Genomic DNA, 251,570 nt, shown 5'->3' with positions numbered 1-251,570 from the left:
AAGACTGCAAAGACGCACTGAAAGAACTACGAAAGCACAAAAAGGAAGCTAAAGAGCTCCTCAAACACAAAGGGAAACTGGCCAAACAGCAGCTGAAAGAAACATTTAAAGATGCCGAGGAGCAGCTCAACAAGACCTTAAACGAACTGAAGGCAAAAGAAAAGCAAGGCGAGGACAGGAGGGGATTCTGGAGCAGACTGCTGAGGAAGAACTGACCCAGCAGCATCTCAATAGTTTCTTCCTCCTCTCTCCACCTTTCTTTCTCCCCATCCTTCTTCTTGGGACGTTTGTTTGTTTTTTAAAAACTGAAACACACAAATAAAATTGCCATAACTTGACCTCATGTTGCCTGCTTCTTTTCTTGTGTGTCTGTGGATGTAAAACAGTAACACACTTTCTGCTCTGTGTCTTTAATTGTAAATAAATGCAATATGTTTTCATTTTAAGATGCAGTGCAAAAAACTTCTGCTCTGAATCTTTTTTTTAGCAAAAAGCTTTTTTTTGCCTGCTGTGGAAGTTTTCCATTCAAATAAAGCTGCAGACGAGCGGTAGCTAACATTCTTTAATCAAACACACAAAGAACAGACAACCAAGCTTGATGAAGTCCCTGCATGACCGCGGGACAGACGGTCAGCAGTCTGAGCCCAGCATGGCTCTCAGTTAAAAACCTTCTCCAGGAACAAAAGGCAGTACACAGCTGTTTCACACCTTAAGCTTCACACTCCCTTGCTGCCTCCCAGAGTCCTCGAAGACACAAAAGACTCTTCCTGTGGAGTTGTCTGCTTCCCCCAGCTTCCTTACTACACCCCCACCATTTGTCTTACTGTATGAGTGTGAGACATGTTAAAATCCAGTGGCACCAAGGCATCATACAATAAAATAATGTGATTAAAAGAAGCACTTAGAATTTGCTAAGGGAAAAAATCACATAAACAGGAAGTAAACAAACATGAGATCAGCTGGTCTACTGACGTTTTCTGCAAAATCCTGAACTCACTGTCACCTCAACAACATTATAATGAATGTGAAACATTACAGATCTGAGTTGTCTGAGTAACAGATGCATTTTCATTTGTCACTTTACTACAGGGAGTGCAGAATTATTAGGCAAATGAGTATTTTGTCCACATCATCCTCTTCATGCATGTTGTCTTACTCCAAGCTGTATAGGCTCGAAAGCCTACTACCAATTAAGCATATTAGGTGATGTGCATCTCTGTAATGAGAAGGGGTGTGGTCTAATGACATCAACACCCTATATCAGGTGTGCATAATTATTAGGCAACATCCTTTCCTTTGGCAAAATGGGTCAAAAGAAGGACTTGACAGGCTCAGAAAAGTCAAAAATAGTGAGATATCTTGCAGAGGGATGCAGCAGTCTCAAAATTGCAAAGCTTCTGAAGCATCGAACAATCAAGCGTTTCATTCAAAATAGTCAACAGGGTCACAAGAAGCGTGTGGAAAAACCAAGGCGCAAAATAACTGCCCATGAACTGAGAAAAGTCAAGCGTGCAGCTGCCAAGATGCCACTTGCCACCAGTTTGGCCATATTTCAGAGCTGCAACATCACTGGAGTGCCCAAAAGCACAAGGTGTGCAATACTCAGAGACATGGCCAAGGTAAGAAAGGCTGAAAGACGACCACCACTGAACAAGACACACAAGCTGAAACGTCAAGACTGGGCCAAGAAATATCTCAAGACTGGTTTTTCTAAGGTTTTATGGACTGATGAAATGAGAGTGAGTCTTGATGGGCCAGATGGATGGGCCCGTGGCTGGATTGGTAAAGGGCAGAGAGCTCCAGTCCCACTCAGACGCCAGCAAGGTGGAGGTGGAGTACTGGTTTGGGCTGGTATCATCAAAGATGAGCTTGTGGGGCCTTTTCGGGTTGAGGATGGAGTCAAGCTCAACTCCCAGTCCTACTGCCAGTTTCTGGAAGACACCTTCTTCAAGCAGTGGTACAGGAAGAAGTCTGCATCCTTCAAGAAAAACACGATTTTCATGCAGGACAATGCTCCATCACACGCGTCCAAGTACTCCACAGCGTGGCTGGCAAGAAAGGGTATAAAAGAAGAAAAAACTAATGACATGGCCTCCTTGTTCACCTGATCTGAACCCCATTGAGAACCTGTGGTCCATCATCAAATGTGAGATTTACAAGGAGGGAAAACAGTACACCTCTCTGAACAGTGTCTGGGAGGCTGTGGTTGCTGCTGCACGCAATGTTGATGGTGAACAGATCAAAACACTGACAGAATCCATGGATGGCAGGCTTTTGAGTGTCCTTGCAAAGAAAGGTGGCTATATTGGTCGCTGATTTGTTTTTGTTTTGTTTTTGAATGTCAGAAATGTATATTTGTGAATGTGGAGATGTTATATTGGTGTCACTGGTAGAAATAAATCATTGAAATGGGTATATATTTGTTTTTTGTTAAGTTGCCTAATAATTATGCACAGTAATAGTCACCTGCACACACAGATATCCCCCTAAAACAGCTAAAACTAAAAACAAACTAAAAACTACTTCCAGAAACATTCAGCTTTGATATTAATGAGTTTTTTGGGTTCATTGAGAACATGGTTGTTGTTCAATAATAACATTATTCCTCAAAAATACAACTTGCCTGATAATTCTGCACTCCCTGTAGATGGAAGATTCTGCGCGAAAGTTTTATTTTCATTTGATTTCTGTGAAGAAGACTGCAGTAAAAAGTAAACTGCCTAATGTCAGACCACTGCTCTGAATCCAGCCCAGCCCCTCCCACACCCACTCCTTATATATCACATAGTAAGTGTTTTCTCAAATTGTAACTTTAAATATGAAAATGAGTTCGCTGTAAACAAAGTAAGATACACACATCTGTGTTCTTTTCTTTCCTTTGATCTGAAAGAAAATGTTTTCTTCTAGAAATTAGAATCAAATGAATGAAAAAAGATATTTTTTATCTGAACATTTATTTTAAGAATATTTAAATTTATCTTTGTGTTACTTTTGAAGTGCATTTTTTAAGGCACGACTTTTACTTTAAAAAGAATGATGGGGTTTACCACGAGTTCCACTTAACAAATAAAATTCAGTCATTTCAGTTTTAATGATTTCCAGATTGGCCATCTGTGAATGAGCCCCTGTCTAATTCCCATTAAGACTCAACCTTTCAACAATGAAACCACATGTATGAGCCCACAATAACAAACATCATATCACGAGCAGTGTATACGTGAGGTCAGTGACAGCAGCATACATCAGGACAAACATATAAGATGTGATTGTGTGAGCAGTATGCTGACAATAGCTCAGCCACCACAAAAGCTCCTAAGATTCTGCAAAACACTGAAAGCATTTGAAAAGCCCCAGCGTTATTAAGCCTCATCTGAATGTTTCGCATTTTCAGGAATGTTTCTCATCCGCCCCCACGAACTCAGATGAGGAAACCGTTTGGCTGTGGGGACGTCCTCAGATAATGCTGCCTGTTTTTCTCTTGTCTCGCCCACAGACGCAAAAATGTTTGCACACTGTGGCAGAGAAGCAAGCAAGCACTAAAAGCTATGCCAGATAAGGGAGAAGGAGAGGAAGAAGATGGAGCATTGTGAGGATGGAGGAGTAAATACAGAAAAACAGCAGAAAAGGAAGAAGCGGTTAGAATCACAAAGACATTCATCAGGAGAGACAAAAAAGGGGAAGGAAAAAAGTGAACTGAGCAAAATTGGGTTACAAGAAAGAGAAGAGAAAATTCCAGTTTCTCTTGGTAGGGCGCAGGAAGCCAAGGAAAAACAGGGAGCAAGAGGTAGTAAAAGAAAATACTGATGCAGATGTGCCGTAAAGAGAAGGAATGATCTGACAAGGAGTGACAGTATGGCAGGAGCAAAGGAAGAAGAAGGAAATGGAGAAGGCAAAGAAAGAATGACACAAAGGACAGTAAGACAACCAGAGGGCAGGACGGGACAGAAGTAGAGCGAGACGGGGGGTGTCATGGCTGAACACATGGCACACCCACACCTCGCAGGGCCTTCATTACCACTTTTGTTTCAACATCAGGTCCAGACTGAGTCAGAGGAGAACGCAGAACAAGTGCCTAGCTCTCCCTTATCACCACATCAATCAACATTTGTCTGCTGCTGCACCAGCTTACATAATCCCTCTGTGTTCAACTCTTTCTCTTTTTAACATCAAATGCAGTTCCAAAGCCCACTTGGAAATCTGGCCCCATATCTGCACGAACTTTATGTTATTTTATCTTTGTGCTGTTTCATCTTTCTTCTAAAACCCACTATGGGTGATGAAGTTATAAATTAAAGTAACAAGGCAAATTGTGCTTTATATTTAATGGGGAACTTGGGGATCAGAACGAACTGTTGTTCTGACACAACAGAGAAATGAAGTTAAACCGAACTTTGTATCAAATTGTTACTTCTATGTTTTCATTTAGTAATAGTTAGTGGACAAACACTCCACATACCAAGCGGATCGTTTTTTTACTCCACAGCAGTGAAGAAAAATACTGACGTAAATGATTAGTATCTGCTTCTTATCTGTTATCTACTATTTCACGTATCAACACAGGCAACCATCCAGTGTCACAGAGCGTTTGCAACAAACTGCTTTAAAATCTCTTCAAAATACAGTGAATTGTGATCATTTTTAATCTACCTCTGCTTTCATGGACATTTCCATTCTTTCCATGAAAATATACTAAATACAGTCACACATCAGTCAAAACACAAACAGTAAAGTTAATCTTGAAAAGTCCAACGTTAAAAGTAGAAATAACACTTTCTGTTTTTCATCATCATCATAATTATGACCATTTATTATGAGCCAGTCATTTGTTTCATTTCCAAGTCAGACTCTGAAGATGCATTAAAACAAGACACTCAGGAGTGAACCATTAAATTCTTTGGATTCTTCTAAAGATTCACCCGAGAGCGCTGCACAGACCAGGAGGTTTCAGCTTTTTAAGGTTATGCTATTTCAGATATTGGGGGAAACAAACACAACAAATTCTCTAACTCTAACTAAGCTTCAGCACAGTTCCTTTCCATCTTAAAAATGAGGCTGACATGTGCACGCTAAAATATTAACTAAAAATTTCTAAAGAAGTTTCCTAGAATGAAGCGTTAAATTTAGTCCACACCACAGACAAAACAGGAAAACGGCGACAGCTTACATTTTCTGTATAATTAATACCAAATGATGTCACCATTTCCCAGAAACATGGTAGAGCTTCAGTGACTCTATGAAGTTAAAGAGAGCTGTATATAGGGCCCTCGTAAGTGTTACCACAGCAAAGAATCAAATAAACTGGAATTTTTAAAAGTTAAATAAGGAAAGTGCTGACAGTAAGTACAGTGTTGAAATCATTGCTTGCCACTTCTCCTTACCCCTCATTGTCTGTTTACCTTAATGCAACCCGTCACTGTCCGCCCACATCCTCAAATTCCCCCTGTCACCCCGCACTGTTAGAGTACCCCTAAGTTACACACACACTTGCAAAGAAAGCGGTGAGGGTGACCATGTGGGAGACGGCTGCCTGTTTGGCTCTTTCTTCTACCCTTTCTGTGGGAGGTTTCTATTTTTCTTTGTAAATTGGTGTAGGTGGCTTTTTCCTCATTGAGACTGACCATCAAAGGAATCGAAGAAGGAGGGCACTGAAGTGATGTGACAGTGGAGAGGAGCGCACTCATTTTGTTGTGGCTATTTTAGAATATTGCTTTACTGAACTCATTCCTCTGATGGAATTAATGGTGAAATCCAGATGATCAAAGTATTTTTGGTGAAAGTGACGGTGCAGCTTTGTTTCTGTTTTACAGGTGGTCATCAAATTTACACCCAAACTGCGTAACACGCACGCAGCACTTTTTGATTTTGATAGTTGAAAAACAAGAACAATAGAATTTTTTTCTGCTCCTGATGACATGTTTAATTAATCTTATTACCCTGAATTTGAAAAAAGGTTCCCTAAATAAAATGCTAAAAAAACAGCAACCCAAAAGCTTTAAACCCACATAAGAATTTAAAAGTAAAGAATAATCTCATCTTTGCAGAGTTGTTGTAATCCAGCCACACTGGGAGCTTTTCAATCATGAACCACCTTTTAAAGCTACAGCAGCTCAGTCAGATTCAGCTCAGGACTTTGACTGGGCCACTCCAAAGTCTTCATTTTGCTTTTTTGCTCATCCGGACATTCTCCTTCAGGATGTTTTGGTAAACAGCAGAATTCCTGGTTCCATTTACACAGCCAGTCTTTCTGAGCAGCCAAACAGCCCCAGACCGTCACCACCACCATATTTTACTGCTGGTACGATGTTCCTGTCCTGAAACGCTGAGTTACCCCAGATGTAACGGGACACACACCTTCAGTTCAGCCTTTGTCTCGTCAGTCCACAGAGTATTTTCCAAGCATCTCGGGATCATCAAGATGTTTCCTGAAACTGAGACGAGCCAGCCCATTGTTGCCCAGTCTCTTTCTTATGGTGGAGTCATGACCCTAACTGGATGTTGTTCTGGGTCTTTTATCACCTCTTGGATGAGTCCTTGCTGGGGTTCACCACTGTTCCAGGTTTCTGCCATTTGTGGGTAACGGCTCTCACTGTGGTTCGCTGGAGTCCCACAGCTTTAGAAATGGCTTTCTAACCTTTCCCAGACTGAGAGATCCCAGTTACTTTGTTTCTCATTTGTTCCTGGGGCAATCACTTTTTCACACAGGACCATGTAGGTCTGGATTTTCCCCCTTAGTAATAAATACCTTCATTTAAAAACTGCATTTGTGTTTACTTGTGTCATCTCTGTCTAATATTTCAATTTGTTTGTTGATCTTAAACATTTAAGTGTGACAAACATAACCAGTAAAGGGCCAAACACTTTTTCACACCACTGCATGTGTGAATATTATTGAGGTACAAGATAAAAATCTCCCTTTTCTGCCCATTCTGCGACCCACTCCATTAAAATGAGCCTCCCACTCCTCCAAAAGAGAAAATTTCCATTTGTTCTGCTCTCTGCACACCGATAACATACAGAATGTTAATACTAACAAAATCTTGAAATCTGCACTGATAAAGGAGAAAAAGTGAGCGAGAGAGAAAGATAAACTAATCATCTGACTGTAATTAATATTATTTATTAATGAAGAAATCTATATAAAAATATAAATGTATGTTTTAGATCACAGGAGATATGATTTTACAAAGGATACAGAACTGTACAGTCCACATAAAGAAACCAGTGCTTTCACTTTGACTGTCTATAAAGGATTTAATTACCACTGTCCCCTCTGTTAATTGCCATCTTAAACCATTGTGGGGATCTGTGTGTACCAGTGATCCCAACAACTATGTTGTCAGGGCTGTTTACCTCTGGTTGGGTCTCCCAAGACAAACCGGTGAGGGGCAGACAAGGAGTGATTCAGAAAATTCCTGTGAGGAAAATCTAGACAAGATACCGGCTCACCCTGTCCCCCACCTGGAGCACGGCCTGGGGAGGAGGTTTGAGGGACAGTGCCTGGTCGGGCTCAGCCCGGAGAAGCAGCACCGGCCTGTGGGCCAGCTGCAGGAGGCAGCATAGGGGCTGGAATGGGCCGGTCTTATTTTTGAGAAAAAGAGCATCCCTGACAAATCTTACGGCTGTATATCTTTAATGAGGGGCTGGTGAATATGAGGATATTTAAGTTCTAGCCTCACTCCTATTTTTAAATGCTACATAAAATATAAAAGGTAAAAGAAATTCCTTTTTTTAACTAAAAAATAAACGGATAATAAACAGTTTAAATAAATAGAGTGGTAAGTAACTCAATGAAAAGTATAAATTAAAATAAAATATAAAGAAACAATATATAAATTATATTAGTTACATGTGATGAGCCGTGTGCCTGACATGAGAATACGTTTTTCATTCATACCTAAAGCCATTTAAATAATTGCAGATGTGATATAAGAAACAAAAAGTCTGTTTATAGTTTTAGGATATTTCCTTTTCAAAGCTCTGGGGCAGATAGGATTTCTCACATATGAGGATCCCATTTTTTTAAGTGATGGCTTTACAATTTTGAAATGAATGCACTGGTTCCCATTTGTCATCCACCGCATGTGTGGAGGATCACCAGGGAGCAGCCAAAGATCAGCAGGTCAGACTTTATCGGCTTCCACTCATTAAAGCGATCCCCTGCCTCACTCATTAGACCAAGCTGGGCTCCACCATTGACATTTGACTTCTGGTCCATCATCAGAAAACATTAATGATAATGTTTTGTAACAGCAATAAAGCGTTTAAAAAAAGTCATTAGACAGCTATGGAGACAGCGCTAATGTGTGTCTGCTGTAAGCATACGGGCATCTGCATCGTGTGTGTGTGTGTGTGTGTGTGTGTGTGTGTGTGTGTGTGTGTGTGTGTGAGAGACAGAGAGAGAGTTAGGGAGAGAGAGAGAGACAAAGCAAGAGCTCATTTGCTTGTTGTGCTTATGTTATTGGAAACACCTCATATTCAGTTCAATTCAATTTCACTTATACAGCTTCAAATCAAACAGACGCCTCAAGTTGCTTTTTATTGTGAGGTTTACAGAGAAAACCCCAACAACCATATGACCCACTATGACCAAGCACTTTGGTGATAGTGGGAAGATACAAGAGGGGCATCTGCCCCGACCAGTTGGGAGTGAGACGAGGGATGTGGAAGAGCGCCAGAGAGAAATAATAACTCATAATTAAACACAGAGAGTGAAGAAGAAACAATCGGGGGGGGGTTTAGGGTAACCTGATCAGGTGCTAACTATGTGTAAAAGAAAAGATTTAAACCTAATCTTAGAAGTGGAGATGGTGCATCCAAGCTGGGACCTGGTTCCAAAGAAGAGGAGCCTGAAAACTGAACCCTCTGCCTCCCATTCTAGGAACCACAAGCAAATCAGCAGTCTGAGAGCATGTGAGGTCTTTAAGATAAGATGGGGCCTGACTATTAATGACTTTCATATGATTAGAAGGATTTCAAATTCATTTCTGGATTTAAGGGAAGCAAAAACAGGAGAAATCTGCTCTCTTTCTAGTCCCTGTCAGGACTCTTGCTGCAGCATTTTGGATTAGCTGAAGGCTTTTCAGGGAGTTTTTTGGACATCCTGATAATAATGAATTACAGTCGTCCAGCCTGAAGTAATAAATGCATGAACTAGTTTTTCTGCGTCACTCTGAGACAGGATATTTCTAACTTTAGAGATGTTGCACAAATGGAAGAAAGCAGTCTTACATATTTGTTTAATATGTGCGTTGAAGGACATGTCCTGGTCAAAAATGACTCCAAGGTTCCTCACAGTGTTACTGGAGGCCAAGGTAATGCCATCCAGAGTAAGAATCTGGTTAGATACCATATTTCTAAGATTTTCAGGGCCGAGTACAATAACCTCAGTTTGATCTGAATGAAGAAGCAGAAAGTTAGCGGCCATCCAGGTCTTTATGTCTGTGTGTTATCTGGCTTCATGGACAGATAGAGCTGGGTGTCATCAGCATAGCAGTGAAAATGTATGCTATGTCTTCTAATGATACTGCCTAAGGGAAGCATGTATAATGTAAACAGAATTGGTCCTAGCACTGAACCCTGTGGAACTCCATAATTAACCTCAGTGTGTGAAGAGGACTCTCCATTTACATGCACAAACTGGAGTCTATTAGATAGATATGATACAAACCACTGCAGTGCAGTACCTGTAATACCTACAGCATGTTCTAATCGCTCTAATAGGATATTATGGTCGACAGTATCGAACGCTGCACTGAGGTCTAGCAGGACAAGCACAGAGATGAGTCCACTGTCAGAGGCCATAAGAAGATCATTTGTAACCTTCACTAAAGCTGTTTCTGTGCTGTGATGAGCTCTGAAACCTGACTGAAACTCTTCAAATAAACCTCTGCAGATGATCTGTTAGCTGTTTGACAACTACTCTTTCAAGGATGTTTGATATGAAAGGAAGGTTGGAGATTGGCCTATAATTAGCTAAGACTGCTGGGTCTAGAGATGCTTTTTGAGTAAAGGTTTAACTACAGCCAGCTTGAAGGCCTGTGGTACATAGCTGATCATTAGACGCTAATCATATTTAAGATTTAAGGTTGAAGCATTGATTAATGGTAGGACCACTTGGAGCAGTTTTGTAGGAATGGGGTCTAAAATGTTGATGGTTTAGAGGAAGTAATTACTGAAGTTAACTCAGAAAGATTAGTTGAAGAGAGTCTAAATAAATATCACTGTATTAAAAGTAGCTGTACATATTATTGATATGTACAGCTACTTTTATGGGGTGGCTGTGGCTCAGGTGGTAGAGCCGATCAGCTATTGATCAGGAGGTTGGTGGTTCGATCCCAGGCTTCCCCAGTCTGCATGTCAAGTGTCCTTGGGCAAGATACTAACCCCTAGTTGCCCTCCGATGCGTTTATCGGAGTGTGACTGTAGATTAAGTTTGCACTTGCATTTAGAAGTGCTTGTGTGAATGAGGCGTGTTGTATACAGCACTTTGAGTACTCTGGGAGAGTAGAAAGGCGCTATATAAGAATCAGTCCCTTCACCTGTAAGATGGTTAGGAATATTTTTTTCTCTAATGGTTAAAATTTTATTTGTGAAGAAATTCACTCAGTTATTACTAGTTAAGATTAAATGAATGCTTTGCTCAACAGAGCGCTGGCTTTTTATCAGCCTGGCTACAGTGCTGAAGCGAAACCTCGGGTTTTTCTTATTTTCTTTTTAAAAAATAGAGCTGCAAACTATTTCTCTAGGCTAAATGATGATCTTTAAACAGAAACATTAACAAGTGGAGCCTGCAGATAGTCTCCTCGAGGTAAAGCAAATACGTCTGGCACTACAAAGCATTCAGAATTCTGCTGGACAGGACAGGCTTAAAGAAAAAAATAGGGACACACCATTTCCTCTTCACCTTACGATTATCTGCTTTAAGGCACCCATTTGAAATTTATACCAAGAAGTCAAGTACTTGCGATTTGAGGCGTTTTCAGCTACAGTATCCAGAGTCGTATGCAGTGAAGATGTACAATTATTAACAAGATATTCAACCTCTGTGGGAGTTCAGGTAGCTGCTCTGTATCGGCACAGGGCAGTGAAGAAGATAACAGTGGAGGAATTATATCCATAAACTTAGTTACAGCACTTTCACATCTACTGTGAAGAAAAGTATTTCCCAATTCTGTGTAATCGATTACTGCAAACTGAAATGTTATTTAGAAAATGATCAAACAAAGAGGGTTTACAGTCAGTCAGTGATCAGTCTGTAGTTAGTAAACGCTCCATCGCCAAGCGTGCGATACAAGGGACAAAGACACTAATAGACTTTTAATAGAAGCTTATGTTACAAGACTTACAAAGCAACACGTAGCCATTTCGCTGGTGGATAAATCACAATGATTAAGAAAAACCAACTGATAAAATAATCAAAATAAAGAATAAAAACAATAAAACATTTTGGGGGTTTTGAATCGATGCTGTTCTCGACTATACTCTGAATTTTCCTAATTTTTCCCAATTCTCCCCACACTTTACTTTCTTTGTGGTGAAAACACAGACAGCGAAGTAGACAGAAAGAAAACAGCAAATACATTAAGCAAATGGCATCATTAAAGCCAGTTAATCTTCACCTGTTGACTTCGTACTCGTGGAGCGCTCCATTCGTCTTCCAGGACCTCCCGAGAGCCGGTCAGGTGTCAGACAGGCAAACAAATGACTTCAACTAATCGCTATTTAATTTACTACCTGTAGTCACATAGAGACATAAGGGCTAGATCGAGTCCAGCTAACCATCGGGGTGTTTGTGTGTTGATTTGTGTACATTCTAAACAAGGTGGAACTTTCTCCATTAGTCAGTGCGAGCATTAATCATAGTATCAGGTTTCTCAGCAATAGCTTGTTGTCTGTTGAAATTATTTACCACTATAGTAGCCTTACTTAATGTTGGACATCAGCTTTATGTCTTCACTTGTCTTCTGCGTTGCTGCTGTTGTTTGGAAACTAATGACTACTGGCAACGCAAGGGTTCAATCAAAATCAGGTTTTTAAAGACCCCCGCACATCATACGGGTCAATATCTGCCAGTTCATTAACATTAATGCGAAAAACCAGTGCGTGCTGCATTTAATGACATCCACTGGCTTCAGACTGATACATGAAGCTAATTTGTGGTCTTTTGTTCTGTTCCAAAGTAAATTATCCATCACAATCAGCAGCATTAGGGTCATTACTACAATAAAGGCAATATTACTCATTGCTCAGATAAAGTAATTTGTTATTCTACTCGTATTACTTTCACATTACCCTGTAACTTAAACTGAAATGCTGGATTGCATAATTATCAGTTAATAATATAAACTTGTAGCTACAGTCCCACAAGACCAGCTCATAGGCATGTTGTAATGAGGGCACACATGCAATCTATGTAACTGCAAAGTGATCATCACAGTGATTCTACTGTAAAAATATGTAGGCACAGAAATGAAGGTTACCGGCCCGACTGCTCATCACTGTCACAGCCAAACTGACCAAACTGCAGCACTAAAATAGGCAGTTTCATAGCTGTTGTTACAAATTCAAAGAAAATACTACAATGTAAAACTCAGGCAATGCGTGAGATGGGAAACTATCAAAATAAACAGAAAGCAACGCACAACACTGAGACCCAGACAGTGAACTTGACACTAGGACTGATTGAAGAACACGTCTGATGATGTGACCCGACTGATCTGTACGAACACAGACGCACACATCGACTGTACGTGTAGATCCTCGTCCAGTGAACTCGAATCATAAAATTTTACAGCCCTGATAATGGCAGACTGGCATTCAGGCATTATTAAACGTGTATCTCCATCATTCAATGACTTCAATGTTTTTATGAAAACTGATCATCTTCATTAACTTTTACTTTCACAATTTCATGCTGTGTTAAAATGTAAGATTTGCTTTTTAATTTGAAATATGACATCCTGTTCCTGTGTGTGTGTGTGTGTGTGTGTGTGTGTGTGTGTGTGTGTGTGTGTGTGTGTTCATGTAGGAGGGTGTCAAAAAGATGAATGACCCCGCTGTCATGCAAGAGTCCTGTCATTAGCAAACAAAGCAGAGAATTAAGTGTGTGTTTGTTTTACCTTTACTGCGTTGCTCCTTCAGTAATTCATGCATTTCCTTACAGTTCATTGTGACCAGGAGATGTCATTTAATATGCACAATATTTCGTTGGCTTTCTTTCTTCTGCGTAAAACTTGAAACAGTTTGTCTCAGAGTTAAAAAATTGGTTCATACAGTTTTTCATACTAGACTAGTACAGACATCTCCACTCTTACGATTAGACGAAAGCTTTCCTTCCTGATACATTTAGGACTGGATCAGGTGACTGGATCAGGTGACTGTCTCGTGCCAGACTGTGAGGAAACACTGAGCATCCCTGTTTCACTCCCCGACTTCAGCTATACATTTGTGGTCAACTTTAAAAGCGCTGATCAAAGGCATCAATATTGTGCTCATTTTGTACTTAAAACCCTTTAAAGTTAAAGGAAACAAGTTAAAACTAATATATTCAAATTAATATTTAATTTCGTTTTTTTTTTTTGTCAGAAGGTTCAATAAAAATACAAATAAAAACCAGGGCTGAATGAATATTGTTTTTAAAGTCATCTTTAATGAGTTAGAAAAATATGTTTTGGATTTTCTTTCATCCACACAGGTTCAGAACCAGAGATGGGCAGTAACGCGTTACTTGTATCTGATTACTTTTTTAAGTAATCAGTAAAGTAACTGGATTACTTTTGGGGGGGAAGTAATCAGTAATTAGTTACTGATTACTTTTTTCAAGTAACTTGACCAACACTGCTCAGATCTGTACATTTACAGAAACCTCGCCACTAGTTTGGTCATATGTCTCCTAGCAAGTTACAGCTCAGCCACAAGCTTCTGGCATAATTGTTGGTCAATCTGCTGAATTGGTTCATTTAAACTGGTTGGTTTTTAAGAAGGAATTTTCCATAAGGGTGAGGACAGACCTGCTTTATCAAGTCCCAAACCAGCTTTGATATGTAGCATTGTTCTGCTAATCTCCAGGTTTTAAAGTTGAAGAATTTTTAGGTACTTTTCCTTCTTCATTATTACAACAACCCTTTGTGCAGTCTCAGCCTCGGCGCATGGCGCTACCACCACCACGCTTGACAGTTTTCTTAGGTTTCAAAGCCTCACCTTTACTCCTTCAAATACACCTCCTGTTCAGTCTTTGTCTCATCTAACCATAAAACACTGGGCTTGTTCACGCACACAGTTGCAGTAAGATTTCGATTTTAGTCACAAAATATTCACTTCACTGTGGAGACTGAACATCACAACCCTTCCTCTCATCTCAGGGTAACACTTTGGGTCTTTTCCTGAGTTTGGCAAAGTATTGACACATCTGAATATGTTGTACTAACACAGAATTGTTGGAACTGATGATCAGACGTTGGCCTTATCAAGTTAAACAGCAGTGCAGAACATGGTACAGTGTAGATATGAATGACTCCAGCTGAGTGAGTCGAATCAGGAATGAGAGCTGGCAGACACCAAAAGGCTGTCATGTCACACCACACAGTCAAAGCTTCCACACACCAAGATCATGATTCGAACTATTCATAGAGGCATGATAGATAGTATCTACGCGTCCACCCTTTTCCAGACAATTTTCACTGTTTGGTTCTGTAGAACAAACCATGCACTACCACAGATACATTACACTTAACATTTATGAGTAATTCTTCTATTATACAACACAGTCAGTGTTTAAAGAAGGGATGTAAGATGTTTACTTTGTTTACATCAACAGCAGTCTTTGAGCGCTGGTAACCTGAGACTGAATCAAAGAAAAACATGATCCACCAGGTCCCAGGCCAAATGGGCCAATCAGCCAATTAAGTCTACTTATTAGCTATGTTAATGGACTTGTTGAGCAGAGTGAGTCACAGCAATAACATACTGATTGGATTAGACTCATTTGCAGGGAGGCGAAAAGAGGGGGAGGCTAGATTTGAATCAATGCTTGGAGCAAACTGAGGATCACAATTACCACCTCGCATTTTTATTATGTTGCAAATAGTTAATAATAATGTTTAGTCTTTAAACAAAAGCTTCAAACGGTCAGACCTGCTGAGAGCTGACGTTTTTTATGATCGTAACATGATAACAAATGTCTCTTAAGACTATTTCAAAGCCTCATCGGCCTTTCCAAGATAAACTACAAAATAAAGTCTTTTTTAATCCAACCAAACCTTGAGCACAATGTGGTTAAATGTCACCAGAATTATGCTAATAGTTCTTACTTTTAAAATGCACTTAGCAATGATGTTAGCATTTCAAAGTCCAAAGACAATTATTTGAAAGAGAGACAGAAACAAAGTCTGCCCCAAACCTGAAAACAAGCTTCTTAGTGTTTGCTTATAACTCAGACCTCCACCGTTTTCCTGCCAGTACTCCTTCACAGGATGTGCTGGGAACATTGTGAGTACTGGGAGTCTCAGACAAGTTATCTGACATTAGCCGTTTAATGCAGGGCTGTACGCCTTGACCAAGCTACGGTGTCATAAGCTGCACAGTTGACCAACACTGATTGGTGAATAACAGAAATGAGTTATTCCACCCTATTAATGATTACCTTTATCAAAATGATGATACAGGAGACTGTTAATGTAAAATGTGAAATTTGCATCTCATAAGATACGTCTGCTGGGTCATGGATGCAGGTCGTGTTGTCGTCTGAGACCTTTTATTTAATAAAGACAACACGCTCTGTTTGAATATGTTAGCAGGGACAATTGAACGTTAAGGTCAAAGGTTAACTCTGATCTTCTTTGACCCCCAGAACTAAACCTCCAACCCTTGTTTGTCAAAAGCGGCCTAGACTGCTGCCCGAACCATATGTCAGAGCTTCTCACTGTCAGGCCCCCAGTATTGACCATCCATCAACATTACAACATGGCTGCTTTTTTTCCAATTTCCATCTTCGGGGAGGCCGGGCGGTTCAGCATAAATCAATTAGTCTCAGTTGATAAAATGACAAATCAAATTCACAGGCCTCATTGTGCAGTTAAATGATATGAATGAGAGAAATAAAGATAATATTATGAACTCTGATTGTGTGCCAATTTCTGGCATAAATCATATTTGTGAACAAAGCTGAGAGACAGGGAGAGACCACGATGACAAGCTGACAGAGGGTGGTGGAAGGGCTGTTTCTATGCAAAGAAAATAATCCATCCCAATTCTACGGTTCATCTTTATCAGGATGAATGTTCAGAAATATTAATATAAAGATATTATTCTACTAAACTAAATAATATGACATTTGTCATGAAAACTGGGACTTATTTCTGTCTGTAAATGTGGCTTCATTTACATTCCCCTCACAATCTGCTTTAGAAAAAGGCTCCAAGAACAAATGCAGCCTAAAACTGCCGCATGTGTGGAAACAGGCCGGATCAAAATCTATGAACAAATTTCAGCTCAGCTTACAATTACAGAAAACCATCCACATTTTACCAACAGCAAAAAAGTATCTTACAGAAACGCGTTAACATGAGGGGATAATTTGCACAGAGGTGAAAGCGTTCTGTGCGCTCAGTGTTTGTCTGTTTTAATCTGAACTTGAGAAAATATGGAAACGTTAAATTATCACTTTCAGTGCCGATGTGGGATCACAGCCACAGGGTTACGTTAATCTCTTATCTGATTTGAACCAGCTGAGCCAGCCTTGACAAACCCAGCCTCAGTTCTCAAAAACAAAGCCAATATAATTATGTCAATCAACTTTGTGAGATGACAACCTGTAAAACCACTTTTCTGGCCATTATGAAGCACGATAGTGATGGACAGAAAAAACATATTGACATGCACAAGCATATTTTTAGCATCTTTGCTGCAACTGTTGCATTTGAAGTACTGGAACTGCTAAAACTTACTGATCTACCAGAATCAGCTTTATTGAAAGTAAACAGGCTTTCAATAAATACTTAATAATAAATTAAGATAAAAAATAAATAAATTCAATACTTTGGACCAGTGCTATGTCTAGGTTTAAAAAGTCTAACAATGGCCTTTTAAAATAAAGATAACACACTTAGTATGAGTAATAGTTTTATTTTGATAGGACTCTGGATGCTTCCTTCACCTACTCATTTAGTGTGATATACAGTATTTGGCTCATTTTTTCGGTTTCAGGGCAGATTTTGTGTTCTTTAAGATTTATTTGTTTTGTTCTTTGCTCACATGTCTGTCATGTGCTGCGTTAAAGCACCGTTTTGCACGAATAAAGCCTTGTTTAGCTTGTAAGCTAAGTATAGATGTGAAAACATGCATATGCATTCTCCACCCCCAGTTTACCTTTAATTCACTGCTTCGTATTACTGGAGGCCTACACCAAACTAAATGTCAATTTCAAGACACAGAAATGTGTGGATGCTCCTGTGCAACCACACAAACAACTGCACACGCGCACGCACACACACGTAAAGTTGTGGGTGGGAAAGGAAATCCCCTCTGCGTATTTGTTAGCTTCAGCTATGAGTGTGTGTCTGACATTAAGGCCATCGGTTCAGCAGCGTCTGGTCCAAGCTCGGGATTTTCCTTTCTGTTCACCAACATTACCGGACTTATCATTTATTAACATGTCATTTGGTGAAATAAGCAAATATAGAATTATACTGACAACTGAAGAGCCAATTAAAATAAGCTGTGCTTTAAGTGTAATCCTACTAAAAGAATTCCTCTACATTACATACTGTATATATAGTATCTGTAGCATCTACCAGAAGCTCTAAACTAATAAAGAAGAACCTGGAGGCCTTTTCAGCAGAACACCGACCTGAGCTGACCTGATTGAAATGTTACGTTTATCTCATATGAGCTTTATGAAACTGAGGCAGGCCTTCAAATGAAGTGAGCGAAGTTGAAAATGAATGTGAAAATGATTCGTTAACTTCTAACGTTTAATCGTGGGCCTCCAGAATGTTTTCATGGGGGTGGACGTATACGGCCTGCTAAAAATATTGGGTGGCACAGAAAACCAGAATTTCCAGTTTCATTATGCTGTTGTATACACACATGGGTGAATGTGGGTTACTTAAAAATATGGCAAATTACCAGGCATATAGTTCTTTTCTTATTCTCTAATTTCAGATGATATCACTGAACACATGACAAACAAATAAGAGTTTGAAATCCATAATAACTGATTGATTGATTGATTGATTGCCAGAGTCCCAACCATCACTTTAATGATTCTCAGCAGAACCAGCTCTCCCAGAATGGGACAGTCTTGGGGGCTGGCAAATTTTGGTCACCCGTCTTGGTGTCGCCCCTGATCTTGTGTGTGTGTGTGTGTGTGTGTGTGTGTGTGTGTGTGTGTGTGTGTGTGTGTGTGTGTGTGTGTGTGTGTGTGTCCCTGTATATAGGGCTGCCCCGTGCATAAATAAAGACAACAAAACAGATCTGGGGTCACTTATGCTGTATTGATCCTCCATCAATAAAGTCCTGACACACAGGAACATTTAGACCAACTCGTGTTACTTGTGATCCATTAGTTTCCTCACATTGATTCTGTCCTGACGTTAAAATGCTTTTCCTTTCTTCTCTGCCTCAGACTCTCTCGTTTACCAGGAGAGAAACCTTCACAGCTACACTTTTTATTTTTACATACATACTGCTTATGTATGTTCTATATATTTCATTGTGTTCATTTAGACGTTATTTTAATGCATTTTCACGCCTCATGTGCCGCATTTATTGTCATCGTCTTGTTGTTAAAAGGTGCTATAAAAATGAAAATGTCTCTTCATGAAGAAGATGAACTTCATATTTTAATGATTTGCCATTAATTATTTGATGAGCTAACGAGCAGACATATTTTTACATTTATCTTAAAAACACAAAAGTAAACAGAGTGCATAAAAGGACACGTCTGTGAACTGCTGACTGCCCTTCTTTATAGTCAGGGCCAACCAGGTGACCTGCACACTCTTCCTTAGTTATGTTGCAGTAGGCATGGGCTCCACTGACCTCTTTTTACTCTACATGTATTTAAACCACTGCTGGATTGAATCATTAGTTATTCATTTTAAACTCTGGCTTTCTTCCACGTGTTTCTTTTGTCATGTTCCCCTTCACTGTGTTCAAGAGCGTGGTTCAGCTGGAGGCTTCCTCGGGTTAAAGGGAGTTTTTCCATCATAATGTTACCAAGTGCTTATGGGGGGGTTAATCTGATAAATGCAAACATATAATATAAAATTCTGATTTGGCACTATATAAATGTTTTTCAATTGAACTGAATTGGAAGTTTCCTGTTAAAATACAGAACATCTACAAATAAAACAAATATTACCAAAAAAAATCTGAGTGCGTCTCAGTACCTGTACTATATAGTACTAAATAATTAAATTCAATTCAATTCAATTCAATTCAATTTTATTTATATAGCGCCAAATCACAACAAAAGTCGCCTCAAGGCGCTTCATAGATACAGAGAAAAACCCAACAATCATATGACCCCTATATAGTACTATATAGTACTATTTAGCACTAAATAGTACTATATAGTACTATTTAGTGCTAAATAGTACTATATAGCAATAAATAGTACTAAATAGTACTATATAGTACTATTTAGCACTAAATAGTACTATATAGTACTATTTAGCACTAAATAGTACTATATAGCAATAAATAGTACTAAATAGTACTATATAGTACTATATAGTACTATGTAGTACTATGTAGTACTAATACTATATAGTATGTGTTAGAGTGCTTCCAGCACTGCTGCTGTTTTAGATTGCTCTCAGTCCTGTTCTGACCACTTTTGTGAGGACAGGGTGCATATTTGTTGTTGTGTTACATATTTGATACACAATTACTGTCTTTTCGTTTTCCTAATACTTATAATGATGTTGTCTATGTTACCTGTTTATTAATGTTTACTCCTTTATTTTTGGCTTAGTAGTTGGCACTTTGCGTTAGCTCTGGGATGAAATGGTGACCTGAACATGGAGTACCCCCCCATCAGGGGCAGCAGGCTCCAGCAGCTCCTGAAACGGTGTGATAGGTGCTAGAGTTGCAACTTGAAAGCAGCAATTTGAATGTAATTGTTAGTAAGTGGAAAAATGTTGCAGGAAGTCAAACATGGCAAGCATTGTGTTGGTGTGAAAGAAAAGAAAAGAAAAGGAAGAAAACTAATTTATAAAATGTCTGGCTCAAAAAAATGTACACGGCAGCAGCCAAAGGCTGATGTTGAAGCTTCATGATGCAGAGTCTCAAACAAATGACTGTCACAGTGACTACTTCCACCATGATAGTTATGCTGTGTGCTGGTGACATTGCAGATTGAAAGTCAACATGGTCTCCTGGCCATAGCTTGAAATCAACTGATATCTGTTCTATATGTATGAATATTAGAAGCAGGCCATTTACAGGAAGTGGGGTCAGTCTGGCTACACATCCAATCATGTCGCTGATCAGCTCTCCTTTTTAAGTCAGGTATGGGCTCAACACCAGCAGTCGTGGGAGGATTATCTGAAACAATGTCTGTGTTCAATATCTGAGTCATAGACAACTCTATCTCCTCCACACATGTAGCAGCTTCATGTTGACCTGTGAACATGGACCATCTGACTCATGTCATATTTAATGCAAATAAACAGTGATATGAGTGAGTTAATGGAGCTTATCAGCGACGCACAACCACAGGGACAAAAGAGCCAGAGTACAAAATTGCAGTATGAACATGTGAACTGCAAACAGCCCTCTTCTGCAGACACACACACAGACACACACAGACACACACACACACACACACACACACACACACACAGAGAGAATGGGGAGCATAATGGTGCATTGGAAGGATTTTTATGTATTATGACCTAATGCATCACACATAAAGAGGCTCTCCACTTTTGGTCACGCTTACCCTCTTTTCTTTCCTCTTCACACCTTTTTTTCTCCTCTTTCATGTCATAATTTTTCCTCATTTCCACTCCTCTCCATTTCTTGTACATTTTCAGTTCTCCCATTTCCTGTCCTCCTCAACACTTCCCCCTTCTGCTTTGTTTTCACTCCTATTTTGCTGTTCCTCCTCTTTTTGTCTTCTTTTCTAACTGGCCCTTTGTCCTGTTTACCTGTGTTCAGCCACCGTTCATCTCTTTTTCTTACTCATGTTTTATTCATCTCTCTTTCATTCATCCTGTTTTCATTTTTGCTTCCTTTCCTCTTCTAATTTCCTGCTTAGTCTTTCAGCTTCATCATAGCTGCCCCGTTCCTCTTTGTTTCTGACATCTATGATTCTTGTCCTGTCGTCTTTGCTTTCTTTGGGAGTTGGGAGGTCGCCTTGTAATCGGAAGGTTGCCGGTTCGAGCCCCGGCTTGGACAGTCTCGGTCGTTGTGTCCTTGGGCAAGACACTTCACCCGTTGCCTACTGGTGGTGGTCAGAGGGCCCGGTGGCGCCAGTGTTCGGCAGCCTCGCCTCTGTCAGTGCGCCCCAGGGTGGCTGTGGCTACAATGTAGCTGCCATCACCAGTGTGTGAATGTGTGTGTGAATGGGTGGATGACTGGATATGTAAAGCGCTTTGGGGTCCTTAGGGACTAGTAAAGCGCTATATAAATACAGGCCATTTACCATTTGTTTTCAGTTAGAAGTGACTACTTCCACTCCCGTTTTTCTTCAGATTTCATGTTTTCACATTTTTACATTTGTCACCCTTTTTGACGAAATAACTCAAAACATGTTTTACATTTTCAGATTCTTTAAAATATCCACCCTTAGCTTTGATTACTGAAATGGTTTTCCAAAAGTCTTGGAGTTCCCAGAGATGCTGAGCACCTGTTGGTCCTTTTGCCTTCACTCTGCGCTCCATCTCATCCCAAACAGTCACAGTGACCTAAACCATTGGGTTTAGGTCACTGTGACTGTGGAGGCCAGGCTGTCTGGTGCAGCACTCCATCACTCTCCTTCTTGGTCAAACAGCCCTCACACAGCCTGGAGGTGTGTTTGGGCTCATTGTGCTGTTGGAAAATAAATGATGGTCCAACTAAACACAAACTGGATGAGGTGGCATGTCGCTGCAGGATGCTGTGGCAGCCATGAAAAACTGAAAGCTTGTCTTCCTTCTTCCAATATTGTCCTGTTGCTTTTCTCCTTTCATCATCGACTTGGTTTTTTGGTGCCTGTTTCTTTCCTTTTGTTTCCCATTTGGTCATTTTCCCAGCCTTTATTCTCTGTCGTCAGCTCATTTATAGTCCTACTTTCTCGTGCATTTCATCCTCTTTTTAGTTTACTTTTATTTATCCTTTGTTTGTTTGTCACTCGGCTAACTGCCACCTTGCTGTGATAAATGTGTGACCTCTGACCTTCAATCCCCTTGATGTCCAGGTCTTAAAACAGAAACGTCAACCTTAGATTAACAGGGCTGAGGATAAAACACACAGAGATCATAATGGGAAAAGTCCAAAAAGTTCACTTTTAATAATCGCTGCTGTGTAATATGTAATATAGGCCTATCAACCCCCTTGCCAAGCACACACAAGCACACATCTTCTTGGTCATGAGTGATTACATTATGTCTGCTCACTAATGATGCCGGTGAGTCTCGTGTTTCCTGCTGAATAAAACTGATAGGAAATCGTACCTGCCCCAACACTTTAATGCTGTTAAAGCAGCGTAGGAGCAGCTCATTCGCTCCCTGCTTTCATTTAGCTGGTGATGAGTTAGTGGGGGGTGGGGAGCAGAGGAGGTGGGGTAGACATCATTATCAGGTATTATTATCAGATTGCCAATGTGTGTAGTTTAGATAAAAGAGGAGAAAACAGTGGGCTGCGGGGGGGCAGGGGGGGTCTTAATGTTGTGACAACAGAGTAGGAGTGAATTAGACAGGGCTCTAACCTCCAGGCTGATAATAGCGCTTATAATTGAATGCCACTCAGTTGTACAGACACTAGTTAAACAACCAGCCCTGTCACAGAAGAGGAGAGGAGAGGAGAGGAGAGGAGAGGAGAGGAGAGGAGAGGAGAGGAGAGGAGAGGGGAGGGGAGGGGAGAGGAGAGGAGAGGAGAGGAGAGAGGAGAGAGAAGAGAAGAGAAGAGAAGAGAAGAGAAGAGAAGAGAAGAGGAGAGGAGAGGAGAGGAGAGGAGAGGAGAGGAGAGGAGAGGAGAGGAGAGGGGAGAGGAGAGGAGAGGAGAGGACAGGAGAGGAGAGGGGAGGGGAGAGGAGAGGAGAGGAGAGGAGAGGAGAGGAGAGAAGAGAAGAGGAGACAAGAGAAGAGAAGAGAAGAGAAGAGAAGAGAAGAGAAGAGAAGAGAAGAGAAGAGAAGAGGAGAGGAGAGGAGAGGAGAGGAGAGAAGAGAAGAGAAGAGAAGAGGAGAGAAGAGGAGAGGAGAGGAGAGGAGAGGAGAGGAGAGGAGAGGAGAGAAGAGAAGAGAAGAGAAGAGGAGAGGAGAGGAGAGGAGAGGAGAGAAGAGAAGAGAAGAGAAGAGAAGAGAAGAGAAGAGAAGAGAAGAGAAGAGGAGAGAAGAGGAGAGGAGAGGAGAGGAGAGGAGAGGAGAGGAGAGGAGAGGAGAGGAGAGGAGAGGAGAGGAGAAGAGGAGAGAAGAGAAGAGAAGAGAAGAGAAGAGAAGAGAAGAGAAGAGAAGAGAAGAGAAGAGGAGAGAAGAGGAGAGGAGAGGAGAGGATAGGATAGGATAGGAGAGAAGAGAAGAGGAGAGGAGAGGAGAGGATAGGAGAGGAGAGGAGAGGAGAGGAGAGGAGAGGAGAGGAGAGGGGAGAGGAGAGGAGAGGAGAGGGGAGAAGAGAAGAGAAGAGAAGAGAAGAGGAGAGAAGAGGAGAGAAGAGGAGAGGAGAGGAGAGGAGAGGAGAGGAGAGGAGAGGAGAGGAGAGGAGAGAAGAGAAGAGAAGAGAAGAGAAGAGAAGAGAAGAGAAGAGGAGAGGAGAGAAGAGAAGAGAAGAGAAGAGGAGAGAAGAGGAGAGGAGAGGAGAGGAGAGGAGAGGATAGGATAGGAGAGAAGAGAAGAGGAGAGGAGAGGAGAGGATAGGAGAGGAGAGGAGAGGAGAGGAGAGGAGAGGAGAGGAGAGGAGAGGAGAGAAGAGAAGAGAAGAGAAGAGAAGAGAAGAGAAGAGAAGAGGAGAGGAGAGGAGAGAAGAGAAGAGAAGAGAAGAGGAGAGAAGAGGAGAGGAGAGGAGAGGATAGGATAGGATAGGAGAGAAGAGAAGAGGAGAGGAGAGGAGAGGATAGGAGAGGAGAGGAGAGGAGAGGAGAGGAGAGGAGAGGAGAGGAGAGGAGAGGGGAGAGGAGAGGAGAGGAGAGGGGAGAAGAGAAGAGAAGAGAAGAGAAGAGGAGAGAAGAGGAGAGAAGAGGAGAGGAGAGGAGAGGAGAGGAGAGGAGAGGAGAGAAGAGAAGAGAAGAGAAGAGAAGAGAAGAGAAGAGAAGAGGAGAGGAGAGAAGAGAAGAGAAGAGAAGAGGAGAGAAGAGGAGAGGAGAGGAGAGGAGAGGATAGGATAGGAGAGAAGAGAAGAGGAGAGGAGAGGAGAGGATAGGAGAGGAGAGGAGAGGAGAGGGGAGAAATCTTCAGAGTTACTGTGATAGTAATCACAAGCATTTCTTTTTTGACTTTATAAATTTGACTTTAATTTTACATGTAGAATATAATATATAAACGTGCATCGTGTACTGATTGTGCTCTTGTCCCCCTCCACACTCTGAGTTTGGCTTTAGTAGATGAGGCTTTGTTTTCAGTGGTGAAGTAAAGCTGTTAAAAAATGTGTAAATTGTTTTTGTGAATTTTTTGTGAATGTCTCTTTTTTATGTTATTATTAAAAGTAAACCATTTAAAATGCATTTAGATGTTAACATTAAAGCTGGTATGACTCAAACGATTTATAAACTGATTAAATTAATTAAACTAACCAATTAAACTTAACTTGTGCAGACACTTCCTGGAAGTTATAGTGTTTCAACTAATTACTAATCACACCTTTTGCGTAGTAAATTACTGCAATAAATAAACTTCATCAAGTGCCAGTTATTCATTGTATTGATTATTTCTATTTAACAATCAAATATTGAGAGAAATAGATGTAATACCCATTCATAGGTAATAGTTTACGAAGGCGTCTGTTTTATTTTTGTTAAAAATCAGAGGCATGTGTTGACTTTTACAGAGACAAGCAGAGTGTCTGCCCTGTGCCAGGTGAGTTTTTACAAATCAGCAAACAAAATCGTTAATCAAAGCCAGAAACACAAGACACAGGAATAACTACTTGGCAGGAACGCTCAGAGGTAATATGATGAGAAGAACCTGGCAGAGACCCAGAGTCACAGCTGAGCTTACATCCACAGCCTCCTGATGAGCAGACGACTCGGAGGGTGCAGGTGAGGCAAGACCCGCCCACCGATCCACCTGCAGGGGAAAGTACACCCTGACATATACTAATGAGCATTACTGCTGAAGATGTTTAATGCTTGTCATGATCCTGGGTGTGTGAGCTAGCATTTTGGAGTTTTCTCATTTTACGTTCTTTTTCTGTTATTTAATGCTTCTGTCTGATTCTTAGTTTGTTGTAGTGTTTGCAGAGGAAAAAGACCCACTTGCTTTGTGCTCCTGTGGTCTGAGTTTTCCTGTGGTCACCTGGTTCACGCAGTACAGTTGTTCTTTGGGTTTTCCATCTTTTCCTGGGGTTTAGGTCCTAAATTGCAGGTCACACAGCAGACTGTGACAAGGCTCCGCTTATTTTAAACATTTCACACTTTTTTTACAGCTCATTGAACTTTGCACGTCAAGTCAACAAAGGGATTTCTCAAACACACGAACATATGAACTGTGATGTGATACAAAGTGTAAGATATTTAAAGTGCTGCGTTGTTTTCACTCGACATGATTTGTGACTCTTCCTTGCCTCAGTTGTAACTTTGTCACCTTCATTATGCAACAGTTAGGTGCAGTTAGGCACCACCAAGACACGTAGCTGTGTACGTGCACTCTGAGCACAAGAAAAACAAAACATGAGCAGAGTGATCTGCAAGGGAGAAACATTCCCAGCCTGAAACACTGTTACTAGTTCAGTGCGCTCCTGTTAATGGCCTATAAGATTACAGAGAATAGTGTGAATAATATGATTCCTGATGAACAAGACGTTGGAGATGCTGGGGAGGAAAAACACGAGGCAGACATCTAACAGGTTGGCATCGGTCAGGAAAGGGCACAGGGATGTTTGTGTCCAGCATAAAGAACACAACAGGGAATTGAAATATATCTTCACCGTCTCAAAAGCCCGTTTTGCATACATCTCCATTTTTTCAATTAGATCCTCCAAATATTAAAATTGTAAATATACAGTCTTTAAATGTTGTTTTTTTGTTGTAGCGCTGATTTCTGGGTCATTCCTTATATTCAAACCTCCACACATAATCTTCAAGTCAGTGTCTTTTTCTGTAACAATTAAGCAACTTTTTTTTGTCTCGCATAAATTTTATGGCGCTCGCCAAATCAAGAAAAACAAATCACCCTGCACCTGTGTCTTGTCATTAAGGAAGCACAATTATAGCATTTATTGGATTTCAGCGCCACTGGAGGACGAATCAAAAACCACAACAGTGGCATTAAGCAGAACTCGATCCAGCTGTCTTTATGCTCTTTAGCAAGTTTTAATTGGTGGGGAACACGAGAGAGGAGTGAGGCAAAAACATCATTACAGCTGAAAGTACCACAACAGGGTATTGCTGAGATTTAATTACACTAGGCTATTGTTTAATTTGCCTCTCAATGCTTCAATTAAACAAAAAAGGGAATGTGAGGGTTCAGGTTTCAGGCTCATCTGGGCAGGAGAGCAGAGAGTTTCCCCAGTGAAGTTCATATAACATCACACAGTGGAGATCAAATGGATTTGTCATCGTTTGACTAATGACAGGAAAGAGGAATAAACCTGATTAGAAAATCATCAAGAATCCCTCTGTCTCTGCTGATCATCTTTGTGTGTGTTGTGTTTCTGCTGTAGAGAGGCCTCGGAGCCCGTGCTGATGTATTTACTGTTTTATTGAATGGTGCAAATGATGTGATCTGAGGTTGATGGAAGCCAAATATAGCAAAAGCTCTCCCTCTCTTCATAAGAAGGGAATGTAAAGAAACTCCTCAAACCATTTCCCTTATTAGTTTTGTAGTTATTCAATCTCCATTCCCCTTTCTTGTGAATAATACCCTTTAATCTGCATGCAAAGAAACAAATTCACTCAGGGAGTAATAGGAGAGAAACTTTTAGTTCTGTTGTGTGAAAGTGAAATTTCAAGAATCTTGCACTCGGAGTCACTTTGCTCATTTTCTGCTCAGCGCCGTCTTGTTTGCTCAGTGAATTTGTTTGGAACAATGGGGCCATCGTTCGTTTGTTTCTGTGCAAGTCAACACCTTTAACTCCCAACTGCTTTAATCACAGCTGTAGATAAGAGTAGTATGTGGTGCAGTGCTGTCACCTCACACCAAACAGATTGTGGGTTTAGATTTGCTGCTACGGTAGAGTCTCTGTTCTCACAGTCCAAAGCAGGTATGTCAGTGATTATAAACTAGTAGATTTACCTGTGGTCAGAGAGGTGAAGAAGAGAGACAAGTATACGAGTGATATGTGACAGAAAGATCTAGAAGATGGTAGTGAAGTCAGCATTTTGGACATAAATATTGTTTTTGTAGTGGTTGTATTAAAAAAGACTGAGGATGTTAACATTTTCATTGGGAGTGACCGGGTTAGGCAGCATTGAGCACGTTAGAGCGACAGGCTGAGGAGTTTGAGGAAAGAAGGAATAACACAGATGAGGTCATGAGAAGGCTTGGTGAGGATGCCAAGGCTAGGGCGAGTTAGAGGCAGATCATCTGCTGCGCCAAACCCGAGAGCAAGTAGCCAAGAGAAGAACGAGTACTCTGTGTATGTGAGTGCAAAGACAGACATGGGTAACGGTTTAAGTCAGAGTTTGGCCTTGTTAGTCTGCTGCCACATAAAGGACCCATACGGAGGAGACTTTAGGTTTTTCCCGTCTTAATCACCAAACAGATGGTCCTCCAGTTCATGCTTTGACGTTGTGCAGTACCTGTATGCTAAAATGACCACATAACACAGCCTGGCTTTGGGTGATACATGGTAGACAGTTACAGAAAGTTGTGCCATAGTTCAAGACTCAGTCTTCTCTTTAAATTGTCGACATCACTGCTTAAGAAGAAGGATTTTAAATTCATACGTTCCAGGAAACTCTCAGACGAGCTTCACAGCGACGAGAAACAAATGCATTGGCTAGTTTTACATTTTAGCAACATCATGATATAAGTTTAATGTGTTTGTTACATATCCTGATCAAAATGACTGTAAGATGGGGTTCTCTTTCAGACGGGCCTTTAGTTCAAATCTAGCAGGGCATATAGAGACGCGTCTACTGTCAGACGCCACGAGAACTTCATTAATTACATTGAAAAGAATTGTCCAAGCTATTGTCCAAGAGCCAAGGGCAACTCGTGGAGACCTGGAACCAGCAGGTACAGTAGTAATGCATTCAGCCACCATCACCATGCAAGACTCCAGTGCTTAAGGAAAAACATGTTGTTGCTGCACAACATTTAAACAAGTCTGTGAAATACTGGGAGAATCTAGTTTGGATGCTATAACACACACCATGTGAGCCCCAAAGGCCTCGCCCCAACAAAGTGGACGTTTCAGCGAGGCAGTGATCCCAAACGCCAATAAAAATGCCAGTCACCTGACCTGAATCCAGCTGAAAATCTGTGGAAAGACCTAAAGCTCACAGAAGGGTCCCACGGAGCATGCAGAAGACTGTTTGTGTGGAGCATGGTCCCTATCTCTGACCCAGGGTTTGGGGCGTTTACAGGGTTTCGCTTTTTGTTCTTTATTCTGTATTGTTGTCGTTCAGGCTCTTTGTGTCAGTGTTAGTGTTATGTTGCAGTAATCTGTGTATTACCTTTATATCCCATTCTGTTCCCTCAGTCTGTGTTTCAGCTTCTGTGGGTCAAGCCGTGCACGTTGGCCACTTGTGCTTCATCTGTCCCTTTAGTCTTCAGTTAGTGTCGGCTGTGTTTGCATCTGTGGTCTGTTCCCTCATTATTCTCTTTGTGTGTCTGTGGTCTCAGTCTTCCCTGGTGGCTGTGTCCTTCCTTGTGAGTGTTTCCTGTGAAGAATGATCGTTTGGTTTTTTCCTCGCTGGTTTTCCTTGTGAAGAGATCAGCAATAAAACTGTTTCACCTTGTGTTTGTGGAGTCCTGTGTTTGGATTCTACCTGCCAGTCTCACAGTTTCACCGTACAGGATGCCTCTTCAAACTGACAAGTATTAAATACATTTAAATAACCGTGTTCAGTATTTTCCCCTCATGTGATTTCTCATTATTACACATAACTTTTTCATGACTTACCAACAACATCACTTCCAGCTGCTGAACTCTAAGCACTGTACCATTGGTCAAATATTCTAAATCACAGTTTTGCAAATCTCTGAACACAAATTGCATCATTTAGCACATTTTGTTCACTTGCCTTCAAAATGCAACCCATCCATGACCACTTAGTGTTGTTGCACCTGTTCAAACTCAGTTGTGAGAATAATCCGATCGTGTGTCGTGCGCCCTCGAGCTCTGCGCTCATTTTCTGCGTTCCTCAGATGGAGATCGGCAGGAACACTGAAGAAAAGCAAGAGCGACGCTAAGAGGCGGCCTGGGCAGCACCTGACAGACGAGCACTTTGTATTACAGAAACAAAGATTTCTTTTCCAACTTTTTCTGTGTGCAGTGAGTTGTTTCCTATTATTCTAACATTGCATGGCTGGACTTATTCTACATACTTTATAAAACAGGTATATACAGCATATACATATCATACAGTAAATGTTATTTCAGACAAAAAACAAACATGACATTTTATAGCTGTGTGTGTTTGTTTGGCTTCTCGAGTCATTTTAACCATTTATAATCCACATCATGCAGAGGGATAAGAAAATAACTTTGTCAGGTTTAAATTCAAGTTGAGGAGCACCAAAAAATCCCATGCCAGTCCCACTGATGAAGGTGAGTTACTCAGTAAGGAGCAGAGATAAAGGTGGAAATGTTTACCTGCTATAACTCCGACCAAAATGAGTGCAATGCTCAAGAACACACCGGCGAGCAGCAGGACGGAGACAACGGTGTCATTTCTGCAGGAGCTTCGCTCATAAAGATCAAACTGCAGATGAAAAATGCGGTGTGTGGGTGCTCTGTAATCACAGCACATTTTCAGTAACGTGGTGATGTTACATGTTACATGTACTAAGCTGTAATAGTAATAGTACATAATTTCCTCAGTGAGTAATAAAGTCTTCTGATTCTAATTACATTAAAGCTACCCTTATGCTGCGACTTGTGTTACTCTGGTTCTTCAGCTGTCGGTGCCCTGGGTGAATAGAAAGAAGGGAACATGCTTTTTCTCGTCCTGCACACTTGCACTATAACAGTCTGATTTCAGTTCGTGTCCATGGAAAACAGCGCACACGATGTGTCCTTTGGTTACGTGATGCACCAGTGCGGGCAGCAGTGAATATGGCTGTCTGTCAGCTCTTAAACATGATGTTTCAGTGTGTAGGGTTAATGTTGTCAAAGGCGTATTTTAGCCCAAACCATTAATACCATTACAGGCTAACAGCAGGTTCACAGCTGGTTTATAGTTTTACTTGTTTTAACATGTTTACTCTAAATATCAGTGGAAACTTTACAGCAACCCTCAAGACACAAACCACGCATTAACCATTTAGTAAGCTTAGAATTTAAATATCAGTCTATTAAGTAAATTAAGGCCACGTATGTAAATATATGAATTGAATTACATTCAAATGTACGATTGTTTGATTTTCTTGTTTTTTATTTAAATTTTACACAGTTTCTTACAAACACTAAGCAGGTAGAAAGCAGTCAGAGTTGGTTCAGTGTTAGGTAAAATCCTCCCAGAGAGCCAAGACTGCATCAGTGCCACGTCCTCTGAACTCACACAGGTTTGTTTTTTATTCTCTAAGCAGATTCATTATATGACTTGTTGGTGTCAACGGTTATTAAAAAGGCGAGTTTGCACCAAGAGCTTTTTAGGATTTTCAGAAATTACACTTGTCAGGCTGTGATGTTTCACTGAAAAGCCTAAAAGGCCCTGTATATGAAATTATATGTATATGTGTATGTATATATACAGTGCTTTCAATTGTCTTGATTACTGTCACCATCAGCTTTCATTTTGTGTGTCATAATGTAACACTCTTTGTAGACAGACATGAAAAGGACTGTAGTTAATGTAGCCTAGTCCGCAGTGTTAATTGTTATTATTATGTTATTACTATGTTATTACATCATCTCTGGTGCTGGATTGTGAGCAGTCCACTAATAGATTGGCAGTGTGTGCTCTGTCCCTCCTACAGTCCTGTCCTGCCTTCCTCATGTATCTACCACACTGTTGAAACTGTGCTTGGAGACACAGAAAACCTTCTTGCAAACTGCACCTCTGAACGTGCCATCCTGATAGACTTCCTGTGAAGCGTTTCACAGTGAACCTAAACTTTGTCAAGCGCACCAAGACTGAAACGTAACTCTGCTGTTTAAACGTATCCAAACATCTTTAGGTCTGAAGCACCAGGGAAACATGCTCTGTGTGAGGGAACCCTTCATTTGATCACTGGCAGTTTTGATTTTAACTCTGTTATTTATGGCTCATTAAAATCAGAGCATGTTTGTTTTCACAACAAACTGGTTAAAGTTTTCTGTTTCTGTCTATTTGTTAACAGAATTAAAAGTTGAGGCACAGAAAGTAAGTGTGTCTTTACCGTTTCAGATTTGTCATTGCAAAATGAATCTCGTCGTTCTCTAAATTATGTCATTATATAAAAAGATAAAGTCTCTCAGCTGCAGCAGTGTTATAGCATTACCACACAAAATAAAGCCCCTCCATCAGGATGCACTTGATAAGCTCTGTGTTTGTCATTATATTGTAATTATAACAGTGAGTGTTCTGACTTTGGTTTAATGAATCAGATTATTACATTATTATTACACTTATTGAATTTTCACATAAAATAGAAAATAAAGCCAAACTAATAACAGCACTGATTAATTATATTAGAACAGCTGACCATGTTATTAGGTCATTTTATTGTTTTTACACATGTAACTACATTTTATTTCATATAGAAAAAATATGTTAAAACACATTAGATTTTATGTCAGTTAAAAACAACTAGGGTATTTTCATTTACTATTTATCATTTTACTATTTATTTGTATTAACTTTTACATTATTCATTATTACGTAAACTTTTTGTTTTTAGATCATGGAGAAAATTCTTTATTTTTATGGGATGGTACATTTCCAGTATAATTCTGGTGGCCCATGTGCCAGAATATTACAGGTTTTTGCAGTGTGGCGCATCAATGTGGGAGGGACTACGAGGCTGATTCTAAACATTTTAACGTCTATTATTCTCCAATGAGCAGTAAAGGAAAACATTCAGAATTCCCAGGAGTGGACATTCCAGTAAATCTATCCAAAGATCAGACGGCAATGATCAGAGAAACTGCAAAATCACAAGAGGTCTCAGACTCAACAGACTTCAGTTAGCATGCCACATGTTTAAGTTCTGACTGAACAGGTATGATGTGTTTGGAAGGCCTGCCACTTCTCTCTACAAAGCACAAAGTTGCATTTGAACAAAGGACCAAACGTCTGCAACGATGTTGTTTGGACAGCTCACACCAAAGTTTGTCCGTGATGCACGGCTGCATGTTTGGAGGAAACCAAACAGCACGTCAGCAGAAACACCTTAAACCAATACCGTGCACACAGATGATGATTTGGACTTGTTTTGCAGCACCTGGGCACCATGCAGTCGCTGAGTCAATCATGAACTCCTCTGCAAAGCACTTAAGAGGAAAATATAAAGACATGGCTCTGTGAGCTGCAGCGTGGCTGAAACTGCATCATGTAATAGGATGTAAATCCCAGGCACACAAATCTACAAGAGAATGTCTAAAGAAAAGAAAAGCAACAAGGTGCAATGGCCCAGTCAGCCCAGTTGAAATGTGGTGGTGGGTCGTCAGCAGAGCAGTGGAAAAACAAATTGTGACAACAAGCATCTTGATGGAACGAGTCTAAAAGCTCAGCATAATGCTTCTCATCTGCCTCCCTGCTTCCTCTGTCACAGCCAGCCGCTGACTGAGTTCCTGCTATAGCAGAAAACTACAAACCAGGCTATTATGGCTGACATGTTGTCATCACTGTCTTGTCCTGTCCGGACAAACAAAGACGGATGTGGCTGAAGGGCTCAGTGGTGTCGAGACACCAGCAGTGTCCTGTCTCTCTCAGCAGGGCCTCAGGATGCAGCAGAAGAGCAGGAGCTACATTCAGTCCTATTCACAGCCTGTTAATGTTCAACCACAGACAGGAACTGATGCAGTGTTTCTGCCGGGGAACGATACTGTACCCGTTTCATTTGTGTGCTCATCACTGGGTAATCCGAGTGGACAGAAGATCTGAACAGGATCAGTGTTTTATTCTATTTGACAAACACAAATCAAAATCTGGTGTTTCTGTGTTCACAATTCATCACTTTGGCCAAAAACCAAAGCGCGACAGTCTCATACACACTGGCAATATAGAGCATCCAGAGCAGGTCGGACAGGCTCCTGTCTCCTCACAGAATCCTGGTAGTTTATTTAATCAACTGAAGTCTGATCTGTTTACTAAAGTCATCATTTATTTTCAAGTTTAACAGGAAATTTTACAAAAACTATTGAGACCATTATGATTACTAATGAAATGATAACTTAATCGCTAGATCTTTAGATATCATTATGCATCAATAGAATTTTATGAACCAGGAAATAATGAATAAAATAGGCTGTAATCACGAGCAGCTAATTGTTTTGATTTTTCAGGCACAAGTGAAAAACCCTCTGCCTCCTGTTTAAAGAGCCCACCGAAACATTAAAGCTTTTCTGACAAAGTCAGCATCATACTGTAATACAAAGATAATCCTTTGGTACTAAACCTGTGAAACAGAAGCCATGAACCGTCTGTAATGAAGGTCAGGAAGCTCTCTGCAGGTGAAAGAATGATTACGAGGTTTACATACATGCTGAAAAAAATGTGTCACGGGTCTCATAAACTAAACCGACACAGCACATTTTCTGCACATGCCGTGCACTCTTTTAATGTGCCGGTGCTACGCTACAAAACTGCAGGTATCCATCTCCAAGGTGATGGTCAGTACACCCAGCCTCCGCACGGCCGGTAGCTCCATACGATCTGTCAGCCCCGACTGCTCCTTCTTTCTTCTGTCGGAGGTGATTTGTCCATCGTGTAGAACCAGATACCATTTCTGATGATATTTAGATATCGATGATTTACAGAGAACAGTTCACGTCTGCAGTTACGTAGACTGTCGTGTTATTACTGTCGGCTTGAGCAAGAGCTGGATCTCATTGCTCTGTTTAGTTTTGGAGTTTAGTTTCTTTGTGGCTCTGATGATAGTGTTGATCACTAAAAGCTTAATGTATTTACTGTGTGTGTGTGTGTGTGTGTGTGTGTGTGTGTGTGTGTGTGTGTGTGTGTGTGTGTGTGTGTGTGTGTGTGTGTGTGTGTGTGTGTCCAGACAGTCACCAGTGTACTCTTTTACCCCCTGCTGTTTCTTTTGTCCCCAGCCCCTCAGGACTGCTATTCCCAGGCTTTACATAAGTAAATTCAGACATCTCATTTCTCTGTGTCAAAGAAACTCTGTCAGTTTAACTTTTGTTCTGCTTTTAATCATTTAAACGATCTTCCTGAGCTCAGCTGACGTGTGCTGTGATTTTCCAGGATTTTTGCCCACAGTTGATCCAAAGTAATGTGTAAGACTGATTAAAGAACCAGCAGTATGTCTGCCTGCAGTTATCTGATATTTGTTTACCTCCTTAAGTGTAGAAAGAGCGCCATCAGTGCGCCATCACATGTACAATGCCACAACTCATCCATCTTCCCGTGTCTTTGTGTATTTGACAGGACATGACAGGACTGACGACACAGCAGCAGTAATGTCCATGCATGCCTTTAGCTTTCTGCTACAGCGAGAAGTCAGTGAGTGGGTGTGAAGTGATGGGAAAAATAATCTGCATTTTCAAGATGACTTTATCGGAGCTCGTCGTGCTGTGTGTCAGGAGGTAGAGCAGGTGGCTCGATCCTTTGCTGCTCCAGTTCTACGCGTCCAAGAACAAGATACCGAAGCCAGAGTTGGTCACTGGAGACGCCGATAAAATGTGTGTGAAGGTTTAATAAACTGCATGTGTGGATGGGGGAATGAAAGCGCTTTGAGTGCTCGTGCAGAGCAGAAAAGTGCTTACCACAGACAACTTTTGTATGTAATAACATGAATAATGTCCCACTGCATCACACAGTGTGCTGAATTCAATGCAGTGTCAATACAACCTCCACATTCTACTGCAGATACATGTACAGGTAGAAATGGAGTTCACACTGCTATAAACTCATCACTGCTTTTGTTAGCAGGCTGCATTAGTGTGCTGTCTGTACAGATGCTTGCAAAGAGCTGCAGCTGTGTTAGTGATATAGCTGTTCCTGCCCTGCACACGGTTTGCACACATTTCTATCTGCACAATGGGCAGATAGAAGCTGTCTAATATTTAACTGAGTGAAAACAGGTAATGTTTGAATTCCTCAAAGTCTTCATTAGGCAAAGAGTGAGGCAGACATGTGGCATTTAAGTAAATTACTTTCCGTTTTAAATTCATGTCACATCTGTCAAATCAAGACGATAAAAACAAAGAAAGAAACCCACATACAGCTGTCCTGCATGGCCCTGATGCATCCAGCGCACGTTTCAGCAACTGAAAATAATTTGTCACACCATCAGAAATGATTACACCACACATATATACAAAATAGATTTTTAAAAAGTAAAAATGGATGTTCTTTCTACCCTCTGCGAGATTAAGACATGAGCAATTGTATCAATTGTAAAACTTTATAATAATGAATGCAGACGAGGAAATGATAAGAATAATGTTCACTAATAGATGTGAACCATTTATGATCATTATCTGGATGTTTTTAAGTTAATAATAGTCATTTAACACTCAGACACAAGCGTTTGGCAGGATTCTGATGAAGTTGTGTTTGATCCTGGTTACAAGATGCAGCCGCAGAGCTGAGCGCCACTGCTGTCACTGAAACATCAAACTAAACACTTTGATTTTAACTTGGTAACATTTTTATTCATTTTCCTGACCAGGTTTTTAAAAAGAGGGTGGAGGGGGGACTGCTCAGTCCTTAATATGACACGTTTAACAAATGAATAGCTCTAACAGGGAAGTGCCCTTTGTGGTGAGTGGAATCCCTCCTGGGTGTGCGTGGAAGGTGTGTGGGTGAACTGTGTGGGCTTTCCCCATACAGAAGGCCTCTAAAGACCAACCTACACACTCAGGATCCCGCCTCTCTCCGAGCCATGACATCCAGCTGGAGCTTGTCAGCAAAACAGCCAACGAGGCAGAAACCATAAAAGAAGAGGAGAACAAGGAGAACAAAAGCTGTATGAGAGTGAGAATGCCAAGCAAAAAGAAACGTGCATGATAAGGAAAGTGTGATGCAGACGCACAAAGTGTGTGTCGGTGGGACCATCCTGGTGTGCAGAATAGGACAACTCCTACACTCACATTCCTTTATATTATATGGAAGTCAACAGGAACGACACACACATCCCCGACAGCTGCACGCTGATCGGGAAAAGCAGAAGTACCTGTCGCAGGAAGATACTCGCAGGGGGCGTGAAGCTTCCCCCGAGTGAGAATGCAGCGAGAAACCTGAGGAGCAGCAGCAGAGAGCGTTGTGTTTACTCGTCAGGCCGAGGTGGTCACGGGGCAAGAGCAGCAACGAGACTCGTCCACAGAGGATCGAAGAAATCCCACACACTCTCTTTCATGTTATTAAATGCATATTTCAAATACTGTCAAATTATATATTATACTTCATGTTTCTATTTACTTTACTAGATTCCAGAGTTTCAGGGTTGAACGTTTTCTTTTTGTTTTGTTTTTCAAAAGAAAAACAACAAAGACAACAATAATAAACCATAAAAATCCTCCCTGTGTGTCCTGTGTTTGTGCTCATTGTTCCACTGAACACAACATTAATTAGTGCATGCAGTCCTTTGTATTCTATGACTAGCTTGATGACACTGTAGAATTGTATGTATTCTAACAAATTAGCAGTTGTTTAAGTTAATAAAACCAACAGCATTACTAGCACTAGGATTACTAGTTAGCGCTGTGAGACGATTGTCCAAACTACTGAACTAGCAGACAGATCATATAGACTAGCAGGATGAAATATTAATATTACCCTGAAGAAAGCCAGCTGAGTTACATGAAGATCAAGAAATGAATGCAATAGCTCGTATAATTACCTGGCAGGGTAATTATACTAATTTTGAGCATTTACTGAGACTGAGATGCTTGACTGGAAATGAGGTCAGAAGGATGAGCTTTGTAGTTGCCTTCAAAGAGCTGTGTTTGTCCCAGAGGGAGAGGATAGGTCAGATGGCAGGGTCTGCAGCCTGCCACAGTCTTTATTTAAAATGTGCCGCGAACGAGACGTTGTCTATACATGTAGAAAATGTAATATCTAAATAAATTAAGATGAAATGATCAAAGTGAATCAAAGGAATTGAGACTCATGATTTCTGAACCCTGACCTTGCTGAGACGCTCTGGCTCTCCTCTGCGGTACCATCACAGTGCCCAGTGCACAGCTCCTAGCGCGGGGCTGCTACATCTCTCTGCGCTCTCCTCGCCCGTCTTCTCTTCTTTCATTAGTGCTCCTGTGTTGAGAGGCCACTACAACGGGGCAACAATGACCCCACTGTGTTACCAAGTTTTGTGTGGCATTTTATTCATCTGTACCCCTTCATCTTCCTATCCATGTGACCCCGTTCCCTCTCACACACATCTCGGTATAGTTCCCCTTTCTTCCCCGAGTCCTCCCATCTTTCTCTGCTCTTTTCCTGAATCTCTCTCGCTTCTCTCTTTTTATTCAATGAGGCATTAGTCAATTCACATTTTTCTGTTGTTTGCATGGACGCCTACAGAGTTCCTCTAAGACACTGGCGAGGGCAGAACAGTACAGAGAGCACTGTTCCTTATAGGTCAGGCTGTTATTCTGAACACTAACCTCAATTAACCTTTTTAAAGAATTAAACAGCCTGAACTTGGACTTCTACTGTTTGGCATGTTCTTTGTTTGTTTGAAAGTATTTTAGTTGAGCACACTGAGCACCGAGGCTCCAACAGCCCCGGGTTTGCTGCTGTTTGCAGAATGTAATTACAAATATTGCCAGCACCTTTATGTCCCTGTGTTTTATGTCCCCAATCATATTTTGAAACTTTTAACAACGTTGACATTACGTTGGTGAAACCAACAGTTATTTTCATTGAAAGTTTCTCTTACAAATAATTTTAATAACTGAGGATGAAATCAGTTGGGAAATAAGCCCAAATGAGCATTAAGGCTGAGGTTAGCACATTTTAATAAAATCAGCATTGTTCAGTTTGACCTACACGAGGTGCTTCTACCTCTCCTTTGATATCACATGTGCTGAACAGTGTCTGTTCATTCAATGCGTCACACACCCATTCCTGTTTCTAACAGATTCCAGGCCCAACACAAAAAACCTTGCAAACGTGCTTAAACTGACCCCAGGACAGCTTCCTCGTTACTGAGAGACTCTCGTGTGTTATTCAGTCAGAGGAAAAAGGTTGTTTACAGGCCAGAGTGTGGACATGAATATGTTAGTTAGTTCCTTCCTTTCAAAGTGAATCAATAACATTAATGAAGGATGAAGAGATTCATCATGCTGTATTTCTTTATTGGCGTTCAGCTGTAGAAGCAGGAGAGACGTACAAACTATGTGGATACAGCTCCACCTAGTGGTAGCACCTAAACACAGTCCACCAAAATAAAAGCGCTTCAGACAGACAGACAGGGACCCTTACTGGATGCTACTTAAAGTGACCTGACACCTTTGTGTGTTGTTTGATGTGTTGATATTCTGCAAATCAATTTCCCAAATACGGACTATTATTGAACGTAAAGGATTTAAATTGTAGTTGCATTTAGAGCAGACAGTAATACATGTTTGGATGAACTCAGTATTGGAAAATGATCTTTTGAAACTACACAGACCGACTGTTTACATATTACAGCAGTCTCCAACAAGTCTGAAAATGTGCCTCATGGGATCACAGATTAATGTCGTAAACCAGTGAGTGGCAACGGTTCTTAAACACAATGAATATAAACAATGATTGACATTTATAATGAAATTATGGAAGAAACATAGGTGATCTACGAGTAACCAAAGCAGTAGAGGCTGAGATATTCTGACTAAGATTCAGACGCACTGATAGGTTTGTAGCTTGAACCCATCCGCTGGAACGTTGAAGACAATATAATTACACTGCAAAGCAAGACACAAGTAGGCAAGCTTCTTCATGTTTCTCGTGCACGGGAGAGAACCGGACAGGCACCGTTCCTTCGCTTGACCCCAGTTGCTCTCGTCCGTTCTCCCGTACCACTGTTCTTTTATTGAGGTTACATGAATATGCATAAGTTCATTAACATATGACGTCTACATACACACAAAGAGTACCTTGTGTGTGTGTGTGTGTGTGTGTGTGTGTGTGTGTGTGTGTGTGTGTGTGTGTGTGTGTGTGTGTGTGTGTGGACTGCTGATCAAAGGGTCAAACATCGTTGGTCAGGAAGAGGGTAGCCTCCCCCTCACCCTAGATGGTTCATCCTAGATAACACGGTGAGGAAGTCCTGCAGTTCATCTAAACAAAGAGCACTTAGACTCGAACAGACGCAACTACGTTAATCCTACCATAAAACAATAAGACACGGTGACCTCTCATGCTCCCAAAGTGCTGTCTAATACACACAAAGTTTGCAGACTATCAAGGATCAAAACCTCTACCAATCTACAACTAATTACAAAACTCTAAGCATATAGAAGTAAATATTTCTAAGCATAAATGACAATCAACAATACAAATCTAACACGCACTAAATCTGATTTCTGACCCTGCTCAGTAAACGTGTTCTGCCTGTTTGTCAGCCATGTGACTGTAGTCACCTGACTTATGCAGTCACCTGTTCCTCATTCCCCCGCTGCTCAGCAGTGTATGTTATAAGGCTCTTCCCATAACCAGACCCTTGTTATGGATCTGCATTATCAGGCTTCATACTTTAGGCTGATTTTCCTGATCAAATCCCGACTGCTGTCACGTTCTAATGTATCATTGAGTTGTTACTGGAAGAAGCCAAACAAACAAAGTCAGAACGTTAAACTGCCCATAAATCGTATTCCATTGCACTGATGTACAAGCCTCCACAAACAGCTGCGGTCGATGAATTTTATGAGGGGAGAATATATACAACAATCCCGTTACTCTAAACACTAAAGCATGTCTCATCTGAGCAAAGCAGATTCTTGCACTGCACGGTGATGATGGTGGCGGGTGACTATTGCCGTGCAAAGCACAGCATAACTCAAAGTGAATGACTGTGGAGAAAAGTCTTTCACAACATTTAGCCAAGTCAGAAACTACAGTTAGGAAACACCTTGATTCTAGATGTACAATCCTGTTTCCAACAACATGCAAACCACTCGTTGTGCTCAAGGAACAGAGGCCAGATTAGACTCTGACCACGTGATGGACACAGCTTTATGGCTGCTCGTGTTCAATGATGAGTGCTGACAGCATTAGGATGGATTTTAATGTAAATATTTTGCAGCATTTTACACATCTGCTGTGTCAAAAAACACAAATCAATCATACATGAATTAACAACATTATCAGATGATATTATCAGAACAGCTCCAGCCTTTTGCCTGAACCAGATTCTGGTTCAGGCAAAACACACAAACTTAAAGTGTCTGCAGCAAAGAAGGAACACATCTCAGAGAGGCTCTGATCTGCTGAAACAGTGCAAAATCAGAACATTACAAATGGCACGTGACTACAGCGAGGACCGACAACAACAGCCTGATAAAACAAATCACCATGATACTCTGTTTCACCTTTATCTTATTTTGACAAAAGACAAAATCTGAAAAGTAGCTGAAAGAACAAGACGTTGTTGTAACGCAGGATCTAATCATCAGTGATTAACTCTGGCTCGAGTTTGTCTCTTTGCTCTCTTCTCCTTCAGCCGCCGGGCCGGAGGGGCCTGGTTCTGCCTGCTCAGAGGGGTTTCTGTCTATTACTGTCATATCGTTTTTACATCACAATATAAAACACTCTGAGGCAACTGCTGTTGTAGATTGGCACTATGTAAATACAACTGAATTCAACTGAAGTGAATCTGAGACCAGTCTTTGCTTAAAGGAGACCTCATTTCATCTCCCCTCTTCGTGCGTGTCTACAAGACTAAACTGTTTGTTCACATTTAATGAGGACAGGCTTCAACTAAGGAGGTAAAATTAACTCCACTGAGCAAAAGGCTGTGAAATTGTACTACTTTTCAGTTTTAAAGTTCACTTTAAAATAAAGGGCAGTTTCTTTAACCCTCTATTAGTGATTGGACCCCAAGTCTAGCCCTATATTCTAGAGAACGTGTTAGTTTGTTTTTGGTGAGTGGTTTGTTCCCTGATACTCAGCAGAACATTTTCTAAACCACAGAAATATCCGGACTGTCTCCGGTTAGAGTTTAAAGTTGGGGCTGTCATGGATTAAACTTGGGCCTCAGTGGGCTTACTGTGATCATGCAAAGCTGCTGTAGTGGAGTCCCAGAAAGAAAAAGAGTTGTAAAGTACACGATAGAGCCCCTTTTGATTTTTGATTCAAGCCAGCTAATTAAAAGGATTAAACATCCTGTTTGTTGACGCTCGATCATAAACCGTTTATGATCAGTCAGGCTGTTTTAGCTTGTGTCACAGGAAGTTTTCACCCAGACTAAAGGGGGTGAACTTCTGTGCTTGTTGAGCTCCGATCTCAGCCACATACAGAGCCCCAGTTTTCAGATCTAGGTCTACCAAGTGGGGCTTCACATCATCAGCCAACTGGATCACACTGACCACTCTGCACTGGCCAATCATGCCTACAGGCGGCGCATCCAGCAGTGAAATCTGATTGGTGTTGAGCTGGACAACAACAAAGTACTTTTTGTCTGGGGTAAGGCGCACAGAATAGGGTGCATCTTCAGTAAAGCAGCTCCCCCACGTCCCCAGCCACTCCCCGGTGACAGAATTAAAAACCTGGATCCTCTTGTTTCCTCTGTCAGCCACCCACACCCTCTGGGCCGTGTCCACGGTCACGCTGTGTGGGATGTAGAACTGAGCTAGGCCTTGTCCTTTCTCTCCATGCATCCACATCACCTTCTGCTCTTTGGACAGCTTAATGAGGCGGTTGTTCATCCCTCCATCACCGTCCACAATATAAATTTCCCCAGAGTCGTGGACAAATATCTCGGCGGGCTGATCAAACTGCAGGGGGTCCAGTCCAGAACCTGCTTTTCCTGGCGTTCCAAGCACCTGAGACGAACAAATCGAGAATCAACAGGATGTTTTCTATTCCTAGAATCACACTAGATACTTCAGAAACAGCTTTACTTAGCACCAAATCACCTGTAGCAACTTTCCTGATGGCGTGTAACGTTTGATGCAGTGACCATACGGGCCGTTCCCCACATCTGTGATCCACACGGTGGGGTTCGATGAAGCTGCATCTGCTAGAAATATTCCATGAGGCTTCTCCAGGGTGGTTGTATTCCAGGACATGAGGTAATCTCCGTCTGTAGTGAACACCAGCACCTTCGGAGCGTTGTCACCTAAAGGAAAGTAAATGCAAGCACAGTGACATATATGCTGCACTGCATCAGACTCCACATGCAGCCAGCATTTAACAAAGCTTGGTGTCCTTTAGTTTTAGTCCCTGCTGAGGACGTATGGCTGTAAAAGGTCAATGATGTGAGCTGGTGTTTGTCCATGAGGAGCTCTACAAGTCAGCTTGATGCAGCGACTCTCTTACTAACAAGATCTGCATGTGAACTGTATGATGCTGTGCATGTGTGAGAGAGGGAGAGGTCGCAGCGGTGTGGGATAAAGATGTGCTGACATGCTGGGTTAAATGGACTGAGAGCTGACATGTGCTTCATTTAAAGGAGGAGAAGAGAAATAACTGCTGATTATTACACGACTGACTCCTGACCACAAAACTGTGACACTGCAGAATTTGTTTGTCCACAAACTGATGCACTTGTTAAACAGAGAACTGCAGCACAATGTCAAACCCCTCGTGTGTACTGACGTTTTGTAATTTTCTGAGTGATTTTTTCTTTTTTAAAATCATCTTCTTCTTTCGGTGTATCTACTCAGATTACAGATACCTTGATAATACATTCACAGATTCAAAACTGCGCTGTATCATGTACTAAATACCACACACAGATGTCCCTCCACACCACAGCTGACCAGCCTTCGGCCGATGGTGATTTTTCGTTTTTACGGGCCAAGGTTTTTTGGTTTTTGCTTATTTTGTAATGGCATAAACAATGAAAGGTGGTTGATTGGACAATGTGCCATGATCAATTCTGAAATGGACCAATTACAGCCGAGGAGGTCAGATGCACCCGCCCCCTTGTCTTATCACAGATACACAGAAGAAAATAGTATTGATTCGTCCCAGACTTCAGCTACAAAGCTGGAGTTATTCTGTGTCTTTGCTGCACAGCTGCCTCTTCTCTTATCTCCCCCTCCCTCTCCTGTTGCTACTTCAATCATGAAACTGATCAATGATCAGCTGATCGGCTTTTCTCTCTTGTTTGTTTATCGCCCACTCTGTGCCAGAAAGAGGAAACCAGCAGATGTCGCGCTAAACAACAGCAGCACGTTTAAGCTTGATCAGCTGTTGTTAGAATTTATTTAATATTAATTTCTAGTATCAGCTGATGTTTGCTGGAGCCACAGCTGTAAAGCTGCTGGTCATGATGTTGGTTTGGTTATCTGGTGAGAGGGAAACATGAAGATGAAACCAGGAGATGTCCTTACTGAATCATCAGAGCTGTGATGGAGAAACAGGTTTACCTTTTAGGTGACATGGATGAGTTGAAGTTATGAACTGTTTCTGAGAGACAAATAACACCAGGATCCTTTTCTAAGTAGCTGACAGCTGGTAACTGTGCAGGGGCGGGTCTAACAAAGTTTTGCTAGGGGGGCAGGTAGGGCATTAACAGGGAGAGGGGGGCACAAAGAAATACTTTTCTGTCTTATTCTTATTTAAAATGTCTCGCTTTTAAAAAATAATTATCTGAATCTTTAAACTAAAGTGGTCATCTGATGTAACCTGTATAGAAATCATACATATACCAACAAGACTGTACATCACTGTCACTGCAGTGTTTCATTCAAAGGCTTTGTAGCTTTTCCTACAATACCTGGGGGCTCTACTCAAAATGCCTGGGCCCATTTTGTGTCCCAGTCCAGCCCTGCTCCACACTGGGTTGCGTTGGCAACATCTATAAAAGCATCGCTGCCACCTGGTGCCCTTACACTCTGATACAGTGAGCTACTTCATCTGACCTCAGCAGCACTGTTTTACTACCTTTATTATATTTGTTGTGTTTAAATTAACTTCTGTAATGAAGCAGTTTCCAAATGTCGACCTTATCGTAACAGGTAACAATTAAGATCATCTTCATCTGCACTGACACACTGATGACGCAGTCACCATTATGATGTTTGACTCTGAAGTACTTTACCAACAGAGTGTGATTACCTCTCTGAGCCACATACACCACCCCAGCATACTGGTTGACTGCCACTCCAAACACGTCTCCGGTGTAGAGCTCCGGGTTCTTGGGCCAGCTCAGATCCAGTTTGTACAGGGGTCTGCCCAGCAGCTGGTAGTCGTGTCTGAGGCTCGAGCCGCCCGGCTGCTGGCTGCTCATGGTCCCGTAAAGCACCATCATGAGCAGGACCAAAGAGGCCATGCTGGAAACTATCAAACACGTATGACTTGTCTTTGTCATCAGCATCAGTGGTTTTGCTGTTGGCGTGTACTTCATTTAACACTCTCGTTTTAAAGCTGCCAGGATGCTGCGTACGTGTCCGCGCAGGACGCACAGGCGGAAGTCGGCTTAGCTACACGGGCTACGGAACAAGCAGAACCTTCGTACGATACCTGCTAAGATATTATACGGTTAAAAGCTCGCGATTGTCTTATATATTTGAATCCCACCGACCAAACAGAAAGACACTTCCTCTTCAGCACTAAACGAAAACAAAACAGGCTGTCACGTGAGACAAGCACGCAAAGCATTTCTGTTTATTATGTCGCAATAAAACCGCGTGAAGAAAAGAAAAAACTAGATTCATTCGAGTTCAGAAATAACCACTGAATAAAGATGAATTTAAAAAATAGACCCATGAGATTTAATATATAACGTAGCATAAACAAGCTAACATATGAATATCGTTGAGGTTTTATTTTTACAGAAACATTTCTATTTCCGGTCGCTTGAATCAGCAGCAGGAGGAGGAGGATGCTCGGTGATGCCTGTGTTTCCCTGTCTGGTTTTATGTGTAATGAATGAGCTGTAGTCAGCGGGATTTACAGACAGCGTTAAAGAAATGACCTCTTTTGCGTGTATCTTTATGACTCTGCGTTATTTACATATCTGTGTTACAGCAACAGAAGACCACAGTGGGGCCCCCACAGTGGGGGGCACAACTGTCAGCTAAGAACAGGAAACTGACGCCACACTTCGGACTCACCAAAAAGAAACAGAAGATTGAAAAACACTCAAAAGGCCTCCGCAGTAAACAGATCCGTGGGATGTGCTCGGAAGAGCAGCTCTCACACAAAACTGTGACTCTGTTTGTTGCAAGGAAACCGGGTGTTACTGTATTTGCTGTTACTGTTTAAGACAGGAAAAAACAATACAATTATTATCTAAGGACTACACTGTGAAACAGTAGAAGAATGTTAAATTCCAGAAATACGAACTTTCTGTCAAGGTCTGATGGCTCTTCGTGTATTCACTGTGGAATTCAATGAGTCTTGAAGCCAATGGACAAGAATTTTACAAAATTGTTTCAGAATTGTTAGAAACGCCTAATTTAATATGTATTCAAGAAATATGGTTGAAATGACAGTTTGATTGTGTCAGATATTGGTATACAATCAGGAGTCACAGACAGACTAGAAAGGTGAAGAATAGGACATACATGTGGTATGTCTTATCCCAGAATAGGACATGGTATAATATTATGAATGTAATCAAGGTATGGACAGATAAACATAGTGTGACGATATCATGTCATTGTGTGGTCTATTATCATAATCCTAGCAACACACCGAGAACTGATATACTGAATGACGTTGGTGTCCCCATCAGAGGAAATGTGATGTGGGGAGTCGTAGCAGAACTCGTTCATGTGAATGAAGAGATTGAAAAAGTTCATAAATGATCATGATTGTGTGTATATTAGTAAAGGGCACAAGCTATCCCAATCCCCTCAATCAAACCAAGCAGTTATAGTGTAAATAGTCAATTCAGGTAAAGACCCAACAAATCTGTTAAGCTATAGATCCATGGCATTAAGATCAGGGAGCATAGAGTTGATGATAACAGAGGCTCCTCATCAAATGTGGTGAGGGACTTCTGCAACTCAGAAAACAAGCAGTAAATAGCAAATTGTAAAAGTTGACATTAGAATTCCTGTTTGGTAGGACAAAAGAAGTAAAAATAGGTGCCGACTGTCGTATGATGTGTCGTATATTACTTAACATAAAGAATAATGACGTTTTTGAAAAGACTGAACAAATGTAGGAAAATTGCGTTATGCTAAAGATGGGGCGCACTGGGTAGAAAAATGGAATGTCTCTGAAATAAAATGCAGCCTGCAGGAAAGGAAGTAGAAGACTGTGCAAATAAGTCGGGATTTATCCTATATTTATTTATTTTATCAGTTAAAAAAATCATGTCTTTTTAAAAAAAATACTAAAAATCAGTACATTCATGGTTACAGGTGCACGTGGTGAGATTTCTACATGCTTGTTTGATGAGAAGCTAAACTGGTGTTAAAGAAAGTTAGACACAAGTCTAGTTTCTGCTTTGTGTGTCTCTCAAGTCGAAGTAGACGGGAGGAAAGAAGAGCTTATCTGCCCGTACGTGTATGTGTTCAGGGAATATAAAGGTGGACTTGTTGGCAAAAATGAATTCATTTTATAGAAAATTAGCACCAAAGGAAAAAATATAATTCATAATCATATGCAGAAGATTTGATATGAATGTTGAGATAGTGGACACACAAATACATCTACAGAGAATCCATTAAGTAGTAAGTAGTTTTGAACAGCATGCAGGGCAGGAACCCAAAGCAGGAGATCATATAGGACTGACCCATACACTACACCCATCAACACCCCGTCTTTACTCTATTATGACAGAAAGTGTTAAAAATGCAATAAGTGCGAGTGGGGAGAGATTTAGTAGCGTGATTGAAAGGATCGTAATCAGAACTTTACATGTTAGAGGAAGCACCACAGATTATGTTATTATTACAGGAGCATCTTTGAACTACAGGATTGAGAATTCAGCTCGTTTCCTCTGCTAATCTGTCCACACGCCAGTGCAGGCGGTGATGCTGCTGCATGCTTTACCGACGCCGTTAAAATAATTAACAGAAGAAGAAGAAAGCCGACCCAGCACCACAGTTGACCAATCAAGATGCAAGCTAGCTGTGATGTCACGACGCTGCTGTGGCTGTGCAGCGAGGCGACTCTTGCTTCCTTTACAGTAATTTTCTTGTAATTATTTTATTCGAGCTTTTGAATCTCAGTGCGAATGACAGTCAGTGAGGGACAGAGGCGCGTTTCATGTAGTGTAAGCCGTCGAAGGATCGACTCCATGGAGGTCGTGGACAGCCCGCTCAACCTTGTAAGTTTGATGTTGCAATAAGAGGCTATCTTTACAGCAGCTAGGAGCTAGCGGCTAGCCGCTTTGTTGTTAGCTTTGCTGCTGTTGTGCTGCGACCCATTTGCTTCGTAAGTCAGATGTTGGAGCAGAGACTGGCGTTACTCTCAAGGCGTAAAGTCGGGAAAAACAAGAATATATGGATCTGTTTTACTCGTTAGCAGAGCCATTCAGGCATCACTAGCAACATAGCGCAATGCTTTTATGCCTCATAACACACCGCTGCAGTCCGTTCACGAACAGAGGCTAAGCAGCGCTCTGCGCATGGTTTATTTAGCCGGTGACAAATACACAACCGTGGCCGAACAGACCGGCACGGTTGGGTTGCTGTTTACACTCATTGGTGGAGCTACTTCGACTTTCTGAGTTGGAAATCCAATTTATGGGAACGTTTCAGTTACCTCGGAAATCAGAACCAGAGCCGCGTCATCCCCATTCACTCCAACGGAACGTTTCGTTTTTTACAGCAATGGCGGATCATGCAATAGTTAGCAACAGAGGTGGGACCAAGTCATTGTTTTGCAAGTCTCAAGTCAAGTCTCAAGTAATGTCAGGCAAGTCAGAGTCGAGTCTCAAGTCACTGGTGTAAAAGTCCGAGTAAAGTCACAAGTCTGAAATTTTGAATTTCAAGTCCTTTCGAGTCTTTAAAAAAAAAACAACGAAAAAATAATGTTGCAGTTATGCTAAATGTAAATATTAGACCATGTAATTTTTTAATCTGTGTTTTTCTCAACACATGACAAAATAGTGAACTTAGAAAATATACACAAATTGTGAAATTGCACCTCTTTAAAATGCAGCTCAATTAAACCTAGCTCCAAGAATAATTTTCACCGACAGTTCTGAGATAAGCTGCATGTTATTCTTGGATGCGGTTGTAGGACCGGCTTTAAAAATCGCATGACAAAAATATCATACACATTAAAAAAACTGTATCACCAACGTAGCCTGGAAAACATTTGCTAGTTAGATGAAGTCAGCTATCTCATCGTAGCATATTTATATGCATATTTATAATCATACGGTTCTTGGAGTGAGTGCATACACTCATGAAGTTTAGTAACTTCCGGTCACTGCAACAAGCCCAGGTACAGTTTACCGACGGATGGGTGCAGGACCTTGAAATGCACCGTGTAGAACGAAAGACCATCGTACGTATCATAAGTTTACCAGTCTCACAAATTGTCGTCATAAATACACATTCGTTAACCGTTTATTAATATAACCTTTGAGCTCAACGGTAATTAATTAGTAGTGGAAATAATTTCTGGTTCATCACAGAAATGTAGCAGTGACAATAATACTGTATGCTGTAATCGCACTGGGCAATTAGTGATACAAAAAACCTGTTTTATCCTGTGAATAAAAGCATATGTTTTTGTCAATGTACCATAATAACAGAAGCGAAACGCAATATTGTGTCAGGACAATTCACTATTTATGCACAATAAACAAAGGAGCATAGTGCGACAATTTCTGTTCAGTGCCAGACTTGCTTGTAACCTATATCACCAATTATGTTATGAAAATGACGTATTAAGTATTAAAAGACACTGACCTTCGTGTAAATGCTTGGAGCAGACTAACCTGTGAGCTGGAGGGTTCTGGGACGTTATATTTGATCTTTGAATGGCTGCAATCCAGTCGCCTCTTTGTTACTTCGGAAACATGGCTAGAACAATTTCTCTTCAACGACGTAATCCGATAACAACCGATCTCTTTACCCGTCGGCTTCCCGTGGCTGTCATGCGACCGGCTATTGCAGTTAATAATACAACAGCTTCTTGACATTTTTGTGTTTCTTTTTATCGCTGTATAACTGATTTTAATTGAAAGCCTGCGTGCGCTAGTACCGCTTGCCACGAGTTCCCAGAATCCTTTGCGGTTCTACCCGTGAATGACGTCACATTTTCAATCTCTATATAATATGCATGTTAAATTTTATATTTGGGGTAAAATATCAAGTCTTTTCAAGTAAACCGGTTCAAGTCCAATTCAAGTCCCAAGTCATTGGTGTAAAAGTCCAAGTCAAGTCACAAGTCTTAGAACATTTTTTCAAGTCAAGTCTAAAGTCATAAAATTAATGACTCGAGTCTGACTCGAGTCCAAGTCATGTGACTCGAGTCCACACCTCTGGTTAGCAATATACGCTAACCGCACCATAGATATGCAGAAGTGAAAGAGAAGATGTTTAAAAAATAAAGTGCACCCAGGTCAAATTTACTCGTGGGGCACAAATCATCAGGAGATGTAGGTGCTGTATGTACACAAAGGATATATATCAGGATACTGAAGCAGTGGACAGAGCCTGGTCAGTTTCCTTCGTATGGTTTATGTAGTGAGTCACAAATACAATAGTGGGATTACAGATTAAAATCTTTACCTTCATTGTCACGATCCTTGTTTGTTAACTTAAGGTTCTTGTGGCTTCTCCGACTTTCCAAGTATAAATTGGTTGAGGAGGCGTTCCAGATGAAAACGGCACCTTCTGACGTCAGCTGGATGCTGACTCTGGCCCGCTTGTCAGCATTTAGCAGACACATAGGCCATCCATGTCAGCAATGCACAGTCAGGGTTTTAGATGATTGATCAGGAGCATGTCTGCGACACATGAAACCCTTCTCCATTTGATCTTAATATTTCCTCCTAACTTAGCTACAGCTCTGAAACTCGGTCATCCAGGATTACAGTAGAACTACCAGCTAGTGTAACATGTCAAGAACAAAAAACACAGTAAATCACATAAAATCCAATTTATCGGATCTGAAGACTTAAAGTCTTCAGATTCTATCGGATCATCAGTCTCATTTTCATAGCATTAATGTTCACGTATGACAAGAAGTTTTCTTACAGTAAAGAGGGGAAGCTAGTCTCTGTTTCGTATTTTTGCTTCATATATTATCCCTGGTTTCATTCCACCTCCTCTTTAACATTCTCGTAACACATTGCATTCCCTGTCTTACGTTCTTCAGGCTCACCAGCAGTGCAGACAGGCCGACCGTTTGGTAGCTGCTGGGAAGTATGAAGAGGCCATCTCCTGCCATGGAAAAGCAGCAGGTAGTCTCAGTTTCACACACACTCCTTACAGTCTTCTTCGACCACAGTCTTTCTCCTTACAGTCCTGCCATGTAGTGCATTGCTCCTCTGTAGATGCTCTGCAGAGCGGAGGTCGTTCACTGAATGTGCTTTGGACTCTTTCTGGACTTGATCTGCTTTTATGCAGAATCAGGAAGTAACCAAACAACGAGTAGAACGTTACAGTGCTGACTCTCCTCACATAAGCAAACTGCATTTCACTTCCTATATACTTTTATGTTGTAGCCATGGTAACATCTTATAAGAAAGCGTCTGAGGAAGGGTGGTGTTGTTGGGTTTGGGTTTTTTTTACTACATCCACTTCACTCCAATCCAGCGCAACAAATACTGTCCCTGTCTTATTGTGATGACCATACATTAAACTGATGTTTAATCCAATATACTGTGTGTGTGTTAGGTGTGTATTCTGTCTCATCTCTCTCTCTCTCTCTCTCTCACACACACACACACACACACACACACACACACACACACACACACTGTCTCACTACCAGATTTTCTGACTGAGGCAATGAAGGCACCCGTGTGTGAGCAGGTGAGACACTCAGTTTTATCTTTTTATCTCTCTGTGTTTGATCAGTGATGGAGTGAAACATATTCTCTGTCATGTAAACATGCTGATTCAGATTCACACACAGTTCTAACACCACCTGTAGCATGCTGTAGATCATCTAGACCAGCGGTCCCCAACCTCTGGGCCGCGGACCGGTCCGTGAGTCGTTTGGTACCGGGCAGCGAGAGTTGAGGCTCGGGTGTGAAATTTATGGTTTTCAGGGTTTTTATCGTTAACTCTGTTTCCCCGGGTCTTTTCCCGTGTTGTAGTTGTGTCTTATTTTGAAAGAAATATTTACATGTTACCATAGCGACCAGAGAGCATTAAGGGGCAGAGAGGAGGATGTTACTCTCAATGTTGTTGGCGCATTTCAGGAGGACGCTGCTAAAAAAGTTACACAATTACACAGTGAATTCATGTTTATTATTATATTTACCAAATACCAGTTTTTGTCTCGGTCGTGTCATTTTATTTTGTTCTATTTATCCGCGACACCTTGAAGGCCGATGAGTGAAAATATTGTCTGACATTAAACCGGTCTGTGGCCCAAAAAAGGTTGGGGACCGCTGACGTAGACCCCAGAGGAAAACTGAAGCCATGACAACTCAAGTTTGTTTGTTTTTTTTAAAGCAGCAGCTGAAGTTAAGGGTCACTTCCTCTAAAATGTCCATCTTATCATCAAAGAAAAATTTAAGGGGAAAATAAACTTAATGTAATGTTGAACATGTAACATCAGGAAGACAGCGAGACAGTGGGTGAGGTGTAAAAGCAGGAATGACAGACGGCGTTTCAGGCAGGAGTACATCAGTAGCTCTGATGGTCAGTGGTCATGTTGACAGTTGAAGAAGAGCAATGAAAATCAGTAGACGTGAGACAGAATGCATGTGTGAATGAGACGGGTGTAACCGCAGACCCTGTACATCACACTGCTGTGATGTATGGTTTGGAGACAGCAGCACAAACAAAAAGAGTTGAAGATGCTAAGACTTCTCATTAGGCCTGACCAGGACGGACAGGATTAGACATGAGGGTGTCAGAGGGGCAGAGCAGGACCACAGAGCAGATTCAGGGGTGTAGTGACAGAGGTGACCTGCACATGTCTGCTGTAAATAAAAACTACATTGACATGTGGTCTCCGTGGCCTCTTCTTGGTTGGATATGCTGAGGATTTTTTTTATTAGCACTACTACTGTTAATCAGTCTCTGTGCAAATCTCAATAAGTAGTAATCTGTAGTAGTCTTAAAAACAGACAAATCTTAAACGTAGGAAAGTCAGAAGTCACTCACCCACCTGCCTGATCGTCAGAGTTTCAGAGCTGATTGTTTGTGTATGTCTTGTATCAGGAGAGTGATTGTTTGTTCCTTGACTGTAGGCTCGTTTGTCCATGGAGCTGCAGAGAGACAGTCACATTAAACAGCAACGGTTAATCCAAGAGCGCTGGAAGAGAGAAGCTCGGCGAGAGGCGGTTAAGACACGACTTGGTCTAGTGCAGGCTACCGGGCCAGGGTTCTTTTCAAAATCTCCGTCCACGGGCAGCAGCCGGCCCTATGCCTCTCCAGGCGCCTCAGCTGCAGAGCTTGGAAGCGTCGGGGAGAGGGAGTATGACACCTTACTATACCAGCTTCAGACTCGGCAGACTGGAGGAACACAGATTTTAACTCCAGTGTGTTCGGGATCTAAGACCACCAAAGATGACAAAACGCGCCTGGAAGAACAACAGACGACCATCGAGAACTTGCGACTCCTGGTTGACGGCCTGACGAACGAAAACCAGCAGCTGAGAGCCGAGAACGAGCGGCTACGACTGGAAAACATGAGGCTGCACTCGGAGGCAGCCGACTTTGTGGAGCGCTCCGAGCTCTGGGTGCTCCCACAAGCAGGTGGTCCTATGGGAACCGGAGTTGGACAGGGAGGGGAGAGTAAAAGGAAGGGAAAGGAGATCGCAATCCCTCAGCTGCCACCGTTGGAAATGCCAGCTCAGGAAGACCTGTGTCTGGATGACCTGCCTCCTCTGGAGCTGCCAGAGGACATCCAGAATGAACTGCAGGAGCTACTAGACAGGGATAAGCTGTAATAGAACACATCACACACACATACACACACATACATGTGGTTCAACCAGTACGACTTTGAGTTCAGATGCCAAAACGTTATACAGTGAAAGCTACCGGCTCGACCCACGAGGCCTCTGCTCAGGTGGAATCAGACGACAAACGGGAACATCAGAGAGGGAGGAAGTGATAACGCTACTATCACTGGTGCAAGGCAGTCCAAGCCACAGATAAAGGAAACGTTCACTAATCTGTGAGAACAGCAGCGAGGCTGTGTGTCAGCATGACAGGAATACGGGCAAGGTTCAAGGTTTTCCCAAAACTTTCACTTATGTCTCAGACTTCTACTGTGTTATCACATGACCCAGATCTCATACAGCATTCAACGACAGCTTAGTTCTGTCAGCAGCAGATCAGCTGATGTTTCCCACAGATTTAGACTTTATTTAAGGTGTTGTGGAAGCGGGGGTGTGTGCATTATTATGAAAGGACACACACACACACAGCTTTCCTACAAGAGTTATGACATAATTCTGTGTATGTGTGCTTTGTGGCTCCAAACTCAGCTGTTCTCAGAATAACTGGTCCTGCGGATGAACTCCGTCCTGGACGTTTTGTTCCAGGTGTTCGGCACCGCAGGCCTGAGCTGGATTTTAAGTGACATGAGAGGTAAAGACTGAGTGTCGATTGTCTGGATGAACTGCTCCTAAAATTCTTTTGTATCCACACAGATGCATTCAGATCATGTGTAACTTAATTCTAAGAAAGCATACTGGTGTTAGGGAAAAGCTTGTAATAGACTCATTGATGTTTTTCTGAGCAGATACTTGAAGGCTTATAAAACAAACAAGCCTTCTGATGTTCTTCTTATTCCCCACCAGAAATGTAGAGACACACGGGTTATCAATGGGTGTCAGTGGGGATCAATAGGAATGAGGGCTGAGGCGCACACAGTGTCATCAGCGAGCAGATATGTTGATCTATTCTGAAGAGTTGATACATTAAGGTTTCCAACAAACACCATGTGAATAATGACAGTGTTCTTCAAAGGTCAAAGGGCAGAGTCCATCAGATGCTTCACACAGTTCTTCAAAAACAAGTGTAGTTGTGGGTTGTTGTGTCTCAGGATCTTCATGTCTGTACTGTTTATGATGTTGACGTCATTCATCGTGTCTTGTTGACTCTGCTAACAAACTGTAGTCTGCATTTTATTTCCTGTTTTGAAACCAAGTAATTATTCATTAATGGAAATGTTTAGTCCTGAGCGTTTGCAGTACCATATCATCTGGTGGTCACACATACATTAAACTACAGTGTGCTCTAATGGTAACATCAGCTGTGTTTACTGTAGACCACATGTGAATACAGTCAGAATACTTGACTTCTTGGACGGGTGCATCTCAGCAGGCCTGGTTTCCAACACACAAAGAGCATGAAGGCAGCAGAGCACTCAGCTCAAATAAACTCATCTTGACTGGGGTGAGCAGACGGTGACGGGCTGACTCTGTGTCAAGCCCCAAAGTTAAGCCTCACCAGTATCCAAATAGCAGAGGCATGAAAGGCTGCTCACCCTCCTTATAGCTGTGGCAGGGTAAAACTATTGTTTGAGGCCAGTGAACATGCTTTCTAATGTGGGTAGCTGGGCATTGTAACGTGAGTCTAAGGGGAAAGAGTCTCTCTTGGCGCGAGCTTCAAGTGGCCGGTGGAGGAACTACAATTTATGTCAGTTACACGTTTTTAGTCCCAAATGTGGCAGTTTGTACATTACCTGCAAAGCCAAAAGAAGCACCTTCAGTAATCTGAAGCTCTCTTAAATGTTTGGCTCACAGTCATCCCAGGATGTGACTTTGTGAATTTCTTTTTGTTTGGATGCCTCAAATAACTGAAGATATTTTGATCCACATCATAAAATCTGATCACAAACATCCATGACAACAGAAGGAGCAGAATGCAGCATAAACTGCAGGCAGGGCACGTTTATATTATCATAGGCCGTCAGTGAACATCCAGCGAGGCTAGTCCAGCTTAATCACAAAGCCATCCCTTTAAAAGATTCTTATTGATGGATCATTCACGTCCCGACACTCACCGGCTCCTGAACTGAAGCTGTGGTGCAGCTTTAACCGAGCTGAGCAAGCGTTTAGTCCAGCATGTCTACGAGCAAAGCTGATCGTTTATGTCGGCACAACAGAATAAAGAGGACTCGAGGCAACTTGTTTACTGTGTTGCTTGCAGTCTAATGCATGCAGCACGTGCATGCATACTATCACATATTTCGAGGCACTTGTACAAACTCGTGTATTCACTTAAGAGAGTGCATTTCCTTCCTGGATCCACTATGATGAAGATGAAGACGTGGCTACACACAGGACACTTTGCTGCATTTCCCAGCTATGCAAAACTCATTCATTGTAAGCCACGTGTTTGGCTTAGCTGGCCTTTAAATCGATGGTGATGTGAACAGTTGTACAAAATGATGTTCTGTTTTTGAATAAAGCTAACTGACTGTCAGTCTCAGAGTGTCATTTGGACTTCATGTTATTCATGTGTTTTTGAAATGAGCTTTACAGAAGCTGCTTTATCATTCTCACAGGGCATGAATGCAGCATGACAAACCTGCCAGATGGTCAGCTATCAGAATCACAGCGGCTGAAAAAGCTTCAAGTTGTCTTGTTTTTGGACAAGTTTTTGACTCATTGACTGAAAGCAGCAGCTCTAAAACCACCTCAGTTCTTCCAAATGCCCAAGCGCTTAACTAAGGCCCACACATCTGTGTCCCAGCTCGCCACTTGTGGCCGGTTGGATCAGAGATTTGTTAAAACACCACTGAAGACATTCTTACTGCTGATGCTTCACTTTAAGGGTTTCACTTGCAAACCACCTAGAGCTGTCGAAGCAACTACAGGGAAATGTCAAGTAGTATTTGAGCAGTTCAGTAAGCACTGGTTCTGAGAATGGGCCACCAATATAGGTAAGTTAGTTGAGCAGGTGGCTCATATGCTGCTACTACAGAGGCCTGGGACCACACTGGGCCATTTTCCTGCAAGTCATTAAGCCCATCTATAAAGGCTTAAAGCCAGAAATAAAAATCTTATTTTAAATCTGGCTGATCTCCTTTTCAAGATCAGTGAACAGAAGCACATCTTCTAGAGCTCTGTGTGTAATCTCATTTGGTTCCATTGTTCTTGCAGCTTTGTAACTGATGTCATATAGAGGCAGTTCTGGAGTGTCGTCCAGGTGCTGCATGCTCGCTGCATGCTCAATCATCCAGGTAAGTAAATCCTAAAAGACTGATTCTGTTCATCTGGACGTTTTCAATGACAGAAATGTTTCGTCACTCATCCAAGTGACTTCTCTGGCTTTTCAACCCCAAAACACGCTGCACCAAAAGCTGGTCCACCCCAAGGATCGGGTCCCCGACACAGACAGAGTAACATAGTGTACGCTGTTAAGTGCCAGGATTTATACATCGGGGAAACCAAACAACCTCTGGCTAAGAGGACGGCACAACACAGCAGAGCCACCTCGTCAGGCCAGGACTCTGCAGCCTATTTACACCTACAGGCCAGTGGACACTCTTTCAATGATGAGGATGTAACATCCTGGACAGGGAGGGACGCTGGTTTTAGGGCGGAGTCAAGGAGGGAAAGACCATCTCTGAATGGAGGAGGGGCCTGAGGGTACATCTGTCACCATCTTACAATGCTGTGATTGCAGCCATTCCCCAACTCTCTGCGAATGGGACTCATGGCCATTGATCAGTGGTTGTTGATCAATGGTCATCAATTTGCATGATTAAGATTAAGGACCTGACCTCCCAGCCCATTGTTCCATCAGTGGGCTGGTTTCAGTCATTATGCAAATGTCCTGTTTATAAGATTGGAACCTGCAGTCAGCTGAGACTGAAGACGTCACCTGATGATGAAAGTTTCTCCCTCTGAAAACGTCCAGATGAACAGAATCAGCCTTTGGGATCAGACTCTTGGCTTTACTGCTGTCAGTGACGGGCAGTGTTCTTATATTGAATGAACCACATTCATGGGCTGTTGTCAGATTCATCTTAGCCCTATACAAACTCTGTACTGTGTGATTTGCACACACTTCTAATTGCTGTTGGTGTGAACTCTGAGCAGAGCAGCTCTGGCAAAACGGGTTTTTCTGGCAAAGGGAGAAGTCCAAAAGCTGCTCTGTGGGCGGCTTCAATCATCAGCTTCTACGTAGTTTATTACAGTTTTTCTCAGTTGCTTTGGTGCATTTCTCACAACAGAATTAAACTTTGCACAATAGTCAGTTCAACCTCCACAACATGTAGTCGTTTTGGCACAACCTTGTGGCAGTTTCATGTTCAGGCAAATGCCTTTGGACATGAAGCAGTTGAATAAGTACAAATATCTAAAGAATGGTCACTTTTGACTTGCTGTTCATCACCATCTCCTTGCTTTGATCATGAATGTCACAATTATTTATACTTGTGCCGGCTGAATAGTCATTGTCCTTACAACTAATAGTCTTCATTTCATTGCTTGTGTCAGTGCACTCAAAATTGTTGAACATCTTGTCAAACAATTTGTACACCCATTTTGAAAACCCTATTTTTAAGGAGTTTCCATGAAAATCTCCATAAATTACTTTTTTCTCAGGTGAACCTTATCTCACACTAGTGAATATTGGTGTGTGTTACTCTTACTTGCAACCAATGAAAAGCCTCTTCTACCCAGTCACAGGTGAATCGCGTTACTCTACAAGTATATATATAATGTAAACCAACAGACAGGATTGGCATGAGGTGCATACTGAATCTACAAAACTGCAGAACATGGAACGTCAGCCTTGTGGAAGAGGGCAAGAAGAGGCCAACCACATAGACACGTCCCTGACGAAATCAGGGCAACACTTGTGGGTCATGTGATAAACCATGGCCTCACAATGGCCGAGGCTGGTCGAAGGGTGCAGCCAAATGTTGGGAGAACTACTGTAAGTTCCATTATTCAGACATTTCGTCGGGAAAACAGGCGAGCATACTGTAATGTAGTTATTCAGCACAAACTAATTTGCTCTGCACTTTCATAGTCATACAGGAGATTTGCATTAGGACATGACCTTATAGATCTTTACATATAGACGTACTGTAACTGAAGCGCAGACTTGGTGTGGCATAGTGTGCTGTGGTACAATACAGTAATGCTGTAAAGAAAGGAGTTTAGAATGATAGTCCTGTAACCATTACTGTAAGCATGTTTGCGCTTAAAGGACTGCTAGACAACCTAGAAGAGGTGGACGAGGTCCACTTTTGACTCCGCAGCAAGAGGAAAGAATTTGTGCAATGGTGGCTGCAAACAACGCTTTGAGACTGAGAGAAATACAAAGAGCTGTCGTAGAAGATGACACCATCTTTGGAAATATTCAGTCAATATCAATGCCCACCATAGACGGAGTCCTCAGACGGAATGAAATGTCCATGAAGCAATTGTACAAAGTACCATTTGAACGGAACAGTGAAGGAGCTCCGTCACCAGTATGTACAGGTAAAACATGTTTGCATATGTACCTCTGTTTACTGTAAAAGTTTAGGCCATGTACTGCACTTACATTTATGCATGTTACTGTAATCTTATTTACAGTTCAAACTGTACAATCTGTTGTGCCAAATGCACCATTACAGACTTTTTTATTCTCATCCTTTGGATAGCGTATCCTGGAATTGGAGGCCAGGGAACCCCTGCACACGTTTGTATATCTTGACGAAGCGGGATTCAATCTCACAAAAGGCAGACGGCGTGGACGAAAGAGCCACCATTGATGTCCCAGGCCAACGAGGAGGAAATATTACAATGTGTGCAGCAATCTCAGAAAATGGCGTTCACACCCATATTCCTCACATTGGTGCATACAATACACAACACCTGTTGGCTTTTCTGGACGCTCTTTATCGGGCCCTAATCCCACAAAATGAAAGGGATGATCCTGGTGACAATCGGACAATGTATGTAGTGGTTTGGGATAATGTTAGCTTCCATCACTCTGCTGTAGTCGGGCAGTGGTTTGCAGCACACGACAGGATGCTTATGGAGTTTCTTCCTCCTTACACTCCATTCCTAAATCCAATTGAGGAGTTTTTCTCTTCCTGGAGGTGGAGGGTATATGACAGGCATCCACGTACCCAAATGACCCTGCTAGCAGCTATGGATGCAGCTTGTGATGACATCACAGCAGAGTCCTGCAGAGGGTGGATTCGACACTCCAGAAGATGCTTTCCCCGATGCATCGATAGAGCTGACATTCGCTGCGATGTTGATGCAAATATGTGGGCAGACAGACGGGAGCGTCTAGATATCAATGATTGATACGCAGCAGTGTCTGTTTTTCAGGTTTTTGTTTCATGACTACTGCAGTAAGGTTTACTGTCTAAGTGAGTTTGTTTGCTGTAAAATGTTTGATTTACTGTATTTCCCCAGTTGCACAAAGCTGTGAACAGTTTCAATTAAATATTATCAAGAGTGCAGAGGAAGTGTCTTGATTTTCCTTTACAATTTCTGGTTTTCAACATGCCGTGCATGCTGTCCAGACTTGACATGTCATTGGGAAGCACCTACAAAGAACTCCATCACAATGAGAACATGTTCAAACCATTTGATTTTGTGAGCAAAGGTGCTGGTGTAGTGACTTGTAATTGTGACGCCCTGACACTTTGATATAAGTACTTGCTTTGGATGGATATATTTGTTTTGATGAAGTGACTCGCTTTTGCAAGTTATCCACCATGTTTTGCAGTTTGCACTAATTGTTTTGAGAAGAGCCTTAGTAGTGGTGCAGAGATCAATTCTGTTGTGAGAAATGCACCAAAGCAACTGAGAAAAACTGTAATAGTAGCAAATGAAAAATGATCTGTCCACACTTTGCTCCTGAAAAAGCCCGAGTGGCACCACACACTGAAATATGAATTATGACCATGGGCCAGAGTACTGTTACAGCGCCCAACACCACAGGAGTACAGTTCATACATTTGTATAATTTTGTAATAAAATGAATTGTCTGTTTCACCTGCGGTTCTTCTGTAATATTAACACTGTACAGTATTGTTTCATAGTCTCACACAAAGATTTTAACAGGAAATATGGGCGCTACATCAGATCCACTGCAAACTCTCAGAACTGAATAATAATGGACAGACCACAGGATCTGTTGGCCTGACTGCAGTCAGACAAACTTTCTTTTATTACACCTCCACACACCAGGTATCTTCCCCACAAAGGTCATACAGCCACAGTGCTTTGTGTGGATACATAAAGCTTTGGTATCATTAGTCAGTTACAATGGTTACATGGACCCGCTGATGTGAATACGTTTGGCTTGTTGTTGCATCAAAGCAAATAAAAACAGGCTGAAAATTCCTCTGCTTTAGGACGACCTGCTGAACCAGGAGCACGATGACACATCGACATCGTTTCTGCCAGAGAAACGCAGAAATCACAACGTCGCTCAACCAGCAGTGTGCGAGGAAACGAATGCTACGAGCAGCTGTTATCAGCATCCATCAGCCACCTCGTGCTCTGCATCCTCTCACAGCTAGTTACATTAAAATTGAGATGACAAGCAAGGACAGCATAAAGATAAAAAAGTATAAGAGGAGGTATATGTGCAAAACATGTGGTTGCATACAAAACACCTTTTGATCACCTTACAAAAAAAAACACCATTCAGAAAGCAAAACTTGAGTAATAGCACAAAACACGACTTGAAATTTACAACCAGGGAGTGATCGGGACACAGTACAAAGTGCACCAATAAAAAACAGAAAATAATCATCAAGAGTGGGAGCTGCAGGCCTGCACAAGTGCTGACACTCTCTCTTATTCACGTTGTTTCCCCCCGACAGAAGAGTCTGAATATCAGCTCTGTCAGGCCTGCTCTCCTCAAATGTTCATGCTTTCACATTGCTCTCCACTGGTACTGTAAGTGGGTACCAATTAGGCCACAAGTCCAGACTCCAACAATAGTGGTACGAGCAGGTAAAACAGCTAAAAGGCAGCAAAAGCAGAACTAATGCCAAACTTTTCGAATAGAGTTTGAAGCTGAACTGCTAAATAAATCATAAAAACATATATAATAAAAACAACTTTGGTTATTCTAAATGCAAGTTCAACATTTTATATTCCACCACGAGAACAGTGATTTTTCACTCTGAGCTGAAAGTTGGAATGAAGTTCAATCCAAATCAGGATGATTTACTCCTGAATGCACTTAGTAACACAACTGTGTTGTTGTTGTGTAGCTGAATGTGCAGCTCGCTCATGTTTGCTAATAAGACAGACGTGTTATTAGACATTCGCCCTTCTTCTGCTGCTCTTACAACAACTGCCTGATAAAGCTTTAATTAAGATTTTTAACAAGCTATTTTAAAAGCAATGTAAATGTCTATGTAGAGTATGAGTGTTAGCCATTAGTGTCACGTGACTCCAGCCAAGCACACAATAGTTGAAGGTTCACTCAAACCTTGAGATTTTGGTCTTTTGCACAAGAAAAATCATTGATGCAAAAAGTTGACAATAGTGGAGAAACCAAAGCTTGTGCCTGTTGAGGGGTTACTGTTATGCTGTGATGCAACAGCATGAAAACTAGTGAAGCATGACTTTATGAACTCCTCACAGAGGACGCCTTAGGTGGCATGTGTCCTGTAAAATTACAAACAAATCAACAGCTCATCTAAAATCTAGACACACATAGAAACACGTCTACAATGCTAACGAAGAAAGAAACAAATCACACGTCCCACAACAAAGTCAGCCCGTGTTCGCTGAGAGCGAGCGCTCTTTGAGCCACTGCGTGTAATAAATATGTCAGAAGAAAGGTGATCGTCAAAGAGCTCAGCAGAGTGAAAAGTCAGAGCTAAAAACAAGCTGACAGTACCATCCACCAACCAGCAGCCTGCTCAGCTGTGTGTATGTATGTGACAGCAGTAATGTCTTCAGACTCCGTAGTTAACGGCGCTCAGCGCTGGTCTCTTCTTGCCTTTAATCTTCAGTGATCCGTAACGAGCCTGGTGACAACGTTTAAGAAAAACACTCATCAGTGTGCATGCAGTCCAGAGATTCAGCACTACTGACTGTGGCAGAAGGATGTATCGACACACTAATGTGCGTACTCAGTGGAACAGAACACTCACGTCTTTGCGAACTCTGGATCGAGACAGTTTGACGCTCTGCGATCGCCTCAGTCCTTTCTGACTCACAGCCTCGTCTTCAGAGAAGGTTGGCTCGGCCTCTTCGTCCGTCCTTTCCTCCTGATCATAATAGTACTCTGGAGAACAGAAACACATACAGACGCGTCAGGAATCACCAAGACACACAATGTTTGCATCCATCTGTTCTCCTCCACTTAAGAGGTTCACCCTGCACAGGTGCCCAGTGCTAACACACAGAGATTAAGACGCTCACATTCACAGCTGTGACAGACTCAGAGTTGCATGTTTGGGACTCTGGGCGGAGCTGGAGTGCCCGGATTTGAACCCAGGACCTTCCTGCTGTGAGGCGTCCGTGCTGACCAACACGTCTGAGTTTCAACAATGATCACCAAATTCAACGTAAGACTTTTTATACTGTTCTTACTATTAAAAGGGCCCACAGTCAATAAGCACACTCAAACTGAAATATTCAGTACAGTAATATAAACAGGAAACAGAAGCACAAATCAAATACACAACGATACTAAAACAACAACGAGACACAAAACCATCACAAACTGGTGAGGTCCTGTGAGGACCAACAACAGGAAAACTGTAACACTGAAGAGTGTGAGCGATGACTGTGAGGCGCATGTGTCCCAGCAGAGGGCAGCACACACCAGAAGTGCCGCCTCTCTCTGGCTCCACTGTCATAAACACACAACAGCACAAGCTCATTATTAATAACATCTGCAGCTTCACTGCACTGAGCTTATCATTACGAGCTCGTGGACATCACATCATGGACAGGACTGCCTCACACTATCGCACTCTTGTATCCAGGGATAAATATCGATACATTGGAATATTGCGATGTTTCGTGTTACGATACTGAATCGATATTCAAAAGCAGTGTTATCGATTTTTTTATTGAGAATTTACTTGCATTTACTGTGTATTTCTTTTATGTGTAGCAATTCAAACTCCGGCCGCTAGTGTTTACCGCTTTCACTATGATGGAAAAACAAGGTCTCGCGATAACACTGGATGTGCCGTAGAAGCGTCTATTTTACCAAACCTAAGAAGTGGACCAGCGGACGTGTGGCAAACTGTGCTAGCTCACTGATGACAGAAGAGGAGAGGACACAGCAGCTTTCAAAGCAGATGTGTGGACTTCTTTTGGATTTAGGACAAAACAAGGCAGTAAAACTTTGACAAGAGCTACGAAGTCCGTAAAATCTGCACCGCCACAGTCAAATACTCAGGTAACACAAATTTACGAGTACCATAGCAACGTAGCATCAAATGCTAACCTTAAAACTACCAGCAACTGACTCGTGCAACAAAACCAGCGCAGTCGGTACTTGTTTCTATTTGCGCTGTCTGAGCGCAGTAGAGAATAAAGGATTCGGTGATATGATTACAACGCTGGAGCCCCGTTACACCGTTTCTCCGGACAACATATCGCAGACATCGCTCTCCAAAGTTGTACCAAGAAGTCACAGCGACAGTCCTGGACTCCCAGCTCAGCAGACAGCTGCTTGGACTTCGAGATCACAGCTCATCACATACTGATCCGTGGAACCTTCAGTCACAGACGAACAAACTCCTTTTCAGGTTGCACAAAAAGTGTTCCACTGGTGGACATGGCAGGGCTTCTTTTATTAGCACTTTATATTGTTTACTTGGATGAATTCTTCAAGCAATTTCATTTTTCATGTATAGTTGTTTATGTTAAGGTCACATAAAAGTGCTTCTTTTTGATGCTGCAGAGAGCAGTTTTTGGATTAGTATTTTAAAATGATAGTACTCACTAAGTAAGACCTCAGTGTTACATTGTTTACTTCTATCAGTAAAGTGGTTTTTGTTTATCTTCTGATAAGACATTTCTCCATTCATTTTGAACTTGGAGAGTGAAACGTATCCCTCTGTTTTAGTTAACAGCTCATTTAACACTTTGGACTGTTTACTGTGAGTTCTTGTTAGAGATTTTCTACATTATACATTATAACCAAATCTCTATAATACAATATAATCAAGTAGGCCTTATATTCTAACCAAGTATGCCTTATATTTTGTGTGTTCATATATTTTCACATAACCAAACCTATTGTTGAAGAATTACCTAATCAAGTCTATTGTTAAAGGAAAACTGATGCATTCCTTACCTAAGTGTCTGAGATGTTTGACAGCATGATATAATGATGCATTCTTTTCCTATAGTGTCTGTGATGTCAGATAAAGCATGATATACTTCTGTATTTTTATCCCAGTGTGTGAAAGATCAGATAAGCTGATTTAATGTTTAATCTCTTCCCTGACAGTTAAAAAGAGGAAGTACTATGTAACCCATTTTTGCCTTATAAATAAAGCAAGCGAGCCTGTGCTCGGTGTGTGTGTCTTCTCAGAGGCATTCACCCGTGCGCACGTTTTCTAATTACTCTCTGAGTCGGTCTGCAGTTGTCTCATTTCTCTTACTTGTGTTTTGAACAAATGTCTAAACCCCTGACAGTTCTCATACAATCAACACAAACACAAATATCGTCTGGCTTTTAGTATCCCAATATATTGTATCGCCAGATTCTCGCCAATACACACTCCTACTTGTATCAACTGTATGCACTATACTTGAATATTAGTATGACGACAAAGTTGATTTGGACTGGATGAATGAATCGTTACCAAACACACTCACAATCAGTTACTAGCAGAAAGAAGAAACCACATCATGTGTTGTGACAGAGAACGACACTCACGACTGCACAGCACGGCTCCGGCGCTCGCACAGAAACATCCTGCAGAGCCTTCAGTTTTCAGGAACCAGCTTCCAGTTTGGATTCGGGAGACAGACACTATCTCTACTTTTAAAGCTTCAAACTTTCCTTTTTGCTAAAGCATATAGTTAGGGCTGGACCAGGTCACCCTCAATCCTCCCTTAGTTATGCTGCAATAGGTGTAGACTGCTGGGGATTCCCATGATGCACTGGGTGCATCATGGGAATCAAACACCCTAACCCTGTGGTCAGTGCAGATCCAGAACAGTGCACCATGCCTCAGCAGTGCTCTGATCTGTAGACTGTCCAGTGGAACATGTTCCCTGCTCTTCAATTAACTGACAGCAATTTTCATAGCAATGATGTCATCCTCAATTCTTCTTGTCGACCTTGTTGTTATTTCTATTGTGTTTTTGTGGCAAAGAACCACAGACAGTACAAACCGAGGCTGTGACTTCTGTAACCTGCATTCTTCCATAAAGACGATGGTTACACAAAGACTTCCAGTCATGAAGACGTCAGTGAGAAAAACCTGGCTTCTTATGGTCTCAGTCACTATTTTGGGTCATACACAGTTTGTGTACAGTTTACAGTCACAAACCATCCCTCCCCGTCCATATCTTTGCATCCTTCCAACAATGGAAACCAGTGGGTGATGCCACAGAAGCTCCACCCATCTTTTATACTGTGTAGGCTCTTAACACAGGACTGAAAGCTTTCAAAGTATGGACAGCTACATGCATTTTCCATCTGGGTGGGTCAATGTGAAGAAGGTGAAAACAGGTATTATTCATCGTTAAAGCAAAATTAAGTGTTACATAGCTGGTTTAAACAAACTACCACAAATCTTATGTTTTGTTGACTTGGACAGTGCAGGACCAGCTCTGGTAGTGTTCTCGTTTGTCACCCGATGTCGGGTAAACTGTTCCTATAGTTTACATGAGCCGCCACTGACAGCCGGGTCGCTGTGGAGAAGCAGGGATTGGTGCGAGCCTATAACGCAGGGTTAGGGGAGGTGTGTTCACGTGCTGGTACCGTACTCGACGCTCTCGTGGCAGCTTTAAGTAAAGGCTGATTAGTACGTCTCACACAGCAACTGTCTGGTATTTTGCTTAAGGTAAACTCAAAGATATTCAAAGGATGGCTGGAAGGCAAAGGGCCGCAGTACCGCAGCTCTCGAATCACATGAAAACTATGGCTCAAGGTATTCAAGCTCATTCACCTCTACATCCCCGACTCCGTGCGTCTCATCCACACGTGGTCGTAACAACACAAAGGTTCTATGCAGGATTTATTAAGCATCAGATCTGTTAATAGTAAAATGAATGTGCAGTAGGGCTGTGCCCTTTGACCACAGTCTCATATCCTGATATTAGACATTTATCGTCCCGACAACGATAGAAATCACAAAAACATTTTCAATTCTGTGAATCTCGGGCAGCTGAAGTATTTCCAGCCGGGCGTCGTGTACCTGGAGCTGAATGTTTTGACTGATGCATGAAACTATATATTTTTACACATAACTTATAACGGCCGTCATTTTCTTTGTGAGTATTTATCAGACGGCGTGCTCTAACGTTTAGTCTAAGGTTTATGTTGAGCACCTGACGGCTCTTCGTTGCTTCTCATCCGTAAACTCTCTCCACACTGTTTCACGTGATCCTTGCGTGGGTGGTAGAGGTTTGTCGTGTTTGAGTCTGAGGTGGGGACCTCAGTACGCTTTTCTGGTCCGTGTCAGACTTTTCATAACCAAACCATGTCCATGCTACAGAGGTAGCCCCTCGTTTTCACTGGTCCTTCTGTTTGTCATCACTTCAGTTTATTTTGAAAAATCTCAACAGGATCTTCAGCTTTATTGTGAAAGGTTTATGTGGAAAATAAACAAGCGGAGCCAAATGCAGGGTTTACCATTGCTGTGGCTAACGACAACGCGTAAAAACAGTCGCTTATCTGTCCGTAGTGTGGTTATTTTAAATATAAGCGAAAGAGAGAACCTTAAGAAATTAATACAGTCACTATAGCGACCATCAAAACCATGAGAAAATAAACCATAAACAGTTTATTTTGTGACACCACAAAACAAACGATAGTAATATTAAACGATAGACGTTTTCATATCGTCATCAGATATACACCGTTATATCGAACAGCCCTAATGTGCATCATCACCAGTCATTTTTAAGTCTGTTAAAAGGATGACAGACATATGAAGCCTCAGAGGCAGCGAGGAGCACACACAAAAGAGAGTTGTTAGGCATAAACATCTCCGTCTTCATCTCTCTGTAGCTCCTCCTCGTCGTCTGAGCTGAATACATAATACAGTCTCTCTCTCAGTATCCTGATGCTGTGTAGCAGCCTTTCTCCCTTACATCCACCCATCCGTCTCTACATCTCCATTCATCTTTGTCCTCGCCTCCTTCATCTCACCCCCCGTTCTGTCTCTTTCCACACCTCACCTACTTGCTGTGTGTGTGTGTGTGTGTGTGTGTGCGCGCGCGCGCGTGCGTGAGAGAGAGAGCGCGAGCAGGAGAGTGTGTTTGACATTCCACTGGCATCCCACACAGCCTTATCTCATCCCCTGTGTCTGCTGGGAAGTCATCTCACACTCCAACCAGCCTGCAGTTGTCATCACGCTGAGGACAAACGCACACAGAGAAGTGCAAAGGTAACAATGTAGCTGTCTAACAAAGTCCTGCTCATGTGTGCCTTATTGTTCTCTTCTGACCATCATCATCATCATCATTTATGATGGTTGTCATTATTCTTAATTATTATTAGTCAACATTGTAATAAAATAATGTTCTCTCATTCATCACCAGCGTCAGTCTTCATGGATTACTGCTTTGGCGTTTTTTGCCAAACTCATAATAAAATAAAAACGTAATATCACTGGAAAGAGTTTCACTGATATCTTTCCAGGAGTCATGTTTGGGATTCATCCCTTCATGGCATGTGTGAGGTTTGCATGTGCTTACATGACTGAGTGTTGAGCACATGTGCTCACTGCGCACATCGTTGCTCACACAACAGTCTAAACGCTGAGCTCAGGCTCTTCAGGGTCCTGGTTGGTTTTGAACTGTGCACAGCAGGGAGACACTTTTCAGGGGGAACATAAAGGTCCAGTCACCGGCTCACTGCAAAGCTCCAAACCCCAGCAGGCTTCCTCAGATACGAGACGTTTTGTAGTTGTCATGGAGACTGTGGCGAGAACCAGTGACAGACAGAACGACGCCACCTTCATCCACCACGAAGGACTGACCTTTGGCTGGAAATCTCATCTTAGCATTGTTTAGAAAAAGCTACCATATCAAACATGTTATCAATCAGCTGTCAGGGTTCTAGTCAAACCTCTAATCACAGATTTTATTCTTTTAGGTTTCTGTTTACGAACTGTTTTCTCTTTCTGTTTCCATCCATCCATCCATCTTCATCCGCTTTGTCCGGGGCCGGGTCGCGGGGGCAGCAGCCTAAGCAGAGAGGCCCAGACCTCCCTCTCCCCAGCCACCTCCTCCAGCTTATCCGGGGGAACACCAAGGCGTTCCCAGGCCAGCCGAGAGATATAATCTCTCCAGCGTGTCCTGGGTCTGCCCCGGGGCCTCCTCCCGGTGGGACATGCCTGGAACACCTCACCCAGGAGGCGCCCAGGAGGCATCCTTGTCAGATGCCCGAACCACCTCAGCTGGCTCCTTTCGATGTGGAGCAGCAGCTGCTCTACTCTTTCTGTTTCCTTTACCATGAATTGTTGTGATTGAGAAGTTGTGTTACGTTTATGAGAGAAGCGCACGAGTGTGTGTGAGTGTGTGTACCATCTCCATCCGGAGCGTCACTGCTGCGAGACCTCCTGACAGCAGGGTTGGAAGAATGGGAGCTGTACTGGTACAGCTGGTTTCCTCTGTCGTCCTGCTGGTCTATCTGTGTGAGGTCATGCATACTCAGGCTGCGCAGCTTCTCAGTAATGGCCCCCTGACCCTGCAGCACACACAACACTCAGCATTACACCACAAAAACATCTCAGAGATCAGCAGTGCTGATGTGTTACAATCACAGAAAGAGCCTGTAGTTTATCAATAATCTGAATCATGTTTCCAGGTGTGGCAGTCATCTTTCACGTGAATGGCTACAGTCATACAGGTGTCCTGTTCCTGATCCCATCAGTTGTTATAACAGACACTGTAGACTTTAATTTGTCTAAATTAAAAGCAGACGTATTTGTGTGCTTGCAACTAGTGTCAGATATCTAGAGTTCATTACTCACCAATCAAAATCCTCATAATAACTATTTTGTATAATTGGAAATATTTCTTTGCTTATCTGTACCTTAGACACACGTCACATCTAAACAGCTACAATTCAAATTTGATGCATTATAATTCCACATATTTATGCATCATTGTATCCAGAATGTCATCGTGTAGCTGTGACTGATTAATATCAACACTGAGCTGTTCAGATTTTACTAGTTCACTGGGACCACTATGATATATTAATACAGGACAGATATTATTGGAACGGCAGAAATCTGACAGTAAAAACAGACACTGCAAACTACAGCACTGTGAGCTGCTGTTGAGCAACCCTTCACTTCTGGAAATAGATCCAAGTTTACTGAAGTATGGAGGTGGAGGAGATCGTTCATATGTTGGACTATCAGTATCTTACATGAAGAAGAGAATATTTACATTAGAGAAAACTAAACTTCAGTCCGCACTGCTGCGCTGTTACTGTACAGGGCTTCATGCAGCTTTAAAGACCTGTGAGACAAACCGACGGTGGAGCACAGAAATGCAAACATGTCGTTTAAATGACTTTGCTGTGACAACATTTTTACATTAAAAAGTTTAAGAAGCATTACATGTTTTTCCACAACACTCGTTTCTTGTTGTGCTGCCGATCTGTGTTTGTCCTTCATCATTGCTGTATTTTTAGAAACATGAAATACTGGGAGACATCATGAAAGGAACCTTCTGCATTAAAGGATTAGTTCACTTGTTTTTCAAGCCTCAGGAACAAATAAAGCCTGAAACAGGCTTCGTTTGCCTTCGTGATGCCTCTCATCCACACTGGACTCTCAGAGAGGGTGCAGAGTCATTAACAAGGCCCAAAGCCACAGTCACAGCACCACAGCTTCAACAGCAACAGGCTTCAGCACTCTGAAGCTGCATTTCCACTGTAACTAGACCCACTAGTGTAAATGATACCTAATGGAATTGATTAAATGATACCATCTGCTTCAGATCTGGGAATTAAAGCTTAAATCAATTAAACATATAACGAATAATTGATGATGACAAGAATACGCTAACTGTGAATAACGAGGTACAGAATACATTCAGATCAGGGATGCTACTGAATGATGATGAAGATGTTACCACGGAAACACTTCACAAAGAACATGAACAGCAGGGGGGGGGGGTATTGTTGTAATGTACAGCAGTATATTTGGGCTATTACAGGTAAACGCTAATACGAACAAAATGATGAAGTCAGACATTCACAGGGACATTTTCACCCTGTAGCACCAATGTAAGCTCATTTATTATTATTCTTAGAGCTTTGTGATTTAGAAGGTTTTGATACATAATTCTTAATTTCTTTTTGTTTGTTGTTTGTAAACATAAAGCCCCGGCATGCTGCTGTAACAATGAAATTAATGTCAAACACATTAAGGGACATACAATGAAAAACAAACAGTGTCGTAAATAATGAGTGACATGTATCTGCAACACCACCAAGTCCATGTCAAAACCAAAACGAAGAATCAAATTAAAAGTGATGTTCTCAAGCAGCGGGTCTGGACACAGACGATAATCAAAGGGTGGATGCTGAGCTGTACGAAACAGAACATTCTGTCCATGCTGCTTACACTGACTGGTTTTTACCTCCCAGAGCAGCCTGCTGAACCACCGAAACCCTGAAGACACAAGGATGTTAGTGCAGACAGAAAAGAAACAAACGTCAGAGGGAAGACAGGAGGCAAGTTGGTGCAGATGCAGAAAACATCATCTCAAAAGCAAACGTCCAGCTGAGATCTGCAGTGTTCCCCCAGGATCCAAAACATTCACAACCCTGCATGCTGATGACCAACAAACACACAATATCAACTCATATTTAGTCGAGTTTGTTACACTTGCAATCAGCAAATTCTTAAAAACACAACCACAGAGGAGGACAGTGGTTGGGTTTCTCTGGGGCACTCCGAGTTAACAATAATACAGTGAAGCAATTATTCTGCTTACATTTCGGGTCAATGATGCTACATTTTCATACTACAGTGTTTTCAACTTAAATGCATGTTTACTGCGTGTCTGCACCATCCGGATAGCAGTGACAGGAACATCAAAATAGTCCCTGTTTATATTGTTTGCATCTGCTTAAAACTAGCAAATTGTTAACCAAGAGTTGCCTAGATGATGGTTAGAAAGTACTCGGATCTAATCTGCTGTGATGTGACCTTCATTACCTGTTCAAAGCTAAACTATGTTTATGTGATCTTATTAGCAATAAGTTCTTCAGTCCCGTCGTTACCAAGAGCAATGCAAATGTTTTATCAATTATCAGTGTGGATACAGACACATCTCACAAAAGGAGCACTGCGAGCTGTAATACTCATTTGGTAAACTGGTTGGTTACCAAACCAGCCAGGACTGCAAGCTTCCACATTACAACACATTTTAGATTTTACTTTGTTTGCTATGACTTCATTTATTGAATCTTGGTCCCATGCTGTGAGATGGACAAAGAAGCAGCTTTGAACTGTAAACTGGACGGAGGAAAAGCTCTGAAATGTCTTTTCTTCTCAGTCTGTGACAGCAGGTACATGTGGTGTAGGTGCCAGGTTTGCATGTCTAACCACAGCTCTAGGCTCAGCTAAAACATTTCAGACAGATTGATTTTATGTGCATTTCAGATGGTTTTACTGTAAAAGCCAAGGTCAATCAAATTCCTAGTAAGATGCAAGCCTATTTTAAAGAAATGAAAAACTGCTACTAACCCTGTGATGACAAAACATGCATGCGGAGAAAAGAAGAGAGACTGTAAAGACAAACGGGGAACACAAAGATGAAATATGTAAGAAGATCTTCATGTCAAGGAGGAACCATAGGAGACTCAAAGTGAGGCAGCGAGAGAGAAGTGAGATGCAGGGCAGTGACAGAGGCATCGCTTTGATTAACAGGGTGTTTCAGGTAAGTGGAGACAGGAGGCTGCACTGACACAGCAAGGACACAAAAACAACCAGACCTGTCGTTGATCCTGCTGAGTGCTGCCTCTTTGTGTTAGAATATGCACACCTGACCTCGTTCATTATGTGAAAAAGCAGGTGCTCTTTCTCTAAAACAGAACATAACACTGTTACTCAGCTGAAGTCAGCCACAAACTAATCCCACTGAAGAAGTATGGCCTGTTAAAAACTCCATTCAGAGTCGATGGGTAGCACGGTCAGCAGAACCTTGTTCAATGCAGTCGTGGAAATACCACTCAAGAACTCAACTTCCTTCAGTTTGAACTCATTAACAACATTCAAGTTGTTTAGTTTGACACGGCCGACACCGCTCCACAGGCTAAAGTGTTAGCAAGCACTGGATAAATGCTTAGGCTAAGGTAACATAGCTAATGTCATCTTATAGTAACACTAACAGAGACCATCCTAACATAATGTTAACATTTTCTGATACTTGAACTTTGCACCTGCTAAATCCTGGCTGAGCGGTCCAATCAATTCAGATTAATTCTGCGTCTTTATTTATTTACACACACAAACACACAATAGAATTGTATTATAGTTCTATATTATAATAACTACATACTATTAATCATTAATAATGTACTAGTTAGTCATTATTCCTCCATTTCTGAACATGGGCTTCAATTGTTCAGTCTTGCTTAATAAAGCTGCTTTCAGCTGCTCCCATAAACAAATAAAATTACTTAATACCAGACTGATCCTTGATCATCATCAGCATCATAATAATAATAATGTGAGCAGTTATTAATTTGTTACAGGGGTTCACTGTTTTGTAGTGTCTCACAGTTAAATACTGCTGTACTACTGTGGATCTAACCTGACACCATTCGCTTTTTCTTTGTAGTGCATCCCCACTGCTCAGGTGCTGTGAAGCGTGAGATCAACTGGGCGTATCTGAATCACTCAGGTATTCAAGAAATGCTGAAGAAACCAGTTCAAATGTCATTTATTTATACTGGCTCTGCAGGAAGACCATCTGAGGCACAGACATGCACAGAGGATGTGTGAGCATGTGCAAAGGCTATCAGACACATCGTCAAGTGAAGATCTCGTACAGGCTATCGATTCATCTCCTATGCACTCAGTCATGCACCAATGCCACAGTGACTGTCTATATCGGGGTCAGCAACCTCAACACCCAAAGAGCCATTTGGAGCCGGTTTCCATGCAAAAGAAAATACTTGTTGACATCTAAAATGAAGATAACACTGTGTATATTGTTTTTTACCTTTATGCTTTGTGTGAACAACTAAGGCGTGTTGCTTATGAAATCCATGAAGTGCTACAGAGAAAACTACATTTTATTCATGTAATGAACACATTTTGAACTCTTAAAGAAATACAACAAAAGCTGAACTAAAATAATCCAGCAAACAAAAACTGCTGTGAGCCGCCCCCCTCATATCGCCTTTGTGCTTTTGGAGCCTTGACCTGACTTTTAATAAATAACTGGGGAAATAAGCACTATGCTGCTAAAAAAGGAAAAATATATATTTGCAAAATTCTGCCTAAATATGTATTTTACCTGGTTAATGTGTGTGGCGGGGCGTGGTCTGCAGCGCCGCTGCAGGGGAGGCGGACGCACCTGAGCTGCACCCGCAATCAGGCCTCGCCGCCTTAACGTCTGGTGGTATGTGTGGGGCTGTGAGCTGCAAAGCTACAGCCGGCTGTGTGCGTCAGCAACTGTGTGTAAGGTGGTCAATAAAGAGATGCTGAAAAGCGCGTTCATGCAAACATCGTCGGGTCTGCTGTGATATGTTTACAACGGGACTTCTGCTCCTGAACCTCTGCGCACAGCGTCTGCAGGTCGGGGCTGTACGAAGTCACTTTATCTTTACAGGACTGTAAGCTGTCGTCTGTGGGGCGTGAGCGTGTTTGTTTTAACATAGTTCACGGTGGAGCTGCTGACATAATGTGGATCCGAAGGTCCATAACTGGCCTACGTGGGGCTGAAAGTCTCGATAAATGCACGCCGTTTCAGCTTCCACGAGTGTGACGCTTATTTTGAGCGATGAAAAAAATAATATAATTTTATTTTTATATTTCAATATCACAATAATCTTCCAATTTAGAACTACAAGTTAAAAAAGAACTAATATAAATAAAATACACTTCATCTAAACACTTCTAATTTATTTTCCCAAACCACGCGGAGCTGCACTGTAAGGACTAAAGAGCCGCAGGTTGCCGACCCCTGGTCTGTATGCTCTTACGTCTGATTTAGCACGCTAAATAAGGACATTCAGTGCCCACAGGCGCTACTGTAGAACACAGACAAAGGAAGCTGTTGCAAGCAAAGAGAGCTGAAGCCGCAGACTGGTATTTTATTCCTCTGTAGTAGGGCTGTTCGATATAACGATATGTATCGGATGACGATATAAAAACATCTATCGTTTCATTTTACGCTATCGTTTGTTTCGTAGTGTCGCAAAATAAACTGTTTACAGCCATATTTGTTCATGGTTCTGATGTCACTGTAGAGGCTATGTTCATTTCTTAAAGTTCTCTCTCTAATATTTAATATAACCACACTACAGACGGACAAGCGCCTGTTTTTATGCGTTGTCGTTAGCAACAACGACGGTAACACCATCGTGTGTCCGTTTGTTTATGTTCCACTTAAACCTTTCACAATAAAGCTCAAGATCCTGTTGAGACCTTTCAAAATAAACTGAATCACATGAAAGAGCAGATTATTTACGGATGAGAAGTAAAAAAGATGCCAGGTGCTAAAAAATAAAGCTCAGACTCAAACGTTAGAACAGGCTTTTCCCCGCAGCACGCCGTGTAATAAATACTCAAAGAAAACGGCGCCGTTACAACTTATGTCTAAAAATGTATCGTTTCATGCATCGTTAAAACACTCGACTCCAGCTACACGACGCACAGCTGGAAACACTTCACACAAGTCGAGCTGCCCGAGATTCACAGACTTTACAGAAAATGTTACATTTTTGTGATTTATATCGTTATCGGACGATAGACGTCTTATATCGGGATATGAGATTTTGGTCATATCGCACAGCCCTACTCTGTAGCAACGTAGTGAGAAAGAAGATGAAAACTGACTTAGCCATGCTATCTAACATAAAACTGTAGTGCACTCACGTGAAAAATTAAAAAAAGAATAACTTGCCTTGACGGCTGCAGTGACCGCAGCGGTGGCTGCAATGCTCAGGCCCTGCTTGCCAAAGTTCACCATGGTCTCATAGCTTCTCTCTTTGGCCTGCACAATGTACTCATCTATTTCCTAAAGGAAGACAACAATTACATTTTAGAACACAGTTGAACTGGGCACAAAGCAGTGTGACCTGCATTACACGTGGATGTACGGATGAATGTACCCTTTCTCTGGAGGACAGCAAAGGATGCAGACACTTCCTGTAAATAAGACTTGCTCCTCTGGTGTAAGGGGACAGCAGCCAGACCACAAAAGCTATCTTTAGCTCGTAGTAGAGAGGAAACCTGGATATGGAGACACACACATGGTAAGTTTAACCCATGGTACATAATGATGCTTTCCACTGCAGAAAAACAGGTTAAGAGATATGCACCCACTCCCACTCCTGTTGTCAAGTTTTTGTTGCACACAGCTCTGAAGGTTTATTATGGTTTTTTGGACTGCACCGACATGTTCCAGCACTTTCTGTGACTGTCTGATAAAACATCAGCTGTAGGGCTGCAGGTATCGATTATTTTATTAATGGACTAATCTATCGAATATTCTATCGATTAATCGAGTAACCGGGTAAGAAATTATTTTCTCTTATTAATGAGTAATAATAAATATTCAAAAACTTCTCATTGGTTTTAGAAATGTCAGCGTTTTAAAGTTTAACTGCATATAACATCTGTAAAAAAAAAAACATCGTTCTCCATCAATTCCTCAAAATCGTTACATTGTTCCTTCGAGCTAAATGTTGCCACATGAGAGATTCATAAAATCACTGAAACTCGACCTGAAGTTCCTGCAAATGTGACTCTGTTCCTACACAGTGCACATCCACATTACCACAAGTTTATTCTAGTTACACTAGGAAAGAGTACATTTCTATCATTATTATTCAGGGTAGCGAGGAAAACAACTTCTTCCACTCACACAGTCAGTGTAGATGTATCTGTACGACATGTGAGTTCACGAGGTTTACATAATGTTTGATTCACTGCGTTTGTGTTTAACATTCATGGCAAACTCACCATGCCAGTGTTAGGTCAGTGATCGTCTCCACGACAGTGTAGAGGGCAAATACAATCCAGTACATCATCCATCGCACCTACAGGCAGAGAGACATGAATCATCGTTTAAAAGGCTGGCTGAGCATTAAACCATGCATCACCTCTTAACATTACTAATATTAACACTAACATTAAAAATCTTTGTTATACGAGGAGGACAGAGAGGGAGCATGTCCACCGAGAGCAGCAGCGTCTGAACCAGCATGCTGATCATGAAGAAATGATGACATCATCCGTTTGTTTTAATTCAACTGTAATCTAAGCACCTCTGTCTGTTAGGATTCTTTAGATTTACTAAAATAAAAATAAAATCTGATTAACATCTGATTGTGTGGGGCGTGCTTTTTTATGTCACGTTACGTTTCACTGTTAGAAACTATGAAACACATCACACACTTCCAGAAGGAAACTAATACGACTGAAGGCAAGAAGGATACGAGCACCTACAGACTCATATCACAGTTTATAATACAGCCTCGCAGCAGCCCAAAGCAATGGGTGTGACTTCAGCACTAACCCCGCCCCTGACTTTGATGGGCTGAAATTCATTCATGAACAGCCACAGGGCCAGGACTGCCAAAATGAATGACATAAATACGTCATTAAAAACCGGAATAAATAATTAAATGTGTAAATAATTAAGCAATTATATAATTAATTAAACGTGTCATTAATAAAATAGGAAATAAATAATTCAATGTTTTAAATGGAATGATCGTGCCTTTAATTAATTATTGATAGATTTATTCATTCAATCAATTCCAATTTTTAATTAATTAATGACACATTTAATTAATTACTTAATTTGTGTATTTAATTAATTCATTTTGTCACTCCTGGCCCTCCATAGCCGTGAGGATTCATACTGCATCCCTCGTTTCCTGCGCACAGGAAGTTAAAACCAAAAGCAGCTCATATTTTGTATATTCTGGTCTGTCGGGATTAGGATTCCACTTTATTGTCATTGCACATGAATGAATACAGAGTAACAAAACACACTTCTGATTAGATGCAGACTGCAAGAGCAGCAAGTGCAATAAGAGCAGAGCATATCCAGATAAGTCGAGTAGAGATGAATACAGGTGATCTGTACAGCACACAGATGTTCTATCTGTGCAGACGGGCAGATATACAGGTGTACTATGAACAAATATAAAGATATGCTACATATATACAGATGTGCCGGTGTGTGGTAAACAGATGTCCTATGAATATATCTACAGCAGTGGAAGCGTAGCTCTGAACAGTTAGAGTTAGTTAGTTATAATAAGCAGCTCTGGAGTGCCACCATTTTGCATCATCGACCCAGAGTGCATCACTTTGTGTAATAAACACAGGCACACTTCCTGTATTTGTGACAGCGTCCTTCAGTAGAAGACGTTTATAGCATAGTAATGCCCACAACGTGACATACTTGGGGTTTCTTTTGACTTACATTACATGCCCTGAGGAATAATGGGTGCTTCTAAAAAGCTGCATTTTGAAAATGGGTAGAATTGATCATTTTTGATGATCAACCACCTCAGCTTTGACTGAGCAGAGCATTCAAAAGTTATTCTACTAAGAACCCTGCTCCACACTGGTGTAACAAGCGAACATGGTCACGAACCCCAGTGGACAGCTTTGAGCTAATAAACTCGTTTTTAAATGATGTTGTTCTTTCTCTAAGCCTCTGCCTCCTTCGCAGGCTGGCAGCAGTGAAACAAAGGTTGAGGACGTCTGTGAAGGTTCTCAGTCATCCAGGTCATCGTAGTCAAAGAAGCTTCTTCTAAGGTCTAAGTTCTAAGGTCATTTGCCCTTAGAACTGAAGAAGCTTCTCGGATGAAAGGTGAAACGTCTTCAAGCAACTTAAAGAAGTCCAGACGCTTTTCTTTCCAAGCTCCTTAGACAAAGGTCCCCCCCCCCCGGCGGTCTGGCTTCCTTCGTCCCTCTTTGACGGCTTTCCAGTCCCGTCTGACTGGATTTCCATGTTAAACCAAGCAGTAGGTGTGTGTGAGTAAATAAGTGATGCTTAATTGTGTCCCATTTGCCCACAGAGGGGGGTTTTCAGCTACCACTCCGTCATGCTGAACAGCTGTTCACCATGAAAAACATCCAAGATCAAAAAATGCAGATTATGGAAAGTCAGCCAAGACTTCTCATCGTTTTTAATGACATTACTTCACTCATCTCTGTGAGAGTGTGTTTGAAAGAGAAACAACAGGGAAACACATTCACCCATCTCTCACACTCACACTAAATGTAAAGAGTGAGCTGACACTGAGAGGTTTAATTTATACGTTCAGTCTCCCTCTGCTTCAGACATTTCAGCTCCCAGCTTCCTTCTGCTTTCCATTTCTGATAGAATATTTGCTCCTTTCCTCCTTCATTCATTTTATCAGTACAAAGGACATTAAGATGTAACCTATACACCAGCCTTTTAGCTTCCTGGGGCTACAGTAGACATTTACTGACCCTGTCTTTGAATAACTGCCTTCCGGGGGGGGGGGGGGGAGAAGAAACATTACATTAGACTTGCACAGCCACTACTGCTAAGGTTAAACTTGGATCAAAATTCTGGTGGCCCGACACCTCAGCCTCCTAGTAGATGCTCCACACTGCCAGCCCCACTGTGTGATAACACCCACGCTTACAGCTAAGAGGTCAAATGCTAAAAGGTGGGCAACAGTTACGACCACCCGAGCTTCAGTTGTGCCTCTGAAACAAACTCAAAGAATTTTGAGCAAACTTGCATCCAAGCAGCTGATTAACCATCCATCAAGTCATCCTGACTAAATGAAAGAAACACTAAAGTTTTATCGATTAGTCATCAAATTGTCATCTATCATCTATCATACCAAACTTCTAAGGTGCACACAGAGCATCACAACACTTTTCTCAAGCACTGACCCACATCTTATGTTCCTCAGCTGCAGAGACTAACAAGCTTTTATTTAAAGTGTGTTTGCATCGCTCATAATGTTTGGTCTTAATTTATTTAGTTCTTGGGCTTTGCAGACAAACTATGATTCCTTATACGGAGGCTTTATGGCGGTTTTGAGTTCAATCCTCCGAAAAGGCTCCAGCATGTTGGCAATGACATTCAGTCCAAAGAACGCTGACTGGTTGAAAAGCCTGTAAGTGAAGCACAGACAGCGACTGCAGCTTTTTTTTTTACATCGGTGCTAAAAAGTTCTCTCTCTCTCACGACCTGTGCTGGAGCTTCTCCCAGAGGTTTTTCTCCCCACCTCACCAAGCAGTGCTGACAGGGCACCACTCGATCAATACGCTGATATCTAGGGATTAAAAAGAATCTGATGTATGTAGTTAGTTATGAGATTTGTGGATTACTTGTTTACACTCTGCCAGACTATACTTGGATCAGCTGATTTCTTTTGGTGGTATTCCAAACACATGCTGCCAAAAGGTAAGTTGCTTAAAACCATGCAACATGATTTAAGGCCATCTGTCACATCTCTGCTTTACTATGTTCATTGATCAGCCATCAAAAGTGCAGATACGCTGAACTGGCAAATAGCTGATACTGGCCGATATACTGGCCCCACTGAAGCACCATAAAGCAACATCTCATGTGCTCAGGTCTTTAGTCATCCTTCATTTCATCCCAGACCTTCTTAAAATGATTTAAGTGGTCTTGAGCAACAGCTCTCCAAGCTTTCTGGAGGTCTTTGAAAGCTGTTATTTGGTTATTGGCTGTTTTTCATACTCATTTACAGTTCAGTCCTTGTACCGGAGGACTGTTTGGGTTTTTGTAGCCACCTAACACAAACCTTTCTGAAAGTACAGCGTCTACAGCCATCTGTAAACCACAGAGTCCAATCCACCGTGTTAGAGATTTTGTCAAAATTAATATAAATTTAAATCAGGAAACACCATCTGGAAAGCATTTGATGCACAACAGCTTAAGTTTTCCAAAACACACTGCAAAAGATATGTTGTATGTACTCACATGGTGGAGCAGACAGGCCTGCTCAATCATGGCAGGGATACACACGGCTGATCTCAGACCTGTTTATCTACAACTGAGTGTGGTCGACTGTACATGGATGGACAACTCCGACTACAACGCTGCTGGAAACTGAGCGACATCACTAACATCAGTCAGTGAGCGCAATGGTACGTGCACGTTTTCATAAGCAGTGAACAAAGAAGGAGGCTGGGACTTGAATCTGTTTCAAGTTTGTCATGAACTGGAGTAACCTCTGCAGGGTGAGCTGCAGCTACAAACAAGCAGCAACGAGACGCAGAATAGCTGCTGCGCTGCACACAAAGTATTTCTCCTGGTCAGCTTAAGTACAGCTTGCTTCATGAAACAAGAAACAGTACTGATCTTCATTTCCAACCATTCCTTTATGAACCTCTGCAAAAGCAAAGTAAAAGCAGAGGTCTAACAAGAAGAGCAGATAAGGATAAAGTAAGTGGGTGAAAGACGCAGCAGTCTGAGACAGGGTGTGTTAAAGCTGTATGTGAATGTGTTACTAACTCAGCAGACTGGAATGTCACTCTCACTGGTATTAGTTACATCACCCGACTCCTTAGCCAAAACACCTCTAGGGCATATCGTCTATATGCATCCAGCCGTGCTTCAAATGTGTAATCAGTCCCAAGACCTGTTTAACATTCTGCAAAAGACTTAAAGAAAGCAAGTTGGTATCTACCAGAGGGGCTAGTCCCTAAGACAAGGACAAGAATGTCTGAATCGAGATGAAAGATCAAATCATTCGAACCATCAAACGCATTTTTAAAACTGACAGAGAAGAAAATATTTCAAAGGATGGAGGACTGTAATCACAGATGAAAGTGAGCTTTGGTAGGCAGGGTGACTCTAAAGTCCTCTAATGGCACAGGGGAGAAATAACTCACTTCAAAAGAACTATTAATCTACCAATAGATTTAATAGTTAAGCAAGTCGGCTTGCTTAAGTTCAAACTGAGGTTCAGGCTACGTCCACACGTACACGGGTACTTTTGAAAACTGAGATTTACCGCTTTCTTTTTTTTTTTTTAATCCCGCCCACACGTAAATGCAAAAACGAAGGAAAACGCTGCTAGGAACATGCCAAAGCAACAGGTGGCGATATATTCCTAACCGTGTAGAAATGTTGGCCAATCAGAAGTCTAGAAGCCTGGGTGGGAAAGAGTAAACAAAGATGGCGCAGAGAAGCAGAACTGAGCCCTTTGTGTGGAGGGACTGAAACTGTGTTGTATATGTAAGCATGTAAACACTGCAGAGAGTCAAGTTAAAGGTCCGCCATTGTAGAAATCCATTTCTACATTTCTGAGGACTGCTTCCATCACCTCGCTGAATCTGCGTCGATGCAGTCATGAAGCAGTTCTGAAGTCAGACAGAGGCACACTGAATGATCGATTCATACCTAATAAAGTGGTCAGTAAATAGGAGAATGTATACGGGAGAACATCATGAGCGCTGGCTGCTTTCACACCGCTAACCAGCACAAAGATGCTGTTGTGTAACGAGTGGAAGTTGTCAAGTCAAAATAAACAGCATCAGCAGCCTGAATGTAGAAAAATGTGACACGAGCTCCTTTTTCCATCAGTACCTCCTCGGATCAACTCCCCACGGATTGACTGGTCGCCCAATCCAGTACTACCTAACGAGGTTGTTGTCATAGCAACACGCCCGAGCATCCTGCAATGTAATTAATATGCGACACGAACGCTACAACAAAGTTGGACGTCGACACAATACCTGGTGTTTGGCCCGTGGCGTTTCGTCACTCTCAAAGATCATGGCCTTGTTTTTGTTGGGGGGTTTTTGCCATTTCATTCAATGCAGAGTTTCAAAAATGGCCATTTTAATTTTCATGAAGGAGACACTGTCCGTGACTCACCGAGTGACGCTACTGACCAGCCAATCAGTGGCATGCAGTCTGATGACCTCACATTTTAGTGCCTGCTTGGATCGCCTGGAACCCCGGGGCAAGCAGGTACTTTATTTTAAAAAAAACCCCACACCTGGTACCAGGTACTATGACCTAATGGAAAACTGTGGCACACCATACCGAGTCGATCCCAGTAGGTACTGATGGAAAAGGGGCTGTGCAGTCAATGTCACTAACAGTGGATACACAGCCTGCTCTGCATTAGTCCAACATAGTCTATTACTGTACTGCACATATCATCTCTGAGTTAATATCACCATTCAGGTTATTTTGAAAAAGGTACATAATGATGAAAATAAGATATATATTTTAAACTTACAACATCATATGTTCAGTTTCACTGACATATGCAGACAGCACATGAAGCACATGAAGCACGACGGCTGTGTCAGCAGGACCATGCTGGACGCATTCACATACAAAATGACGTCACTTGATGATATTATTCATTTGCATGCCTGCTGGTATAATTACTCATTAAGTGAAAAAGCTATAATCATGCTCCAGATCATTTTGGCCCACGTTACCTCCTAATTTGTCGAAGTTGTTGAAATGAAATGTTTTCTAATGTTTAAAAACAACATTAACAAATTTTAATAACTTAGACCCCCCCCCCCCCCTCACCCCCCCACAGTGTGTCTGTGTGTGAGATGAAGTCATGCAGGAGAAGAGAAGTAAATAAAAAGTAATATTTCTGAACTTACATATTCCTTAACATTTTTGGTCTTGACAGCTTTGTAAGAGTAGTACGCAGGATACAGAGTCCCAAACAGCAGCCTGCATGGAGACAGAACACATGACAACTTCTCTCAAATTTAATCAACACAAATACAGTTTCTCTAGTAAAGTTTAACAGGAAAGTTCTCTGCACTGTAACATCGCTGGTATGTGGAAACACAGCTTTGCCTTTAAACCCACACCCTATTTCAACACGCTGATCAGCAGGCATACATAGCGAAGACGGGCCCGTACATGGTGTATATGATACAGTAGATACTGAGTGGTGAACCAGTGCTGCAGGTTTATACATTCTGTTTCACATGTATACAAGAAATTATTTTTATGTTGGTTTGTTTGTACCAATGCATACACTGCTGAAAGCCTGCAGTGCCACCATGCAAGCTAAGGCAAACGTCCAAAACTGCGTTTTTATTGTTAAAAACCATCATTTCTTGCATCTGAACAATGTGGGGACTCATTTATATCCCACTTTCCTCTGTCATATAATGCAACAGTTTGGTTTCTATGCAGTTTTCAACACTACCCCAAAATACTGCACTGTTCACTCAGGACTGTGTGCTAAGATTCAAGCAGAGAAAATCATATGAAGAATGTGAAGCTGGGTTTCTGAAGCTGAGGTGCTTTTGACTGTGCAGGCCTCGTTTTTTTAATTATATACTGAATTTCACCTGAACGAAAGAGAAACTGCACAACGAGCAATAAAGGATCAAGCGTTTCAGATGACGTTAGGTGAGCTCTCGTTACACACAGCAAAACAATGAACATCTACACACCCACACTAGGTAAACACCATATACTGTTCATGGTAGAAGCCTGTGAAGGAGTGACTCACAATGCAAGATAAGCGACTCGATAAATTTAAAGTGGGACACTCCTTTCCTCCAATCCCTCTTCCTTAAGCTCCTCTTGCACTGAGGTTACTCTGTCTACAGCACAGTGTGCAGGTCTCTCCAGTATGCACAAGCTAGATATACCCTGACTGTGCACCACATAAGAACACACAGCTTCTTGGGCGGCATTCAGTTTGTCAGCTGCCATCAACATTACTCAGCTGCACAGATTACAGGAAACACTGACAGACAGGAGAAGCACAGCATGGCTACAGCACAAAATAAGTGCTTTAGTATCATTGCAGTTTTTGTACGTCACATTTAACGTAAAAAGTGTGGAAATTGTCACCAGTCTTTTCTTAAAGCTGTCTGACTCGTCGATAGGACAGAATAAAACCAGTAAAGAACTTTTACTCTTTTAGCTAGTTAGCTAGTAGCCATCAGCAATGTTGTGGGTTACCTTGTTTTACCCTGCTTACCTTGTCTAGTTTTACTGGACTGTTTGGTTGTTCTTGGGGGTTTTTCACAAAAATGAATAAATAACTAAGTTATGTAGTGGCTGAGAGGTCGAGCATGGACCAGGATGCAACAGTCTCACCACTTTTGATCACAAAGCAAGGTTTAGGTACACAGCTGGAACATAGCTGTCTGATTGCAATCACTCTCACACAGATTGGCAAAGGTTTGCAAATAATGTCTGTCTAATTGCAATCAGCAAACTACTGCAATCTGGCTGTCCCAGTACCTGCGAGCGCCTCTCTGGAAGAGGAGACTAAACTAGTCGCGCTCTTTTTGTTCTTTTATAAAAGTGAATTTGCTGACATTATGTAGACATTTTGTAGCAACTGCATGGCTCTTTGTGGGGGCATTTCTGTTGTAAGTCTGAAGGTTCTGGCTAGACTCTGAATGGAAGCAACTACATTTGTGTAGTTGTATTTTCTATACATGTAGATGGAAACAGAATTGTGATTTTGTTCATTTTAATGGTTAATCGCTGTATTATAACAAACAGAATCGATGTAATTGCCAAACTAGCCCCATATCAAACAAAAACCAGACGAATGATAGACTCGCCGTGTCTTACTGCTGTCGTCTGAACGCATTAAAGTTGCTTTGAAGACTGCAGCTGACTGGGAGTGGTCATGGACCTGCTCCCTGTCTTGCAGAAAGTCCCAACATTTTTGTGGTCTTCAATTTGTGCTAACTGTGAGAATGATTCATGTTAACATCATAAAGATTTCAGTGCTTTAATTCTGCGGATGTTCACGGGAAACGATTAAAACACACACGTTAGAAAGACGGGCTTCATGAGTTTTACCGGACTGCCGCTAGCTACCATGACAACAGCAGCGGCTACAGCGAGTCCAGACATGCTCGCATAAGCGTGGGACGATCCTCTCCATCCAAATCAAATAATCCTGATCTTAATGCTGTAGTCTGTTTGTGCCTCCACTCAAATACACCTGACCAGTCTCACAACAGCACTGCAAACACCAGAGAAAACCAAATGATAAGAAGCCTGTGAGAAACTCTGTACAGAGGAAACAGCCAAAGCAGATTAAATGGTATCTGCTAAACACAGATTTGGACTAAACAGAATCTCTCGTACCCAAGTGTAGCCTGGATCCAGAGAAATACCATCATCCATATCAGTGCCATCTTCAACTTCTCCAGTTAGCACCCAACACGATACAGCGCTGCAGCTACAGACAGGCACACAGCCTCCTCTCACGAGCAGCTGGAACAGGAACTGATGTTCATAATACCGAACACGCCTCACAAGGAAGCGAGAACAGGCCGGAGACATCGATCATTCTAATCATCCAGTATTGGATCAGATTAAAAGAAAAACAAGACTCCGCCTTCCAGTGCCCGATCACTCTGATCACTTACATCAACAGCAGTGATGGGATACAACATAAATACTTTCATGTTTGCAAAATGTTTCGACATTTATAAAGACAAAAATATCAGATAATCTCATGATGGTGTAAGAATAAAGGAGCTGATTTAACCCTTCTGCTACATGTTGAGGATTTTACCAAGAGCTCAGCAACCAAGAACGGATCCTTTGAGTATTTACTGCCCCGTGGCTGTAAATAATCGGCTTATTTACTGATTAGTTATGAACAACTTTCAGACTTTTAGGAAACATGGAAGCCTTTAAATCATTTTTGCACTATAAAAATCTCTAACCACAGACTTCACGGATACAGTATCGTACACAGACACACCGCCTTGGACCACAGTCCCCTCAGTAACCAGCGAGCTGCCAACAAACAGAGCTGTTTATATTCCAGCTGTCGCTATAGAAACATCGAGGTAACCAAGACTTCACACGCTCGTCACGTCTCTGCGTCATGTCAGTGCAGGTTCAAAAATGTGCTTTTTGTTCGATAAAGGGCAGAGAAGCACACAGCCGAGCCACCGACGGAAAACAAAACTCTGTACCTGAATCCTGTTTCTCTGTTCTGGTGCTGAATGGGTTTTGTGTGAGCGTTTAAAGCAGACAGGAAAGCTGCCAAGATCAGACCCTGGACTACCCAGACACACAGGGACAAGAGCCTGCAAGGACGTCCTGGTCTCGCCATACCAAGGGTGTCAAACATAAGGTCCAAGATTCAGAATCAGCCCAGAAAACACTGCAGTCAGGCCCACTGATTTCTTCTTCTTTTAACTGTATTTTCACACATTTTACAGCCTGTCCCACTGATAAAAATCTCCACTACAGCTATTGATGCTATACGAAAATAATTCAATTAAATGACTAGTAAATGGACTGGTTCTTATATAGCGCTTTTCTACTCTGAGCACATGCTTTACACAACCTGCCTCATTCACCCAGTCACACAAGCACTCTTCCTGCATGTAAGATATGTTCTATAATCTGACGGTGGAGCAGAGACACCTTGGGGTTAGTATCTTAGCCAAGGATACTTGCCATGCACTGGAGCAGACGGGGACCAAACACCAACCTTCTGATTAGTAGGTGACCTGCTCTACCGCCGCAGCTACAGCCACGCCTTGTACCGACTCCTGACAGCAGCAACGATTAGACGACTCGTCACACACACTCTTACTCAGAGATTAAATGTGCAGTTAAATGTTTTTAGTTCATTGGGAATTTACTTTCCCAATGAAAGTCCAGCCCACTTAAAATCAAAGAGAGCTGTATGTGGCCGAAGATGTAAAGTGAGTCTTCCACATCTGCTGTCACGTAGGATTCGGCTTTTCAGTTTCATATGATGGCAAAGATATTACTTGGTAACAAATCCATGAGTACCCATATTGGTGGTGAACGCTGTTAAACTTAAAGGACGGTATGTTATGCAGGAAAGTGAAGGCGGGTGTGGAAGGTTCCTCCAGGAAAGTAGGACAATCACAGGAAAATCAAACCTCAAGAGTGGATTTGTCTCAGCAGGAGTCACCTGAGCTATTTCATACATTTTATTATAAAAATATTTAAGCCACACAAAATCAAAACATCAGCAGCCAATCAATGCCCATTCCAAGATCAAGAGCAATAAAGCTTTATTTCAAACTTTTTTTAAGAACTGGAGGGAAAATAGTTCCCAGAGATTTTCTGGACAGGTCATGCACATACACTGTACTGCATGTCTGTCTATAAATACATGCTGGCCCACCCTTTGCAGCTATATCAACTTCAAACTCTTCTGGGAAGGCTTTCCACGAGGTTTAGGAGTGTTATTGGACATTTCTGACCATTCTTCAAGAAGCACATTTGTGTGTTCAGGCACTGATCCCGAGAATTCCTGGCTCATCTCAGAGAGGTTATATTGGATTGCGCCACAACTTCTGATAAACAACGCCACACCATAATCCACCTTCCAACAAACTTCACATTTGGCACAGTGCAGTCAGACCGCTAACCTTCTTTTGGCAACTGTCAAACCCAGACTCATCTGTTGGCCTGACAGAAGACGTGTGATTGTCACTGCAGAGAACATCTCTACTGCTCTCGAGTCCAGTCACGACACGTAACACTGTGGATGCAGCGGTTGAGCTATGGAAAGCCACTCCATGAAGCACTGTTCTGAGTGACTGATGCTTGGCAACTCTGCACACGCTGTGTCTCCACATCAGCTGACCCCACTTTGTGACTGAGTTGCTGTCATTTCCCAGTTGCTTCCACTTACAATACCACCAACTGTGGAATATTTAGCAGTAAGGCAACTTCACAGCTGTACTTGTTGCACAGGTGGCATCCATCATGTTTGTAGAAGCAGTCTGCATGGTTAGGTGCTTGATTTATACACCTGTCACAATAAGGGCGATGAAACAGCTGAATTTGATGACTTGGAAGGGTGAGTGAATCCTTCTTAATGCACTTGCAGCTTGTTTCTCAGCACACTGTCTTACATTATTAAATTAATGCATTTTAATCTGTCTTTTCTGTAATTCTCTGCAAACTATTTATAAAAAAATAACTGAGTAATATACTCAGCCAATTCTTCGGGCAGTTTCTCATTCTGCAGAGTCACTGCTACTTCACCCTTTCAGACTGCAGCAGCCACAGTAGTCTTTGTTCTGCTCTACAACTACACTGAGCTCAGCGCAGTCGCACCAGTCGTTTCTTCACCTGGTGCAGGTTCTGGTTGGTGATGTGCAAAACAAGAAACTGTGAAGAAGCAGCTACCGTACGTGCTGCAACAGCAAACCGGCCAGTGAATCTGGCCTCCATCCCCATAGCTATCAACTTTGATACGTTACCTAGTAAAAGTAATGTTCTGTTCCTCTATCGACAGTTACTGTAAAGTGGGTGAATTTACTTATGACGCTGGAGTGCAGCCACTTTGATCTGACACGGCTCCTGACTTGGGAACTTTAGCCAATCGTCCTGTTTGAGGCTTGAACTGGACCTCTCCACTGTGTTTGCACCTTCTTCAGTATTTTTAATGGCATTTTAAAATAGCTTCTGTATGAAACAGAGCCTCAGTCTTCGTGAATGAAAGTCTAGTGTTAGCACTAATTAGCACATGTGTTTGTGTTTCACAGCTTGCTAACAACTTAATACTGTACCACATCATCCAAATATGGTCCCTTCTGGTTTTAGAAAACTAACATGCTAACCAAGACATTATTATTTACACTTAAACTACAGTTACTGTGCAGTCCTTTACTCTGTTTAGCCAAAGACCTGTGCAAACTAACACCAGAGCAGAACCTGGCATAAGACGAATTGAGGACAAATCTGAAGTTTGAAAAAAGTATCAAATGTCCTCCTGTCATCGAGCTTCACATGGCCTAATTAGATTACTATGGGTCATGTGACTGTGCTGATTTATGTACTAATATTTATTTTAAACTGAATCATTCAGGATCAAAGAGATTCCTTTAGACTTTCAGCTGTGTCCCATCTACACGGAGGTCTATCGTTCCCAGGCTGGACTCCTTGTTTTGTATGTCACACCCTTGGCATGCTTCTGGTACAGACTTTACATAGAGGTTTCATCTTTACTGATGCCATGGTGTGACCTCTGTGAGTACCACTTTAGTACAACAACAGGAGTGTCGTATATTTTTATATTAAAAAAATCTATTAGGAAACATTTAGATAGTTACTATGGTAGCAAGAGCACGTTGACATTTTTCGTGATCTTAAACGTATCCTGTGCACAAGGATAAGAAAGAAAACTACAAATACTCACAGAAAACATGTTGAATGTCATCATGCCAAAACTAGCATCTGTCCATTTCTTTATATTCCCTCTGATTTCCTCTTAGCTTCATTTCAGCACAGCCCCACCCCTTCCTCTCTCTGCATGCAGCTGTGAAAATAATGCTTTCAGATGGGTTTTGACTCTGGGCGACAGGTCAGTTTCCCTGGCTTCCTGACATCGTACACCACCAAAAACCAGATGGATGGAGGTGGAAGGAAAGAACAGAGAAACACAGAGCAGTGTTTAAAAAAAAAAAAAAAAAACACAGAAGAAAAACACACAGGAGACACACACACACAATGAAGAGAGGAGGAGTGGGAGACCCAGAGATATCCAAGATTTTAGCTCCCACCATCTGGTTTGAGCCTTAGGAATAAGAACTTGATTACATGACTTTTCCACTAAAAACACAGTCAATGGCTGTTTCTGGGTCCAAACTCCTCTTAAGTTCCCAAACTCAAACACTGCTGAGTCAAAAACCGTCCAAATGATCAGTGTGGCTGCTCTAAAAGGTGTGACAATCCAGCTGAACACACAAGCATCCATGAAAAACAGGATTTAAGAAGTTTAACAGCGTTACAAGTTAGCACAGAGTTAGATCACTAGTTTCTATCTAAAGATGATGGACGTTTTCTGACTGAGGGAGTTCTGAAAAACTAAAACATACAGCTCTGCTATCACTGGATATAAATAAAGACACAACCACACAGCGGCCTGATTTGTAGGGTTACTGAAGTTGGCTAGCTGGCATGTAATGGTGCGCCACATGGTGGTTAGCTAGAGAGCTATGGTTAGGATAATACACACACATTAGCACAGTGAAGCTGGTGCATGAATATTGACTTTGTTCCCCTCAATACAAGTGAACGTGAGGGTCTCAGACGGGCAGAGACAGGCGAGCTTCTACAACAAAAACTTTCTTTTGAAGGAAAACTTTTTTGGACCTGTACAGCTGAGCATGCTGAAATCCCACTGTGTCTTTTAATCACTGCTTCCTTTGTTATATTATCGTTATCTTGAAGCAGGTTATCTCTGAAGCAGGTTACTCAAACATCTTTGTCGCTAAACTTAAAAGGACGCGGCAACTATGAAACAAGCTGAATACACAGACTTGAAGAAAGGCACAAAAATTTGGCACATTAACTTGCAGACTTGTGAGGGTGCTGCCTAAAATTAGAAACAGGTTGAAAATCAGCCTTTGATTTATTTTTCTACTGCGGCACAATCAGACGAGGGAAATAGCTGCTGAAAGGGAGATACACTGAAGTGAAAAGGAAACGCGTAAGAATGAGGTGCTGCTGCTCTTTTCCTCATGCTGAGTTCATCACCTTAAAATAGAACAATGTCAACTCTTGGATTCTATCCCTATGTTACGGTGACACTTCCAGGGTTTCCCTGTGCACTACAGAAACCGTTAGTTATACCTACATGTTCTCTTTGCAGAGTGACAGAAGTCCTTGATCTCAAATTGAAGACTTGCTTTCCTTTTTTGGTGGTGACCATGAGGACACTGCTTACAGAGGGGATGTTTTCCTGCATTAGCCTAAACACATAGGTCACTTGCACAGCCTAATGGGCTAAACCAACCAAAGCTCTAGCCTGGGGTTTGCCTTAATCAAACTGGGCCTGTGGCAGTGACTTTGACTGATTGCTGTTACTGCATGCTTGCCACGTCATCTGTGCTGTTGCCTTATTTCACAGTATTATATCCTTGTGTGCCGTTCTTTATGGCTTTAACATATAGATAACATTAACTCCATATGAAAATGAGTTAGAGCCAAATAAAAGCATAAGGAAAAAAACAGATAGGAAAATAGATGTGAAAAGTAAGCAATGTCCATAAAAATGGATATTCACAAGTAGGGACATCACAACAGCAAACATGTAATAGTCAGTACCAGTACCACACTGTTTAAGCTCTTTTACTAAAAAGTCGTTGTGAATCAGTCACATGCTGGTGCTGACTGTGGAGGAGGCAGTAGTGTTAAACGCTATTAGATACATTATGTTACCTTTAGCATTTCTACAACATTAGCAACTGCAAACATTTTAAGCTGTGGCACAAAGCTGATTCCAAAATGGTAACATGCATCTGAGGATACCAACACAAAGTCCTTCTATACACATTTCTGACTACCTGTTATCAATGAGTCGAGGCAGAGCTGCTGTGGCAGCTGATTGACACAACGTGCAAAGGAGAGTCTGAAACTTCTGTCCTCTTTCTTCTCATTGAATGACTTTCAGCAATTGTTCATCTGAGATGTTGTCCTCCACTTTAGATATGCTGAATGTTCCACCAACAGCTTTTTGGAATCATCTTGTGGGAGCAAAAATACAATTTGATGCCTGTTAAACTGTTACCGCTGGCGTTTCTTTAGCAAGTTAAAGTAAAAATGGGGTCTAAGTACAGAACTTTTTTAACAACAAGTTGTCTGTTATGTGTAGACACAACCTTATTTATTTCAGCTATAATAAAATACACCAGCTATGAGATCGTGGAGAGATGCAAAAAGATGGTAACACTCGCCACATTATCTGTGTAGGAGATAACAGTCTCTTTGTGGCGATGCATAAGCATATAGCAGACTGTAATAAATGTGTGACTAAACAAAATTACACTGAATTTCAAACCAGCAACTGGAAAAGAGCATGTGTAATGGACCGCATGCTGATTTAAAGGCTTTTTCTCAGCAGGATTGGGATAAGTTATTGTCCAAGTAAAATGAAAATTATCACTCTAGCTACAATTTGTACAGGCGAATGTGGTTTGTACACTTGGCTATACAATTTTCCTTTTGTTCAAATGAATCTAAAATTAGAAGGAATGTGTGTGCATGTAATTATTGGTCTAAGACAATAACACACCTTCTTTCTGTACTTTCAGCACCGTCATAACTGCCCAAGTGCAGCACCGTCAGCCCATGACTGTGTTCATTATACAGTAACAGGCTGTACTAGTTAAAAATGAGGAGCATTTATTCTCTCCCCAGAGGGCTTTTGGTGTTCCTATCCGCCATTACCCTGTGGACGTACGCAGACACAGGGAGGAGCAGACGGGAAGAAAGGAATTATGTCGACTCCCAAGTTACTGTTTTCCTTACCAGATCAACATGTCTCTCATGCTCCCAACACATTAAACACCTGCTTTAATCATACGTAATTTCAACGTAATATCCAGTGATATGCCATTGGATATTTAATAACTATCCAGTAACCAAATCCGTCCCCCACTTATAGCAGCGCACTTCTTCATGCGTCTTGACAACATTGTGGATAACAGGTTGAACCGGGCATTGCTGGTTAGTTATATCTCCAGGCTGACAGCTGTACCTGACACTCCTTCACAGTGGAACATGTAAAGGCTTGTAAAGTTCCACTTCACAATAGTCACAGTTCCTTAGGACTGACTCACCAGCACCACGGATGGCTATGACTCTGTTAGCATTAGCTTCAGACAAGATTACATACCTTGCGTCCCCACAACACTAGATTTCATAAACAGAACAACTTTGTAGCTCTGCATGGACGTAAGCGATGTTGTTTTAGAGCGAATGTACAAGTTTAAATGACTCGAGCCTCCACTTAGCTTAAGCACGACAACGGGTTAGCCAAGCAGGCCAGGCAAACAGCGGCTGCTCATAAAACGAGGAAAGTTCTCCTTGAGCGGTCTCTGTACTTACACAACGCATCTCGAAATCATCCAGGACACCATGTCTTCTGTATCTGTAGGTCTGTTTCAGCAGTAGAACAGAGCCAATAATAATGTTAAACGCCGATCCCGCACCGCCGTGAACTTTTCAGCCCAAACTTCGGTAAACAGAAACAGCTAGCTAATCTCGTCGTACATCAGCTAGCCAACACACCAGGAACACCTCACTGCAGTGTCCTTGGAGTCATAGCTACACGACGAAGCGCGTATCCTAAATATTCCTGCTGTAGTCGCTCCCTCCCATCAGATTTCCTCCTTCCTTCTCTGCTTCGCTGCTCAGTTCCTGGCACAAGAAAGGTGCTGTCGTCATTAGGGAAAATAAACACCCTCCCTCCGCATATGCTATTGGCCAGTGCAGTCTGTTTACGACGAACCTGAAATTGTAATTGGCTGGCCACGTTTGGCTAGCCAATCACATCCATTTGGTTAAGCAAGTGGCATTTTAAACTCAGTTACTGTGCTCCGATTGGTCTGCTGTCGATTCGTGGCGAGCTCTAGCCAACCACGAGGGAAATATTTTTCAGAGCATGAAAACGGCAGGTGCGCGCCCTTTGACCTCCACCTTACGTTCAGTCTTCATGTCTGTAGCTGTTATTATACAAAATACATTTTGAATAACCTAAAAGTGAAAGCACGATTTTTTAAAATAAACAATGCCTTTAATCGCATAAACGTTGGAAAGCAAAGGGTTAGGTGGTTACTGTACATCAGGGTAAGTAATATTGAAGCATTTCATAAAGTCCAATGGGCCAAATAAAAAGTGTCTGTTTCTTGTTGTTATGCAGAAAAGTGTTTTGTCATGTAATGGTCAATAAGCACTAGTGACCTGACTCCATAGGCACTCGTGCATGCCATAACAGATCATCAGCTGTTCTTTTCTTTCTTCAGTCTTTTTGGTTCACCTGGTACCAAATTCATCTTGGTCTCATCTGTCCAAAAATATTTTACAGAACTGTGCAAGCTCTGTTTTCTGGCAAAGCCTAATCTGCCCTTCCCCTTCTTGAGTTTAACCAGCGGTTTGCACTTTGTTGTGAAACCCTGTGTGTTTACATTCATGACGGCTTCTGAAGTCATTTTCTTAACCACAGACAGAATTCCACACGTTAGCTGTGTTTCATCATCTTTGTGGTTACATTCATTGTTGATTTGGCCTTTTTTTAGTGATGGCCTTCTTCACTTGCACTGACATCTATGTGGACCTCATATTGAGAGTTCCAGTAAACAGCCTCCAAATACAAGTTCAACATTTGAATCAACCCCAGATTTTTTTTAATCTGCTTAAGCCATCCTCAACCATGAAACTGCTTTTCGGTCAAATGTCCAATTACTTTTGATCACCTGAAAATGGGGACTATGTACAAAAACACTTTTGCCATCCCTTTGAATTAAAGGTAAGAATCTGCAATTCTTGATTGTTTGATTTAAACTCTACCGTGGTAGTGTACGGAGGCAATATAACACAAACTGTGTCATCGTGTAAATACTCACGGACCTAACTGTAATCAGTACACACAAACCCCATCTGTCAGCTTTCAGAATGGCGCTTCTTTGTGTGTGTCTGCTTTAGGTAATAATAATAATTTAGGTAATAATAATCTAAGTAATAACAGCATCTGAGCTTGTACAATTGCAGCTATGAGCTTGTGCCTTTCTGTATCAGGATATTTGTAAACCCATGCAGACATGTTAGTGTATTGTGCAGGTATGTTCAGGCATGTGGGTAAGACTGGGAGGGGGGTCTGGTTTTATAGCTACTTGTTATTCATGAAGGCGGCTGCTACAGCGTGTAGCTCAGCGAGGAGATTCCCAGAGGAGCCTGTCTGGTCACACAATCCGTCTGGGAAAGCATCAGAGGCTCAGGGCTGAACAGAAAACACCTCCTCACCCTCAGCTGCTCACTGGTCTAATGTCATAGAGAGCAACAACATTAATTAGAAACATACACATTTGCAGACAAACCAAACAGAACAAATATGCTGTATTCTGAAGATCAGCCTCTGGTAAAAGGCAATTCCCATTACGCAAGGTGTTTGGGTCTTTCTTTGTGAGTACACTGCAGTGGTGGCGGTTGAATTTTTACTTCTGCATCCCAGTAATTACACCAGGCAACTTTAAAATGAAATTAAAGCAACAATCTCTCTTTGTCCCAATCATTCAACTGAAAGAAGTCAAAATAGAATCATAGACATACATAATACATATTGTTTAGTGTGTGTGTTTTTATTCAGAGTGTGAAGCCTGTAAAAATGAGTCAGGAAATATTAGCAGAGCTTTGCTGCTCAGATCAAAGTGTAAATTTCACTTTATCATTACAATAGTGACTGCCAGCTGTAAGTGTTTATTCATCACATTTTCTCGGTCTTAGTACTAATCTGGCCTGAACACACCCTCAACCAGCCATCGTGGCCCCCAATATACAGGAGATTGCATCAATCTCATTGATAATAATTAGAAATTATACTTTAATTGCGTTTAATCTTTGAATGGCTGTGGGGTAGAAACTCTTTTTTTTAGCCTATTTGCCCTTGATTTTATTGTCCTGTATTGTCTGCCTGATGGCAGCAATTTAAAAGATCTTGATACGTGTGTGATGGGTCACACAAAATTTGGGGCCTTTCCTGAAACAGTGGGTATTGTGAAGTTTCTCCAGAGAGGGCAAACTGACTTTTCTCTGGGCAACTCTGATAACCTGCTGAAGTGCTTTGTGCCGCTGTGCAGCTGGAAAACCACACACAGAGACGATGCGTCGGTAATCTTTCTATTGAGCAGCGATATCAGGATACCAGCAGTTTGAGGTGGATGTTGTTGGGGTTTTTGTTTTTGTTATCACACTCAGGAAATGAAGTCTTTGCTGGGCCTTATTCACCACCTCAGCTGTGTTAACACCACCGGTCAAGTCCGCCGTGATGTGGACTCCCAAAAACCAGGAAACTGAAACCTTCTCCATACACTTCCTGTTAACGAGTAATGGCTGAGTAACCTTTCCTTCTTCCTGAAGTCCACGATGAGCTCCAATGTCTTTGGTGAATTAAGAAGGAAGTTGTTGTCTCTGCATGACACCATCACTGATTCCAAGTCAATCCTGTAGGTGCACTGATCTTCCCCAAAGATGAGCCGCATCATCGTGGACATTTTTTATTACAGTTTTTCTCGATTGGTTTGGCCCATTTCTTGAAACCGAGTTGACTTTCTCAAAATAACATGGACAAATCTCCAAACCACCTTGCAATTGTTCACAACAGAATGTCATTTTTCATTGGTTTCATCAAATTGCAAATGCTTTAGTACATGTCTCAAGTGACTTTGTGCTTCTTTTCAAATGATTATGTACAAGTAGCTACAGTTAGCACAATGAGCCCACATTTAGCACATTTTCCAAATAAATAGATCTTGGCGATCTAAACTGATTAGTTGATTTTTCAGTGAAATGGTTACTCACTCCAAAACATATCAGCATGGTTTCATTGTGTAAGTCATCATATGCACAATTGTCTGTTCAACTGTCAAAATTAGTCAAAGATATAATACCATGAAAGTATGTCTTGGAACATTTGATAAAGTTATGACAGTACTTGACAATCAATCAGGTGAAATTAGAACTAACGAAGGAGCAGTTTCCCACATCTCAGATGACCAATCAAACAGGTTGTTTAGATACCTGACAGGTGTTGTCTATGATTATGACTGCTGCCAAAAGTATATAGACAGAGCTTGGCCCGGGGCCAGTTTCATTTGCAGTGTGAACATGGAAGCACCTCGCCAAGTACAACAGCAACTTCCTGCTCGAGGAAGAAGAAGAAGAAGAGGAAGAGGAGGAAGAAGAAGAGGAGGAGTGAGAATGCGTGGAGGAATAGGGGGAAGAGGCCGAGGAGCACGGAGGCACCATGATGTCCCAGATGAAATCCGGGCCACCCTTATTGACCACGTTATAAACCATCGCCTCACAATGGCAGAGGCAGGTCGCCGAGTGCAGCCTAATGTGCCTCGGTCTACAGTCTCCTCCATCATCCAAACCTTTCGCAGGGAAAACAGGTACAGAACTATGCTATTGAACTATTCAGTGTTGGTGTGTGTGTAGGCCTAGAGTACTGTAATATCTTCATGTCATGTTATATGATAATATAAAAATGACAAAGAAAAAAAAAATGGAGAAAATACTGTGAATAGTATTCCAGTCACTGTGCAGTGCATCACACTTTTAGTACCATACAACAGCAGTACAATTACATTGGTAACTCATTTTGTAACAAATTCACAGTGTTGACCTTTGACTTGTATGTCTAGGATTGGACGACAGCCTCAAGTGGGTGGCAGAAGAAAACTTCTAAATGAACAACAAGAACGAGAAATATGCAACATGGTCATTGCAAATACTGCCATCACACTGAGACAGATTCGTAATGCAATCCTGCTAGACAATGTAATGTTCCAAAATATAAACTCTATCAGCATCTCCACAATAGACCGGGTACTGCAGAAACATCAGATGACCATGAAACAGATTTACAGGGTACCATTTGAGAGAAACTCTGACAGAGTGAAAGGGCTGCGGTACCAGTATGTGCATGTAAGTCAACTACTGGTTGTCTATCATTGTAACACTATTACAGTAAGACATGGTTACCACTGTTTTTTTGTTTTGCGTTATCCTTTTTACCTTCAGAACCCAGCTTTGTGTGACTAGAGCATTTTGCCTAGAAATTGTCTTCAGTTTTCCACTCCCTGTTTTTACAGTACTTTAGATCCTCCCTGCAGTATCTGTCTCTACTTGACTGATTAGATTTATTTATATTCTATTGTAGAGAATAATGGCATTAGAAGGCAACGAAACCCCTCACATCCTAGTGTTCGTTGATGAAGCTGGCTTCAACCTGGCCAAAGGTCGAAGGCGTGGCCGTAACATCATTGGCCACCGAGCCACTGTGGATGTCCCAGGCCAGCGAGGAGCAAATATAACAATGTGTGCCGCTATATCAGAAAGAGGTGTGGCCACACACATTCCCACACACATTATTTACAGTATGTTAGGCTAGAGTTTGTTTGTTTTTTGTTTGTGTTTATGACTGTTCACATTTACAGAATCCTGTATATGTTTTCTTTTCACAGTATGTTCTCTAATGTTAACATTTCTTTGTACGAATGAAAATGTTTACAGTTTCCTTGAGTATGAGTGGTTTATTGGAGGCTGATTTTACTGTAAAGTCTTTTAGTTTTATTCATAGTGGTATTCTGTTGCTAGACCTGTGCCTCAGTGACAAAACGTCTAAGCATTTTGACTTGCAGTGCTTAAACAATGCCAAAGGTATAATGCATTTTGGGGGCATTGACTATTTATATGGGAAGGATATTTAGTTTTGACACATGGATAAACTCTTTTGGGAGCGATATGAGCTTTTGCAGGGGATCCATGGTGTTGTGCTAAACCATCCAGGTTATTTTGACAAAAGCACTAAATGAATGCACATGTGCCAAGGCAATTGAGAAGGATCTGTGCTATTTTGACTGTACTGACCTTTTATATGGGAAAGGAATCTGCTTTTGAAGCATGGACGAAGAGTTTGGGGAAAGATATTTGATTTTGCTAGTGAGCTATAATGTTGGGCAGAACTGTAAGTGTCATGAACCGAAGTTCCGAGCGCAGGCAGGACCCAGAAGCAGAACACACACACCAGGGTAGGAGGGAATAAAGAAAGCAAATTTATTATAACTAAAGGTGTCCCGTGAGGGTAGCCGAAAAAACAACGTATGGAACCAGAAGAAACCGAGGGACTGGGGAGGTGAACTGCGCAGGGAACGCCGAGAGCGGGGCTGTGAGAAGCTGCAAAACAAAAAAGAGAAACAGATTACTGGGGTGCGGAAAAAAGGCAGCATACGAGGGAAGGTGGAGTATACGTCTTACGGAGGTAGCCGGGCTGAGTGAACCAGAGGGGGGGGGCTCCAAAAGGGTCGAGACGGCGAGGCTGATAGTGCTTCCGAATCTCAGGCGGACAGGTGGACAGGCAGGTGGCTCGCAAAAACGCCGAGTTGTGATCGCTGAGAGGCGACTACGGACTGGCGTGGAGCAGCAGGTAGGGCAGGATTAAATAGTCCACCTGGTGATCGCCTGGGATGGGATGCAGGTGTGGGGTTAGCAGCCACGCCCGTGGGCGTGGGCATCCCAACAGCACCCCGGACGCCGGGCCGCGGACCATGACAGTACCCCCCCCTCAAGAGTCGCCCCCAGGCGACTGGCCGGGACCCCGCCTGCGGAGAGAAGCATGGAAAGCAGAGATGAGACGAGGGTCCAGAACGAAGGAGCGCGGGACCCAGAGGTGGTCCTCGGGGCCGTACCCCTCCCAATCCACGAGATACTGCCAGCCGCGCCCGCGCCGGCGCGCATCCAGGATCTGCCGGACCGCATAGGCCGGATGGCCGCCGATGAGCCGGGCGGGAGGAGGGGGCTCGGAAGGAGGGCACAGGGGGCTGAGGCGGACCGGCTTAAGTTGAGACACATGGAACGTGGGGTGTACACGCCGAGAGGCCGGAAGCCGGAGCCTGACCGCCACTGGGTTGACGACTCGGTCCACCTCGTACGGCCCGATGAAACGGGGAGCCAGTTTGCGGGACGTGCCCCGGAGCGGGATGTTCCCAGCAGCCAACCAAACCTTCCGTCCCGGCCGGTAGTCAGGGGCTGGGGCGCGGCGACGATCGGCGTAGTGCGCGTGTCGTTCCTTCGCGCGCAGGAGGGCGCGGCGAGCGCTGCGCCACACACGTTGGCAGCGCCGGAGGTGATGTGGAGCTGACGGGACGGAGAGAGTTAAGTCCTCTTCAGGGAACAGTGGAGGCTGATATCCGAGGGACGCTTCGAAAGGAGATAATCCGGTGGAGGACGAGGTGAGGGTGTTATGGGCGTACTCCACCCAGGGCAGGTAGGTAACCCAGGAGGAGGGGTTTTGACTAGCCACACACCTCAGCATAGTCTCCAGCTCCTGATTGAGATGTTCAGTTTGCCCATTGGATTGCGGGTGGAAACCGGAACTCAGACTGACCTTGGCGCCGAGAATGGAGCAGAAGGTCCTCCATACTTGTGAGGTGAACTGGGGACCACGATCGGAGACAATGTCCAGGGGAATCCCGTGGAGCCTGAAAACCTCAGTGATTAATGCTTGGGCAGTCTCAGCAGCCGAGGGCAGTTTGGCCAGCGGGATGAAGTGAGCGGCTTTAGAAAACCGGTCCACAACTGTGAGGATGACACACTTTCCACAAGAGGTAGGGAGACCAGTAACAAAGTCAAGGGAGATGTGAGACCAGGGCCGGTGGGGTGTAGTGAGCGGGTGGAGCTGACCTACGGGATGCTTAGTGGATGACTTATTACGAGCGCAGACGGCACAGGCAGACACGTAGTCTCTCACGTCCCGTGTTAGCGATTTCCACCTGTCTGCTGAGGAGGCGCGCCGTTCTGCTCACGCCCGGGTGGCACGTGAATCGTGCTGTGTGGATCCAGTGGATGACCGCTCCCCGGGCGGCGGCGGGAACGAAGCGCCGTCCTTGCGGTCCAGTCCCTGGGTCAGGGTCCCCCGGGAGCGCTCGGCGAATGGTCTCCTCAATCTCCCAGGTGAGAGCGCCCACCACGCAGGCGGCGGGTAGGATGGTGGCGGGGGGGGCGCCTCACTGTCGGGGGAATACTGACGGGAGAGCGCATCGGGTTTGATGTTTCGTGACCCGGGACGATAGGAGAGCGTGAAGTTGAAGCGGGCGAAGAACAGGGACCAGCGAGCTTGACGTGGATACAACCTCTTGGCGGTTCTAAGGTACAGTAGGTTCTTGTGATCTGTCCATATAAGGAAGGGCTGTTCGGCCCCTTCCAGCCAGTGACGCCATTCCTCCAATGCGAGTTTTACTGCTAGGAGTTCCCTGTCGCCGATGTCGTAATTCCTCTCCGCGGGGGAGAGTTGGCGTGAGAAGAAGGCGCACAGCCGGAGTTTATTCAGGGGCCCAGACCGCTGGGAGAGAACCGCCCCAACTCCCGCATCAGACGCGTCAACCTCAACAATAAACTGTTTTGAAGTGCTCCAAAAGGGTCGAGACGGCGAGGCTGATAGTGCTTCCGAATCTCAGGCGGACAGGTGGACAGGCAGGTGGCTCGCAAAAACGCCGAGTTGTGATCGCTGAGAGGCGACTACGGACTGGCGTGGAGCAGCAGGTAGGGCAGGATTAAATAGTCCACCTGGTGATCGCCTGGGATGGGATGCAGGTGTGGGGTTAGCAGCCACGCCCGTGGGCGTGGGCATCCCAACAGCACCCCGGACGCCGGGCCGCGGACCATGACAGTAAGACTGTTTGGCCAAATGACCTTATGGTTTTGAGAATGTCATCTCGGTTTCAAGAAATGAGCCAAACCAATCGAGAAAAACTGTAATATGTTTAACACAATCTTCAAGAAGTAAGAGAACATCTGAGGAGTGGAGAAAAATGTGCTGGTAGCGATTTTCAGGAACAAGAGTAATCTATGGAACAGTAGTAACTACAGAGAGATTAATGAGCCATGCAGCTATGGGAAAAAGCTAAAGCTAGGATAAAAAGAGTGGTAATGATTAGTGAGCATGAAGCTGTACTTGCCCAGAAAGAGCACTACCAATGCAATCTAGAGAAGGTCAGATGGAGCTGATCTGTGTCTTTCTGGATCTAGAGAAGCCATATCATAGGGTGCCAAGAGAAGAAGTGTGGTACTGGATGAAGAAGTCAAAAGTGTCAGAGAAGTATGCGAGCGTGGTGGAGGGCATCGATAAGGACAGCGAGACAGTGGTGAGCTGTAGGGTGGAAGTAACAGATGGGTTCAAGATGCAGCTGGGATTATATCACAGATGTTCTGAGAGCCCCTCATTATTTGTGATAGTGTTGGACAAGTTGGCACATGAGGTCAGGCATGGACTACAGTGATCTGTAAGGAGAGTATGGAGCAGATGGAACAGAGCCTAGAGAGGTGAAGGTATGCACTGAAGAGAAGAGGGATGAGTCAAGTGTTTGAAAGTAGATACATTTAAATACCTGGAGATTATTATCCAAAACAACAGACAGTGCACAAAATCTGTGAAGAAGAGAGCAGGCAGTGCGGACTGAGTGTCAGGAGGACAGCAGAAAGAGTGAAAGGAAAAGTTTATAAGCTGGTATGGAGAACTGCTATGATGTATGGTTTGGAGATGGTAGTGCTGACGAAAAACCAGAAGCAGAGCAGGACCAGGCTGGTCAGGATTGGAAATGAGTATATCAGAGGGACAAAGTCAGAGAGGCAGGGTTGAAATGATTTGGATGTGTGCAGAGGAGGGATAGTGAGAGGCTTGGTGTGATGGAGGATGGTAGGGATAGGGCTAGATGGAGGCCGCTGAAAGACGAAGAAGACCAAACACATCCCTACTCAGCTGTACACTGACTGTGACTGGTCACATCTGACCAACTCATCTAGGGCTAGAAATCTAGAAAGCCGTTGAAGTATTTCTTTAAACAGCATGAATATGCACATGTCGAGGAGCGTGTCAGGCTACATTTCACTGTGTGTTATACTTGTATAACTATGCATGTGACAAATAAAGAACCTTGAATATGCAGTGAGTTCTTCTGCTAATTTAAGGAACTGGGATGTCTTTAGCAGAGCTCCCCAGCAGGTCTTGTATTATGTAAAAGCACAATATAAATGTGTACAGTACAGTATAGAATCCAATAATGTTCATCCCACAGTGTCATTTCTTCATAGTTATCACAATACTCTTGCTTTCAAATTGGTCTTACTCGTCTGCTGATACCTACCGCTGCTCTGTGCCTTCTTCGTACTCTTTTGTTTTCTCTTTCTTGCATTTCCTTGTCCGTCCGTTCTATGACTGCATTTCCTCAGGATCTTTTCCCTTTTTTTTTCAATGCCGCTCTTCTTCCATCGCTCGTCAAGCTCTCGTTCTCTCCTTATCTTGCATCCCACAAGCCTGGAGATCACTGCAGGCTGATTGCTACATGCTTCACGCATATAAACCTTGACGATGTCCTTAAGATGCCTCCACTCCACTCCATTGAGACGTAAGCACATGAACGCAAAAGCACACAAATGCGCAATCCTGGACAGGAATACACATGAGTAGGAGACTCACACAGACCTTCCCTCTCTCATTCTGCTTTGCTCTGCCCTATTCTCCTCCTCTTGCCTTCACTGCTCCTTTTTTAGTCTTGCTTGTTTATAGTAAGTCGATGGAAGACGTGGAGTAAACCACACAGGAGAGAGATCAAACATGCCAGCTGCATTTTAAATTCTGATTGAGATAGATAGATAGATAGATAGATAGATAGATATTTTAACCATTAGAGAAAACTCATAATCATCTCACAGATGTAACATTATCTACAGCTACTTTCATTACCATTGATATTCATTTAGTCTTTTTCTCCCATTGATCTTTCTGAGTTAACTTCTACCATTTTAATGCTTCAATCTTAAATATGATCAACCTATCTCTAATAATCAGCTATGTACCACAGGCCTTCAAGCTGGCTGTAGTTAAACCTTTACTCAAAAAGCATCCCTAGACCCAGCAGTCTTAGCTAATTATAGGCCAATCTCCAACCTTCCTTTCATATCAAACATCCTTGCCTGCACATGCCTGCAGCACAGAAACAGCTTTAGTGAAGGTTACAAATGATCTTCTTATGGCCTCTGACAGTGGACTCATCTCTGTGCTTGTCCTGCTAGACCTCAGTGCAGCGTTCGATACTGTCAACCATAATATCCTATTAGAGCGATTAGAACATGCTGTAGGTATTACAGGTACTGCTATTAGGAGTTGGTGGGGTCTCTCTGGTGTGGCTTCATGGGTTTTGCTTCCTTTTTCAGCACAGGTAGTTGGGGCGGTGTGTCACAGGATGCTGGCACACCAGCGGTACATCAGACGTCATTTGATAGCGCGTTCTTAAGGAGCAGCGCGACGGACGCCTGGTGTCGGAATGTTGTCGCCTCCCTGAGTTTTAATGTGTTGATTGAGCTCTGCGGTGTGCACTACGGCAAACCCATGTTTTGGATTTGGTCTGCTTATCCGCATTCCTGTATCCTTAGCTGGACCCATCACCCGGGTGATGGGTCCAGGTGCTGGTGCTGGTGCTGCCAGGTGCTGGTGAAGCCGCATTTCCTGGATTTCTATGGAGATCAACCTTGAGATCTACCTCTGCATCCCGGAGATTTACGGTGTGACAAGTGAGCTCCCCAACTCTCCCCATGCCTGTTGCCGTTTGCTATCGATTGTTTGGGGTCTTCCCCTAAAACTTCGTTTCCCTTTTTCCCGTAGATCCACCCTGTGTGCGCTGATTTCCCCGTTCACTCCGAATGCGTGTCAGCTTCCTTCCCTGGTTTTCCCTCGTTTATTTTACAACCTCCCAGCCTATGTAAATACTCCGGGCACTGTAAATAAAAAGCACCTTTTGCACTTCTTACATTAATTCTTATTCTCATGTATATATCCCATGTATATCTCATGCACATATCTTTCTACGTAGCACTTTTAATTCTTATCCCTACTTTTATTTTTTTCCATGTCTATTTAAGTGCTATTTATGACACTATGTTTGCACTGAAGCACCGCAGCAATTTCCTAATGTTGTAAACCTGCTCAACATTTGGCAATAAACCCCTTTCTGATTCTGATTCTGATTCTGATCTCTGTGTGTTCTGCCATAGAGTCCTCTCCTTCAGCTTAACAACTGCGCTGCAGTGGTTTGTATCATATCTATCTAATAGACTCCAGTTTGTGCATGTAAATGGAGAGTCCTCTTCACACACTGAGGTTAATTATGGAGTTCCACAGGGTTCAGTGCTAGGACCAATTCTGTTTACATTATACATGCTTCCCTTAGGCAGCATCATTAGAAGACATAGCATACATTTACACTGCTATGCAGATGACACCCAGCTCTATCTGTCCATGAAGCCAGATAACACACACCAATGAGTTAAACTGCAGGAATGTCTTAAAGACATAAAGACCTGGATGGCCGCTAACTTTCTGCTTCTTAATTCAGATCAAACTGAGGTTATTGTACTCGGCCCTGAAAATCTTAGAAACATGGTATCTAAGCAGATTCCTACTCTGGATGGCATTACCTTGGCCTCCAGTAACACTGTGAGGAATCTTGGAGTCATTTTTGACCAGGACATGTCCTTCAATGCACATATTAAACAAATATGTAAGACTGCTTTCTTCCATTTGTGCAACATCTCTAAAGTTAGAAATATCTGTCTCAGAGTGACGCTGAAAAACTAGTTCATGCATTTATTACTTCCAGGCTGGACGACTGTAATTCATTATTATCAGGAAGTCCTAAAAACTCCCTGAAAAGCCTTCAGCTGATCCAAAATGCTGCAGCAAGAGTCCTGACAGGGACTAGAAAGAGAGCAGATTTCTCCTGTTTTGGCTTCCTGTTAAATCCAGAATTCAAAATCCTGCTCCTCACATACAAGGTCTTAAATAATCAGGCCCCATCTTATCTTAATGACCTTGTAGTACCATATCACCCTATTAGAGCACTTCGCTCTCGCTCTGCAGGCCTACTTGTTGTTCCTAGAGTATTTAAAAGTAGAATGGGAGGCAGAGCCTTCAGTTTTCAGGCCCCTCTTCTGTGGAACCAGCTTCCAGTTTGGATTCAGGAGACAGACACTATCTCTACTTTCAAGATTAGGCTTCAAACTTTCCTTTTTGCTAAAGCATATAGTTAGGGCTGGACCAGGTCACCCTGAATCCTCCCTTAGTTATGCTGCAATAGACGTAGGCTGCGTGTTTCTTCTTCAGTCACCTTTCTCACTCACTATGTATTAACAGACCTCTCTGCATTGAATCATATCTGTTATTAACCTCTGTCTCTCTTCCACAGCATGTCTTTGTCCTGTCTTCCTTCTCTCACCCCAACCAATCACAGCAGATGGCCCCGCCCCTCCCTGAGCCTGGTTCTGCTGGAGGTTTCTTCCTGTTAAAAGGGAGTTTTTCCTTCCCACTGTCACCAAAGTGCTGCTCATAGGGGTCATATGATTGTTGGTTTTTCTCTGTATGTATTATTGCACAGTCTACTGTGCAATATAAAGCGCCTTGAGGCGACTGTTGTTATGATTTGGTGCCACTGACTCTGATATCCTAGGTGCTTACAATAATACTACAGCAGTCATTTGGCATCTGCTGGTGCATGCCACATTTGGTTGATGTGGATAGGGCCCATGCCACTGGGCAACTTCAAGCTGGTGTTCTGCAAATCCAAGCTGCAGTATTCTCTGCATTAGTTGTCGGTGCTCGTCTCATCTCCCAAGTTTAGCTCATTAGTCCAAGTTTGAATTTTTATTTATCTTTTATTGTTCATGTATTTTGTTTCTAGGTTCATTTTTGCCAACAAATAAAAGCTGCTGCTTTAAGTTAAGTTCTCCGTCTCAGAGTCCTGCGTTTGGGTCCAACCCCTGCCTGCCAAACAGCTTACCATAACAGCAATGCCATATCTCCACAGTCTGAGCCTGGACTCTATCCTCTAAAATGACAATGTTAATTCCCCAGAGAATGGGGTTTATTAGAGACTACATCCAGAATTTGGGAGTGGAGAGAATGGAATGGTCTGCCTGCAGTCCTGACCTCAATCCCACCAAACACCTGTGGGATCAACTTGGCCGTGCTGTTCATGCCAGAGTGACCAATATATTCACATTGGCTGACTTGTGACATTGAAGAATGGAATGCCCACAGCAGTGTGTGACCAAGTGGTGACTAGCATGAGAAGGAAGTGCCAGCCTGCTGTGGCTGTGTATCGTCCTTCCACATGGTTCTATGGCCTGTGTTTGTTAAATGAATAAATTGTTAAATTGCCAAAATGTCATGTTTCTTAGGACTTCAATCATCCAACCCAATAAACAACACCAAACAAACTCTGGCTATTGCTGATTCTGTTTTTGGACATGAAGCTGACACCAACAACCATAGTGAAGTATCTTCCAGTGGCCAAAGCAGGTGACATCGCAGGAGCTCTGAAACTGTTGGCTAAGGATAAACATAAATTCTGTAAAACTATAACTCCCATTGGCAGTAATACCAGTCAGCTACATCAATAAGAGGTCACTAAAATTTGAATTGAATCAGTATGTAACAGTCAAAACAATGTTGTACTAGGTATTTTTCTCTGGTTCCCACTAATTGGACCAGGAGTGATGTGTTTAGCCACATGTCCTTCTTAAATTGCTGGTTGTCTGAACGGTTCCAAAAAATAATGTGGGCTTTATAGATAATTGGAAGACTTTCTGGGGAATACCTGGTCTTGTTAGGAGCTACAACATCCAATCCTTGGATGGAGCTAATCTCTTTTCTAGGAATCTGGTCAAACCCCCCAAACTATCCAGAGTTGAGACCAGGAAGCAGAGTTTCAGTCTGGTAAATGGATTGGTTCTTATATAGTGCTTTTCTACTCTGAGAACTCAGTGTTCATACAGTGCACAGTCTGGAGCAGACAGGGATCAAACCACCAACCTTCCGATTAGTAGATGACCTGACTGCGTCAGCTCCAGACCACCAAAAGACAACAAAAAGTCCCAAAGAAAGAACAATGTGGTATCTACAACTATTGCGGGGTCTACCGTGTTATTGTATGGTCTACCTTATAGTATAAAGCGCCTTGACGCAACTGTTGTTGTGATTTGGCGCTATATAAATGAATTAATTTCAACTGAATTACAACTGCACCAAAGAGTAAAACAGTGAAATGCAGATTATTAAGTTTCTCTCTTAAGTTCCTATTGGTACATGAATTAATAATTCATCAACGTATTGATGTACTCTGCCTTACGGACACCTGGTTACAGCAGGTGGATTATCTTAGTTTAAATGAATCAACACCCGAGTCATACTAACTGTTAGAATCCTTGAAGCTCAAGTTGAGGCGGGTGAGTGGCAACAATCTTCCACTCGAGGTTATCAATCAACCAAAGACCCAGAAAGCATTTTAATTGTATTTGTTGATATTTGTCGTCCTCCTGGACCTTAATCAGAGTTTCTATCTGATGTCTCCAGGTATACCCTGGGCCTGCTCCTGGAAAGACATGCCCAGCCAAAACACCTAGCCCAGGAGGCGACAGCCTTAGCTGTCTCCTTTCGATGTGGAGTAGCAGCACTGCTCTGAACACCTCCTGACTGACTGAAGTCCTCACCCTATCGCTAAGGCAGAGCCCATCCACCTTTCTGAGAAAATTTCCACTGCTTGTATCTCAGTCTAATTGTGTTAACAAGAAGATCGGACTGAGATACAAGACTCCCCCAAACAACAACGCACCACCTGGTGGCGGATGGATGCATAACATTCAGGACACAATAATTTACTGACATTGGGCATCACATAAAAACATAACAATTAGATTAAACAAGTAAATCCGACCAGTGACAACAACAACAATTACTCGGCTAGTCATACATTGTGAAGTATTACATCTCCACAGCGCAATACCATTGATATTTATTTAGACTTTTGTTGTCCAATTGATCTTTGTGAGTTCACCTTCAGTAATTACTTCCTCCAAACAATCAATGTGTGTTTTAGACCCCATTGCAACAAGACTGTTCAGAGAAGCCCTATCATTTATTAATGCTTCAACATTAAAAACTGTAAACCTATGAATAGGCTAAGTGCCTGAAAATGCTTCAACAAGAGTACTGACAGGGACTAAAAAGAGAGAGTATATTTCACTGGTGTCCCTTCATTGGCTCTCTGTTAAATCCAAAATTGAATTAAAAACCCTTATTATTACATAAAAGGTCTTAAATAATCAGGCCCCATCTTATCTTAATGACCTTGTAGTACCATATCACCCTATTAGAGCACTTCGCTCTCGCTCTGCAGGCCTACTTGTTGTTCCTAGAGTATTTAAAAGTAGAATGGGAGGCAGAGCCTTCAGTTTTCAGGCCCCTCTTCTGTGGAACCAGCTTCCAGTTTGGATTCAGGAGACAGACACTATCTCTACTTTCAAGATTAGGCTTCAAACTTTCCTTTTTGCTAAAGCATATAGTTAGGGCTGGACCAGGTCACCCTGAATCCTCCCTTAGTTATGCTGCAATAGACGTAGGCTGCGTGTTTCTTCTTCAGTCACCTTTCTCACTCACTATGTATTAACAGACCTCTCTGCATTGAATCATATCTGTTATTAACCTCTGTCTCTCTTCCACAGCATGTCTTTGTCCTGTCTTCCTTCTCTCACCCCAACCAATCACAGCAGATGGCCCCGCCCCTCCCTGAGCCTGGTTCTGCTGGAGGTTTCTTCCTGTTAAAAGGGAGTTTTTCCTTCCCACTGTCACCAAAGTGCTGCTCATAGGGGTCATATGATTGTTGGTTTTTCTCTGTATGTATTATTGCACAGTCTACTGTGCAATATAAAGCGCCTTGAGGCGACTGTTGTTATGATTTGGTGCCACTGACTCTGATATCCTAGGTGCTTACAATAATGCTACAGCAGTCATTTGGCATCTGCTGGTGCATGCCACATTTGGTTGATGTGGATAGGGCCCATGCCACTGGGCAACTTCAAGCTGGTGTTCTGCAAATCCAAGCTGCAGTATTCTCTGCATTAGTTGTCGGTGCTCGTCTCATCTCCCAAGTTTAGCTCATTAGTCCAAGTTTGAATTTTTATTTATCTTTTATTGTTCATGTATTTTGTTTCTAGGTTCATTTTTGCCAACAAATAAAAGCTGCTGCTTTAAGTTAAGTTCTCCGTCTCAGAGTCCTGCGTTTGGGTCCAACCCCTGCCTGCCAAACAGCTTACCATAACAGCAATGCCATATCTCCACAGTCTGAGCCTGGACTCTATCCTCTAAAATGACAATGTTAATTCCCCAGAGAATGGGGTTTATTAGAGACTACATCCAGAATTTGGGAGTGGAGAGAATGGAATGGTCTGCCTGCAGTCCTGACCTCAATCCCACCAAACACCTGTGGGATCAACTTGGCCGTGCTGTTCATGCCAGAGTGACCAATATATTCACATTGGCTGACTTGTGACATTGAAGAATGGAATGCCCACAGCAGTGTGTGACCAAGTGGTGACTAGCATGAGAAGGAAGTGCCAGCCTGCTGTGGCTGTGTATCGTCCTTCCACATGGTTCTATGGCCTGTGTTTGTTAAATGAATAAATTGTTAAATTGCCAAAATGTCATGTTTCTTAGGACTTCAATCATCCAACCCAATAAACAACACCAAACAAACTCTGGCTATTGCTGATTCTGTTTTTGGACATGAAGCTGACACCAACAACCATAGTGAAGTATCTTCCAGTGGCCAAAGCAGGTGACATCGCAGGAGCTCTGAAACTGTTGGCTAAGGATAAACATAAATTCTGTAAAACTATAACTCCCATTGGCAGTAATACCAGTCAGCTACATCAATAAGAGGTCACTAAAATTTGAATTGAATCAGTATGTAACAGTCAAAACAATGTTGTACTAGGTATTTTTCTCTGGTTCCCACTAATTGGACCAGGAGTGATGTGTTTAGCCACATGTCCTTCTTAAATTGCTGGTTGTCTGAACGGTTCCAAAAAATAATGTGGGCTTTATAGATAATTGGAAGACTTTCTGGGGAATACCTGGTCTTGTTAGGAGCTACAACATCCAATCCTTGGATGGAGCTAATCTCTTTTCTAGGAATCTGGTCAAACCCCCCAAACTATCCAGAGTTGAGACCAGGAAGCAGAGTTTCAGTCTGGTAAATGGATTGGTTCTTATATAGTGCTTTTCTACTCTGAGAACTCAGTGTTCATACAGTGCACAGTCTGGAGCAGACAGGGATCAAACCACCAACCTTCCGATTAGTAGATGACCTGACTGCGTCAGCTCCAGACCACCAAAAGACAACAAAAAGTCCCAAAGAAAGAACAATGTGGTATCTACAACTATTGCGGGGTCTACCGTGTTATTGTATGGTCTACCTTATAGTATAAAGCGCCTTGACGCAACTGTTGTTGTGATTTGGCGCTATATAAATGAATTAATTTCAACTGAATTACAACTGCACCAAAGAGTAAAACAGTGAAATGCAGATTATTAAGTTTCTCTCTTAAGTTCCTATTGGTACATGAATTAATAATTCATCAACGTATTGATGTACTCTGCCTTACGGACACCTGGTTACAGCAGGTGGATTATCTTAGTTTAAATGAATCAACACCCGAGTCATACTAACTGTTAGAATCCTTGAAGCTCAAGTTGAGGCGGGTGAGTGGCAACAATCTTCCACTCGAGGTTATCAATCAACCAAAGACCCAGAAAGCATTTTAATTGTATTTGTTGATATTTGTCGTCCTCCTGGACCTTAATCAGAGTTTCTATCTGATGTCTCCAGGTATACCCTGGGCCTGCTCCTGGAAAGACATGCCCAGCCAAAACACCTAGCCCAGGAGGCGACAGCCTTAGCTGTCTCCTTTCGATGTGGAGTAGCAGCACTGCTCTGAACACCTCCTGACTGACTGAAGTCCTCACCCTATCGCTAAGGCAGAGCCCATCCACCTTTCTGAGAAAATTTCCACTGCTTGTATCTCAGTCTAATTGTGTTAACAAGAAGATCGGACTGAGATACAAGACTCCCCCAAACAACAACGCACCACCTGGTGGCGGATGGATGCATAACATTCAGGACACAATAATTTACTGACATTGGGCATCACATAAAAACATAACAATTAGATTAAACAAGTAAATCCGACCAGTGACAACAACAACAATTACTCGGCTAGTCATACATTGTGAAGTATTACATCTCCACAGCGCAATACCATTGATATTTATTTAGACTTTTGTTGTCCAATTGATCTTTGTGAGTTCACCTTCAGTAATTACTTCCTCCAAACAATCAATGTGTGTTTTAGACCCCATTGCAACAAGACTGTTCAGAGAAGCCCTATCATTTATTAATGCTTCAACATTAAAAACTGTAAACCTATGAATAGGCTAAGTGCCTGAAAATGCTTCAACAAGAGTACTGACAGGGACTAAAAAGAGAGAGTATATTTCACTGGTGTCCCTTCATTGGCTCTCTGTTAAATCCAAAATTGAATTAAAAACCCTTATTATTACATAAAAGGTCTTAAATAATCAGGCCCCATCTTATCTTAATGACCTTGTAGTACCATATCACCCTATTAGAGCACTTCGCTCTCGCTCTGCAGGCCTACTTGTTGTTCCTAGAGTATTTAAAAGTAGAATGGGAGGCAGAGCCTTCAGTTTTCAGGCCCCTCTTCTGTGGAACCAGCTTCCAGTTTGGATTCAGGAGACAGACACTATCTCTACTTTCAAGATTAGGCTTCAAACGTTCCTTTTTGACAAAGAATATTATAAGGATGACCCTTAATCCTTCCTTAAGTGTTTCTTCTTGACTCACCTTTATGTGTGTTTGTACACCATTTTGCATGTAATTATTAGTTATTAACAGAGGTGGGACCAAGTCATTGTTTTGCAAGTCTCAAGTAAGTCTCAAGTCTTTATCCTCAAGTCTCAAGTCAAGTCTCAAGTAATGTCAGGCAAGTCAGAGTCGAGTCTCAAGTCACTGGTGTAAAAGTCCGACTCAAGTCACAAGTCTGAAACTTTGAATTTCAAGTCCTTTCGAGTCTTTAAAAAAAACAAACGAAAAAATAATGTTGCAGTTATGCTAAATGTAAATATTAGACCATGTAATTTTAAAATCTGTGTTTTTCTCAACACGTGACAAAATAGTGAACTTAGAAAATATACACAAATTGTGAAATTGCACCTCTTTAAAATGCAGCTCAATTAAACCTAGCTCCAAGAATAATTTTCACCGACAGTTCTGAGATAAGCTGCATCTTATTCTTGGATGCGGTTGTAGGACCAGCTTTAAAATCGCATGACAAAAATATCATACACATTAAAAAAAACTGTATCACCAACGTAGCCTGGACAACATTTGCTAGTTAGATGAAGTCAGCTATCTCATCTTAGCATATTTATATGCATATTTATAATCATACGGTTCTTGGAGTGAGTGCATACACTCATGAAGTTTAGTAACTTCCGGTCACTGCAACAAGCCCAGGTACAGTTTACCGACGGATGGGTGCAGGACCTTGAACTGCACCGTGTAGAACGAAAGACCATCGTACGTATCATAAGTTTACCAGTCTCACAAATTGTCGTCATAAATACACATTCCTTAACCGTTTATTAATAGGACCTTTGAGCTCAACGGTAATTAATTAGCAGTGGAAATAATTTCTGGTTCATCACAGAAATGTAGCAGTGACAATAATACTGTATGCTGTAATCGTACTGGGCAATTAGTGATACAAAAAACCTGTTTTATCCTGTGAATAAAAGTATATGTTTTTGTCAATGTACCATAATAACAGAAGCGAAACACAATATTGTGTCAGGACAATTCACTATTTATGCACAATAAATAAAGGAGCATAGTGCGACAATTTCTGTTCTTGCTTGTAACCTATATCACCAATTATGTTATGAAAATGACGTATTAACTACTAAAAAACACTGACCTTCGTGTAAATGCTTGGAGCAGACTAACCTGTTAGCTGGAGTGTTCTGGGACGTTATATTTGATCTTTGAATAGCTGCAATCCAGGCCATCCGTCGCGTCTTTGTTACTTCGGAAACATGAACAATTTCTCTTCAACGACATAATCCGATAACAACCGATCTCTTTACCCGTCGGCTTCCCGTGGCTGTCATGCGACCGGCTATTGCAGTTAATAATACAACAGCTTCTTGACATTTTTGTGTTTCTTTTTATCGCTGTGTGACTGATTTTAATTGAAAGCCTGCCGTGCGCTAGTACCGCTTGCCACGAGTTCCCAGAATCCTTTGCGGTTCTACCCGTGAATGACGTCACATTTTCAATCTCTATATAATATGCATGTTAAATTTTATATTTGGGGTAAAATATCAAGTCTTTTCAAGTAAACCGGTTCAAGTCCAATTCAAGTCCCAAGTCATTGGTGTAAAAGTCCAAGTCAAGTCACAAGTCTTAGAACATTTTTTCAAGTCAAGTCTAAAGTCATAAAATTAATGACTCGAGTCTGACTCGAGTCCAAGTCATGTGACTCGAGTCCACACCTCTGGTTATTAATAATCTCTAGTTGTGTGTCTTTTTCCCGTCAGTCCCTGAGCCTGGTTCTGCTGGAGGTTTCTTCCTGTTACAAGGAAGTTTGTCCTTCCCGCTGTCACCAAAGTGCTTGCTCATAAGGAGTCAACTAAATGTTGGGGTATTCGCTGTATTATTGTAGGATCTTTACCTTACAACATAAAGCAGCTTGAGGCAGACTGTTGTTGTTGAGACCCCCCAAGCACACTGGGTATGTTCTTTGTAGCCATTAAAGAGTAGAGATTAATAGTAATTTTGCAAGAAAAAAAAAAAAAAAAACAACTCTCTCTCTCACACACACGCACCAAAAAACCCCAACTTTCATACTGGGATAGTGATGAAAAACGTATACCTTTAGTAGAATGGATAAATGATTACATTATTTATAATATATATTAATATAAACAACATATTAAACAAAATATAGATGATATAAACATAATTTCCTCCTGAATTGTTACCTTCCTATATTAATGCTGCTTGTGATGGCAGAAATAGAAGTGCAGTCCCGCTAACAGAGCGGGAGCATAACAAGGAATTTGAACATTAGCCGTTCATTATATTAGCCTCGACTCGTGGCGGTAATAGTCGGTGTAGTATTAGCAAAAATAGTACCAATTATTCGACGGAGCGGAGGGACACCAGCGTGCTGCGGTTTGTGAATGTCTAGGGATCAGCGGAGAAACACCAATGGATGGCGGCTGTGCTGCGGTTCAATGTTCCACCGTTTTTTCAAGTGGAGAGAAAAGGCGACTGACGCTTGAACGGGTGGAGACTGCTACACGTTTAAATCCCCCGGGTCGGTTTTTCATCTTTCAGCAAGGCCAACTTTTCTTTTTTTCCTTTTCCTCCCATCCGTTGGATTATTTAGAGCTGTTTTAATGTCGTAAGTTACAGGTCTGCAAGGGCGTCGTTGTTGGGAAGTTTATTCCGGGGGGGGTGGGGGGGTTTGACCAGCAAAGGGCCATGGCAGTCGAGGCTCGGCCGGAGCTGGTCGGGAAGCGGTTCCTCTGTGTCAGCGGTGCCGAGCCGCCTGAAATCGGCGACATTGGTCGGTGGCCGTGGAGGTCCGGGGTTATACGGGCCGTCAACCATCGTGACAGCGACAATGCCGAGCTGACGGTAAGGAAAATGCTGACTTTGTCCTCGTAGTTGTCTGTTACATGCAAAGCAAACGGGAAAATCTCTGTGGTTGGTGGCTAGCCAGCGAGGCACTGTTGTAGGCTTGCCAGGCGGAAATTATTTTGCGGCTTTCTTTTCGGTCGCTGCGACTCTTCGGACGCAGGAGTCTGTGGTGTGTATGCACACCTGATTAGTAGAATGTGTTGCATTGTTTACGTGTGAGTTTGGCTAGTTTTCGGACCGCTTAAGCCTGCGAGTCAATGCGTGGTAGCTTGGAAAGCAAACGGTTAGTTCAGGTCTAAGTTCTGCGCTTATTTACACGAAATCCTCCAACTTGTGTCTTCCATTAGGCACGCGCTGTGGCTCAGACTGATATAAGTGGGCTGGTTATTCAGTTAGTGCCCAGATCATTTGAAGCGCGGTGTGCCTCTGCCAGCCTGAGGGATATTGTAAGGGTCGATTGACACATAATCAATGCGAAGCACCGAGTGACACGTGAATGGCTCATGTTGTCATTGGAGAAAAGCATGTGTAGGAATTTGAGTCCCTGCTTTACACTGCAGATCAGCTGACGCGTGTCAAGTTGGCTTTCCACAGACGTTAAATAGTCGTTATTACTTCGTGGTTACTAGTCTCCGTCCGTGTTATTAGGGCATTTCTTGTGGCCACTCGGACTTGCGCACGGGTGCGGGAATGCTAGGATTTCCAAACACACAGCAGAAGAGGCTCGCTGCAGGCTGAACAAAGGCCATTTTGTCTTCAAGTAAAATATATGGTTTGCATTTTCAAAAAGGACCTTCTGTCACGCTCCTGTCACGCAGGTGCCCATACGTTTCCCGCTTCACGTGTAATAATTGCATTCGTAATAGTAGCCGGGCAGTAAATACACGACCCCTCCTTCCTATAAAGAGGCATTTTTTATAACGGGCTAACGTGCCAAAGCCAGCAAACAATGAAATATTTGCCCTGACAAGCCCTTGGCTGGCGAACGCAGTGTATAGTGCATTCTCCCCTTTTCTTTTGTTCAGTCTTTTTTGACTGCCTATGCAGATAACTGGCAGAAGCCCCAGCCCAGCTCTGATTTGATGCTTTAGCCTGTTGTCTTTGTCTATATGTTCCCTTTTTTGAGAGCAGTAAAGCGTCTGGCTTTAAAGCTTATGGCGAATTTAATCATGTGATTGTCACAGAGCTCTGTGGCGGATTTATTCTTTGTGTATGATTTTATTTGTCAAGTTAATTTCTTGCATATTTTCCAACGATTTTGAAGCTTAAACGTTTTTTTTTCAGTGTTCTTAGTCCTTGGCAGACCATAGATGCAACTGATTAATACTGATGTCTTTTTGATTAGAGAGTGGACGAATTTGTGTTGTCACACCTTCCTTGCTTTCTGTTATTCATATAATCAAAGTATCAGGCTGGCATGGGTGGTTATCTTTCATGAATTAATTACAGTTTCATAACAAAACATTGTTGGTGCCTTCACTAGATCAGACATGTGCTTCTTTGTACTGGACAACAGCCGTGTCCCCAGATTACTAATGCCCAGTAGAGCTGGTCCTTGTCTGTGATGTAACTTAGGCATGGAGTAGTGTTCTACTTTAATTCCATACAGTGTGGCACAGTCTCATTAGCAAGGGGCTTAACTATCAGAGTGAATACAGTGGAGAGGGATTTGAGAGTAGATTAGAGGAAGTGTGTCAAGCCAGGTTGCCAGGCCTTTGTCAAGTGTCTCTGATCAGATAGGCCAAAAGTTCATATTTACTGTTAATGCTCACTGAGATTTATTACTCAGCAGATACAAATGTAGAAAAAAGAGAACGCCCCTTAATGTTTTTCACGTTTGTGGCTGAAGTAGAAATCAATGAGTGTGTATCAAAAATCCGTTGGACAGAACAGCACTTAAGAATTCCTGTAAAGACGATCCTCTTGGTTTCACTGTCTTAAAGTTGCATTTAATTCTAGGGCTGTTCGATATATCGATATATATCGGACGACGATATAAAAACATCTATCGTTTCATTTTACGCTATCGTTTATTTGGTGGTGTCGCAAAATAAACTGTTTACAGCAATATTTGTTCATGGTTCTGATGGTCGCTGTAGTGGCTTCTTCTTCAATTTCTTAAAGTTCTCTCTTTCTCTTATATTTAATATAACCACACTACAGACGGACAAGCGCCTGTTTTTATGTGTTGTCGTTAGCAACAACGACGGTAACACCATCGCGTGTCCGCTTGTTTATGTTTCACAATAAAGCTCAAGATCCTGTTGAGACGTTTCAAAATAAACTGAATCACGCGAAAGAGCAGATTATTTACAGATGAGAATTAAAAAAGACGCCAGGTGCTAAAAAATAAACCTTAGACTCAAACGTTAGAAAGTTACAACTTATGTCTAAAAATGTATAGTTTCATACATCGGTTAAAACACTCGACTCCAGCTACACGACGCACAACAGGAAACACTTCACGCAAGTCGAGCTGCCCGAGATTCACAGAATTTACAGAAAATGTTACATTTTTGTGATTTATATCGTTATCTGACGATAGACGTCTTATATCGGGATGAGATTCTGGACATATCGCACAGCCCTATTTAACTCTTATATGGAGTGGAAGAGCTTATTACTTGATTTGGAAAAAGAAAGAAAATATGTTGTTTCTCTGATTGTTGCAGTGCGGTCCGTGTGACCTGATCACAGACAGCGTTGATGCACTGAGATGTGATCGGTCAGACGTATTCATATCGTATTCATTTGGTTGCATGGTTAGCCAACCATGTTGGCTACTCACAGTTTATAGAGTTCATTTTGCATAAGACAATTTAACAATTGTGTGTAAATATGAAGAGCTCCGAATTAAGTGACCATATACCCTGTGTGTTTACTCAAGGGTTGGTACAGGGTGCTTTGGAGGTCATTGTTGGTAACTGGTTGTTTATAAAGGTCTTCTAAGCTATATTATCAGGGTTGATTGAGTTAATGTAGAGTTTTCCCAGGTATGACATGAGAAAACAAAAAAGTGAAACTCGTTGGTATTTTGACTTCTGCATTTTTCACTCTAACACTCGTGGATTGAGTCAGTGAGCATGGAAATAATCATAATTGTCTTTGTGTGATTTTACCAGGTTAATATTCAAAATTCAAAGAGCCATGAAATGCTGTGGACTCTGTCTGACAGAGATTTTATTATGTCAAAATTATTTAAGATCTTAAATTTGACATCTGGCTAAGCTGTATATCAAGTAAAGTGGCAGAACCTGTTTTACCTTTAATATAAAACATCTTCAGTCAGGCGTGGGCGATATATCGAATATACTCGATGTATTGCTAGTTTTTGCATGTACGATGGTTAATGGTTATGATAAAGCCATGTTGAGTATAAATTGCCATAGAAATATTAAGCTGTCTGCATATGAGGTTTTCCTCTCCCACACGCTGCGAAGGCATTATTACTCCGTTATTACTCCGTTATTACTCCGTTATTACTCCTACTTTCAGTTTTTATTTTGTCTCATGAATTCATGATGATGTTGAAAAAAAATGTTGAACGGTGTATGGTTCAAAATAACATTTGGCTTTGGAGGTTGTAAACATATCGTGATATATGTCGTTTATTGTGATATAGCCCAAAAAAATATCATGATATTAGATTTTCCTCATGTTAACCCAGTCCTACCTTGAGTGTAGTGATTTGGTCCTATATAAATAACACTGAATTAAACGCAGCACGGTGGTTAGCACTGTTGCCGCACAGCAAGAAGGTCCTGAGGTCAATTCCCCCATCAGGCCGGGGTCTTTCTGTGTGGAGTTAGCATGTTCTCCCCGTGTTTGCGTGGGTTCCCTCCGGGTACTCCGGCTTCCTCCCACCGTCCAAAGACATGCAGCTTGTGGGGATAGGTTAATTGATTTATCCAAATTGCCACTAGGTGCGAATGTGCGAGTGAATGTGAGTATGAATGGTTGTCTGTCCCTGTGTGTTGGCCCTGCGAAAGACTGGCGACCTGTCCAGGGTGTACCGCCCTATGACAGCTGGGATAGGCTCCAGCGCCCCCCGCGACCCTGAAAAGGATAAGTGGAAGCGAATGGATGGATGGATTAAACGCTGTTTTCTGTTTGTCTTCAAATCATTTGTTTTCAAAGTACTTTCTGACAAATAAACAAGTAACACTGATTGCTTCTCAGTGTCCTGCAGTTTAACTATGACTTCATTATGTTGGACTATAACCTGTAGGCCTCATTCATCTCAGTGAGCTTGACATAACGTGACATGAACCATTGTTCACTCCTCTCCTGGTCAGAGTGACCCTTGCCAGAGGTGTTTGTTTATCTCTTCACGAGCGTCTTTTTGCCCAGGAGCAGGCTTACAAATACATTGTAACTAAATCTTAATCCTGTTACACAGAATGTCATAACTGTTAGTTAATAAGATACAATGTATCTGTTTTGATGAAATAACAGTTTAGTTTGATACAGTTGGTTCTGCTTATAATGATATTTAATGAGTAGCCGCAGGGTTAGATTCAGTCTACGTGTGTTTATTTTCCATCTCATGTCATATCATGTCAGGCTCTTGTTACTTCCTAATCTATTTGCAGTGTCACTAGGTGTTTGCCACCTGAGAAGCCTAAAGTCATTTTAATTAGCTCTGCTTCGGTTCTGGCAGGATTTTTAAAAAGAATAAAGTTCAGAAAATGAAAATAAATTACTCCATTGATGATTTTTGTGAGTTCCTCTGCATTTGAGCCAGTATTGGTTCTGCAAGCACTCTGAAACACAAACTGGTAGCAGGTTTAAATGGAACTGATATAAAATGATAAATATTAACCCGAGAGCTGAACATCTGTGAAGCAGTCATATTAAACAATGTCTAAACAGCATTATAGGCCCCCATAGTTTTCAGTTGCTTGAGAGACAGTGACACATGCTTAAAGAAAAGGCAAAGCTCAGCAGCAAAGCTCTACTCTGGCACATTAGACACAAAATTGACAAACTCATCTGGATTCACAGTGAATAGAAAGGGCAGGGCAGCCAGGTCATTGCCTATAGGAGCTTTTGTTTTTCATTACAATCCAGTGTGTGTGTGTGTGTGTGTGTGTGTGTGTGTGTGTGTGTGTGTGTGTGTGTGTGTGTGTGTGTGTACAGAACCTTTGGTGCCAGTTTGTTTTTAAGGCTGTAGCCTTCGGTCCATCACTGTGTGGCTAATCAGCAGAAAATAACAGGCTGTGAGTGGAAAAGAACCTTCCACATACAGAATCCATGCATGGGTGTTGCAGTGTGTGTGAGTGTGTGTGTTGGGTCGTGAATAACAACATTGTTTAGAAACAGAGGGAATAAATGTGGCAGAATAGATGCTGTCAGCTTCTTGTGTAGATGTAGGCTTAGTCCACATGAAATAGACCCATATACTATATCATTCTGTACAAGACACAATGGATTTGAGTTCTTTGCATTGTTGTTCGGTGCTTCGTCTGTTTTTCAGTTTTCACTTAAAATGTGTTCTTCAACAGGTCAGTCCAAATTATAGTCACATGACTGTACATATGAGTCACATGGTCTTCAATTCATTTTGTTACATGGTTAAAAAATATTGTAAAATTTCTGTTAATATTGTGAAGAAGCTTTGTATTATCTCAGGCCGAGCTTCTCACCACCGCGCACTCATTTCTTTTATGCTCTGTAAAAATCTCTCATAGAACTGTCGACAAATACTCTAAATTTCATTATATAATTGAATAGTTAAAAAAAGATTTGGGAGAAAAGAAGCACTTGTGTCTGTTTCGTGAGCCACACAGGATGTAAAGCTGAAAAACGATGTTGTTGGGAGGTTAGCTGAGCACAGTTAAGACTTTAAATGTACTGCAAATTCTTCAGGATATTCTTGTAGTACTACGTTTCTCACATTAGTTATAGCATTCGTTTCAGTTCAATCAGGTAAATAAATGAAATGTGTAGAATGGTTATATTTATTTATTAGGTTGGCATCAGTGCATTGAGCTACATTTTGCAATATGACATCCAAGCTGTGAGGTGTCTGTGCAGCGCGGTAACGAGATCCACCAAATGTTAGTGGTTTGTTTTCTGGTGCCTAAGGAAACAAAATGTAATCTGAAGCCAAGTTGGGATGGCTGGATGCACCCTTCCCCCATTGCTGTCAGACACACACACACACACACACACACACACACACACACACACACACACACACACTGAACCTCATTGCTTCATACAGCAGCCACAAAGTCTTCTACAGGCTCTCGGGCTTCCTAGATATCCCTGGGAATATATTAGGCTCCTCTAGTCAGCAGCTGCTCTAGCTTCCTGCAGGACCTTGTCAGACCTCAGTGGGCTGTTCTTCTGTTCTTAGTGTGGCATGGTGTAACTGTATAATGCTAAAACGTATTATAACCTTGTGTATTGTTCCTAGCTGCAGCAATACATTTAATGTTAAAACCAAAGGAAGGCTGTCCATTTTCACTTTGTCTATTAAGCAGTAAGTGATTCTTCATTGATGGCTAGCTGCACTGAAATGAGAGAATGCATCAGGTAGCAGTAATGCTAACTGATGCTAAGGTTTGTAGAGCACTTTTTAAATGATGACTTGTTGGAGAGGGTGTTTGAGTCAGGTGCACTGTGCTCTGCTGCACTAAGCTTCAGTCTGATACTCTGTGGTTGACTTTTCCCTGTAATAGGTTGGGTGTACGATATTCCACCCGTCTTATTTGCAAAGAAATGACTCTGCACCATAACGAGAGGGCCAGGTGGCACAATCAGTGGGCAGAGCAGAGGTCCACAACATCCGATCAGGAGCATTTCATGTAATATTACGGTGTAATTTAACCCCTATATATCCTGGGGTTAAGTTGTTCTTTTCCCAGGCACACTGCAACCATAACAGTTTTTTTTTATCATGGCATGATTGGGAATCCTAATATCATCAACATCTGTGGAAGGAACAAAAATCGCCACTGTACCATCTCCTTCGCTTTGTTTTTTCTCGCTTGTAGTGGTAAGAAGTAATCTAGTTACTGAGATAATGTGGTCAAACTAGAAAAAAGCTCAAGTTTCCAAAACAGTTTTTAAACAAATTGAACTGGAGCACTTTCAAGGACTTTCTTGACAGACCAGAAGTAAAACTAATTTCTTTTCCCTGTGTAAGTAATGGTCAGGAGGTAAGGCAAAGCAACAGTAAAGCTGTGTATCATGAAAATACTCAAAAGTTCATTTAACGGCAACATTTTAAAATAGAAATACATCAAAGTGCAGCAGGAAAGCACTAATGAAGCTAAACAATAACTAACCTCTCATGCCTTACTGGAGAATTCCCAAGCTCTCCGAATCACTGTCCAGTTGAACGATGTGCTCTGCACAGTGTGCGAGGGCGGACACACCAAACAGCTCCCATATCAGGATTTTGACTGTGTAATATTTCAGCCAGAGCAGTGAAACTTCCAGTACTCCGCTCTCACAGCAGAGCATGTATAACTGAGTTATAGAAGGAAGATCCCAAAGCATCGTCCTGCAGATTGACTCACTTGCTATCATCAGTGTCTACGCCTTCATCAGGTGGTGTCATCCGCCCGCTCCAAACCTTGCAGTTGTTCGTCTGAGCTGCTTTCTTCCATTAAAGCTTCTCTTCCTCACTGACTGTTTGCTCTATAAGGTAAATGCCTCATCTTTTGGTTTTCTGTGTTAAAAACCCAACACAGTGAGTAATGAGTGATGCAGCGACGTTACAGTGGTGAGCTGGAAAATGATTATACATCTAAAGAAAAAGGACAGTCATTTTAATTTTTCATAAAATAAATGAGCCACTCACATGATTTAATTTCTGTGTGTAGACAGACTGTGTAGTTTTTATTACATTTTGGCCTCATGTTGAATTTCACATCATCATCCCCCAAATAATTCAACTCAATTAAATCAAAACACAATGCAAAGTAGTATTAAACTGTCATCATATCAGCTAACCTCATGCCCTGTTTTCACTCTGTGGGAAGGCTTCAGTAATGGATCACAGCTCAGTGAGTGGCTTACCTTTGGAGGATAACAGTGCGTGGCCGAGCTCTTTGGAAAACCTTCTAAGCTCTCAGTGTAGGCATGAATCAACAGCTACGTGAACAGCTTTGTTTAGTCAGGATCTTTTTCTGTAGACGGCTTTGAGCAAACTACATAATGCACTGTGTAGGCCAATGTCACGGATAAATCAAAACATGTGAGCTGACCTGTGGGGTTTCCACAGCAAAGTCAGTGTCTCAGTAAAGCATGTAGGGAGGAAGCATAAGGAGCGAGTAAACCTGAGCTCGTCTGACTGCTTCAGCACCTCTGTCCTCACGCTTGGCTGATTTGGCATAAAAGAGGTAATGCAATACTACACACTGAGATGGTTTGACTGGACTTAATGTCTAAAATGTTTCTTCAATTTGTATATAGCTGGGATCCAAATAAGTAGTATAGATCAACGCCACCATGGGATGTCTCTCATAAAAGCAACTCGACTCAATAAATGACTTGTGTCGCACTTCAGACTCATTTCAGTCCAGCCCAGAGCTGTTCTGTGTGTTTTTGAACGCTGCTGTCAGTCAACCAGGAGACTGGCTGGGCCCTCTAACGAGACTGTTACCAAAGAATGTGAGCGAAGCTATTTTTGTGTAGCCAGTAATGAGGAGGTTGTACTCATTCAGTTTGGAACATCTCCCACATGGATTGATGGAGGCACTGTGGCTCGCATGCGTTCATCTTGTCTTCTGCTGCCGTCTTCAGTTTTGGAGCACAGGGTGAGTGGAGTGTTGTTTGTCTGCTACCTGTGAGCAGTGAGCTTCAACTTACATAATGCGCCCGACTTCTGTCCTAGCTGAAACCAGTCGGCCCTGAAACATAATTCACTTAATCTTGTCATCTACTGATTCGTTATATTAAACGTGGTTGCTCTGTGCCAGTGGGACACTACAAAGCATAGAGTGACAGCTGGCGTGCCGGCAGCCTCAGTAGATGAATTTTAAACAGAACACTTTGTTCTCTGTGAGCAAAGACACCAACCATTCCTACCTGATAAGACTGTGATGAACAATATAAATCTCCTATTATGGTTTTGTCACTACCACCACCATAGATGCTGGCTGTCATGGTTACTGAAGCACACCACCTCGTTGATTTCTCTAAATCTTACCATGTGTTTTTATAAACAACAATAAGGTAACACCTTAATCGCCTGCCTAATCCTGGTAGGGCTCACCGTGCTCCCAGTATGGCTTAGACCCACTGGGGCACCGTGCCAGGCTGATGCTGGTCACGTCTGTTCTGGTGATTGTTTTTGTCATGCAGGGGGATCCACTGTACTGAGCGGGGTGTGCTTTATACTAACATTAATATTACTGATTAATGTTCTCCTGATAGTCCTTTAATAATATGGTGAGCATCTAGTCTGATGGAGTCTGCTTTTGGCTTCACCTGTGGCTCCGGTCGGTGCCCTTATTGGACTTAAAGAAGCATTGCAATAATAATCACATCTCTAAAAAGCTGCCGTTATATTTTATGTGTTGGATGCTCTCTTTACTTATGTGGAATTAGTTGTTTTTCATGTATCTACCACATGATGTGTTTGTTGCAGTGCAGGGTTGTGTCCAAGGATGATGACGTCAGCAGTGTTGATTTTTAAATGAAAGCTTAATCTGACGGTGCAAACTCCACTGTGTGCTGGGAGGCCACCATTAAGGAATAATTATATCTCAGCTATTTAACTGATGAAGTCCACTTATGTTAATTCTGGTGTTCTAAATTGTTCATTGTTGTATATGAACGTCCACGTGTGTCTTTACTAGGGCTGCCACAAACGATTATTTTGATAATCGACTAGTCACCGATTATTTTTGCGATTAGTCGACTAATCAGATCATCATCCATTGGACGTAAAACTACAGCTTATTGCACCAGCAGCATCTGCTCTTATATCACTATCATTAGCTTACAGCTTTAAGTGTTTCAGGTCTGTGCTAACTAAAAATAAAGACAAGATGATAGTTTATTAAATTTTAATGAAATTTGCAGATTGTTTCGGTGAAGTTTAATAAACTCCTTGCTATCTAAAATATAACAGGACACCGGAGTAAATTCTCGAGCATCTCACACTTCTGATGATCAGCTGTCTGCTTGATGTTTATTCAGCTGTGTAAAAACTGTAACTTTAATCTCAGCCAAACCGATTTACTCAGGAACAAATAAAATATTAAAAAAGCCAAACAATAACATTTTAAGTTATCTAAGTGACTCATATATATTTAACCTGAGTAGCGACAGACGGCAGTGGGTTTGAAAACGATTTGGGTGAGCCTTGCCCCGGCTAACTAACGAGCTAGTGGGTAACAGACGTCTCCGAAAACGTCGGAGCGCTTTTGAAAATATGCGGTGTCTTGATAAACTGAGCAGATATTTGATGTTTACACAGCTACATTCTCGCCTGAAAATATGTTAAACGTTTATTTTGTGACCCAGAAAGAATAATAAGAGTAACATTAAAACTAACTAGCTGCCGCCATTGTTGGAAACTGAGCTGGGCTGCGCTATGAATTCTGGGACACAGCTTCTTCTTCTTCTTCGGGGTTTAACGGCAGCTGGCATCCTTGTACATGCAGTGCTGCCATCTTCTGTGTCAGGCCGTTATTACACTCTTAAATCCTGCTACTTATTCCTGCGTCTTTTGCGATCTTACAAAGCTTCAAACGACGCCTCGACTATTAAATCAGTCGTCGACGATTTTGATAGTCGACGTAATCGTGACTAGTCGACAAATCGTGGCAGCCCTAGTCTTTACCTGAGTTTCTTCTGTTTGGGTAGCACAGAGTGTGGAGAATAAATGGTGCACGTTAACCTCCTCCTGCCTCGACCCGGCTGTGATACGAGTATACCGAATACTTCTTTGTTTAACTGCTGGGTATACCCAGATGGAAGTTATTGTATGTGCTGTACTCCAGTTTACCTCCGAGCTGTATGTGTAGATCCAGTTTCCAGGCGATAAACGTATAGTCCAGCAGACGAGGTGTAATCTAAGTTGATCGCTTGACCATTAAATGAGTTTGAATGCTAACCACTGAATGACGTTATAGCAGGAAATGCAAAACCCACTGTCGGTTCTTTGTCTCTTACCTCTGTCCGTCTGTTTGATCAAATAGCTCAAAAAGATTTCTGCACACCTAGGGCTGTGCAATATGACCAGAATCTCATATCCCGATACAAGACATCTATCGTCCGATAACCATATAAATCACAAAAATGTAACATTTTCTGTAAAGTCTGTGAATCTCGGGCAGCTCGACTTGCGTGAAGTGTTTCCAGCTGCGCGTCGTGTAGCTGGAGTCGAGTGTTTTAACCGACGTATGAAACGATACATTTTTAATCTTGATGCTTGCTCAATCATCCAGGTAACTAAATCAAAGGCAGCCATTCCCCAACTCTCTGTCAATGGGACTCATGGTCATTGATCAGTGGTCATTGATCAGTGGTCATGAGAATTTGCATAATTAAGATTAAGGAACTGACCTCCCAGCCCATTGTTCCTTCAGTGGGCTGGTTTCAGTCATTATGCACATGTCCTGTTTATAAGATTGGAACCTGCAGTCAGCTGAGACTGAAGACGTCACTTCGTCCAGATGAACAGAATTAACTTTTGGAGATACATCTTTAGACATAAGTTGTAACGGCGCCGTTTTCTTTGTGAGTATTTATTACACGGCGTGCTGCGGGGAAAAGCCTGTTCTAACGTTTGAGTCTGAGCTTTATTTTTTAGCACCTGGCGTCTTTTTTACTTCTCATCCGTAAATAATCTGCATCTTTCACGTGATTCAGTTTATTTTGAAAAGTCTCAACAGGATCTTGAGCTTTATTGTGAAAGGTTTATGTAGAAAATAAACAAGCGGACACGCGATGGTGTTACCGTCGTTGTTGCTAACGACAACGCATAAAAACAGGTGCTTGTCCGTCCGTAGTGTGGTTATATTAAATATAAGAGAGAGAACTTTAACTAATGAATACAGCCACTGAAAACATATTGCTGTAAACAGTTTATGAAACGATAGATGTTTTTATATCGTCATCAGATATATATGGTTATATCGAACAGCCCTATGCACAGTTATGTGTAATATGTGCAGCACTGACTAAAGGGACAGTGCAGGTCATTTGGACGATCTCATTTATGGATGTTGCCGTTTGCTGTTTTCATTTAGAGTCAAAGACAGTTGGCTGCATGCACAGGACGTGCAGGAGAATCAAAATACTGTTTGTCTGTCTTCAAAAAGAGCCTGTGTACACAGACAGTATGGCACATGACCAACAGCAGCAGGTATGCTTGCAGTAAAGAGCCAATGACAGACGGTCAGTAGCATTAAAAGATATGAATGTATGTGTGTGAGTGTAGGGGAGAGGTGGTGAATAGAATGTGATTTCTTCTATTAGGTGGTGCAGCAGTGGGTAAAACAGCTGTTTTCACGTACACCACAGTGTGATACTTGAATCACAGGCTGATATCAGCTATTGGCTGAACCAGACTCCCGATTCTTAGTTCTTTAGAAGCAGCGACACTTCATGTTTCTGAACTCATATTGTGCTTCATGTTCTTCAGCAATGAATCTGTTTGTATTTTTGAAAAATGTGAACATTTCAGCGGCTGTGGTAAGCTGCTGAAATGTTTCTGATCACAAGCTCCTTGATTTGGACCTGAAAATAAACTGATAGATGTACACACTGGTACGCTGAGCCTGGCCCTCTGCTGTTGGTGCATGACTCACTAGCTGGCATTCAGAGAGACAGAGTGAGGGACGGAGGAGAGAGAGATGATGTTACAGAGAGCTGTAAGAAAGGAGCGAGCGGCTGTTATTTGAAAAATGAAGGGACAGAGTAGAGAGAGCTGTGTACTCTCATTAGCCGTTTGGTTCTGTAGCCAGCCAGGCTCTCTGGAAGAGAGGGAACGAGAGCAGAGGAGGAGGGAAAGGGAACGTGAGAGAGAAAATGGGAATGTGAGAGAGAGGGGTTTCTTTCTCCTCTGTCTGGCCTCTCTCCCATAGCAACAGCGGCTTAGCCACGTGAACGGCAGTTTCTTTGAGTTCACCCGCTGCACAGAGCTTAACTCCTTCAGTGCCAGCTTACAGCAGAGGCACAGAGCACAAGACAACAAAGATCTACAAAGGATCTGAACACACTGTATCCTTTCCAACTGTAGCGTCTTCAGTTGATTTCAGACAGAGATGTTCATTGACCACACAGTACTAATCACTGCTCTACCATCTGATAGAATATGTGCAATATAATACAGTGGTGTCCATGACATTTGCACAATTAAAAGCTAACAGTCCTGTAATGCAATGCAGACATTTTACACATGCAACAATTATTTTAGTGCAGCTGAGCAGCTTCTAGTGAAGACACACTGAAATGCAGGGATACTGCTCCCTAATGAGTGATCTTTAACATAGTTCAGCAGAGTCGTGCACTGAACATCATGCGGAGGAGATCAGAGTACGCTTGTGCACTTATGTTAAGGTTTACAGCACTGTGAGAGTGAAACGGTGGAACGACTGTTGACTGGAGAAAGCATGGCTCCCCTGTGGAGTCCAGCTTCACTCTGCCTGTGCAATACAGACATAGAAACATCTCTTTTTCTTCCAAGAAAAACCCCAAAACAAAGTGAAGGGCCGTGTATTTGAGTGTGTAGTGCTTTCAAAGCAGAGCTTCATCTCCGTTTCACTAAGAGTGCAGTCGAAACGTTAAAGAGCTTGTTTTTGCCTTTGCTGCCTTCTGTTCATTCTGTTCTCTTCGTTCAGCAGCTAGCTAACTCTTTCCAGATGGCGTAGTGCTAATGCCACTTTCTTCTCTGCTGCTGTGTCCATAAGCACTAAACCAAATGACTCGGTGACCCAATATTGGCACTGATGTCCACATCAGTATTGAACTGCTTCTGTTTATTTGAAATGCATTCTTAAACTAAGACATAGCAATGCAAGGTTGTAAGACATCTAATGTTACTAGTCCTTATACTGGAACAGTGATGTGTTATTATGTTGCAAAGATGTCAGAGAAACACAAAAAGAAACAAACAAAAGTCAACAACAGTGAAGCGCTCTCCCAGCTCTGTTTCGTGCCATAAAGCTGAGAGTAACTTCTGAGATAGTTGAGTGTGTCTGATGGAGTCTTTGTGACTGTGATGTGTCTGCTCCTGTTGTGTTTGCCAGGTAGCAAAGCCAGTGGGTGAAGTGTAAGCCTCACAGTAATTCTCCCTGAAGCTTCAGAGCTTCAGGGTCTCTCCCAGCATAGCTACCCAAGAATTACACCGTTAGCTTGTGACCTGACAGAGAGTGTATCATGTGAACGTGAAGACTGACATGTGAGTTTAAACTGAGTTTAACAAAGTTTAATATGCTGTCCACTTAAAATCCTGTTTCATTTTGTCTTGATGGAATCAGAGCTGGGATCCAGCCTGATCCAGGTCAGACCTGATCCGGATCTTTGGCTGTGGGTCTCTGCTGATAATGCGTACTGATCCAGTACCAGTGTGAAATTATGAATCCATATCCCGCGCTATACTCGAGCGTAGTAAAGCTTAACAGCAATGTCACACCGTCCTTTCAGCTTCTCAGGCTCCTGCCTGAATATCATGACAGTGAAAGTAAATGAGTGAGTGAGCGAGAGAGGGAAAGCATGTCAGCTCACTGTGACCACAGTTTGCAGTCAAGTAAATAAACATAAGAAACATTGCTGTTCCTCTGTATTTAATTCTGTACATGCTGCTGTTGCTTGGTTCAAGAGAACAGCAGAGATCTGGCTTTTGTGCTCAGCATCGGATGGACACGGTTTTGTTTTGTCCTTGATCTCTCGTTGATCTTTGCTTTTCATCTTATCCCCCCGAAAACGGTCCTTTTCTATTGAGCCATAGCAAAAACCACTGCTGTTTAATGATATGCTTTAACTTTATGATAAAATCAAGTTCAAACTAAAGGATAACTTCCAATTTCGATGAGATGAGTATGGAGCTCACAGAAATGCTGCTTATGTTTGGAGAAAGAAGGAGAGGCGTACAACCTGAAGACCATGATCCATGAACGTGGAGTATCTGCTGTGGGGATGCGTCATGCATCTGGATCTGGGAGTCATGTCAGGGTGGAAAGAATCATGAAGAAAGAAGGACACGTGAAGCCAAAGTGACATTTTCATACAGGACTAATAATGCTTCGTCATCTAGAGCCTCGAGCTGCCGTCATGCTGCATAAAAAAACAGACTCACATGTAGAATCCCCAAAAAGTTGATCCTGTTCATCTGGACGTGGAGTTTTCAGTGAGACCAACCTTTCGTCACTCATCCAGGTGACTCCTTCAGTCTCAGCTGAATATACATAACGACTGAGAATCAGCCATGAGGTCAGCTTCACCATCATTCACATGTAGGACTAGGGATGGGTATCGTTTAGGTTTTATCCGATACCAGTACCAAACCGGTACTTTTGAAACGGTGCCGGTGCTCAAACGGTGCTTAAAGAATGGAGAACACAAAATTGGTCCAAAAACCTCTCATGTTCAGCTGTTTTTTTGTAAAAAGATAACAATGTTAGCCTTTTCTGCAGCTATGGGGCATATATGGTATCACTCTTGGCTGGAAGCTTAAACAATGGAAAAAACACAAACTTTGTCCAAAAACCTCTCATGTTTAACTGTTTTCCACTTTTTCTTTGGTCATTTTAGCCTTTTTAGCCAGGGTGAAGGGAGTATCTGCCATCAAACAAGAAGACAGCCGCATGTAGCTATGATGATGTTTGCTAGTTCACCTTACATGCATTAATGTAATAACGTGGTTAAATTCAAATTCAAATTTTATTTGTCACGTACACAGTCATACACAGTACGATATGTAGTGAAATGCTTGGACAACTGCTCGTGACCTAAAGAGAACAAAAAAGGAAAGGCTATGAATAAGATAGGAAATAAATATGAAAAATTAAAAAGGGTAAATTTAACTAGGAAGGAATAAAATATAAATTAAGGTTAAAAATGAAATAACTGTACAACACAAATTAGAATGAAGGGTAAATTTAACTGGGAAGAATAAGATAAAGATAAAATATATAAATTAAAGTTGAAAATAAAATAACTGTACAACAAAATACACAATATAGAACTATATAAGAATGTATGAAGAAATCTAAATATAAATAAATATATACACAATAACAGCAGCTGTACAAGTATTAACTGGAAATGAAGAATATAGTGACCAGTGTTGTGCAAAACCAAAGTCCAGAAAGTCCAGTGTGTGTGTAAGAACTGTATGTGTGGGTCAGTACTGTGTGGTGGTGTGATTGAGAGACCGTATCGCCTGCGGGAAGAAGCTCCTCCTCAGTCTCTCTGTGTTGGTCTTCAGGGAGCGGAATCGCTTTCCTGACCTCAGCAGAGAGAACAGTCTGTTGTTGGGATGGCTGAGGTCCTTCACCATCTTCCTGTTAGCCTACTCAACGTAAATTACACACGAACAACATTAAGCTCCTCACGCAGAGAAGAACGGCTGCTGCTGCATCATCATCTTCATCATTCCTGCTACACTGGCAGGGCTAGGGGCCAGGACTCTCCTCTTCGGGTTTTTGGGGGATGTTGCTAACTCCGGGTCCGATAACAGGCACCACACCCGCAGTAGATGTGCACGGTGTGAGGTCTCGCAGCAAGCTATCAAATACGGCGCATTTCTGGGCTTTTAAAAAAAACGCTATGCGTCGCCAGGTGTTTCATCGGATTCGAGGTGTTACCTCCTTTGACAGTATCACAGTATCAGCTTAAAGCACTTGTTGCTGCTGAGTTTGCATCTTTTGCTGTGAAGTACAGCCAGACTTTTGACCGCTTCGCCTTGGGCATTTTTAATCTGTAGCTCTGCTCTAAAAGAACGTACGTACCTGGACCCGCCTACTATCCTCGGAAACGTAAAATGATTGGCTAGAATCTAAAGTGTATCACAGCTCAGGAAAAAAAAAGCACCGAAATAAACCACCGAAATGTGCGCTGCTTTTCAGTCTGGTTACTACCGTTTATGTCAGAACCGGTGCCGTCATGGCACCGGACACCGGTACCCATCCCTATGTAGGACTGATCATTAGAAGATACCAGGCTGGACCTCAGTACTCTATATCTTACTATTTTGGACATTTAGAGCTGAAATAAATTGGTCTTAGATTAAAAAACATTAACATGCTGGAAATAATATTTGGAGACCTGCCTGTGAAGAGTTCATTGTACAGTTCTTTGATTGTTATAAGCTGTTACAGTACAAAGTGATTATTAAAACACTGAGTTTAATATAAGCTTGCTTTGGGATGGTTTCAGTTTGTGAAACCTGAATGGTTGTGCTTCAGTTACACTTATGTAATGTCACCTTTATGAATGGAGAGCAGTATTTTTAATTAAGTAGGCCCCACCACCGCCCCTGAACACTGCTGTGTGATTAGCCTTGAAAACTGCTTCAGTAGCTCCTGTATTTGACGTGTCTCAGCTGGAATGTGAATTGCAATTAAACAAGTTAACTCTTGTTTCCTGAGAGAGAAAATATTCCCTCCCAAAGAAGAGCTCATTATCATCATCATCATCAGCAGCAGGCTGAATGCTGGTCGGCTCTTTCTTTCTTCATCAAAGCAGCAAACAGTACTATCCCCACATGCAGGCGACAATATTGATTTATTTTGGATTTATGAAATTCAAGAAAACTGTGCCTTTATAAATGCAGCAGCATCACCAGCAGCTCAGAGCTCTGCTGCCTGTTTTGTGAAATCAACAGTCAGAAGATACTTTTAATGATTAATCACTTACATGAGCTGTTACAATGAATCCTTTGCCTGATTATTGTCACATTTTCACAGATGTCTTCAGTGCTGCTCTTTTTCTTTTTAACTTTTGTGCTGCTCATGGGCTAAAATCCTGTGAGTTATTATGGCATATTTTAGTTGTGCAGTGAAATTTGAATTGGATAACAGTCTGCTCTAGAAATACCAGTCGGTTAAGAGTAATATCTTCATTTAATGCAGCAGCTGCAGCTCCGACAGACGTCTGTCTCTCTGAATAGAGAATGAGTGTAAGATATGTCAAAATAAACAGGAATATAATCCAGATGTGTACCCAAGTTGCCTATAGCCCCAGTAGCTATATACTCGATAGTACACGATTAGTATTTCCCTGTTTGAGCAGTCAGACAGTGTCGCAGTCACAAAGCAGTAAAGCTTGTCAGACAAGTAGTCTTTGTTCTGGCGGCCATGCAGCCAGGCTTCTTTCCACTGTCCTGTCAGTGTGTACGTCAGCCTGGCCCCCTGTGCTAGCACTCACACTTGAAAGAAAAGACACATGTGGACTCCAAATGCCTGCCCACACACAAGGCCCGCTTCATTTCTTTTGTAGTGTTGGCAAGCAGAGAAAAGAGAAGTGACTGGACTACAGTTCTACACTGACACACCTTTGAGGAAAACAGTGCTGGAGGTGATTCTGAGCAACACACACACTTGTCTGTAGTAGTGGTGTTGTTCATGTTGATGAAGATTGTGAATGGAGAGAGAGGTGATTTAAAACAGCAAAATGATTAATGGTGTAAAACGTGCATCAATGAAACCTGAGCTCTTTGTTCAGTTTCTGTGATCTGCAGCATGACAGTTTGATAATGTATTCAAACAGAATCATAGTTAACAAATGAGTTTTCATGGATTGATTAAACGAGCTCCTTATTGGATCATATTTAGATTTTCACATATTCTCAACTTTTTACTCTTCAGTTGAGCTCACGCTTGGTTCCATGTCTTGGGTACTGTAAGAGTTATTTCAGAACATTTTGTATTCTGTATTACGCTGTGAAGACTGAATGAAGCAAATACTATTCCAGTGAACTAGATGCATGATATGTAAATACTCTGCACACTGTCATGTGTGTGTGTGTTTGTCTGTGTGTGTGTGCATGTGGAGGGTGTGCTGTCACATTGTTACATCCTCTCTGAAAGACAACACTACTGCTAAAAAGCAGCCTTAAGCTCAACTTCTTTTTTTAAGCTCCGTGTGTGTGTGTGTGTGTGTGTGTGTGTGTGTGTGTGTGTGTGTGTGTGTGTGTGTGTGTGTGTGTGTGTGTGCACGTGCACAAACAGTTTTAAATGTGTACGTGTTTTCTGTTTGTCATGGTAAAGAGAAAAAAATGGAAATAGTTGATGAAGTGTTGAATCTTTGTTGGTGTCACTCTACCTGCACTCACCCTAACATGCTGCCGTATTGAAGACTGACACAATAGAAAATAACAAAGAGTGCTTTCCCTTTAACGGCCCGTGGTGATGTGTCCAATCAGAATTTACAGCTTCTTTTAACTCTTCAATAGTTGTTCAGTCTTGTTTGCTTTCTAAACTTTTTGCACATTTTGCACACAGAGCAGGAGAAATCTCCAAACAATAGTATGCCCGCAGCCTGCACGAGTGTGATGTATTGTCCCTGCAGGGCTGAGAGACTGCTGTGCTACAAAGCCCAGTTAGACCGGAGATGTAACATGAGAGTGTTCCTTGAGAATCTAGGGCAAGGTTCCTTCTCCACACGTGTGTCGGTCTGTGTGTGTTAAGCCTGCCTGTTTGCCTTCAGTTGTGTGTTTAATGGCTTCTGAGATGCGTTTTCCAGTAAATGTGTAGGTTTCAGAGACCTGCTGAGTAAAAGTGCGGCTGTGTGTTTGTGGTCAGCTTGTGTATCCGTGATAACTTTGTGTCTGTACGTGTGCATTATCATACTTGGCCTGTGAATGCTTGCTTTCTGGCCATGTGTGTCCCAGTGTAGCAGATGAAAGGGAGGGGTGTTCTAGCGTTGGCTTCATTGATTGGTTCCATACAGACTGAAACTTGACCTTCACAGCAGATGTCTGTGCGGCTGCCAAAGACACGCACGCATGCATGCGCACACGCACACACACACACACACACACACACACACACACTGCATAGCTCTGCCATTACTGTGCTGCTCTTACAGTGTTCTGTGTTTTTTAATTTATGGGTCATCACTAGGGGTGGGGGAAAATCGATACTGTGTAGTATCGTGATATTTTGTTTGCTAATAATTAGAGCTGGGCGATATGAGATTTTTTCATATCACGATATGTTTTTTTCATTTCAGGCGATAACGATATCTATCACGATATGAGCCAAATAACTATATTTGTAAGATTTAAATGTGCCGTTGCTCACAAGTAAAATGTGAAATAATCAGCAGCTTGTTTTTATTTAAATATTTATTTCCCATAATAAGTTCAACAGGGTAGATGTACTTAAGGAACATGAGACTTTTTCAGATAGATAAAGGCAAATATTGCAAACTACACAAAAGGCAGCCGCTAAAGCGTTTAAGTTTCAAAATAGAACAAACAAAACAGACTAAATTGTCAATTCCACTTAGAAACAAAATATTAATTCTAAAAATAAATCTTAGTTTGTTTTACAGAAGAACAGACAAAACTGACTAACTTTTGTCAATATCAAAGAAACTGAGAACTAAAAGGAAATTCTCAATCTCTCCTTGTTGTATAGCTGAGCTTTTCAAACAGTTTTAACAGTTACTTCAGTCTGACAAAAGCCGAATGATGAATTAGCGCTTCCAGTCAGAGACTGAGGCTACGTCCACACGTACACGGGTATTTTTGAAAACGGAGATTTTCCGTTTTCGTTTTAAAAATAATCCCGTCCACACATAAAGGCAGAAATGAAGGAAAACGCTGCTATGAACATGCCAAAGCAGCAGGTGGCGCTAGATTCCTAACCGTGCAGAAATGTTGGCCAATCAGAAGTCTAGAAGCCTCGGTGGGAAAAAGTAAACAAAGCTGGGGCATAGAAGCAGAACCGAGTCGTATGTGTGGAGGGACAGTAACTGTGTGTATATGTAAGCATTTAAACACTGCAGAGAGTAGAATTAACAGTATTGTAGAAATTCATTTCACCGAAACAATAACGTGGCGCACAGTGTGACGCATGCACCAGTTTATTGTATTTCCAGACTTGCTTTCGGCACAATTTACAGTGCACGCTACTCTGTTTTTTGTCAGACTTGAAATAGCCGAAATACCTTCACACTACGGAGCTTCTTTGGCTCTTCCGTTCGACAATCTCTCCGGCGTTGGAACCATCATCTGTTTTCTCTTCGGTCACGCTCGGTTGATTTTTCTAGTCGGCACACTCATTTCCTCCATTACGCGCTGGCTCCATTACCCGCTGACTGCTTCCCAAACAAACACACGTGCGGCTTGGCACTTGTGCTGTACGTAACAAGTCACGCGACGTGACGCTGCGGCTGTGATTGGTTCGGCTCTGCGCTACTTAATTTGGATTGGCTGACCTTTTTTTTTTTTTTTTTTTTTTTTTTTTTGAGGACAAGAGCAGCGAGGTCTATCGCGATAGCTTAATTTCTCTATCGAGTAAAAGTTATATCGCGATACATATCGTTATCGTTCTATCGCCCAGCTCTACTAATAATGTATCGATACAGGAACAGCAGAAATCGATATTTTGTTACAAAAAAGGTTTTGGTGCTCTGACTTCAGAGCACGTTGATCCTTTTTCTGAGCAACAATCCTGACACTGTCCAAATGTGTTTAACTTTTTTTTTGGCAGCAATAAACATGACAGTTTACTTATTTTAATTTAAGACATGTTTTATTTTAATTACGTTTAAAACTTTTTTATTTAACGTAAAATTAGATTTTGTTTTAATTTACTTTCAAATTCTTCAGTTGCTGAAGGGGCTGCATAGTTTTCATATTGCATAGTTCAGAATAGCTGTAATTGTACCAGATGGTTGCATTCAGTTAAGTTGGACTAGACTGTAATACAAACCGTTCAGTTTGTCAACAATAAAACTGAAATGAGAGAAAGACTGAGTGTGAGACTTTGATATTAGATAAAAATGAATATTGATAAAGTTTACCTTTATGTACAGAATCTGAATATTGCAATATATTTTTAAAAAATTGCAATAATATCGTATCGTGCGTTAAGTGTTGTGATAATATTGTATCGTGCGTTAAGTGTTGTGATAATATTGTATCGTGTGTTAAGTGTTGTGATAATATCGTATCGTGTGTTAAGTGTTGTGATAATATCGTATCGTGTGTTAAGTGTTGTGATAATATCGTATCGTGCGTTAAGTATTGTGATAATATCGTATCGTGCGTTAAGTGTTGTGATAATATCGTATCGTGTGTTAAGTATTGTGATAATATCGTATCGTGTGTTAAGTATTGTGATAATATCGTATCGTGTGTTAAGTATTGTGATAATATCGTATCGTGCGTTAAGTATTGTGATAATATCGTATCGTGCGTTAAGTGTTGTGATAATATTGTATCGTGCGTTAAGTGTTGTGATAATATTGTATCGTGCGTTAAGTGTTGTGATAATATCGTATCGTGCGTTAAGTGTTGTGATAATATTGTATCGTGCGTTAAGTATTGTGATAATATCGTATCGTGCGTTAAGTGTTGTGATAATATCGTATCGTGGGATGTATGGTGATTCCCACCTCAGAATGCAATGTAATGTCTTTGATACGCTGCTTGGTGATGGGGCGACTCTCAAAGCGGAGCCAATGAGAATCGATAAGTGATATCCATAATGGAATTGGAATCTCTAAATTCTTATCCATCCCCATCCCCACTTAACAGTGATGATGTACTGGGCTGTTTTTCAAGGTGATGCTAAAATGCGAGCTGTCCAGTTCTTGTCACAGCTTTGCATGTCTCTCTGCTGTTTGCTAAATTAGAGGTGTTAGCACTCTGCAGTTTCCTAGAAGCACTCTCATATCAGCTCGCTTGTGTCTCACACGCTTGCTTTCTTTATCCTCTTTGGGTTGGGACTCATGACAGCTCCAAACTTCACATTTTCCAACACAATAACACAACACTATTCAGCTGCCTGACAGCACTGACAGCACTGACAGCACTGACAGTGAGAGGAGGCAGGGTTATCTGTGGACTGTAGGCTGTGTCAGCACACATATCAATGCCACAGTACTGTAAAAACCTGTTTTAAATATTAAAAGTCATCATGGAAAATGTTTTTTTCCGTATGGAAAAGTTCTAGAGAAAGTCAAAGATTGATTTCTAACTTTTCATTTGCTAATTGATAGAATTGTACATTTTAGTCTAACCTCATTTGTGTAGTGTTGTTCTACTTGATTGTGTACAAAATATAATCCAGCATTTAGCCTAAAACCTCAAACTGTTTATGTTTTTGCCTCATTTCCTACCTGTTATTTATTTAAATCAGCCCCAGAGAATGATTTGAATTATTCAAACTTGACAGCGATGTTTTTCCATCAGATAGAAGAATGTGATGAAATGTGGTGGGAGTGTGCTGTCTGAAGGCGTTCTGCATAAATCAACATGTCTGGTGATGCTGTTCCAACTCTCACCACTGACGGTTGCAGAATTCTACAGTTGCAACTCGAGTTGCATTAAAGCCCGTGGAGAACACTATTTGCACATCTGATACAGCTTTAGCATGATGGAGAGAGAGACAGCTGTCAGGGTGTCTGCACAGAAAACCCATTTCACATTTAGACAGAGATAAATCACAGTTTGGCTCATCAGCTTGGCTCAGTGTTCATTTGCTGTGGTCACTGTCATCACTACTACTGTTAATGCTGGCACTGCAGGGATGTAGCAACACCACAGGTTCTGTGTGTAATCTTGCTTGCAGCAGTAGTGCCTCTGCCACTATTTCATTGTGCACTTTTTAAAATTTGTTTGCAACTTCCATGGTGTACTTTACGCACAGGCTTTGGTTGATTTTCTTTGCTCAGTTATTAAACTGCAACCCTGAACACTGGCTGCCACTGCTGTCATGGTATAAACACCTTCTAGTCCTAGTAATGCTGCAAGCTTTCCTTTGGTGCTGTCCGCCCTAGGTCACATCGTATTGTCCATGATAATAGCAGTAGAAAGTGTCATATTGTGATATGATTGCTATGGCAATGCCAGTGTGTTTACTAAAGGGCCGGGCATGTCTGAGAGCGAGAGCCACACATCAGCCTCAGATGGTGATTTGGTACCTGAACAGGGAACTACATCAACAACCTCCAACAATGCGTACAACTTTGGAAAACATGCAAGAAAGTTATTCCTGCTGAAGGTGGAAACAATACGCTTGTTTTGCCACTTGAAGCAGAAAGAAACACACCATCGAGTGCAACTAAGCCACGAAGCAGGAGATGCTAGCAGCTGGTGATGTGAAATTGAAATGACTCCAGCAAGTTTTGCTGGGACACTTCGTGCTGGGCTTTAAGCTAAGTTTAGAGATAACATCCCAGGTAAAATATTTTCACCTTTTCTTTGTGACAGTATTATTTTATAATTTTTAATGAAACTTTCCAGGGAAAACTGTTCCTGTGGTACTTTTGAGCTTGTGCTGTGTCACTGGATATAGTGCTGTGCCATTACTACTGCCATGTACTGCTGCTGTGGGTGCTGGCACCTTGCTTCAGTAGAGACAGTATATTGTGACAACATTTTGAGGCCTGTGCTGACCGAGACAGGCTGTGGTGTTGTTTCAGTTGGAAGTACAGGGCGAAGGGGAACACAGTGACTGGCTGAGGCTCATAACCTCAACTACAACAGTGTATGGTCCTTATTTATGGGCATTTGCAAAGAGATACAGATAAGGTGTAGATGATTTGCATGGTCACTCACTGCTAGCAGCCATGTGTCTGAATACTAACTGACAAGGATTACGATGAATGAACACACACAATCACAGACCCTGTTGAACTGTGGTAGCAGTGGTGATAAGGCTTTGGTGAACTCTGATTGGATGCTGTTCTGCACTCTGTTAAAGCTTTGTACCAACACAAACCCTAATCAGTGACTCTTATCAGCCGTTACAGTTAGGACTGGGTCATAACTCAGTGTCATTTATTTACTCTCAGTGGAACTGGGTCCTGTGATGGTACTGTGATGATGTGCTAAAACCCATAGAGGTGTCAAGTGTTATGCAAAACATAATGTTCAATCACAGGGTGTGGAGAAACGACACTGCTCAAAAACATCAGAGCGCAGCATCAAGTCAGTTGAACTCCTGGGACGTTGATCTGGTCAGCAGAGGGGGGGTTAATCACTTTCAGGTGCTTTGGTATTAATGAAATTAACAAACGCTGGGGAGAGTGTGGTGCTGCATGTAACAGGATAGGCAACGGTAACTCTGACTGCCATTAGGTGGTGCAGTGGGCCCTGCAATGCCTGGCCTCATGCAGGAAGATGATGATACCCCCCTTCTTTTTTTGATAATTATTATTTCCATCAAATGATGCGAACTTAAAGTGTTCCTTTAAGTTCTCTGAGCAGTGTACATACATGTGCAGGTATGTAGAGTAGTTAGTCGAGTAAATCCTGACCTGTGTGGATGTCTTGAGACTAAATGTCAGTTGATATCCTCACAGTAAGCATTAGCATATTTACATAAACAACAATACAAAATGTTTACATTTTACTAGAAAGATTTAAGAACGTGTAAGAAGAAAATCATGTGCTTGAAAGTAATTTCAAAATGAATGTTTTTCTTGATGACAAGACAAAGCAGTGAAGTCCTCAGTGCAGAAGCAAGAATGATATAAGAGTTGGGTAGTAAATGAACACTGAGCACCGACTAGAACCAGAGTGGACAGACTGTGCACAGCGCTGTGTTAAACACACTGTCCAGTATTTTGTCAGTACATTACAGAAAGAATGACGGTGCCTGATTTTCCATAACTCTGGAACTCTGAAAGGTCCTAAATGCTGCATACGGACACTGATATGAGTGTTGTCAAGTGTGTAAGAGATTACTACAACATACGCACAAATACAAGCTTATAATGAGCTTATATGAAAAGCAAGCTGGTTCATTTTAGTTATAAAAGGCTACAAAAAGTAATCCTGCCTGACTTGTTTCTGTCAACACTGAACAAACTGTTCCATGGTGATGTTACAGCCCCAAGTTGGGACATTGTATACATGTGACACAATGATTTTCAAATCCTTTTCAACCTATATGTATTTGAATACACTACAAAGACAAGATGTCTCATGTTCAAACTTTGTAGTTGTTGTCCAAATCTTCACTCGTTTTGAATTTGATGCCTGCAACACGTTCCAAAAAAGACTGGGAAAGTTGAACGGGTTAATTGGAGTCAGGTGTTTGTCCTGATTGGGTATAAATGAGCATCCCCAAAAGGCTCCGTCGTTCACAAGCAAGGATGGGGCGAGGAGGGCTTCACCACTTTGTGAGCAACTGTGTGGGCAAATAGTCCAGCAGTTTGAGAACAACGTTTCTCAACGTGCAATTTGAAGGAATCTATGGATTTCATCATCTACTGTCCAAAATACGATCAACAGATCGAGAGAATCTGGAGAAATCTGTGCACGTCAAGGCCGAATGCCAACACTGGATGGCCGTGACCTTCGATCGCTCAGGCGGCACTGCATTAAGAGCCGACATCATTCTGACATGGAGATCACCACGTGGGCTCAGGAATACTTCAGAAAACCATCGTCAGTTAACACAGTTCTACATCTACAAGCGCAAGTTAAAACTCTACCATGCAAAGCGAAAGCCATTTATCAACAACACCCAGAAACGCCACCGGCTTCTCTGGGCCCCGAGCTCATCTGAGATGGAAACGTGTGCCGTGGTCTGACGAGTCCACATTTCAAATAGGTTTTGGAAATCATGGCCGTCGTGTCCTCCAGGCCAAAGAGCAAAAGGACCGTCCGCATTGTTATCAGTGCAAAGTTGAAAAGCCAGCATCTGTGATGGTATGGGGGCGTGTTAGTGCCCATGGCTTGGGTAACTTGCACATCTGTGAAGGCACCACTAATGCTGAAAGGCACATACAGGCGTTGGAGCAACACATGCTGCCATCCAAGCGTTGTCTTCTTCAGGGACATCCCTGCTTCTTTCAGCAGGACCGTGCAAAGCCACATTCTGCATGTGTTACAGCAGCGTGGCTTCGTAGTGAAAGAGCAGCCTAACCTGCCTCCCGTGTGTGGCGCATTATGAAGTGCAATATACGCCGACAGAGACCCTGGACTGTTGAGCAACTGAAGCTGTACATCAAGCAGGAATGGGAAAGAATTCACCTACACTGCTTCAACAATTAGTGTCCTCAGTTCCCAGTGTGGTTAACAGGAAAGCTGATATACCACAGTGGTCAGCATCCCCCTGTCCCAGCTCTTTGGGTCGTGTTGCAGGCATCAAAGTCAAAATGAGTGAAGATTTGCAAACCAGTAATAAAGTTTATCAGTTTGAACATTAGATATGTTGTCTGTGTTGTGTATTCAAATAAATGTAGGTTGAAAAAGATTTGCATCGTATTTTGTTTGTATTTCTGTGTACAGTGATATGCAAACATGTCACTTTTCCTTCTTTCTTGTTGTCTAGTCCGTCAGTTAGCAGGAACAAACCTGATTCTTACATGATGGCTTAACTAGCCGAGTAAACAAATGGCTGACCGTGGACGTAGGACTGTGAGCAGAGTCAGCTCATCACTTTGAAGTCTTTTCTCAATAATGATATGTGCCATGTCTCAGAAATGACTTCATTGCTTTCTGCCTTCACACTAGCAGGTTGTTGCTTATATAATGCCTACTCAGTTTTGTGTGTTCGCATGGGCGAGTGTGTGCATGGAAGTGAATAACAAGGGTGTGTGTGTAAGTGGTCTTTTTTTGCAGGAGGCAGACTGTGTGTGCAGCCGCTCTTTCAGAGCCAGGAAACATGCAATTTGAAACGGTGGGATGATGGAATTTCTAGCCCACATGCTGTAGCAGGAGATGAGGACACGTGAGCCGGTTGACCTCAAACCATCTCTGAGAGAGGGGGAGGGCAGCAGCACAGTGGTGCAACACAGACAGTCTGGAGGAATTAGTGTGTAGGAAATATAAGCGGGGAAGACACCTTTTAAAGGGAAGCGAGCGGAGATAAAAGGAGACATCAGTTGGGGAGAAAAGGGAAAACAAAAGATGGAAGGCAGAGAGACGACGAGAACAAAGCCTGTTGGTGTGACATGTCCTGAGTGGGTGTTTCTCTGACGCTGTAGTGGACTACGATCCCTAAAGCTAGGGATGGGCAGGACCGAGTGTAGTTCGGTGCTTCAGTGAGCGTGCTCAGCAGTCCTGCTGTGTTTCTCTTGGCTTTCATGGATCAGTGCGTGTGACTGTTACTGTACACGAGATTCTTTTAGGCATGACAATTATTTGCATCTGTTAGACTAAAAGAAGAGCAAGAACACGAGTGAGAGGTTCAAAGACAGAGCTGAGTCAGGTGATCTGATTTATTGGATATTTAGATGATCATCAGAATCATGGTTATTTTCCCCAGTTTTATGTTTATGATCTTTAAACGTTTAAATGTTTTATGTTTTTTGCTGTCTTATTAATCGTATTAATCTTTGTCAAATATACGACTCGTACTATAAGATTTTGGCACATGAGCATCAAGTAAACATGGCTGATGGCCAGAGGGCAGTGCTCACCTCTGTCTGGGACCTTTCATTTAATAAAGTGTCACGAAGCTGAAGTTTAGAGAGCTGAGGGCTTTTTTCTAGCTTCCTTTTATATTGGCCCTGCACATTAACATTGATGTGAATAACAGGCGGTGCTGACTAATAAAAACAATCATCCAAAAATACTTTGTTTTAAAGGAGCGGGAGCGTTTGCTTCATACAGAGCATGAAAATGATGAAGGCCAGAGTTAGGAACACGCTATTTGATCAAAATCTTTTTTTCTTTTTGTGTAGTTTAGAGTATGTGACACACACACACACACACACACACACACACACACACACACACACACACACACACACACACACACACAGTATCTCTGGTTGAGTCACAGCTCTTCTGCTCCTCCCGCCTTCATCTTATTTCTTCTTTTGTGTCAAGCTGTGCAGCTCGACTCAAAGCCACATGAAGACAGATGCTGTGCCCGCTGCAGCTCCAGCTCAGTTTACAGGCTTTTACATAATTTGGAATAAAAAGATGATAGATAAAACATCGCGCCCTCCTGTCATGTGTTAGCAGTTGGTGCTTTGTCTCTCGTTGAAACGTGGATGCAGCTCTCCATGCTTTGGGCTCCACACAGCCAACAGTAAACATGTCTTGTAATAGCACAAGCATTCTTATATTTTTGGGCGCCAGAATAGCACTGTGAGGTTTGAGTCTTGTGTGCTGTGTAATTAAGCAGGAGCTAAATTTAAACCAGACTGTGATTACGTTTAACAAGCAGAGACAGCACAGCAGTCTGCTCGTGTCACACTCACGCTGTTCTTAGACATGTTTGTGTTGTGTGTTTATGTTGCACAGGCAGTAAAAGATCCACGCTGATCATTTGCATACTGAAGACTCACATTTTGGGCAAATGTTACTGAAATGCTTGTTTTTTTGTATTTTCTGGGACAGTCGTGAAGTTCTCGCAGCTGTCTGAGGAGTCCTGTGGAAAACCAAGGACGCTCTTACTTTCTTCTATAGGAGTTAAGAGGCAAGGTAGCAGCTCTTTGCCCCTAGCCATGTAGGATTAACTTAATTAACAGTGTGAGCAGCTCCATTAAAGTAAAAGGTTTGGCATTTTGCTGGTCTGGAGCATTCAGGTGTGTATTTACGATGCTACACAATGCACAGAACCAACAAAAACATACATGCCAGACTCTGCAGGCTCGGTTACACGTAAATGTCTTGACAGCGCAATCAGAAAAAGAAGGTTCCCAGGAGAAAGTATCTTTGTTCAAAAAAGAACAGCAGCACAGCTTTGGTTTGAAAGATTGTTGAAGTCCTACAGAGAAAGATTACTTTAAGTTCCTGTTGTTGAATCATGAGGTCGCCATCGGCCCTGACACGAACCGAAAGACTCCATCTTGGTCTGGAACCATTAGTCAGACTGTACGTTGCCTTTTCTCGTCCTTCACCGCTCACTGTGCGTGAATAACCAGAGGAAAGGAGAAGATGAAGGCACATATAGGAAAATGAAAGACGAGGAGGAAGAAGAGGAGAAGGTCACAGACTGTAACGGTCAGAGCAGTGCGGTGAAAGTCAGGCCTGTCGTGTGTTCCCTCTGCTGTGCAGAAGCCTGCACACTTTCAGCTCCTGTCACTATCAAAGTCACAGTCGCTCCAACCAGGACGTAGCAAATGAGTAACACAGTAGAGTTCTTATTCTGACTTCTTGTAAAAGTCTGAAGGAATCTGACCAGGATTACTTGATGTAAAGCGTTCTGTAAACTGTCTTTCATATCAGTGAGGTTTGATGTTTCTGTCATGCTTAAAGGTTCCTTTTCAGTTCTGTGAAGATTCAAAGTTAACATTATTTATTTCCTGCAGCGGCACAAATGAACCAGCTGCTAGTGGACGAAAACCCCCGGTAATCAGAGCTAATCGAAGGCTGACAGTCCCGATCCACAAGAATCCCCAGAAGGGATCGGTCCCATCCAACTACCAGCCAATAACCTGCCTCAGTACCACCCGGAAGCTCCTGTCAGGCAGCATACTGGCTAAGACGAGCAGGTGCATGGCTCAGTACATGAGCGGGGCACAGAAAGGAGCAGGTAGAAGCACCAAGGGAATCCTACCGGTGGCTGAGCGAGGCTGGACTAAAGCTACGTCCACACTGATGCGTTTTCGTTTGAAAACTCATTGTTTTTTCGCCGTTTTCTCTCCCGTCCACACGTACCCGGGTATTTTTGAAAACGCAGATTTTTCTATGCGTTTGCACCTTCCGTCCACACGTAAACGGCGTTTTTGGTCACTGAAAACGGAGATTTTTAAAAACTCCGGCCAGGGTGAATATTTTTGAAAACTCAGTTTTTGCATTTACGTGTGGACGAGAAAAACGGAGAAAACGCAGCGTCAAAGGTGTGCGCCTTTTTTGACGTCACACTGTGCGCCACATTATTGTTTCGGTGAAATGAATTTCTACAATACTGTTACTTGCACTCTCTGCAGTGTTTAAATGCTTACATATTGTCATGAATCGCTGTGCGGCAGGCAGGAGTTGGACCCAAAATGCAGGACTCACAGACTCGGGGAGGTGAACTCAAAACACAGCTTTATTTGCTGGCAGGGAAAAAACAGACAAACTAAACTGGGAACAACAAACTAAGAACTCACAGAGAGACGCAGGGAGATCCACACAGCATGAGGGACGACGCGACACTGACTCAGAGAAACACAGGGCTTAAATACACTGGGAAGTAACGAGGGGAATGAGACACAGAAGGAGGGCACAGCTGGGAGAAATCAGGACTGACGAGACAAGCAAAGCAGGACGCATTCACATAAGACACGGACCTTCAAAGTAAAACAGGAAGTATCACACAGAGACGCAAACTTGACACAGTGGAGACAGCAACTAAGAAACACAGAGACATGAACCATAAGGCAGAGGACTCTAAGAACCGAGAGACACAGAGGGGAACTCAAACATGCCGACACAGACTTACACAGAACAGAGGGGACATAGAAACATGAAGGGCAAGGGATCGAAACTAGAAACCATCGAATAACTCACAAGTACAATAATACAAACATCACAAGGAACTAAAAACGCTGAGTCAGGGGACCCAGGACCGTGACACATATACACACAGTTACTGTCCCTCCACACATACCACTCGGTTCTGCTTCTATGCCCCAGCTTTGTTTACTTTTTCCCACCGAGGCTTCTAGACTTCTGATTGGCCAACATTTCTACACGGTTAGGAATATATCGCCACCTGCTGCTTTGGCATGTTCATAGCAGCGTTTTCCTTCATTTCTGCGTTTACGTGTGGACGGGATTATTTTTTAAAACGGAAAATCTCCGTTTTCAAAAATACCCGTGTACGTGTGGACGTAGCCGACGGCGTTTTGAAAACGCTCTCGAAAATGAATACATTTGAAGACGGTGCTTTCGCGTCGCAGTGTGGACAGTCAGAACGGAGACTTTCTAAAACGATGACGCATGTTAGTCATGTGATGCAGTCATGTGACCAAAGATAGTGGAGGGCAGCAGCTGTTCTAACGATGAATATCAGTCTGTACGTGCTCCTGAGAGCTTTTCTTCAAATTCTTTAATTCTCACTCGCGTTTGCAACTTTGTACTTTTGTGTTACTCACAGCAACAACACCTCGTTGTTAGTCCATTTAAAAAACTCGGTGCTTTTCCTCGACATTTTGCCGCGACGTTTCAAAGAGCCGCAAATAAGCGGCAGACAGAAAGGCGCTTTCGGCTGTTTCAATGTGGACGCACGACTGAAAACACTAGCGTGGACATGGAGCGTTTTCCGACGAAAACGCCGTTTTCAAATCTACCCGTGTACGTGTGGACGTAGCCTAAGAGACAGGACAGAGGAGCTGATAACGGCTGTGCAGGAGCAAGCTCAAGCTCAAAAGTGATGAAGGCAGGGGTCTACCAACCAGGGAAGAGGCGGGTGCAGGCTGTGCAAAGATGCCCATGAGAAAACCCAGCACATCACAGCAGGGTGCAAGATGCTAGCAGGCGTACATGGAGCACCATAACCAAGCAGCAAAGATACTGTGCAGAACCCTCAAGCTCCCAGGCCTCTGGTGGACAAAGACTGCCCACAGGGCGAGTGGGGAACTCTTTACATTTCCTTTTTTCCACCATCTTGTCCCACACACTCCAAAATCCATGACTTTTACCCATTTTAGGAAAAGTCACACAATATGAGCTGATGTTTAGTTACATGATTACTAAAAAGCAGAGGGTCAATGGTTGATGGCTCTCTGACACCTAAACCTTCTGTTTACACAGCAGGCATCAGCTCTGCTTACTGCCTTGTTATGTGAACTTTGCTTTGCTACAGAAAGATCTTTGATTGATTTTTGCCTCCCATTGTTCGCTGTCGTGAAACCCACAGTGGGGGAGTGCAGTGATTTCAGATTGCAGACACTGCTGAACAGCCTTAATCCGGCCTGTGTGTGTGTCTCTGTGTGTGTGCATATACCCATGTGATACAAATGCTGGTTTAAACCACTGTACTATTTAGGTCTGCTGTTGAACAGATGGTCGTGAGCACGCTGCAGCAGCATGTCTTTTCAGAGAGGCAGTGCTGTTGCATTACCACACGCACTGACTTCAGCTGCTGTAGGGATTTATGATGCTAGATATCATTACAGTGCTGATAACATTTATCAGAATATGCAAAACTCATACTCAACCGATAGTGCTGGTGTTAGAATAACAGCTGGAGGAAGCTGTGTGATGGGAAGCTCTCTGCACAGAATCCAGAGACAGGACTGTTTTCATAACTGTCTGTTGTTTGGGGCGTGTGGTTTCCTGCACGTGCACACACACACACACACACACACACAGACACACACGCACACAGACACACACACACACACACTGAGTGTGGCTGGTTAGATAACTCTTGCTGAATATTGTTACAAAGGATGGTTGTGCTTCATCTTGTTTGTGTTTAATCTAACAGCACACATATTCAGAGCTGTGTGGTGACGTCTCTTTTATGGGCCCTTTGCTTTCATCAGGATATTTCATTGTTGCTTCTGCTTCATCCCAGATTGGACGTCTCAGTGTGAAGTCAGGATCTTGGATCTCAAAACCTTGAAGATGTAAAACTGAGGGATTTGAAGTCTTTAGAAGGAATTCTGCCTGGAAACAAGATGTACCAAGAGGCTGTCAGTGGATGTGCTTTCTGCTTCTGCGTCCCCCTTTTTGTTTTCTTAAAACCTGCACTCTTCTGGGTGCTTTAACATTTTTATAGTAACTTTATAGTATCAGTGGGTGTTTGTTGGGTCATGTCTTTGAGCTGAGTTTGTGTTTTGGTTCTTATAGAGCGCTTTTCTACTATCTTGAGCTCTCAAAGCACTTTGCACAACTTGTGCATTCACCCAATCACACGATGCTTCCTAACATTCACACACACATTCATTCTCTGATGGATGCATGAGTATGCAGACTAGGGTGAAGCCAGGAATTGAACCACCAACCTCCCGATGACCTCAGTGGTCATATTGTAATGGTGGCTACGTTGATCTGAATACATCGTTTATGCTTAAGTGGTAGAGACGAGGCTGGTCACGGTAATCTCACTGATTTCCAAAATAGTGATTTTTTTTTTTCCTTCATTTCCATCAAAGAAATAGATTTTCAAACATTTGAAAATGTGCTCCAAAGTAAACACAAATAAACTATCATTTAATCTCCTGTAGTCTCCTGGGCACGTTTGGCCTTTGTGAAGCTTGGATGGAGATTTATTCTTTTTACAGATCTTACATTAAAAACTAGGAGTAACTGAGAAAATCCACTGTTTGATCAATAATAAAATGACCTGTGTTGAATTGGTTAATGTTGTACTTTTGGCTGAGCTGTGTGAGTGTCGCCACTATAACACACGCTCACCGCAACACTCACTTTTCTGTTTATTAGTCAGTGAAAGTCTGTCTCAACAGTAGAACGTCCACAGACTTGAACTTCTGAGTTGCTGCTCATCTCTGGTGATCCAGCACAGCAGGTAGAAAGCCGGCACAATACTCACCCTGCTCCTGCTTAAGGTTTAAGGCCCGTTGTTGAACATTGTAAGCATGGTGCTCCCAGTGCCAGGACAAAAAGAACAGCTTTGCTTTGTAATTTGATTTGTTATACTAAACTACACTTACAAACATTAACCACACAATTTGAGTCTAGAATAAAATGAAGTGTGTTGTGTATATAAGAACAAATGGATACACAAAGTATGCAGAAACAAAACACAGGAAACATGAGCGGATTGAGGAGAACTAGATCGAGTTTTATAAGGTCTGCAGCTGTAACACACTGCATATGTTGTGTGTATGTTTTTCTCTGCGTGAGCACAAACTTATCTCTCACAGAACAATTTGAAATATTGATAAGAGGGGAGGAGAAACTGATGTGGGGACTGCTCGCTGTTAGCTCGGTTTCTGAGACGTGCAGCTGTCAGACGTGCTGCATCCACACCGCACAACTCATGTTCTACATACTGGCTTCTGCTGAATATCTGTAGGGTCTCTGTCCGTGACCACATCCTCTCTTTGAATCCTGTATCAGATCATATTACAGACAATTCTTGTCTTTCCCGTTATCTTTTTGTTTGCTTGTTTTTTGTCTCATGTCATTGTCAGCAACAACCAAAATGAAAACGAGTCCAGGTCTTAATTTGCAACAGTAGTCACTGTGATTAAGGGAACTGGAGCTAAGTTGTCATTTGCTGATAGAAGAAGTGAGGCCAGCCTCTTATATTAAGAACGTGTGTGTAAATATAGTCTCGGTTACTCGATGCCAGTCATGGTAATGGAGACTATGAGCTACACTACTCAGTGAGAATGACAGTAGTGTTGTAGCCACAGACTGCTGCTGTTACAGCCAGGTTGTCCGTTTGATTGTGGGGCCTTACTGCCACAGGTCAAAAACAGGTTGGGGGCTTAATTAGTGACTCCAAATTTTGAATATAGTGTATAGTTGTATGAATGTAGCGTAGAGAGCTGCTGCTGGTCGGTGAGACCAGAACACCAGGATGGTTGATTGGTGACCATGGAAGAAATGCAGTGGTGTGAATGTTTTATCAAACAAATTTCAATATTAGACATAGACAAAGATAACGCAAGTAAAAGACATCATGGCCACACACTGTAGATGCAATATCGTTTCATCCCAGCTGTATTTGTTACTTTTTCACAATTATGGAAAAAGTAACAATGTTTTTCTAAGCTGCTACAAAATGTTCCTGTTGCTACGGTGTGAGTGGGAAACTTTGGATCTTTTGTTCAAGCATGATGTTACTCTGACGTGCACTTCCCACATTCACAGCATTACAGACCAATCACATCTCCCATCGCACTGACAGTCCTCAGTAAAGGCCTTTCAAGTGCATGAAATGTACTTGATTGTGCAGCGATGCAACAAAAAACCTCAGGGTGTCGACCCTGCTGCATGAGGGATCTCCTGCTCACCTGAAGGGAGCAGACACCAAAGGAGAACCACCGGGCTCCGATCAGCGCTGGGCCGGCAGCGTGGGGACTAGTTTTCTGCTGTGCTGGATGTTACGCACTAATCTGTTCTTGTTCCACTCGGTCTTGAAGTAGTTCCGCTTGCAGACATGCTGTTTATATTGTACTTGTTTTTTCTAATGAATGAAATCTGAACCTTCTGCATGAATCACTAGTTTGTTTTGAACCGGTCTCATGTAACCCAGCAGCGCTGGATGTGTCTATCGTTACATCACTGCTTGCCTCTGCTTGTCTCTGGCTGCTTGCTAATTGCTGGGAGCCTGTGGACCACTCCTGTTTGGAGGCACTCACTCAAACAGTGCTGCTGTCACGGTGGTTCATGTGTGGAGGAGGAAAGGACACATGCAGTGCTAATAAGAGTGAAATGAACACAACATGGATTTTTGGAAATCCCAGGTGTGTCAGTCATATTAGTGGTTAAGACACACACCCTATAGCTGTGTCGTCTGTCCTTCCACACATTTACTGGCTGTCAATGCCACAATAGATAAATCCTCTTAAGAGTTAGTCAATCCTTCACACATCCTCCAGTATGGTTTCAGGTCTGTGTAGCTGGGAAGAAGCCTTTACCTGAACACGTGTCATCAGTGGAAATCTGAGGCACTTTATTAGTCTTACTTACTCAGATCAGAGTAGAAGCCATATTTAATCTCAGCGTTCATGCAGGACTTTCATTTTATCTTTCACGGGAACCTCTGGAGCATTTTTAACAGGCGCAGGGCAGCGCTTTGGTGACTGCTGTGACGCGCTCGCTGCCAGGCTCGAGTGGGTCAACATCTCTGAATGTGAATGTGATTGTGTGTGTCATGGTTACACAAAACCTTTTCTCAGGACCACTGAGTTTATTTGCTGGTGCCTTCATGCTCATATGAGGATAATCAGTCATCTAGTTATTAACTTCACCATGTGATAACAAGTGCCACGTCTGTATCTTTAACTGGAAATCCTTTTTCTACTGGGTCGTAACTATGCAGAGAGCACTTGCTTGCTTAGCTGTAAAGTATCGGATTCACGTACAAATGGAAAAGAAACTGGATTATTTCACCGTCTTCGTCCACTAAGTGAAGTGATAAGAGAAGTTTTATGGGTCAGGCAGAGGACAGGTTAGAGGGCCAAGTAACACAATTACATTTCTCCACTGATGTCTTCTGCCATGAAACACGAGATTGTGTGTGTGTGTGTTGCTGGTTCATTTATGGTAATTTACACTACTAGAATAAGTGGAAACCGGCTTCCCACCCTCCTGCTGGGTGGGAGGGTTTGTGTGGAATCAGATTTCAGGCAGGTAACGCTCAGCCCGAGCATGTGAGCGAGCGCTTACAGGTGTTTTTAATGAGATAACTCTTCTCTGCCCTTGGACACACTTTATTACTACGGGTTACAAAAGGCTTTAATGTTTGAATGATTTGCTTTTCTGTTTCAAAGCAGAACAGTGTTCCTTTGTTGTGACTGAGTTTGTGTCTGAAACAAATCTGTGTTACCTGTTGTAAACTGCCAGGTATAAAGTATCTAACACCACACGTGTTCAAGGATTTCTTAGTAACATCTGCCCACGTGTAGTTCATGGCTGCATGTCTCCACAGTGGTGGCAGAAAGCAACAGTAGTGCAGTGTGGTGCTGCAGAATGACACCAAGTGATTTTCAATGATACGTTATGAGCATTGCCTCCACGGCTGGCTGCAGCGACCGGCCAGTCAAAATGTAAACTAATAGACGCTGAGCATAATAACAAAGAGACTTCACAGCTGCACCACGTCTCTGAACAGGTGCCGTTTGTGGTCCTTATACACACACAGTACGTATCACTCCGCGAGGCTCCTCCCCGGTAGCCGTAATCCTCCGACATCAAGCGGTGCAGCTCCGTAGCTTAGCAAAGTCATATTAAAACATTTTTTGACAGATTGCTGAGCGCTGTGTACCACATAAAATCGGTTCGCGGTCAGTAAGCACAACCAGAATTCATACATAAGGCGCGCTGTCGATTTTTGAGAAAATGAAAGGATTTTAGGCCGTGCAGCCCCTCCTGGCTGCATGTCGTTAGCGCGGTTAGCTCGCTAACACGTTGACGCCGACCAGCCCCACGCACGGTAACTCGCTAACGGAGATTTTCCGCTTTCATCTTGTCATTGCCTGCAGGTGAAGCTATGGGGGAGGCGGAGTTGTGTTCAGTGAAGGAGAGGCGAGGCCGAGTAACGTTGCGTAGAGACAAAAGTGGACGAAAGAGAGGCAAACCTGCGGCTCCACAAGTATAATTATAACGTAACATAGACTATATCGATATAAACGATATTGTCACATCTTATATCTCGTATGTAAATATATCGATATTTTTAAAAAACTCGATTTATCACCCAGCCCTAGTGCAGAGTTAACTGATTGTTCCTGTTTTAAACTGAATGAACTCCAATGGACTGACTCAAAGAGACCCTACGAAGCTTGAAGGTTAAATATGAGTGAAAGCGGTCAGCTATGGTCCCCAACATTTACAGGGAAACAGAGCAGAATAAAACAGTCTGACGTTTCATGTCTGAAAACACAATTCCAACATATTTATTAACACAAATATTAACACCTACCCACATAGTTACTGAGGGGAGACAGAAGAACTGCAAGAGTTACTTCAAACTCAGTAGTTACTCTTAAACTCACGGCTAAAGTGGCCTTTGCACACCGAGAACAACAATCTGGAGTCCAGCGCACACTATGAGCAGGCAAATAACAACACACGAACTTGAACTCATCTATGCTGAGGGCTGAAGTGCTTTTTAAGGTGGAAACACTAACAGTACCAGGGTGTTCGTCTGTAAGCTGGAGATTTGTTTTCTGCAGCACACGTGCTTCACACACAAACTTTTAGCTCTTCTAACTCGATGCAGACCTACTTGTGAATGCTCACTTGAATAGAGGTCTTCTTTGTTCACTGTATCAACCCCAGAGCTTGCTGTGTATGTGCATGTGTGGAAACTCCTGCCTACCTCAGCAGAGTCCCTCTCTCTGCCTCCTTTCTCATGGGCGCACACAGCTGAGACTCGGCGCAGTCACATGACTCGGTACTAGGAGCCCGGCTGATTAAGCTGGCCTGGCACTACAGCACAGGGCCGACCAGCCTTGGGTGTGTGTGACGCATCTCTGCTTCAGTTGTCGTGGTTTCAGCCAGTGTTTCCATATTCATACAGCTCAGCCTGTTGTTGTTGTGTGAAGACAGCAGCAGCTGTTTCAGCTACATTCATGTACATATACATACCTGTGATAATTCCACCCACAGACAGACAAGCCTTTCTTTTTCCCTTTCTCTTCCAAAGGCTCGAGTCATTTACATGAATATTATTACAGTGCAGACTGCAGCTGGCATAAACACTTATTCTGGTGAGGAGACATTGGGCCAGCTTGTGTCTGTGTGACGGGCCCGTGCCATGTGCCATGTTGGCTTAAACTCCAGAATGCCTCGCTGCTAAAGCTAAAGCTACTTCCTAATGTGACAGAGGAAAAAACAGACGGCGTTATCCCCGAGAGGCTGCAGAGGGTTTGATTTTCACAAGGAAAAATCTCTCCATTTAAATTTAGGGATAAACCCTTGAAGAATACGTTATTTTCTTATACGCGTGGGACCATTAGCAGCTCACTGAACCCCTGACTGGATGACACTGGTTTAAAAAGTTCCCCATTAGGACGCGGTAACTAAACCCAGGCCTTACAGTGATCCTGGCACAGTGAACACGTGTCTCTGAACTCTGAACTGGTTTCATTCTTTCTTTTTGCTCACTGAGTGTAATCAAACTACTTCAGGTTTACAAACACACTGTTGTTGCTGTTGGCTGTGTAATATTGCACAACTGTCACTTTCTAGCTGATAACAGCTGGAGTTTGACCCCCATATTTGTCATTACGTAACACGTAGAAAACAGTCGCATGGATGGAAGCTAGAGTGAGACTAGATCCCAGCTGGTGTCTCCAGGCACAGCACCAGTCTAGCCTAGCTCAGTTCTGTTCTTCAGTTTAGACATGCCCACGCAGTCGGTGCATCGACTCAGTGCCAAACAGAGAAGAATCCGACCCTCTGCATGCACTCCTTCACTTCATCCAGGAGTCTTCTCTGAGGAAAAATATAAAAACTTGCAGGTCACTATTTACCCGTGACATTAATGAGATGATGCTTAATGGCACCCCGCCCCCACCCAACTCCAAATCTCATCTCTGTGTTTGTCGCACAAAAGCTCTTCCCTGCATATTATCAAGTATAAAGGAGAAATCGTTAAGGCCTGTAGAGGGTTTCTTATGGAACTGAAGCAGTTTAAGCTTCGGGCTTTGACGGCTCTTGGTTATATTCAGGAAGCAGATCTTTGTTGGAGGGAATCACTGCTGAGACAGCGAGTAATTGTGGTTGTTCATACAATAAAGCCAGAACACAGTGACTAAAGATGTACTACAGATTATTAAACAGCCCTGAAGCACTGTGACACATCCACAGAGGTGGCGGTGTGCAGATGTTTGTCACGGTTGTTTATTCAGAGACCAGAGCTCACCCGACGCGTCACAGAGGAGCACGAATTTACAGCTTACAGTATGATGAATGCACATATATGTTGAGTCCATATATGCTGTTTCTATCCAGAGCTCGTCGTGCACAGAGGGCTTTATTTATTCATTACCCCCCCACTGTAGGAGGCTCCCACATGCCAAGGGACACATATTTGGGAGGCCACGTGTCAAAGAAATGGCTGAGTTGTTGGCCGATTTTCAGGATAAAGATCTTTAAATGTAACACAAGTGCTCTCTTTCCTCCTGTGCAGCATGAACTGAAAACACCCACACAGATGCAGAGCGCACAGGCAGGCATGCAGGCTGGAGAGGACAGGAGGGATTTTCCCATGCTGGCTCTGCAGTGGCTGCCCTAGATTCCACTGAACGATTGTCTCGCTGCAACTAGACTATTATTAGAGCTGTATTATCAGGAGACGGGGAGTGAGAGAAGAGGGAGGGGAGGCAATGCAGAGAAGAAAGCCCCGCCTTCTTTTTCCTTCAGTGTGTCCTCATATTCTGCTGAATATTCAACATTTAGTTCTTTATTTGGTTCCCTCAGAAGTCGGCTTCTCTGTTCCCATCAGGAGTTGATATTTCACACGAGGGTTGCAGAGCTGCAAGTGCAATGAAGTGTGTTACCTGTCTCACATCCATGGCTATGTTGTGTCTTTGCAACAACCCGTGCATTTTAGGCTTTGTTTGAGGTCTGCAGAAAGATTACCAAGTCTCCTTTGATAATTATCAAAGTTTAATTGCAATTAAAAATAAAATTCTTTGAAGTTCCAGAAAAGTGTGAAAGGCAGTTTAATAAAGTGTGACTACTGAACAGATCAGAGACAGGTGGCTTCAAGACTGAAGCTAAGAAGCAAATTGGGTTTCCTGTCAGCAGCTCAGTTAGTTAGTTCATGTGGACTACACAGGTAAAAGGCTGCAGGTGCTTCTGGAGTTAAACAAGGTGTGTGTGTGTGTGTGTGTGTGTGTGTGTGTGTGTGTGTGTGTGTGTGTGTGTGTCAGTCTAAGGGATCTTACTCCTCGGGCATGTAGAGAGATGGTAGATGGATGGAAAACAAAGCAATAATAATAGAAAAGCAAACGCATGCGAGTAGAGCAGGGCGATATGGCCAAAAATATTTATCACGATATATATTTGAAAATTTGCGATAACGATATAACAGACGATATAATTGATGCGAGACAAAATACAACTCCACAACATTACTAGCGCAAAAAGACAACCTTCCATTTATTTTCACTTAAACAAGAAGCTGGTTTTTATGTACATTAAAGCTTTATAAAAATGTAACAGTGCAAATGCAAATTCCTTGCTGAAAGTTTAACCAAAAGGCATTTCCAGTAGAAATGGGCTGACATATCCTGAGCATAACCATGTATAATATCCACTGAAGTTAAAAAGAGGTGCTTTGCAACATTAAACTGCAGTGTGCAGTACGTATTTTTCGGACCATAAGGTGCACGGGATTATAAGGCACATTAAGCGAAACGAAGCAGTCAGATAAATCAAACTTTATTAAACTCATTCTTCTTGCTTCCTCCACTTCTGTACCATTGATTCATTAATGTTGAATTCTCTGGCAGCTGCTCTATTCCCATGTTGTTGCAGTATATTAATGACTAACCTCGTATTGTGGATGGATTATCTCAGTTGTTCTCCTGACTGAAGTTTGGTCCGTTTACAGCATCCTGCCATGCGATTGCATTTGTCTCTAACCATCAGGAACCTTAACGTAGGGCTGGGCCATATTATACCGTTCACGGTAATACCGGTATAATGTTAGGCAACGATAGGAAAATGAAATATCGCGATAGAATGGGAGTAAAACGCGCATGCGCAGTGCCTTTGTTTTCATACGCACATGGCCGATTGTTGAGTGAAACAGATGAACCAGAATTGGTTTGTAAAAATGGTGCAACTTCAGTGATGTGGAACTGGTTTGGTGTTTGTCCGTCAGATACACAACAAAGCACATTTTTTTGCAGAACATGCAAGCGGCCGTTGTTATTGTCGTATTTGTCGGACTAAGATGCTCTTAAATCTGGGAGTAATCTGGGTCCTAAACTCCGTATACTTCAGGTCAAACAACACTGCAGCATCACTTAGAGTTAAAAACTGTCTCAATTCTTTCATCTTTAATAAAACGAGCAGCATTGCTGCTTTACCAGGTGTAACTATGAAGTTTAACTTCCAGGCATCCATGAAAACAAAAGTTATTACATTTAACGGAGTTAGAAGCTAGCAGGAAGCTAGCGGAAGTTAGCTCGCTAGTTTCGCTAGTTACCTAAGCATGATATTGCATGTTCTGACTGAGAGATTTCTGAAAAAATCAAACGTACAGCTCTGCTATCACTTCCAACATAAATGAAGACAGGAAACTAAACAGCAGTGACGTTTGTAGGGTTACTGAAGTTGGGCTAGCTGGTATATAATGATGTGCTACGTGATCGTTAGCGACACAGCTATGTTAGCATAACATAAACAGTGAAGCTGGAGGACGAACACTAACACTTTTCCACTTATAAAAGTTAACGTGAAGGTTCCTGATGGTTAGAGACAAATGCAATCGCATGGCAGGATGCTGTAAACGGACCAAACTTCAGTCAGAAGAACAACTGAGATAATCCATCCACAATACGAGGTTAGTCATTAATATACTGCAACAACATGGGAATAGAGCAGCTGCCAGAGAATTCAACATTAATGAATCAATGGTACAGAAGTGGAGGAAGCAAGAAGAATGAGTTTAATAAAGTTTGATTTATCTGACTGCTTTGTTTCGCTTAATGTGCCTTATAATCCCGTGCACCTTATGGTCCGAAAAATGCGTACTGCACACTGCAGTTTAATGTTGCAAAGCACCTCTTTTTAACTTCAGTGGATATTATACATGGTTATGCTCAGGATATGTCAGCCCATTTCTACTGGAAATGCCTTTTGGTTAAACTTTCAGCAAGGAATTTGCATTTGCACTGTTACATTTTTATAAAGCTTTAATGTACATAAAAACCAGCTTCTTGTTTAAGTGAAAATAAATGGAAGGTTGTCTTTTTGCACTAGTAATGTTGTGGAGTTGTATTTTGTCTCGCATCAATTATATCGTCGGTTATATCGTTATCGCAAATTTTCAAATATATATCGTGATAAATATTTTTGGCCATATCGCCCTGCTCTACCTTAACGTTAACTTTTATAAGTGGAAAAGTGTTAGTGTTCGTCCTCCAGCTTCACTGTTTATGTTATGCTAACATAGCTGTGTCGCTAGCGATCAGGTAGCACATCATTATATACCAGCTAGCCCAACTTCAGTAACCCTACAAACGTCACTGCTGTTTAGTTTCCTGTCTTCATTTATGTTGGAAGTGATAGCAGAGCTGTACGTTAGATTTTTTTCAGAAATCTCTCAGTCAGAACATGCTATATCATGCTTAGGTAACTAGCGAAACTAGCGAGCTAACTTCCGCTAGCTTCCTGCTAACTTCTAACTCCGTTAAATGTAATAACTTTTGTTTTCATGGATGCCTGGAAGTTAAACTTTATAGTTACACCTGGTAAAGCAGCAATGCTGATCGTTTTATTAAAGATGAAAGAATTTAGACAGTTTTTAACTCTAAGTGATGCTGCAGTGTTCGTTTGGAGTTTAGGACCCAGATTACTCCCAGATTTAAGAGCATCTTAGTCCGACAAATACGACAATAACAACGGCCGCTTGCATGTTCTGCAAAAAAATGTGCTTTTTCGTGTATCTGACGGACAAACACCAAACCAGTTCCACATCACTGAAGTTGCACCATTTTTACAAACCAATTCTGGTTCATCTGTTTCACTCAACAATCGGCCATGTGCGTATGAAAACAAAGGCACTGCGCATGCGCGTTTTACTCCCATTCTATCGCGATATTTCATTTTCCTATCTTTGCCTAACATTATACCGGTATTACCGTGAACGGTATAATAGAGCTGGGCGATATGGACCAAAATTCATATCTCGATATTTTTTAGCTGGATGGCGATATAAGATATATATCTCGATATTTTTTTAATCCCATAAAGTAAGAACAAAAAGAGAGTTCTTGGTCAAAGGTACTTGTCCCAGATGTCACACATGTAACTTTTATTAAGATACAACTGTAGATGTACACGAAAAAATTGTCAAAAATAAATTGTCAGCATTTATTAAATAATAATGCTCCATTTTTTTTCTTTTCATACATAACAAAAAGCTAAAAATTGTAAACGAAATGTAAAATGTAAACTAAAAAGATGCAGATCTAAAATAACAAAGGCATCTTGCTCTTTAAAAAGTGCTTACACTGAATTAAAGTTTTCTAAAGTGCTTCTTTGTGTGTATTGCTGAACAATCATCTGGTACTTTGTGCAAAAAACCAAACATGTAAACAGATTGAATGAAATGAACAAAATTACATTCTTTGGTCAGTGGGTCTTTGTGCAAATCTCCAATGACAATAACAATATAGAAAGAACACAAACAAGCAAGGCCAACAACTGTACAGCTTACAGATTTTGTGCCAGGAAAACTAATCTGTCAACAGTATCAGGCTTCAACGATGCCCTGTGGCAGGTTACCATGTTTCCACTGCAACTAAAATCCTTTCAGAAGGGGAGCTGGTAGCTGGCGCACAAAGATATTTCTTGGCCAGGAGGCTCAGTGCTGGAAAGGCAACTTCATGTTCCTTCCACCATTTGAGAGGGTCAGCATCACTCTCTACACAAACTGACAACAGGTAGCTAGAAAATTCATTTTCGATTGCTTCCCTTTTTGTGAAACCAGTGTTGGTGGCTGTGCTGTGCTGGAAGAAGCTTGCCAGTGATCTCTTTTTTTTAGCTGTGTGTCCTACTGCTGCTTCTTCTTGGTCTGCAGACTCAGGCACGGCTGGATCAGTCAGCTCAGACAAACACGTACCCTGATAGCTGAGCAGAGACTCTGCCTCCAAGATGAGTTTATGCTTTAGTGCATTAATCTTCTCACTAGGGATGTATTTCGCCCTGAACCGTGGATCCACAAAAGAAGCCATGTCCAACAGGTCACTGGTGGATGGATCTGCATATTTATTGTTGAGGTAATCCACAATGCGGGTCTTGATGGATTTACACAGCTCACTATCCTCCTCTCCAGGTGCCAGGAGACTAGTGTTAAACAGGTGTAGCACAGGTCTGACATAGGACAGGGTCACATACTTCTCTCCTGAAAGTGCATCAGTGAAGTCCTGACAGGGTTTGAGAGCTTTCTGAACTGCTTCCAGGACCTCTATGTCCTGCCAAGTAGGGACTAGAGGTCTGGTTTTCATGTCGACAGAGAGGACTTTAGAAAGTGCTCTTTCCTGCTCCAGAACTCTCTCTATCATGAGAAGCCTTGATCCCCAGCGAGCTGTTGCCTCTGTGAGTAGCTGGTGACTTGGAAGACCCAGCTGTATTTGCACTTCAGCCAGCTCTCTTCTCTTCCTCCAGCTGTAGGAGAAGCTGCTGACGACTTTCTTACACAGAGAAATAGCCCGGGTAATGCGGGCATCATCCATAGCATGTCCTGTGACACACAAAATACAAACTTTTAAAATCACTTTAATTGTTATGTTAAGATGCAAATCACTCAAAGGCAAATTAACATCCATCTCAGTTGTATAGAATGTGATGCATAAGACTCAACAATATTTGCAAAATGTGTCGTGTAATGTATAACCTAGAAATGGTTGTAGTTAAACTATCTTGGTAAAATCACCAGATCACCAAATGATTAGAACATGTTTTTTTGTTTGTTTTACACCTTTTAATCTCACTATGTATTTAAAAATGTATCCCTGTCTTGTCTCAGCTGTGGTCCTCATTTAGTGTCACAACTCAATCTAATACAAAGACAAATACACCCCAATACGTTTATTGGATTTAATAGGGATAGTTTATTTATTTGTTCAACTAACTTTCGATTTCTAAGTGATAGATGTATATGCTGGCTATGACTTATAAAAATATTTGTCTTGTGGTCCATAGGCATGTTTAGCTCTACAAGAGACTCTATACACTTTTCATTTATTAGCGTTTTTTTTTCCAAATCAAAAAATTCAGTATTGCACTCACCAATGGCCAGATGAAGCATGTGACCAAAACACTGGATCCTCGACCACTTGTTCAGTTGAACCGCCTTGACAATATTAGCCCCGTTGTCAGTTGTTATAGCAACCAGTCCCGTCGGGTTGAGCTTCCAGGTTTTGAGCACATCCTGCAGGGCTTCAGCTATATGCTCTCCGGTGTGGTCTTGAGGAAAGTAGCTGGTCTGGAGACAGGCAGTTTTCAGTTCCCAGTCTTCCATGAAATGTATAGTCACACTCATATATGGCTCGCACGTCCTGCTGGACCACATGTCGGTTGTCAGTGCGAAGTGAGACACTTTGGTGAGCTGGGCAGCGAGACTCTGTCTAACATCAGTATACATTTTTGGCAGTGCTTCTCTGGTGAAGTATTTCCGGCTAGGTAACTGGTATCTTCGGTCAAGAGTTTTTAGCAGCTGTATAAAGCCCTCTTGTTCCACAGTTGAGATGGGGACCATGTCTTTAGCAATATGATAGGCCACTGCTTTAGTAATTTCCCCCCACTTCTCACTTTTTGTATCATATGGCACAGCACGAGTATATGAGTGTTGTAAGGTGGTCTGTTTCACGGCAGGAACCTCGGAAGACTTTGCGGTCTGGGCTACAGCACGCAATTTCACACACTCTTCATACTGCACTTTATGGCGCAGTTGTAAATGGTGGTAAAGATTAGTGGTGCTCGAACCTTTCGTTGCGACGCTTTTTCGACATTCTCTACAGAATACATTATTCTGCTGCTCATCTGACACTTTGAACCCGAACCATCTCCAAATAATTGAGCCATTGGTTTTCTTTTTTCCGACGAGCTCCTCTTCGCTAGCTCCTGTGTCCATCTTGTTGCCAACTGGAGGTTTAGCGATGGGGGAGGGGGTTTGTGTTCAGTGAGGGTGAGAGGCGGGGCAAACAAACCCAGACGAGAGAGAGGCAAAATAGCGGCTCCACAAGTGTAATTATAACGCAACATAGACTATATCGATATAAACGATATTGTCACAGCTTATGTCTTGTATAAAAATATATCGATATTTTTAAAAAAATCGATATATCGCCCAGCACTACGGTATAATATGGCCCAGCCCTACATGCGAGCCACCTCAGTGAGGTCGGGACACGTGCTCAGTCTCATGATGAGTCCAAAGAGCCAGCAGTTCATCAAGCCCTACCACAAACTGACAGATGATACTTTTATACATGTCTTTAATACTGACTACAATAATAAATGATGAATATCATTAAGATGTTTATACAGGTCATAAAATCTCACCTTCTATATTCATTGTGTGTAAAGTGAAATGTTTCAGGCCTTCTTTTATCTTCTACGTGGTTTAGAGTAGAGATGGACCGATCCGATATTACGTATCGGTATCGGTCCGATACTGACGTAAATTACTGGATCGGATATCGGAGAGAAATAAAAAATGTAATCCGATCCATTAAATATCACAAAAGCACCTCACAAAACTTGCGACATGGCGACTCGGCTCATAACCGTAGCACGTCGGAGCAGTGTGGTCACGTGATAGAGCCGCTGTGTGTGTTTGTAGTCTCGCTACCAAACCAGCATTTCATCTCCGAGGAAGTGATCCCAGAGAAGTAAAGCAAGTGTGTAAGTTCATCTCTGAATGTTTGTAAAGCATTCCAGCGTTAAGCTTAACAACCGATATATGGAGCGACTGCCTCTCTCCCTCTCCTGCTCCTACTTCAATCATGAAACTGATCAATGATCAGCTGATCGGCTTTTCTGTCGTGAGTCCGTCTCTCTTGTTTGTTTTTGGCCCACTTTGCAGCAGAAAGAGGAAACCAGCGGCTGAACAGCAGCAGCACATTTAAGCTTGATCAGCTGAGTGAGGGGTGGTTCCCTATTTTTTTTATTTTATTTTTTTTTGCTGGGAGTTTGCAACCCTATTAGTCAGGTTGCTTAATATTTCTGCTAAGTTCTCTTTAAAACACCAGAACAGGGAGGATGGAGCAGGTTTAAGTTTATTAGATTGATCAGTTTTGCTGATCTATGAAATATTTTGGGTGCAGTGTGTTCTTTACATACAGGTGTAACAGAATAGCTTTAGTGTTGTTGTTTATTTAAACTTGAGTATGAACTTATCAAAATGCAGCAAGATATTAAAAAACAGTTTTATTGATTAAAAACCACAGTATATCGGATTCATATCGGTATCGGCAGATATCCAAATTTATGATGTCGGTGTCGGACATAAAAAAGTGGTATCGTGCCATCTCTAGTTTAGAGTTCATGAATATCATGAATCGAGTGTCTCACATTAGAATGTTTCGATCATATATTCACCTTTACCACAAATTACTGCTTCAAAGCGGCACTGCATGGAGGCAGTCGGCTGAAGTGTTACTGGGTTGGTCTTCCTCATCTTCCTCGTAGTTTCTCCTTAGGAAATGTAAAGAAACTGGCATCTGTGTATGTCAGCGCATAGAAAGATGAAGTGAATCCTCCTGCTGGACGGCTGCATTGACTGTAGACTTGGACCAGCAGCAGCAGATGACTCCACAAACAGACACTTCACACTGGTTCCTGTTTTGTGAACGACCCTCTGAAGGCTGTGGCCGTCTCTGTGCACCTCCTCCTACCACACGTTTCCCACACTGTCAACTTTCCTAATAATAATTAATAATTAATCTTCATCAGTGACCTTGTGTGGCTCAGCTCACCATGACTGTGGTTTCCTGCGCTGCACTAAACCCAGAGGTTCATGCTAGAATATTGTATTCATTTGAGATGTTGTGTTTTCAGGAGCTAATGTTGAAATTGAAAAGAAGCAGGCCTATGTCGTGCCTCCATGAACACGCGTTAGGATGTGTGACTGTCCTGTAAGCACAACACTACGCAGCTGTTTTCTCCTGGTTGCATTGGATCATATCTACAAACGACAACAATGTGATTTGTCTTGAAGCGTCGGCAGCACAGTCCCTCCTGGCTCCTGGGCCCACACATCTTTCACGAGGAGAGGAGTGGATGAAAGAGGAGAGCGGCAGGAAAAGCTGGGTCACTCTGCTCGAGGACGTTTGCTTTCCTTTATCTGTCTGTTGCTCACTCTACATATTTGTCTCAACCTTTTTCCACTTTCTTCCACATGTTCCCGGTTCCAGTTCTGTTGTGTTGCATGTGTCTGCGCTACGCATCGTGTCTGTTTCCAGCGTGGTGCGAGCAGAGAGAGATGACCTTCTAGAAGAAGGGACGTGGCTTCATGCTGTCATTGAGCATTACTTCAACTCATCTGCTCTCTTATTGCATCTCTCGCCTTCGTGTTATTTCTAACCCAGTGACCTTCCACAAAAGAGACACTCTCACAGAGTGCTGTCTGTCTCTGTGTTGGAGTTCGTTTCATTGTGAAGCACCATGTTGTTCAGTTGGTGACTGTGAATATAGATGATTGTTATTGAAGATGCTCAGTGAATCAGACTAGACCCTGAATGTTAACATTTTAACACATGCTTCCTCACAGAAAAGCGACGAAGTTTTATTTATAACTTGGGAGATCATAACCATCTGTGCTGCAGGGTAGACAGACACGTTTCAGCAGCTGCTTCATATATCTATGTGCCTCTTGGGGACCATCTCTGTGAAAGTCACCGTGCTGATTGATATTCTGTAACTCTAAAATGCTCCAGCATCATCTGTTGCTACGTGGCACCTTGGCTTCAGTATTGTAAGCCTGGTTCATGCTCAGTAGTTCACCTCTCTTCTTAGTAACTCCTTGTTCTGTCACCACATACTGTTGACTGTTGATCATTGCTCTCAGGGGAATCCACAGTCCCCAGCTGATATGCTGTAGCTGATATGCAGATTTGTGTTCATGTAATGTGACACCGATTCACCTCTTCATGGTGCAAATTCACTGCCTTTGTATCTCTGCATTCTTCGGCCTGTTCATTCCCCGAGTCAGCTCTACGTGACCCTACAGTTTGTATGTAATGAGGCAAATAATGTCACAAACACACAAGTACTCAAAGTAGTATAAAGGATGGGCTTGTTCGTGGTGACAGATGTAACTTTTCTTTCTCCTGTTACTGCGGATGGAAAGGCTTGAGTTTAAATCTCCTTACTTGTTCTAAGTGTGTTTGTGTGCTTCCTCCTCTGTGTGTGAGGCCGTGGAGGTTCCAGGGGGGGGGGGGGATAAAGAAGTCTTTTTAGCTTGGCTAGCATGTTTTCTCTCCAGTCAAGCTCAGTAAATCAGATTAGACTTTTTGGCAAGCAGAATAGTAGTGTGCGTGTGTGTGTGTGTGTGTGTGTGTGTGCGTGTGTGTGTGGACATGACTGTTTGGAGGGTAAGACTGGAGCTCAGACGGATCTAGAGGGAGATGGAGAGGAAAGGAAGAGGGTGTAGCTGCTTGTGAAAGTTATGAAGTCATCAGAGGGGTAAAAACACTGAATCACTCTGTCGACTCTTTTCAAATGTTCATAGATAGTTTTCACTGTAATGAGAGAAAGGAAATTTGTCCTGCAGTTACAATCACAAAACTCCCAGAAGGCTTTCAGTCTGCTGCTGCAGCTGTATGTGATGTTGTTCAAAAACATGAAGAGATTGTTTAGAATGGTTTACCTGCACGTTCATGTGTGCTTCCTGCAGTGCACTCGAGCAGTCTCATATGAAGGCCAAACCACTTCCACTCCATGCAAGGATGTGCATGTTTGTGCTTTATGCTTATGCATCTCAGTAAGTCCACTGGAAACACCTTGCTGCTGTCATCATGGTCATGAAGTGCTCTCTCAGTCACAACCTTTGTTCTCCTCTCTGTCTTCTTTCTTGTGTGTGTGGGTGTGTTTTCCAGCTTCCCCTGGTGCTCAGTTTAAAAAGCAGATTTGACTGCACTCCCCCCATTGGTTCTACATTTTCATGACTTGTGCTCATTGGCTGCCAGCGGCCGTCGGTGCAGCCAGCCAGAACGCAGCTCTGCAGCTGTTAGTGATGGGCAGATTATACTCTGCTGCACTGCTAAACACACCTCCAAAACAATCAGACACTAAAGCATCTGTACAGAGAAAATATGTGAGATTTTGATAAACTTTGCTTGTCCCTCTCTGCCCCCACCCTGCATCTGCTGTTGTTCTTGGCTGCACGCTCAAAGCTCTGAAATGTTTGAAGCTGAACGCTCAGCTGCACGTGAAAGGTGGAAACCAAGAAACACACACAAAGATTCAATAGGAAACTAGGTGTGTGTGTGTGTACATAGCCAGTGCTTAGTGCGACCTTCAGTTACTATAGCAACCAACTCACCAGACTCTCCATTTTCCAGTTTCTATGGTGTGTTTTCGTGACTGAGTTCTACATGTGTGTGCATCTGCATACGTCTGTGTGTGTGTGCATCTGCATACGTCTGTGTGTGTGTGCATCTGCATACGTCTGTGTGTGTGTGTGTGCATCTGCATACGTCTGTGTGTGTGTGTGTGCATCTGCATACGTCTGTGTGTGTGTGCATCTGCATACGTCTGTGTGTGTGTGCATCTGCATACGTCTGTGTGTGTGTGCATCTGCATACGTCTCTGTGTGTGTGCATCTGCATACGTCTGTGTGTGTGTGTGTGCATCTGCATACGTCTGTGTGCATCTGCATACGTCTGTGTGTGTGTGTGTGCATCTGCATACGTGTGTGTGCATCTGCATACGTCTGTGTGTGTGTGTGTGCATCTGCATACGTGTGTGTGCATCTGCATACGTCTGTGTGTGCCATGTCTTCCTTGCTGTGAACAGTAACACGTGCTCGCAGACGGATCGTCCCGACAGGGGAACAGACTGTGCAGCTCTCCTCCTCAGCGTTCCTTCTCCTGCAGCTTTGTCTAAATGCTCAGACGCCATGAGATGTGTTCATCTATCTGAGACGTCCCGCGCGTGAGCTCCGGTTTGTGCGCTGCTGAGAGACGCAGACGGGTTCTGCAGGAACGTCTCACTCTCCCTGTCGTCGGCACGTCTCTTGTGCTCGACTGAGAGTGAAATCTCCAGATTGTAGAGCTGGATGAAGCAGATCACTGAGGAGAATGTGACCCATCACGCTGATCCCGCACAGCGCACACACTCACATAGGTATTTGTTTAGAGATTCCAGTGGGTAAAGTCAAACAGGCCTCCCTGCTCCTCATTTGCTTGCTGACTGTTGTTCTCTTACTTGGATTCTTTGATGTTTATCTTAAAGCTGAGGTTTTACATACTGTAATAGTATTTAAATAAGTCATTCAAATGGAAACAGCTGTGGTGGAGACGTTTACCGATCACGCTGTGGACGGGAGGCGGGGCTGTTTAAGCTCTGCTGCCACGAGGACAGATACAAGAAATCTATAATAAATCTATAACTCTGCAATAAAACACTTTATTGATTTCTCGTTGTATTATTCCAACTCTGTGCTTTGACACCGTTTCCCCTGTGAGCTGATATCCTTAAATTCTATTTTGCTTTGTTTTGTTTTATCAATATTATTATTTATAACGATTGCTTTAGCTTATTATAAATGTACTTTTATATGGACAATTCAGTCTGTATGAGCTACTTACTACATGTTTTGTATCTTTAGAGGTGAATGTTCACTAGGGCTGCCACAAACGATTATTTTGATAGTCGACTAGTCACCGATTATTTTTGCGATTAGTCGACCAATCAGATCATCATCCATTGGACGCAAAACATATAGATTCTTGCACCAGCAGCATCTGGTCTACCATCATAATGATCACTATCATTAGCTTACAGCTTTAAGTGTTTCAGGTCTGTGCTAACTAACAATAAAGACAAGATGATAGTTTATTCAATTTTAATGAAATTTGCAGATTGTTTCGGTGAAGTTTAATAAACTCCTTGCTATCTAAAATATAACAGGACACTGGAGTATATTCTGAGCATCTCACACTTCTGATAATCAGCTGTCTGCTTGACGTTTATTCAGCTGTGTAAAAACTATAACTTTAATCTCAGCCAAACCGATTTACTCAGGAACAAATAAAATACTAAAAAAAGCCAAACAATAACATTTTAAGTTATCTAAGTGAATTATATATGTTTAACCTGAGCAGCGAAAGACTGCGGTGGGTTTGAAAACGATCTGCGGGGAGTCCGGTGTTCTCACGGCTCTAGTTAGCCTAGCCCCCGGCTAACTATCGAGCTAGTGGGTAACAGACGACTCCGAAAACGTCGGAGCGCTTTTGAAAATATGTGGTGTCCTGATAAACTGAGCAGATATTTGAGGTTTACACAGCTACATTCTCGCCTGAAAATATGTTAAACGTTTATTTTGTGACCCAGAAAGAATAATAAGAGTAACATTAAAACTAACTAGCTGCCGCCATTGTTGGAAACTAAGCTGGGCTGCGCTATGAATTCTGGGACACAGCTGCTTCTTCTTCTTCAGAGTTTAACGGCAGCTGGCATCCTTGTACATGCAGTGCTGCCATCTTCTGTTTCAGTCCGTTATTACACTCTTAAATCCTGCCACTTATTCCTGCGTCTTTTGTGATCTTACAAAGCTTCAAACGACACGTCGACTATTAAATCAGTCGTCGACGATTTTGATAGTCGACGTAATCGTGACTAGTCGACTAATCGTGGCAGCCCTAATGTTCAGTGTCTTTGTCTTTCTGTCTGTCTCACTTTAAAGTGAAAATAGGATCCTGATAGCAAAACTCGATTGAAGTATGATAGATTTAGCTGTTTAGGTGAGTTTAATTGAAACACTGTCACTGTTCTGATCAGGCCAGCAGCTCATTTTCTCTGAGCTTTTGGTTTTATTTCATTCTAAGCCTGCTTCTCCTGAAGTTAGAAGGATGACTTGCCGTCTTGTTGAGTTTGACTGGATTCGTGTGTATATAGAATATTGAAAAGATGAGGTGAGGATTAGATTTGAAAACGAGTGATGAGTAAAAATGGTTGGATATGAGGACAATCATGTAATTTCTTTTATGACTCTATCTTAGCAGCACTTCTCTTTATCTCACTCGTTCTTCTCTGATCTTGTCACAGCTGTAAAATCACACGTGTGGTGATCAGTGTCCTATAGCACGAAGCGATAACGTTTCAGTTTGCCTTGTTTAAAGACAAACAGTGGTGGGTATCAGAGGAAACAGCTGGAACGACGTTATCTCTTCAGTGGTGACAGAAGGTATGCATTTTAATGATCCTGATGATAATGACACCAGTATAATGATGAAACCAGTAAGAATGAATGATGACAGTGAGTAAACTGCTGCTTGTGCCCCAGAATGAAATGAAGGGAAAGCACTGAAAGAATCCGAAGTGGCAGACACACACCAGGATGGACGGATGATCACATGAGCAGGGAAGGGTGATGAGGGTGATGGTGTAAAGGAATGAGCACTACTCCACCAAACAAAATAAAGAAGGAGGCCAGTGTTGAATTTGAAGTGGAGGGTAAAAGTATGCAGCAATAAACAGATGAGTAATATGTGGCGATAAAACAGCAAGGGTAAACAAAGACGGCACGACAATGATGTCCTCAGCGTGTGCTGGCTGGGAGCTATCACTCAGTCGACTGCAGCAGTGCATTGTGGGAGACGGAGTGGGTGGGAGGCTGAATGAGGAGAGAGATGCACTCGCTGATCTCTCTTCCTCTGTCTCCCTGCTCGTGGAGGAAAGAGTGGGGGAGGGGGAGTAAATGATGAGGATGGAGAGAGAGAGAGATGATCACTACACACACACAGACACACAAACATGTGCAACAGTCAGTCACTGGACTATCTTCTGATGTCAGCAATGCAGCGTTTGAATACTAAAGAGCGGCTGCAGACTGATCGCACGTGCTCTGTGTCTGCAGAGCTGGTCAGCGAGGCTCAGCTGTGCGACTGTCCTTCTACACTCAGGATCATGTTGCATTTGTCATGTTACTGTATGTCTTATGTTGTGTGGTGCCTGTCCAAATGTCTCTGCACTGCTGCTAAACATGATTTGTGTTGTTACCTGCCTTTTATGGAAACATGCTTTGGCACACGTCGCTCTCTTCTTTCTTCCTGTTGGATTCGTGGTCGTTAACTCTGCCACTGTCCATGTTTTGTTGCTCCCGGCGTGCTGGTGTGTACGGCTGCTGCGGCCCAAACATTAGCACGTGTGTAAATCAACCTAACCTGAAGTCTGTCCCAGCCACGTGATTGGTTCTGTGGGGGGCTATTATGGTTGTCATTGGTCTGTCACGTTGTCTGTCCAAACATGGGTGACTGATCGCGTCATACTTATATCGAGGTTAACTTATTTCATGATAATTATCTTTATTGTTTATTATCCAGCTGTAAATCCTACTTATTTACATTGTATGTGAGAGATATTACTCTTTGTCCTTTTAACTCCTCTTCCTCCTCTTCCTGTGTGTAGCAGATGCTTAATGTGGGTCTTGATGAGCTAAACCAAACGATACTGATTGCGTTCATTTTATCGGTTATTAACAGTTTTTTGTGTGTTTTCCTTCTGCTGTGTCGTGTACAGGTTTATGTGGAGTTTGATGACCAGGAGTGGGACAAGAGGGAGTGGGTGAAGGTCTATGAGGATTTCCAGCTGTTTCTACTAGAGCATCAGCTGGTCTGGGCCAAGAGGAAGGAGTGCGCAGCAGCAGGAGGAGGAGGAGCAGGAGGCCTACTGCAGGGATCCAAGGCCAAACACATACAGTGGCCTGCCCTGGTAAGACCTGTGTTTGCTATTTATAGGCTGGGCACGGTAATGAGACTGGCCAGCCAAGTTGACTCTGCTGCATGCGTGGAGCTCCAAGTATTCTGTTCTCTCTGCACTTTAATCTGCTGCTCTGTGGATCGTCTCTGTGGTTTTGCATAAAGGTGTTGCTGTTTACAAGCTTTTCTATAAACTTGTTTGGCTCTTGCTGTTGTTTGCTTGGCGTGTCATGCTTTTCCGTTTCCTGTCAATCATCAGTGAACTGAGGAAGTTTTAAGTTCTTCAGCTGCTCAGCTATGATTGCTCACAGCCAACATGCGTCCTCTGCAGCTGCTGTCCAGGGTTAGGTTTTCTGCACAGTCACCGCTGCTGCAACTGGTATGAACCTGGATTATTGTCGTTATCCACGTGGTCTGATTGTGTGGCACAAATGATTCTGTCACCATAAAAACTCATGTTAGCTTTATCTCATCTGGCTCTCTGCAGCAGGCAGCTAGCAGGTGTAGCTGCCTGCTGCATGATGATGACTGAACAATAGTGATGACAAACTGTTTCTTATGGATTATTATCTGTTTTCTTCTAATAATCTTTACACCCCGTGATCATAGCTGTGAGTTAGTTGATACAGATCAATAATACAGCACCATATTATGGCACAGTGGATACTTTGTTACTATGTTCACTGTTGTTGTGTTTACTGATTAAAGCCACAAACAAAGGCTGATTCCAGTGATTGTGACAATATGTCAACTCCTCTAAAAACTCTTTTAAATGAACTAATATCTGATTTTAAATTCATTTATGATCAGCAAGTGTGACGATCTGTGTGGAAGCAGCGAGTGTGACAGTTTGGTGTGGAGCATTCAGACGTGCGGGGCAAACTTTCCAGGAGCGGACGTCCCAGCAGATTCAGAGTGCAGTGCTCCGAAACATGGAAAGACATAGACCTGGATCTCTGGCTCCGTGACCATGATAAATGTTCATGACAGTACACTTAAAAAAAGAAGAACATGGCAGCACAGCGTAGGTTTGCAAAGCTGTGTCTGAAAAATCCACAGGAGTCCTGGAACAATGTCTTTTGGCCAGACAAGGTCAAATTGGAGATGCTTGACCATGATTCCCAGTGCTTTGTTCAGCAGAAACCATCCATCTTCATCCGCTTTATCAGAGGTCGGGTCGCGGGGGCAGCAGCCTAAGCAGAGAGGCCCAGACCTCCCTCTCCCCAGCCACCTCCTCCAGCTTATCCGGGGAATACCAAGGTGTTCCCAGGCCAGCCGAGAGATATAATCTCTCCAGAGTGTCCTGGGTCTGCCCCGGGGCCTCCTCCCGGTGGGACATGCCCGGAACACCTCAGCCAGGAGGCGCCCAGGGGGCATCCTTGTCAGAGGCCCGAACCACCTCAGCTGGCTCCTTTTGATGTGGAGCTGCAGCGGCTCTACTCTGAGCCCCTCCCGGACGGCCGAACTTTTCACCCTATCTCTAAGAGAGGCCAGCCACCCTTCGGAGGAAGCTCATTTCTGCCGCTTGTATCCGCGATCTCGTTCTTTCGGTCACTACCCACAGCTAGGTGAGGGTAGGGACGTAGATCGACCGGTAAATTGAGAGCTTCGCTTTTACACTCAGCTCCCTCTTCACCACGACGGACCGGTGCAGCGTCCGCATCACTGCAGCTGCAGCCCCAATCTTGGTTTCTGTGGAGAATATGGTGGGGGATGATTTGGGTTGTTTTGCAGCAACAGAGCCTGGGCACCATGCAGTCATTGAGGTACAGATGGGACTAGTGCCTGATGTGCCTGACTAGTTAACTGGAGGACTAGTCTTGTCAGTCGTTTGTACCAGACTTACTAGTCCTTTAATCTAATTGGTTTACAGTTAAAATCAGCACCAGGTAAATTGTTGTCCTAAATGTTATGCAGCCATTTGCCATCAGATGGAGCACTGTAGTTGCTGTTCTGATCTTTTTGTCTGTTATTGTTAATTGTTGAAAGGCGAAAGAATGAGATCGCAGATATAAGTGGAGCCACTACTCCACATCGAAAGGAGCCAGCCGAGGCAGTCGCCTACTGGAGCAGGAGGCCCTGAGATGAGAGAACGCTGCGGCGTTCCCCGGAATAAGCTGTTGGAGGTGGCTGGCAAGAGGGAGGGTGTAGGTTTCCTTGCTTAGGGTGCTGCCCTCGCAACTCAAATTCAGATAAGCAGAAGGATATGGCGAGCAATTTGTTGTTGTGTTATTTGATGGTTACCTGAAGTCTGCTTGGGGAGGAGTCTAGGTAACCGAGAACCCCGCCTCAGACTTGCAAGTGCTAATCCTCCTGCCAGCTGCTTCACACTCTACAAGGGCTCCAGTAGCACAAGCACAGGCAGCAGGTCATCACTGGATAAAGTCAGCAGGGTTAGGAGAGGACTGAGCCCAACATCCTCAGTCTCTCAGCCAATGGCAGAGCCACAGAGATGGGCTTGGACTCAGTTTCACCTTAGTCAAACTACATTTGTCTGTAAGTGGCCTTCAAAGTGTGTGTAAGTGATCACGTGAGGCTCGGTCTGCTCTGCGGCTTGCGTCACTCACACACTTTGGTGTGGTGGCAGTGTGGTTACCGTGGTGTTTATGCCGCTGTCTCGATGTCGCACCACTGTCTGAGGAGATGATCCTGTGGGTCTGCTCGTGTTTTTGGCTTTGTCACTTATTGGAGGACTTGCTTCGGAAATGTTTGGCACTGATGTCATTTATTTTCCGACTGTGCTCTTTTCTCTGTGTGCGTACGAATGTGATTCACTGTTTTGGTTATGTAATAGAGTGCACGGTGCCATCTGGCACACACATTGTAGATAAGAGTTCAAAGACACTTTTTTCTGCCTCTCTTACTGCTCCTCCCGTTTCTCACAGATTTATCACACCGTTGCTATTGCCATAGCAACAACATTGAAATATATACCTGATTGACCCGCTGCCCTCTGGTTGGCGCCTCAGGTCAGTCAGATCTGCAGACTCTCAAACAGCCACTCGGCCTGTCAGCAAACCTCACCAATCTGAGCCCTGGTCTGAGTAACCCTCACCACTCACACCGAGTCCTTTGCTTCCAAGCGCTTTGTTCTGCAGTGTGTGGCTTTGACTCGCCTTTAAAACCTCACGTGGGTCCTGCCTGAATTTTCAGCCCCAGCAGCTGCTGCTAGACAGAGACAGCATAGATGAGCAGGCCAGTGGACCCAGCAGATCGCTTTGTTGTTGCATAACTATCCGCACGCACACTTGGCTTTTATATCTCAGTGAGGACATGTAATTGACATAATGCCTTCCCTAGCTGCTTACCTGAACCCTAACCATAACCTAACTGTGACCCTGCTACTAAAACCACAATTTCAGCCTCAAACATGCCTTCAAAAGCTGTTTGACGGGCATTTGGACCATAAGGGACTGTTGGTCCCCACAAGTATAGTAACAGTTGAATTTTTGGTCCTCACAAGGATGTATAAGTGTGCACACAGACACACAGAGGGGCTGTTGCACTCATCAGTATTAATTCACTATTAATTACTGTCATTCATCTCTCTGTCTGGGCTTTTCTCAGTGTGGGTTTTTGGTTTCTTTTGAAGCTCACTCTGAGTTTACAGGACTGGACTGATTGTGTATTTGTGTGGTTCATACATGTGTTTGTGTAAGTCTGTTTGCAGAGCTGCTGTGATATGGGAGGATCTGCTAGTCTCACTGTCTCTGTGGGTGTCCACGTGTCCTCCAACCTATTGTACTGCTAATTAGGGCTGCACGATTAATCGTTAGAAAATCGCGATCTCGATTCATACTTATGTGCGATCTCATTTCCAAATGACAACGATTAAAAAAAAAAAAAAGACGACGACGATTGTAGCGCATTTTGATCCGGGACGTGCTCTGCATGAAAACAAGCGCTCACTCTTCCTGCTCAACAAATGACGAGGGCGGAGCCTTATACCACGTGATACAGAAGCTGTGCCGTGTGATGCTAAAATTAGCAGGGAAACAACAACGGAGAGCACGTCAGGGATGACGAGAAAGTGACAGGAGAAAATCCGTCCCGGTCAACCACCCAAACATCAATAACGGGAACCTTATACAGCGCTTCCCTTTACCCGTCGACCTCCCGCAGGCACAAAGACATTACGGAGGCTATCACTTATCACCTGACCAAAGATATGGCTCCATCAACACTGTGCAAAACGAGGGATTTAGGAAAACGATCAACACCCTAGACAAACGCTACACAGTGCCGTCCCGCAACTATTTTTCTATTGTTGCACTACCTGCTCTATACACGCAGCGTCGAGCAACGGTGGAGACGGAATTACAAGCAGTACAACATTTTGCAGCAACAAAACGTGAGACATTTGTTGTTTTTATGTTTATTTATTGTTTTTATGTTCTCTGCTGCCCTCAGGTGAATGTATGGCTATTCACCCTATGCAGCGAGCTTAACATAAGAGGAGATGGTTCCAGGAACGACAGGACACATCGCTTTGTCTTTGTGTCTTTAACTGAAGACCGTTTTTTCCTCTTTTAGTTTGTAAGACTGTGAACATACAGTGAAATAATACGTAAGCATCAGTATCAACATATTTTGTAAACAAAACAGAAGTTAGCAACATAGCTTTTCTTATGCTTTACATTCATCACTAACATCTTTCCTTATACGTTCAAATAACCTTTTAAGTAACATGAAAGTAACAAATCTTACAGAAAATGAAGTTGGACATTGCTTACTTACAGATTATGGCTCAACAAACTCCCCAACGATGTAAACTGGGCTTAAAGTTGTGCAGCTTGTTTTCTGCTCCATGCATTTTCTCACACTGCCTGCGTGAACTTTGCCTGCTGCTTACAACCCATCACCAAAGGGGGCAGTGTAGTGCACACCAAATAACCAAAGAAGAAGCCACAAACTGAAGGGGTAATACTGCCCACTATTGGGAAACCTGAGAAATTCGCCAGCCAAAGAAACCCAACCAAGCCACAAACGAGGGGCAGAACATGTTCAGTCTCAACTGTTACGAAGTTGATGTGCAGTTAATAAGCGCAATAAATATTTATACTGGAAAAGAAAATCGTGAGAGAATCGTGATCTCAATTCTAAGCCAAAAAATCGTGATTCTCATTTTATGCAAAATCGTGCAGCCCTACTGCTAATATACTGAAATGCACATCTATACATAAGCTGCTGTCATCTCTGTTTCATCTTCAGTATGACAGTAAAATGTGCATCAGTTTCTTTGAGGTCACTAGCAAGAGTTTGGATGAAGTTTGCAGATAATAATAATGGATTGGATTTATATAGCGCTTTTTCAAGGCACCCAAAGCGCTTTACAATGCCACTATTCATTCACTCTCACATTCACACACTGGTGGAGGCAGCTACGGTTGTAGCCACAGCTGCCCTGGGGCAGACTGACAGAAGCGAGGCTGCCATATCGCGTCATCGGCCCCTCTGGCCAACACCAGTAGGCGGTAGGGTAAAGTGTCTTGCCCAAGGACACAACGACCAGGACAGAGAGCCCGGGGATCGAACCGGCGACCTTCCGGTTACAGATATGCTTCCCAACCCCCTGAGCCACGGTCGCCCCAGATCCATGGAGGTGTGTAATTATTCACTGAAGCTGTGGTGTGGAGACCTCCACAGACGCCAGATCGTTCTGTGAGCTGTCAGATTATTAGATGTAGAGAACAAAGGCAGCGTGATGAGCAGAAGTCGACCCAGCCGTAAAGGAAAATTGTGTGTGAGAGTATTAATAGAATATGAATTGCTGGTAGTAGTAACAGCTGTAGGAGGATCCTGCAGTCTGATAGCCATATCTCAAGTGTTAGCTCCATTCAAGGCTTAAATACATGCCTGTTTTTGTGTTAGAGAGCTGCTGAGTAAAAAAGCTCATTTCCTGCCTCCACTCTTTCTGATTTTATGATCTCATAGATCCCAAAGTTTCATTTGATGTTTCTCTTTTGTAATTTCTTATTTGCATTGTCTGATGATAAATGTGAAGAGTGTCTTTGTAAGCTCCACATTCGTCTTGCTTTCAGCCTGGGGGTGTAAACTCCAGGTCCACACCAGGTACCCTCTCCCTGTTACATCATTTGGATTTGAACCAACACTTAACAGAAATCCCATTTATGTAGTTGGATACCGTTGTGTCTGGGTCACAGCCCAGTTACTGACACACATCCAATTATACACAAGGACACAATGTCACGTTGTTGTAATAAACTTTACAATAACAAGAAAATGTTGCATATTCATTACATGCCATGCTGTTGACCTATTTGGCCTGTTTCCCTGTTGGCAGTGAAACAAAAAGCCAGCAATGCCTTTATGATCTGTTAAAGGCACATAAATGCATAAAACTGGTTATTTTATTCTATAATGGTAGGTTTAACTGTTCAGTCAGTTTGGGTCTCCTTTCAGAAGCGTCTCAGTAGCCTGTGTGTACATATAATTGTTTGAACTGATGAATCTGCAGTTGTTTACACGTGGCTACAAGAGATCCTCCTAACTTATGTAAATCTTTGCTTCTTACATCCTGCTCCTTGGACCCGTTGTTCTGAGTATTGGTCCATCAATGACTGCTGTCAAACTGCCAGCTGTTGCAAATCATGAACACTAATGAGAAGTTAATAGGCCTTTGTCTCGTCAAGTTACAAGACATGTTTGTGTAGCTATATGTGAGCCTGCATATACACTGTTGACTGTGTTGAGTTCAAACTTGTGCTCCTACTTCTTGAGTCTGTGTGCTGTACCATCGTCCACCCTGGAACAAAGAAATATGACAAGCCCAGAGTTAACTTGCATTCATGTTTATGATGACTGTGTGTAAACTTCTGACCACAACTGTGCATGAGGTGAACATGCCTGAGACAGGACCTGCCACAGGCTGCATGTTTAGGGTCTCTCATGTTGTAGAGTTCCCAGTGACCCCACCCAGCCCATAACTCACCAAGACAGTCCCATCCCCCAGAGTCCCCCCCCCCCCCCCCCCCCCCCCCCACACACACACACACACACAGACATTTGGCTTTCATTTAGCTCTCTTGTGTTTACTTTGCTCTGTTTTCCTCTGGCTGTATGTTGCTCTCCTCTGGTCTCCCATAGATACAGCAGAACAACACTGTCTGTGTCTCTGTTGCGTCTCATCTCACCCCCACTCCCCTGTTTTGTTTTGGGGTTTTTTTCCTTTCTCAAAATTACCTCAGTGAGGGCTTTTAATTTAGCATTTAGTGAAGAAAAGCGGAACACCACACATAAGGTTCATGGCTGTAGTGGAGGAGAGGGTGAGGTAGAGGCAGATGATCTGCAGAGGCGACCCCTCATGGACCAGCCCAAAAAAGGAGGTCTGCATATAGTGCAAGTATACAGCTTCTTATCTGAACCTGCATCCTGGTCACATAATCTTGGTAAAACGACAATATGGGGGAATATAGTTTGGTCAGATAAACCCAAATTGAATGCTGTGATACACACCATGTTTGGTCAAAGGCCTCAGCCTAAAACACCATACCAACAAGGTTTCAACGAGGCGTTGATTCCAGTTTGTAACTTTCAGAGACAGAACGTAAAGCTGCGACTCAGTCACCTGACCTGAATCTGTGGGAAGAACTACAGCTCATAGAAGGATCCCACGCTGGGACTGTGTGGTGAGTGGGTCACACCTGAGCTGGGACTGGTTTCTCCATACAGAATAAATGTCGGTGTGTTCAATACATTTTCCCTGTGTCACTTCTCATTCTTACACATTATTTATTTACATCTATGGTTTCTTTTCGTTACATGTGGATTGAAAGTGTTGTTACTGACATAATAATCTCATGTCAGTGGCACCTTTAGAAATATGTTTACTTAGAGAACTGGTGGCATGCAGCACGAGTCCTGACAGGGACTAGAAAGAGAGAGCAGATTTCTCCTGTTTTGGCTTCCTGTTAAATCCAGAATTCAAAATCCTGCTCCTCACATACAAGGTCTTAAATAATCAGGCCCCATCTTATCTTAATGACCTTGTAGTACCATATCACCCTATTAGAGCACTTCGCTCTCGCTCTGCAGGCCTACTTGTTGTTCCTAGAGTATTTAAAAGTAGAATGGGAGGGAGAGCCTTCAGTTTTCAGGCCCCTCTTCTGTGGAACCAGCTTCCAGTTTGGATTCAGGAGACAGACACTATCTCTACTTTCAAGATTAGGCTTCAAACTTTCCTTTTTGCTAAAGCATATAGTTAGGGCTGGACCAGGTGACCCTGAATCCTCCCTTAGTTATGCTGCAATAGACGTAGGCTGCCGGGGGATTCCCATGATGCACTGGGTGTTTCTTCACTCACTATGTGTCTGTCACTGCTTCACTTCTTCCTGAGGAGTTTCTCCTTCCCACCATTGTGACACTGCTTGATCACAGGAGGTCACCTGATTGTTGGGGTTTTCTCTGTAACATTGGAGGGTTTTTATCTTACAATATAAAAATCACCTTGAGACATTTGCGATTGATTTGGCACGAGAACAGCACAACTGAACTGAGATAAAACGTCATGATACATGGATACTTTTACGGTCTTTCTCTGCCTCTCATTGCAGTCGTACAAATGCTTGATTAGGTTCTTCTTGTGGACACAAATGTAACGTCACCCTGCTCAGCACAGTGATTTTCATGTGCCACAATCGTCACTTTGCTCTAAAAATACTGCTTTACAGTATCGCAGTGAAGACAGAGCGGACTAATGAGACTAAAATCTGATACTTCATTGTGTTGGTTCCAGTCTTTTACACGCCTGGAGCTCAGCACCATGAGCTCCTCCACAGTGAGAGTTTAAGACGTGGGAACAGCATTAACTTTATGAATTACTTCTGGTTGTACCCCAGGAGGTAGAGGAGGTCGTGGCTGGTGGTTTGATCCTTGGCTGCACCAGTCTAAGTATAATTGGGCTAGATACTAACCTCCTAACTAGTGCTGGGCGATATATCGATTTTTTTAAAAATATCGATATATTTTTATACAAGACATAAGCTGTGACAATATCGTTTATATCGATATAGTCTATGTTGCGTTATAATTACACTTGTGGAGCCGCTATTTTGCCTCTCTCTCGTCTGGGTTTGTTTGCCCCGCCTCTCACCCTCACTGAACACAAACCCCCTCCCCCATCGCTAAACCTCCAGTTGGCAACAAGATGGACACAGGAGCTAGCGAAGAGGAGCTCGTCGGAAAAAAGAAAACCAATGGCTCAATTATTTGGAGATGGTTCGGGTTCAAAGTGTCAGATGAGCAGCAGAATAATGTATTCTGTAGAGAATGTCGAAAAAGCGTCGCAACGAAAGGTTCGAGCACCACTAATCTTTACCACCATTTACAACTGCGCCATAAAGTGCAGTATGAAGAGTGTGTGAAATTGCGTGCTGTAGCCCAGACCGCAAAGTCTTCCGAGGTTCCTGCCGTGAAACAGACCACCTTACAACACTCATATACTCGTGCTGTGCCATATGATACAAAAAGTGAGAAGTGGGGGGAAATTACTAAAGCAGTGGCCTATCATATTGCTAAAGACATGGTCCCCATCTCAACTGTGGAACAAGAGGGCTTTATACAGCTGCTAAAAACTCTTGACCGAAGATACCAGTTACCTAGCCGGAAATACTTCACCAGAGAAGCACTGCCAAAAATGTATACTGATGTTAGACAGAGTCTCGCTGCCCAGCTCACCAAAGTGTCTCACTTCGCACTGACAACCGACATGTGGTCCAGCAGGACGTGCGAGCCATATATGAGTGTGACTATACATTTCATGGAAGACTGGGAACTGAAAACTGCCTGTCTCCAGACCAGCTACTTTCCTCAAGACCACACCGGAGAGCATATAGCTGAAGCCCTGCAGGATGTGCTCAAAACCTGGAAGCTCAACCCGACGGGACTGGTTGCTATAACAACTGACAACGGGGCTAATATTGTCAAGGCGGTTCAACTGAACAAGTGGTCGAGGATCCAGTGTTTTGGTCACATGCTTCATCTGGCCATTGGTGAGTGCAATACTGAATTTTTTGATTTGGAAAAAAAAACGCTAATAAATGAAAAGTGTATAGAGTCTCTTGTAGAGCTAAACATGCCTATGGACCACAAGACAAATATTTTTATAAGTCATAGCCAGCATATACATCTATCACTTAGAAATCGAAAGTTAGTTGAACAAATAAATAAACTATCCCTATTAAATCCAATAAACGTATTGGGGTGCATTTGTCTTTGTATTAGATTGAGTTGTGACACTAAATGAGGACCACAGCTGAGACAAGACAGGGATACATTTTTAAATACATAGTGAGATTAAAAGGTGTAAAAAAAACAAACAAAAAAACATGTTCTAATCATTTGGTGATCTGGTGATTTTACCAAGATAGTTTAACTACAACCATTTCTAGGTTATACATTACACGACACATTTTGCAAATATTGTTGAGTCTTATGCATCACATTCTATACAACTGAGATGGATGTTAATTTGCCTTTGAGTGATTTGCATCTTAACATAACAATTAAAGTGATTTTAAAAGTTTGTATTTTGTGTGTCACAGGACATGCTATGGATGATGCCCGCATTACCCGGGCTATTTCTCTGTGTAAGAAAGTCGTCAGCAGCTTCTCCTACAGCTGGAGGAAGAGAAGAGAGCTGGCTGAAGTGCAAATACAGCTGGGTCTTCCAAGTCACCAGCTACTCACAGAGGCAACAGCTCGCTGGGGATCAAGGCTTCTCATGATAGAGAGAGTTCTGGAGCAGGAAAGAGCACTTTCTAAAGTCCTCTCTGTCGACATGAAAACCAGACCTCTAGTCCCTACTTGGCAGGACATAGAGGTCCTGGAAGCAGTTCAGAAAGCTCTCAAACCCTGTCAGGACTTCACTGATGCACTTTCAGGAGAGAAGTATGTGACCCTGTCCTATGTCAGACCTGTGCTACACCTGTTTAACACTAGTCTCCTGGCACCTGGAGAGGAGGATAGTGAGCTGTGTAAATCCATCAAGACCCGCATTGTGGATTACCTCAACAATAAATATGCAGATCCATCCACCAGTGACCTGTTGGACATGGCTTCTTTTGTGGATCCACGGTTCAGGGCGAAATACATCCCTAGTGAGAAGATTAATGCACTAAAACATAAACTCATCTTGGAGGCAGAGTCTCTGCTCAGCTATCAGGGCACGTGTTTGTCTGAGCTGACTGATCCAGCCGTGCCTGAGTCTGCAGACCAAGAAGAAGCAGCAGTAGGACACACAGCTAAAAAAAAGAGATCACTGGCAAGCTTCTTCCAGCACAGCACAGCCACCAACACTGGTTTCACAAAAAGGGAAGCAATCGAAAATGAATTTTCTAGCTACCTGTTGTCAGTTTGTGTAGAGAGTGATGCTGACCCTCTCAAATGGTGGAAGGAACATGAAGTTGCCTTTCCAGCACTGAGCCTCCTGGCCAAGAAATATCTTTGTGCGCCAGCTACCAGCTCCCCTTCTGAAAGGATTTTTAGTTGCAGTGGAAACATGGTAACCTGCCACAGGGCATCGTTGAAGCCTGATACTGTTGACAGATTAGTTTTCCTGGCACAAAATCTGTAAGCTGTACAGTTGTTGGCCTTGCTTGTTTGTGTTCTTTCTATATTGTTATTGTCATTGGAGATTTGCACAAAGACCCACTGACCAAAGAATGTAATTTTGTTCATTTCATTCAATCTGTTTACATGTTTGGTTTTTTGCACAAAGTACCAGATGATTGTTCAGCAATACACACAAAGAAGCACTTTAGAAAACTTTAATTCAGTGTAAGCACTTTTTAAAGAGCAAGATGCCTTTGTTATTTTAGATCTGCATCTTTTTAGTTTACATTTTACATTTAGTTTACAATTTTTAGCTTTTTGTTATGTATGAAAAGAAAAAAAATGGAGCATTATTATTTAATAAATGCTGACAATTTATTTTTGACAATTTTTTCGTGTACATCTACAGTTGTATCTTAATAAAAGTTACATGTGTGACATCTGGGACAAGTACCTTTGACCAAGAACTCTCTTTTTGTTCTTACTTTATGGGATTAAAAAAATATCGAGATGTATATCTTATATCGCCATCCAGCTAAAAAATATCGAGATATGAATTTTGGTCCATATCGCCCAGCTCTACTCCTAACCTCCAGCTGCTCACCGATGCATCCGCTGGTGTCTGAATATTGGATAAAAAGCAGAGAAATAAAAGAACCACATACCTCAATAATTACACCCTAACATGGAGACATGACGAGTCAGGAACAGTTAATGATGAAATAATTAATCATTGGCAGATTTGAGCTGAAAATAAGAATTTTGCTGCAGTAAATGTGCCTCTTGTACTTGCATGTACTTTAGTAATTGGACCTGCTGTGCGACAAAGCTCATCCTCAGTGTCCAGCCTAAAACACGACCAGGAGATGATCTTTCAGAATCAGAATCAGAATCAGAATGGGGTTTATTGCCAAATGTTGAGCAGGTTTACAACATTAGGAAATTGCTGCGGTGCTTCAGTGCAAACATAGTGTCATAAATAGCACTTAAATAGACATGGAAAAAAATAAAAGTAGGGATAAGAATTAAAAGTGCTACGTAGAAAGATATGTGCATGGCATGAGATATACATGAGATATATTCATGAGAATAAGAATTAAGAGTGCTACGTTGAAAGATATCTGTTGTTTTCTGTTGTTTTCCCTCCCATAATGGTCGTTACACATTGAGGTGTGGGAGAAAACAGCTTCATTCTGTGCCTGAATGCCTCCTGTTTGACAGAGATGGAGCACCGGTGCTGCAGCTACTTTGCAAATGTGCTGCTCACACTACACTTGTGTGCAGACACACATATAGCTTGTTCCTGTGATTGTTTTCTGCTGAGCCCAGAGAAAAGTGACCTTTAGGTGCCATTCCTCTTTGTCTGTGAAAGCATGCCTCGTCCTGCATGTCTGCTCATTACATGTAAATATAACAGCTGCTCCCAGGCTGCACTGTTGTATGGAAGAAAAATGTACACATCTAAATACGGTCACACACATACAGCTGTGCATTCCTCTCACTTTGTTGTTGTTAGCAGGACTGTAGATGAAGCGCTCATCCTCCTGTGTGCATGCGTGCTGTGGGAAATAAGTCTTATGGCACATCGATGGCAGTTTTTCCAGGTGAACTTTTATGTGAGACAGGATTTGCTTTTGCCTCTTCTGACTGTACTTCTCTGCTTCCATACAAACACAATTAAACATTTTAAGGGTTGAACATCTTCACTATGTTGCATGTTTTCCCCAACCGTGTGTTTCTGTGACTTCACTCTGCTGTTTGCAGTTAGCAAACACTCCTAAACGCTTCTTTGAAACATGGTGCACAGTGTTGTAGGATGGATTATTGTGGACGGATTATCTCAGTTGTTCTGCTGACTGAAGTTTGGCCCGTTTACAAAAATCACAGAACCAAGTTAAACAGACAGACCTGTTGAATTCTACAGTGATAGAATAATAATGATAATAATAATGATGATGATAAAGATGATGATAATAATAATAATGATGATAATAATGATGATGATAATGCTAATGATAATAATAATGATAATAATGATGATGATAATGATAATAATGATGATGATAATGATGATGATAATAATGATGATGATGATAATAATAATGATAATGATGATGATGATGATAATGATAATGATAATGATGATGATGATGCTAATGATAATAATGATGATGATAATGATAATGATAATGATGATGATGATGCTAATGATAATAATGATGATGATGATGCTAATGATAATAATGATGATGATGATGATGATGATAATGATAATGATGATAATGATAATAATGATGATGATGATGCTAATGATAATAATGATGATGATAATGATAATGATAATGATGATAATGATAATAATGATGATGATGATGATAATGATAATGATGATAATGATAATAATGATGATGATGATGCTAATGATAATAATGATGATAATGATAATGATGATGATGATAATAATGATGATAATGATAATAATAATGATAATAATGATGATGATAATGATGATGATGATGATGATAATGATGATGATGATGATGATAATGATAATAATGATGATGATGATGATAATAATGATGATGATAATGATAATAATGATGATAATGATAATAATGATGATGATGATAACAATGATGATAGTGATAATAACAGAAGGATATTGCACAGAAATGTCTCAAATATTTTCGATGTACCTGACAGGAGAGAGCGTCGTGTTAACCACAGCACATTTCCATCCACCTGTTTCTATGCAAATTTTCAGTCTGCTGTCCAAAGCAGAGGCTGGAAATGCAAACAGCCCAAAGCCTCAGTAAGGCCAAAACTGATTTTATTTTTCATTGTGGTTTGATGGGCTCAACACGTCCAAGAAACAACTGTGGTTTCCTCCGTCAGGCCTGAGCTGAGGTGTTGTTCTTTGTTTGGTTTCTCTTAAAGGAGATGAAGCAAGAAGAAGGATATATATTATAATTATATAATTATAATATATATCCTTCTTAAATAATATATAATTTTATATTAATTGCTTCAAAAGAGGATTTATGGGCTTCATAGGTTTTATCACTTTGAAGCTGATCAGAGGTCATAAGTGACAGTAACTGGGCAGCCCTCTAGTGTATTTACTACCCATGGCCATTTAAACTTTAAGATGTGTGGTTTACTTGAGCACCTGCACATTTCACATTACTGTAAGGTGCTGAATCTCACTAACATGTCGTGGTCATGCTCGTCATCTCCTGTGTGTCGGCCTCTTTGCTGAGGTCATGCTTACTTCCTGGTTTTGCACTGAGCTTTGGCTGGAGCTCGTTAGTGCCACCATGTCTTTGTGTCCTTTCACTCTGTGATGTTTTAATAGTAAGTGTCAAGGTTTTAGTTTTTGTCTCAACTAAAGAAAATAAAAATGATCATTAATAGTTCTGTAAAAGTATTGTTTCTGTGTAAATAATAAATGACAGTGAATAGTATTGCATGGATTTGTTATGTTGTTGGTTTTCAGTGTGTATGCTTTCAGAGTGTGTCGACTGAACTTGTAGTTCAGCCTCTCAGGGTCTGTAGTCCCTGAGACAGTTTACACCAGGATGTTGGGAGTTGGCACTGTCGTGGATGTCCTAAGGCAGGTGGGGATAGTCCACTGTGATGAAAAACACCTGTGTCAGTTTCACAGCACCGTCCCGGAGGACTGGGCCAGGATCTGTGCATTTACATCACAGACGGAGTTTGTGGCGTCCACAGTGTTTGATGAGGACATCTTAGACATGTTGTGCACACTTCCAGTGTCCCACTCTTAAACTGGTGTAGTAGAAGGTGTTGATTGTCTTTGAATAAGTTAAGTGGTAAATCGACTGGTTCCTATTCAGCACGTTTCTGCTCTACCTGAGCACTCGCAGCACCAGCGCAGCTTCACTCAGTGTGACTGAAGCTGTTCAGAAGCTGCATTTGGCCTCAGTTATTCAATTCAATTCAATTTTATTTATATAGCGCCAAATCACGACAAAAGTCGCCTCAAGGCGCTTCATAGATACAGAGAAAAACCCAACAATCCTATGAGCAGCACTTTGGCGACAGTGGGAAGGAAAAACTTCCTTTTAACAGGAAGAAACCTCCGGCAGAACCAGGCTCAGGGAGGGGCGGGGCCATCTGCTGTGACTGGTTGGGGTGAGAGAAGGAAGACAGGATAAAGACATGCTGTGGAAGAGACACAGAGGTTAATAACAGATATGATTCAATGCAGAGAGGTCTGTTAATACATAGTGAGTGAGAAAGGTGACTGGAAAGGTAAAACTCAATGCATCATGGGAATCCCCGGCAGCCTACGTCTATTGCAGCATAACTAAGGGAGGATTCAGGGTCACCTGGTCCAGGCCTAACTATATGCTTTAGCAAAAAGGAAAGTTTGAAGCCTGATCGTGAAAGTAGTTTGTGTTGTGTTAACAGAGTTAGAAACAGGGAAACGTGATTGGACTGGCACATTGTGGAAGAGGAGACACTTTAAAGACATTATACAGAAGATTTAAAAAATTGGTGCAATATTTAAACACAGTTTGAGAGAAATCAGATGAAGTTTCTGCAGTACTGTAGTAGGAAAGTCCATCAGTACACACACACAGCTCGTGGCGGCTGTGTTCATCCACAGAGGGTTGTACTGTTCTGGCTTCTCCACAGTGACACACTGCACCCTCCACCCCCTGCCCACCACACTCCTCCACTGACACGACCCTGTTACTGAAGCAAAATGCCAGCGTTACACAACAGCAGAGGAAATAATGAAGCAATCCTGTTACATGGCCTCTTGGCACACACGCACCTGATATCAGCCATCTTGAACAAAACACACATGCACATAAAGGCTTTCAGCTGAACTATTTTTTGTGTTCGTTGGCATACGTGGTTACATTTTAGCTTTTAAAAAGCAGTTATTAGCTCCGTCATCCAGCTGTGACATGTTTTGATTTATTTGGTACAGTTCTGCTGTGAGCTCCTCCAGCTCTGACACGAAAACACATCTGACACCACAGAGAGATCCAGCCGGGAGCAAGACAGCATCACTGAAAGAGACAGACCAGTGTTTAAAGGGTGAGACAGGGACTGATGTTCTTCAGAGTCTTAGTTGTCCTGGGCTGTACGTCTGTCTGCTCAGCCTCTCTGTGTTCACATTAAACCCTCTGTTGCATCTCTGATCCAGCTATTACATCATCTCTGTATCTACCAGGAGCACTGTGTGAACTCATTAAAGAGCCTCACTGCAGACTGCCTTCAAAGATCTAGTGAAATCTATTGGCCACATGATACAAGAGGGAGGGGAGAGTTTACTGGTTGGTGGGGTAAGGAAGGTGAACGTGTGTGTGTGTGTGTGTCTATATAGAGAGATAGATGGATGTAATTTTTCTGAAGGCTACTTATAAGACACATACTTTGATAACTAACAGTTTCTCACATTTCTATAGCCAAATACAAAGACGTAAATGCTTAAGACGTTTTGCACAGCATGGTAGTAGTGGTGAAATAATGAGATGGAGGTCATGAAGCATGAGGTAGAAGTAGTGAGTTTGTGTTGAAACATTGTTTACATGGTTTGCCAAACGGACTGATCTTGTTGTGATTTATGACAGAAACCTGGAGGCACATTTATAAAGTGCGCTCTGAAGTCGTTGGTTATTAGTGTGTGGTTCACGACACTGGAGCTTTACTTTTGAAGCCTGTTTCCGTGTGAGCCCTTCAGATGAACCATCTTCATGAAGAATGAAGTTTAAGGAAATACGAATAGAGAAATGCTGTCTGAGTCTGAGTCTCATTTTTTTAATTGTAATGTTGGTCAAATGTTTTGAATCGTACATGTTGCACTGATGTCTACGTGTTGCATGTTTCATGAGTCTGTTGAAGATATTTTGTCTAGTTTTTCTTGGCTTTAAGCTTCTTTTCTCCATCACTAACACTGCAAAGTCACCATATCTCTATCAAAACACTCACTTAAACATTCCCATATCACTGAAAGAATAAAGACAATAGTTGTTTTGACGCGTTTTATTTTACCACCGTTTTTAGACAAAGAACAAAGAAAGGACAGCGTCTGATATGAGAGGTTGTCTAAAATGAATGAACGTGTGTGTGTTAGATCTTTGTTTCACTCGACTCCTTCCTGGCTACAGACTGCTCAAGTCATGCTATGTTACCTAGCAACAGTTGCCCACTCTGCAAAACACACACACACACACACACACACACACACACACACACACACACACACACACACACACACACACACACACACACACACAAATGAGTATCAGCAGGCATTCTTGTTATCTGGCAACTGTACTGGCTCTGTTCATCATGACATGAGAACAAAGGAGTGTGTGTGTGTGTGTGTGTGTGTGTGTGTGTGTGTGTGTGTGTGTGTGTGTGTGTGTGTGTGTGTGGTGCAGCTCTCTCCTTTGAAAGCTGACTCTCTAGCTCTGCCTGCCTTCATAGGTTGTCTGTCCTTCCACTCAGCATGTGTGTATTTGTGCGGCTGCATGCACAGACCTGAAACAGTCGGGGCCTCGTGCCTTGCTTGTAGGCTTGTTAGCCAGCCTGGAGAAGAACCAGTCAGCCGCGTCAGATGCAATTTTGGTTGAAATTGGGTCAATAAAAAGCCCCTCCTCTCCCTGAGCAGATGGAGCAGGGCTAGTGTAATCTCCTGCCTCCTGTGGGTCTGTGTGTGCATGTGTAATTAGAGCTTACCTTTATGCAGTGCAGGCTGCAGATGAAACGTTTGTCTCCTTCTGCTGAAGCAGTTCAGTCCACTCACTTTGATGAGCGATAACCGCACCACACATGTTTAGTAAAGCTGAGAAATAGAAAGTACAACTACACTTGGTTGGTTGTTGTACAAGATTTAATATGTGTGTCTGTGTCTCTGTGAGTGTGTGTTAGATGGACCAGTACCTGGACCAGTGTGTGCTGTTACAGTGGTAGAGGATTAACCTGCTGAGCAGCAATGGACAGATTACTAAATCTGGTTTGTGGTCAGCTGATAAAAGCGTGATGCTGTGGGTGGGTTCAGCATCGGGGCACTCAGCTTCTTTTTCATCCAGCTCTTTTTATTGTTTTTCCAGCAGTTAAACACATAAACATACGCAGGTAAACGTGCAGCGTTGCTCCCACCGCTTCCCTCCCCAAACACTGATATATACTCAGGGTGTGCACAGATCACTGTCAGGCAGTGGGCTCTACACATCAAACACAACATAATCATGAAACCATATCACATATTCTCAACATAACTGATGAATGGCTGCCAGGAACCTGGGATTTTCCAGCACAGCCTCTGATGGTGAACCTAATCGTCTCATCACGTCTCTAATCCGCTTCCCAAATGTTGGGGGTCGAGGGTCCTCCCACCTGGTCAGAATCGGTCTTCTGGCCAGCAAAGAGGAGGACGCAGTCGTGTTCGATTCACGCGTATTCAGAGGTGGATCAGAGGGAATCAGACCAAGCAGTGAAGTCAGAGGGGTTGGTGGGTCTCAAAGATTGAACTCCATGTAACTTTGGACACTTTGTGGATGGAGCTGGGGTCCACAGTTTGTCCTTAGACCAGTGGAGACGCTGTGCGATATTGTGCCTAAGAGACACTGATGAGGTGGAGATGATCTTTAAACCCTGTAGCCAGGTTGTCTCTGGTATTGTTTGTCCCAGTTCGCCTCCCATCTGTGTTTAAGGCCCTCTAAGAAAGTCAACCTGGATTCATTAAACACGTTTCACCCAGGATCTGTTCCAAGTCCATTTTCTTTTCAAGTCTGATCCTTTAAATGATGGACTTCATGTCCATTGGAGAAGGTGAAGGTTAACATCCAGGATTAGATGAGACTAAACATCTAATCTGCAAATATCTTAAAAATACCTGAAACCTTTGAGACGACTCTGCAAAGGAAGCAAAGCCGGTATCTCCCATTGACTCCAGCCAGCCGTCAATGCTCTGTGTCTAACTGACGGTGTAAACAGGTGGGCTTTCCTTATTGGAGCAGCAAGCCACAGCTCAGGAAGATTAAAGGCTCTTTTGAATTGATTCCAGATTAGAAATGAATGAATAACCTGTAGAGCTGCAAGACAAGTTTGTTTAGTTGAGCCACCCAACCGCATCTGGCTCCATTCATCCAGTAAAGCAATGGCCGAATATTTGCTGCCCAGTAATGGTGTAGAAAGTTTGGAAGGGACTGGCCACTGATTGTCTGAGGTAGCTGCAGGGTTTCTTTCCTTATCAGTGGTTGTTTTTTGCTCCATAGACACTGAGATAACTGACTATCTGAGTTGATAAAGTTTAGGGACATTTTCATAGAGTTAATCGCTCCTCCTGCAGAAAGGTAGTGTTTCCTCTATTCTGTCCTTGTTTTGTTTTAAATAGTGCAGTCATGCAACCTATTTAATAAAAGCAACCTCTTTGACCCTCATTCTTTGGATAATTGTGGTCCCATTTCTAAACATCACTTTCTCTCCAGGGTTTTAGAAGCGATCGTCACTGAACAGCTGATTGCTTACTTTGACTAAATGAGGCTTTTCAAACACTCCAATCAGGTTTCTCAGCACAGAGGGACGAATGAGGCTGGCTGCTGCCTCTGCTGGTAGATCGTCTGTTGTAGTTTCATCATTGAACACTGGATAACTGTATTTTATTGATTTAGTCTTGTGTATATAAGGAGAAATGGAGTCATTTAAAATGTAAGAAACACTGTAATCATTAAAGAGTTCAAGTAAACTCGTACAGTCACATCTTGTTTAAATCACCTGGCTGTGTACACAGGCAGGAAGGCCAAAAAAGCCCATTTTCTAAATGCTGGTTGGTCTACATGAATACTGTAGATCAGTGGCACATTTGGCAGCTGTCGTTTTGCCTAATGTGTATGTGAGAAATAAATTATGAGCTCAAATATTAAGCAGCCCTGAGGGAGGGAAGGTAACAGGGTCGTTGCTGCTGTCTCCTCTGAGCACCACCAGGCACTTTCCTACACGTTAGACCTGCTACAGCGACTTGATGCTGGGCAACATTTTGCCAGCATCTGGTGAATGTAGCCGCCTGCTAATAATACTGAATGGAGTTGCTAATAATAGCAGGAGTAATGGCACTCGTAGTATTGTCTCCTTCCTGCTATGTTGTCATTTTGTAAACACACGATTGTCAGTAAACTTGTGTTGAACGGAGCTGAAGGGGAAGGAAGTGGAGGAGCAGAAGTGAGGCGGGTCAGTGGCGAGGGAACAATCTGAAAGGCGAGGGGAGAAAGTGAAAGACGCTCAGTCAAAGAGCGCTGTGAGGAAATAGGACGGTCCTGCGTCACACAGAGAGAGCGAGAGAGGAAGTGTGTGTCAGCCGGCCCTGCCTCTCTCTCTCCCTCCCTCCCTCCCTCCCTCCCTCTCATCTCTCTCCCTCCTTGCGTCAGCAGCAGTTAAAATGTCGGCTGTGTAGCTAGTCCTCCGCTCTGCTCTCTCCCTCTTGGCCATCTGTCTCTTCTTACCACAGGAGGAAACCGCACTCTGTTGCTCTTCCTCGCCCGTTCTTTTTCACTTCGTCATCCTTTTCTTTCTTCCTGTCTCTGCCCCGGTTGCTGGATCAGAGCTAGTTTTTCTCCAAAGCCATCGCCTCTCAGTGTTAGTTTGGACACGGAGGACAGAGGTAATGTTACACTTTTATATCCTCTGCTGTTTCGGAAGAACTGTTGTGGTTTACATTTTGAAGCAGGCCTGAGTTTGATTGATGAAGTAACGCATTTGAGTAACACATACTGGCTGTGAACTGTGGAAACTACCCACAGCTTCTATTCTGGGAATGCTGCTCCGTCCTAGGTGTTGTCTTCTGGGGTGTTTGAGTGTTGGAGAGCTGCTTTTTCTGCCTCCGCTTGTACCTGCTCCAAAAAATGTCACGTACTTTGCCCGTCCTACATGTGTAACGACTGCTGTGGAGCAGAAGCTGCCATTAAGCTGTAATGAACAAATATAAAAGGCTGTATTAACACAGATGTTCCTGTACACGACGCGTGTGATCCATAATCACATGGGATACTCAGTGGGAACTACTCTTACTAAAATGTGTTTAGCAGCAAATTCATCTGGTTTTTTGTGAACTCGGACAGAAATCGCAGTTGGAAGAAGTGAGAACTTAACCCGTGAGACAAACCGGGAGCATGTAGGCAGCTCCCTGATCCAGGACCGGCTGATCCAGGACCGGCTGATCCAGGACCAGCTGATCCAGGACCAGCTGATCCTGTTTGCTTCTCCAAAACTACCAGAGAATCAGATTAGCATATCGCTGTGGATGTAAGACAGTAATGATGAGGCAGCTTAAAGAGCTGTGGATATTGAAGCTAAAGGTGAAATCCAGCCAAAGCATGAAAGGAGTTTATTAGAAACTATTATACAAATAATTTTATATAATAAATTCTACAGTTTATTAGATGCTGTGAGATTCTGCAATATTGCATATGTCGTCCTTGTATCAAATTGCAGGGCACATGTAATGAGTGTCAAAGTCGTGTCATTGTTACGGGCCTGATTGACACACAGGCCTCGACCTCCAGCAGCCGAGGCAAACGGTTCATTACTATGTACGACAGCAGTTTGGTTTGATGACTCCAGTCATCTACCATCAAAGTAATGAGTAGCTTTGAACACAGCCTGTGGATTTCTGGAGTAGAAACCGTTGTGTGTGTGACCCACTTAGACAGCACCGCTCGTCAGCGCAGCACTGCACCAAGATCAGATTCACAAATCTTATAAATCTTCTGCGTTTTTAGACATCGCAAACATGAAAAGTGCCCAACACGCTCTTGTGTTCGTGTAGAGAACCTACAGACGACGTTGTTATTCGGAGAGCTGAGCTGCTCGTTTGCTTTCAACGCCATGGAAGAATAAATCTCTGATACTAAGAGAGGTTTTCACTTACAGTTGAGCCTCATTTGGATTTAAAGGTCATTTCATGTTTCAGGTAGGATCATGTCTGTGTTGCAGAGTGTTGTTTGTGTGGTTGTGTAGAGCACAGTTGTGCCGTATTGTCCCCAGTGGAGGAAGATTCTTTGAAGTACAGCAGCCCCTCGCTATAACACGGTTCACCTTTCGCAGCTTTGCTCTTTTGCGGATTATTTTTGTCGATTTTGCAGGTTTTTTTTGTTTTATTACAGCACATTGTGTTCTGCGTCCCGATTGGCTGTAGACCATAGTCAATCAGTCTCGTGCTGTGTCTCCTGTACAGCACAGAGTGCGTTCAGCTTGTCAAATTTACATAAATCTTCGATCCCAGCAGTGTGACTCTGCTGCACTGTATGTTTGTACGTTTTCTCCCCAACAAACACAACAACGTCGATGAAACGTTTTGCACCATCAAAGGCTCCTGTGGTAGCACCCAAAGGCAGAGCAAGATGCTAAAGGAAGGTAGAAGTTACTAGGGCAGGGCAATATGGCCAAAAATATTTATTGCGATATATATTTAAAAGTTGCGATAACGATATAACTGACGATATAATTTACGTGAAACAAAATACTTTACAACTCCACAACTTTATTAGTGCAAAAAAAAAAAATCAATGTATTGTCACTTAAACAAGCAGCTGTTTATGTGCATTAAAGTTATATAAAAATGTAACAGTGCAAATGCAAATTCCAGTTTAACCAAAAGGCATTTCCAGTGGAAACTGGCCGACATATCCTCAGCATAACATGTATAACATCCACAAAACTTAAGAGGTTATACACACACAATACGGTAACATTATGCTGAAGCACAGCACGTATCACTCCGCGAGGCTCCGCCTACGACAGCTGTAATGCTCCGACAATCCATCAAGCGGTGCGGCTTCGTAGCTTAGCAGAGTCGCACTGAAACATCTGACGGCTTTTTGAGCGCCGTGTACATAAAATCGTTTCGGTAATAACGACGGCCCGCTAGCACACGCTACCAAAAAAAGTGCTTTGTTGTGTATCTGACGGACGAAAGCTACACCAGTTCCACACCAGTGAAGCTGCAGCATTTTTACAAACCAGCTCTGGTTCATCGTTTCATTCAACGATCCGCTTTCGCTCTTCTCGTTCTGCGTCGCCGCCATGCTTTTTCCGCCATGTGCGTATGAAAACAAAGGCACTGCGCATGCGCGTTTTACCCATATTCTATTGCGATATCTCATTTTCTTATCATTGCCCAACATTATACTGGTATTACTGGTATGATATGGCCCAGCCCTAGAAGTTACTGTATGTTTTAGATTATAATATAATACTGGACTTATTTTTCCACGAATGTTTGAACTCTGAGAGAGTTTAAACAAGAGACAAATGTGTGAAGATGTTCACGCCTGTCTGAGTGTATAAAGTGTGTAGTGAGGTTTTACAGCCTTAAAACTTTATAATAATTGTAGAAAATAAAGCTGACTTTGCTGATGATCGTGGGTTATTTTTAGACCGTAACTCGCGTGATAAACGAGGGAGCGCTGTGCAGTGTACAGTTTCCAGTCTGTGATGATTGTAGATGCTGTATCATGCGCTTCGTTGATGCTGATTGGTCCATTATGTCTTATCAAAGTCAAAGACAGCACAGCCATCTGCCAGGAACGTTTAGAGCATTCCTCTGCTGACGAGCTGGTCAAAGTGCCACAACTACTACCAGTGATTGGCTGACCATGAGACTGTGCTTGATTGGCCAACCACCTTGCCTAACCTGAAGAGAACCTACTGATTATTATTATCAAGAGGAAACAGCAGCAGTCTGATGCAGCAGACATGCAGCTCTGTAGTTCAGGCTTTGCCACAGTAATGTGGGATCACTGAGGGACAGTACTGGTGCAAACCCAGCTTTGCACTACGCTGCTTTTGAGTTATATGATGACATTTAGAATAATTGTTGACAGCGACAGTATAGTTTGTGAAATTATCAAACGATACTGTCCATGCACAGTATCGTCACCTGGTGTAGTCACCTGCAGATATCACCTGGTCCACTATCTGAATTCATTTACAAAGTGATGGTTAAAGGACGTCTCACTCTTCATGGGTTCATCGGGTAACTCGCAGTCACTGAGGGCCCTTACTTTAGTTGCTATGATACACAATATCTCAGCTGTAAAAACCCTGCACTTCCCAAGTGTTCCCAAGAGCTCCCAGCTGGACGTTTCCAGCTGGTAAAAACACTTTAGTATGCATGCATGTGTCACGTGATCCAAGCAGATGAGATCTGTAAGTGATCATATAAGTTTGTTTATTCAGCACTCGTACAGTTAGCAGTGTTCTATAGCACAGACATAATGTGCCCGCTGTACACAGACCAACACTCTGAGTGCATTTATGTGGATGCTGTGGGTCATTACTTACTGTGGATTCAACTCCTGCCTTGATCCCTGAAACACTGACCCTTCAGTGGAAGCGTGCTAAAAACAGCAACACAAACAACTTTAATGAGACTCACTAAACACCAAATGTTTGAATGCACATCTGTCAGTGTCTCCTAGCAGCACAATTCACAGAGTGAGGGATGTTTGCACGTGTAGGTGGCGTTCTGGGCCCTGGCTGAGCAGTCAGGGCGCTCTGATGGTTCACTGGACATCTTATTGATACGGAGAGTCGAGAGGAAACTGCTCATGTGTGTTTCAATTTGACGCAATCTTTTTCTGATGCTCGTTCTCGCTCTGTCTTTGATGAGGCAGCGGCTTCCTTGAAGCTCGCGTGTGGTAACCTCTTGAGGTTTCTTAGCGAGGCATGAGCTCATAATCTCCTCTTCATTCTCCTTTACAATCTATTGAACTTCTGTCAATTATAGACACACAGCAGCAGAGATGTCTTTGTGCTCACGGGGACTGATCTGCTTTCCCAGCATGCCGCTGTGCCGTGTCTGTTCTCCCGAGATGTTCTGGTTCCCCGAGAGTTTTCATTGTATTTTTATCTCTAAATACAAGGACCTCAGTGTGTGTGTGTGTGTGTGTGTGTGTGTGTGTGTGTGTGTGTGTGTGTGTGTGTGTGTGTGCCTGTCTTGAATCAGTGTGCAGTGTCTTTAAGAAGATGGAGGAGCTGAAGTCCTTTCAGAGGGAGGCGATCAAGGTTTATTTAAAAAGTTCCACTCTTTAATCCAGCAGTCTCAGTGATTTACCACTGATGATTTAAAAACATAATCTCGTCACGTTTTTATGACTCAAGCATTTGTTCATTTTTAAATAAACTCATTTTAGCATTAATTGTTGTCTTTAGGAGAACAAAGTGTTTTTTCTCCATGACCTGGACTAAATGCATGAACACCAGGCCCTGAGTTTCAGCTTAGAGAGCACCTGCATTTGTTTTACGAGCCAAACCCATCGTGGTGAAGTGGAATGTAGAAAAAATCATTTGATCTTTGCTTCTTGTTTTTGTTTTTTCTGATTGATGCAAGTCAAAAATGTTATTTCAAATATAATTTGGTGAAGTTTGTGATTCCAGTGTTATTTATAAAAATGGACCAAGCATAACTTCTGATGTGTAGGACAGCTCCAGTATCTGTTTATAAAACCTTTCCATGGGTTCTGTGTGTGTGGAAGTGACTCAGTGGGTAAACACTCACCTGAACACAAGACTGACGCACGTTTTGAGACCTGAATTTGGGCTCGATGTTCATTTTCGATGGCCGAGCTTTCTGAACTGTTCGGCCAGTTTTGAAATTCGTCTTGAATCAACGTGAAATGGAAAAATTAAATATCGTTTTTTTGGCATTTGCCTTAATTACATAGTGACGAGGAAGACAGACTCGAACCCAGGACACTGCTCTGTGGTTGCTGCTTACCCGCTGAGCTACGCTGGCACAAGCGACGTTGTGAAATTTTCTTTCACAATAAGCTGTTGAGAGTGCCGTGACTCATCAGCCTTGCACCTGTGAATTGCATATAACCTTTGCATTTCCTCTGCTGTTGCTAAATGATGCAGTCATGGAGGCGTCCACAGACAGATACTGAAGCAGTGGGGCAAAGGACAGAGACCAAAGAGAGGGGTCTGAGAGGACATGCACATAGCTGTGGATGTTTCTGAAGACATTTGTGGTGATAATGAAACATAAGTGTGAAAGGTTTAACCTCCTGCTGCGTCCTTTAAACAACCTGACGGTGCACGCTGGGCAGTCTTGGTTTTTAGAAACTAGTATGTTGCAAATCATTTCCTGTACCTTTATAAAATGTCCTGACTCATGTGTTGACCATTGGTTTTGTTAAATAATAATTCAGTGCTTCCCATAAAAAGGGAAGATTGTGAATTTGAGATACAGATGACGTGTTTTCTGCTACTGAGTTCTTCTTTCTAAGATCAGCTGGAGATGATCTTTAAATCCAGCAGAGTCGCAGAAAAAACAAGCAAGACTAGAAACGGCAGATCTGCTTGTTGGACCTGGGTAGACCTGCATCACCAGGGTCCAGAAGAACCCTGGATAGACCCTGCTGGCCAGAAATGCTGATGATGTATGACATCCTGGACACTTGTGACATTTGTAACCCTAACCCTCTTAAATACATACAATGCTAGCAATTGCATTCTGCTCGTAAATGCTGGAAATATGATCTGCATGGACAGAAATAGAGTTGCACACACACACACGATGTGCTTCTGCCTCCTGTGGGTGGGTGTTTGGGAGCAGAGCTTCACAGTAGCCATGGTTTTCACCTCTAATCTCTCCACCAGACTGGCCTCGTTATGTAACCATGAACCCACAGCAGCACAAACATGCACTCGTCCACTGCCGTGACCCTCGTTCTTTCATGTTTCCATTTAGTTTTGTGACTGGTCGACTGACGTCAGGCGCTGAAATATAAACGTATATATTTCTATTTAACGGGATGCAGCCGCTCTCTGCGCAGCATGGGCAGCTGAGCCATAGGCTGACATTGTCAGAGAGCGTGTGCGTGTCTTTGTGTAAAAGCGGGAACATCAAAGTGGAGTGTGCTGCCTTTCAACTGTCAGCCTTCCTCTGCTCATTAATTTATTCATCACTCTGGAGCTCCTCTTCATGCCCTGCTCTGCGTCTCTGTCTCTCTTCATCATGTCTCCGCTCGTGCTTTTCCTCCCTAATCTTTTCCATAGCTCTGTTATTTGTCTCTCGTTCTCCCCGTTTCCTCTTCCTACATTTCTGACATCTGATTTCGTCCCATTAGCTGCAGCTCCAAATGAATCGTACCTGAAATGTATTGTAGAATTGAATATTTCCATGAAACACTGAGATCTAAATATACTCTGGTGACATCTGAACGATTGCTCGCAGAAACGAGCTCCACCATAAAACTGCAGCTGCTGACGGTGATGTGTTTTCTTTACAGACATTTAAGCCGGTGGTGGGGGAGCGCCTGTTGTCTTCAGTGGCAGCAGTGGAATTCTTATTGGACCGGCAGCTGGACTTCCTGTCAGACCACTCAGCCTACCATCCGTACCAGGTATTCACAGCTGGACGGGCTTTTTTCATCTCAGTGTTGGTGTTTGCTGTTTCGATTACGCAGAGATTGAAAAGACTACACCAGCAGCTGTGCTTTTCTATTTCCAGATATTTGCTTTTACGCGCATACTTTCATTAAAATGTCTGAAAGTCAGGTAAAAAAAAATCCTTGAGATGAATTTTTGTTTCATGCCACTTGTTCAGCATTCCTGCCTCTCGCTGTGATCACGCTTATTCATGATACTAAACAAATTTATCAGACGTATTTCAGGATCTTGTTGCATGAGTCACTGCACTTGGCCCTACTAACCTAAAAGCAGAATTTAGCGTCTTCATTGTAGTTTCTACTACGTCACTGCACTTAGAGTGGTGCCATAGACGGTGATGAAATCGACCGTGGTCATAGTAGCAGGAAACAGCTTGATAAGCAGTGGAAGGAATTTCCTGCTGATGCAATCATGCATTACAGTTATTATTTGATTTCTATTCACTCTCTAGACTTTCATGTCTCATCTCCACATATGACAAACACATACGTGTCCAGGCACGCGTGGACACACACAGGACTTTAACCCTTTAAAATAATGTGAGTGTCTGCACCGATCCGTCATCATCAAATAAGAGAAAACAGACGGAGAGTGTTTCTGGTGGTCAGCCTGCCAGGTGCGCGGTGGCACAGATGGGCACGTTCGTGACGCTTGTTCATCTCCTGAAATTTTGTCCTGCAAGAGATTTCTGTCAGGAAGAGTGGAGGGAGACAGGGTGGCCCTTTAACACAGAGTAACACAGACTTGTTAGTTAGTAGTAAAACATACAGAGCTCCTGGGAATAGTGAGCATGTCACCTGTACACCTGCAGGTTGAACAGCATTACGTCATAAATGTTTTTGATGCTAGTTCATGTTGTCTGTTTGTCTGCAGAAACACTTGACAGGAACTCGGCGCTGACAGCGAGCTTTGAGTGGTCTGCTGTTACATTAGCACACAAACCCACACTGCAGATAGAAGTGGTCAAGTGAGGCTGATATATGTCTGATATCCATCTATTGTAGGCCAACAGTGGGTCACTGTGTTTGCAGCACCCAGGCAGGAGCCTTGGATGATGAAAGCTATACAGTGCACATCAGTAACACCTTGTTTTGTTTGACCAACAGTTTAAAATCCACAGTTTGTCTGTTTAATGAAGAAATGTGTCCTTCAGCGATTATGATGGGTTGGATATACAACTGAATAGCAGGTAGTGAAGGTGCATTCAAACTATTAGATAGGAAGAAACACTGAGTAGGCCCTGGACTGGATGAGCGGAGGACTGATCCACTGATCCGCTGATCGGGTTGTAGTGTGTGCAGGTGAAGAGCGTCAGCTACGATCATGAATCTAAGGCTGAATGTCAGGATGTATTCCTCATAGGCTGGGTGTCAGAAGAAAAAGACATTCTGGGGTAAGTTGGATAACGTGGTCGTGAGTAGAAATCGGTGGCTGCAGCTCATTGGACGCGTAGGCACAGGAAGTAAACAGACTTCTCTCTTTACGTGCCTCATTCATCCATCCATTCAAGCACTTGTTTAAAGTGCTTTCTATGATTACACTGACAGAGGGAGACTGCTATCATAACAGTCTCCCTCTGATGGACCCATTAGAGAGCAGGTTGGTCTTAATACCCTGCCTAAGAACATTGGGCATGCAGACTTACCTTTCAGTGGGTAGATGGTCCCGCTCTACCTCCAGGGCTACAGCCGCCCCTGAACAGAGGTTGATTAGATGGTGTTGGGTCGATAAGGAGGGCAGTGGATGTTGTGAAAAGGCTGTGGTCAGTATAGAGTGACGTGCAAAAGTGGATGAACGTACACACAGGTGGACTGCATGATTTTCAGAAGCTGCAATTTGAAAGAGGGACTGTGAGGTGGCAGTAGCTGCCGGGGGAGTGGTCAGGGGCTAGTTTGTAGGATGAGTTTGGAAATCAAGAACTAAGACAAAAGGCTTGGATTACATGGTGGAAACTAACGAAGAAAGAATGTTGGTGAGGGGAAGATTTGAGCTGGGCGATGAGTGGTAGGGACGAGTCACCACATGACTGATAAAGTACTGCTGAGGGGAGCTGCCAGGAAGGTGTTTGATCTCATTACTAACTTCTTCCTCTGGAGCCTACAGAGCAAGAGCCGCGGTTTAGAATGAGTAAAGAAAAGTCAGGGAGATGTAGACAGTAGACAGGAGTACTGGGAGACTAGTATGGCATATAGAGAGGTGGGAATGGTTTATAGTGAGTTATAGGCGAGGCTGGATACCAGAGAAACACAGTGGGACCTGTATCAGCTGGCTGGGCAGAGATCAGGGATACAGATGGAAACATAATGAGTGAGAGGATGCCTGAAGAAGTGTACTGTTACTGGTTTTAAAGAGCAAAGGTGATGTGCAGCACTGTAGTAACTACAGAGGGACGCGCTGATGTGATGCTCACGGGGCAGCACTGCAGGTGTGCTGTTAGCTTTGCGAGTGTTTATGAAGACGTTTAGAGAAGGAACTGCACTTTGTCTCGTGGAGTTAGAGAGACTATGATGGTGCCAGGAGAGTAAATGTGGTGCTGCATGAGGACGTCAGGAGAAGAGAAGTATGTGAGGATGGTGCAGGGCATCCACGGGGATAGCGACACAGTGGTGAAGTGTGCAGCTGCTGGATTACACCAGCATCTGCTTCGAGCCCCTCAGATGAGGTCATGCAGGAGTGTGTGCGGAGTATGATGTTTGCAGACGGCAGAGAAGAGAAATCAAAGTCATTAGAAGCAAGACGGAGTTAGAGAGAGAGAAGCAGGTGCCGATGAGGCTCTTACACCAAGACAGGAGGCTGAGGATGCTCAGATGTTCATTGGGAGTGAGCAGCATTAGAAACGAGTCCATCGGAGCAGCAGTTCAGGCTGAGACGGTTTGGGCATGTGCAAAGCAGGGATGGTGGAAATACTGGACAAAGTGTGATGAATGTGGAGCTACTGGGCAGATTTCATGGATGTGGTGACAGAGGAGGATACGGAGGACAGGGTGAGATGGAGGTGAATGATCTGCTGTGGCAACGCCTGAAGGCTGTAGCTGGAAAGAAGAAGCAGCCTATAAAAATGAGATGAAACTGAAACAGCCTTAATAAAAATGATGAACAATCATAGTACTTTGTTACTTTTGATATGTGTGCCGCTGAGTGCTGGTGCCTTTTCTTTATTGAGCGGAAATGAAAATGGCCACGTCGTTCCTGCTTTACTCTACGCTCCAACCATACTGGTCCCATTTCTGTTGTGGCCAGAAGGCTCATTAAAGCAGGAATGTTGATTTGAAATGAGCCTTCTGGCTGTCCTGTCCTAACCTGCTCACAGCGACTGAGAGCAGCGTGGAAACTCAGACCTCCCTGCTGCCTTTATGCGAGTGATGATTTTCATCAAGAGGATTTCTTTACTAAGAACGTCAGATTTGTTGATTTTGAGCACATTTTGTACACATTGTAACCAAATTAAATGTGCTAATGAAAAATGAGTCATTCATAATTATGTTGGATACAGCAGCCATGGAGGGACGCTGGCTGTGGAGCGCAGGGAGGTCTGTCTGCTGGATGTAACACTGCCAAACCTGAACATGACCATAAGCTGCGTGTGCAGTCTGTCCTCTGATTGACATGTTTGCACGTGACTGACTCACACCTTGGGCAGAAGTTCATATTTAACCCAAGTCAAAAAAAGCAACATGTATTGTGTTTGCAGTCACACAGAAGTTGAATCAGCTGCTGCCGTGATTTGTTTTATAGATTTTCACACACTGTACAACTTTTATGCATGATGTAGCGTGATTGTTAGAGTAAACAACACGGCCACTGAATGTGCAAATACAGTATATCAAAATTAGGCATGCAAATCCATCCATGCTCTTCCACTTATCTTTATCAGGCTCGCGGGGGCTGGAGTTTGTCCCAGCTACCATAGGGCGAGAGGCGGGGGTGCTCTGTGGACAGATCTGCTCACAGGGGAGAGAGACGAGCACCCACATCCACACCTGTGGACGATTTAGAATCACCAGGTGACCTCCCCTCACCCTCAGCTGGTGGCAGCAGATCGTAGGGGGCTGCTTGGTTGTTGGGGCCTCTCTGTATCAGTATAGAGGTCTTTACCTTTCAATATTAAATGCTTTGGGACAACTCATTGTGATCTGGTGCTGTATAAATAATATTGAAAGGAAGTCAAATGAATACACACTTCATGATAAACCACATGACTACAATATACACACTGACACTACACAGTCTGCCACATGAGTGGTGACTGAAACAGGAAGGAGTGTCAGGTTGGAGGGGGCAGTGCTGACTGCAGAGGAGTTGTAACACACACACACACACACACACAATGCAAATTCCTCTATTCTTAAATCACTCATGTTCACACAGAGCTCCCCGTTCTTTAGTAAAAACAGTCGTGTGTCTCTCACTCTCTGTGCGCTGCAGCCTCAGAGAGTTTTATTTCTTTCTTTTTGGAGTTGGACAGGAAGAAGAGAGTGGGAGGGGGCGGGGACTGCAATCTGTTTGGCATAAACGCTACAATGAAGTCAGTGTTTAGTGGGCCAACCCAGGCTGCTGCTCAGTGTGTGTGTGTGTGTGTGTGTGTGTGTGTGTGTGTGTGTGTGTGTGTGTTACTAGAAAATTGTGGTCTGAAGCTGAAGAGCAGCAGCCAGATAATAAAACTGTTCGTGCTGACTCACCAATCTGACCAAACGATGCACACACTGTGTTTCAGATCTGTCGCTCCACCTTTCTGCAGAGATGCTCTCTGTTACTCTCACGTACAGCAGAGTAGAACTTTACTTCATGTGATCATTAAATGCTCCTAAAATGCTTCAACAGCACAAACACAGTGGACAGGAGCAAGCTTAGGAGGCAACTGCTAACCACATAGCATGCTTATCAGTCCAGTATCAAAACAGCCGAGTCATATAAACCACAGAACAGATGCTGTCCCGCTGCCCCAATTTATTACTAGAGCACCAAATACAGATTCATCTGTTAATAATAGAGCCGACCAAACACAGTTTCCTTCTGTTAAGTGTAAATTCACTTTGAAAAGTCGAGTCTGATGAAGGGGATATGGGGTTTAGGAGCTCAGCAGGAACATCCAATGGAGATGTGGCTGGAAACCACAAAGTACCAAGTATTGGGTTTCATGGAAGCTGCTGCCAGCCCGACCCGTTGATGGTGTCATGAGGGGACGTTCAGTATTGTTCACATTGCAGGATCACTTCTGTGTGTTTAAAATTAAGAAGTTTTCTTTGTTTTCCTCCATGAATGTGACTGTTGGGGGAGGAAGGCAGCAAGCAGCTGACACACCCATTTTAATAGTGTTCAGCTGACAGCCTCAGAGCAAGTTTCTGGCTTTATGCCCTGCAGTGTTCCTAATACAAAAGCTGCTCTGTGCTGTTGCACAGTCACCTGCTGTGTCTGACTGAGACTTGTGTGGGAGACTATGATGCAACGTATGTAAGAGCGCCGTAAAACCACGTGTATAGAGTCAGCACTCAGATCTGACAAAACAAAAGCTTTGGAAGTCTGCTCGTCTTTGCCAGCTTACATCACTCATTCAGTTTTGACTGCCGTCAGAAAAAGGAGTCAAATTGTTGCTGGACTCGAGTTAGTTTCAGAACATCGTTTCAAACTGACATTACTGCAGGTTTGAAGCTTCATACTGACTAACAAACCAGGCAACATCATAGCCCCGCTGTTCACACACAGAGAATAGTGTGTGCGCTCACTGGGATGGATTACGAGTTAGAGGAGTCTATTAACAGAGGTCATTAGTCATCAGAAGGACAAACTCTAGAATATGAGACACGCTGCTTTCCACTGGGCTATTTTTAGGCTACACTGGTTTAATTTGGAGTTAAAAAAGGTTTTGAAAGTAGAGCACTGCAGCAGGATCAGAGAGGGAGGGGAAGGAGATGACAGAGAAGGTGAAATGAAAGCGGCCTCACTTCCTGCCTCTGTGTCTTTTTGACTCCTGCCACTCTTTATCTGTGAGGAGACGTACACGGACGGGTGCTCACACCCAGTTCTTATCTCACAGTTTTGTAAACAGTAATTAACAATAGAGAAGATTATAGATGATCTCATATATGAGAAAACGCTCAGAGATCAGAGCAGCTCTGAGCTGTCTCGGCCCGTCACCAGGATAAGGAGCAACTCGTCTTATTTGATTGAAACACCAGTAATCCGTTTTATTCTGGAACATCTCAGAATGGATCGTTACTACACGAGCTCCTGACTGAGCTGCACGGAGCTGTGAGACGGTGTGGTGTCTGTGGTTTGGTTACTCGTCGTCTTTTAGCATCCCTTTGTGTCTGTGATGTCTCTGTCTTATACCTGTTACCTTTTTACTGTCACAGCAGAAAATCTGTTGTTATAGAAAAACGTAATTATTGATACTTTGAATGTGTTACAGCGAAGGGATAAAGAATAAAAGAGCACGTAGTAGTGTGCAGAGTGAGGGCCTTATACTGTGAAATCAAAACGAGGTCACAGAAGAGTAAAAACTAACACTTTGTGGTACAAAGTGTACATTAATACATGAGTCGGCTCAGAGGGATGAGCGGGCGGCCGTATGATGGTGAAGAGCGGCGAGCTGCAGCCCTTGGCCGCCCTTCCCCTCTCTCACTCTGCTGTCCTGTCACTCTTCACTGTGTCTGTAAATAAAGCCAGCAAATAATTTAAAAATAAATAACCAGTACACTAGATCTAAGAAACTACTCCAACAAGGTGTCATGTAGGGATATGTGTGTGTGAATCTTTCTGGTATTTGTTTCACTTGGTTGTGGCTCGGTGCCACTGACAGTAGAGCTTCACAGCTGTATGAAACATAATATCACGTCTTTCAAAAACACTTCATTTTTTCCTGGTTTCTAGTTTCAGACTGAATCTGGGTTTTTTATAAACATCATCAGATTTTGACAGGAGTTGGATTTTTAGATGTTTTCAGTCACTGCGGTGAGAATCCGCTGATGTCTCAGCCATGGTGGTAATGCTGGCGCTTTAGATGCTGCGTCCACACTGGGCGGGATTTGCTCTGATGATGTTTGATGACTTCAAGTGACGAAGAGAAAAATAACCAGCGGCGATGCGAGATGGTCCCGACTTTTCTCACCTTGGAGGTGTGCGGTGACTGCGAGCGCCAGGGCAGGATACGATGGCTGACACATGACCTGCTTTTACAGGATTACCGAGACAACCAAAGGATGACACGTGTGCAAGTAACTGCCATCTGCTTCAAAGCCACCTTTGACGAGCAGTTTGCAGCTTTATATAAATAGTTTCAGCGGTCATCGGGATATAAATAAACTGAATGCACAAAACAACAACAAAGAGCTTGTATCCGTGCCCCAAAATAAGGTCGTTAAAACCCTTTTTCCTGTGCAAGTTTCTGTCATTGTAGTTACTACTGCTGACTTCACCCACAGAGTTCAGCTCCCCGTGCTAGCTCTATCATGTTTCTGCTTTAGCTTTTACCAAGACAGGCCTTTGCACAAATAAACAAGCACTGCTACCCTTCCCAGAAGTCTGGACTGAGGGAGGAGACTGCATTAGTTAGTATTTAATCCTTTAACAGCCTCATGTTCAGTCATTAAACAACAATGCTGCTGTACATCGTGCTAAAGCTCATGTAGACGATCAAAAAGGCACGTTTTTGTTGACACGACTGCTGTGTGAACACGCATGAAAACATCATAAAACACTGAAATGTAATGCATTAGAAAAGAAGTGTGATGTGAAAACCTTTATTCTGTAGATATGAACTGAATTAAGCAGGAAAAGTGTCTGAAGATTATCCCAGGCTTTTTATCTGAACCTACAACATACTGTGCGAGTGACACATCCATCAGAGGAAGCAGGGATGTTAGCAGAGGCAAAATCAGTCTGTTATTACAGACGGAAAAATCCAGAACCGGAAAGAAGGATCATTGGATCTTTTCATCACCCACATTCCAGCAAGTACAGTATGATGATCCCAGTCTGGACTGAGCACAGGGTGTGAACCATTCATCAAGGAAGAGACGTCTAGATTAGACTTTGCAGAAGATCCACGAGCTAGCAGCAGCCTGTGCAAGAAGGACACGGAGGCTCTGACACACTGTGACGTGTGGGCTTCGCTTACATAACTCTTTCTTTTCTTACATTTAGGACTTTTGTGGTCACGTTAATAAAGAAATGTAAACATTCTAAAGAGTTATTAGCTTTTGAAGTTGAAATGAACACGGTGGCACCGGTAGCTGAGAAACCATCGTCTGTGTCAGTCTGGTTGTTTCTGAGCTGGCTTTGACTCAAACACGTGTTTAATCATTTGCTGGTACTTGTTGGTGTCTTTAAGGATGAGGTGGACAGTCAAAGCCCAGTGTTAAGAGACAACCCTCAGCTCCACGAAGAAGTGAAAGGCTGGCTCAAAGACCAGAAGGTGCAGGAGATTTTTATGCAAGGTAAGTCTTTGTTTGGACTGTGTGGTCGCATTTTAGCATGCCGTCTTATTTCGCTAAAGCTCACCACGTCAGTGACATCGTTACTGTAATAGTTGTTGTATAAGGAACATGCAGTGGGACTATAACTGCAGTGGGAACTGTTTCCTGTGGCTCGCAGGTCCCTACTCATTAAATGGCTACCGTGTGCGTGTGTACAGACAAGACTCGGCCACCCAGTGGTTCACTGGTATCATTACACATCACGACCTCTTCAGTCGAAACATGGTCGTTATGAATGACCAGGTACGTGGATGCACTCACACACAGTTCTGTGATGTTATTATTTAAGTAGTTTTACACTGTGTGAAATGGATCGAAAGGATGGGACGTGTGACCTTAACCTGAGACACACCCCTCTGTCTTCATCGTGTTTAAAATAATAATCATTTACAGACGTTTCATCTGATTTCATCTGCTATTAAGAGACAGAGGCAAAAGGAGTGGAGTTTGACTTTTCCCGTTAGCCTTCAATGAAAGCAGGCATGAATCTGACACCGCCCAGTTACTGATTTACACTGAAATCAGATTGATACCATAGATGGATCTACTCAGTCTCAGAAGTGTTTGAATCTTAGTCACCTCAGGGTCAGAGGCCGTTTTGGTGTATCTACTCTGAGGCTGAAGGATACCTGTAATGGTTGGTTAGCAGTCTGCAGATATTCTGTTCTTGCTATAGACCTGTACATGCAGAGTAACGTAAATACTCTAATGATGTTGTTTACATTTGCATCTGTTCATCATTTGATATCATTTGAATTCTCCAAGATACGAGTGTCGAATGAACCTGGTGTGTGTGCTCAGGTGCTAGAGCCTCAGAACGTGGATCCATCCATGGTCCAGATGACCTTTCTGGATGACGTTGTTCACTCTTTGCTGAAAGGGGAAAACATCGGCATTACCTCCAGGCGCAGGTCGCGATCCAGTCAGAACAACAACGCTGCCCACGTGAGTACAGACACAGAAGCAAATATGACATACAGTGATAAACTATCTGTCACCTGTGCTGTAGGTACTCAGTGAAAAATTAGAAATGAGGAATAAAGATGGATTGTATGCAAAATATTGAGTTGATGAGGGTGTGGAGTTGAGACGAAACACACAAAGCTGTAGAATAGCAAAGATTGGTGTACTCATGACTGTCGAGCTGAATGCATCCAGCACGTGGCTTTTGGTGTTGTTTCTGTTAGCGAGCAGCTGCTGCTTTTCATCTAATCTCAGCATCATCTGCATCCTCCTGTGTATCTGTCCGTGTCAGAGACATTGGTCAACACAGATCTCTGAACGCTCCGCGTCGTCATCCTTATCCTCAGCATTCCCTGAACAGGGCTGTGGCTCCGAATCTTCCACAGAGCTGTTTGACCAATGTCCTTCCTTATTTTCTGTGTTCACCGTATCTTTAAATTGCCAACTTTGCCTTTAACGTAAAAGTTTCTATGAACCTCGCCTAAGAGGTTAGACACTCAGGCGCTCTGTTGTTCTGCTCACCTCTCGGCTCCGTGTAATGTGCCTGCGGTGTCAGCAGGTGACCATTAAACTGTGGTGATGTAATGTCAAGTTGCCACGTACTCGTTTGAAGCAAGCTGGTGTAAGGAGCTAACGTTGAACTCTTAGCCAGTCCCGCAGTCAATAACAACATTTCTCCTTGTCCCACATTTTCTTTGTGTTCATTTCATTTTGTTATTTTTCTTTTTATTATTTTTTCCTGTTGTCGTTGACATTTTAAAGATGGCGGGAGGGAGACCCGGCGGGACCACTGGCAGCACTCAGGTACCCCAGAACCCCCACTGCTACACCACCTCCCAACCCTCCAGTCCTACACTTTCTGCAGTAGAACTAAGCTGACAGACGTCCTCTGTGCTCAACATTTTCACACACCCCTAAATCTAACTCAGGCCCAGGGTTGTACTTACAGTGTGAAGCGCCGTGATGCGATTACTGTTTTCATTTGGTACTTATAAAAGAACAAGCTGAGTATCTGCAGTGGAGCTCTAATTCCACACATCTGCACTGAGATGCAGTCTGGAGCCAGCGTCCCACACTGGGACAAAGCTGGAAACACGGTCAGTGATCAGCTTCAGTGGAAGCGGACTGATCTGTCTTCTCAGTCTTATAGGTTCATTTCTGTAAGTCAGGTTTTATTAAATACTACTGGCTGCCTCAGCAGGCACTCGGTCACATCAACTATCAATAGTTTTACTCCATTGGTCTTTTGGACTGCTCGTGGAGTAATCGAATAAGCAGACAAATTAAACTCTGTGAAGGTAAAACGTGGAGCTCTGTGACAGTGTTTGTTAAATGAATATAGCTGACCTGCCTAAATCATCTGAAACGTATAATATTCGGCCATTAATTCAGTTTAAAACGTTTTCTGTGAACACAGATTGCATTAAACCTAAATCTGTGCTCTGCAACGTTTCACATGTTCATTAAAAGAGTAACCGGGCCAAAGTGCTTCTCACAGCGCCATCTACTGGCTGCTTTAGCCTCCGCCACACCCCGGGTAATATAGCTGCTCCCAGCTGTGACGGTGTGTGTGACCACAGAGGTCAGTGCAGCAGTGTGGGGTTGCTTTTTGCTATGCCTTTCACCAAGGATTAGATCACGTGATTCAAGAACTACCTCTCACAGACACTGAATGTGCTGTGCATCATGTGCCTGGCTGTAGGTTCTGTCCTTATCAAAGCCACGGTTTGACCGCTTTAGCACGTGTCCCTCTCACGGTCAGCAACGGGACAGAGTGAATAAACACACTGGCACAGCAGCCTCCAACATGTCAGTCAGAGTCTGTAGGAGTTGTGCTAACAGGAACAGGCTAAGATCGACCACACGGCGCTGAATGTCAGTGTTTGTCAGCTTCTAGTGATTACGGGGAAATAACCACGGGCCCATGTTGGTCATGAAAAGTGGATAGGTGCTTAGTTCAATGACTCACTCTGAGGCAACTTCATTGACCTGCTGACGCTGGGAATTATGGATAACGCTGACTAATGGGAGAGAAAGGAGCGCCCACTGCCACAAACAGGAAGTGAAGCCGCAGCCTGGTAATGAGGCCTCGGTGTCAGCCTTCACAGCGATGGAAACAAAAAACTCCTAAAGACCTCATTTCACTTATTTCACTTACAAATGGTGACGTTCTCGTGCAGCACAAATGTAGCCAGATCGGCATCACTGTCATCTATAATGAAAAACATGTCGTTTTCCAAAGCAGAGCTAAGCCTAGATAATCACATGCAGCTCGTTTATTGTAAATACAAATTGGACATTTAGCAAATTTAGTTCCTTGTAAACATCTTGTGAATTGCACTGACTGCTGTGTTGCATAGTACTCTGCTGCATGCGTACAGTAAATCGTATTGAGCAGGTGTGCTTTCAGGGACAGGGGTTATCAGCGTGCAGACCCCTGAACACCTTCAGCAGAAATAGATCAGCAGGTGCAGCATTGTCTTTTACTATACTGGTTACAATCATTTGAGCGTACTGGTTTGTAGGTTTTCATCTACTTTACAGACAAATGCACCTTCATGTTCTCTGCAGCTCTGGGACCTCGTTACCTAATATACCATAAGAAGCAGAATGACAGTGTCTTTGTTGCTGTGCGAGAGTCACAGTATCAGGATGTGCTGGGGCAGTGATGCTGTCACTGATGAGCTCTCTCTAGCCTGAGATCAGCTCACTGCCCTGCACTCTGCAGCCTATAAAACCCAAGTTAAGGACAGCTCCAGTCATCTGTGTGTCATCTTCCATCACTGCTGTGGGGGCATCATAGCAATATTGTCCTTCCTGTCTGCTGTGGGTCATTTGAATGACAGTAGGCAGTGACCCTCAGTTGCAGTCGGGGATGTTAACTTTGTGCTCTTTCACACCAACCCCCCAGCAGACTGATAGTGTTAGCTGTGCATCTTCACCCACCAAGTTAAGTAGTTTAAACTTCACTGACATGATTTCACATATTAAACTAGGCAACTGCATAATAGCTACTGTCTACCAGAAGCTTCTGTGCTGTCACTGGGACCCAAAGCCTGTCGGGTAACCTCAACACTGCACAGATGGAGGTTTGTTCCTGTCCACGTGATAAATAGGAACATTCTCTGAAACTAGAAAGTACAAAGTAAAGCCTGATGACTCCAGCCTGTTGCAGGGAGTGTTCGTGTCTGTGGACGTTCCTCTGACTGAAGCTAAACTCAGGCGTGTTTTAAATTAATTGCAGAAGTATATCAAGCAGTCATACATATCTGACTGTCGTATAGATACCATATAGAAGAACGGTGTGTTTGTAGTAGTTGTTTCAGTGTTCCTTTCTTACCTCATAATCTGTACAGTTGCTTCACACCCATGGTAGCCCAGTTACTTCTTTTGTTTGTTGATGTCATGTGTAAATGTGTCAGCCAATGCTTGATTGTGTGCAGCATACAGCCTGCCAGCCGTAACAGTGAAACCAGACAATAGAATCTGATGTAGGCTTTACTGATGTTGTTGAGGTGCACGTACTGGTGGGTAAACTCAGACTTGTGTTTGTGATTCTGTAGATTCTGTTCATAAATTGAATTTGTTATTTATTTCTGTTTTCATTCTTGCAGAGTCATTACACACGAGCCCAGGCTAACAGCCCTCGCCCCATCATGACATCAATAGGCCCCAACTCTAAAGCCTCACAGGGCATGCTGGCCTCCCAACAACTGAGCCAATCGCAGCAGAGTCAGCAACCGGCCAGCCAATTACACCACTCGCCTGGTGGCAGCGGGCGGGAGCAGAGAGAGCAGCGCATCTCTCGTTCTTCCAGGAGGAAGGGATCAGATAGCAGCGTTCCAGAGGAGGAAAAGGACCGAAGAGAAGAGCCCGCAGGGCGAGGTGAGTCGGGTTTCATCACAAGAGAGCTAAAACATGCACACACGTGAAGGCGTTTCATGGAAGCCACTTAAAACTCCAGTTAGTGGTTGTGGTAAAAAGCCCAGTTTCATGTCATATTGAGAACAATAAATCGAGTCAAACAGAACAAATATCATGCCTGTGTCTCAGTGAAATCACAACAGCATAAATGCTCACCTTTCACAAAGTGACTTCACCAGAATGTGATGTCACGGTGGCTTTCCCCATCTTTTATGTACAGTCTATGACCTTAACCTAACCTATGGAAAAAAGAAGCAATTTTTGGTCGCTGTGCAAAGGTTAGCTTAACGTAAGACTCGGACCAGACGTTAGATGTTAGATGTATTATGCACCATCATATTTAGTTTGTAGGTTTCTGTTCAGGAAAGTTTACTTTTGCGCCTCACCCATGTGTGTGGATCTGACCCAGTTTAGTGGCTAAACCAGTCCAACCTCTCACTGGCTCTGCGGCGATTACGGTCATGGTCAGACTGAGGTTTTACCTCCAGTGCTGAATATTAAAACTGTGCATTCTGACAGCCCCTAACAACATGATGATTCAACAGTCCAACATATTAACAGAAAGTTGTGTGTGTTGTGACTGTGCAAGTGTTCTTGTCTCTTTCCTTAACATCTGAGCAGCAGCTTGCCTTTGTTTGTGATACTGAAAATGTTTCAAATGTCTGTGAAGGAACCCAGCTACACGACGATCTGTCCAAAATAAATCTGTCGCTACCACGAGTCTCACACAGGTGCAGAATGATCCCACCTGTTTGTCGTTTGTTCAGAGCCCAAGTCCAAGGTGAAGCAGTCTGCGAACAAACGCAGGAAAGGTGACGAAGATGAGAAGAAGGCGGGTCCAAAGAAGCCGAAGACCGACATGACATCCGATCTGTCCGAGAGCAGCGACTCAGAAAATCCTCACAATAAGAGAGCCGCCCACTCCTCTTGCTCATCTTCTTCCTCCACCTCCTCATCTTCCTCCTCCTCCTCCTCTTCCTCCTCCTCAGAGCCCAACTCTGAGAACGAGCTAAAGACTCGCAGCGACGTGAAACCAAGTGCCATTTCTAAAATGGAGGAGGACGAGAAGCCGCTTCTGCAGGGACCCGAGACCAACGATTCCTCGTCTGTCATTGGCCGCCTGTCTCCATGGGCGGAGCTTCAAGCAACAGAGGATGTCAAAAAGAGCGTAGTGAAGGAAACGAGCAAAATGTTATCAAAGGAAGACGAGGAACTGGTCGCCGTAACGCAGATCACCCAGTCTCCACGGCAACAGACGCCGCTGATGTCTGATGTTGTCCAGGGCGGCGTTCTGGAGAACAGCAAGAACACTGTGAAAGGTGAGCTGCTGCAAGTTTCTCATCTCTGACGACGCTTCAGTGTTCTTACTTTGTTGTGTTTTGTTTTAGCGTCGTCTCGATCCCAGACGCCGTCGCTGTCCCACCTCCACAGTGCCGGTGTGATTGACATCACAGATGACGCCCAGGCCACCGTGCACCGCGAGAGCTCAGAGGCTGTGTCGGCACTGCTCGCTTCCGAAAAGGCCGAGTCCACGGCCCTTTCACCTTACCTCTCTCTCAACCCTTCACCCGTCTCATCGCCTCCTGTAGCGCCGTCTCCCTCGCCATCGGAGGGAGGCCGCAGGACGGAGATGGAACCTCCCGTGCAGCATCAAGGCATCTTGGGAGGCGGCGTTACGGCGACTAAGAGCGTAAGCAGCAGGCTGGAGTTTGCGTCCTCTGAGGTCATCAGGTGAGTGCAGACAATGTTTTAAATATTTCAGCTCACGTGTTTTTACCTGATGCTGGGACGGCGCCCGAGCGACATGGACGCCTGTGACAGAATGAAGCGACGTACGAGTTTACATTGATACAATAGCTGTTATCTCAAGGTCAGGGGTCAGAGGTCAAGGTTTCTGAAAATCTGGTGACTGCGATAATTCGAGATCAAGGCGACATATTCTATTGAAATTCATCCCGTAGGTGTGGTGCCTGAGCTGCGGCTGTAAAAACATTAATGTGGTGGTGATCCAGCTGTGGAGTGGGACTACTTTTCCCAGGGCCTTTTCCTTACTCCAAAACCAGGAGTTGGAATTATTTCCGGTGCTGTTTGATCGTAGAGCTCAACAACAACAACAACAACAACAACAATCTTTATTTATAGAGCACATTTAAAAGCCTTGGGCATACCAAAGTGCTTTACATAAAACAATAAAAAATAAAACAGTTCACACATCAAATACATAAAGGTAACGAATTATGTTCACAGATAAAAGCCACCAATAAGAGTAAACTGCAGCACATAGGTTATAGCAAGATAAGACTGCACCACCATGATAAAAGACACCAATAATGGAAAGAAAGCAGAGAATTTAATACAATAGGTCAATAGGTCACTGCAAGCAAGCTCAACCACTGCTGGATTTGTGGGCCTATTTTAGGAGAGTAAAACACCTTTTTATATTAAAATATTAGCAGTCAACACAAGTTTAGCAAACACAATGGATCTCTGGTCATCAAAACTAGAACCACATCTGGCACAGCTGTGATCGCGGCCTGCTCTGGCTCCTAGCTACTGCACATTTGTGGCTTTGTGATTCCCTAAAACCTGCAGATTGAGGGAGATACTGAACTTTGTTTTACCTGGTATGCATAAATATATATTCTTTACGTATGTGTTTATTCCTCCAGTGTGCTTTGTGTACCAAAAGTATTGCTCACTTAGCCAAGATGTAGGGCAGCGCACTGGATGGTGGATGTCACTGTTAAATAGAGCAGCCCACTAGGACCCCTCTGTGTTTGCATGTTTTTGCCATTCATGTAGACTCTTTCTGGTTACTGTAGGCTCCAGTGCAAAGACATGAATGTTAGGTTCCCACCTTCTCTCGCCTTTTGTAGCCTTGAGATAGACTAGCAGCATGTTTAGGATGCACCCTGCTGTTTCTCCTGTCACACTCGGATAGACCTGTGACTAGGCTAACAGGAAGTACATGGATAGATGGAAAATGACCTGGTCGGGTCAGGGTTAGACAAAGTGGACTGAGGATCTGAAACTGAAAAAGAAACGTGTCCCAGTCCTGGATCGTAACTGAATGCAATCACAGAAACCTGCCCTGGACCACATGGTGATCTGAGGACTTCTCTCAACGTTTAACTTTATAGTCTTTCAAATATGGTCAACATCATACTTGCTTCTTACTTTTCCTGCTGTGCTTTTTTCCCAGGCCTGTCACATCTATAGCTGAAAATGTGTTGCTGGTGGAAAAGGAGAAAAATGTCCTTCCTCACCATCATCTTCATCAGCAGCAGCACCATACACTACAGTCGTTCCACGCTGGCATGAAGAGTCCCTCTTTATCTGAAGAGACAAGAAAGCACCCTCAGCAGCAACCAGCCCCCCACAAGATGAACACGGTGCTCCCCCCTGACATATCTAAACCTCAGATCAGCTCCAGCCCAAACCCCGGCTCAGCTCACCTGGACTCCCTGAAGCAGAAATCCCGCCCCGACAGCTCTCAGAGCCCCTCCTACCCCAACGCAAGTCAAGCTGATCTCGTCAAAGCTAAGGCCCACGCAGGCCTGGCGGACATCTCTAAACCTAAACCTAACACCTCCCCCGAGGTATCTAAACATAAAATGCTGAGGTACTCGGATACTTCCCCGCCTCCACCGTCTCGTTTGCCAGTTAAAATAGAGTTGGCAGAACCTCTGCGGTCTGGCTTCAAGCCAGTGCGGCTAGAGTCGGGCGCGGTCAGTACGAGCAGCAACACAAAGAGTCCGCTGATTATCAAGAAGAATGAGCCCTTCACTGTTTACAGAGACCCAGCTCTGGTTCGCTCCGACGCAGAGAACTCCGCCTCTGCAACAGTCTCATCCAATCACGTGGCAGCCTATCTCCATCCCCACCTGCACACGTTGCACTCCCCCCACTCGCCCTGCCTTACCCCTGCGTCACACCCCCACGCAGCTTCCCATCTCCTTGCTCCTGCTCACACCTCCGCCCTGCCTCACCCACACCTTTTGCCTCCCACTGTGCTCCCAGCCATGGCCCCTCCTGCAGCATCTCTCCACCCTCGACTCGACTCTCCGGGAGGTCTGGGTCACCTTGCTCTGCCCCACCAGCAGCAGTACCTACAGGTGTGCCTCCTGTGTGCTGCAGTCCTGTACTGTGGAGAAGAGTAGTGTCTTTGTCTTTTTACCCTCATTAAAGAAAAGCTAAAGATGCGTCTGTGTGTTTCAGGGCCAGGGCCACCATTCGCCATCTCTTCTAGCCCAAGCTCACAGCGGGGCTGCAGGACTTGGTCTGTACCCAATCCTGTGGCAGTACCCCAACGGAACGCCAACGTCCTACCCACCAGGGCTCAACCTGGGTGGACCCACGGCTAAGTGGGTCCACCCTGAAAATCCTGTTACTGTGAACTCTGAGGCCTCTCTCAGGAGGGTAGGTGTACAGGAGCACCCATGTCAGCGTGTTTGTGTTCATATTTCCACTGGTGAACAAAGATAAAGGATGTGGTAAAGGCGAAGGAAAGATTTGGTTGGCAGAAAGAAGAAGTGTCACCTTTAAGCTATAGTCTGTTTCTGTTATACGACAGTTCATTCAACAGGATGACACGTGTCCATATGTCCATATTTATTTTATCGAGATGTCTGTTTCCAGCGTGCTGACGCTTACAGTGATTTACTCGTTTTGATGTTCAAAAGTTCGCTGCTGTGGTTTCCAAAGGCTGGTTTTTTCTTTAACACTGGCAGATGCTGTTGCTCCCCTGGTTTCCTATAAGCCTGTTGGCCGTGAGCATGATGTGTGACACAATAATGAAATAAGACGCTCACCTGTAAAGCCCAAATGCACGTCGCTGAGCTCTATGGATGGATCTGTGAAAGTCTGCACCTTCCTAAAAATGCCAGCACTACAACGCTACATTGATCCTAGTAATAGCAGTAGTACAGAGCTTTGTGATACCGAAGCCTGCCACCTTGTGGATTATATTTTAACAACATACAACTGGCTGGTGTGAAAGGAATTATTCTTTTAGTATTTTAATGGTGTGTAGCGCTTGTTCAGTTTTATGTTTTAGTCGTCTAAACCATAATTAACAGGTCAGGTGAGCGATCTGTTTCTGGAGCTGGTGCCAAAGTAACACCAGTTGTGTGTTCATTCAGGAACGTAGACTTTAAACTGACAGCCTTGAAATGTCCACTTTCACATTTAGCATCAGTTGCAGGCGTAGGATGGGTGTAAAAGAGCGATATAGCATCTGTTTCTGAGAAATGCAGACGATTACGATGCACCTTACACCTCCAGTTATTTCTCATTTCCAGCAGGAGCTTCACTGGTGACCAGAGGTTTACGTGACCTTTTGCTGTCTTGCTCTGTGACCTCAGTAAAGACATGTGACTTATAAATCACAGGTTGTTAGCTAGTGAGCGTGCAGCGTCCCTCAGATCCACAGTTCGTGTTCCCGGGATTGTGACGCGCTGACGACGTTTGGTTTTAAAAAGCTGAGCAGACTAAAGTCCTCCCTGTGTGGAGTGGGTTCACCGGTGGGTGACATCGCAGTGACTAGTCCAATCCAGGGAGAGTTTCTGGCTTCAGGTTGCATTAGTCATTATTCGTAGTCCGTGGAGGAAACCTGGGGTCGGACCCCTTCATGTGGAGGCTGGTGACATCCAGCAGCTTGTTCCCTCCATCTGTATTCCAGAGTTTGGTGTGATTGTCAGAGTTTGAGTGTGATTATTAGAAAGTGCTGTGTGTAGGTGTGCGTTGTTGAATGTGACTTAAAACACTCAAAGCAACAACACAAATATGTTTTAGGTGAGCAGAAAAGTGGAATACAAGGCCTTTATTATCAGTCCATATCAGCCCATTAACCATTTCATGTTGATTAGAGGAAACGCACAATCAGCCGACAACACCTGCCACCTTCTTCTTTTATCTTTCGGCCGCTCTCTTCATGGGTGGATCGTTACCTTCATCTCATCCTGTCCCTAGCATCCACGCCCCTCCTTTGAGCTCCTCCCCTGATCAGCCCTGTATAGTGATAATACACAACCCTGCATGTGTCTCTAAAACGAGGCGCGCTTCCAAAGGTAAAAACACATTCGTTAACCATGAAGTGAAGGATGGTCAGAGCTGAGGACGACTGACGTGACACCTTTAAACTTGACTAAATATATTCAGTAGTTTTAGTAAACAGGCTGCACAAACATGTTCCAATCATATATATGAAACATGCTGTGAGAAAAAAACTATCTAAACATTTACAGTCAGTGTGATTCATGACATGTTTTAACATTATTGCTGTTAGGTCAGACAAACTGGCTGTCTGTCAGTATCTTCATATTCATAGCATATCATGTGATACTTAACGCACGATACGATATTATTGCAATTTTTAAAATATTTTGCGATATTCAGATTCTGTACATAAAGGTAAACTTTATCAATATTCATTTTATCTAATATCAAAGTCTCACACTCAGTCTTTCTCTCATTTCAGTTTTATTGTTGACAAACTGAACGGTTTGTATTACAGTCTAGTCCAGCTTAACTGAATGCAACCATCTGGTACAATTACAGCTATTCTGAACTATGCAATATGAAAACTATGCAGCCCCTTCAGCAACTGAAGAATTTGAAAGTAAATTAAAACAAAATATAATTTTACATTAAATAAAAAAGTTTTAAACGTAATTAAAATAAAACATGTCTTAAATTAAAATAAGTAAACTGTCATGTTTATTGCTGCCATAAAACAGTTAAACACATTTGGACAGTGTCAGGATTCTTGCTCAGAAAAAGGATCAACATGCTCTGAAGTCAGAGCACAAAAACCTTTTTTGTAACAAAATATCGATTTCTGCTGTCCCTGCATCGATACATTATTAGCAAACAAAATATCACGATACTACATAGTATCGATTTTCCCCCACCCCTAATGCATTTATAGTTCCTGTATCGAGTATTACTGGTTAAAAGTAATGAACTGTGTTACCCACACATGCGCCGAGAGAGCCTGAACCCTGTTCAGCTGGAACTGAAAGCTCATGTCAGGTTCGTTCACCCAAAGGTGAATTACAGCATCTGTTAAAGATACTTTCCACTCAGGACCCGAGACTTTTATTTTCATACATGTCCTGGTTGAACTGGATTGTTCGTCATACTAATCAAAGCTGAAATAAAGCTGCTTTTCCCAGCTGTGTTGTTGGACCTCTGATGAAGAAGCCTGTGTTAAAAAAGCTACCGGCCAATCAGACGCGAGTGTCTAAGGCACATAATAACCTCCCCCCATTATTGGTTGGCCACATGTTTCCTCACGTAGTTTTTTGCCATGAGCAGAATAACAGTGGTGTTTTTGTTTGTGTGTAGAATGCTGCCAGTCCATGGCTCCATAAGACTGCTGCTGCTGACAGTTTGGGAATGCTGAGCCACGTTCCTGTCCGGCCAGCCAGCGCCGATGCCCACCGCCCCCCCGTCAAGATCGCCCACACGAGCCCTCCGTTGTCAAAGACCAGCATGGATCTTCATAAAGAGTAAGCAGAAAGATCAGTGCTGTAGTTAAAGCTGCACCGTCGCTCTGTCACCAAACCCGCGTTAATACTGATGAAACCTGGAATCATTGTTTCTCTGCATTTCAGTGGAAACTGAAAATATGAACTTGTGAAAACAAAGAGCTGCTGATGTTTGATGGGTTACACCCTGCAACACCAGATGAATGACACAGACCGACAGTCCCACAGTAGCTGATTTGTGTTTCCCACCTGTGTTTGTGTCCTATGGAGGGAAAAGCTCAAAACGTTAGAGGAGGTGATGGCGAGGTAAATCAGGCTCAACAGGACAGATTATGGATGGTTGGATTAAGTGTTGACTTAAAAACACTTAATTAACATAAAGATCGTAGTTTGGCCACGTTGCCATTGTGACTTGTTGTTATTGAAGAGTGGAGAAAATCCACGCTGAGGAAAAGAACTACTTCCTGTCAAACCAGACGGTCTCGCAGGTCACGGTACTCTAAGGAGTCTTTAAGTTTCTTCATTCTCCGTACAACACAAATGTTTGTGTTTCACTTCTTACTGAACCTCACACATGAAATGAAAACATGCACTGAGGGGAAGCAGGAAATTCTTTGGTGGCTTCAATATGCATTAAAAAGTTAACTACTGTGGGTAAAAAGAAGCACAAAATATAGGAGCCGCTGAATATTTGCTTTGGACATTTGAACTCCTCTTTACTTCAAAAGCTCCGTGTTCAGAGAGCTCTCACAGAGCAGACCTGAGGTGGCTCTGAGCTGCAGGGAATACCTCAGATGAAGTGGCACTAACGCCGTACTGAAGCTGTCATGAACTGTAGTTCAGCACACAAGCTGGACCCAGAAGCAGAGACACACGCCAGGGTGCACGCAAAAAACTTTATTTTAACTAAGGGTGTCCCGGAAGGGTCAAAGGAAAACACGCCAGGTAACTAGAGAACCAAGGGACCGGGAAATAACTCAGGAACGCCGTAATCGGGACTGTGGGAGGCTGCAACAGAAAGAGGAAGAGGCTTACTGGGGAACGGAGAAATAACAGCATACGTGGGTAGAGAATTAATCTTACGGTCCAGACGGGGCCGTGGGAACCGGAGGGAGGGCTGAGGGTCCGCGGGGAAACTCCAGGTGAATAGAGGAGACGAGTGCCGGTAGTGATCCAAAAACTCCAGGCGGGCAGGAGAGGGCTCCAAACACGCCGAGCTGTTACCTAAGCGCACAAGGAAAGGGTTAGCGTTTGTTCCAGCAAAAGAGAATTTCGCAACCACCTTCACGTGGAAGCATGTTACCGCTGAGAGGCGACTAACGGACTGGCGTGGAGCAGCTGGCAGAGCTGGGTTAAATGGTCCACCTGATCGCCTGGGATGGGATGCAGGTGTGGAGTCGACAGCCACACGCGTGGGCATCCCATCAGCTCCTTGGACACCAGCCGCGGACCATGACAGAAGCAGTCTACCCAGAATGCCATTCATTCAGCAGCTTGTAGCCGCCTTACACAACCAACATCACTGACTACCCAACACAAAACATGGCTGAGGTTAAACCATCCATCAGTTGTTTCTGAGTCATGAACACTGACCTGCACACACACAGTTAGATCTTTCCAGTAGGAGCAGTTGTTGAAAAAGATGGTAAAAGCTTGTTTCATGAAGTTGAATATCTGTCCTGTCCGTGTGCAGAGATGTGGATAAGAAAGGCTACGTGGATCCCATGAGGACAATGACACTGGCACAGCTGAAGCAGGAGCAGACAGACAGAAGTCGCACTCCAACAGGAAAAGACGTCCATCTGCACCGCCTTTACCTGGATCCCCACAGCAAGGCCCGTCTGACGAGTCCACAGGTACGTGGCTGCTCGCACACTCTCCTGATAAACACTCATTTTTAAAGCAGATGGAAGAAAGGCGGGTTGAGAGTAGCGGACACATTCAGGCATCAGAGTCGTATATTTGTCTGTCATGTGTAAATATTAAAGCACATGGGCCATATCAGCGCGCTACCCTGTTGTTATCACTTTGTTAAGAAGCAAAGCTGATGCTGCACAGACACTTTCAGCTAAGCTTGCATGTCAAATGCCTTTGCAGACATTTATTTTCCACTTGATTAAAGTCTATGGATCGTCTGGCCCTTGCTTCCCGTTTCTCAGTGTAGCCCTCATTTAAACTGACTGTGATGGCCGTGGTCTCTGTTTTAGTGACAAATGTAGGAGAAAGTGTGAGAAGCGTTTCTTGCAGCGTTTCTGTTTTCTTCTCAGGAGGCGCTCCAGGCAGCAGACCGCGCCTGCAAATACAAAGAGGAAAACCGTCAAATCCTGAAGGAGAGCATTGAGGTCGCTCCCTTCACGGCTAAAATACAGCGCTCCGTCGACCCTGCGATGGACAGGGACAGAGAGAGAAGCAGAGATTCGAGCTTTTGTGTTCGGATGCCGGGTCTTCCCTCGCCAAGCCCCAAGACTAGCCACGCCCTCACTCATACCATGCAGTCAGAAAAGAGCAACTATTACACCACGCTGTCTAACAGTGTGGTGAATGAGCCTCCCAGACTCTACCCCTCCAAAGATGTCGGTCCTTACTATGACAAAGTGTCGATGGGGGCCCCGGGGGTCGTGGCCGGTGTTGGGGCCGCCGTGCAGAGCCCAGGAGCTCTGTCGATGAGCAGCTACCACACCAGCTCCAAAAACTCCCTCTCCAAGCCCCCTCCTCTCATCAAGCACCAGCCGGAGGGAGGAGAAGGTTTAGCGGGGAAAATCACGGAGCAGCTCAGTCAGCAGGTGACCCTCGTTCAGCCGCAGCATCAGCTCCACGCAGGCGTAGACAGGATAGACCGTCGCAGCCCTGCTATTTCTCCTCCTTCCTCCACGTTGTCCTCTTCATCTTCAGCCTCTAACCAACACCATCACCATCATCACCTGCAGCAGCAGCAACAGCTCAGGGCAATGCCATCTCTCCACCGAGCACCTGTCTTCCATCCACCCACACAGCACGCGCTGGAACGCAAAGAGGCTGCAGAGAGGGAAAGAGCCGCGCACGGTGGACGCCTCTCTCCTCCAACCCTCACTCCCATTCAGCCAGTAACTGGTAGCAAAACATCAGCAGAGCAGCAGAAGCCCCCCACGTTGCTGCCAGAGCTCAGGGACATCAAAGGTCACGGGACTGCTGCTGCCATCACCTTTGTGGCCTCTGCCACCCCCGGAGAGATGGCGGCTCCATCCGCAGATGGGTGCAAAGGCAGAGACTTGATCGAGGAACGAGGAGGGGTGTGCTCTGGAGATAAGGGGTTCTCTAAAAATAAGCCCCAGTCGGCAATGGCATCGGTCATTGTGCGATCGTCTATAAAGTACGACAGTCCCGTTGGTGCTAAGAAATCTGGTGCTCTTATCCACAAAGAGCTCCCCCAGGGGAGGTTCTACACATCGAAGTTTCAGGACGAATGTCCACGAGAACCTGCAGCAGGTAGGGTCATCCAGCCTAACTTGAACCTGGAGGGTTATAAAAAGACTCCTGTGCCAGGTGTGTCAGGACCTGTGGGAGCCGGTGCTACAAACTCTGTGTGCAGGACTGCCATTTTAGTCTCCTCAGCTTTTGGCTCTCAGAGTAAAACCAGGAGCGCTACTCCTGAGCCAGTTTACTCGGCTCGATGTGACTTTGCAGCGCTCAAACCTGGCACTGGGGGTCGGGTGCTCTGCCATATAAGACCAGAGACGGAAAAGGAGCTCCAGGAGGGCTTTGGCTCACACGCATCTCCAGGCGTCTCTCTGAATCCTGCGAGTGTAGCAGGAGCACCCCGCCCCAGCCCAAGCCTTACCCCAACACCTAGCTCAATCTCTGGCTCGAGTCAGCCTTACGCCTCTTCGTTTATCCACCTCAAGAAGCACAAAGCTGCTTTAGCTGCGGCACAGTCCAGAAGCAACCTTTCTACTCCTCCCTCGTCAGTCACAGCTGAAAATTCTTCCTTAACTGTGGATTCCACTGAGAAAACCCCCATTTCCAGCTCCCCGCCTCCACCTGCTACTAGTCAGGCCTCCTCGGTCTCGTTTGACAGCAGCAGCAATAGCTCAGCGAGCAGGAGTACCACACCAGGCAAGTCAAGTCCCCTGCTTAATGGCCAGTCCCTGGGATCAGCCTTACCGAGCTCTGCGCAGCCCAACAACTACCACAAGCTGAAGAAAGCCTGGTTAACCCGGCACTCCGAGGAGGACAGGAACACCGCTACCACTACAAGCTCCAGTATGAAAGTGGAGAAAAGTCCGAGCACCACTACCACAAGCAACACAGCAGCCATGTCAGAAATGATCAAGCCCTGTACCGTCAATCTCAGCGCCTCCACCTCCAACGAGGTCGAGATGAGCAAAGACATTGGAAGCAAAGGTGACAGAGACAGACAGCCTGAGGACAAGTTGGCCGGAGCTCCAGGAGGCGGGGAGGAGAGAAAAGTGGGGTCAAGGAGGGTGAACAAACGCACATACGAGTCTGGTTCGGAGAGCGGGGGAGATGATTCTGACACCAGCGAGAGCAAGATGGAGGGCCGAGCCAAGCGTCAGCCTAAACCGACCTACAAGAAGAAGCAGAACGACATGGCCAAGAAGAAAGGAGACAACGACAGAGAGGAAGACGACGTGAAGCCCAACGGCATCTTCAGATCAGCCCGAGAGAAGACTAAACTCAAACTGGCCAGCAGCAGTAAGTCCTCGCTCGTGTCTCGCTGTAGGTTTGTGTCACTGCTGTTAGGGAGCATGCAACAGTGTTTTTGTCACAGCAGTGCAACTGGGAGCTGTGGGGGTAACATTTACACAATGAATCAGTGTTAGCCAGAGTCTCTCACGTGTTCTCGGGAAGCTCGAAGGAACAAAACTGTGTAACAGATCAATGAATCCTCCTCCTCCTGAACATAACACGGGCTATATTTGCAAAATGAGCAGCTGCGATCATAAACTCAGGGAGTAGTTTCGCCGTGCTCATACTCACGCACACTCTAAAGAGTCTGAATATTCTTTCTGAGCACAGCTTTAGTATTTCTGCATGGCTTCACTTTCCAGAAGCATCATCGTGCATGTTATACAGAGTCCAGGTGAAGGTGTTGTTTGATGTAACAATTACATTTATAAATGAGTATAGGTGTCTGACACAGCCTGCAGCTCAGCCTGGCAGGTGCAGTAAGGTTTCCTTCATTATGAGCTTCTGCCTCTTTTCTGTTATTATTCTTTTGTAAGTATATTTAAACTTTCGTGGCACTGCAGGGACTGCTCTTAATTCTGTTGTTACAGTGACAGTGAAGATATTCTGATACACAGGAGTGACAGTTATGACCTCCCAGCTTTAGCTTCATTATCACATAAAAGGTTGTTTGTGTAGATGCTAAACAGCATGTGTGGCATGAAGCACCCATGTGACTGCTGGTCTCATATGTTCTATCAGAGGATATATATTCATTCTTTCTGAAGGGAAACTGCTTGGATGCTTTTCTTAATCAAATGTTATTTATTGAAGTCACATTACTCAGAGTGATTTCTGTAACTTCAGATGAGAGAAAATGTGGCAAAGACGTGAGCGCGTCTCCATCTACGCCCTGCTTATAAAGAAAATCTCCTCTTTTATCTGATGTATTTTCTGTGTTTCTCTTGACGAGCAACTCTATGTTAATATTTAAAAATGAAGCGTAGTCACAGTTAATGATTATGATGTTATGCATGTTAGATGGGATCCCTCGCTCTGTGCTCAAGGACTGGAGGAAAGTGAAGAAGCTGAAGCAGACGGGAGAGTCCTTCCTGCAGGATGATTCATGTTCAGAAATTGGCCCCAACCTGCAGAAGTGTAGGGAGTGCAGGGTGGTCCGCAGCAAGAAAGGGGAGGAGCCCGCTCACTCCCCCGTCTTCTGTCGTTTCTACTATTTCAGACGGTAAAGCACTCACTCTATGAACTCTCCTGCTTTATCTGTGCACTGGCTCCTTCGTAGAGTGCCACACCTGCTGAGATTTACCTGAAATGATCCGTCCAGGTCATATTGATGTTGTTGTTTCCTCTGTGGTAATAAAGTCTTTGTTTGAAGCAGGCTGCCTGGGTGTTAGACAGTTTCACCCATCCTGGCTAACACGAGTCAGACTATTGAACTTTGTGTGTAACAAGTTAACAGTTGTTTGTGACATCAGGCCTCTTTCGTGCTTCTGTTTGAGAGTAAAAGCTGCTTTAGTGCGTGTGTCTGTTTCTGCAGTCTGGCACTTTAATGCTGGATTCAGAGTAACGTCATGTTTAAAACTACATGCGCTTTAAAAACATGTCACACTTTTGGTTTTTTCTCAGCTATTTGATTAAGACTGTAAGGACAAAATAAGCAACATTTGTTTTTTTGTCACCAAAAACACGTCCGAAACCAAAATACAGTCACGCACAACCTTGTTTGAACATTTTTATAGTAGATGCGCTTCTTTCATCAGCTTCCTCTTTGGACAGCCAGCCTACACGTGTGCACCACCTTACTGAGATAGCCTTCATGTTTCTTCTCATCTAGGCTTTCCTACAGCAAGAATGGCGTCATCCGGATGGATGGCTTCTCCACTCCAGACCAGTTTGACGATGAGGCCCTCAGCCTGTGGGTCCCGGGGCCGATGGAGCAGAGCCACCTGGACCAAAGCACAGCCAAGTACATCCTGAGCTTCATAGGAGACAAGTTCTGTCAGATGGTAGCAACAGAGAATACTGCATCCAGCTGGATTAAGAAGGATGGTAAGTTTTCTCAAAAATAGTGTCAGAGGTCTTAGCGTGTTTTCCTCTGAACCTTTATCGTGTGTTTCAGCCAAGCTGGCGTGGAAGCGAGCAGTGAGAGGGGTGAGGGAGATGTGTGACGCATGTGAAGCCACACTTTTCAACATCCACTGGGTCTGTCAGAAATGTGGCTTTGTCGTCTGCCTAGACTGCTACAAGGCCAAGGAGAGAAAGAGCTCCAAAGGTCAGTGTGGCTATTTGGACAGTTCACCAAAAGTCAGAAGCGGTTGAACCGGAGTCTTTTTCAGCAACATGCGCGTGTATGTAACCTTTCTCTCCACTGTGTCTGAGTGTGTTCACTGCGGGACTTTTTTCTCTCTATGATCAGATAAAGAGCTGTATGGATGGCTAAAGTGTGTTAAAGGCCAAGCCCACGACCACAAACACCTCATGCCCACCCAGATCATCCCTGGCTCAGGTACAGTCCATCCTAGCTCTTTGTGTTGCTATTTCCCTGAACAACAGCTGGTGTGTAGTTTTATGACTGAATGATACTTTGCAGCACAATTATTTAATATTGTGTGTTTGATTTTGATGTTTCAGTGCTGACAGACTTGGTGACGTCCATGCACGCCCTGAGAGAAAAACACAACATAAGCTCTCACTGTCCCTGTGCCAGCAAACAGAACCTTCTCACCAAACTGCCTGCCACCAACGGAGTCTCACAGGTACCACACCCTCTTCCAGTCAATGACATCCTGACTCACTGTCAAGACTTTCTGAAGAGGTGCTGAATTTAAAATGTGCAGAGTTCAGGTCAGAAAAACCTGTTAGCTGTGCTTTTGTGGCAGGTCGCTCACTGCTGAAAAGCAGCATAGTGCGATGCTGCCTGTGATTGTTAGTGGTGGTAATGTAGAGTGAGATGGGTGCATGGCCCAACACGCTGAGAGTTAGCTGAAATGATCATGACATGTATGTTGTTCAGTATCACAGGACCCCGGGCTTTGGATTTCTTCAGGTTTGTAGTCACATTTCGATATAGAGATAAAGGCCTGTGTGTTTGCTCAGCAGTGCGTACACACTGCAGATCTACTTCCTCTGACATTGGATTTGTGTTACATTGAAAACGCTTGTTCTCTGCCTCTGACTCATTTCATTAATTTCCATGATACAGAGCAGAACATGTAATTCCACAGGATGGTGCAGCAAGTCAGTCTGGCCTTGACTGCAACACAAAATGATGAATCGCAGATGGTTTATTTATACAACAGCAGGCGCCTCAAGGTGCTTTATACTGTAAGGTCGACCCTACAATAATACATACAGAGAAAAACCCAACAATCATATGCCCCCCTATGAGCAGCACTTTGGCGACAGTGGGAAGGAAAAACTCCTTTTTAACAGGAAGAAACCTCCAGCAGGACCAGGCTCAGGGAGGGGCGGGGCCATCTGCTGTGATTGGTTGGGGTGGGAGAAGGAAGACGGGATACAGACATGCGCTGGAATGATAGCTCATAAGACAGATATGTTAAGTGGGACCACTGGAACATGAGTGCTGTCACCAGTAAACCACATTTGCAAAGAAAAGAAAAGATAAAATGGGATCAAGAGAAAAGAATAGCTTTCACCAGTGGGCATGACTCGTAAAGCAAAACAATAGATGATAGATATCGATCGGGCCATTCACAGCTGTAAGCACTGACCGTGTAACGTCATTGACAACGTTTTCTAAGTGATAGGTAGGGTGGGGGCAGTCTTTTATGACATTGTTATGATGCTACCTTTGTGGCACAGACTAGATCAACATGTGTGGGTCGCTGTGGTCCACTGCTGAGTGAGAGACACAGGACCTGCAGCCGACACCAGCCACATCATGGTTAATAGCTTTTACATACAGAAATGGCATCATCGGTCCATCAGTTCCTGCACTAGAGTTAATCATAGACTGTGGTTTAGTAGTAAGTGAACCGAAAACAGGTGCTATTATCTGGGCTCTTCTATCTAATGAATGGTGGACTTTAAGCAGGCTTAACAGTAGTTTTCTAACAGCTTTGTGGTTGAACTAATAATACAGTAGCTGTGTGTGGTGATCATAGCTATCTATTAACCTGTAACCCAGGGGATATCAATACTGTGGACAGGCATTTTGCTTGGTCACTGTTTAAATAAAGTTTATTCTTCCTCTGACATGAAGGCTTTGTGATTTCATGCAGTTAAGTGAGTTCATCCAACTGTTCCTTCTGTCCAGGTTCTGCAGAATGTTCTGAATCACAGCAACAAGCTGTCCCTGGTGAAAGCTGAGCCAGGCTCTCTGCAGACCTCTGACCTAGGAGGAGTTAAGTCAGAAACTAACGGAGGAGGTGGTGGAGGAACCAGTCCAGGTAACGACGGTGCAAATGCTCCCATCACCCCGCCAGAGTCCCAGTCGCCTCTGCACTTCCTGGCAGACTTGGCAGAGCGGAAATCCAGGGAGGAAAAGAAAGGTGAGAGGAACAGAAGCCACAAATTATTATTAATAATCCGTCCACACCATTAACTCTTTAAGTTTAAATGTTTCGCTGAATGTGTAGTTTGGCTCCGTCCTCTTTTTGTAACAGAAAACAAAGAGTCGGTGGTGCTGGGTAAATCTGTGAAGGAGGACAAAGAAGGGGACAGCCTGGAAGTCCTGCAGCAGTGCAAAACCCCCTCACTGGGTAACAGTACAGAGCAGGGCTCCACACTCAGAGATCTCCTCACCAGCACAGCAGGGAAGCTGAAGCTGGGCTCCACTGACGCAGGAATTGCCTTTGCACCGGTCTACTCCGCTGCTTCACAGGTACACAGAGTCTGCTGTGTTCAGTGTTTAAATATGATTCATACAGGTATAGCCACTTAAAATGGCCTAAACAGCAGATATGGCGATGTCTTGTGTAGCCACCAGGGGGAGCTGTGTGGAGGCACATGCATTTATGTAGCTTGTAAAGTGTACAGGCATTCTGTAATTATACCAGAATCATAACATTGAGCCTAAATACTGATACAGACATCTGTGTGTAGCAGATCAAATACAGATTGTGCAAACTGAACAAGCATGATAGGAGACAGGAAGTGATGCGTGCACTCTGATTATTGGTGACTTCTGATAATGAAAGCATAAAGTGATTATTTAACTGCACTGCTAATGTTCTTGCATAAAATGCAGAAACTAAATGTGAATCATTCATTTCTGGATCCTGAATGCAGCAAGTTTTTTTCTGCACATCTCTGATAAATCGCTGCAATAATTTTAAGGCCAATATTTTTCAGGGACAGATAATTCAATTCAATTCAATTCAATTTTATTTATATAGCGCCAAATCACAACAAAAGTCGCCTCAAGGCGCTTCATAGATACAGAGAAAAACCCAACAATCATATGACCCCCTATGAGCAAGCACTTTGGCGACAGTGGGAAGGAAAAACTCCCTTTTAACAGGAAGAAACCTCCGGCAGAACCAGGCTCAGGGAGGGGCGGCCATCTGCTGCGACCGGTTGGGGAGAGAGAAGGAAGACAGGATAAAGACATGCTGTGGAAGAGAGACAGAGGTTAATAACAGATATGATTCAATGCAGAGAGGTCTATTAATACATAGTGAGTGAGAAAGGTGACTGGAAAGGAAAAACTCAATGCATCATGGGAATCCCCCGGCAGCCTACATCTATTGCAGCATAACAAAGGGAGGATTCAGGGTCACCTGGTCCAGCCCTAACTATATGCTTTAGAAAAAAGGAAAGTTTTAAGCCTAATCTTAAAAGTAGAGATAGTGTCTGTCTCCCGAATCCAAACTGGAAGCTGGTTCCACAGAAGAGGGGCCTGAAAACTGAAGGCTCTGCCTCCCATTCTACTTTTAAATACTCTAGGAACAACAAGTAGGCCTGCAGAGCGAGAGCGGAGCGCTCTAATAGGGTGATATGGTACTACAAGGTCATTAAGATAAGATGGGGCCTGATTATTTAAGACCTTGTATGTGAGGAGCAGGATTTTGAATTCAATTCTGGATTTAACAGGAAGCCAATGAAGGGAAGCCAAAACAGGAGAAATATGCTCTCTCTTTCTAGTCCCTGTCAGGACTCTTGCTGCAGCATTTTGGATTAGCTGAAGGCTTTTCAGGGAGTTTTTTGGACATCCTGATAATAATGAATTACAGTCGTCCAGCCTGGAAGTAATAAATGCATGAACTAGTTTTTCAGCGTCACTCTGAGACAGGATATTTCTAATTTTAGAGATGTTGCACAAATGGAAGAAAGCAGTCTTACATATTTGTTTAATATGTGCATTGAAGGACATGTCCTGGTCAAAAATGACTCCAAGGTTCCTCACCGCGTTACTGGAGGCCAAGGTAATGCCATCCAGAGTAAGAATCTGATTAGATACCATATTTCTAAGATTTTCAGGGCCGAGTACAATAACCTCAGTTTTATCTGAATTAAGAAGCAGAAAGTTAGCGGCCATCCAGGTCTTTATGTCTTTAAGACATTCCTGCAGTTTAACTAATTGGTGTGTGTTATCTGGCTTCATGGACAGATAGAGCTGGGTGTCATCTGCATAGCAGTGAAAATGTATGCTATGTCTTCTAATGATACTGCCTAAGGGAAGCATGTATAATGTAAACAGAATTGGTCCTAGCACTGAACCCTGTGGAACTCCATAATTAACCTCAGTGTGTGAAGAGGACTCTCCATTTACATGCACGAATTGGAGTCTATTAGATAGATATGATACAAACCACTGCAGCGCAGTACTTGTAATACCTACAGCATGTTCTAATCGCTCTAATAGGATATTATGATCAACAGTATCGAACGCTGCACTGAGGTCTAGCAGGACAAGCACAGAGATGAGTCCACTGTCAGAGGCCATAAGAAGATCATTTGTAACCTTCACTAAAGCTGTTTCTGTGCTGTGCTGAGCTCTGAAACCTGACTGAAACTCTTCAAATAAACCATTCCTCTGCAGATGATCTGTTAGCTGTTTGACAACTACTCTTTCAAGGATTTTTGATATGAAAGGAAGGTTGGAGATTGGCCTATAATTAGCTAAGACTGCTGGGTCTAGAGATGCTTTTTGAGTAAAGGTTTAACTACAGCCAGCTTGAAGGCCTGTGGTACATAGCCGATTATTAGAGATAGGTTGATCATATTTAAGATCGAAGAATTAATTAATGGCAGGACTTCTTTGAGCAGTTTTGTAGGAATGGGGTCTAAAAGACACGTTGATGGTTTGGAGGAAGTAATTATTGAAGTTAACTCAGAAAGATCAATTGGAGAAAAAGAGTCTAACTTAATATCAATGGTACTAAGAGTAGCTGTAGATAATATTACATCTGTGGGATGATTATTGGTAATTTTTTCTCTAATGATAAAAATTTTATTTGTGAAGAAGTTCATGAAGTCATTACTAGTTAACGTTAAAGGGATGGTTGGCTCAAAAGAGCTCTGACTTTTTGTCAGCCTGGCTACAGTGCTGAAGAGAAACCTAGGGTTGTTCTTATTTTCTTCAATCAGTGATGAATAGTAAGATGTTCTGGCTTTGCGGAGGGCTTTCTTATAAAGCAGCAAACTATTTCTCCAGGCTAAATGATGATCCTCTAAATTTGTGACACGCCATTTCCTCTCCAGATTACGAGTCATCTGCTTTAGGGTACGTGTTTCAGAATTATACCATGGAGTCAGGTACTTCTGATTTGAGGCCTTAGTTTTCACAGGAGCTACAGTATCCAGAGTCGTACGTAGTGAGGAGGTGAAATTATTAACAAGATAATCGACCTCTGTTGGGGTAGCGTTCAGATAGCTGCTTTGCTCTGTGTTGGTACAGGGCATTGGAGATGATAACAGTGGGTGGATTATATTCTTAAACTTAGTTACAGTGCTTTCAGAAAGACATCTACTTTGATAAAGTCTACTCTTCACCGCTGTGTAATCAATTATTGTAAATGTAAATGTTATCAGGAAATGATCAGACAGGAGAGGGTTTTCAGGAAACACTGTTAAATGTTCAGGTTCGATGCCATATGTTAAAACAAGATCTAGAGTGTGATTAAAGTGGTGGGTGGGTTCTTTTACATTTTGAGAGAAACCAATTGAGTCTAATAACAGATTAAATGCCATGTTGAGGCTGTCATTTTTAGCATCTACATGGATGTTAAAATCAGCCACAATAATTATTTTATCTGAGCTCAGAACTAAATTAGATATAAAGTCTGAGAAATCAGACAGAAACTCTGTGTAAGGCCCAGGTGGACGATAGATGATAACAAGTAAGACTGGTTTCTGAGTTTCACAGCTGGGGTGGACAATGTTAAGCATCAGGCTTTCAAATGAATTAAAAGTCTGTCTTGGTCTTTCATTAATTAATAGGCTGGTGTGAAAAATTGCTGCCCAGATAAGAGCCCAGACTATCATTAGGTCAGTGACAAATATGCTCTCCATGCCTGGCAGTGGTTCTGAACACTCGTACACAGCCCTCTTTGCAGGAAGTATTTACAGAACACTGTTATAAAAATCATTTTCCCAAACTTTATGACATTTTTAAAATTAGGCCTGTATAGATCCTCAGTCATCCAGGTCATGGTAGTCTGAGGAGCTTGGAGCAAAAAGTGACTGGACCGGAAGTTTCAGCCGAGAAGCTTCTTTAGTTCTAATCGGTTCTCTGACAGCGGTTTCACCCCAGACCTCTGCTGATAGTGACCCATGACTTTCACGTCGTGGTTCATTGGATGAGCCACATGATCAACAGTGGGTCAGCCACCCTCTGAAGAGAGGGCTCCCACTAGGACCTAAATACCCCGGAACTCTCCACCATTTGGTCTTAGAACTGAAGAAGCTTTCTGGATCAGAGATGAGACGCCTTCAAGAAACTTAAAGAAGTCAGTTCTCTTTTCTTTTCAAGCTCCTTCTTTCAGGAACTGAATCAGAGAAAGACCAACCTTCAAACTCTCTTATAGAAAGTTACAGTGACAGTCTCCCCTCGCTTAGTCACAATATAGACAAATGATGGGTGGCTCAAGACTTTTGCACAGTTTAAAGAAATTTAAAGGATACATTAAGTTGTAACCCAAAAAACAAATGCAGGACATGCTCACAATTCAAACAGGAGTCTGAACAAGTAACAAAGCAGCAAACGGTAGGATAACTGATCACCTCCACTTCTGTTTTTGGATGTAAGAGGATGTTTGTGTGCAATCATTTATTTTTTTATTTATTTAAGCTGCACCTATTCTTTTAGATTTTTGCTCCAAGGAGCCAGACTTTTGTGTAATTGTCTAAAGCGGCCTCGAGCCATAGTTCTCCCGTCTTTCTGAAACTCTTTAAAGTTTATCTTTGGACATGGGCTGCTTTTTCAGTCCAGTCCTACCCGACCACTTCCCATGTCCCAGCATAATGTAAAGAAAGGAAAAAGAAACAGAAGCCACAGGTTTTTATTTCCTGTAATATGTGTGATCCTCTTTCCTTTTTCTGTAGACTGGGAAGGGTGGGCGGAGCATGCCCAATATCCTCGATGACATCATTGCTTCGGTTGTAGAGAATAAAATCCCCGCCAGCCGCCAGAACATCACCACTAAGTTGTCAGCGAAGCAAGAGCCCATCACCCTAAGTATCAACAATAACGCCCCAGCTGAGGAAGCCAAAGCAGAGAAGAAGAAGTCAGCACCTGTTACTGCAGCAGAAGCGGAGGACTCGAGCAGTCAGCATCCAGACATCCCTCACTGCTGGCTGAACAACAGACGGCTACTGTGGCTCAGAGATCACCGCAACCAGAACAACTGGAAGCTCTTCAGAGAGTGTTGGAAGCTCGGACAGGTGCACATCCGTGTACAGCAAGTCGGTTTAGCAGTGCTCCACTAAGCTTCATCACCCTGGTGTTGAGATGCATTGTGTGTCTTGTGTGTTTGTGTAGCCTGTGCTGGTGTCTGGGATCCATAAGCGACTGAATGCCAGTCTGTGGAAGGCCGACTCCTTCAACCAGGAGTTTGCAGACCATCAGGGAGACCTCCTGAACTGCAAAGACCAGGTGCTGTCCAACTCTGGGATCAAGGAGTTCTGGGATGGATTTGAAGACATCACCAGTAAGTTCATCTGCATTTAGTCTTGTGAGCATTACTATGGTAAACCATCAGTGACCGAGTCTGACTGGATCCTTTGCAACTGTTCAGAGCGACCAAAGTCCAAAGATGGCGAGCCCATGGTTTACCGACTGATGGACTGGCCATCTGGAGAAGAGTTTATGGCCCTCATGCCTTCAAGGTACACAGCACCGGTGTTGATCCTCAGACTGCTTTTAAAAACAGGTCTGAAGGTACGTAAATGACTCAGTAGTGACGACGAAACCGTCTAAATACAAGTATTCATTGCAGATATGATGACTTGATGAAGAACCTGCCTCTGCCAGAGTACTCTGATCCAGAAGGGAACCTCAACCTGGCTTCTCACCTGCCTTCATTCTTTGTCAGGCCAGATCTGGGGCCAAGACTCTGTTGTGCCTATGGTAAGAGGAGCCGTCAGTTTATATCTAGCAGTGCCAGATTCTGCTCATCAGAATCAACTTTCTGGGGCTCATCGTGACATTGATTTCTTTGTTCCTACAAAGAAACTTGAAAATGATGCTGAGTGTGTCAAGGTTGCCTCCACGTTCCCAGTTGGAGTCGAGGTTTCCCAGAAAACCATTTTCTTTGAGAAGAAAGCCCTCCCACCAACACTAGCTGTTATTTTGAGTTTCAGTCCCCAGGACATAAAAACTACACATTTAAAGGTCTTAAATCGCATCTTATTTACCAGCTCATTACTTTTTTGGCATAGATGACCACATATATAATATAATGTGGGCGATCGTGGCTCAAGAGTTGGGAGTTCGCCTTGTAATTGGAAGGTTGCTGGTTTGAGCCCCGACTCAGACAGTCCTGGTCGTTGTGTCCTTGGGCAAGACACTTCACCTACCGCCTACTGGTGTTGGCCAGAAGGGCCGATGGCACGATATGGCAGCCTCGCTTCTGTCAGTGCGCCCCAGGGCAGCTGTGGCTACAACCCTAGCTGCCTCCACCAGTGTGTGAATGGGTGGATGACTGGGTGTGTAAAGCGCTTTGGGGTCCTTAGGGGGGGACTCGTAAAAGCGCTATACAAATACAGGCCATTTACCATAATACTCAGAACTATGTGTATAAAGTTCCACACATGCATTATTTTAAGTGCTCTTATGGTGTCACTGTAGGTGTAGCTGCATCTCAGGACCAGGACTTTGGGACTGCAAAACTCCACGTGGAAGTGTCCGATGTGGTCTCTGTTCTGGTCTATGTTGGAATAGCCAAAGGCAATGGAGTCCTGTCCAAAACTGGTAAGGCTGGTGAAACGTGTGAGGGCTAACAGGAGCTGTTAGCATTACCTGAATCGCTGGCTGAGAGAAACTTTGTCAAAGAGTCAAAATGGAGAAAACTAAACATGAGTTAATCTGTGGTTTGTTTACTGTATTATGTCATAAACTAAACGACTGTTAGTTTAGATTTTTGAGAGCTGAATGACATAGATACAGTTTGACAAAGGTCATTGTTAAAAAATGATAATACATGAACGACGAGTTTGTTTTTCTGAAGGAGTGTTGAAGCGTCTGGAAGAGGAGGATCTAGATGAGGGGGTTCGAAAGAGATTAAAAGACTCGAGTGAAACACCAGGGGCGCTGTGGCACATCTACCTCAACAGAGACATGGACAAAGTCCGAGACTTCCTGCACAAGGTCGGCACTCGCAGAAACACACTCAAAACGTGAATTTAGTGAATTTCAGCGTAGCGCTGACCTAGAAAACCCTTTTCCTCCCCTTCAACAACAACCACCTCAGCTCTCTAAGGAGCAGGGTTTGGACGTGTCGCTGGACCAGGACTCCATCAGAAAGCACGCATGGTACCTGAGCAGGAAGCAGCGTCAGCGGCTGCTGGATGAGCATGGCGTCCAGGGCTGGACAGTCGTTCAATTCCTGGGAGACTCTGTCCTTATACCTGCAGGGGCCATGCATCAGGTATTTACCACACACACACACTGATCACTAACTGATAAGGACAACACGTCCAACTCTACCAAATGTAATGCAGCAGAAATGAAATCAGTCTAATAGTCGGCGGCCTCTTTGTGAAGCGCACAATTAAAATAGAGGAAGTGATGGTGTTTGATGTTTCATAGTTTAAACTGAATGCAGCGTAGTTGACATTATTTCTTATTATTCTTATTGCACAGTGGAGCTTTCACACAGTTTCACACAGTTTGGGTGATGGTGTGATTGTACGTAATATTGTGGCAGCAGATGGTTTACACAAACTAGTCATTTTGAGTGTGCCTGAGCTGCTGCTGGGTCAGGTTTCAAAGACGTCAGGCTCTGCGTGCGTGGCGTTTCAAACAGTCATCAGCTGTGAGGACTGGTTACTATAGTAACTAACTAACTAGAAACGCACACTCAGACACACAGCTGCCAAACAAGATTCAAGTTTTGAAACAACTGCTTCCCTACAGAAAACTCTCAGGAAACGTCTTTCACCGTGAGTGAAAGACGTTTCCAGTCTACAAAATATCCCGTTGTTACATTATCATATCTGTAGTGTTTATCATGGTGGTAACAGTGTAAAGACACATGGTTGCCTGTGGGGGAGAGACGGGGAGGAGGCTGCGCTTCATCTCTGAGAGATCCATACATGCTGTCTCAAACGTGACTGGGTGAAAGAGGACAATGGAGCTACGCTCTGATGTATATAATATACATGTAGAGCAAAAGGTTTGGGCGGGAAAGAAAGACTTCTGTTTCAAATGATTCTCCACGCCGTCTTTAGAGCAGGTCACATGATCATTCCGTGGCAGGAAAAATCTAATTTTTCTTAAAATTTATACTGATGTTGTGAAAAAACCATAAAAGCTATCGAAGCATGGTTTTAGTCAATAACAGTCCAAAGTCTTGTGACCCATGTGATGTTTGAATGATGTTTCTGTGATCAACTCTGGCCGAGCAGTAGGCCTTCAAAGTGGCCTGCGTTTGTGCCTTTTTCAGATGTGTTCCCATTCAAATGAATGGGGAACAATTAAAAATCTATTCGTTTTGGGGAATTTTGCAAAAACCACCAAAATCCCCGGCACACCGTACCCAATCGAGCCGCTTGAAACGATATATGGAAGCGTTGTCTCAAAGCTACGACGCGTTTCGCTGCAAAGGTTTAGGCAGAAGAAGAAAAATAAGAAGAAGAATATTAAATCTGCATAGGCACACTCAATTATCGATGTGTTTGGCTTATTTTTACTTGATATTCTGTGATTGTTGCAGGTCCAAAACCTCCACAGCTGTGTTCAAGTCATCAATGACTTTGTGTCTCCTGAGCACGTGGCTAACTCCTTCCACCTGACCCAGGAGCTACGACCCAACAACGAGGAGGTCAACTATGAAGACAAACTACAGGTAATACAATACACGCCACACAAAAAGCGTCAGCAGAACACCGAGCACAGCAGTCTCGTTGTGGTTAAAGCTCTGTGGCTGAGTTAGACTCCGTCTCCGTATCGTCTGTATTCTGCTGCGTTTGTGTTTGAAAACCAAAGCGAAGTCTGTCAGAGGGGCAGTCATCATCAGAGGGATCTTATTGTGTCAGATAACGACATGAAAATGCTCCACAGTGGGAGGTCAAGTTCAGTGACTCTTGGTGAAGCCTAGCAGCTAGCAGTTCTACACGAGTCAGTCAGAGCAGCCATACCTTCACTGCTGCTGCACGCTTGTTATGAAATATCCACACAGGGGAAAAAACATTTTGGGGGGCAGACTGTGAACACAGCTTTTAATGCTGGTTGGTTATATGGCAACCTATGGGAATGGACTTGTTTGTGGAGCCTCAAGGGGTCCTCAGAGGAACGGCAGCTTCTCAGGTCCAAAGGTTGCTGCTTGGCAGTACTGGGTGTGTGTCTGCGATTTGACAGGCTGCTTGACGTTTGAGATTTGAACATAAGTCTTGTAAAAGAAATGGATGAGGTCCAGCACTTACACCGTGTCGCCTTGCTGTTTCCCTGCAGGTGAAGAACATCCTGTATCATTGTGTGAAGGAGGCAGCGAGTTCCCTTAGAAAGAGCGGCTCTGAGAAAGACGACGAGGAACACAACTCATGATGCCTCGCCCTTTCCACACCCTCCTCCTTCTGCCATGGAGGGCTGTGTCACGTGACCACAATAAATGGCTGGCTCAAAGCTGGTCATGTGATCCAGAGGACCTCACAGTGTGACCCACATTCATGTCACACATCCAGTGGCCAGTGAGAGGCACTGCCGCCCTTGTCATCACCCCAAACCTTTAGTGCCAAGAGGAGACAAATTGAAGAGCAGCTGGGCTGAGAGGGCTGAAAGCCCCACAGGCTCCAAACACAAAGCGAACGCTGGCTGGGAGCCTCACTAGAGCCAGTGTGATGGAGTGAATCAGCACTACAAACCTCCAAACGCGTCTGCATCCAGCTGAAATGCAGTTTCCACGGAGGCTCAGACTGTCGTAGCAGCACTGGTGGAGCCGCGCTCACTGCTTTGGACGATAAAGGCCAGGAACTCTAACCTATGGCAGCAGCTAACACAGCTGATGGCGTCAGCATCACCAGCAGCATTAGGATCAAAACTGGCATCTCTGATGTTTCGAAAGGCAAAAAGACACACGAGGGCGGAAAATGCAAACCAGAAATCTCAGCTGTTTTAGTCAGTAGCCTCTGCTGCTCCCTCGTTTCTCGTTCCTTCGTGTCGTTCTTGTCCTTTTTTCTAGTTTTGTTGTGCTTTTTTTTCAGGATTTCTTTCATCTAACCTTGTTTTATCTCCTCTGTGAAGATGTATTTATTTCATAGCTCTATTAAATGCAGTGTTATTGAAACAAAATGCATTATGTAAATGTGAGTTGTACAGTTTGTTTTCTTTTGCTGTTTTTCAGTTGTAATACGGCTCTACTGTGATGGAGGACACACACACACACACACACCAGCTAATGCCTGTACTTTGGGAAATGTTGACGCTCTACAGTCCTCATGCCATAAATACATTTTCTGAAAATGACCTGCCAAACTATTGTAGACTGTGTAAAGTTGTATTATGTAAAGGAAAAAACAAACGAAATGGCTTATACACGTCAGCATTTTATGAAATAAGTATTTGCTGTAAAAATGAGACATTTACAGAAAAGATGTAATTTATTTAAGAAAAGAATTGATTGTCTTGTTTTTGTTAGGATTTACTATGGTGACATTTTGAAGTTAAAACATAAAATAAAGAAAAAATGAACTATAATATGTACATATATACATCCACTGAGGTATTTTTTTAAAACATGGCTTGCTTCAATTTCAAATTTTAACTTGCAAGTGTTACATGCTTTGTACATTGAAGTTCAAAAGGGTTTTACATTTTCCATTAAAATGGATTTATCTAAGATTTGCTTTTGTGTTTTTGATTGAGGGCTGAGGGTGAACGGGAGCTGTTCACAGGGTGCCGTCTCCTTTTCCCGACCTCTGGGTGGGAGAACTGATAAGGACAAACGACGTCACAGCGGTTTCCTTAATGTGACACAGATGTGTTGAAACTACAATGTGCAGAAGATGTGCATCTTAATTCGTTAATTCATTTTATGCAGGTCATTCAATCCAAGCAGCCTGTGAATATTTCACTGCTATGCAGATGACACCAGCTCTATCTGTGCATGAAGCCAGATAACACACACCAATGAGTTAAACTGCAGGAATGTCTTAAAGACATAAAGACCTGGATGGCCGCTAACTTTCTGCTTCTTAGTTCAGATCAAACTGAGGTTATTGTACTCGGCCCTGAAAATCTTAGAAATAAGGGCGTAGATTTGGTGTTGGCGTTGGTGGGGACGGATGATTCGACCACCCAACCTGCCCCGTTTCTCTTTTTCCTTTTTGTCTTTGCTTCTTGATAAAAGGAGAAATATACTTGCCTACATATGCTATTCTACCTGCTTTTAAACCATTTAAAATTACAATTCATAGTTTTATGTGAATTATATAATGTTAAGTTACTATTAAACAAATGACGAAGTATTTTAGGCTTTAGTTTACTTCAGCCACATTCCATATAAATCAGGTAACATACAAAAGTAAAAATAGCTTCAAATACAGTCATGACAATAAAAGAATATGACTTTAAGGACTTAACAACATTACTTCAGTTACACCAACATCTCTGACACATCAGCACTAAGGCAACACTGAGTGACCTGCTGGGTTTGGTCCATAAAACTGCTCGTCTAAGATGACCACAGAGTCAAAGATCTCTCAGCAAAGTTATGCAACATTTTGGGCTCTATACAAACATCACTGATGACTCATCAGTGATGTTTGCAGGCTGAGTGCATTTTTAAAACAATTTGTGCAAACTGCACTACAAGGTGGAATATTTGCAAAATCATGACTATTCATGACATTTTGTCTCAAAGATGAACCCTATGAATACGTCAGTGCCATTAGGATGAAATTATTGTGTCAGCAACATTAGACATATAATTCTAACAGCCTCTGTAAACTAATATCCGGGCTGCTCGAGGCTCCGTTTTCTCTGACTGAGACTGAGAGAACTAACAGTGCTGCCTGCTGTGCAAACACGTTCTTCATGGTTACATACAGTTTCAGACTGATGTGGGCCAAAGCCTGGCACAGCCTGTGACGTTATTGTGACACATTTTATGAGTGAGCTTGGCTTCAAGTGACTCACAGGTTTCTTTGAAAAACACTTTCTTGTATCCAGGTTCTTTGCTGCCGTCCTCCTCTCCTCCTCCTCGCAGCGCAGGTTTGCCGCTGCTGAAACAAAACAGAGCTCCCTGAAAGGCTCAGCCAATCACATTGGCCATATTTGTCACATGACGTAGGACTCCAGTAGAGAAGTAATTTCACTCTTTCTGCACCGCTGGGTGACTGAGACGCTGACAGATCGGTTTTTCTTTCTATCGGGTTTGTTTTTCTTTATTCGAGGAGATCAAATTATGGGTGGGGACATGTCCCTTCCGTCCATGCCAAATCTACGCCCATGAAATATGGTATCTAACCAGATTCTTACTCTGGATGGCATTACCTTGGCCTCCAGTAACACTGTGAGGAACCTTGGAGTCATTTTTGACCAGGACATGTCCTTCAATGCACATATTAAACAAATATGTAAGACTGCTTTCTTCCATGTGTGCAACATCTCTAAAGTCAGAAATATCCTGTCTCAGAGTGACGCTGAAAAACTAGTTCATGCATTTATGAAAAGCCTTCAGCTGATCCAAAATGCTGCAGCAAGAGTCCTGACAGGGACTAGAAAGAGAGTAACTCACCTCTTTCCCTGCGCCAGCTGAACTTTGACAGTTTATAATAAGTTAACATAATCAAATCACTGTGTTACACAACACTAACGCAAACAACAAGTTCAACTTCTGATGCAGTTGCAGGACGCATGGTGCAGCTAGTAAGACAGAAGCATGAGCATACACCCTGTGCGCATTAGTATACAGTACTTCCATTTCACCAGAAGAGGACGCTACGGGTCAATCCTGAAGTTATTTGGAGGTTACAACTGGATTTATGGAGGGTAACTGTACTTTTTATTTTACTCTTTACTATGGAGTGAAACCCACAAAGACACGGAGAATGTGGGAACCACAAACCCTTTGTTGTGAGGTGACACTGCACATGCTCAGTGGCACACGGCTCCACTGAGCACGATGAGAGTCTACAGAACTCTGTGTTCAGTAATTCTAGCAACTACAGAAGAACATTTGATTTCCACAAATCAGAATAAAGGGAATGAAATAAATTCATGAATCTTCACTAAATGAGGCTGAATGTCAGCACTGGGTAAGTAATTACCACAGTGATTACCATCGCAGCTAACTGCCCTGAGAGCGCAGACACGAGGAATCCCACACTCAGGTTCACAGTGGGAGCAGTGTCTTTTAGAGATAGTTATACTCATGCATATTCCTGATTAGGAAGGTGTTAAAATAAATTACTGCAGGTAAGAGCTTTGTCCTGGGTTAAACCTCTGCAGCTCTGATTAACATGTGGGTGCTCGTCCTCAGCCCGAGCCATGATTTCTACTCTGTGACCAGTTTAGTTTGAAAACTGAAGGTCACATTTGTGCTGAAACCAGTAGTGTGTGTGCGTGTGTGCGTGTCTGCGTGTACGTGCATGTGTGTGTGTGAGAGAGGAACAGTGCTGACTTGACTGATGCTGGGATCACCTCCTATTCATACTGAAGTGGAAACACACACGCGATCCTGCTCTCCATTACATAAGCTGAAAATGTGCTGTGTGTGTGTGTGTGTGTGTGTGGAGTACACTGAGGCAGGAGTTCATCACTGGGTTCAGAGAAAGGTCACTGTCTCTCTTGCCTTTTTGCTTTTCGTTTCTCGCTCTGTTTTTTTAAATTATTCTTTTAAAACGTTTTTTCCATTTGCAGTTTTTGGGGCATGCGTGTCATTACGGAGCTTTACTTCTTTCTTTCTTGTTTTGAAGCCTTTCCAAAGAGTCGGCCCTGTAACCAGAGGAAGTGTGTTCAGGGTTCAGCCACAGGTTACTTGTAACACAACTCCCCCCAAAAGTGAGTCGTCCCCTATAGACAGCACTGTCAAAGTGCCTGAACAGCATTAAAAAGCACGTTTGCACACACAGATGAACAATGGTCGGGATTTTGTTTTCTTTTTCCAAATGATGAGTAAGACTTAAAAGTAACCACGAGTCATAACTTCCACTAATTCCGGTTACTGTCCGGACTTTTCCAACAGGATTGTGCTGCTGAGTGTCTGTCGTTACAAACAACATGCTGTGTGGTACAGACTATCAAGGAAGATTTTTACTGAGTGAAGCTATTGTGTTTTGTTAGTGTCTGTGCTCTACAGCTGATAATTTCCACCCCAGTTTATATCCAAATATGCTTGTTTCAACGTCATAAATGTTAACGTTCACCGCTGCCGGTACTTTAACGCCGAGGCTACACAAAGCAATAGGTGACGTTACAGTTGTTACATCCATGCTGTATATACTCAGCTGCTTCACATAGTTTGTTACATGTATAAATAAACATGATGCATTTCTATCAGCTGGTTCACAAACATTTTATCAGAGTTTAGTAGTTTCCAGTTCCTTATGCTCTGACCCTGAGCTTGTCAGGACTCATACTCCTAGATGTTAGTATTCGTAGCATAAGTGAAGGACTTTTAGTTTGATTTTGTGTCAAACTTTCTGGCTTTTGTTCCACAGAACTTTTTTATTCTGTTTTTCTTTAATAACTGCATTTGTATTTAAGCAGAAGTACATTATTCTTTTAAGTCTCCATGGTTTCCTCTTTTGTCACATGCACCCACAACAGAAAACCCTTTTTACTTACATTTCCATCTCCCCTCCAATCCCCAAACCCACAGATGTATTTAATGAAACAACATTTTAAGACTTATTTTCATAGTGTTTGGCCAAAACACTGTGACTTGTTTTTCCTTTGCTTTCTGTGTGTATCTGTGTGTGAAGTGCTTCCAACTGTCAGTGTGTACAAATAGCAGCTGTTCCTCAAAGTGAGGTGAGGTATCATAAATTGTGAGTGTTGACAGCAGGCAGCCTGCTGCTCCCCCCGTCTGTGCCTGCAGCACACACATGTACCTGAACATGAGGTCATCTCATACAGGCTGCTTCAGTCTGACTGTGAAAGCAGCAGGTAACAAAACCAAATCAGAGACGATGCAGATTAAAAAAGAGATGATTCAACCAAAACCAACCAATCATTGCTGAGGAGCCTTAATCGAGGCTCTGAACCCACCCGAGGCTCTGCTTGATATTGTAAATGTGGGCACTTCACCTGTCTGTCCTTTCACTCCTCACCACGTTTTAACCTTTACTCTTCAAACATTGTGAGAACCTCTGCTGTCAAGATAAGATAACACTGTGATGAATTTCTTTTAATGAGTTGGAGCGGGCGATCGTGGCTCAAGAGTTGGGTGTTCGTCTTGTAATCGGAAGGTTGCCGGTTCGAGCCCCGGCTTGGACAGTCTCGGTCGTTGTGTCCTTGGGCAAGACGCTTCACCCGTTGCCTACTGGTGGTGGTCAGAGGGCCCGGTGGCGCCAGTGTCCGGCAGCCTCGCCTCTGTCAGTGCGCCCCAGCTGTGGGTACAATGTAGCTGCCATCACCAATGGGTGGATGACTGGATATGTAAAGCGCTTTGGGGTCCTTAGGGACTAGTAAAGCGCTATACAAATACAGGTCATTTACCTTCTTTCTTTCTTTTTCTGTTTTTTATTTTTTCTTTCTTCTATTTTTCTTTAATTTTTTATTTTCTGTTTTTTCTTCTTTTTTCTATTTTTCTTTAATTTTTTCTGTTTTTTTTTCTTTTTTCCATTTTTCTTTAATTTTTTCTGTTTTTTTTTTCTTTTTTCTTTTTTCCATTTTTCTTTAATTTTTTCTGGTTTTTCTTCTTTTTTTCTTTTTTCTATTTTTCTTTCATTTTTTCTGTTTTTCCTTCTTTTTTCTTTTTTCTTTAATTTTTCTGTTTTTTTCTTTTTCTTTTTCCTTTTCTCTTTTCTGTTTTCTTTTTTCTATTTTTCTTTAATTTTTTCTGTTTTTTCTTCTTTTTTCTTCTTTTTTCTATTTTTCTTTAATTTTTTCTGTTTTTTCTTCTTTTTCTTTTTTCTATTTTTCTTTAATTTTTTCTGTTTTTTCTTCTTTTTTCTTCTTTTTTCTATTTTTCTTTAATTTTTTCTGTTTTTTCTTCTTTTTATTTTTTCTATTTTTCTTTAATTTTTCTGTTTTTTTCTTCTTTCTTCTTTTTTCTATTTTTCTTTAATTTTTCTGTTTTTTTCTTCTTTCTTCTTTTTTCTTTTTTCTTTAATTTTTCTGTTTTTTTTTCTTTTTTCCATTTTTCTTTAATTTTTTCTGGTTTTTCTTCTTTCTTCTATTTTTCTTTATTTTTCTTTCATTTTTTCTGTTTTTCCTTCTTTTTTCTTTTTTCTTTAATTTTTCTGTTTTTTTTCTTTTTCTTTTTCCTTTTCTCTTTTCTCTTTTGTTTTCTTTTTTCTATTTTTCTTTAATTTTTTCATTTCTGTTTTTTCTTCTTTTTTCTATTTTTCTTTAATTTTTTCTTTTCTGATTTTTCTTCTTTTTTCTATTTTTCTTTAATTTTTTCTTTTCTGATTTTTCTTCTTTTTTCTATTTTTCTTTAATTTTTTCTTTTCTGATTTTTCTTCTTTTTTCTATTTTTCTTTAATTTTTTCTTTTCTGTTTTTTCTTCTTTTTTCTATTTTTCTTTAATTTATTTCTTTTTTCCCTTTTTTTGAGCCTTTACCTGGTCCTACCTGGTCTCTTTCCTCTCATGGTTATGATGGTAAGAAAACCCTTTAAAACGTGGTGTCCACTGAAGCTTGGTGGTGTGAGATGCTGGGGTTTAGTGACACAAGACACAAATCACTGTAATGTGATTCAATTCAATTCACTTTTATTGAGAACATCAGTCGCCTCAAGACGTTTTCTAAGTTCTAAATTTGGATGTGAAAGGAATAACTTGGAATGGTTTTAAATCTGGTGGTGGATTTTTGGGACACCTTCATCTTCAGTGTTATTCATCAAACCTGTCAAATTACACACCATCAGTTTGCAAAGCAGAGTTTCTTAAATTTCTCGAGCTCTAGCTGAATTAACTTTGATGACATTGCTGTGACATCACATGAGTATTTGAAGTCATTTGTCACAGGATGCCTACAACAATAGAATAAAATCATGTTTAGCCACCTTTGTAGGAGCAGTTTTACACAATAAGATTGATGACGTTTCGTAAAGGTTTAAATTATTACTTCGTTTTAGGGTTAAAATTAGAAATATTTTAGCTTATCATGGTTTGAGGTAGCACTCACATAGTTATGACGATTGAATTTTGGATAGGAAGGGATTCATTTCTTTACAAAGATAACAAAATTGTGAGTGTATTTGTGTGGCTACACTTCTCTTGGACTGTTTTTGCAGTAATCGTTGGCACATTAACCATTTGCACTGAAGCGCCTTCAGTTTTGCACCATTTCTCTCTGAACCTGAGCAGAAAGTAAAGGATTGTGCACTTCAGAATTCAATGCTGTGGAAGAGAGCCAGAGATTAATAATAAGTAATGATTCAGTGCAAAGAGGTCTGTTAACACAGTGAGTGAGGAAGAAACACCCAGTGCATCATGGGAATCCCCGGCAGCCTACGTCTATTGCAGCATAACTAAGGGAGGATTCAGGGTGACCTGGTCCAGCCCTAACTATATGCTTTAGCAAAAAGGAAAGTTTGAAGCCTAATCTTGAAAGTAGAGATAGTGTCTGTCTCCTGAATCCAAACTGGAAGCTGGTTCCACAGAAGAGGGGCCTGAAAACTGAAGGCTCTGCCTCCCATTCTACTTTTAAATACTCTAGGAACAACAAGTAGGCCTGCAGAGCGAGAGCGAAGTGCTCTAATAGGGGGATATGGTACTACAAGGTCATTAAGATAAGATGGGGCCTGATTATTTAAGACCTTGTATGTGAGGAGCAGGATTTTGAATTCTGGATTTAACAGGAAGCCAAAACAGGAGAAATCTGCTCTCTTTCTCTAAACTTGTGATGTATTTACTGTTTCTTTTGAAACATCAGGGAGGTTAGAGGTGCAGTGACCTTTGGAGGCACTCCATGTCTCTCGCACTGAACTCATTTAATTGCTTAAAAAAGGTGGATTATATATATATTTACACCACCAGCTGAAATGGCACTAAAGCGCAAGAACAATGTCTGTGAGCATAAATTATCTGTCAGTTGCAGTAGGTCGATCTGTGCATGGATTCAGTATTGTGTAAATGCAGGAGCACAGAGATCCCAGACCGCTCAGTGGAAGATGCACCAAGTGGTAAAGAGAAGAAAGTCTTTGACTCTGAAAACCCTTCAGCGATGTCACAGTAACAAAAGCAGTTACTAATGGGTCAAACACAACTGGCTGGTGTGGTTGTTGCACTCGTTCTGTGGAAGCCCTGCACTGAAACATGTCAAACACAGACGCTCGCCCCACTGTTCTTGCTCTCTTTTCATAAAATGTGTTGACTCTTTGTGGCTCAGCCTCACAGATTAATATACGTGGAGGTTGCAGCCCCCCACCATGTCTTCACCAACGTGAACACGCACAAGGCTTGCCAGACACACCTGGGTGTGTGTGTGTGTGTGTGTGTGTGTAAGCATGCCTCCATTTGGGTCACTGAGGTTTGAACCAGAGGTGTGTTTGTCATTCATCACACAAACCAGCTCTCCAATACTCTCTGAAGCATTCCTTCTGTCACCATATTCCACAGTCCTTTAAAATTCAGCAGCATAAAACAGCATATTGGAAACATGCTAGCTGTACAGCTGTAGGTGCCAGGAAGAGCACTGTCACATTTCAAAATGACACGATCTCAGAGCAACCTTGTTCCTTCCCACTGTCGCCAAAGTGCTTGCTCGTAGGCGAGGGTTTTTCTCTGTATGTATTATTCTACCTTACAATCTAAAGCTTGCCACGACCGGTTTGGTCGTGGGTCAGTGATGGTCTGGGGGGTCATATCCATGGAGGGACACCCCACAGGGCTGGGGGGACTCCAGGCCTCGAGGGCCGGTGTCCTGCAGGTTTTAGATGTGTCCTTGATCCAACACAGCTGGTTTAAGAGAGTTCTCCTGAGGCCTGGTAACGAACTCATCATGTGATTCAGGTGTGTAGACCCAGGGTGAGATCTAAAACCTGCAGGACACCGGCCCTCGAGGCCTGGAGTCCCCCCCGCGCTCTACAGGATGGGAAACAACAACACCCTGGCTGCCATTAGGTGGTGCAGTGTGTTCCTCCTGCTGAGCAACAATGTCTGACCTCATGCGGTGAGAGCATGCAGGCAGTACCTGGAGGATGAAGGGACTGATGCTGTTGACTGACCCCCACGCTCACTTACCTCACTCCAATAGAACACCACGGGGACGTTATATTTCGGTACATCTGACACCCCCGTGTGGGCCAAACATACTACTGAGGAATATTTGGATTTGTTGCAATTTCTGCAAAATGGACGAGTCGGCTGCATAATTTTGTCTATTTACTTCCCGGGTCTTTAATTCCAGTCGTCTGCAGGTTGATCATTTCATTTCCATCAAAGGATGTCGCATCCTCTCACTCCTGACACATTACTCGACATCAGTACTGACAGCATGATTTCATAATGTTTTTCACCCCATTTACATCTGATGTGTTTTCAAAGTGTCCTCCAGTGCAGCTGTTGATCGTTTCATTAATACCAAAGCAGCTGAAACTGATTAACAACCCTGCTAATGACTGCTGAGAGGTCAGTATCCCAGAGGCACGACTGACTTAATGTTATACTCTGATTATAAATTTCACACACAGATATCTGAGAGATGGTTTTACTTTCAGATTTCGGCTGCCTCGTGCATGTCAGATGAACTCTAAAGCTTCTATTGCCATCTTTTTGTTTCAGACCATGTGACCATTTAAATACAGTACAGAGGTTCGTGACAGGAGTCATCAAATACACAATATTTCATTGCAGGCATTAACAACAAGGTACTGGTTCCTGTCATTTCTTAGCCATGTTAAGGCCAATGTCTTTGTTTTCTTCTGGGAAAGGGTGTGTGTGTGTGTGTGTGTGTGTGTGTGTGTGTGTGTGTGTGTGTGTGTGTGTGTGTGCGTGTGTGTGTGTGGGCAGGAGAAGCGGCAGAGGGAAAAGGCAGTGGGCGTTGGATGCTGGGTGGGGGTTAAGGTTGCGTGGAGAGGGTTGAGGTAAGATTGGGGTGAGGGTTTAAGTTGAGGGCAGAGGGGAAAGAGAGGAGAGGAGGCGTGTGCTGTAAGGGTTTAATTGGAGGGCAGACGGGAGACTGCCTGCGTGTTTCTGTCCTCTGAACGACCCCCTCGACTTCTTCACGTGAACCACGGGGGCCCGTCCCACCATGTGGAAGTATGGGTGTGTGCCCGAAAGCAGTACAGGTGTCATCATCTCATATGTGTGAATAAAAAACAGATGAAGCTGTGACAGGGTAGATATATTGTTACTGTACCCAATGTAAATGCATGTCCCAGTAATTACAGTATATTCATTTGTGCCTTGATTAAAAACATGAAAGCAGACGTTTAGTTATTTGAGTATGTCCAAGCTGGTAACTGCACCGCCTCTGTTAGGGTGTGTTAGGGTTAAGTAAGCAGAAAGTCTGAAAACCAAGTTATTGTAGGAATCATTATTATTCTGCTGAATCATTTGACATGTTTCTACCTTAATAAAAACAGGTAGGACGTTTCAAAACAAGCCACTGTTACAGGCGATAGATCCCACAGCCCACCAGCAGCGGTGTAAAGCTTTAATGCTACCATAGACAACAATAAACATGACTCATTACACCGTCTGTAATATGAAATGTATTATTGTCATGCTTGCAGTGTCATCAGTC

The 251,570-nt window shown here is 42.9% G+C and overlaps 6 protein-coding genes across 14 annotated transcripts; 3 read left to right on the top strand and 3 right to left on the bottom strand.

Moving 5' to 3' along the window:
• Positions 1 to 39,541: 39,541 nt before the first annotated feature.
• On the bottom strand, positions 39,542 to 45,473 carry LOC146567894 (NHL repeat-containing protein 3-like). The gene is made up of 3 exons (XM_085283589.1): positions 44,831 to 45,473; positions 42,682 to 42,884; positions 39,542 to 42,588 (listed from the first exon to the last, which is right to left on the bottom strand). Exons 1-3 carry the CDS (start codon positions 45,117 to 45,119, stop codon positions 41,989 to 41,991), a joined length of 1,092 nt encoding a protein of 363 aa, XP_085139715.1. The 5' UTR covers positions 45,120 to 45,473; the 3' UTR covers positions 39,542 to 41,988.
• A 2,305-nt stretch (positions 45,474 to 47,778) lies between these two features.
• nrbf2b (nuclear receptor binding factor 2b) lies at positions 47,779 to 56,244 on the top strand. Its single transcript, XM_085283588.1, has 4 exons — positions 47,779 to 47,996; positions 51,005 to 51,089; positions 51,623 to 51,663; positions 53,055 to 56,244. The coding sequence occupies exons 1-4, from the start codon at positions 47,904 to 47,906 to the stop codon at positions 53,754 to 53,756; spliced, it is 921 nt and encodes a 306-aa protein (XP_085139714.1). The 5' UTR covers positions 47,779 to 47,903; the 3' UTR covers positions 53,757 to 56,244.
• A 4,667-nt stretch (positions 56,245 to 60,911) lies between these two features.
• Positions 60,912 to 104,146, bottom strand: reep3b (receptor accessory protein 3b). Of its 4 annotated transcripts, none has more exons than XM_085283587.1 (8): positions 103,793 to 104,146; positions 83,753 to 83,825; positions 77,108 to 77,184; positions 76,255 to 76,375; positions 76,047 to 76,160; positions 69,474 to 69,636; positions 62,897 to 63,030; positions 60,912 to 62,770 (listed from the first exon to the last, which is right to left on the bottom strand). In XM_085283587.1, the coding sequence occupies exons 3-8, from the start codon at positions 77,173 to 77,175 to the stop codon at positions 62,699 to 62,701; spliced, it is 672 nt and encodes a 223-aa protein (XP_085139713.1). In that variant the 5' UTR covers positions 77,176 to 77,184; positions 83,753 to 83,825; positions 103,793 to 104,146; the 3' UTR covers positions 60,912 to 62,698. The 4 variants fall into 4 exon arrangements, with proteins under 4 accessions (XP_085139713.1, XP_085139710.1, XP_085139712.1 ...); XM_085283584.1 differs by lacking the exon at positions 103,793 to 104,146 and adding an exon at positions 93,981 to 94,343; XM_085283586.1 differs by lacking the exon at positions 103,793 to 104,146 and adding an exon at positions 85,099 to 85,199.
• Positions 104,147 to 116,087: 11,941 nt separating this feature from the next.
• On the top strand, positions 116,088 to 241,549 carry jmjd1cb (jumonji domain containing 1Cb). Of its 6 annotated transcripts, none has more exons than XM_085283577.1 (31): positions 116,088 to 116,260; positions 172,374 to 172,565; positions 200,398 to 200,511; positions 208,887 to 208,992; positions 209,150 to 209,274; positions 209,833 to 209,976; positions 210,757 to 210,798; positions 213,609 to 213,879; positions 214,686 to 215,237; positions 215,307 to 215,649; positions 217,121 to 218,033; positions 218,137 to 218,337; positions 221,266 to 221,429; positions 223,102 to 223,264; positions 223,676 to 226,100; positions 227,115 to 227,316; positions 227,926 to 228,140; positions 228,211 to 228,363; positions 228,508 to 228,597; positions 228,723 to 228,847; positions 230,368 to 230,602; positions 230,717 to 230,934; positions 235,599 to 235,937; positions 236,035 to 236,203; positions 236,291 to 236,381; positions 236,492 to 236,622; positions 237,343 to 237,465; positions 237,722 to 237,861; positions 237,965 to 238,141; positions 239,429 to 239,560; positions 240,166 to 241,549. In XM_085283577.1, exons 1-31 carry the CDS (start codon positions 116,105 to 116,107, stop codon positions 240,256 to 240,258), a joined length of 8,544 nt encoding a protein of 2,847 aa, XP_085139703.1. In that variant the 5' UTR covers positions 116,088 to 116,104; the 3' UTR covers positions 240,259 to 241,549. The 6 variants fall into 6 exon arrangements, with proteins under 6 accessions (XP_085139703.1, XP_085139702.1, XP_085139707.1 ...); XM_085283576.1 differs by having other exon boundaries at positions 230,690 to 230,934; XM_085283581.1 differs by lacking the exon at positions 210,757 to 210,798.
• LOC146567891 (E3 SUMO-protein ligase ZBED1-like) lies at positions 161,096 to 163,944 on the bottom strand. Its single transcript, XM_085283324.1, has 2 exons — positions 162,918 to 163,944; positions 161,096 to 162,369 (listed from the first exon to the last, which is right to left on the bottom strand). Exons 1-2 carry the CDS (start codon positions 163,759 to 163,761, stop codon positions 161,408 to 161,410), a joined length of 1,806 nt encoding a protein of 601 aa, XP_085139450.1. The 5' UTR covers positions 163,762 to 163,944; the 3' UTR covers positions 161,096 to 161,407.
• Positions 179,573 to 186,177, top strand: LOC146567890 (E3 SUMO-protein ligase ZBED1-like). Its single transcript, XM_085283583.1, has 2 exons — positions 179,573 to 182,562; positions 183,115 to 186,177. The coding sequence occupies exons 1-2, from the start codon at positions 181,719 to 181,721 to the stop codon at positions 184,143 to 184,145; spliced, it is 1,875 nt and encodes a 624-aa protein (XP_085139709.1). The 5' UTR covers positions 179,573 to 181,718; the 3' UTR covers positions 184,146 to 186,177.
• Positions 241,550 to 251,570: the final 10,021 nt, after the last annotated feature.

This window comes from Mchenga conophoros, linkage group LG8 (genome assembly GCF_057382185.1).
Source record: "Mchenga conophoros isolate Kocher_MC1m ecotype Shallow Benthic linkage group LG8, M_conophoros_male_GT1.1, whole genome shotgun sequence".
NCBI classification, from domain to species: Eukaryota; Metazoa; Chordata; class Actinopteri; order Cichliformes; family Cichlidae; genus Mchenga; species Mchenga conophoros.
The sequence above is the reverse complement of the archived record's forward strand: the minus strand, read 5'-3'. Positions and strand labels throughout refer to the sequence as shown.

Coding starts and splice junctions, on each gene's coding strand:
- LOC146567894 (XM_085283589.1), bottom strand. CDS start 45,119: ATGAAGTACACGCCAACAGCAAAACCACTGATGCTGATGACAAAGACA. Junction 42,885..44,830: donor GGTGTATGTGGCTCAGAGAG/GTAATCACACTC, acceptor ACTTTCCTTTAG/GTGACAACGCTCCGAAGGTG. Junction 42,589..42,681: donor CATCAGGAAAGTTGCTACAG/GTGATTTGGTGC, acceptor TGTTCGTCTCAG/GTGCTTGGAACGCCAGGAAA.
- nrbf2b (XM_085283588.1), top strand. CDS start 47,904: ATGACAGTCAGTGAGGGACAGAGGCGCGTTTCATGTAGTGTAAGCCGT. Junction 51,090..51,622: donor CTGCCATGGAAAAGCAGCAG/GTAGTCTCAGTT, acceptor TCTCACTACCAG/ATTTTCTGACTGAGGCAATG. Junction 51,664..53,054: donor AGGCACCCGTGTGTGAGCAG/GTGAGACACTCA, acceptor CCTTGACTGTAG/GCTCGTTTGTCCATGGAGCT.
- reep3b (XM_085283584.1), bottom strand. CDS start 94,012: ATGGTGTCCTGGATGATTTCGAGATGCGTTGT. Junction 63,031..69,473: donor TGACGCTCCGGATGGAGATG/GTACACACACTC, acceptor TCTGTTCTCCAG/AGTACTATTATGATCAGGAG. Junction 62,771..62,896: donor GATCCAGAGTTCGCAAAGAC/GTGAGTGTTCTG, acceptor CGTTGTCACCAG/GCTCGTTACGGATCACTGAA.
- jmjd1cb (XM_085283576.1), top strand. CDS start 116,105: ATGGCAGTCGAGGCTCGGCCGGAGCTGGTCGGGAAGCGGTTCCTCTGT. Junction 215,650..217,120: donor GCGTCCTCTGAGGTCATCAG/GTGAGTGCAGAC, acceptor CTTTTTTCCCAG/GCCTGTCACATCTATAGCTG. Junction 237,862..237,964: donor TCCGAGACTTCCTGCACAAG/GTCGGCACTCGC, acceptor CAACCACCTCAG/CTCTCTAAGGAGCAGGGTTT.
- LOC146567891 (XM_085283324.1), bottom strand. CDS start 163,761: ATGGACACAGGAGCTAGCGAAGAGGAGCTCGTCGGAAAAAAGAAAACC. Junction 162,370..162,917: donor CATGCTTCATCTGGCCATTG/GTGAGTGCAATA, acceptor TGTGTGTCACAG/GACATGCTATGGATGATGCC.
- LOC146567890 (XM_085283583.1), top strand. CDS start 181,719: ATGGACACAGGAGCTAGCGAAGAGGAGCTCGTCGGAAAAAAGAAAACC. Junction 182,563..183,114: donor CATGCTTCATCTGGCCATTG/GTGAGTGCAATA, acceptor TGTGTGTCACAG/GACATGCTATGGATGATGCC.